We start from the raw sequence: 288,358 nt of genomic DNA, 5'->3' as shown, positions 1-288,358 counted from the left end.
TTAATCTCAGTTGATTGGGGGGTGTTTGGTTCTAGGGTCATACAAGCTCTATCCCAAAGCAAAATCCAAATGTTAATATTATTAGCCTGATGCAGATACCAAAGATAATTTCTTTCCTGCAGAACCTTAGACTTGTGTATTAAGTACGATTACCCAGCACTTGCATTAGTCTAACCTCAGTAATTCCAAAGCTTAGATGTATATTTTGGTATATTTCTGGGATATTAAAAAATTGTCGTTTAAATTCTTGTTTGTTTCAGTGTAATGCTCTTAAAGTCATAGCATGGAGATAACTGAACTTGTCCTATTCTTAGTAGTTTGAAATAATAGTATTTTTGTATGTTTTGGGTGTGTCTATGTATGTATTAACATAACAGTTTTCACTGCCTAGGTGTTCATAAATTAAAAAAAAAAAAAAAAAACCAAACAAAAAAACAACTAAGGGTTTTTAAACTGTACATAATATTCCGTGAGGAATTTCCACCAGACCGCCAATTTGGATCGCATTTTCACTGACGGCCGCTCCCAACTGGGATTCTTTCTTTCTTTTTAAAGAGACAGCATGTACTATTTTTTTTTTCCCCCATTGACCTGAGGTTCTTTCTCAGTGTAAAGGGGTTTTCACTGTTTTCAAGGGATGGGCCACAGAGGAAGTAGCTTAAATTTGGTTTTTCAAAAAGATTTAACACGTTAGTTTGAAAACTAACCCTTTGCATGAAAAATGGGGAGTTGAAAAACAAGCCCTTTCTTCTCAATCTGGCAGTAGTTTTCGAAGAGACGAGGATTCGTGAATGTCTGTAGCATCTGGGCAGTCCCTTTTTGCTTCGTTTCTAAATAACAGAAATTTTCCGTCTTAGCGGTTTCACCACTCTGTGCAGCTGCCTGCTTACACTGGCTGGGAGGGTTTTTTCTCCTGCCCTTCCTCATGTACGGCATTTACAGGCTTCAGGTCAGCAGAACACGTGAACTCGAGGGCCATGTGGGCGTACCCGCACCCAAACGCAACCCAAGCTTTTCTTGAGGCTGAAATGTGAGAGTCCCACACATTTCAAAACCTTGCTGATCACACTAGGGGTGAGGAGGAAGGCGAAATGCTGTCTCTTTAAAGATGTCCTTTATTATTAATTATTATTATTATTATTATTATTATTTTCCCAGTGGTTGCCTACAGATAGCTGTAGGCAGTGAGAGATTGTGTAGATTACAGTAAATCAGAATGAAAAGGTAGATTTTGTGTAGATGCATTTGTCTGCTGTAATTTTTTATATATATTAAACTTACTGTAATTGTACAGTTCATTTCTGTTGTAAACATCATTAAACCATTTTCCAAGTGTTTTAACATGTATGCACTTGTTTGTAGTTTTTTTCCAAATGTGTCAGGGGAAGGCTAGTTCTGCTGCATCAAACTGGGACAGAAGATTGTTCTTTCATACTCTTTGTCTTGTCAAAGTGGAGGAGAGCCCAGGTATTCTTGCACTCTGCTTGAAGCTTTTGTTCTACTTCTGTACTATCAGCTCCTCTCCTAAAAGAAAAAACAGCTTCAGGTGCTCCCTGAACGCAAAGAGAAGACTCAGCTCACACCCACGGTGAGTGTCCCCGAAACAAGCGTTAGGTGCTTTAGACATCAAGATCCATTGCTCTATAAAGAGCATAAAGGTGATTTATTTCCCTAAGAATTTCTTCCCCATTGTTTAGTGGTTGGTGTTTTACAACTGCCAAAACTTTTGACTTCTACATCTTGCACGTATAGTTGGTTATCATAATTGGAAAAAAAAAAAAAAAAAAAATATTTTCAGTACTCTTTGTTCTTGCATCAAGAACAAGAGTGCCCTGCAGTAGCAAATTTACTGTAGTTTTCAGCTCAGCTGTTCAGGATATCACCCAATTCTCATATTTTTCTTGTCATTGCAGAAGAACAGTAGGAAGTTCTTTGCAAGAAATGTTCATTGCCATGCATGGGATATCTCAGTTAACTTTTTTTTTTTTTGCACTAATTTGGTGTCTTTGAAATATTCTTCAAAAGCTACAAGCACTTACTGCAGATACAGTTTTACTGCTTCAGAAGTTGGGCCCAGCCTCGTAATTTACAGAGCAGCAATTTCAGCAAGTTTTTCTGCTGCTGACCCAGTCCCTTAAGAAACAAACACGTAACCTCATCTGGGCAGCACCCGTGGCAGCAGCTCTTCTTCCACAGTCCTGTTTTAGCTCTGCTCCCTCTGGCCTGCACTGGGGGAATGAACTGGTCAGCTCCTGACCCCAGTTAAAATAACCTTTATTTTGCTGGGCTGTTTTTGTCCTTGCCGAGTTGCTTACAGGCTTTGTCGCACAGTCCTGTAAGTCACTGGCCAAACTGAAGATGCAGCAGGAGGTGAGTGAGTGTCCCTTTTTATACTTGGGCTTACAGCATTTTCCCAACATCCCATCCCTCCTGCCCGGATGTGTTCAGAAGCTCCTATCGGAACACCATCCTCCTCAGCTCACCTGGGAGATGATGTTGCTGGGTCCAGCCAGCCCGGCTGTGCCAGCTAATGAGTTCCTGCCGTTCCCACAGCTGTTCACCGTGCACACGCACACAGGTCTTTGATTTTAACTTTATTAATTCATCAAAAATGCATCACGTTACTGAACTAGTATCTCTTTGGAATGATACCTGCATCATCTTTTAAAGGTAACCTGATGGACAGACTGGTTTGGAAACTGCATTTACACTGGCTCCCGTACAGTTTCTGTTGCCCAGAAGAGATCATCTTGGTCTGTTTCTGGCGTTAGGATTACCGTACCAGCTCTTACAGGGGGAGCCTGTTCTGCCATGAGAGTTACAGATGTTGCTAATGTGAGGGGGCAGACATTTCATGTAAACCATGCAGCCAAAGGGGATTCTCCAGGGTGAGTTTTCCTGCTTTTCCAGTGTTACTGTCATTATCAGAGTCCATCCTCCTTGTTTTCATTGTAACAGGGGTAGCTTCTACCTTCTGAGAGCCTCTTAGCAGGTTACCTGGCTCATGCTTAGCTCCAGGTGCTGGATGAGTGGCAATGCCATCGCTTGATCTTTTGTTGGAGCTCGGTGCTCATTTTCTTCGTACTGAAAAGCCGGTGCTCAGCCTCTCACTACAGTAACATCACACCACTTTTTACAATTAAAGAAAAAAGTCATCCCCCACTGAAGCAGGGTTTAAAAGGTACATTTAAAGCAAAAAGTTTTAGCTAGTCTTTGTCAAATAGTCTTAAGATAAATACTACAGGAAAAAACTACAGCCCTGTCTTTACAAGTTCTTTAAATGCAATAAAACCATAATTACATGTCTCAATACCCCTGGAAGGCAAGTAAGAGCTATGGGAACAGCTGCATTAGTAGGTGTGGTCTGGTCCCACAACACAAATCTTACAAAAATCAGCCTAATAACCACTATTATTGGAAACAACTTTACAGGTATGTACATTTCCATAGCCAAAGCTTGCAGTTACATGATTCAGGAGGGAAGGGAGAAGGGACTGACCAAGTCCAGACATATTCCCTCTGTGTATTGACCAAAGTCAAGTAGGTGGTTGCACTGAGAAAATACACAGCGCTTGTTCTGGGTGACAAGGCTTTCCCTCCTCTCCTCCCCAAAGCAGGTGGGCACCTCACTCTTGCCCATCCCCTCTGTGATCCCACTTAACGGGGGGGCAAAGGCTGCATTTGGAGAGCATCGTAAGTGTCCTTGGTCGCTGTACTGAGTCCCTGCAAAAGAGAAAGACAGGTGAGGTATGAGTGTCGGTGCTTAGTTCTCCCTGGCCGACTGGTAAGGAGCAGGGTAGCAGGGGCTTGGTAGCATAATTGTAGTTTTTTCCTTTTTTCCTACAGAGTTTTTTACTCATGAGTGCTTCCTTAGTCTTTGTATGGTGTCAATGGCAACCACTTACCTGAAGACAAGATGCATCCTGAATAACTGCTGTGAATGTACGACTACAGCAGCTCATCCTAATTGGTGATGCAGAGCTCTAGAGTACATTTTATTTGCATATTATTGACTATTAAAAGTCAGGTGATGCTAGAACGAACTTTGTCTTCCAACTAAATGAATAGGCATCAAATCATGAACTGTGTTCTCTGGACTTCTCCTCTGTCATTTGGAAGGGATGTCAGATGCAACTCCAGGTAAGCTGGCAGCAGGGCTTCAGATGGCTGCGAACCCCGGGAAGCACCCCCTGGCACCCCTGCCTGTGACTCAGCAGTCCATCTCCTGCCAGTCTGCTCTGGTGGGGGTAGGTCAGCTGTGACGTGTGAGTTACAGATCCCTGCTGCAGCCGTGGAACTGACTGCTCCAAGAGTGGCACAGGAGAAGATGTGGCAGCGTCACAGGTCTTCCCAGGAAGCTGCCAGGGCAGAGGTAACCAGACCTTCCAAAAGGGAGGATTTAGTAAGACAGACACGTGGTGCTTTGCTTGTAAAACGTGTGGCTGCCCTGCGCTCCTCTGCTATGAATGTTTAGCGGCGTACTGAGTTCATTGATAAGGGAGCGCTGCTTATCAGCTACCTGTGACAATCTCAGTAGAGCAGGTTTTGAAGAAAGGTACCATTAGCTACAGCTGAGCCACGGTACAGGAAAACTCCCTGGCACGTGCTGCATCAGAGGAACTTTTGTTTATATATACTTTATTTTTGTCATTTCGAGGTATCAGTGGCAACGCACAGGCTTCTACAGCAAGCAAAATGGATTTTGGAACAATTATGCATGGTGGCCCAAATAAGGCCTCATTGCCAGACTTCTTGCCCTCCATTATGTGTGTACGACACTGAAACCCTCCAGTGCCCCATGGGACTGGAGGTGATGACCAGCTTGTACTCCATATGTGATGGATAGTGAGATGGTCTGAACCACCGATGCTTTGAGTTAACGGCAGCTGTTTGGTAACCTGAAGGTTTCCAGTTCAGCAATAAACAATTCAGAGACAACTGTTTGCATCATCTGCTGCACTCAAAAGGTGGTTCTCCCAAGGTGTGGGACTGTGGAAATGGTTCTACCACAGCAGCTAAACAAGTGTTCCTGCCAGTTGCAATTAGAACATGCAGCCACTTTATCAAAGTACCAGCAGTGTGGTCTTCGCCCTGAATCTGAGTAACTATCCTCAGAAAGATGAAAGCTCTGCTTCATCGCGCATCGCTAACAGTGCAGTTAGAGGTGTAACAATTAAGAAGATGAGGGGAGCAGGTGCAAGATGTGTTGCCTACCTGGTAGACACCTTCGTTGCCTTTGCCTCGCCGCCTCTGCTGCTTTGGGAAAGAAAAACAAGCAGAGATTAATGAGTGGTTTTCCCATTATGTGAAAGGAAAGACTGACTTCCCCCATCCCGTACTAAGGGTCAGCAGCTGCGCTTGCCCTGGACACCCTCTGTGCCGGAGGGAAAGCACCTGCTAGGTCTGGACCAGCCCAGACATGCTGCGAGGGCTGTGGGAGGAGAAAATAGTGAAACTGGAATTATTTTGGTTTGCTGACATATTTTCCTGTCATACTGTTATGATGCTACTGTTTCTTTGATTTACTGTATGTATTGAGACTTGGCAGCATTCCTATAGACCCTGATTATTTTATGGGCTGAAGGCACCCTGGGAGAAACAGGGCTATGTTTTTTGAGTTGCTGCATGTCAGCTGGTGTCTGAGGGACCCGGCCCTCTGTTTGGCAAGACATTGAGAAGTAAGTAAATTCTCCAGCACGCCTTTCAAAGGCACTGCAGAGAAGGCTGTCTGAGGACAAAGTCCTGCAGGATTCAGGGAAACAGGCACTGGGACTGTCACGGTACAAGCAGAGGACGCAAACAAGGTCACTCAGACCAGCCAGGTACAAAGAAAAACCTGCTTGAACCCGCTTGCTGCTGCGTTCCCAGGGGTATGGGAGCTGCCAGGCACAGCAGCCAAGTTGTGCACGAGAGTGTGACTACCAGGTGAGACACGGGGACAGCAGAGCTCATGGCCCCCGGGCGGGGGCTGGCATGTCACACCTGTGGCTGGTCATAACTGCCCTGCAGCAGCAGAGTTCCGACTGTATCCCAAACATGGAGCAGTGCCCGCCACCACTGAAGTTGCAGCAGCCTGCTAACCGATGTGCATCTAGAATGAGGTGAGGGTTTTGGCGTTCCTGTTTCATCCCCCCAGTAACAGAAACATTCATAAAAACACAGTGAGACTTCATAAACCCATAGCTTGTAAACTGAGCTCGACTATGGCAGAAGGGCATTCAAATAATAAAAGAGGGAAGAGGATTAAATGTTGGTGTTCTTCAGTGTTTCTCAATGCCAAACTTTGTTTTGAAATGCCCTTTTTTCACTTTTCAGAGGGAAATGAAAGGTTATATATAAAGACACTTCTTTGACATAAAATAGAACCTGTGTAGGTCACAGCAATTTTTCATTTTGCCATAAATAAGTGTCCCCAGACGGTTTCTTTTCAACACATTTCTCCCAGCAGCTGGTGCACAGAGCTAAAACCATGCATTTGCTGCTGGCTTTAGACATAACTGATGTATTCCTTCTTAAATATTTGAGAGCGGAGGCGGAGGAAGGAAATGTTTCATAGAATCATAGAATGGTTAGGGTTGGAAGGGACCTCAAACATCATCTAGTTCCAACCCCCCTGCCATGGGCAGGGACACCCTCCACTACACCAGGTTGCCCAAAGCCTCATCCAACCTGGCCTTGAACACTTCCAGGGATGAGACACCTACAACTTCTCTGAGCAACCTGTTCCAGTGCCTCACCACCCTCTGAGTGAAAAATTTCTTCCTTATATCTAATCTAAATCTCCCCTCTTTTAGTTTAAAGCCATTGCCCCTTGTCCTATACTACACGCCCTTGGAAAAAGTCCCTCTCCAGCTTTCCTGTAGGCCCCGTTTAAGTACTGGAAGGCTGCTATAGGATCACACCGGAGCCTTCTCTTCTCCAGGCTGAACAGTAACGAGTTTCCCTCATTACTTGTCTGAAGAAAGGCACAAGGAGGAGCTTGCTAACTTGTGCCTATACAGCAGACCAGCCTCCATCGCCCCTAAAGGGGAAACTGTGAGCCTCCAGCTCCGAATTGCTCTGGAGGAAAGTGCTCAACTGCTGAGAGCTGCTGGGCCACAAACGCCGAAGCGCTTGAAACCAGACATTTTCTTCAACTGTTCCTCAGCCATCTCCTACCCTCTGCCACCTCAGCTGGGACAGCCATCAGAATTTTTCTGTCCAAAACTTGAAATGTTTTCCTTTGACATTGTTCAGTCTGCCCAGGGACGCTGCTGGGTTTCCAATACTGACGGGACAAAGCTTACTCTCCACTCTCCATCGTGTTTTATGGCTACTGTAGCCCTTGTAGATCCGTGCCTTATTTACTGCTTCACCAAACACACCAGGTACTACAGGAAGTAGGTCACTGCTCTCGGCTGTGCCTGCAGGTGCTGTGCAACACTGGGACTTCCCTGAGCAAGGCAGCTACGTGCAGCCGGGGCTACTGCTCTGTAAGGGAGCGGCGATGAAGAATTTGTCATTCCAGGCTTTCGCCAGGAAGGCAAGTAGGACTCACCTCCCCCTTCATTCCGATTTCACTGTATGCCTCGCCCATCTTGTCCTTCTGCAGGGACTGCAAGCAGAGAGGGGAAAGAATCAGCATGTTACTAGAGAAGCCAAGGCAGCCTCTGGGTGACTGCACTCCACGTCTGTGCTGCTGGGGCTGCCTTGCCTTCAAAACTTCAGCACTGTATTCCAGAGAAGGGACAGTGGTGGGACTTGACCGATGTGCATTTAAGTAGATGCTACACATGATCGAATCTGCTTAGCCTATCAGTACCACCTCATTTCTCAAACACTTAAATGAATGTAACTCTACCCTCAACCAAATCATTTATCTAGCCTGGCACCACATACTACAATCAAAGCTCTCCAAAGAAAAGCTTTAAGCAGCATTTGTTCAGGAGACAAACCTGACCATGCAGCTCAGGCCCAGACAGAAGGGAAGTCTAACACTGCAGGGTGAAGGTTAAGAAAGAGGAGCTCTTCCTTCATCCGAGAAGCAGTTCCCAAATGCTCATAACCATCTGTGATCAGAGCGTCTGACTCAATAACAATGAAGGCCAGTCTTGGAAACAAGCTCATTTCTCAGCAAGCTCTGAACACCCAGAAAGACCTGAGTTAAGACATGAGCTTTGGCATCCATCCATGTATCCATCCTTTGGAGCACAGACCATCAAATTTAGCCAGCATTAAATCAATTAAATCAAGAGGCTCCTAAGCAGCCACTCTTAGATGCACTGGCATTTGGCCTTTGTCAGAATGCTGTCAGAGAGGCTGGAGAACAAGCACATAAAATACTGCAGCATCAGTCACATGGGATGAAGTCACTAATGGCTAACATAAAGGGATCAACAGGTATCTCGATCCAAATTCTTTTCCCCGTCTGCCAATGTTTTTCTCCTATTGCAGAGAAAGTAACAGAAATTTTCTAGAAAAAAAAAAAAAGGGTAGAAGGGAAGAGAAGTCTTTGAAAGCAGCTGTTAAGTTTGAACCAAAGCTGAAATCAGGTAGGCATGAAGTCTCCCATGAAATAGAAACTCCTACTTCCAGGCATCCCTCCCGCTCCTTACTCTCTAACTCTCTCTACTCACAGTGTAGACGGTGTCCTGAGGGTTCTTTCTTCTCTGCTGTAAAACAAAAGAGGAAAGTTGCCCACATGTTGCACTACCAGCATCCCACACCACCTTCTGTGTGCCTGTGCATTTGCCCTAAGCTGAAACCAGGGCACACAGCCACAGTTCTGTGGACGTGCTGTGCCTGTTACAGCCCATCTTGCCTCCATCGATAAGTCTCTGATAAGACAACTTGTTCACTGGAAAATTAATTTAATTTTAATAAGTGATAAAACTCAGCTCTTCTCTGCTCAATCCCTACAGCTGCCACCTGCAGGCAAGCCCTACGTGCCAATGCAGAAGGTTTCCCCTCCCTTTTCCTTTGAAACTGTTGGGCTCTGCAGCAGAAACAGTTGTTTTGGCTGCTGCTTTGCTTTGTCGGCGCTTGTTTGGCAGCATCACACGCAGTGAGCTCTCGTGAAACACCCACTCCTGCCCTGCCTGCTCCACATCCGCCCCATGGCTGGGTGTCACTTCCTATTCTGGGTGGCTGCAAGCTCTCAGAAAAGTGACAGGGGGCACGAGGGGCAAAGATCAAAGTGGAAGGGGGAAAGTTTACTCTTGTCCCCACCACGCTGCAAGCCACCCGAGTTACTACAGAGATTTTGCCGTTCTCTCTCCAGGAAGGCACTGGTGCTTAGCAAACACGTGATGAGTGCCTGCATGTCTAACCAGCGGTTAGACAGGAGAAAGAAGGAACCAGACTAAAAGAAAAGAGGTGCATGTGTGGGAAGAAGTTACCTGCTGTCTCCCACCCAGCTCAGGGTCTCCACCTCGCTTTGCCCCCAGAACGTCGTATTCATCTCGGCGTCCACGAGACAGTTTCTGAAACAACAAAGCAAGAAGCAGTGATGGACGGTCTGGTCATGAGAAAATAGATCTTGACTTAACACAGGAAAAGAAAGGGAACCCAGTTTGGTGTCCAACTTCATGAGTGTTATAACAGAGCCAGAAATCATTTTACTCCTTAATGCAACTGTCAACAAACGTTTCTATGATTAAGCCATGGAAATGACAACAAGTGGTTTGCGCAGCACAAAACTGCAAGCCGTTGCATCAAGAACCCTTCTTAAGTAGAAATGAGCTGACAATGAGAGCATGCAAGGGGGAGCGACGTTGACTTTCGTGCTTTCTCTCCCACTGGTGGGTGAAGATCCACGAGCTTGGTTTTTCTTGCAGAACAGCTCGTCTAAATTTGCATCAAGTGGCTGTAGAAGTTTTATGCGCAACACATTTCTGATCTGGGAAAGGTTACCTTGGCAGAGGGCAAAGGAGAGATTTCAGGTCAGAATAAGACAGCTGACAGAGCGTTACTGAAAAGGTGACAGGCAACACTTCTTAAACTGCAAAAAATGCATTTGTGTTCATACATTACACAGTTAAACAGTAGAACTCATCACAGGATGTGGCTATGGTCAAAAGCGTGAGAGAAAAAAAAAATTAAAACCAAAAGACAACTAGACATAGCAAAAATAGCTAGAGTTTAATGCTGCCATGAGTGAGCAATTTAGCTAGGAAGGACAGACAGGATCATGTCCAGACAGGACATGACAACAGAACCTGCCCTCGTCAGGTTTTATATTTTCCTCCCTACAGCTTCTGTGCTGCACACTCGGGTATATCGCTTTTGTTAGCTGGGTCATCAAGGTTTTCTGATCCGCTGGCAATTCACTCACTCTAAGTGCCCGGAAAAGGTCCATCTGGGTAGCAGATTTGAAAACAAACAAACGAAAACCAGTAGTTACTTACATTATACACATCATCCTGGCCTGGTTGCAGCTGTGGTTCAGAGGTCTGGCTAAGCTGGAAAAGAGACCATACCATGAGCAGAAAAGACAGTGGCTTAGTCCAGTCCTTGCATTCCCTCTCTCCTAGAAGTTCCTCTCGTCAGAAACAAGGCAACTCATAAGCAGCCAACCTGTGGCACCGATAGGGCTACAGAAGCAATACAAGCCACTGCTGCACTCAGCAGCCAGGCCAGTTTACTTGCACATAACACCAGTTCACTGCTACTCAGAGCATCTGTGGTTTGGTTCCCACCTCACCCTCTCGTTTTTGCGTTCCTGTTCTGTGCATATCATAATCCTGTGCTATTGAAAGTAGCTCCATCAGCCTACAAAGTCATAACTGCAGCCTGTGTTAAGAAAAACTGCGTATCTGGGGCTGCTGACAACCAAACGCAGCCCTCGAGACCCCAGTCCTCCAGCAAAAGTGCTGCCTTCAAAGTTCCTGGGTGTCCTCAGCTTCAGAGGGCACAGGGGACCCCCGCACCCCTTGGGAGCGGCACCTGGCGCGTGGAGCTGCGGTGCCACCGTGGTAAGCTGGCATGGGTGGCAGCTAACGAGTAGGTAAAGGATTTCCCTTCTGTAGGTGCTCTTTGGCTCTGCTCCTCACAGTATTTATATGCAGGTAATTGCTGAGCCAAACTTTCAGGAAAAAAGGGTGGGTTTAGACCACAAAGAACAGCTATTTTGTGTTCCAGTCCTTCCAAAAAACAGTGTCAAATTATATTCTGTATTGCTTTAATGTTCTTGAATTAGTATCAAATGTTAAAATCTTTATTAAAAGCCATGTTCTAGATGGGATTGGTTTTAGGCATGGGATAAAACTGACTTTGTTTTTTAAAATCATACCTGTAGTATCTGTGAGTTACTTACCCCATTGCTTTTCCCATGAAAGCACCATTATCACCACTGATCCTTTGGTGAGGCCAGTAATTTACCAAGCATCTAACCCACATTTCTTGCAATGGAACCTAAACGTTCCACGTGGTCCATAAATAAAAAGATCACCTCAGCAACGAGGCTGTGCCCTTGGCAAAAGCCTCCACCAACAACTCCTTCAGCCAGGAGGTGAAGTTCGAGATATGACACAGCTTGCAAGATTTATAAACTCCTAGGTTTAGGACGAGACAGAGAGCCCTCGGGAAACACCCCACCAGCTGCTTGGTGCTTTATGGTGGCGTTTCGGCTGCAACACCTCTGCTGCTTTTGGCTGCGAGACTCCAGCGTAACCACAGGCATGGCTTCCCCCTTCCTTCTGCTGCCTTCCCTCAGGCAGCAGCCCAACGCTGTGGGCGTTACCAGCCACCAGCCAGGGTGCGCCAGGAGGACAGCGAGCGCTCCCAGACCTCGAGGTGAGGGCGACTGCCTCCACCCGGGAGCTGCTTCCAGCTCCAGCTCTGGCCCTGCTGGGAGCCCCAGCGGGAGGAACCGCAGGCGTTTCTGCCCCCGCAGCAGCATGCTTAAGACACGCTCTGGGTGGAGGAGGACAAGCAGCTGGTGAGCACGCTGAGGCTCACACTGCTCCTTGGAAGGTTTGCTGAGCCCTCCTTAACCACAGCGCTCTCACCCCGCACTGGGTGAGGCGCCCAGCTCCCACTGGCATGTACGGTGCAAGCTCTGTGTGCCCCACCGGCTCGTCCCTCTGGCAGCCTCAAAAAGACTTCCAGTCCCAAAGCGGCACTTTCATCTGTGGTCAGGATTTATACCAGCGACAGAAAAGGTTCCTCCTTCACCATGACCATGTTCTGCTCATTTCCTCCAAACATCTCTCCCTCCCTCTGTGTTCAGCACTGCCTTTGCAGTCCTGAGAAGTGATCTCACCAAAGAGCTGGTGGGGCACCAGCAGCACATCATCCTGTCAGGGCTCCTGCTGGTGATCTCAGCCATAACCTGGCAAGAATCAATCACAAAATGGTTTGGGTTGGATGTGACCTCAAAGATCATCTAGTTCCAACTCCCCTGCCATGGGCAGGAACACCTTCCGCTAGATCAGGTTGCTCAAAGCCCCATCCAACCTGGCCTTGAACACTTCCAGGGATGCGCATCCACAACTTCTCTGGGCAACGTGTTACAGTGTCTCACCACCCTCAGAGTGAAGAAGCAAGCCAAGATTCCAAGTGCAGCGAGCCTTTGCTTCTGGAGGGATGTTGACCCAGATGTACAAACAGTGGCCAAGACACCTTTTGCTTGGCTGAAAACACCATTGCATTGGAGTGCCCTGTGCCAGAGAGAGGCAGCCAGCTCCTCTTCTATGATTAGCAGAGCTCTCAGAGCACTTACACGTCTGGAAACGTGTAAGTGCTCATGACGTATATGACTCAATCACATTATGTTATCTTTTTCCGTGGAAGTGCGCTAAAGCCACTAAGTGTCTCCTTAGATGCTGAACAAGCTGTGTCCATCCCATCTCCCTGACTCCTCTCCTTTGGTTGTTGGGGTTACATCATTTGCATCATACTATCAAAGATATCTGACTTCTCGAGATGTTTTAGTACATCCTCCACAAGCTTGGCACCTATCCTGAATTTTCTGTATATCCCCTCCTCTCTTTCCAATGACAAAGTAGCAGAAGAAACCACATCACTGTTGCTCAGGCATTTCCCAGCTACGATATCCAGAATTTCTGACTGGATCCATAACTGTAGTATCTTCATAAGCCCTAAAGAGACAACTCCCCAATATTGCTCAGGTTGGCACCAGAAGAGGAGGAAAGTAAAAAAAAAAAAAAAGAAAAAAAGAGAGGAAATAAAAAAATAAAAAGGTCTTAGAATAAGAGACGTGCTTCCTCTCCACCTCCACTTTCCAGCTAAGCCCAACTTGTTTACACCACCAAAGTCAAATGCATCAGTGTTTGGATAGACTGACCTTTGCTTTCACAAAAAGGGCTGTTATGACGACTGCGTAAATGAAGAGGAATCCATCCAGTAAGTAGCAGAGTCTTGGGTCTGTCAGTCCAAGAATTGGTACGGCATCTGTACAGAAACATCAGAGACATCAACAAACAAGGCCATTTGTACCACTGCATGCTTGACAGCATAAATGTGGCAGTGCTGCATGATGCATCACGAAAAAACAGCCAGTATGAGGGCAAGTCCGTCCATTTGCAAAAGAGGTGGAAATCTCAATAAGAATCATCTTGGGTTAGTAGATGAATTAGGTCAGAAGGGACCACTGCAGCTCCAACCTTCTCTCGAAACAGGATCAGTTAGACCAGGCTGTTGAGGACCTCAGCCAGCTGAGTTAGAGTATCTCCAAGGATGGAAATGTTTGCAACCTCCCTCAACCGACACAGGATGTGTCACCCAGAGTTTCCCACCCATGGAGCCCAGGCTCTGATCCCTGCAGCTCACAGGTGCGGGTCCGGGAGTGAGCACAGGATCTGCATGGAGATAACCAAGGATCGCTAACACCAGTTACTGCAAGAAAGCTTCACACAGAGCATTTGTTTTCTGGGAAAACCCAGCAGCATCTCCTGCAGGGATTCGTTACTGGGCTTGGTTAGGGATTCATTCATCAACTACAACCTGTGTGTGTGAGAAGACATGTCCATTTGGACAAAATTTAAGGCAAGGGCTTCTCAGGACAAAATTTTGCATTAAACATAAAGGAAGATTGACACCACCATAGTCAGCTGGAGGCCCAGGCTGAAATTGCTACTCTGTTCAGAAGAGGAACCTGAAGATGCATCTCCCATGTACCAGGTTATATATTGTAAGCATAAAGCTGCAGCGTCTTCCCTGTAACGGTTCTTCTGGGCTCCCAGTTTGGGGATGTTGGAGACCATTAATCATAAGAAGGGAACTATGGGCTGGAGAGACAGTCTTTTAATCCCAGATGTCAGGACACATACATGAGATACCTGTGAGACACCCTGATGTGCTTTCGGTTTGAGAGGAAGGTTTTAAACCTGAATTCCCAGCACAGGAACCTCAACTGGCTGCCTCTTGTTGGATGGGTCACCCCTAGAAGATTTTTATTTTTTGTTTTTAAAAGAAGCATCAAAACTTTGCTGAGGGAGAAAAAAACTAATAGCATCCTAATTGAGAGATCAACAAAATTAATCCTCAAAAGATGTTGATGTACATTTCTTAGTCAACATTGTGTATGTTTATGCCCTGACCGCATCAAGCAGGACACGGTAATATTGTTGATTTTCAGCAGCTAAAACTGATGAAACTGCCCCTGTATCAGTTTGCAAACATGTAGTAAGTTCACAAATGTGGGCCACGCTGACGATTTCACCAGAAGAAATCAGCCGACGGCATTCAGGCAGCGTGCACTCACCGCCACGAGGAAGTCTCCTTTGCAGAAATAAGGTTAATGACGATGACCCGTCACGCTGCTCAAGTGTGCGATTTGTGTACAGCACGACTGAAAATCCCTGCCTGGATACTTGGTAACGTAATTGTAAATTCTCAAGCAGATGATGATACAATCGCTGCTCCCACTGAGAGCCTAACACAGCCAGAAAAAAAAAAATTCCAAACAGTAGATTTGTTTGCTTGTGTGAACTAGCAGTTCACATTCTTTTTTTTTTTTTTAAAAAATCATGTGTTTAGAAACAAATCCATGGAAAAAAATTAAGATTAAGATACTAAATGTTTTTCCTTCTTCCCCTCCTATTTCTATTATTTTAAAAATAAGGTTCAAAGCACTTTATGAACAATGACATTCACCACGGTTTTTTCAGATTTATAAAACCTCATATACATGGGGTAAATAGAGACAGAGAGATTAAGTTATTTGCCCAATGTTGTACAATAAACCAACAAACAAGCCGAGATTAGCTTCCTAGAGTTTTTCCTCTAAACAGTCACAGGACAGTATTTTACGCCAGAGTTGGTTCAACACAAACCAGCTCGAATCGCGTTAGACTTGGCAGCTAAGACACGGCACCAGGGAATACAGCTGCGCAGCATCCAGAGGCAGTTTGTTCCGAGCAGTAATTCAGCGGCTTTTGCGCAGTGCAGCACTCTGCCCCAGTGTACCCTGCCCTGGAGCTGGATGTGTCCAGAAGCAGCTCAGGGTTTTCCAGCGCTGTGCCTAGATCAGAAATATCTGTAAGGAAGGCGAGCAGCCCAGCACAGAGCCAGCCAGAGCCAGGAAGCCTGGGGGTATCCGAGATGCTGCTGAAGGAAGCTTTGGGGATCCTGGCCCCGACTCCCCTCTTCCTGTACCAAAGCAGGTCACGTGCACGCTCATCTCAAGTCTAGTATTCCTCCAGCACTAATAAACTTTCCCGAGTGGGAGTAGCTCGAGTAGGAGACGTAGAGAACTATGAAGGACAAGTCAAGAGTGCAGGGGACTTAGCTGTAGCTCCGTGTCAGCTGTGGTCAACCTTGGCTGACTCTGTGAAGCCGCCCAAGTGCCTACGCGGTGCTTATCTGGGGCAGCCTGGCCTTTGGCACCCCAGGTAATGGATTAAAGCTGTTCAGTGAGGGAAATCCTGCTAAACATAGTCTGGCTGTGATGTTTCCTGGAAAACTATGTATTGAGACAATGATAAAGTCCGATGCTTAGAAACAAACCAAGAAAATGAATTAGTTCATGTCTTTTCCTTCCTTGTTTGAGTTCTGTATTCTTAAAAAAAAACCCTAAAGGTGTACAAAGCACTTTCGAAATAATAACCTTTGCAACAGCTTTTCGGATTAGAAAGCGAGAGAGAGAAAAAGACAGAAGATATAAAACCTATTGAAACAAAGGTCAAAGAGATACGAAGCTTAACAAACAAGTAGCAGTTAAAACAGTTAGCATCCATTCATGTGAGCAGGATCGGTTCAGGTTTTTTTAATCACCTCCTCAATATTTGCACGATGCGCACAAACAGAAGGCCAGTCCCTTAGGCACCACCAAAACGTACTCTTTGCCCCTCATCAGCCCCAAGCCGTGTTTCGGGGGGCTGAGGCCAGAGTCGCACCGCTGCCGACGGGACTGGGCAGAGCCAAGCCTGCCAGGCTTGAGGGACTGTCAGGCTCGGCTGCTTCACGCAGAGCAAAGCACAAATCATCAACATTTCACCGATAATTCCCACTCTGTGAACTTCAGCGATTACCCAGTGCCTACTGTGAGTTGCACAGCCTCTTTCCAATATCCATATACCGCTGTTTTACCAGTCCAGATTTCAGCAGCCCGGTAAAACACAGCAGGGTTTTAAAGCAAGATGTCTCAGTGCAGGCGCACGGCACCGCTAAGGTCAAGTCACGGGCCGGCGGGGAATACGGTTACGTTGCATGGTGAGTGGCATCAAGCCTACTGCTTAATCATGGCTCAGACAGCGTCTCTCTCTCCAGGCATCAAAAAGGAGTTGAGTCACGAGTCGACATGTAGGTACACAAATGCACAAGGGCTTAAAGATGAGGCCAAAGCGCTGCTCTTGCTCGGGAGGGAAGCAAGCTCTGGAGGAATAACAACTGGAAAGTTTGCACTTATTCTTGCTCACCACGTGCTCCTGTGCAAGCAGCTGCACAGTTAGATCTCCCGTTGCACAGCAGGGATGATGCTTACTCATAGACCACTGGGATATTAAGGAAAATCAGAAACAAACTACGCAACGTAAAGCATTAGGTAATTACCTATTTGTGAGGAGTTTGTACAGGAGAAGCTGAGTGAAGCTTTGTACAAGGAGCTGACACAGGCAGAGCCATGGCAGACGGGGCAGCAGGAAAGAGGACGGGGTCGCAGGAGAGGAGACGGGGTCAGTAAGGGGGTCACCGGTGCACTTCGTGACAAAGTCACCAGCCCTTCTCAACCCCGAATCCAGGTGCCTGCCACCACATTTGGGACTCTTTCCCAAGCTGTGCTTCTGCTGCTGGGAAGAAACTTCCAGCAGCAGTTTCTTCCCAGCACCTCCTCCTTCCAAAGCCTGGACTATTGTTCCCTCCTTCTTCTCTCCTCTCACCCGGCCATGCAGCCCTTCCCTCCTCTATTCCCCAGACACTCTGTTGTGCCACTGCAGGCCCGTGCACAGCCCAGACCCTGGGCTCGCACACCTCCCTCGTCCTGCTCCGTACTCACATCGCTGGAGCAACACTGCCAGCGTCCCCACAAAAACCCCCTGCACCTTTTACTTTTTAACGTGGAGGGGGGTGAAGAAGGAAAAAAAAAGCAATTCACACTAGCTGCTAGTGACAAACACGTGAGAAAAAAATCCTCCTGCAGCAGACTGACAGCAACCCCGGCAGCTGAAGGAGAGGAAGCCCGGGGGCCGGCGAGGAGCCCCCGCTGCGGGCGTCCGCCTCGAGAGGAGCGCTGCACAGCAGCCTGCCCCGTGCGGTGCGGTTTCGGAGAGCTGACGTTTCAACCAGCACCAGCTTTCCTCCACGTGGCCACAGGTTTATCTCCGGCCACCTGCCCACCTGCTGCTGGCACGTGCTTCGGTCCACTCCCCTGCTCCAGGCTCAGAGATAGCCAGGGAGTCCCAAAACCCACATCCAGACACATCTGCCTTGCTCCAAAACACGGCATGATCAGCAGATGCCACACCTCAAGGCTGCTTGGGGCTCGGTCCACAGGGCTGGCTCCCACTGTCGGCTCAGCGCAGCTGGTCCCAATGGGGATCTATCTGCGGAAGCGAATCACTGAAATGTGACATGGACCCTTGAAACACATCGGTGCATTTTTTTTTAAATAAGATTTTCCCCCTTCGACGTTTTTAGTGTGCACCTGGATTGTCAGACCATGGTTCTTGGTAATAGTTTAAGAAATACAGACCATAAAAGCTGAACTACTTGTAAATTTGTCCACCATAAAATTTTCTCTCTCCCATGCCCCTCATTAAGTGATTCATTTAAGAGTTTTATTTCTAGGGATTACCAAAATTCAGTAACATGGTTATAAACGAAAGCTTTTATCTTCCCTAAAATTGAGTTTCTCAGTGAAGCCCAAGAAAACCAATCCCAGCATAAGAAATTTATTGATGCAACTGCAGCCTGCACACGAAAGTGTTTTAAGGCACAAACCCTAGTGCCTTCTCACAATGACCAAGAGCCACCACAGCTACGTGCAGGGGAAAAGCAGGCAGCATTTCTTGGATGCCACCGTCTCCCACCAGCAGTGACCTGAGGGACTCACGGTTGCGGCGTGCAGTTCACTTCACTTCTATTCCTTATCTTGCAAAAACCTCTCAGGGCAGGTCTGTGTTTCCAGACTCCCCCAAGGGACAAACTTTCACAGCTACAGGTCTGCCACCGCGTCGCACACCAGGCACCACCGGATTTTCTCTACGGAGGCCAAACGCAGGGAGAGGCTGGGAGCGATGGATCTTGCCTTGCTGCTGCTATCTGAAAGGAAGATGCTGAAGCCAGGAGAGCTGCCTGGGCTCGGGGCAGAAGAGAAGAGAGATGAGCAGCTGGCACGGTACTTCACTTCAAGCGTATACAGACTCATGTCTTAAGAGACAGCCCAGACCAAACGCCTAAAAGTTAGACACCTAAAATTACGAAATATGATCCTGTTCATAAAGAACATACTTGTCCTGGGGTTTGTTTATCTATATATTTATGGGTTTTTTTAACTCATAGCCTAAATCATATTAAGGCTACAGGACCAAGTAACACTTTCAACAGAAAACTTCCCCACTACCATATCTGCAAAACGAAGACGCCTAAGGAAGGCCAGCAGGCTCTTACCACAGAAAGATGCGATAACCCCACCACAGCAAAACACCATTGAGCTTGCTGCCAGAAGAAATATCCAGGTTTGTCTTTCCATACCAGCCACTTGCCTTGGCAAAACAGTTAAAAGCTGTTTACGTTACTGTTTGTTTATTCTTCCTCACTGCCAGTTCCTTTAGTGCTGAGGAAAACCTTTGCTTTGCCATCAATACACCATCACGTATTTATGAAACACAACATGGCCAAAAGCACAACTCGTGTCCATGAAGTTCAACATTATGGTTTGCTGCTGTCCTCACCTTTAAAGCCCAGGAGCAAACCGCTGATATGATCAGGATTCAGGCTACAATATCAGATGTTGGGCAGCCAGAATAACTACATTTAAAAAAGGAAAGTATTTCAGGTCACTAACTTCCATGTTTTCGTGCCAAAGTATGTTAGCACTGTGGAAACATGAGGTCAAGTTAAGGTGCTTTAGGATCCTAGTGAGCCCTTTACGCTCCTGCTAGGATCCCTTTCAGGAAGGCACTATCACAAAGCTCAAATAAGGCAAGCTTCCATCCAATTTATTTGGGAAGAAATAGATTGAAAAGAAGGAAAAGATTACAATGCCTCAAAGGGCCAAACATTTTCTAGCACATCATGGAGTAATGACTCTAATAAAAAGTCCAGGGTACTGTAACAGGAGCAAAACAGGCATACTTCCAACAGCTGTCTGACTTGCGGAAACAGGGCCCAGTGTGTGCAGAAAAGATTAACTTTTAACATATCATTAAATAAGGCAATCTTTCTACCCTCTGAATCTTTCCAGAGCCTCATCAGAAACAGAAAGGAGGGGAGTGCCTTGCTCATCTCTGGAAGGGGACTCCTCGCTTCATCAAAACAGTCAGTCATTCTCAGAAAAAGCAACTGCTTTCACTTCTCAGTTTTGCAAGAATTTGGTGCAAAGGGCTTTCCTGAAGCATAGGGCGGTTGCAGAACCTGGGTATCCAACAAGCTCAAGTGACAGATGCAAACCGTGCAGCTCTTCCAGATTTGTAGGGGTTTTAGATTAGACACGTGTTTTACTAGATCCATCTTCATCAGGGACAGCGGAAGCTTAACCTAGCTAACGCAAAAGATGTTCCCGCTGTAACTTTTCTGTTATCTAATCTGATCTGGTGTTAAGTGTCCCGAGAGGCAAGACTTATTATTCATATGGTTGTTTCCAGGTCACTTACCCCTTCCCTTCCCCTACCAGCTCTCTCTGTGCATCCCACAACTGTAACTCACTCCAGAACGATTTACTCTTAGGTGGCCTTTTCATGTTTAGCTCCTACCACCCTATGCACACGATGGAGGACTACTTAAAAGAATTCAGTCTACACATCTCAGCTCACTGGGAATCCCAAAGAGTCTATATGCCTCAAGGCTGAAGAGAGAGACACTAAGTCAGACACAAGATGTTGTTGATCACAATCAGATGTGTTTCTCTCTTCAGTGAGCACCTCACAGACGTGGCAGATGTTCTCCTAGCACTTTAAATTAACACTTTTAAGTTAGACTTTACAAAAAGCAGTGGCAGTATGGGTATGCTAAACAGCTTGCCGCTAGCTTACTGCTGATGGCTCCAGTAATCAAATATACCTGTAACATGAAGAACAGTTCCCAACTGGGAGATTTATAAGGCACCCCCTACTCCCTTTTATCCTCATTTCAGACTTCCAAAAGACATTAAGCTTATGCTGGCTATCACTGTTGGTGGGAAATGGCTTTCTACTAGCTGGGTAATAAAGTAAGAGAGATATCTGTGCACAAAATATTCAGAGTCAGTGAGTAAGCACAAACCTGTCAGTGCATTTTCTCCTTGTCTCAGTGTTAGTGCAGGGAGGGACAACTCTGATTTCACAGCTCGTGTCAAACCAAGTCCTGAGATGCACAAGCCCAACAAGAGACTTAACAGGACTGTTTGTCTCAGACTGAGCTCAGTCTTAACTCTCTTAATCCACTGCAAGAGAAGAAAAGTGGGAAACTTCCATCACAACAACACAACCTGATGATGGCTCAGGTGGAGGTGCTGCAGAAAGAACTGCAGCTACAGGGCTATTTAATAGACGTTAAGTTGGCCCATGAGCAATTCCTTGCTTTGCAGCCAACGTGGACCAGAGCTATGACAATTACAGGAGCCGTCCTTCATGTACAGTCAGACAAAGCTGTGACCATGCACTCATCACAGCTAATCCTACTGGTATGAAACCAGTTTTCCTCTCTTTTCTCCGAGAGCAGCTTCCACCTAAGCTCACTGACAGCACCAGATCTAACCTGTGCCAAAAGTGCCAGTGTCAGGAAGGGCATCAAACCCCCAACAATGAAAGCCATCCACTTTTTAGGTTAAGCCTGTAGTAACATTTTGCAAAACCAAGTTGGCTGTCATCCCAGGCTTTCAACACATTCCTCAAATAATGTTTTTCAGTGGATAAATGTCATGACTGAATCATAAGAAAAGGTAGACATACGCAAAACTGCAGAAAGGTTGCAAGATTTATGTTAGCTCACCCAGCAGGACAACCGGGAGCAGACCTTTTTAACACTTGCGAAGTCTCAGGACATTTTCATTGCAGTCCCTGTACAGACATTTCCTTGCAAGAAAGCTTCGCAGCTGCTCAGGGTGAAGAAATTACACGTGAAGGTTGGCGTGGAGCAGAGAAACAGTTAAATCATCTCACAGAGGCAGTGGCAGCCTCAGGTTATCAGGAAGGAAGAAGGTTATACCGGCCCCAACGGCTGAGGCTCCATTCGTGGTAGTAGTTGCACGCACCGGGGAGGGAGAGGTTTCAGAGCAGGCCTTCAATCCCCTGCTACTCACCCCCTTAATGGAGAGCCATGCCTGCGACGTCCTGCCCCTGCTAGAAGATGCACAGACAAAAAAAACATGCAACAGCAGTTACGTATCGAGTAAAGGGAAAGGTTGATTAAGGGTTTGGCTGAATACTAATTCCCTGCATATTCTTTTTGCGTTATTGCTCGCCAAAGCTTAACAATAGTGATAATATCATTGGGGAATATTCCACCCTGAAGACAACACTCTGAACACGAAGCATGTCACAGGCCTCATAAAAAAGAGCCAACGGACGAGCTATCACAAAATGGAAATATCACAAAATAAACCTCGCCTGGTCCTCAATAGAGCCCTCCAGCAAAGGGTCTCAGAACAAACCCTAACTCCACGGACACTCACGAATTCCCCTTGGGAAAAGAAGGAATCATTTCTTCCACCTCTGAAACGTCCTTCCTCTAATTTGAGAGCGTGCACGTTTTCATAGTATGTAGCAACTACAGATCCACAACTTGCGGCAAAGTAAAGCACTGCCAAAGAGAAAGGGCGTCAGTCATGGACTGGCAAGTGGGGCGCGGGGCCATGGCTTTATGTCCCCGTTAACACCTCGCTGCGGAGGCCTGCGCTCCTCTGTCGAGTGGTGTAACTGTGGCTGGTACGCCTCCATCACTATGTTTTATTGCAAGCCACCTGAGGGGCTACAGCTAATTTTAGAAAACATTATCTCAGATTGCATTACAGGATAAGAAAAAAAAAAAAAGGCTATATTTTGAAAAATACCTTCTCATACGTAGGTAGGAAATGGCAAATATGAAGAGCCTTTGTATAGATTTTGACTGAATTAAGGACTGTTAAAAACCAGTGCGTTTCTACGGCAGGGTAGAGGCTGGGAGAAATAAGAGGAAAGAATTTCCTCATCGTTAATGACTTTACACAATACCTTTATTTTCCCACCCATAAGATTAACAAAAGTAATATTTTAACTGTCAAAAATATTGAAGTGCTCTCAAAATCTCAGACTCTAGGAGATAGTGCCTTCCTAATTGCTTCTCGATGGAGAAACAGACTTGTGGAAAAAGCCAACAAGGAAAGAACAAGGACCCCAAGCACTCATCACAATGAGAGTTTCCTGTATATTTACAGTAAGTGTTCAATCCTTCTTATGCAGCATTTGTGACTGAGATGAAAGCAAGCAACTATGCTTTACCCATATCTACAGTGCATGCAACTAATATTTATCAAGTTAATTCCAGTATGCAATATATACCTTAAAATATATCTCTCATCACCACTGACGAATGAGAAGTGTTAACGGCAGCATCTGTTAGCCATCAAACTACTTTTGCAAATAGTAAGTAAAGTCTCCAGTCATGCCTGATATCTATTCTGGTAGATAATTTCTGTCGTATTGACTATATTTTTTTCCAATTATTCACCAGTCATAATAACTGCTGTGCTGAAAAGGACTATGAGAGATTCCAAGCAAAGCTATCTAAAATTAGTCAGAATACCAAATTTAAGAATATAATGGTGCAGGCTTAGGAAAAAAAAAAATCATAATTTCTGTAGTTGATGTAGGAAATGGGCATTAAAATTGCATTTTTTTGTAAGGCACAAAATCCTCAGCATTGTAGCCTTTCTAGAAAAGCATTTATTTTTTACACCTTTAAATTTTTCTTTGTTACATGTTGTTGATAGTCCAGGTAACCACTTTATATTTAAACTTCTGTTGCAGACCTGCTAGTAACATGAAATCCTTTTCCAAAAGAGGCTCAACTTCAGAGTTCATTTGCTAGCGATAATTACAGACAGTATTGCACAAAGCTTTAGTGACCTATAGCAATGCTCTGGGCCAGCTTGTCTGAAAAGCACAGGCCAAATTCTGCACTCCCTCTATCCAGATCTCCATCGATTCCTGCAAGCATTTCATGATAAAGTGGCCGGCTCATGTTCTGCACACTGAAAAAAGGATGGAATGACAACAGGAACACACTAAAGACCCCGAGATTTTGTATCGTTCTTATATGTGCTGGTTTCAGAGAAGCAGAAGAAGAAAGTATTTGAACATTAACACACTGGAGTTTTTACAGATTTTTTTTTTAAAGAGAAGAAAAACGGCAACATTCTACAGTAACAGTCAATCCACAAGGGTTAGTACTACAGTTTGGCATCAGTCCACCAAAACGAACACTGCAGGACCTATTATTTTTATACTGTCAAGCACATATGATGATAGAGATGAGATTTCAAAGGTTGATCTGTATTTGCGTTAAACCAATAACAAGTGGAATTACAGACACGCAAAGTTGGCACAAACGGGGAAAACACGGCTATTGAATTCATTCATCATACTAATTTGTATTCTCTGGCTTTTATCCCCAGATGCAAATCTCTACTCTTCTTCTCCTCCCTCCGTTTTTATTCCTACACTATTAAAAAAAAAAACATTCCAGCATCTCTGAACATGCCTTAAACCTTTTCCCACCCTCACGTCCCTGCAGGTCGCACAACTCCAGCTGTGCCCAGCGGTGGTATTTGCCGTGGAAGTCCATCAGCTGGCCAACAGCAGCTTAAACCAAACAAGTCTCTGCTCAGCTCGTGCTGCTGCCACGCAGGCACTGCCTTGAGTTTCTCCCTCCATCCAGGTCCTCATGAAACCTGGAGAAACCTTAACTTCATGATACCTTAACCTCTCTGTTAAATTCGATGGAAATGGGCCAACTGATAAAGACAGCGACTGCAAAAGGTTGATCTCATTAGGAAACAAGGCTGATAAGAACGCGCATATTGCTGTAAGCCTCGATGCTTATCTTATTTGTGAAGTTTAGTTTGTGCACATCATACACTTTGTAAAGCATGTGGAAACAGAGGGGTCCTTTTCTGAAAAGCTCTGTCTGGGTCATGTAAATCAGTATAAGGAACCGGCCATCATCAGCAACGTAAACTAATTTAATTTACAGCACTGAATTTACCCTATTGGGTTTTCTTTGGGATTTTTCAGGAAAAGATTTTCCAGAAACACCGCACACAGAAATCCCACCTTGTTGCTTATGACTGGATTTTGGTTTGTTTTCCTGGAGGAATGTCATTGCTATTTCTAGAGCATTTAGATTCCTTGTATTTATTCCTTGCGCCTTAATGTTGACAAGCAGCTCTCAGCCACTTACCATTTACTTAGTTTACACAACAATTCTGTTTGTACCTTAGAGTTTTAGAGCACATATCTGAAATAGCCACTTAAGATGGGATATTATGTTCACTCTGATTTTTTTCCCACTCTGGCTGATATTTGTAAGTGTGGAATTACGTGTTGCACCATCAGTACACTGATCTAATTGCCTGTCAATCTCATAAAACATGTTTCTTTTAAGGTCTTTAATGTTGCTTCTAAATGGATGAAAATTTTCAAATTCTATTTACTTTAAACACCCCCTTCTCTCCCCACAGAAAGCCTTATCGGGAAGCCTCCGAGATGTGCAGACAGATAAAAAGACTGCCTGGAAACTGTGTTTGTTTACTTTTTATGTGCAGCCGAGATGGATTTAGAATGCAAAGAAAATTTATATGAGCTCCGTTTTCACAACACTGGGGGCTTAGGTAAGCTTTATTAGAAGCACAGAGTGGGAAAGTGTCGTTACAGAACTGTTGGATGTGGTGAAAGATTGCCAAATGATCAAATGCCCACAGGAAATAAATTTTCTCCTAAATGTGAAAAGGATCCTTAGCATTACATTTACTCTTGCTATGTATTTACTATGAAAATCCTCCTTCTACTTTTAGCCATTAACATTTCTTCCCGCCGCAGAACTGTTCATTGTGTATTGTACTACTTTAAATACGTAACACAAAGCTGGGCTGCCCAGATAATGCATGGGCTTGTATAAAACAAAACCCTGTTCTCCATTAACACAAATCCTTTTTTGAGATTAGCTTTCGTTAATCCATAATTCATTCACATCTGGATTTAGTGTGTATTCCTTATATGACAGAGGGGAAGAGGAAAGATATTAGGGAGAAATATTACTTCGAGGTGCTTTGTAGTAGCCTCATTTGCACCTCCGTGAGTTTCTTGTATATGCAAGCATGGAATTAATCCCATTAAGCAAAGTGTTAGCCCACCAACTTAGTCGTTAGATGTGCGTTAATGATTTCAATCTATCCCTTGAATACTGTTTGGAGAAGTTACCCTGTTTTTACAAAGAAAGTAAAGCTATTCAAATGGATAGCACTCAGGAGAATAATATTCAGGTTTATTGCATCCAAATGGATGAAGAAACACAAATGAATGTAAATAAACGGCCCGGTTCTCTTCCCACTAAAGACCAGATTCTTTATGTAATGAGGTGAATTCATTCTCCACACCATTGATTTCAACAGAAGTCAGCACAGGCCGTTTAATTCAATGAGAATAGGTTTAGTCCCAAAGCAGACATGCACATACCTTCAAGGACACACAAGAAACATGTAGTGATAAGCAAGAATTAAAAGACAGACATGAATCTTTTCTCTAACACAATATTCATTATACAAGAAATCTTTACTTACTGTAACAAATTTAAGTTTGGGGAGCTATGATGCTATAATATTTTTTTCTGAAAAATAACTCTTCTTTATTCTTTTCTTTAGTTTTGCTGTATTCTACCCTGCTTTCAGAGTAACTTTAGAATTTGTTCTTCTGCAATTCATTTTCACATGCCTCCATGTCAAAGGCAAGAAAAAAATAGCTGTCTCTGAACCCTTCATTTTAAACAGCATTACTTTTATAGAAAGTGTGTATTTCTGTTTCATCAACAAAAATTAGCAACAGTTTACTTAAAGCCCATTACAAGAGTTACAGTAGAATGATTCACTACAAGGCAAAAAAATAAAAAGCAGGAAGGACCAGATGGTTCAGCTCATTGCACAGGACCAAATATGTCTCTAACTCTCCAAACAATTTCATTGAGGAAGAGCACAGCACGTGCACAAGATACAAAGGTCTAAGAGAAAAATCCATGTGCATGAAGTAAAAGAAGTCTGGCTTTGTAACCGGCTCTACCTGATGTTGCTTAGAATATAAAACTGATTCACAAAAAATGAAGAGGAAAAATTCACTATGAGTTTGTCCTGTCAGTCAATTTTCGTCTTGGACATGACATAAAAAGTCCTTAGCTAACAGATTCCGTGCAGTCATCTGAAGTTTCTAGAATACGATGGTATTCACTGTCACATAGTGTTTTTTTTATCTAAACTAAATACACGCAGATCTAGATACAACTATAGCTATAAAGCAAATATTATTTAAATTAAACAATTAGATTGCATTTCATACACTAGAGAAAAAACTGAAGACAATTTCAACAGAAATAATAAGCAAACCTGCACAGACCTAAGATCATTTTATTTTACCCCACTAGTGCTGTAAGCCCTCTAAAGCCCTCTAAATATCCCTGCTACAAGCCTCGTTCTCCTCCAGTGCCCCACCATTATGTATCTCGGTCTCATGAGTTTATGATCAGAACAGTTAAAGTCCCTAAAAAAGAAAAAGTCCAACCACTTGGGACAGAGAAAGTGTCTGTTGTATGCTAACAATCAGTGATCCAAGCCCTACAGTTTTAAGATGTAGTTTACCAGCTTGGAAGCAATATTTCTTCTCTCTTCCCCATCAGAATTCTAGCACTCACTATTAGAATATTGGTAGCGTATAAGGAAAAAAAAAAAAAAACCAAACAACTTAACAAATCCTAGGCAAAATTATTACATACTCTTTAGGAAAAGTAAATGAATGACAGTTTTATGGTGAGATGTATTACTTAGATAAAGTTAAATAAACTATCAAACTGAATATCATACTTCACTTCAAATTCTCAGCTGACTACGGCATAGAAATACCCTCTAGGTAGGCTGCTCAGAGATTAGTAATTATGCAACTTTTAAGATATTACATTAAATTCTGCAGCTAGTTATGCTATCTGCAGAATAAACTGATACCAGATATCAGGCACGATTAGAATTCATGTACAACCAAAATGTAATTCAAGGCATAACTGAATAATTAAGATTTTAAAAAAAATCATATTTCAAAGTTAGTTGTACATTCATTTTTTATGAAGTATCAGTAAATTATATTTTAAAACAAAGTAAAACTCTACTATTTGAATTTATCCTAGCAGATTAGTGCAATTCTAGTGAAGGGATTACATTTGCCTGTTTGCATACAGACTTGCTTCTAATCAAGATCATATTCCTCTTCTGCAAACTCGGGGTAGATAAACAACCTAGTTCTACTAGCATACAAGCAGCTTAATTTTTACCATCCATGCATTTACCTGTCAGTGCTGAAATTGATAATAAAAAGCTCTAATCAAAGTTATTAACACGTGTGGGTCACCTCGTGGACTCTTGACTTCCAGAAACCCTGACCAACTCTGCTAACTACCACAGAAAGGTTTTGTACTTTTCCTGGTATGGCTGATGACACCAGCATTTTAATGGAAAAAATGTATAGTAATTTTGTCCAATAATTACTCACTTTGTAAGTGATGAATCAAAATTAATATACTTATTTTCAGTCAGGAATTATATTTTATTTTTATTATGGAGCAGAAGTGTAAAAGTTAAAGAAGTCTGTTCCACATGCTGCTTGCAATATTACAGAGGGTTTGGCAATACTCTCCCAGTTGTTTGTATCAGAGTTCCTCAAGCTGCAAATGCACCACTAAGTCAAAAGACAAGAACCCTAGCAGTTTCAGCAAAATAATTTCTGACTTTATTTAAAAATATACTTTATAACCTGATTAGGTTACATAGGAATGGAAAGCTATAGAACAAGCGTTGACGTGGTTATAATGGGTTGTAATCAGAACGCTCCTATGATGCACAAACCTTCTGAGTACTTGTCAAAAGCCTGAGGACGAGGGCGTTTTATGCAGACAACCTTAACGGTGGAAAAGGACAGAAAACCATTAAACTGTCTTCATTAAATTATTTTCTGTAGTTACCTACAGACTGTTCAGTGTTTCTCTTATTCTTTAAAATTACTCTGTACTGTAAAAAGTTAGACAAAATAGGACTTCTAAGCATGAAAGAGCACTGGCAGTTTAATGACGTTCTCAGTGCTGATCGGGATAGTTCAGAGAGGAACAGAAAACGCAGAGCTGTGACATCAACCAAGGGCACCCTTTTATGTCTGTCATCCCCCCGGGCATTGTGCGCCAGACGCTCTCCAGGCTGTTTTTAATAATAGCTTTATAGCCATAGTTAAGTAGAGAATGACAACTTTATTATCCTTTGCGGACAGATAAATCACATTTCTTACACCTCTCCAACTGGCTCACCTCTGTGCTACAGCTTTCCATCCTGATCGCTAATTGTCCTTTCATCGGATTTTGTTAACAATGATATGCTTCTCTCCGGAGATACTGTACGACACGACAGATACTATATGACTTCTCTTTGCCCTCCTTTTATATTCTAGGTATGCTGTGCTTTGATCAGGAGGGATCAGGTCTGTGTTTCAGCGTGGACCGTACAAATCAGAGCTCGATGCCATACTTCCAGAAAACCAAACGCGTTTTATCGCTCCGACACCTCGCTGCTGCATCCTGGTGCAGCCTCAGAAAATCCCCCATCAGTTGCCACAGAGAACAGCTCTCCCTCGCATGCTGCACCACACCAGCGCCGGGCCTGCCAGGCCATTTCAGAACTCCTCAGGAACCGTTTGCCCAGCAGATCGCCCGTGATTTTTCCCGTTCACTTTTACCTGCCAATAGGTGAGGGAGAGAGGGAGCCTGCTCCCTGCGCCTGCTCCCCTCCAGCACTGCACAACCCGCCGGGCTCCATTGCTACAACACAACCTGGCTGCTGCTTTTAGAAACCTCCATCCTCTTTGTCTCTCGGGACACATTAATGTGAGTAAGGCCAAGTTTGTTTTTTTCTATTCTATTTCTTCAGCCTTTCTTCCTTGTTCAAAACGACTGATTTCTGGCAGCCCTTACAGTATTTCCAAGACCCGGCTATGAAGCCGATTGTGAAATGGCTTGAATGCCCGTTTTACACAGGTTTGTTCCCATGCTCTGAGAGACTGGCAGGGGTCTGACAGCAACCGCGATATCCATGCCCACCGAGCCCCTCTCACTTATAAGCTGCAGCAGCGAAACTGGGCTCATGGTCCCTCACTCACGCACAGCCCAGCCCCTTTGAAGCCTCAAAGCGAGACACTGCGCTTCCCTCAGCCAGATACGGATCTACCCCCCTACACACCCGCCCCGGCAAACACACATCTGAGACTTTTGTTAGCAAAGACAGGCAATACCAGGTGCGTCTGAGAAAGCACTTGCTCAACGTAGCTGAAAGCTGCTGTAACCGAGCTAGAAATCGTTACCTCAAATTAAAGTGAGTGTAGGAGAGGGCTTTGTAATTTCAGGGCTCTTCAGTCTCTCTTTTTACTGGAGGGAATTTAAAAAAAAACCAACAACAACAACAAAAAAACGCTAGACTAAAACAAGGCAAACACCAACATGGTATTTTCCTTAAATCTGGGTCACAGGTGTCTTTTTCCCAATCTCGGGAATTTAAGGAGACCAGAGCAAGCAAGTGATCGTCCCAGGAATGCCATGAACGATCAGACAGGTGACCCCACTGATGCAAGAAGCAGCAGTCACATCTGATGTCAACATCCCACCTCTGATAAGGGTCAGACCCTGGAGAAAGACTGCATAGGTCGTCAGCCAAAGAAACATCGGCATAGCGCCAACCCCACTGCACAGCATGGCACAGCATACGCAGAGACTGGATTTCCTTTGAAGTATCACTCCAAAGAAAGCCCTTTCGACAACCTGAAGGCAGTACGTGTATGACGCAATCTTATACACCAACGCGCTTTTTTTTTTTTTTTTGAGCAAGATTGTGGTGGCAAGGGATTGTTTGTTTTCAAAATGTGGCTGCCTTTGCAAGAGTTGCGGCATTCATCCACGAAATGGGACGTGCCTGGAGAGCTCAGCACAGAGAGCGGAATGCCTTGACATCTAACGTCCTGCACCTCTGCTGCCTGAGCTGAAGAATTCGGCTCTCAGCACATCCCGGGAGCTTGGAGAAGAAAACTGCACTGCACGATCTTGTGTTGCACAGCCAGGCTCAGGGTGCAACAGGGCAGCGCAAATGCTGCCCGATCCGCTAAGACAGAAAGGGAAGGCTACAAGGTTGGTTTTCCTTCTTTTCTTATAAAGGGCAAACTACAGATCTCTCTTCAGAAAGCAGCTTTGACTCAGGAATTGAAAAATGAAATTGCCAGAGGGAAAAACAAACTCACATCCATATAGAGCCACCACTGATACACAAATTCTCTTCTGCCTCTCTGTTGTAAGAGGAACCCAGAACAGCAGCATGAATTTTCTGAATATTTCTTGCCAACTCCCACTCCTTCATAATGAGCAACTGCGAGGTTTCAATCTGAATAATTGACTTTATAGATTTAGGGAAAAATAAGTCAAGTTGCTATGTCAAAGGGCAAAAAAAGCCCTGTTTGTGCTCTCTGGAGTATACTGTATTGGCTCTGATGAGCAAGCAAGAAAATACAGCTTCTGTCATTCAGAAGTCAGAATAAACATCCAGAAGTTTAAATTCAAGTCCTGCAAGGTTAGGCTATATCTTTCTTATAAGAATTACAAATTCTAGGTAACCACAAATACATCACTGCTCAGTTTTTTAAAATAACAGCAGAGCTATGGTATTTTAGAACTTCTGGTATTAGCTGCAATCAGAAATGCAAAGGCATCACAAAATATGTGTATTTGAAGTTTTCCCGCTTGTTCAAGAAGATTAAGCCACTTCATTTCAAACATGGAGTTGGAACAATCAAAATATAAACCTATACTGAAATTTTGATAAATATCTTCAATTCAACATTGGTTTTGCCTTTTCCCCATTATTTTGCATTTACGTTGCCTCAGAGCATTGTGCTCCTGAAGTCACTACTAAGCCAGTGATAGATGTACTGAAAGAAATACAGAAATATAATAGGATTCTACTCTGATGCCATTTTCCAGAGCTGTAGGACTTGGGTAAATTAACGATGCTATTCAGTTTAAATGAGCCCCCCAAAGTTTTTGGTTCACCCATTGCCATTTTCTCTTCACTTAGGTGCAACGTGCTCGCTGTCTTTCCCTTTCATGCAAACATACATGCGATACCGTATAGCAAGGGTGTATGTGCATATGTAAACAGGTATGTATGAGGAGTGTGTGGCGTATCCATGTATGTGCATATATAGAGATAACAGCTATGTACGCTCACCCCAGCCATTTCTTCTCATTGCCTTGGTGGGTTACAGACCAAAGCAGGGAAGATGCTCAGCCAAACAAATCACTCATGTAACACCAGTGACTTTCAGTCAGGCAGATGCACATGTGAAAGGGAAAAAAGGTTCAGTAATGGAGGGAGCCACCTGCCCTGCTTCACCTGGTTGCAGAAGAGCCTCCCTGCCTCCCCCCTCACAAGCAGGAGGGTGCCAGGGACTGCAGCACAGACGAAGCCGCACCACCTTTGAAACAGATCTCAGCACAGGTCTTCCATGTTCCCAGGGGTTTCCTTCTGCAATGTCCCTTCCTCTCTAGGCGGCACTGGAAGAGTGTGCCTGTCACTAGCCCGAAACTCCCTTCGGCATCCACACAGCCTGGCTTTGCTGCTCTGCCACTCTTGCTTCCTTTCACATCAGCATATGGTAGGAGAGGAGTGGAAGGAGTTTGGGGAAGGGTGATGAAAAGATGGATAGCTGCAGGAGAAAGAGTCAGAAAGCAGCTATGGAAAAGAAGAGTAAGCAGCTTTCAATGGATTCATAAAAACAGACAATAACATATTTTCCGCTTGAGTGGAGAGGAGCTACAGACTCATTTATAATTTGACTCCTGTACTTAAAGGAAGAGACCTAAGCAATACAGACAAAACAGTGGAAAAATCAAGTATTTCAGCTGTTCAGCATTTTCTGTCTTGTTCTTGCTAGTGGTGATCATCGCTATGAGTGGGCAAGCCCTGCTTCCAGCTCACAAAGCATCCCTGAACGTGCTGGTACAGCCAGGGGACAGCTAGCACCCAAGGCTCACAGTGAGGATACAGCTTACGAAGAGAGATTGGGCTGTTCTCCCTGGCCAAAATCTGCAATTTTCTGAGTGAGTGTGTGATGTTTTCCTGCATACAGTCTAGGCTTTGCCAGCGCTCCTGGAGTGCCAACTAGACCACGTCAGGGACAATGCTAACACACAAAACAACATACATGTGTTAGTACTCACATCCGTGTACTACCACTGTCTAATTCACTGTTATATATTTCAGCAATCTATCATCTGGGATGTTTTATCGTAGGCCATCAAAAATACTACAGACTACATTCATACCTCCCACCCCAACATCATGACAAAGAGCAGCATCCTCCGTTTTCTTTCTAATCAGAATCTCTGCCATCCACACTTTCAGGCTTTGCTGTCATTGAGAAGTTAAAAAAGAGTATATGTATTTTTCTGAAGAAAAAAACCCTAAAGATACAGGTAATCGCATGAACTCCAGCAGTCAAGGTTTGAAAAAAAATTATCACCTTTTTGACACAGTTGAGAAATTAATGACAGGTCAGAAATGTATTCTTCAGAGACTAAAAAAAATCCAAACAGGTTGATAAATATACTTAGCATATAGTATCTTAGGCTACTGGAAAGCTTGCGTGGTGCTTTACAGAGAGCTGTGTTTAATATCTTAACTGCATGCAGAAAGAGCTATAATACCCGCTGTTTGCTTCCTTCTCTGAGAGTTTATTTGTAGTATATCTAACTTCTGGGTACTTGTTAAAGCCCAGTCACCACAGTCACAGAAGCCGAGAAGTTAATCGATAAGCCGAATCCAAAGTCTCTGGAAGAGAACATGTTGTGTCTCCCCCTCAAAATACCGCACTACGGTAGCCTAAAAATGCCTTGACAGACAGCAGAGCCTCAGACATCAAGTTAGTTACAAGGCACCAGAAAACAAGAAGATAACGTACGTACACAAAGTACAGCCTGTTAATGTTTGTGATAAAAAGGACTACCTTGTTAACTGGAGAGGAGACAAAAAGGACTTTAAAATAATAAATTCTTATTTAAAAAAATATTGACACTTTATTCCTCCACTTTCTTTTTATCTTAAAGTCTTCAATTGTGAGCACATATTATGTTGCACTTGATATTTATCCCACATTACCACGAGAATATTTTTCTTTGCAGAAATAAAAACGTGTTAAATTTCACACCTGACATGTTCATTTATGCTAAAAGAGCAGAGCCCAGATTATGTCCTCCTCGAAGCAGCAAACTGAAGCTCTAACTTAAACTAGTTTAAGTTAATTGCCCGCTTGAACATCCTTTTCAGCCTTGAGATGAACCCGGTAACTCGCTCAAAAGAGCTGAAAAGCTGAATTATTTTGTCCCTGCGCACTCTGAAGAAAATGGTATGTGTGCTCTAAGTCAGTCTAGTGATGGAAATTTGTACCTTCTGGTGCCCCAGACTGTTAGCTGAGTTTGCATGCTAAAAAGTTCAAGCTACATTTATCAATGTGCTATAAATAAAAATGATGTTCTCACTGCTAACACTGCAGTTGTATTTATTTTAAAGAAACAAGATCTTATGGTGCTAAAAGGAGTGGCAAAAATACAGTTTTAATACTTCATGCTGCTAACTTATATCCATGGTGCTATTTAAAAAAAAAAAAAAGAAAAAAAAAAGAAAAAAGATCTGTCTTTGCTTAAATGCCAACAGCTCAGAGTACCTGTTCAGAGAAGGTTACAACTTACAAGCATTTTTCTTTTTGAAAAACTAAAACTAAAATATTTTTGCTGTTACCATTTTTCGTTTAGCTTCCTGACATATAAGAAGTAGAAATAAAACCATGTACATTTTCATGTAATATTTCATTTTTAATTCTCATGAAGTCTTTCTTTTTCAGTATCAAACAAACATTGTTTCTAAATCAAAGAATCTCCTGGTTGTTATAAGAAAACTCTTTTTAAAAACAAAAATCAAAACAGATAAAAGATTTCCAGAAAAGCGTTTTAAGTCCCACTATTTTAGGATCTCTTGTTCTGGTATGATTCAGTAACATCTCTTTGTTATACTGATATTAAAAGATGAGCATTTATCAGTTTAATTCACTACAATTATACATGAAACTTTCACAGCCTGAATTTTAAATTTAGTCTACGCTGTTTCAAATGGAGAAAATTCAACAACTGAATGGCAAGGAAATAGATTTTATTTAAAAACTTCTCTGGTTTGGTCAACAAGGATCTTCTCTGGGATATATACCACCTTCATCTCTCTTGCACAGAACCATAGCACTGCTCTTTAACCAAGACAACGAGTGACAGAGGCCCATCAGGCTGCAGACTTGACCCGACTGGTTCACCGAAAAGCCAAAACTGAGTTTTCTGTGGCTTAGATCTGCCTGGCAAGCACCAGCTCAGCTGCTTGCTACCGTTTACGATAAAAGGCAACAGCAGACCCCACGGAAACACATGAGTTCACAGAAGCCATCATCTTTCTGACTCTACGTGGGTTTTTCTTCTGCTTGTTTTCAGTCCCTGCAGTGCAGTTACGTATGTTCCACTGCCCAGGCTGTGCCCCACAGTCACAACCTGGCCATGCTCCGACACTCGGAGATGTTTACTGAACAGCTCTTGTTACCAATACTTACTTCCACCTAAGTCTAAGGGCCAACCTCTTTCCTGGTACACCCCTTCCCACTGCAGAAAAGCTTTCCAGCTCATCAGCATATCTACAAGTTTCAGATCAAAAACCACAGGGTGCCCTGAGGTCAAAAAGAGGCAGTGCAGGTGACCATTAATAAGCATTCAGCAACTCCTAAAGCTACTTAACACAGTGAGGACTCATGCACCTGCTACAGAGGGGCAGAAAAAAATTTGTAGAGGCAGGCAGGCATGCATAGGGCTACTGACAAGGTACAAGTAAATTTAGATAGGACGTGGTGGAAACAGCAAAGCCACTGAACTGCCAACCCTACATGCTTTAAAAAAATAAAAAGCCAGGGTTGTCTAAATAATTAGATTGCACTCAAAAGTAAACAAAAACAAAAGCACAGGATACTTGACAAAAATATGACACATTGACAGTTCTGTAACAAACAGAACCAGGTAAATATTTTTTGCAGGACTGAGTTTAGTTATGCAGATAGGAAGGCAGAAATTAATGCCAATCTCAGGCACTCTGACACAAAGCCAAGCTACCGTCTTTCACCTATCATCTTCCAAGAGCCACGTTTTCCTGCAGACTTACTATGCCTTCAGCACTGAAAAGAAATACATTAAAAAAAAAAAAATTTACACGTTGATTTTGACTGAGACTCTCATCCTGCTCGCTCTGAATGTAGCAGCACGCTCAAGGAACAGGATCCAATGTCATTACATTAATGATATTCGAGCGTTTCATATTTAATTCCATTAATGAGCTCCTTTTAATAAGCATTAAAATACATTAAAAGTGAATTAATTCTTTATGTGTTTGATCAAAATCACTAAGGGAAACACTGAGTAGGGCACAGAAATCCAGATTAAACTGGCGGTAGGCTTGAAGACAGGGCAACACTAGAATGGACTTTCCTGCTGTTGTTTTAAAAAGCAAACTGTTATCTCCTCTTGTTTACCAAGGCAGAAGGCAACACATCCAAGTAGCAAGCACGAGAGTTCTGACATATCTGAATTATGCTGATCTGAATTGCCTTGCCACGGAGTAAAACGTAGCTAAAGATACAAGGTGCTGCAATACTCATGTTCAACTCAAATAAACTTAAAAAAAGACAAATTCACACAGCAGTTGGTGAACTCAAGCATCATTAGAGTTGGTACAAACTTCCTCTGAACTTCAGATAGCAATCTACATCTAATTCTTCCTCGTACTTCCAGGAGGAGGGAAGTGAACCCATGAGCTAATCAGTTTACCACTGTTTTTTTTTAAAGGCATAATCTGCAAGGAAATGAGGTGGCTGTGTGCTGAGATTTTTAAAACAAAGATAAATGAGACTCATTGGATAAGTTACTATATATAACTCAAGAATGTCTTCCCATCATCTCATCCCAGAGGTGCATGAACACAGCACATGTTCCGTTTTAAGACTGCTATGGGCACAGGTACACAGTTTTAATTCCCCCTGCTCCCTGGAAGACTGAGAACCTGAGTTGCTCCAAGGGACACAAAAGGTCTTCCAATTTCCACTTTCAATTAATTAAACATTAATGTCACACTAATTTGTTTTGCTCTGACATTAATTTTTTTTTTTAGCTTACTATAAAAGTAGAGTTCCCCTGTATCCTTGTATGGCAATGCCACCTCAATAAGCGGCTGCCCCTGCTCGAGCCTTTTCCTTCATCTGCTGCATGGCCTTGGTCCTCTGGCCTCTCACAAGCAGCTCTGCTGCCTGCAGGCAAGGGCACGGCACAGGGCTGGAACAGAAGCAGAAAGCTTTTAAACTGGCAATGCTACCAGAGAAAAGGAAACACACTTTAACTTCTCTCTTCTGTGTTTATGAAAGCACTTGTTGAAGAAAGGGTGGCAACCTTCTACTGGGGCTGAGCAAGCCAAGGCCCACTGGTCTTTCTCTGCACAACAGGATCTCCGTTTCCCCGATGTTCCTAGTAGCTATTGCCCACACTTGTTCCACTTGAATTATTTCTTGTTGTAGTTGGGTGATCAAAACAAAACGTAAAATTTGGTCTTACCAGTGTTTTATGCAGTGACATGTTGTTCCAGTTTATGGCACATACAGCTTTTAATATATCCTGGAATCTCTTTTTAAAAGGTTTCTTTCACTGCTAGTTTTGATGTTATTACACACAATCAACACATTAATCTTGCTCCTCCACTGTGTGCCCAACTAGCGTAGGGCAGAAATTTGTTATACATTCCCATAGCATGTCTATCCTCTCTGTACTACTAGTAGTTCATTAAATCTTGTCTGATATTACAGTCTGCTTCTGTGTTGAAGACATTCCTATCTTGTCATAAGTAAATTTTATTCACACACATCCTTTTTCTGCTGCTGTTACTTAATATGATATTAAATAGTAATATTCTAATCAGTTCTTAAAGACTTTGATAAATCATCTCTTCAGATCCAAATTTTCTCCTGCAGCACGTCCTACTGAGACTTTCTTGTGAGTCACTTCACTGTGCCCTTTACAATACCTACACTAACCTCATCCCTCTCTGTTCCATGTAGCACCATGGAAAATGATCCAGATAAATTCACCGTCCATTCTTACGTGAAAATAAGTAATAATCCTTTACTGAGTAATCAGTTCAGTTATCCTCATAATTAATCTTTGGTAAAGTTCCTTTGCATTTTATCTTATTTTCTGTGTTCCTCCTTTGTGTCTTTCACATAGAATTTATCCCGAAGCATTTCAGCCCACTGAGGTAGGAGGTGAACAGATCTGTTAAATGATCACTGCTCTTCCTCTTCTTGAAGTATTAGCAGCATGTTCGCAGTTCTTCTGTCATATGCGGAACTGACCCTGTAGCGGTTCGATCCCAAATCTAGCAGTCAGTGAAGGGATAGTAAGGACTATTTACGGACAACCAACGCATGAGTAACTGAAGTATCCGAAGACAGAAAGTGTTAACGGGGAGGAAAACAAACCCTGGTGCGGACAGTTCAGATAGACAACATATATGTTTTTATCTAAATCTACATATTTATTTGCAAGGGATGTACTGCTATTACAGCTTCATGCTGTGTGAGATTCGATCACCACAATCCTTATGAGGTGACTCCAGAGTTCTCTCTGGGATTCTGCGTTCATCCTCATCTATGTAAACAAAACTATAGGAAGGTCATTTCTACCTTTGCCTCAGAGGTCACAATCACAGCAGTGTTTGAATTGTATCTTGTCTCTGAACCACAGCTTGGCTTCCCAGGATCATTTCTACCATGAAGAGGATGATATAATGCTAAGTTACTGGGCCATCATATCTACAATTCTCCCCTTCATCTTATGCTTTGCTGCTTATCCTCTGATGCTTTCCCTTTTGTTCCCACCTTGGCTGTCTCTGCAAGTAGTTTAACCTTTTAGAGAATATTTGCCTCGTTTCCTCCTCCCCTTCTTTTCATCTCCCCCTTTCTCCCCACTCCATATACATCTTACAGAAAAGCTCTCCAAATTTAAATCATCCTGTAACAAATTACAATCAAACTCAAAACAGGGCATCGGTAACCACATAATCCCATGAAACAACAGAAAGCCTGATTCTGCATAATTATTGAGGTGTCACTGCTCTTATTCGTCCCAATGGAAGGTCTAGGTCCAAGCCCCTCACAGCATCAGATTCACGTGCCACTACTTTATAAACCATTTAGTGGGTGTCTGATGACACTCATTGTATCTCAGAACCGTGCCACCTCCTGTCAGGTGGGGTGGCTTCTGCCTCCCTTTTCGTGACAATCATACTATAAATCCTTTGGAGTTACTCTGTTCTCCTTCACTTCTTTCCTAACAGTCCTCACAAGCTCTCTCTCGGTAAAAGAGAAGGGATGTAATGATTTCTCGTGGCGCTTAGCTCTCCTTGGTCCCTCTGCAGGTACCCGGCACCTGTTTTCTTGCAGGACAGCTACAGAGCAGCAGTATTGCACAGCCTCAGTTTATCCTTTCCTCAGAGGCCCCAAAGCGTTTGCAGGCTGCATGGGGAGGAGGCATGTTCTATGTACCAGAAAAGCAACCACGCTGAGTTATACACAGGTGCCTGACAGCTCATCTGAAATAAACAGCTCTAAAATAACAGAATCACAGAATGTTAGGGATTGGAAGGGACCTCAAAGGGTCTTCTAGTCCACTCTCCCTGCCTGAGCAGGACCACCTAGATCAGATTACAATAAAAAAAAAAAACCAAACAATAAAACCTCTCTGCCTACATCTGCCACGTCGTACTAGGATCTGAACAAACCAGGCACCTGACTGAAAAATTTTAGGAAGTTCCCCAAAAATATTCCAGTCTATTTGCTGTATTTCTACATGCAGAGAGAAACTTCATTGATAAAAGTCCTGTTGTTCAGAGAGCCAAGGGAAAGATGCATGTCAGATGACTAATGTTGCTTTTCCATATGAAAAGAAGCCCTTATTTTAATGGCTAAATCATAAAGCCTTGCCGCAGAGCACAACTTTGAGATGCATGCTATGTTCCCTTGGAAAGCATCCACAATATTAGAGTACACTTATTTTTAGCATGCAGCATATTGAGATATTTTAGATATCAATAATATATATTAAAGATAATATAAAATAGATGTGTAATATATAAACATACTATAATATATAATCATATATATATATTCATTACCTTAAATGCTGCTTTTATTTGTACAGGGTTAGCCAAACTAGAAGGAAATAAGGAAAAACACTGTAACAGGTGATATTGTTTTAAAGCTTGGGTCATTGAAATTGTTTAGGATGTTTGAGTCATCAAAAGTTATCCAGTAGTAATAAACAGTCAGCAGTATTGCCAGAAATTAGGTGGTTTAAGTTATAAAAAAAATAAAAATACATATGCGCTATACCTAACACTTGAACATACTATGAAAATTCAAATGTCTAAGGCACCTATAGTAAATTTTATCAGATCAAAAAGTCTAGTGTAGAGTAGTTATTCAAAATGATTCAAATACAGCCATTTTATTTCCAGTAATTGGGGAAAAAATAATAAATCTACTTATTCTTTTCTCCCTTAGCTAGTCAGGGAGTAGCTGTCTCCTAGGAAGCTGGGCTTTTAACCACAAATAGCATGGTACCTAATGAAAAATAAATAAATAAATCTTTATTTCCACTTAGCTGTGGCGTAAGTGGGAGGCAAAGCAAGTCAGTATCAGACTCAAACCAAGATTCTCACTTGCAAGAGGTAAGGCACTGAACTGTGTTACCCTAACACTGTAGAGACAAGATGAAGAAAAATAAGTTTACAATCCAGAGACAGTTAAGACACTGAGACATAACAAGACAAAATTAAAAATAAAATGCATTTGGAGTTGTGCTGTTACAATGTGAAATGGATTATATCAGCTGGGTCTACAACATCTTTCCTTATATATTTGCATTTTTAAACAAAAGCTGGCACAAGAATTAGTAATGAGTTTTGTTGCATATATTCCAATTAAACCAGCAGAGTCTCTTAAAAAATACCCAAACCTAAAGAGCAGCTTCATGTGGGACCAGGAAACGAGCAATGTAGAAAAACCTGTGCAAAAAGTAGGGTATATAGGAAGCAGGAGGAGACGAGAACTGCTATATAATTTCTTTTAAACAAACTCAATTCTACAAAATGCATTATCCTTCTGAACTGCGTACCCAGTAATTCGTGTCCCCATTTGTTTTTTTTCTTTCAGTTGAGTCCCCAGCTCCCAGAATAAAGCTGTCACTTCAGCCAGCAGGTGCTTTCATTCCCGCCTCCAACCTACAACAGTTATGACAAGAGATTAAGAAAAACAGCTACCCCGGGCAGCCCGGGCTGGTGCGTAATGAACGGTTTAACCCTGGATAAATCTAATGACAAGTGTGGGTGGCTTTGATTGAAATGACAAGGCAGTTTGTCACCCGTTGCTCTGTCACAGAGATCAGCAGCACTAGCATTTTCTGCTGAGTGGAGGGGAAAGCAGCCTGAAACTTGAGTATTTCGGAGGCTGTGCACAAAGACATCGAAAACAAAAGGGGTCAGCCCCAGTGTTGAAACGCCTCTCTGGCCCTAAACAAGCCACCCGTGGAAGAGACGTGTTTTCTAAGATGCTTTGGCAAGAAAACACCGCTGTCTCTGGAGATGGACAGAAATTTAAACCAAAAAACAGCCCAAAACCACACACGCATTGAGCTTTCTTGCTTTAAATTACCTAGAGATTTTTGAGAGAGGTACTCAGCTATTCAGTTTACCTTCACATGAAACTCCCCGTAGCAACCTGCTGTGCTATAGGGGTTGTGTTTTGCTCACTGATGAGTGTTCAGTGGCCATAAATGATAACAGCAAGACTCGACTGCTGTCGTAAATCATGAAATAGTCTTGAGGGACCCAGCCCTCAATCATTGCAGTTTTGGATCATGCTGTTTGTGGTGTTACGGGTGTACCTGCTTAGATAAAGTAGTTGTCTCCAAAAGACTGTACCTCAGTCCTGCAAAGACTTGTGTTTCTGCTTAATCTTCACTTCAATTAGTCCATTAATTTCTGGACTGTACAAGATGCTACACAATCAGAATCCAAGTAAACAAGTACCAAAGGCTGGTAAGAGGCACAGGCACAGAAAGAGGCAGTGGCCATTTGAAGTTTCGCATGGCAGATCAGTGATAGTCCTGGATCCAAAACCACCAAAAATGGGAAAGATACGCAGCAGCATCATGTGACACCTAGGAGTGTGAGAGGCGCCACAGTTTTCCTGTATAAGAGCGAAATTAATATCACAACTTCAGACTCTGTGACATTATTGAACTTATTCATTGTATGAATTCGAAGACTGTGGCCTTACTGTGTTTTCATTTTCTATACCCACACAGAGCCTTCCCGAAAGCCCCTCTAGTTCTTGCCATTAACCTAGCCTGGCAAGTCGAAAGGGGAAGGATGCAAAACATTTCCAGCCTCTGTGCCTGGAGAAAAATTATGGTGATTCTTCTGCCTCCCACTCTCCCCACTCTTTTTCAACACCTTCAAAAATCTCTGCTGTTTTAAATTTACATACCTTCTCGGTTACAGATGCCAATATCTTGAGGTAGTTGAACGTTCATCATTCTGCTGCTTTGTGAAGACCAGTAGCAGCCTTGCTGAGGGTTTGCTACCCAGTACTAATCCTAGGAGATCTGGGTTGACGCAGACACACTATCCAGTCTCATAGCAATGCCCTGGGAACTCAAGACCTTATTACTGCTCTTCATATGTATTTTGCTTGAAACAAAGAAACCCCAACTGTACTTCTCTATTAAAATGTTGCCAGAAATAAGAAATAAATCAAGAAGGTGGATTGATACACTTTTCTTCCACTGAAGCCTTTAAGTTAATACAGCAGTTGCAGTATTGCCATTTCAAGAGGAAAACAGACTCAAAGCAAAGAGATTTCCCTTCTGGCCATAACAAAACAATCTGTCTTTTTTCTACAGAACATCACATTCATGGCAGGCTTTTTGGTGGGTATTTTCATCTTAAGCCCCTTCTAATGTCAGCTGTTGATGCCCAGCTCTTTCAAGGAAAAGCCAACTTTGCTGTTTCCATCCAATAGATGGTTGCTTAAGAGAAATCCTGCTGCCTTACTCTTGTGGTTTCCAGCACATCTTTAGCATTCCCAGTAACAAGGCAGTATCATAGAAAGATACTATCTTTTCAACAACAAGTCTCAAATCTTGCATCCGATATCAGGTAAGACTTCCCTTTCCCTATGCCCCTTCTATCTTAACCTAAATGCTAACTGATGAATCTCATTCACTCTTTATCTCCATATTTCTTTGCACTCATCCTTTCGGACTCTTCTGTATAGCAATCTTGCAGCATCAGCAGCATCCTGTTAGGAAGCACTGAATGGATTTTAATGATGTTCTACGGCATACTACTATGTCTGGGCCTTTGCATGATGGATGCAGCACTTACTTTCTGTCAATCAGATTTTCTTTTGGCTAGTGATTTTTAGGTGGGTTTGTTTTTTTTAATTTTGTGGTTGTAAAGATACGTAGAGTATCTCACAAGTCATCTACTACATGCTTCAGCACAGCCAGTCCCTTGCTGCAACAGCTGTGTGGAGTTACTTTTCTTATCTCAACATGGGTTTCTATTTATATTGCTGCTTTCGTTCACAAATAGCAACACAAAACATCTTCCCCTTGCTTTGGCTGAAAACTCATGATCAAGGGTCCTGAAATACACTTTTTGCATAAATAGTTTCTAGCCCATTGTAGTCTAGTCTTCCGTTCCGTTAGTCCATCATGAATCCAGAGAAGGAAACATACTATAGCTAACGGCTAAAGCAACTGGCAGTTCTATTACTGGCTTTGACAGAGACTTTCTGAAAGGCAATTAACCATCCTGTGCCTTTGTTTACCCCATTGGACTAGAAATTACAGGAACATACTACTTCAGAAGAGTAGTGTGAGGATCTATTCATGCTTATGAAGCACTTCAAATTTCTAAGAAATCATTAGATGAATGAAAGTAATGCAATTAGTAGCAAGTGCTGATTCATTAAAAGATTAAAAAAAGTCTACACTGGGGGAGGAGAACGTACTCATGAGATGATAATTGCTCAACCCTCCTAGAACACAGTTTATTCTGCAGTACAGATGGTGTCAAGCCACATTCCCAAATCATGTTACAGCCCAACCAAAACCAGAGGCTATCACATAATTCAGGGACAAGGGGAAGACACAATTCACAGTCCTGTCTACACTGCAAGACCAAGATGTGTTAGCTATGCTGTAATGACAACTATCAAAAAGCTGACTTTGCAGCATAGCTTGACTGACTTTCCACAGTGGCTTCTTTCTGTCTGCTTTCAAAAAGGAGTCCATCTACACTGAGGCTTTTAGGAGACTTCCCATTCATATTGCAACACTGATACTAGTTGAGGTGCTAATAACAGTTAAAAGTCTGGTGTAGCCAACCCAGATTAATCTCATACACCAGGTGCAGCACTCACACAGTTAGTTTCTGATACATGATGCTGTGTATGAAGGTGTCGTCTCACACATTGAGGCACTGAGGCCTCTGTCCTTCCATGACCTCACATAATCCACCCACTAGCAGTGGTCCACTTGGAGAAGGAACATGATCGTGGTAATGACCTACACCTTGGGATAAGCAGCATGAACAGGCCTCTCCGATCGAAAAAGTTGTATCAAAGGTATATTTCCTTATGGCAGCGCATCACCCTACTGTTCCCTTATCAGACAGCACAATCAATTAGACCTGTCTCTCTCCTTGTAGCCAGTATGTCTGTCTGATACATACAGCCAAGTAGATGGATAGTGCTGCTTTAATGGTTTCCTGTCTTGACTTTTCTCCTTTAAGAAATCAACCCATCCACACCTTTCTGGAGCCAACAGAATTACCACGGTTGCAATCAACTGTCTAGATGTCTTCTGTTATAAACCTGGACATTTTATTGAAGTAGTATCAAAATAAACCATTATGATTTTTTTTTTTATTTTGAATTCAACAGACAGGTTGGTTGTGTTTAATGGTAACTGCAGAGGCAGTTATTGCTATGCTAGAGACTTCAAGCTTATTATGATTCAGAAAACTGGGGTTTGATGCAAATTTTAGAGCCCGCATGTCACAGAGCTGCGTTATGTTCACGCTTGTAAGCTGGCTAACAAAGGTCGTCCACAACAAAAACTCAGAAATTAAACAAGCACGTCTGTTATAGTTTGATGAATCCAAGCAAGAAGGCTGCTTTCCTTAAATTTAGTTGCAGCTACCATTGCTCTTCCCACACCACTAACAGTTCATAGAGCCTGTATATGAAAGGAATACACAGGGAAAAAAGAAATGATATCTTGTGTCTCACAATTCCATTAAAAGGATCTGTACTATACTTTCTCCACTCTCAGTTTTAAATTCTCCTGAAATAGCAGTAGTTTTAACCAGTTATTTTTCCTTCATTATTTTCACCGCTAAAAATAAATTGCTCCTGAAATACATCATTAAATTCTAGTGAGTGGGACACATGAAGCCAACTGTAATAAAAAAAACAACAAACCTACTTCCACACCAAACAGAAGAACAATTGGAGACAGAAGGATCACAGAAAGGGATAGGTGCAGCTTTATAGCAAGAAATTAATTGCTTACACAATCACTTTCATACATTCTTCTAATCTAAAATACATACTTTATTGAATGTACTTCACTGGATTATATGAACATCATCTGTATCAGAAAACCCAGTGAGCAGGTCAAACCATTATTTTATCCTCGGTAACGATCATTTAGTTTTTCTGTTCTAAATTCTTCCACCATGAGGATGAGGAAAGATGTTTTGATTCTTTGTATTTTCATTTCCCAATCTGTCCTTCAGGGATAATACAGCAAATCTGACCCTATAGAGAGACTGAGAAAATTTTGTTATCTCTCAAAGCTTTCTTACAGTAGGGAAATTACACATTTCTCTAAAATAATATCAAAGGTGTTATTCTTAGCAGGCTCTTGTTATTCAACAAATTCAGTATGTTAAAGCCAGCAAGTTTGCTAGCCCCTATCTTTCAATAATATAATTCTAAAAGGTGACAGGCATACACACAAAGCCTTTTTTTAATATTAGAAAACTGTAGTGCATCTGATCTTATTTTTCAAAAACTATGTTAACGTTATGCTTCACAGATCAGTGCAAACTGGATGTTATCAAACAGTATTTCACATTTCATTAATACTGTGTTACCCAAGCAAAAACTCCTGTGGTTTAATTAAGATCTATATATTATTCTAATACACATATACCTTAAAGTATTCAGTTTAATCATAGCGGCTCTTATTGACACTACCCCTCTTGTGTGAATTAGATAAGGTAGTTGGTCAGGTACTGTGATCTCAGATTCGTGTTAAATAGCAAGTGAATAAATAAAATGAATGAAAAATAAGAACACAAATAGTGTTTACAAGACTTTCTCCTAAGAATGGATAAGGCCCTGGTTTCGGCTGGGTCAGAGTTAGTTTTCTTTTTAGTAGTTAGAATAGCCCTGTGGTTTGGATTTAAGATGGGATTTGTTATAAGCAGAATGTTGATAACACACTGGTGTTTATAATTTGTGCTGAGACATCAAGGACTTCTCAGCTTTGCCCTGTTTTGCCAGTGCGCACTCCATCCACCAGGGGTGGAGAAGGGTGAGCAAGTGGCTGCGTGGTGTTTAGTTGCCTGCTGGGTTAAACCACGACAGAAAGTAAATAACTAAAAAGATATACCCACACATCTTGCTTATAAAAGACAAAATCCAGGTAGTACTCAGCAAGGGAAAGGAAGTAGGATAGCAGCAATAGCACTCAATGCTTTTGAAATAGTAATGTCGAGCTGAAAAAAGAAATATTCCTAGCACCAGCTGAGAAAACATTATTCCCCCCACCTTGGGCTGCATGTAATAGTAGCACTTTACTTACTCACAGAAAATTGCTGTTTATCTGATAAAAGATAAAAGATTATCAATAGATTTTGTAATTCTAGTATGTATGCATATAGCAGTAAACAAACACTTGCTAAAGATCATCTTTGATCCTTATTAGATCTACATTTAAAAGTGGCTTCAATAATAGAGGCAAAACACATTTTCATGCTGATATACCAAACAGCACATATGAACTTAAAGGGTTTGTGCAGATCTGCTTGTGACACATGCTCGCAAACACATCCATGCGTTTTTGTCCTGCTCTCCACACACACACTTCTGCAGTGTCAACAGCTCTCGTGTTTTGTATCTAGCCATTAATGTATATAGCACAAGTATGTCTGTAACATGCTTGATTAAACATTGGGTATTCTTGTGTACCTCTCAAATATGCAAATAAAAACAAATGAATGAGGAAGGTCTCCTTGGCAAACTCTTTTGCTCCTACAGCCAGCCATCGGAACAAGTCCACTCCATAAACTCAGCAAACTGCTCCGAAGTAAAAATTCAGTCTCTTCTCCCTTTTCCCCCAAGAAAAATCTACACCAAAACTATTCAGATAATGCGAATCCTTCTTCTGATCCCTCTAAAGTAATTCAGTAACCAGTTTACAGCTATTTTCCCTTATACGTACTCATTTTTATTTCATTCTCCCTCCTCCCAGTGTATTTCAGACAGCAGTCATCCTCTGTCCCAAACCCTCTACACAAATATGCAAGCGGGTGTTCTCCTACACACTACATGCAGACATTAAAGCGGTAATGTTTTGATGAGTTATACATAAATCCCATTCAAAGTGCCACTTGCCTTTAGGGCTCTATTGTCCAATATTTCACATTTTCCTGTCCCTTCTAGGCTCGAGACCCCAAGACTGAAAGGCTTTGGAAAAAAAAAATCCAAAGCAGCTTTCAGGCAAGCTCACACCCCTCTGGTTCTCACACACAAAACAGATAACAGATAAGTGCCGTGCACCGAGCATTTTCCAAGCCATATTACAGATATTACCCTGTATAAGCCACAACGCCCTGAACAAAAGCTCTGCTGAAGCATAGCTCCCCTTAGGCAACTTTGCTTCTCAGAAGCCAAGACCAGGGAGTTCAAGGCCGAGGTGCTCTGTTCGGCGCCTGAGGCAAAAGAGGTTACATACACTGAGCAGATAAACTGCAGTCAATCCCCAAAGGAAGTCCTTGCCTTGACGCCTGGTTAATAGTTAATGCACAGGGCAATTCCTCAGTAGCCAGGAGGTACCTGTGAGAAAAGCAGCACGCAGTTACAGGAAGACAGACAGCTGAGAGTCAAGTTTCGACATCTACTGAAACAGCAAGAACCATTTCCATTAAAAATAATGATGTATGTTTTAATTAGTCTAAATGAGATATTTAGACATGACGATCATCAGGTCCTAGCACAGGTGTTCTCGTGGGAGTAAAACGTAGCTAGAATAATTGTTCAGATATATTCGCAGTCTCAATACTGCAGTCTCTAGACAATAACACTCTGACGCCAACCAGCTTAAACACCCTGACATTGGGAGCTGTACGGGCAAGAGCAGTGACAGCACGCGTGTGCTGCATGGAGCGCAATAAACGTCTGCCGTCTCTACAGCACGTTTTCTAAAGAGCTCAAGATGCTTTGTAAGTGTGAAATAACACAGTCCACATGGGACATTATTTTTTTCCTCCCTCTCTCCACTTCAAGAAGCCTAACAGCACATCCATAACTGAGCTTTTACTTTTTTTGTTTTTCTCATCAGTTTGACTGAATCTAGAATGATAAAGATTTTATACAGAGAGGGAAGGAAAAACATTGGCCATTTTCCCACTGCAAGCAAAGGCTATCCTGTAAGCAGTAAGGGTCACTGCGGCTGTAGCAGCAAACTAGACACAGACACAATTTTAATTACATATATAAAAAATACATTATGTTAGAGGATCTAAAAGATACTTGATAGACCTCAGTTTTCAAAACACCATCATGAAACAGACAAATAAACCTCTCTGTTGATTAATCAAAGACTAAAATAGCATATAGTCTTCAGGACCATATTTGTTAACACTTTCCAAGTGTTATTTATATATGAACAACCAGATAAAAAAATTCAAAGTTAAAAAACCAGCTAACAGAATGGCCCATCTTAATTAAGCTTGGACATTGGTTTATTGGAAAGCCTACGCACATTCCAGTGGCTTTCTAAAAGTTACACAGTAAATCAGCCACGATTAAAAGTACAAAACCTGTGACCCCATTTTTCCATTTTATTGCTTTGTTTAAAAACCACTGTTTCTCTAAGAGGAGAAAGACTCTGTAGAGCAGTGAGGATGACAGGAATCGTCCGAATTATCTACAAGTCCTTCAGGCAAGATCCCTAAGTCCAAACTTCCCAATTTAAAAAGTTTACATCCCATTCACATTGATTTTTCTTAGTATCATAACAGCAATCTTCCTAATCAGATAGATTAAAAAGGACCGGAAGATACTTTAAAAATATTCAACTACAACAAAAAAAAAGATAACAAGGAGTTAAACAGAAAAACACTGAAAATGAAAACCTCGAAACAAAACTGCTTTAGGAATTAAACATTATTTAACTGCAGACTTCAACGGAGCCACTTTATAAAATTATTTATATGTGTAAATTGACAAAGAAAAAAGCTAAATAGTATAGCTACTTAGAGGCACTCTTTTTCTTGCGTATAAGAGACCTCCTAACTATGCATGAAGCTGAACGCTAGCATGCTTTTGTTATAGTATGATCCTGAAGTTTCAAAGGAGGTGAAGGCCCTGCTAAACCCAAGGGCACAGAATGATACGCTTTCTGCTTTCCAAAACATTTGTATTCGCTGCAGTCATTATGGAGGTGGCAGCAGCTCGCAAAAACATCACTAAATTGGTTTTCAACCAGCTGATAACAGCTTATTTCCTTCAGCATAGGTCTTCGTACGAGCTGTAAAAATTTGGCTGAGCAGTTTGGTAAATGCCCAAGCAGTTTGTCTGAAGTAAAACTCCTGCTGACACCACTGGGGAGCTGCCTGAACAAGACAGTTAATTTTAAGTTATCTTTAAATAAGCACTAGTTACCAAAACATTGATGTGACCTAATTAGAAGGGGAAAGTTTGATAGAAATTAAACACTATCCCCACATCCCCAGCGTACAGACAGCACATTTAGAGGTGAAGCTACTTGTCAAATCTTTTTAAATATCTGAACCCCTCCTTTCTGGCTCCAGATAATCCTTCTCAAGCACGGTCAGCGAATGTGCTGGGCTTTCTCAGATTGCCTCTTCTGATCATATTTCATGTTGCTGGCTCCCTCAGATCCCTGCATACCCTTAAGATTTATTAGCCTGGGACCTTCTTCTAAATCTCCCAGTCCTGTATAATTACATGTGGTTTCAGAAGTGGCAGAATCATTAATATATAAGTATACATTACCAGCACTCATACTGATGTTATACTTACATACCCGTGCGTAAGAGAACAGCACCACCTCTGTGCCCCATTTTGCAGACAGTCTCACACACAGGAGCCTGCTTAGGGATTCTGGTCATGCTGAAATACAATCGCTACGAAAGAGGGCACAACAATTTTCACAAGGGTGGAAGGGGAAGCTCTTCGATACACACTCCACTCCGTAGCACTGACCCTTACTATAAAGCTTTGCAAAACAGGCAAGAGCGTCATTGAGTCTTCTGCAGAACCAAAATACATGTACTCCATTAATTGACTGCAAATGATTAAACTCTGACTCTGTAAAATACTACAACTGAAGTTGAGATTTATTTTCTTTTTTATTGTGTAGGTTTATCAAGATAACACTTGTTCATCAGAAACACTTCCCAGTACAAATTTTGATAGCATATTAATTAGGGAACGTTTCTAGACTCCCATTAGAATTTCTCATCAAAACCAGTGAGCGTCTCTCGAGTGGCTTAGCACGTGGGAGTCCCGTTCAAGCTCCTGCTCTGAGTCAGACAGAACAAGGACTTGAATCTGGGTTTCCCTTTTCACAAATGCAGAACACTAATTCCTCACAGACTTTGTTTGATGTCTCGCAAGAATATTTTGGAAGGGTTTGGTTTACCCCAGTGGAAAACAGGGTGGGGGGGAGGGGGAATATCTTGCAAAGTTTTGCAGGAAATTGTTTCCCTTTAAGTTCTGTTTTAAACCTGATATTCATTCTACTAAAGCCATCATGTCTAACAGACAGACATTTGGCCCCAGATGTAAAAAGAAGAGCAAGAGAGAATGGGGGAAAACCTGTTAGTTACTTCTTTGCAGCTGAGAAAGATAAAATCAGATAAAAACACCTTGGAAAAGATGTTACAATAAGATAGAGCTGAAGGTTCATATCTGTAAGTTCTTTGAGAGAGTTATAAAAAAAAAAAAATTGTCTCAAGTCTGAAAATCTGCTGCTGCTTTACCGTCAGAAAAGACATAGCTAACACCATTATAGCTGCTGGGTTTTGAGGCAAGCAGTAAAATAACATCTGAGTTATTAGAAGATAAGATATTAATTTAGTTGCATTAATAGACAGGAGAAGGAAAATTCCAGTTCTGTCTAGTTCACATTAATACTAGACACATCTGAAATTTAAGAGAGAATTCAAAACAAGGTAAATTAAAGCTGCTGCTTCTAGAGAGAAGTGATTTTGTGAGAATCTCCTGATTTTTTTAACACTCGAGTCAAGGAGAAACACTCAGACATGATTAAAATGCACCGTTGGAAAAAAGTCAAATAACTAACCTGGTATGCATAACTTTTCATATTTGATTATATTTCAGGAAAGGCTCTTGCAAAAAAAAAAAAAACAAACACAAAACAAAACACCAACAAAACCCAAAAATCTTAAAGATCTGTAGTTATTTTCAAATTTTGGGGGACAGATCGTAATTTTGAAGTAACAAGCAGTCTTCATCAGAACTTTAGATCATATCTCAGACAGCATCGCTAATCATCTGGAAGGTAGTTGCCTTAAAACAAATTACTGTGAATTCTCACAAACTTTCTGTATATAAAAAAAATTGGATAATGTTGTGCTATTTTCAATACATTTATTCTCACTTTTCAAGGGAAGAAGAAATCCATATTTTCAGCAAACTCCATTGAGCTTGATGCAGAAAGTAGAGGCCATCTGCCAAAATTGGGGATGAAAAAGCAATTGCTCCATGCAGCAGTTTGGGCTTTCAAGCGAATGCATTTTACAGTTCACCGGCAGCCCACGGCTGCCCATCTGTGCCCTGACCCACATGGACCAAGTTACAGCACTGTGCTGCAGGTACCAGCCTTCGCTGCATAATTCCACCCATATACAGCACGGCGTGCATGTGTAGGCAAAGCTCCCATCATCTCCCTACTCGAAAAGAAGTGACACCGGGTCCTACTGGAAGCATAATTAAAACTATTTTACTGAAAGAGATTCAGAGATATATTTTTCTTTCCATTTTGGATGCTTATTCCAGAAGTTAAATTCCAGAAAGCCTTTACGGCATATATTAGATGCCCATTTTTTTTAAATTAACTGTATTGGTGCTTGACCTTCTGCTTGAAATCCAGGTGGGTTAACCTTGCTTATCTTCTCTGGTCCACTGGGTATAGTCACCCTCCTAATACACGAATGCTCAGTTTTACACTTAAAAGGTCGATGGTTTTAAGAAGTTAAAAATTAGGCAACTTGTAATGGGGTATTACTCCCTTTTCTTCACAGGAAAAGGGAAATCAGAGGACAGTTGTTGAAAATGGCGGGTTTATCTCACTTACTTTCACCAATTCTCTTTAAGCTTACCACCTGTAGAGATTTAATTCTTATACTTTATTCAACAGAGTAACCCCGCAGCAAAACTTATGCAGGGAATTTACATGTCCAGAGAGAGACTGAAAGGACCAGAATAAACAACACGTTGCAGGTAACTGAGGAGAAAAAATTGCAGGTAATGAACAAGCATGAGGTCAAATCTATCGCTAGTGTAAGCCTTCAAAGTCATTTAATTGACTTGTGTTGCATTTGTAACTCTTCAAATTCCAACAGATTATTAAGTGCTGAACTAATATCAATAGCAAGAATTTTTGCGTTTCCTGAGAAATGTGAAGAGTTATAAAAAGAATCAATCAAAAATGCATACTTACGTTGCTTCATACAGCACCACTCCCGTACACCTCTCCTGAAGGTTGTCATCTATAATGACTAAGACTTTAACGAGTTCATGTGTTCGCGTTAACTCAGTCAGGTATCATACCTTTAGCTAACGAACCATAAAATAGCAAAGGAATCCTGGAAATTTGCAGTTGTTAGGAAGAAATCTGTAGAATTGAAATAGCATTCTTAAACCGTCTTGTAGCAAATTAGTTGATGAACAGGGCAACTAAGAGTAATTCACAGAATTGTTTGCTTGCTTGCTTGCTTAGAAACTGTCTTTAGTTTAGGTAGACTTTTTTTTTTACAAGACATTAATTATATAATGTTTCTCTGTATCCTGTCTTACTTCCTTCAGAATATTATTCTTAACACAACTTGCAAGACTTTACTCTATTTTTCAATCTTCAGAAATGCATCTGCATGCTTGCACAAAGTACTGCAGAAATTATCTTTCTTACATAAAAGCCCAAAGTGATGATACCGTGCAAATTCGTATCACAGAGCAAGAAACAGAGAGAGAGAAAGAGAGGGAGATGACTCCACATAATTCTGGTAAGACTTCTTTCTTGCAATTGGCTTCACATGGCTGGACGGGAAACAACGTAAATAGCAAAAACACGTAGCGGATCGACAGAAATTACTTCTACCAAAGATTTGATGTTGAGTTCTCTGACTGAAGCTTGCTGATATGCAATGGAAAAAATGATCTAATATTACAGTAATTATACTGCTATGATGTATAATATGCTAGGAGTTAAAATTTTTCTTTGCAAAGGCTTAAAATTCTACTGTATTAATTGAGAGCTGTAAGGTCATAGCCCAGGAGCCCAATTTATGTACGCTTTTTAAAGGCATCATTCAAACCATTTAGCTATTTCTGAATGACAAAATGAACATTTAATAACGAGCAACGTGTAGTATCTAACATTAGGAAGTTGATCTCTTTCACTGAAATGATGTTTACTGAGGGTGCTTAAAAAGTGACATTGTCACACTATACCAAGTTCTTTCTTTAAATTGATCTGTTAAGTAATAAATTATCATATGTTAATTTTTAGTTTGAGTTCAATTTCTGTATTAATTAAATAAAGTATTTTGCAAACAAAGTATCTAATCAGTTTGGGCCCAGCTCCTATGCACAGATGCCTGCACAAAGAACCTGGATCCACTGGCAGGATCTGTGCAATAAGGGAGGTTGCTTTCACTCTTCTCATAATTACCAACTGGACATTTTGCTGGTTTGCCCCTCCCGAGCCTCAGTTTGCTTTGTGATGAGATATACCCCACGGGGAACTGGAATGAATCTACAATATATACTTAGGCACTAAATATTTGGGAAACATTTTTATAAATATTTGACTCTCTCTATTTTCGGTTTGGCTGTCATGCCCATGACAGCAACATTTTAAGTGAAATGAATGCAAAACACTCATGCTCCTGGCTGGAACAAACTGATTATAAAATTTGGATGGACAACCAGAAAAAGGGTTTTTTAGTCACATAACTCTTTCCTTTGTTGAATGGCCAATGCGCACTTACTTGAAATAAAACACCACCCAGATTAGTATTCTCTCATTAGTTTCCTGGATATCGCATCTTATCCCATTAGAAAAGTGTTTCAGTCCATTACTCTTAATTTTTTTTTTAATAATATAATTTTTTAATTTGTTTTTACGATTGATATTTTGCAGATCTTAGGAAAGCTCTAAGTGTTCTCTGGTTCTAAGTGTTTGATGTGCTTTTCTTTTTGACTAGGAAACTATTTTCAGTGCTTGCCAACTGCAAGCATTGCAGCATCCTGAGGCAGGCTGGCTTATCACCCCCCAAAAGTAGCAACTGCCTCAAAAAAAAAATTAAAAAAAATATAAGTGATAGGTTATCTAGCTGGTTTGCTCTTTTTCCGTTTCTGGAGCCATGAAGGCTTGCATTTTTAGGGCTTCCTTTGCAAGCTAGAAAACTTGACAAGGACACTAGAAAAGTTTATTTATAGTGAAAGTTAAGACTTTCACCTAAGATAACAGCTTAAATTTGACGTAAATCATATATGGTGATATTTCTTAAAAAAAAAGAAAACAGGCAAATGTGGACAACTAGCCATGCTCTAGACTCATTCAGTGTGTCCTACTACAGTTTATGCTATCATTTGTTGAAAATTTTCCAACCTTTTTCCCTTTGCTAGCTTCCATCAAATTCTAATTTGATACATATTTCACCTCCATGTTATTCGAATTTTCAAAGAGTTGTGTTATCATTGTAGCTTCTCCTTCACTTAAGAACATAACAAATTAAAAAGTGTTCTGCCGCTCACAAAAAGTCAGGATATAGATGAAGTTTTCACCACAGTTACATCCCATGAAAGAAATAGGCCAAATAGTTTAAACATTTCATCAGGCTTCACTACGTGCTTGCCAGAAGCACAATGTTTAACACACTCTCACATACCAAAAGTACGTGGAGATGAAAAACTCCATACTTGCCGTTCTTCTCCTCGTAAGACCTGACAGACATATGACAAAGTATTGAGAACAAAATACATAAAGGGCTTCCAAAGGTTGATGGTGTATTCCTAGGGAACTTGCAGGGATTCAAATATTTCCAATCTATATGGTTCAAAAATTGACATGGCTTCTATCCTTTAAACAGAACTTGCATGGACACCACTGCTTGTGATCTCTCAGGCTTAGGAGCTAAGTATTTTCGCTTCTACTTTTAACAGCTAAATTGTCAAAGGATTGAAAGAACCACACATCAGTAAGTTTAACTTTCACAAAGATGGATATACCCATTGTATGTAGCTAAATACACGTTTCCACTGTCTTCCAAGATCTGTGCAAAAGTACGGATGAGTGTGCTGCTCCGCATCTACAGGTGAGTAGACTGAAGAATTGCAAACTAAGCTCTTCATTTGCCTGCACATTTTATCTGTTATATATGAAGTTATAAGTCAGTTGCACAGGACAAAGTGGAGTTAAATGCCTTCATTGCTTTCCTGGAGAAAAATCTGATTTGGATTGTCATATTTTAAAAGCTAAAAATACTATGCACTTTTTAAAGGACTAGAACTGAATTGAATTAAGAAAACAGTATTCAAACCCAGTCTCAAAATATTACATTATACAACAGAGCAAATCAGAAAAATCTGCAAAGCTTCAGCTTCTCCAAGACTCCGGAATAGCATGAATTGTTTCCTTAATGTTAAAAAGAAACATCAGTAAAACTTTAATTTAGCTGCTAACTGAAGTTGTATCAGTGGAACAGTGAAAATCAACAATACACATACGACTACACATGCACATGGACGAAATATTTATCCTGTTAAAGGTACCTGCTATAAGTATTTTTAAGAAGTTGTCTCTTCCATTCATGCACCCTAAAAACATACTCTATTTTTTTGCCAGAACAGCTGATGCATCTTACAGTTCCAGATACAATATAGGTGTTCAAATATATGATGAATTGGAGGAGAGGAAGAAGATTCAATGTTTATCTGCACTTGTGCAAGCGAGTATTTTTTCTCTCTTTTTTAAAGGGGAATTTGGTTAGTTTGGAGATAGGAAACAAGAATTTTTACATATATCTTTTTTCCTTGCTTATGAGTTTACTTATGGTGCTAGTCACAATTCAAGTTTGTGTGAATAACAGAAAATGGCTGTCAAAAGCATTCCTCACGTGAACATTAATTCATAAATCAGGTTCCCTTTAAGCTGCTAGCGAACATCCTATTTTTCCTCCCACTTTGTCTTTTTGTTCACATTGATGTACTTAAGGAGGATGCACTTACACAGAAGAAATATAAATATATTTTCAGTCAACTTTCTCTATTTTGTATATACTTCCCATCTAGTACACATGAAAAAAACAAAAGGAACGTGATCGTTAACTTGTTACTTCATTCATTAGGAATTTTGCTTAGAAGCATTCAGGTAGAAAGCAGTTACTCTATAACAAGCATTGGAGAACTGAATGCAACACTGTAAGAGCTGAACAAGCGTCCCTTTACAAAGAAAGGCTGCATTTGCCCACATTTTGTTCCATTCGTTCATGTGTCTGTTCATAGCTGTTACCATGAATTATTAATGAATCATTGTGAACAGACAGGAGAAAAAGGAAATAAAACATGGAAAATTAAGCCTTTGGATTTTTCCTCCCCCTAGGTGTAACAAGAACTCAGCTAGGAGAACTTAAGAGGCAGCTCATAAGGCCATGGAGATGGTAGCCAAGAGAGTCTGTATTTACTCGTTTGGGTTTCCCGGATAGTCCTGTAAACAACTTTTAGTGTACAAATCTTGTAGTTCGTGGACCTGCTAAGTCATCTGATGAAAAGGAAGGAACAAATGAACCCGAAGACCCATTACCTGTCCATTATATCTCCCTGTCCGTGAACCGACTAAAAGAAGGTTCCTGGCATCATGGCGCCCAATGGGCAGAAGACAGAGTTATGCAGAGCAGCAAAATACTGTGAAAACAAGCTGTGCAAGTAATATCTGCTAAAGGCTGACATGTTTTGGTTTCCGCAGAGTTAGCAAAAAAATAGGACACTGTCCGATTCTGTTTAACAGATGATTCTCAGAAAAGCAATTTTGTAAAGAAGTGAAAAACAGGGAAGGACTGTCCTTGAAGAACTCTTGCACGTATCTTTATATGCACGTGTGTGCTGCTTATCCATACAAACCAAAGTGTCATCTCATCAGCCTTAAAAAAAAAAGGAGCAATTCTACAGTATTATCCACAGTACTGTTTTATTGCTGTTGAAGCTTGTCCTACTTCAGACTAAAAGCTCTGTAAACTGTAGAAAGATTTTTGCCATTTTAATTGTGATATTTGAGTAGAAGTATTTTAATGTTCTTCTTGTGTCTCAATGAACAACATGATTAATCAAGTCATCTGCTCAGAAATTCAAATTATTTATTTTTACGCACTTTTTTAACAAGGGGGTTATAGGAGGACCTCAGCTAAACTTCCAGATGTACGCTTTTGCACCTTTGAAGGGGGAAATGCAGAAAACTAAACGTGTGACTTCCCTCTGTAGTTGCGCGAAGGCCAAGTTTGAGCATTCTGAAATTTGTGGTCTTGTGTCAATAATTCAAAATCTGCATCGGCCTGTCTCTAGAATTACTTATTTTAAAACAATTTTTTCTCATGCCTGACATATTTACTTCAGTACTCCAAAGATCAAAAGGAAAGGCTTTGCAAATTCATCAATCCCAATCTTGGTAGTGCCTTTCAATTGACCATATGAAGAGTAAGCACAAAACACATCATAGTTAACTAGAATGAACTCGCTGTAAGGTAGTGCGTAGTTTACTGAATCCGTCCACTCTGAGCTTGTTTTATGAAAAAATAAAAGTTCATTCTAAGAAGGCTTGAATACACTCCAGACAGCAGCAGATCTTTGCTTCTGTTCATAGCTCTGAGTTGAAACTCTTGTCTGTTTGGTCTCCTCTTTGAACTAAAATAGTGGTGATCTTACATTTTTGTTAGTGTATTTAGCACCAATAAAGTAGCAACAATTCAACAAGTTTTGCGCTATGTTTCTTTTAGTCTACGTATACTCTTAGGCTAAATACTACTATTCTTCAAACTATTACAGGTATCCAACCAAAAATACCTCCCTGCAAATCCACAGGCAACCATCTCCAAAGCAATGACAACGGTAGCCTGTTCAAAATTTGATCCCATGTGTTTTTTTGTGAGTGTGAATACCTCTACGAGCTTTGCACCAGACTCCTACAGGGCTAGCTTTACCTATCTGCAAACTGTATTACACATTTTTCAACAAAAGTTTTCTGCTAAAAGCATACAGATAGGAGCCTGAACTATTGATATCTTGTAAGAGATTAAAAGAAGAAAATGCAAGATTTTTTGTGGACGCATTTTGACCTGAAGTATCCCTATCTTTATAGCCCTATACACATCTATGGATACAGAGCAATGTACAAAATATAAGTACCAGAACTATCATACTTAAGTATCAGAAAGGGAGAGAGGCCCCAGAAGCTGAATGGAGGATGGACAGAAGGCATACCTACCACTGAGCATACGACTCTGCTTAAAATCCTCCTGAAACACAGCCTCCACATATTACCAGAACTGACCCCACAGCGTTAGCAAGTGGCTGCAAAAACCTTCTCTAATCTCCAGAAAATTTCAAATAAAAAGTCTGCAGCAGTTGCCAAAGCTCTTCAGCATAAGGATGGTGCATTTGTTAAGCACAGGCAGGGCATACGTTGTGGGGAAACTCTTCCAGGGGATTTGGCTTTAATACACGCTCAAACATGGCCTGTCAGCATCGGCTGACTTCTCCAAACTCGGGCTTCGGCTGAGGCCTCCTCGGGGTGTAAATTTCGTTGCTCTCTTGATCCGCTAAGCTAATAAAAAGTACGTTCCTCTCTCCTAAAATTAACGTGACTTCTGAATATTTCTGGCGCACCAAAGCTGCTTCACTTTGTGCCCAAGTGGGGCCAGTGTATACATCGCCTTGAGTAAACGTATAAAGGTAAAAATGACCTCGTTTTACGCTGTGTCTTCACAAACGTGAAGACAGACACAAAAAGGAAGGACCTGATCCTTTTTCTCCTCTCCTACGCCCCGCTGTTTCTATCCCGCCGGGCACGCCGTTCGCTGCAAACCAACCGCCCAGCGTGCCCTTACCAGCAACACGGCTCCGATTTTACCCAACTAAACTAAAAGCCTCTCCTGTGCAGATTACTGCAAGTAACTACATTTTCATTATTGCACCAAACCGCCCCTTTTATATCCCAAGGAAAGCTGTCCGGGTGAGGTCCGAGAGCCTTACTTAATTACGAGTTGTTCAGCTGCGGCAGTCTCTCCGGCAGGAGAAGAGGAGGCCGCACCAACAGCAAGGGCCATCCTGGCCGCCGTCTCCCAGCCCTCTGGAGGGTCTCTTCATAGCAGGGCAGTTCAACACCACGAGTCCTGCTGTCCCCTTCACGGGCAGCCATGATTCCAGCCACGATTAGGAGGACGAACGTGGCTGAGGTCCTTGTGCGCATACCCTCCTGCTACCAAAATGGTGGTGAATCTACCACAGAAACAAAGCGCTCTTTCCTCAACAGAGCTTTAAAACAGCTCCTCGTAAAATAAGCTCCTGCCTTACCTGCGAGGGGGAGCCGCGCCTGCAGCACGGCAAAGATGGCGATCCTCCTCCCCTCCATCTCGCTGGCCCCGGCGGTGCTGGGGCACAGGAGGCGGCCGCGGGCGAGAAGAAGAGGCACCTCCGCGGGCTTTGCTCGTCTGCTGGCCCCGCAGGAAGCTCACCTCCTATGAGGGCTGCTGGAGTCCACCTGCCGGCAGCGGCGCCGAAGAACGCGCCTTCCTCTGCCTCGCAGCCTGGCAGCCTCTGAGGTCTGGGGTTTACGTTCTTGGTATTGACGTTTGGGGTTTCCTTTTGTATCTTTTTCTTTCTTTTCTCTCTGCAAGGTGGTTTTTGGTGGGGTTTTTTTTTCCGGTTTGCCTGACAGTTCCTGGGACATCCCAGTCAGCAGCTGCTGATCTCTATGAGGGGCCTAGGAAGTATGTAGGATTTCAAATTCAGCCTGACTTCAAAAGAGGTACAATATAACCATGTCCCGTGTGCAGTATGGCACAAATAGAATTTTCAAACTGTAAGTTATAGTCACTCTTGAACAAAGAGTTGGCTAAACTGGTAAAGATATAAAGTTCATTCCTAAATCTAATTCAAATACAGTCTAAAGCGGCAGCACGCTGAAGGCTGTGGGGCAGCCAGCACCAGGGCGAGCTGGGCTCTGCCCGTCCATGCAGATGGCATCTATAGAACATAACTCCCCGGCGCAGCTGGCCCTGCCCGGCTCATTTCAGTTGCACCTATGAAACAGAGATGCCTTTTGATGTGAACATACAGCATCTTTGTATTTCAGAAAAGCCTCAGCACATGCAGAACTCCAGAGCCATTTTGTGCTCCGAGCCACTGCAGCTCGTGGGGAGGAGAGCCTGGATCACCTCTGCAGGAGAGCACAGCGCACACCTTCTCCTTGCTCAGCTTGAAGCATGACATGCAGAAAGCTTTGCGGCTTCTGGCTACATACACCACTCCTACCGACTGAGTGGCCCACAAGATTGAGCCTTCTTGCTGCTTGCATCTGTCTGCCAGTGAAATACCCTGAGGCAGACCAGCACGCTCCAGGAGCGGGATGCGCGGTTTGAAGGCAGCTGCTGTCTAGGAGCTAACAGCCCCATGTTGTTAGGCTCACCCATGAACACCGTCCTCAAAGCGACGCAGAACCAAGCAGGTCTGCCCAGCAGCCATGCTGACGAAGCCTGGTTGCCCGCAAGTCCACGTTCTCCATCCAGCACGATGGCTGCGGTGCCTCCCATGTTGCCTTAATTCCCTGCCACCTCCCTGGCTCTCCCGCCTCTGCCTCCGTGGGGCCAGGCAGCTGGGCATGCAGCCCCGGCCAGCACATGTACGTGCTGACTGATGAACCCAGGAGCCCAGTGCGAAAGTGAAAACGTTGTTTGCTCTGCTGCTCTGAGGGGACTAAGAAGATCGCCACACAAAACCATGAGCAGCAACAGGTTACGTTCGAATCTCCTTTGTTTAGCTGGATTGATATTGACATTCCCTGGGTCAAAGGCGGTTGGGTTGGTGGTGAGCCGCAGGCTGAGCCAGGAGAATCGTGACACTTGTTTCCTTGCAAAGCCAAGCTAGTGATCAAATCAGGCGGTACTAAAGCAGCACTCCATAGGCAGTGGTGGGTAATCACACAGGCAACACAGTAAGCATGCTTTAGCAGTAATCCAGCAAATGTCACCCTAGAGAATCCTTCACACTACGAGCTGGAAAAATATAAACTGATTTATACTAACAACATTAAATCATTTCATTATGTTTTTACCTGAGGATCTCACTGTGCTTTTCAAATTAGCCTCACTAAAGCCAAGGCAGTTGAGACTTAATTTCTCTATCTGTAAAAGCTTAAAGGAGACAGGGAAAACAAGGCACTAGAACTCAAAACGAATGAGGAATCAGGGACACCTGGGAGTTGTTTGGTTTTGAGGATTTTTTTTTTTCGGTGCATTGGTTTTCTTTATCAAAAAGCAAAGACAAACCAACCACCGCAGAATTTTTAAATGCATAAGAAAAAAGCAAGCAGAAAGCCAAGGTGTGGTTAGGGGTAATTCCTCCTCAACATTTCTCATTGCATTTTTATTATTAAGAAGCAGAAGCAGCTAATAAAAGGATTCATTTGGGGCAACGGAGCATAAAGAAATGAAATTAAGAAAGGTGAAATCTGGAGTTTTAGAAAAATCTTCCTGAGAAGGAGATATTAGACAGAAGTAATTTCTCCAGCAAAGTGTTAGGGAATTTATATGAAAATCATACCACTTGACACAGTGATGCCAACTCTCACTCTGTAAGAAATCACACATTCTTGTGCTCTTTCTCAATGTAAACAAATAAAAAATTTCTTTTTTATTAACAGAAATAAAGAGTACATTTTATACAACTGTGAATTAGAAAAGCTTGAAGACATTACTTAGATACACCTTACAAGCCTCCTCCTCATCAAAATACAACTGCCTCAACACAAGATTGCTGAACATTTACAATAGTAATACTATTAGCACACTTCAGGATCAGAGCTTACACTAGGAGGAAGCACAAGTATCAATTAGTAATTCTTTTTTTTTTTTTTTTCTGATTTTTAGAAAAGAAAGAGAAAGAGGAATATGCATCTCCAGCAGGTATAGGAACAGGGTTGGTGATAACTATTTCCTAATAGTACGAAGACAACTGGCAGGGTGAAAGTTATTGTGCATATAAGAAGTAAGGATTTATAGCCTTTGGAAAGCAAAGTAAATTGCAGTGCTTGGAAGAAGGAGACCAAGAAATTTGTCACTTTGCTGTCTTGAGTAATGAAGGCTAATACATTGATGAAAACAGTAGTATTATTTTATATTAAATTATTTAATAATTATTATATATTGTGCGAATCAATGCCAAAATTATCAGACACTATTATTACTCCAGCACTCAAAACCCTGCACTGCATGCCATCCTGCAATACCTAGGCAGTACTGCTGAGCCTCCGCTCTCACCCAGCCTTGACGAGGGTTTCCTTCGTGGCTCTCCTACCCCAAAAGCTGTGAGAGAAGGCTGGAGACAGGATCTGACTCACTGCCAGGCAGCAGGCAAAGCACAGCCCATGAGAGCCACCATGCATTGGAGCTGAGAGAGGCATCATTAGTCCCAGAAATGGCTGTGATTGGCTATATGGTCTATATTCCGATGCAAGCTGGATAAAGTCCTTTCTGTCCAAATCCCCACGTAACAGAAGATTGGCAGAAATAAGGAATTAGCAAGAGAAAAAAGACCCCTGCTCCCACTGCCAGCTGCCTAAATCTCACTGATGCCTTATCCAAAAGGCTAAAATAATACCAGACTAGTTATTAATATTTTTGGGTGACTATTTTCAGAGGAGCAAATGGCACTGCTCATCACTATTCTGCTGACCCCTGTCTCCTCCTGTTATTGATCATAGCTTCTCCCTCAGGCAGAAAGCCGGCAAATTATCACTTTGAATAAAGAGTTGAGGCCAAAGGTAAGGAAAAGGAATGAAGAGCTGTATAAGAAAGGGAGATTAATGGCAACAGTAGGCATACTGGGAGAACAGCAGTTGGGCCAGTGTGTTTTGATGTCTAGAGAGGGAAAGGTCAGAGAAATAGAGTACATGGACTTCATTTAGAAGTGTGGGTAGAGTCAGAAAAAGGCTTTGCATGACAGTGCCCCTAGAAATTCTCTCCTCCCCATCCCTCAGCTTTTGAAACAAGGCAAGCTTATAATTTTAATCTAAATACAATGAAAGTATACAAAAGAGCAATCATGCTTGTATTAGGAGTTGTTTTTGAAACAAGCACAGCACGGGAGATGCAAATCGCGTGCAGTCAAGGAGTATAGAAAAAGATGAAGTGGTCTCTTCTCTAGGAAAAAGCTTTTCTGTGTTCATACACCTTGCAATTACACAGTGAGGACTGATTTCCTTACAGCATTGTCTTCTTTTCAGCCTATTTGGTCTTTGCATGTCTAGGAACTACGTAGAACAGTAAAAACTTCAGCACCTCCTGCTCATATTGCCTAATGCACAACCTCATACGTGTGTTTTTACCAACAGTTTAAACCATACTGATGTTTCAGTTTACTCACTTCAGTCAGATCATAAGAACTTTGTTAACGCTGGACTAGAAATGAACGCCAACACTAGTTCAGCTAAACCAGCAGCTATTTTTCTCAATACAGACAAGGCTGCAGCAGAGACATAAAACCTTCCCTGCTGGGTTAAGAAAAGCTCTTAGCTAAACTTGACTCTTTATCTAAACATAGAGGTGGAATAGCGTGTATTTCAAGAATTACCTGCACCAGGAAGACTGCAAGATTTGATCTATCGTTCCTGAAACAGAACAGGTCAGGGAATTGAAGTGGTCCCCAAGTACAACTCAGTTGTGTTTAACACTGGTTAAAGTGCAGCTCGTTATCTGTAAGGATAACATCTTTCATAAAACAGACAAGGTATGCATTCAATTGGTTCTGTGCATCAATATGCCATTCTTTCTCTGGACAACAGAAATCCTGGAACAGCTCTAATGCAAGAGGCTGATTCATCCCCAGAAGCATCCTCTTTTCATGCTTACTGGTTATGCTTTAACTGTAATATAAAAAAAAAAAAAGCAGCCGGGTTTGCAGTTTTAACAGGAAATAAAGGAAAACTAAAATACAAACCCACACCACAGTCAAGCTGAGGATTAAAAAAATAACTACACACTGCCCTCTGGCTCATGTATCGCTACCGCAGAGAGCTTGCCCATAATCATCACCACAGACTGCTGGGACTGAGAACAGGTCAGTCATCAACAGTTCTCCTAAGCCTATTTGATACAGTTAGTACTTGCAGGCAAAATTAATACCTACATCACCTGACAGAGGAGCTGGCCAACTTTACAGACAGGAGAATCCAGAGAGACTGCAGAGACTTGTCCCTAATCCAGCAGGGAGTGACAGTTGTAGTGCCAGGAACTAACTCAACAAGTATCAAAATATTTTTTGGAGATGTTCACACAAAGATACTGGGTGTTAAATACGCAACAATTTTCTCCAGGGAGCAAGCTGTAGCCCCCAGCGAGGCATGCCATTCACACGTTCAGAAAAGAAAAAGTCTGCTGCTTACAGCGTGTAAGCCCACAACTTTTATCGACAAAATGTTGCGCCCTGACAGTTCTACACTGCTTCACTGCATTTCAATGCACTGAAGTGCCTTACAGTGAAGCTGCGCTTTGCTATAATTGGGTTCAACTGTGCTAAGCCCCTTGGAATGCAGCAATTAATACTTATTTAGTGATAATTGCTGCATTCCAAGAGGATTAGTCCCTGCCCTGCACTTTTGCCACCATTGCAAACAGAGAGCTGGAAAGAAGACGGTGTCTAACTACAGGTCTTGCTTTGCAGCTCCCAACAGGGAGACAAGAGAAGTTGGCCTTGCTACAACTGCTCCCCTCTGTGTGTGAAAATACTGCTTTTCCAAGGAAAAAACACTTGACTGGCACTACTCCTTGCAGCTGCATTGTACGAATAGAAACTCTGCCACATCCAAGAAAAAAAAATAATAATAAAGAAAACAGACACCTGTGCAGTACCATAAAGACAAACACAGTCATGAGTGTATGTTTTCTGTGGGAGATGATAAACAGGCCCTGATGCAGTGTAAGAATGAACTCCTACTCATTATTTTGGGTGTGGGTTTTTTTCGTGACTAGCAATCCCCTGTTCCCACTATGGTCTTAAAATTTTCAGTGCAACATGGGTTTTGGAAACCTATAAAGGAGATGTTAGTAGAAACCTAAAATGCATCCTCTCTGAATACTCAGTTTTGAGACTACTGCATATGTAATGTCCAATTCTTTCCTCACCAGTAAAGCCTTTATGATCTGCTCTGGATTTTTTTTTTTTTTAATGCATTGGAGAGACCACTGCTTATGTCATATCTTAAGAAGGAAGCACAATGCTGCTTCTCCTTTAGGCTAGTCAAGCTACTCTCTCACATCATTAATGTCTTCACCTGTTAATTGCAGGTGAATTTTCCTGATTACATTACAGCATATGTAGAAAAATTCTGGGACTTCACCACTAAACACGCATCCTGGAAATGCTATTTTTAATTATAGAGCACTTTCAGTGTTTTCTTGCATGGCTGTACAGACTATAGTTAATCAGCAAGGTTGTGTCTTTCATGAATATAAAAATACTGTGAAGTCAGATTTTAAGACGTGTGACAAATATCTTCATTTCCTTTATTTTCTTCCTCTCTTCACCCCTCACACGTCCCTCTTCTACATTTTTCAAATGCTCATCTGGGGAAAATTTAATTAAACGAACTGAGATTCATTTAAGCATTTAAAACAAATTAAAAATCCAATTTCTGCTTAATTAGGCAACTGTTTTTGGCTAATGACAACAGGAAAGAAATATGTGAGGTTCTCATAATCATATACTGCAAGTTTTTTACAAAAATTTCTCTATTTCTTATTCCTAAACAGTTGCTTCATTTCAATCTAGAAAGTTACCTTTTAATACTGGGTGATGTTTAATAGGTTCCGTTGGCATAAAACATTATAGAAACATGAAGCATCTTCAATGTTTTCACATAAATATACGTGCTTGCATATGCAGTTACATACATACTACCTAGTATTTCTTGGAAGTCTGTCTTTCTCCATGTGTGCAGAGACACGCACATACCCTCTGCATGGCTTTGTCAAGTTACACTATGCAGCAACCAGAAGTCATCTTGTTTTTAAAGCAGCCTTCCTCTCATCTAAAGGTACTGAGATGCTTTACAAGTGTTTCACCTGAATCCTGCAAACTGGTATCTATTTACCTTTTTATAGCTAAGGAGGAGGCGGGGGAAGTAAGGATACAAAATGAGTATGGTTACAACCTGAGTCAGTGGCAGTAGCAAAAATAATGAGAAGTAGTTCTAGACCTGTATGGGTACACTGACAACATTATTGAGGTTGAGAGAGGCGAGTCTCTCTCAACAAGACCCGCAGCAGTTGTAGGATCTGCCACCATAAGCATGCCATCACTTTTGTTTAAACAGAAGAATTTATATGCAAAAGCAAGCCTAACAGCTGGAGGAATCAGCGGCAAAGAGTAATGGGAATTAAGGCTTTTCTATCTAGGATATGAAGAGCTAGAGAAAAAAATAATTCAGAACGATCACTACAGCTATCAGGCTCTTTGAGTAAAAAAGAAAAATCCACTAAATAATACAAAACTTGATAACTTCAAATACTAACTGCATACTTAGTCAATCAGAAGACTCCAGGCTGCTCCGCAACCAGCACAATTAATGAAGCTCACATTTTTAAAAAGCCTGGCTTTTGTACCTTTAATATACATGAACTGTATTTTATTTCCTTTCTCGAGCTCCCAATTGCCATGACATACAGGAGCTTTGTGGCTTCAAGGTCACATTACCTGTTTCAAATCTAAAACCACTGAATAAAAAAATCTGACAAAAAGCAACTGTCCAGACAACATGTTACCTAAGCCTTGTTTCCACAGGAAACCAGGCTGCAAAGAACATTAACCACTACAGCCAGAATGAACGAGCCTTACACTCTGTTCTTACTATGCTATAATATTCAACACAGAAAGTCTAAGGAAGCCTCTGGGCACAAAAGTTCTAAGTCAAAAAACCCTGGGAGGAACTCCAAGAGTTTTGCATGAAAAGCTCATGGACTGAGCTTCCCAGCAGGGAAAATACAATTATCAGGGAGCACCAAGAGCCAACTGCTGCTCCAGAGCAGAGGAGCTGGCAGGGTTTACAGGGCAACAGCCTCACCACCGAGATAGGCAGTCCCACAGTACCTGGACAAGAAGAGAAGGTTGGGTGAGAGCAACCAGGGTCAACCACAGTTGAGGCAGGAATGAGGTCAAGTCAGCAGGACTACGCAAGCAGCAAGGACCTGAGCTCCAGTACAGCCCCAAGGCAAACAGAAGCTTCAAAGCAGGCTTCTCCCAGCTCTGCTTCACCACCCAAACACCTGCACACAGTCAGGGCTGGCCTCCAGCACAGGCAGCCCAAATCACTGGAGCAGGGCTGGGGAGTGCTCAAACAATCCAAGTTCAACAAGATTAATCAGCTGTTGGAAATTACAAATCAGAATCAGGTGCTTTAGCTCATCTAAATAAGAAGCCTAAGCCAAAGCATCATCACACTAAAGAACACCTTTGCTTTGGAGTTTTGTAGTTAGTAAGTACTGAGAGAAATAAAACCTATCGAGTCTGGAGCTGGTCGATGTTCTGAGGCATTCTGTACCTGTCTCCATTTCCTGAACTAGAGTTTCCTAATTTAAAAACCTTTAAATCATTTTCATGGATATTACTTCTGAGCACTCCATAGTGCAAAATGATTACAAAACACCAAAAAATGATGAATGCTTCTTTTTTAGCAGCTAGCAGGCTGCTGTGTTTATGGAGGAAAGCATTCATAATGTAAAGCACTGTAGAAAAAGAATTTGTTCGTATCATGCCCCCTGTCGTATGCTTTTCCAGCATCTTTGAGTTATGGTGAATTCAAGAACCAATTTGAAGTAGTCAACATTTAACAATCAACCCGAATATAGGTCTATGGCACCCTCTTGTGTTCAACGATAATATAACTGTTTATTTGATTTTGAATCTTTCTAGATTCAACGTGGTGTTATTCAGGAAAAACCTGTTGGAAACAAATTCATCCATTAAGTTATGATTAATATTTTTCTATTAATCTAATACTCTGATTGAGCTACCTCTATTTTATGATGAAGATCACAGATGCAACGTTAAACAGCTAAGAATTTCATTCCAGATAGAACCGAGTAAAGGATTAAACTAATACCTGATATACATAAATTCTATTCTGTAATGATGTAGCGTGTCGCAAGAATCTGCCGGACATAAGTCTTACATTAAAACACACGAAAGAAATTGAAAATCAAGAAGTAGAAACACAAACATGTCAATGAACATGATTAGTATACCAAGGACAAACGCGGCTGTATCATTAGAGAGACAAACTGAGATTATCCTAATTAGATTGATTCCCAGCTAACAAACATCCCCATGACTTAGTGAGGTGCTTAAGGATATCCTGTGTCTCAGATTCTTATCTATGAGTGGAGATACTTAAGCTCCTTGGTATGGAGAGTGACTTCATTACTAATTTGAATATGCTCAGATACCTCAAGCACATGGTAGAGGATACACACGATCAGAAGTCAAAATGTTGATTCACTCTTTACAGCTGTATTAATTTCTTACACTTGTCCTCTTCTGTTCTAAGCCACAATATTACTCCTCGATATTAGGAAAAAAGGAAACATGCTCACAAGCAAATTCCTGAATGAGCCTAATACAACAAAGGTAAGCACAGGGAGAAGAAAAGGTAAGGAAAAATAGGACAAAAGCTGATGACTTTCTTGAGCTAGTGATATTAATATTTACACACCTATTACTAAGAGAGAAAAACAGATGTTTAGTATGATTGATACTATAGTCTGCTTTACTTTCCATTTCTACATACAAAAATTTCTACATACAAAAATCTCTATTCAATGAGATGCACAGATATAACAACTCCAAATAGTTCTCTGATTAACCCTCAAATCCATCTCTGTACATGTAGTTTAATCATTCTGTTGTTCACCACTTTCCAAGAGAAACATCTGGCTGGGGTCCTCTCAAATTTCAAATGTAAAGCAATTTGGATATCTAAAATTGTTCCAATAAAATGCAGGAGTATTACAAAACCATTTAAGATGAATTGTTACCAAAAGCCCTCCCTCTCCCAATCAGAAAAGACTTGGGAATTGCTACCAATGGGAACATCAAACCTGACAAGACAACCAGAAACAAAACAAGATTTATTCTGTACCAAACCCTCAAATGAAAGTGATTCTTTTAAAGGTCGTGTACTGGTTTGGCTGGGATAGAGTTAATTTTTTTCATAGTAGCTTGTTCGGAGCTATGTTTTGAATTTGTGCTGAAAATAGCGTTGATAACACACCAATGTTTTAGGTTTTGTTTACACAATGTCAAAACCTTTTCTGCTTCTCACCCTGCCCCACCAGCAGGTAGGCTGGAGGTGCAGGAGAAGCTGGGAGGGGGACACAGCCAGGACAGCTGACTCCAGCTGACCCCAGGGATATCCCATGCCATAGACATCATGCTCAGCAACAGAAGCTGGTGGAAGAAGGGAGAACATTCGGAGTGATGGCGTTTATCTTCCCAAGTGACCTTTAGCACGTGATGGAGCCCTGCTTCCCTGGAAATGGCTGAACACCTGCCTGCCAATGACACAGTCATTTAGGAAGGTAGAAGCCCTGGCTGGAAGAAACAATCAAAAAAGACTCCCTTGTATTCATTTTCACAAACTCCACAGTTATTATTTTATGTTCTATTTCACACTACTAGATGCAGTAAAGAAAGTCGGCACAAAGATGTTTATTTTGTCCAAGGTGGGAAAGCCAGGTGTAACAGGGGTGTTTTACCATCTATTCTAGCAAGGGTGAAAGACTCCAGAGCAACAACAAAACAAGAAATCTGAAATCTGAGTGTGCTTGTGTGAAAGACAGCATGAGGGAGAGAAGTATTCTTGAATGTGCAATAAAAAACACCCAACACTACTTGTCGAAAAATATTTTAATTTTAACAAAAGCCTAGCGTCATCAGTTTCACACCAGAAATTATGGAATGACATGTAATGCATTCAGGTGTCCCCATGGAAAGGATCCAGTCCACACCAGAGGATCATTCGAGATTCCACAATTGCTATGCTTTATATAAAAATGTTTTCCAATTTCATATTTAACGTCAGTGGTATCTGTTCAACATAAGTTGTTTCCATATTAAGTAATTTTCAAATAGTAGAACAGAATGTGTTTGATACAGTAACAAGTAACTTTTTCTCCCCTTGTGGAGAAGGAAAACTTAATAAGGTCAAAAATACTTTCACAAATCATTCCAGTATTTGAGAAAAGTAGTGATACAATAACGACATGAAGATGTAGAGATGATTTGATATGATGAATTCCACTATTCTATATATGAATTTGCCTCTTAAGGAGTCTAAATTCTCAGATTCTTTACTCTGTCAATTAGGTAATATTTGCTCATTGTAAAATCAATTTAAGGGTTCATAATCCTTTTTGGATTGGGAACCTAGCACATGGGTGATGAGAGGATGTAAAAAGATGTTTATTTTTTTGTGGTTGCGTGTGACTTACTTTAACAGAGAATTAATTATGCACACCTTTCACTAATTTTCATTCTCTACAAGTCATGGATCATCTGTGTCATACTTTCTCATAAATTGCTTTGTTCTCAATTCAGGGTTACTAACACAAAATTGCTGTATAAGGCTTCCAAAACCAAAAATCTGCTCAGTTCTACTCTTGAGGGTAATAAAAGCTGTTACATTGCCACCTGATCACACTTACAAAGCTGAAGATTTCAGAATCCTAATCAGAAACCCTTCACAACATTCTCATTGAATTTACAAGCCACTACTCTTACACTACAGTCAGATACTTTAGGTATTACCACTCTGCTGCTTTTAAAGAATCAGGGCACATAACCACTGCCAGATGAGGAGTTACCAAGAACTTACCACGAGGTATACACACAGTTTGCATAAACACAATTATGTTCTATAGCACATTCAGTACAGGTAGCAAAACAGAAAAATGGCTCGAATGAGTGTATTATCATGCAAAGAAAATTCTTAACGGAATTTGGGAACTCAGCCTGTAATTTTCCATTGTAATGCAAACAATGCTTTCCATTCCACAGTCAGCTGAGCCATCCTGTAGTACTTCGCCATAAAGATCTAAACTAAACTGATATTAAAAGTAAAATAAAATTGGAGAGGGCTCGCAAACATATTATTTAACTAAGGCATCAAAAGGTTTAGAATTGGACTAATCTTTTAGATTCCTACAAACAGCCTTTCTGAATGAAGACTGTCTACAGACATCTTTCCAGAATCACATCCAGTAAGATTTAGTTATGATTATGTACAAAGGTTTTTGAGTATGACATGATTCAAGCTATGCTAGTTAGTGAAAATTTACATGTGCTTTAGAAGGGTTATACAAGCTCATTAACAATGCAAAATGGTTGATTTTTTTCATTATTAATTCAGCTCTACAATACGTAGGAAAAAAATAAATCTTTCATGAAACAAAGTAATTCATTTGTATATCAGCATCACCAAGGATCTTCTTCCACCTACAAGGAGTAAGAATAAGAGTGAAATCGAATGCGTGAGTTTTGACTGCACTAAAATGTATTTGAAAGTTTTGAAGATTTAGTTTTATGTAGAGAATAGAACACTTTCTCTATACTTCAAGAGCATGATAGATTCAAAAGCAATTTTTTTTTTAAATATTAAGCACTATTGCAGCAATCTCATTAATACGGCTTCAAAAATGCTGAACAGTCTCACTACTTTTAACTACTAGACCAAAACATCATCTGTCTTGCAATTAATTCAAACAGAGGGCAGTGACCGTGCCAGCTCTATAGCAGTCCTTCCTCCCAAGAAACTGTCTTTAAGCTGAGGTTCAAGTGCAGTTAACCACAGATAGTTCTATCGATACTATCCTTGATATTGTTAAGCAGGCAGATCCTCTAATCAAACATATCTTATCATTTCAGACACTGCACCCAGCAGACTACTTAGGGGAAAAAAACATAAATATGTACAAAAAAATAGAGACAGGTAATATATATTGTTAGTAATAAGGAGAAGTTCCAAATACAGTGAGAGTTAAGCATGCAGAACTTAAATACTTACTCAGGCTTGACGTTGTAATATTCTTCTGGTGTCACAATCTTCAATCCACCAAAGTAGTCCAGGACCCAAATATTGGTGATGTTGAATTTGGCAAAGAACCAGTTATGATCCTTAGGCCAACCTTCCATTTCAGGGTGGCGACTGAACAATGCTTTTTTTGCTAAGTCTGCTTCTGAATCATTCACCTAAACAATAACGGGCAAAATATTACAACAGGATACAGTAACGTGAAGACAAATTTTAGCTAAAAAACACTGCTGACTGCAGTGTGCTCTTTTCAGTTTAGCCACGTCTTGTCCCAAAAGACTCATTACTGTGGCAGAGTTCACTCATCTTCAGTGTGGTGTACAACTGTACACGAGACAGGTAAAAACTCCAAGGTAGTTGATTTTAAGACTAAATCAAAAGAGTGCTTTCAAAGTAAGCATGAGTAAGAAGGTACTTCATCAACATGAAAATAAATCTTTCAACAAATCACAAAACAGAGAAGTATGGATTCTCGCTGGATTATTTCAATGCAACGTTTTAGGTATAATTTTACCTCCTCTGCCCCTGCTCACTCTGACAAACAGATCCAAACGTATTCAGAAGCATGCAAACACACACATACACACATGTAAATAGAATGATACAAGAGAAGGGAAACTGAAGTGTGTGACAGCACTTAATACACAATGTGGAAATACTTAAAGGGTTAAATCAATGAGTTAGAGCTCTGGGTATAGTACCAGAGGAACTACTCAAAATAAACAACTGCATTATTGATGACAAACTCATGAGAGCAATTAAAGGATTGCTGGAGTGTAATGTGCAAATATCTGAGGTGTGAAAACACCAAATAAGAATTCAAACTATCATATAAGAGAGTAATGATGATTAGTCCTCATCCTCAATCATTATCCTCAGTAATGGGATTAAGATCTTCAATGAATAACACGTGCAGATCTAAATTCCTTCTACAGGACACTAAAGTACTGGTACATGAAAGAATACTGCCCTGGCAGCAACACCATCAGGTAATACAATGCACTTTTTCTGTCTCTAACACCTGTAACTTCATAGCTGAGGTTAATATTTACTTCAGTAAAGTTTTAGAAGAGCGTATGTCACACTGCATGGACCAAAGAATTTAACTGAGCAAAACAGACGGAAAAACCTTCACACTTCTTTCACAAGAGAATTGTCTTAGACTTCTCAGTTTCAAAACAGGTCTAGAGGAATGGAGGAGATTTCCTTCATTACAGTATTGTCCTCCTAAGTTCCTTCCTGAAGACATGCCAACATAGCTCCTGCAAAAATCAGGTGGTAACTTCATTTTCCTCACACAAACTATAAGCTTTGTGATACTTTTTCCAGTATCACAGCACATAACAGCTCTTCGTACACTTTCTGTACAGAAATTCTAACCTTTCTCTTCTCCATCCCCTAATATTTGATGCACGCAATATTGTCCAGTGTCAACTTTCAGCTGCTTACCTTCACAATACTCCCACAGAAGATTACATGGGCACAGAGGGGATCCTGAGGATCATATCTGTGCTTCTTGCAGTAAGGAGTCTGTGCCAAAGACACAGTTAAGGAGGCATTTGAATTGATCTGAAATGCAAGCAGTAAGATAAGAGGTTTACATACTTTTGTGAGAAGAATGTCATATCCAATCTATTTTCAGCTTTATTCAGCTCAGTATTACTGGTAAAAAAAGCAAAGCTGCCATCATCTTTTCCTAAGTACATCTGAAAGCCTACTTAGATGAGCTCTGAATCTGAAAGAAATCCCAGTTTAGAAGTGTGCTGAAGTTTCTTAGCATGAAACGCAAACTTCACAAAAACCCCAGCACTCCTTAGAACTCTGAATTCAATACACAGTCTAGCTATTTCACATTCAAATGATGACATATTTCAAGTTACATACATACAGGGCAGTACAGAAGACAAGGAAATACAGCCAACTTCATTAAGTTAATTCTGGTAGAAGGACAAAGTGTTACTGAAAGGTAATCAGCTGAGTTTCACAACTGTTGATAAAATTAGTTAAAAATACACAAGCAACACCTCCATCAAAACAAGCCTCCTGTCTGGCACCAAACTGGTCAGCTCTTTTGAAGTTTAAAGTGAATTTTAGAAATTAGGTTTAAAAAATCCTGAGTATTTTAGTAAGACACCTAACTTTAAGAATTAACGAATCTGTATCCCATTGTTTTTCTAAAACCGATTTGGTGAACACAGCTTGAAAATTATTGGTGCCAAACAGGATTGCCTACCGCAGAACGTCACATACTAAAGTTCCTTATTTCCCAGTGGTTCATGTGTTCTGAGAAATTTTAATAAAAGAGCTCATCTCAAAAAGAAACCCCAAAAAGTCACTTAAACACTACGCAGAGTACCACTGAACTGAAGAAGCAGGAGCAACCACCTGACAGACAGGAAGTTGCTTAACTACAAAACAGCTGACTCATGATTATTCAGCACTATCTCCTGCCAGACCTCTCCCTCACACGTGACTATCAGAGTCACAGCAGAATAAGGATCTGCTGGGCAGCCTTCTGAAGGAAAATGTTCATTAGCAATTTCTACCATGATTTTTATGTTATTGTGAACACAAAAGGCTGTACATAGGGTGGAGAAGGAGATACTAGAAAAGATAAATTAGGCTTTCTGCAGCACTTAGATAAACTATTTTAATGTAACAAACTAAAACCTGACAGGGAACAAACAAAAAAGGTTTACAGTAAAACAAAGTCTGAAAAAACGTATATTCTTTAAATTTTGTGTTTATTTGTTTTACCAGTATGGTAATAGTCACTAGAACAAAAAGGCTCTCTTTAATAAAGGACACAAACGATCACTATTTCCTTAACTTTTTAGCCAACTCTCTCTTGACCACAGCCAAGAAAAGAGCTGAGACACGGCCGATGGCACACACTCGCAGCCTCAGCATGCCAGTCTGCTGCCTTTTGTTGCACCCTTGCCTTTACCGTCCTTTTGACATTTACCGAGAAGTTCTCCCTGTCTAAATATTCCGTGGCCCCCGATTTCTCTGGTCAGTGCTTCTGGCAGCTTCAGCCACTTCCTCTCCCGGAGTGCCGCTTTGCAATTTTTCAGGCTATGATCAGCAGGAACTTCTCAGGAGGACTACTGAGCGTCAACACAGAGAGTACTGCTTTAAGTCGTGATGTTCAAGGACTAGTAGCTGTCCCTAGGGCTCACAAGCAAGGTGACAGCCACGTAACAGCCAGCTAGCATGTTACCTTCGGAAAACGCTGGTGTAAACCCCAATTCCTACAAAAGAAATCCCAACCACCACTTGCTACCAAGATGGAAAAGCGCAGGCCACCAAGAAAAACACGACATTGCATTAGTAACCCATACGCTTATAAGTTTTAAGCCTCCTTCACTGGGATCGCTCTTTGCGTCTGCGGTTTGCACGCATCAGCGCCAGAGCTGATTTCGCCGGTACGCCCCCCTGGCCCCCGCGCCGGCTGTGGGGCGAAACTCTGCCTGCGCTCGCTCACCTCCAGGTCCTGTACGGAGATCTCCATGTCGGTCAGGTAAAGGTAGGGGACGCCGCTGCCGCCGAACGGCCCGGGAGGCCCGTCGCTGAGGGAGAAGATGTTGGCGAACGGGTGGCCGCGCAGCCCCTCCTGCGCCGAGAGCGTGGCCAGCGCGCCCCAGTCGCAGTTGTGCAGCACGAAGCGCGCCATGCGCGCCGCCTGCTCCGGCGGCGGGATGGCCCCGCCGGCCGCCAGCAGCACCGCGCCGCACAGGAGCAACAAGACGGCCATCCCGCACCGGCCACAAGCCGCCACCGACTGCCCGCCGCCGCCAGCACCGTCCCTCACGCCCCTTTGCCCCGCGCGGGGAGGGGCGGGCTGCTCTGCTCTCCGCCAATCAAAACCACCCTACGCGCTCTCCTTCACCAATGAGAGAATGCCGAGGACAACCTTGCGAGTGGGAAATCGGCCTGTCTGCAGCCAGCCAATGGGCTCGCGATGGCACCTGCCTTCAGCCAATGAAAGCTGCTGGGAGGCGGGCACAATCCCCACTGCGTTCGTCGGTTGTAAACAACTCTGGCAGCTCTGCCTCGCCGTGGGGCGGGGAGGGAAAGGGGGCGGAGTCATTGATAACCCAGCAGCCAATGAAAGGCCTCTTCAGAACTCTCTGCCAATCAGATTTCGCGGGCGGCCGGTGAAGCCGCTGCGTAACTTCGGGAGCGCTTTGTCCCCCGCTCGTCACGTGTACTTGGCGGGGGGCGGGCTGGCGCGGCGCGCGGAGAGGCGCCCGCAGGTCCCGTGAGCGGCTGGGCCGTTCCCGCGCACGGGGCCGGGCCGGAGCGCCGGGCTGCGGAGGGCGCTGACGGGCCGGGCCGGACCGGACCGGACCTGGCGCCGGCGGCGCTTGTGTGGGTCGCTAGAGGAGGCCCACGAGCCGCTGCAGCAGAACCAGCCCCGCAGAGCGGCGCTGCCCGCCTTCTGGCACCCGCTATCTTGGAGCCGAGATGTTTTGGGAGGTGTGGTGGCCTGGCCTGGGTCATGGCGTCAGCACGGTGCCCGGCAGCAGCTGTCCACCGACGCTGGCCCTGGTTTGTCTGGCCAGGGAAGTCGGTCAAATCCAACGGGTGCTTGTGGCACTGTCAGCCCCGCTATCCCTGGCTGCTGCTAAATCAAACTCAAAGGCTGGTTTTGTGTCACAACAGGTGTTTGTGTCCCACCTTTCTTGGGGAAAACCTGTCATTTAATTACAACAAGCAGAGACTATCTGAAACTGATTCGGACTGTAAAGCTCAGAGGATCATTTGGCACTACAATTAGCTGAAGTTTTTATCACTTAAAAACTGCAGGACGTATGTCAAGACCATCTCTTCTGCAAGACCCAGTTTCACTAATTGAACAACCTCCTGGCCTTCAATGCATTACTATGGAGGTAAATACTGAGGTATACCTCATTTTATCTATCACCTTGTTGTGCTTAGTCACCTTATAAAGATTTGTATAAAGGAATGTTTTTAACTCGGGTAATATTGAGACTTGATCCAACTTTTCCTAAAAAGACGGTAGATTTCCATTTTTCCTCTTCAGTCCTACCAAGGATGTCGACACTACTTGTATAGCAATGTAGCACAGAGAAACCCAAATTAACTTTGTGTGGTTACCATCTGTCCCCACGTTCCCCATAGCTTATAGCAGGCTAGATAAATCATCTTGGTAGGGTGAATTCAGGAAGGAAAACACACCACACATCCATTCCCTACCATTTATGTGCTGTCCTGTTGTGCACAGGCAGAACAAAGCAGTTTTTCCTCTGGTATTCCCCTTTCCTACAGAGCGCAGGCAGAGCCCAGCTTTCCTTCTGGGGCACCGACACACGGAGCCTTCCGCTGCTGACCTCTCCTGGCGATGCTCAGGAGAAACACGTGTTTTGTTATAATTGAAAAGCAAAAAAGAACCAAAAAAAGGGCTGCTCTGAAACCCTGATGTGCAGCCGCTCAGCTGGGGTTGGCAGCTAAGCTTGTGAGTAGCAACTGCCCCAGCCGCAAAGGCAATACAAGCAGCCGTGTTTGTGATGCAGGACAGGTGATATTTCAGGGCAGAGTCCTGGGGAGAAAAACAGTGCAAGAAGAGGAGTGAGTTACGAGAGAAGAGCCCGCATGAAAGGTGGTCTTTATGTATGTACAATTATACAGTATGTTTAGATGAGGGGCTGTGGTGGAACATGTTGAAGGGAAAAAGACAGGAGCCAACCTGCAGGAGTGGAAAGAGTATGGAAGGGATGAAAATGGTCTAGAGGAAGCGGCTTAGGAAAGAGAAGAGGATGAGGAAGACAAACTGCAACAAAACTTTTTCGTTAAGAGGTTTTACTAGCTAAACAGACAGAGACATTAGAGCTTCCTCTTTTCTCTCCACACCAACGTGCTTGCATACACAGAAATGGCTTGTTTCCCTCCATTTGCAAGCAGTCCTGCTCTCTGGGAGCCTGGTGGATGTCAGTATTTACTTGATGCAGTCAAAGGAACAAGCAGTAGAGGGAGATGGTGGGGTGTGAGTGTGAATGATTTTACTGGGGAGCAGGAGAGTGTGACAGGGAGCAGACATGAGGTGGCTGGTGGGGTCAGCACAGGAAAGAAGGGATGTCATGGAGAGTATGTGGAAGTAACAACATGTGCCATAGGGCACAAAAAAATAGGATGGCAAGGAAAGAAGACAAAGGGGATGTGGGAAGCAGAGCTGGCAATTCTTTTTTTCTTTTGTTTCAAGAAAATGCAGAGAGGGGGAATGTTTTTCTGTTCTGGAGTTGAGATTTATTAACAGCATGTATTTGCTGAATATGGCTGTCCCTCCTTTGCCAGGAAGGGTGCACTTTACTGCAGCCATGCAGCCCTTGTAGCAAGAGAGTCAAAGCGAACCTCGTGGAGAGCGTGGAAGGTCATCCAGCACTCTCCCTGCCACCACTGGGGCCAGACAGCGGGATCTCAGGGGCCAAGAGAAAACGACCCAAACAAAGTCTGCCAAGTTTTCCTTGCCTCCTCCTACCCCTCCAGCCTTGCGGCGCTCCGCAGCCATCTCAGTCCACAGCTGCCAAGGGGTGCTGCTGTGCACTCCTAACCTCCTGCAGGATTTGGGCTGATGAGTCCAGTGGGAATTCAGGCTCAACAGGATTTATGGAAGCCAATAACGTTGGCTTTCTGCTATAGAGAACAGGATTTATTAGACTGAGTACTCTCTGCAGTGGGCAGTGCACACCAGTGTATAGACTGTCTTGCACGTCGCACTGAATGAAGGGGGCTTGTTTTGATCCCTTCTTTCTTGGATGGGTAGCATGGGGTAAACCTGTAGGGTGAGGGATAAGGTCTTTAACTCTCTCAACTTGCTCTGCAATGATGTGTTATCTGAAGCAAATCTCCAGGCTCTCTCACTTCCTCACCTAGATGTTAGAGAAAGGAGAAGGATTCTCTCTGTTGTGGTGCAATATGCCTAGGGGCTCCCAGCATTCCTTGCATAACAAGGTCAAGAAAGTTTTGCTAGCCACTAGTTCTCCTTTTCAACTCGTGCTTATTTACACTACCCAAACGGTAAATAGACAGTAGTATCTCACCATAGATTGAGCCGGTTTACTCTCTGCAGGGGCTGGCCACTTTGTGGAACAATCTTAATTTCAGTGTGGTTTATATGCAATGGGCCACAGGCTGAATCTAGGGAGAAGGTGTATTTTAGCCAGAAAGTGGGCAAGGTCTCCTCCCCAACTATTGCATCATCATGCTCTGTCTGCCCTCTTCATAGCCGGTTTTGCCCTGAGCCAGCTCTCTCTTCAGATGAAATGGTTGTTGGACAGGCTGGGCAAGGTTTCTCTTCAGACAGTCTAGCAGCATGCTGGGCCACGCTTCCTGTCTGGATCATGCAGTCTGTCCATGAACAGAAACCTTTCTTTGTCCAGATAACACTTGTGGGCTGTGCAGTCTCGCTCTGACTAGCGCTTGATTTGTGAGCCAGACCAGCTCTCTGCATCCGAATGACAGCCAGAGTGATTAAAGTCACTTGCCGCTGCTTTTGACAGAAGTGACTGACCTGTGAGTCAGCTCTGGCAAAAGCTGAAGCACTCAGTGCTTTGAAGTGCCAATGCTTGGTGCCACATGAGATCCACCATGCAAATTGTTTCTAAAAATGTTGGTTAGATATCCTCCTGAGGAGATATCAGCCCTGCTGAACAAGGCACTTCTTCTACTACTCCTGTGAAATGGCACGCATTTGCTGAAAACAAAAAAGCATTGCGTGCTTGTGCCTAATGCGTTTATTTGTTCTCGTCCTCAAAGTTCCCAAATTAACTTGCTTGGGAATTTAGTTCCTGCCCCCTTCACCTGTGTATTTTTTTTAAAGACAGGTGAAGTGAATATAGCACTGGCCTGGCATTCAGCTAAAACTCCTTTTACCTTTTTGACAGCCACCACACAGGCAGCAGCAATGCAGGCTTCCTCTGTGCAAAACTTGTTAGGGACCAGGAACGTCGTTAAGTTAAGCAAGAAAACCTTGCTGTTCAGTCGGAGCTTGGGCTGCATGTGGAGGAAGCTGTTGCAAGGGCCAGCTGTGACATCGCTTTCTAGAACGTTGAGAGAACGGGCCAGAGGATTGGCCTGAGAACAACACAAGCAAAAACGTGGTTGTATCGAGCACGGATGCCAGGGATTGTGCTAGCACTGTGTTCTGATCGTAGCTTTTTGTTTGTTTGTATTAAGCCTTGTTGTGTATTAAAACTAGTAACTGGTAGAGGAATTCTTCAGTCTAGAAATAGGCTGGCAGTGGCTGATGCTGACAATATTTGTCCCATTGCTGTATTAAAATAACGGGATGCAACCGTGCCTCTTAGTATCCCAGCTCAGTTTGTTCTCTGAAGACAGGCGGATCAGCAGAGCTCTCCAAAGAAATTCAAGTGCTGCAAGAGATGACACTAGCTACCTGTACACCATCCACCAGCCCCAGCTTGCCGAGTATGAATGGGGGTGGTCTACCTCGGTGTGACCTTGTTACCAAGAGCAGAGCCACGCCGGCAAAGCATTGCAGGTGAAATGGTCCCTGTACCACACAGTATTTTCCTGACTTTATTCCACTTAGGGACAGGATTTTGCCCAGAGCCTGTTAAGAAGCCTGGTTCATCTGGACCATGATGATAGCACGCAGGCTCAGGCTGACAATCAGCAACATGTGAAATGATTCAACCTTTCAGTTAGTCTCTATCACCTACTTTTTTACGTGGGCACTGCGCAACACACAAATTTTCATACTCCCTATCCAATTCAGCTTAGCGAGAATCACTGATAACCATGGCCTTTCATTTAATTCAAGCATCTTTGGTGATGGGGCTCTCCTATTGACACCAATTCCCAGGGGTGCACAATGCCTGGCACGTTGGTCCGTGTGTATGGTGGGTGCCAGCATGTGAGCACATGTGTGTGTGTGTGCGTGTGTGCGCGTGCTCTCAGACGTGCTTCACTGCAGCTGCAGAATTAGAGCAAAAAATGTTGATGGTACAAAGCGTTCCAGCTGACTTCATTTCCTGCTGATAACTCCCTGAAGAGGAGGGTGAGGCTTAGCGTCCGCAGTGTTAGTTTAATGCTGAGGGGCGAGGGCAGGGTCGGTGGGAGCAGATACTTCAGAACACAGTTAACAGAATGGTGGGTTCAAAAAGCGAGTTTTCCATAGAAAACGTTGCTCACGTTCGCTTCCTGTCAGCCTGCCATTGTTGGAGGAGCTGCTGTGTAAACCCAACCCAAAACAGGATGTAGGCTTTTAGAGTTGATTGATCTTTGAAATGCAAGTGCTTTTTTTCTGTGGTTACCTTATCCCCCTTTTTTTTTCAGTTGAGAATTGAGTTGCTTGAGTGGGAACAGGAAGAGTTAAGATCCTGTTTTTAGGGGGTCAAAAGCTCAACATGGTAACAGCTGCTGGTTAATAGTATGAATTCTGGAAAATGATGTGGATAGCAGCTGCCAAATCCAGACAGAGAGGTGGACAGAACAATCTCAGATACCGGCACTGACAGGTGAAGTCTATTAAACCCTCAACAATTGCCTTAACAAAGTAGAGAGATTCAATCTGTCTTGCAGGGACCCACAGCTCCCCCACCCTTTGCTCATCCACCACCCATCCGCAAACATACCTTCCCAGTTTTAGCACCCACAGAAACACACCCACATGAGATAGCTCTGTGGACACAAATATGTGAGTCAAAGTTTCAGATGCTCCCAAAAACCTTCTTTCCTGAGTGGTCTCTGAACAGAGGATTGCCGTGTCCCTGGATCTCCTTTTTGTTGACCTAGCACTCTATGGAGGCCTCGTTGTCCGTAGATCATAGCCAAAATGCAAGAGGCCAGCAAATATTACACATGGTGTTTCTGAGCATGACAGAACTAGTTATGCTACCTGTTTTGCAGGCATGCCAGGGTGAAGGATTTCCTTGCATCTCTTCCCTACATACTGCCCATAGCAGGAGTACCAGTCATTTGGCCTGAAGCAAACTTGCTGCTTTGGCCGCACACTTCTTCAAAAGAATCAGCTGGGAAGCTGCAAAATGCAGGGTTCCAAAAGCACAACATTTCTCACTCAGATGAAATTTCCCCCTAGAGTCTGTTTTAACGGCACTTGTGACGGCTGCATTTTTTTCCTCCTGAGCAGAACAGATGTAGAAACTTTTCTTTGCAGATGCGAAGAAGTTAGTCTCATCGCCACTGCTATGTCCCAGCAGGTCTGTGAAGAGAGATGCAGAGAGTCATATTCTAAAATATCTCGCATTCATACTTGCACGTTCACATCAAGTAAAACCCAGTTCCTCAGTACAACCTCCCTTAATAACGTTTGTCACAAGGTTCTTGCAGTTAAAGCATGTGGGTTGTTTGTCTCAGATTTGCTAGTGTTTTTCAGTCCAGAAACAAGAAAGTCTAGAGCTAATCCACACCTCGTGTCTTCCTGTCTGTAGAAAAACATATACTGTATTTCTGTGCATTCCCTCCTTGCTCCTTCAGGAAGAAAGATTTAGCATTAATGAACTGAGTATTGTCTACCGTGCTCAGAGCAATGGCACTTGGGAATCCTGCTGGCAGAAAAGATTTGCCTTGTGGCAAGACACTTTGGAGCAGAAATCAACAGAGTGAAGAATTGTGGTGGGGCAGCTGCAACTACCTTTGCTTCTTAGTATGGGTAAAGCGATACTATCTCTGCCTAGCAGTTTCCTTTTTTGTACACCTAAGCAAACAGTCTCCTCTGCAGAGCACAGCCCCTGAAAACAGAAAGAAAATACTGAAATAGACCCTGAGCAGCATGAAGCAAGTTACATGGCAGACATCTTGAAAATGACACTCGTGACCAATGCCCACAGCGAAATCCCTGAGCGTGAAATCCCTGAGCATGGAATCCTTCTGTCCTGACAGCAGGCAAAGCATGGGCAGCCAAAGCTTCCTGCCCTCCCCGCCTCACCCTGCTTCTTGGGTCAGTTCCTATCCCCTCTCCTAGCGTACCACTGTCAGGACTTCTAGAAATCAATAGGATTTCCAGTCAAGAAGGAATTTCGGTTTTATATTTCTTTTAGATTTTTTATTCTGTTTTCTTGTATTTAAAGCTGCAGCATCTTCTGGTTGCTTACAGCAGAGGAGTTTCAACTAACCCGGTGTTTCAGCAACAGAAGATTAATTAGTGCTATTGCCCAATCTCCAGATTGCAGCAACTCAGCCTATCATTCTTTTGGCTAAGGAGCGAGTAACCATTGTGTATCGAATTTGGGAGATAACGAGATCACGATTTAAATCTGCTAATTCCACAGGAGTCCTACAGCATGCAGTGCAGCAACAGTTAACTATACTGTACAAGCAACTATATCGAGACAATGTATTGGTGACACTAATCTGAGATATCATGACCGTCACATTTAAATCCATTCTGGAGTGTTTTCCTCCATAGCCAGCAGGGACTTGTGAAACACAGCAAAGGAAAAGTATGCATCCCTTGCAGAAAAGATGCTTTAACCCTCTTTTGCCCCCAAGGTATCGTCCCAAAATGACGGCATGACATTGTGTCACTTTGCAGCTGCATGCAAGGCAAGGAAGCCAGCAGAAGACAAAGGGAGTGTTTCCAAATTCCTCTGCACCACCCTGCTCTCAAGAGGTGGGGACTGAAATTCTTGCGAAGGAGCATATGCAAGCAGTTGCTAAAAGAGATGTCTAGTTTACAACACTGCGATCTGAATGGAAAGGGAAACCATAGCAAAACATTCCTGAGGCTTATTTTTTCCCATCTGAATTTTTCTACCATCACAGAAGCTTCTCATTTCCAGTGCCCAAGTTTGTCCTTCCCTGTGAAGGGAGAGAACATCCTGCACCTTCTGACCTGGCAGTGTGAGACACAAATTCAGGGGGAAAGAGCTAGTCCTGCTTTACAGCTAACCTTTGACACCTTGCATGGGGTCCCTCTGCTTGTGCCCACATTTGTCCAGCGCCCTTCACGGTGGAGCCTCGATCACTCGTTGGGGAATCACCCAGCAGCACAGCAGTACTGCTGACATTATTGTCATCCCTGGGAGTCCCAGGACACCATAGCCTTAAATTCTGTTCAAATGCAATAATCACTCACTTTCTGCTCCTCTTCTGCCCCTCTAACCATTCTAAAGACAGTCCACTGCTGATTGAAATGACATGGAAGTGTGAAGGAAGAAGGGAAGCTGCAGTTAGAGCAAAAAAAGATCCTCCTCACAAACAAACAGCAAGGAAGAGACCCTGCAGACTTGGAGAGGGAAGTGTGGACGGAAGGGATCCAGGCAAGTACACCGGGGGAGCAACTGCAAGCAATGGAGTGAAATACAGGCAACACGAGGCAGAGGAGGCAGAATATAAAGGTAAGGTGACAGAAAATACCTAGGGGAGAAAGAAAGGAAGGGACAAAATGCACATGTGGTGTCCCCAAGTTTGGGCACAGCAGCAGAGGTTGTTGCTTTTTGTCTCATGAGCCCAGCACTCCGGGAAGGACAGTATCTGTTTAGATTTGTGTCTAAATTTAAACCCTGATTGCCTTGCCTCCCCCTCCTCTCCCCTCCCTCCCTTCCTCTCACCCACCCGCCCTTCTTCCTTGTTCGTAGTGCAGGGCCACTCACTGGGCTCTGTCAGTTTTCAAGCTGAGCAGGAGCTTGGATATTACCTACCCTCCACAGCGGTGCGATTTTGCTCTGCCTTGGCTGAAGTTTTCCCACAGATAAGAGGGAAAGGGGTGGGGAAGCAAGATTGCCCCGAGGACACCTCTCTCTTGCAGGACATGGAGGTAAAGAAAACTTTTATTTCCACTAGCTTGTGCCTAGCTCCTCGATCTGCATTAGCTCCACCTTGCAAAGCAACTCCTCACTAAAGGCAGCTCAAAATAACTTTTCACTGCTGTTCAGATAAATGTCTCCCCCCTCCACCCCAGCCCCCGCTATGCACCTCAGAATATTTTGTGGGGTTTCAGCCCAGATTTGGAAAGTAGGCAGACGGTATGGGGAGAAATTACATCTGTGAAAGGGGAACGAGGAAGGACTGCCATTTACTTTTTCTAGTCTCTGAGGTGGGAAAGAGAGTTATGTTCTAAAAGGTATCATTTTGAAAGGAGGTTTTAAAAAAAAAGTAAAAATGGGAACATAAGGAGAACGAACAAACCGTACAGGATTAGTGGGCTCCTTGGGGTTGATTCCTACCCAACCCCAGTGCAGCAGCAGCTGTGATTTGGACCCTAAGTGGTGGGTTCCCCCGTTCCACGTGGATCGTGTGATCTCACTTTCATTATCGATAGAGCATTCGGCTTCAGGAAAGAGGACCCAAGAACTGTTGCTTCAGTGATGTAAGTGGCTCATACATCCCCGGAGGGTTTTCTGCTCCTTTCTCCTTGCTATGTGTCCTGTGCTTCAAGAGAGTTGGAGCTCTTGTCTCTGGGTGGGCGACACGACTCTGGTGGACAGAGGTGTAGAAGCAGGAGTCAGGCTTCCCCGGTGTTTTAAGTCCAAGCCTTCTCCTGTGTAGCACCCTCTTGGGCAAGGCAGTTCACCTCTCCTTGCCTCTTTTCCCATTCATACAAAATGGGAGCTATTGTGCTTGCTATGCTCATTTCAGACTGGATTCATCAGCTTTCCAAACTGTTTTTAAAGTGGCAGAGAAAAAAAAAAAACATTTTAGGAGAGGCACAGCAGATAGAAAGGCGATTACAACAGCGGCAAAACCTCAAATGACGAAAAAGGACTTTTGGTATTTCTCTCAGCTAAACACAGATCTTACTAAACACTTTATATTTAATCTTCCCAGAGAAGCTTTTTCTGTGTTGTTGCAGCCCCGACAGTAGGGGACACGCAATGAAGCCAGGGAACAGTGTGCTTGAGGCACCACTACAATTTTTCTTTGAAGATTTCCAGTGCATATCTTGGCTGGGCAGTTCTGATAATGCCCAGGTGCTAACATGGCAGTCCTTGTTATCTGCTGGTCTGCCCCACAGGCAAGGGTAAAGATCAGGCATGTTCATGACAAGAATTGTCCTCAACAGATTATCTAAACAGATTTTGGCGTGGAGAAGGACCAAGCAGTGATCAAACCATCTCAGCATAGATTACACATGGCATGACAAATATATACCTTTATAAGGGTTTTTAGGTTTGGCAGAGCCTGGATCAGTAAGTGTTAATGCTTGTTTTATTCTTTTTTGCTAGATAGTATCCTGTGATGTCTCAGAGGGGGCATTGAGCTCTTAATTTGTTATAACTGCTGTGCACAGGAAGCCACATAAGGAGCAGAGACTAACTTAGGGCTGAAGCAGATATTTCGTCATGTTGAGGACACTCTCCACTGCACCCTCTCCTCTCCATACACAGAAGACTGCGCTCCTCGAGTATTTTCTGTTGTCTGCTGCAACGGTGTTTCAGAGTAGAAAGGGATAGACCTGCCATTTCCTTCTGGGAGACGTGTATGACATATATGGCAGGTCTGATGGTCAGGAAGCTTCTCTGAAGTATTTAACCTAAGAGTTTCCTGCTCTTGATTCTGTCCCTTTATTTCCCACTCTTTCCCCATGTTACCTTGTTTTCTGATCATCTGTAGATTGCTGCATCAATTCTTATTTTTAAACCATCTCAACTCCCAAGACATTTTTTAAGTAGTGCACTTGGTCTTCCCTTCCTACTGCAACCCTCCGAAAAGGTGGTTAATGTCCCAAAGGTAAGAAGATAGACCAAAATAGAGCCAAGAGCAAACACTCGAGTTCCCATCTGCCAATTGTCTGCTCTGTTTCTTCCTGAGAGCTTTTCACAGGCAGCATGAGGAGGATCCAGGGACTCGCTACAGTCTTTTGCTTTAAAAGCAGATTTAATGGTCCTGTGCAACAGGAACAAGAAATTCTTTCATTTCCCCATTTGCTTCATTGGTGGCAGGCAGAGCTGCTCTGTGCTTTCCTGCTGGCATAACTGCCAAGCTCTTTGCTCTAGTGGGACACATGAGGATTACCAGCATTAGGAAAAAAAGGGCAGACGGCAGACCTTGCCAGCTGATTTCCATCACGTCTCTGGCAGGAAGACCCTCTTTTTGAAACACCCACAGAAGCAAGATAGTTGGGGTCGCTTTCTTAGAGTGGTTAGTGTAGTTTTGCTGCTTCTTAGGGGCTAGTACGTACAGTCTTAGCCATTCTGCTGTCAAGAACGTGCCACATTGAAAGCAATAACTGTAACCATTTAAGATCCTGAAGAGACAGAGAAAAAGGCAGCAAAACCCCATTCTTGCAGTTCATGTAATTTTGTGAGTCTGCTGATCTTCAGGGTGGGTTTCTTTTTTGTGAAGACCAACTTCTTGAGGCAAGATACATTTAAGAATCAGTTTTCTTTCCAGTGTTACGACTGATGAAAGGAACTTGAAATCATGAAGCTTATATCACAGACTGTTAACATGAGGAGTTCATATCAAAAATGTGTAAGCCTGGCACTGGTGAGAGCTAAGCCACTTGTAAAAAAGCAGCCACTAAGCCTTCTTTGCACTCGTGGTACAAAAAGGATCAGAAATTGTGTTGGTTTGTTAGCTTACACCTTTTGAGTTGCTCCAAGCTGTCTAATACCACAGCTGTGTCAAACCTTGCTGCAGATGTTGTGAGTTAAGGCATCCGCTGAAAGCGCTTGTGGCTTTCTGCAGCCCTTATTCAACAGCAGTCATGGCATTCCTCTTCGCAGCCTCTCTGTAGGAGCTTGGGAGCATGGAGACATTTGAACTTTACTTGCACAGCAAAGGGAAGCAATCCAAGACCGAGTTTCACTTTGGTGGCTCCCTATGGTGTGATGGGTTCCCTAAGATGCAAAGGTGCAGCAACCAGGTTTATTTTGGGAAAGTTCCCCTCTCCTTTTTGCCTACCAACAGATTTCATTTCTTTCTGTGATGTCTCCATTTCCATGTCTTTTCTGCAACTAGCTCCTGCTAGATCTTTGTTTTGCCTGTTGCTCCACTGGCTCAGGAGAAGAAAATCTTTTCCGGGGCTGAGAGCAGTGCTTCGCTCGTTTTGCCACTTCCCTTCTGGGCAAGCTACTGGACACAGCTCCAGCCCTGGGCCCTGTCTTCTCCCTACACCACAATGTCCTCATCTGCAACATCTGGGGAGTGATGGGGCCACTCCTCTTTTGCAGTAAAGCCCGCTCCTGTATCAGGTGAGGATACCACAAAGAGGCCTTGGGTCTTGCCCCATTCTTCTAGGGAGCAACAGAGCAGCGTGGAGAAAATTTCTCAGAGTCCTCTGTTTCCTGTCTCAGTGGGAAGCTGCAGAAACCTCCTGAGGTTCAAATGCATCCCCTCCCTCAACAGGCAAGGTCAGAAGGCGTTTCTTCCTTTGTGCTGTGGTCAGCCAGACATCACAACTGAGCACATTTCCAGGTCCGGTATCCCAATTGCTGCATCTGTCCAGGAGCCACGAAGAACGATGCCCTTGCCCAAATTACAGGGCAGCTTTCTTTCAGCATAGCATTTGCCCTGTCCCTAGGAAAACTGCACTAAGGATATGTGACCTGTCACCCAAAAGGACTGAAGTGGAGAGGAAGGAGGAAAGGGTCCTTGATAGCGTGCAGACAAGGGGGCTGAAATCTGTAACCGTTATGGTCCTCAGAGCAGCAGGACAGTGAGCCACACAGAGGTGAGCTGGGCTGAGCGAGGTCTCTGGCCACCCTTGCAGCTGTGAAGCCAAGATTAAGTACAGGCATTACGCCATGGTTAGCTCTGCCAGGAAACCATTTCCCTTTCTCAGGAAGCTCTGCTGCTTGGCTTTCATTCCAAAAGTTAAAACATTCCTTTTCCACTCGTTTTTTCTTTTTGCTTAACCGAACATTTTAACCTCAAATACACTTGTTTTCAGTGTTTCCTCCCAAACTCATCAAAAAGTGACATGTTCACGCAGAGTGTCTGTGTAGATAAAGGGAAGAGTATTTAAATATACTAGGAGAGGTACCATATGACCCCATTTTACTCCTCAGGTCTGAGCAGGTTTAGGACCTGCCTGACAGTAAATAGCATGTCTGCAGCAGAGGATCCTGGAAAGAATCAGGTTTCCCAGACTTCCACATCCAGGTGACTAGATGAGGCCTCCGTCTTGAAGGACGGAAAGGAACAAAACCAAACTCCATGGGCTGTGCTGTGGCCCTTCCTTGTACCTAACGGAGACCCCAGTGTAAATGGTTTGCAGAATTAAAGCTTTTCCTGTGTCACTGGAGAGGGGTGATTCTTCTGAACCTCTCCTCTCCCTCACTCCCCATTTTAACCTTTGGTCATCTGAGTATCCCAGGTCATGGTGACAGCATTTTGGACAAGCCTTCTTTCCTGTACTCCACAGTCTAACTGGCAGGACATGCTACTGTTGAGCAGTCTATCATGCATACCTTCTCATACATTCCCAGGATCTGCTTATCTGAAGAACAGGGGAAACATCAGCATTGCTTTATCAATAGGTGCTGCTAGGAAACTGCTGGTTTTCGTCATGGAAATGACCAAACCCATACAAACTAGGGGTAGTTTTCCTTCTGTTTCCATGTGGTTGGTTAACAGTTGCAGAGAAGTGCATGTTCTATTTCCTAAAACACCAACTCTACAGCCTGAATTTAGGATCTGAGATGGCAGCTGTTCCCACTAGCAAGAGAACCTGTTTGGAGGACCTGTCTATTTTACTGGTGAAGCCTTCTTGCTACCTGTAGGTGCTATAACACCGCCGAGACACAGCTTGTCTTGGTGATGTACAGACAATTAGATGCCTTTAGCAGCTTGCAACACGGCATGCATAAGGATGAATTTGGTCTAGAGACAGGAGATCTGTTGCGTAAGGAGAAGTTATTATTACATGCTCTCTGCACAGTTCCTTCACACCTCTTGTAACACGTAAAGGGCACTTTATTCTTACGGAGTCTTGCACAGGCACGGATTTAAGTTTCACTTTGTCCAAGCCGCAATGGATCCAGCTATGAGTCTTATGCCAGAAACGCTTTTACATTAACATCAAGTCTGAGCTTATCTTTATGATATATTATCACCAGTATACGTGTCCTGGTAATGTACTGACAAGGATGAGGCTTATCTGCCCCATTAGTGCCAAATGAAGTTTTCACTCATTAGAAAGAAAAAAAGACATCAGACCAAATTCTTGTCAGATATGAGCACATCACTTGCTAAAGGTGTTTCCAGAAGTCTTCTCAAGCAAAGACCCAGACCTCACTTGCCAGATTTACAGCTGGTATAGATACATGCCCTTTTTCTTCAGTTTTTCAGCATCACAAAAGAGCTCCAAACCTGTACAACAGGCAGCAAGGCGGTAAGCTGTTTTTTGCATACAAGTGTCCTTCTGCAAATAAATCTGTTTACCTTTGTAACGAGATGCATACAGTGTTTTGGTCAGTGTGGATGAATAGTGGCCAATCTCCAAAGGATAGTGATTTACCACTGCCAGCTTCAACAAAGCCTCTCTTCATCTTAGGCTTCTCAAATGCCTGCTCTCAGCATGAGCGGACCACAGCTCAGATTGTACTTTTGTACAAGATGGTAGCTATGGCATGCAGTGGTGCTTCTCTGAGCATCTCTGAGTACTTCACAAAATATAATACCTTTCCCTTGTGCCCTGTCACTGAACCAAGCAACATGCTGCTTCTTAAATCAAGAAATTTATTGTTTACGCAGATCTCAGCTTTTCAAGCACAGAGAATTAACACGTGCGGTTTGGGAAGCCTCAGTATCTAAAGGATGCAGACCAATGACTTGTTGTTCAGAGAAAGACATAAAAATGCAGAGGAAAGGGAGAGCTGACTCAGAAGAATGGAGTTAAATGAATCAGTGTGGCTTTGCAGTGAGACAGAGGACAGCAGTCTAAAACTTTTAACACAGAGGAAACAGAATTAGTGCATTGGAAAAGCAGTATCATAGAATCATAGAATGGCATAGGCTGGAAGGGACCTTAGAGATCATCTAATCCAATCTCCCTGTCATGGGCAGGGACGCCTCTCAACTAGATCAGGCTACTCAAGGCTCTGTCCAACCTGGCCTTGAACACCTCCAGGGAGGGGGCATCCACAACTTCTCTGGGCAATTTATTGCAAAGTCTTACCACCCTCGTACTGAAGAATTTCTTCCTAAGATCTAATCTAAATCTGTTCTCACAGGAAATCTGTACACACAGGAAAATGGCATCCAATTAAAGGGAAGATTTATATCTCACTGAATAGCAGGAAAGGCTTCTTGCAGTGAGGTCTGGCAGGGTTTGGAATAGTGTAGTGGAAACCAACTGTAGTGGAAACCGCCTTCCCATGAGACATTCAAAAATAGACTAGACAGAGCATTAGAAAGATAACAGCAGGAGCGATCTTCTATTGCATTCGAGCAATAGTATTGATAGGACCACTAGAAGGGCAGGACCACACTGTTTCTGCAGTTCTTCCACATGTGGGGCTGCTAGCAGAAGCTGGTGGCTATTCAGCATCATGACCCAAAAGTGTTTGTGATTCCTTCCTGCTACACCATGTTGTTCAAGCCCTGCAAACTTCTGCCTGAGGGAAACTGAGGTCAAAAGAAATTGGCATCATATCTGCAAGAGTCTAGGAACTGTTCTTGTATTGCCTGTGTAAAACACAAAACCAATTTTCTTTGTATTCTTTCTTCCTGTTTTAAGAATGGATTTCTTTATCCTTTAAAACTGTGTGCTGCAACAGGAATCATAGGTTATTCAAGTCAACTGTCTTCAAATACCTTTCTGCTGAGTGCCATGTTCCCCTGATGTAAGTTCGGATGAAACAAGTCCTGTTTTCATATACGCACACTTGAGCTTGTGCACCAGGTTTCCTAGGAATTTCACCCCTTGGGCCCTGCAGTGAGCGTGTGTTTAACTTGTGAAATATGCACGGTATAATTTGGTTTCCTGCTTAGTCTTTAGAACATGTGCAGAGTTGTCAACACTGTCTCCTCATGAAAACCCAATGTTTTCATTCCCAGTTTCAAGGTGCTCATTCCCAGTTAGAGGCAGAGGCGCTGTCCATGCAGACAAAAACCTGCATGCACACTGGTCTAGTCCTCTAGACAGCACATGTCTGTAGAGAAGACAGAGTGAAAGAAAAGGGATAGATTGCTGAATACACTGGAGCATGAGGTGACAGGAGACATAAAGGTAACAAGTCAGACAGGTCACCCATACAGAAAGGAAACAGTCTTAGCACCTTCTCTTTCATCTCCCAGCTCAACACAAAGGTGTCTTTTCCACTCATGTCAAGACTGCCAGTCTCACACAGTATCAAGTCCTGCTCTGTGCAGCTCAAGTAGCCTTTGCGCACAGTCACCCAGGGATTTCTTCTCAGCACCTCTCCTCCTTCTCCTCTGTATGCCCTGAGTATGGGACTCACCTTCCTTGACTCTGCCCTCCGATCCCAGTCTCCTGCCCTTGGCACTGGCATCTCACGTTACTCCAGTTCTGACCTCAAGCACCTGATGTGGGTGACCCACCAGCGATGCTCTCTGTGCCAGGCCGTGCAGGGCTTTGCTCAGGACTGTGATGCTCAATGTCCAGTCCCACAGGGTCTATCGTCTTCATGTTCTGATCCAGCAAACTGAAGCCTGCATAATCCACAGCAGCTCTTCAAGCTAGTTTAGTCTGTAGATTCTCAAAGGCAAAAGCTGGAAGCCTTTTGTTTTTGTAGCCCATGGGAAAGAAAAACTATCAAGTAATTAACTGTCATGCTACTTCTTCTGCCTCTGCTCTGCAACTCAAAAATTGCTGGGTCATTCTCTTGTAAGTTGAATATAATTTTTCTTCTCAACACCTTTCATTTTAAGGTCTATGAATTCAATGACATGCTGGCCAGAGCCTCCTAGTGCCGACTTACTCAGTGAGCAAGTGGTGTCCAGGCACTGAGCCTGCGCTTCCTGGACACCTGGTTCCGGTGGCCCAGCTTTAATCTGGAGAAACTGTGACTGAGGTTGAAGAACTTGCCACAGAAAGAACATGTAAACGAGTTTCAGTCAGCCATCAGGAAAAAGAAATAGAGCATTGAATTAGGTAGGGTGTTTCAAAGCTCTTGCAAATGTTGGGTTTCTCCTTTACAGAGTTGTTGTGAGAAATTTATAAGCAGAAAATTATGTCTGTTTCTGAGTTAACCTTTCTCATGTCACAGAAAAAATCCATGTCAAAGGCCAAGTTGCAGCTCAGGAATTGCTTGAGTGCACTTTCCTTAGGGTATATAGTAGAGTTATTTACCTATGGAAATCACTAAATTTCTAATGCATCATTAGAGCTGATCTGGACCGGACTGAAAATTCAGATTGGCATTTTTAAATATAACAGCAAATTACAGCTGCCTGGATCTATTTGCCCAGAATAGGGCCTGGTTTACAGGGGTCTCACAGACTGGAGACTCCAGATGGAGCTGAAAGGAGGACAGCTGCTGAGAAAGCAGCTTCACAGACCCAGATCCTCAGTGCTACTGGGGCTGCTGAGCCCTCCAGGGTCCAGCTAAAAAGACATCTCTGTGGATATAACTTAGCATTCACACCTCAAGCTGGCTGCTAGTTGAGTGCTTACCATCACTTTCCTCTGCTCCATATCTGCATATCTTTTCAGACTAAATTCCTGGCTCAGATAAATATGAACCTCCTTCTCTGACCTGCCGGTATCCAGTGTATACCTAATTTAATAGCAATGTGTTACAAAGATAGCACAGTCCTAACTGATGAGTCCTGGAAGCTGCAGCAGTTGGTAGCTCTGTGTAGGCTCATTTACCCTTCTGATTTTCTGTTCCCAGCATGATAAATTAAGAGGAGTTGAATCCCCGTTCTGCTACAACTAGACTGTCTCTAGTGTTGAGTTTAAATGGGGAAGTATCACAGTCTACTTACAGCATTTATCAGAAGTATTTTGAATTGTCCCTGCTTCTCACATTCTCTGTGTCCTTTCTATGACAGTTCAGTGACTTCAGTTTCTAATTTGACCCTCTGAATAGCTGCAGATTAGATAATTAACGCATACTACATATGCACCTGCTTAAAATTCATCCTCTTTAACCACTTTTCTCATCCCACCTGAAGCATCTCATGTCTGAGCCTCCTCCTGTTGAAGTTCATCTTACTTCAGACCTCTGCGAAAAGCAGGACATTTTTCTTCACTCCACATGAGGCAAGCAAGGGAGAAGCTAAACCGAAGGGCAGTTAAAAGGTGATTCCTCGGGCTGAGCTCTTTCCTGCTACAGGGGCTTTTCCATTCACTTCACTGTTTCCTTTAGAGCAGCTGCCCAGGCATCTCCCAGTGCGTAGGTGAGAGCAGGGTGCAGCCCCACATCATGGCTACAGCTACAGGGCTATGCAAGTTGCTTAAAGCAACACTATGATTTGGATGGTTTAAAATAATTATTTTCTGCAAGGCACATTTTAACCAATGGAAAGCTGCTCAGCAGAGGCCTGTATCAGGTGATAGCCATGGTTCATGCACTTTATGCTCCACTCTGAAATAGCATGCACACAAGCTCAGCCTTCCTGGCCGTCTCTCTCCCCTGTGCCTTAGTCGAGGAAATGGCTCGCATGAGATTGGGTGCACTTGCCCCGCAGACTGCCTTACTTGCCCTTTCCCTGCAGGCAGCCTGGGAGGTTTTGCCAATTGTTCCTCCATTAGCTCAGCCCTCATCCTTCTAGAGCAGCAAGAGCTCCCCAGAACAAGGCCTGGAAGTACACACAGAGAGGCACCAATTAATTTGGAGAAAGTTGACAGGCTGTGTACAGTTCTCAGATCATTAAGAAACACAGACGTCTGAGAGGGAAACATTGGGAAGCTGAGAAGGATCCTGGGGAAAACCCCAGCCAGAAACAGAGCTCTGGACAAGCAGTTGGTGCAAACAGCACATTAGGTAAGCAGCTGCATCTCACAATGGCCATTACTGCTCTTCTTCAGTGCTACTATCTCACCCCTCTGCCCATCGAGGCATTTGCTAGGAGTGTGAGTATCTCAAGGACAAATCCCAGATACTGGTTGTACAAGCTGCTAAAGACACATAGGAAGACCGCCGTCTTGGTAACAGCTGTTGTCAGCTGTAGATTAGGACATCGGCATCAGTCTAGCAGGATACAGATCAGCCCTTGGCTCAGGACGTGCTATTCCACATCTGGAGTGTCTGTGGATTTCTAAAACAACACAACCTCAGAGACTTACCTATTCAAAGAATAATTTCTGAGAAATAACCCCTTTCTTTCCCCCACATGCCTTTCACATAATTATCTGTATTTTAGGTATCTGCAGTAGCTCATGTCTGGTTGTATCATCCAAGTTTTCAGGCAGCGTTTGGTGCTAGAGTGCTCCTATCAGATGGAGAAGAGGAGTTAATGACGGGACTATACATCCTGCCTGACACACCAGAAAAGCCAGAGTTCTTCCTGAACTAAGCTGAAAGCTCTGTAGGTGTTGATTTAATGAAGATTGAGTTTGGAGAAACGAAAAGTGGTGCCGCTTGAAAGAAAGTGGGGAACTTCAATTATTTAGGAAAGTGGCGCATTGGCTCTCAGATATCCTGCTTCCACTAGCCTCCTTCATTGTGACCTTCTTTGAGAGGAGAGCTGAGGGCTGTATTTGACAGGGCATTTCACAGTAAGGGACCTTGTTTTCAGCATCCTAATCCAAATTTTCGTAATCTCAAGTAATAGGAACACTCAGTGTATCTGCTGCAGGATTCTGGCTCAATGGCAGCACTCATTTTAGAGGCACTAAGTATTTCCCCAAAACCACTTAAAGTTATTGTAAACTTGATGGAAAAAGACTGCAGATGTGTCACTGGTGTTCACTTGGAGGAAGGGAAGAGCTCTGCAACACCAACATTGTTCTTTTAAGGCCAAATCCTCGTTATAATGAGCAAGAAAATGAAAAGTAATTTTTTGAAACTGTTTGTTCCAGATAAACACAGCCAGTATTTTTAAAACAGACATATTAACTCAAAGGAAATAGCAGGACACTGAGTTCCCAGGACTTCATAAAAGGAGGAGACACATTAATCTAGTCTTCTAGCATAGTCAAACTTAGTAATTGCAGAGTTCTTTGTTAAACTAGTCATGTCTTTGTATGTCAATGCTTAAGGATACTGATGGCTCAGCTCCAGTTTGCAGTGTACAGAGTACCAGTAGGTAGTAGTTAGATGGTTTGAAATACATTATGACGTAAAGTAGCCAGATAGTAAACCATCAAGTTCTGCACCTTGCTGTATTCTTTTTTTTTGTTGAAGCTGGAGAATCTGAAATATCTCATCCTCCTCTAGAAAGGCATGTCTTTGCCCTCATCGCGGCAGAGTAAGTCTTGAATGGAGACACTAGCACACCCCAGAGACTCGAAGGGGAGAACCCCGTGGGGTACATCTGGGCTTAAAACCCAGCACGGATGAGTTTTTGAAGTTGCACTATTTCAGGTGACAGGAAAACCCCTCTTGCGAGGGAGCTGCCCCAGAGAAAAGCTGCCATACTGCTTGTGTGGGCACAGCCTCTGTGCCTTTCATTTTTTTCTCCACTTGTGTGGCTGGGTATGACCGCATCCAGCCAGATATCAACTTTATCCACAAGCTTTTCCTGCTGCTTGAAATTATTTCCATGTTGGCTGCTTGGCCTGTCTGCAAGCAGCTGTGCCAGGCTTGTAATGAGGCAATCACATACGCATGGCTCTTTTACAGGAAAGGCTGAGGCCGTTTCTCCTTTAATTGGTTGGAGGCTTATCTCTTTTCCCTGCTCTCTCAGCCAAGCCAGTCGCCTTGTCTGTAGGCAACTGGCCTGGCTGGCAATGTAGACTTTTACCTCCCCACCTAGCCCTCCTACCCTTTCCTCTGCACTGTCTGCAAGCAAATGTTGTCATGTATCTTAAAAACCAGTAATCATGATTTCTTCTTACTGTATGTGACATGGCTTCTCTCCCCTGTAGCCTCAGGTCTCACTGGTACTTAACAGCCTTTTATTTCACCTTCCTGCCTCTCATCCCAGCCTCCTAACTTCTCACTGCAATAGGAGTTACCTTGCCCTTCGAGTACCTTTTGGGCCTTTCCTCTTGAATATTCCGTCTTCTGGCTCTAACTCTCATTTCAGTTGTTCTGTTGTTACTACTTTCAACATCTTTGAGCTTCTTCTTCCTCTTACACTGTTGACTTAGTGGTCTAGGGAAACCGTTGTCTGACTCTACCTGCTGAGCCTATACAGGTTACTGTCTGTAGACAACTGCCGTTGCAGGCAGGAAGGGCAAGCAGAACAAACACGGGACGCATGTGACTGAGATGTGAAACCTGTTGTCTCGCTAGCAAAGCATCTTTAAGACACCCTTATAATCATGCTGGATATTATAAAATTTTAAAAAATCTTTAGAAACTAGGCTGTAATCCTGTCAAAAAGAGTTCACTGAGAGGGAATCTGTCCTTTATGGGTGCTGGACTTCCTTAGGACTTCTTAGGAAGAGTTTTGTGGCAACAGGGCATTTGAGTTAGTATGTGCCCCAAGTACCCTGTACTACACAAAATCCAGGTGGCTACTTCTTATGGATGCAGGCATGAAATGCAGCCACGTGGTCTGGGTGCATGTTCATGTGGGGATGTGACTGGGCTAACGATCCCTTTGGCCTGAGCACAGCACCAAACAAATGCATCCAGTTTGATGCTACCATGAGCAGTCGTGCAACACTCTGTGACTGTGGGGCTCAGATCCCTTACTACAGGTTTCCTTAGGCTTCTCTGCATTGCAGTGTAGCCATCCTCAGGCACGTGTTGTGGAGAACCAGTGTGCCAGGAAGGACCACCTGTCAAGGTGGAACTTGGGAAGCCCAGGGCTAAAATTCTGCCCTGGATTAGGAGGATTAACTAGGATTAGGATTAACTAGCAGAGGGCAAATTATAGATCAACCATAGGACTAATGCAGAACTGAAACACTGTAATCCACATCTTCAGCCTGGAAAAACTCCTTGCAACCATTGCCTGACTCAGCTGGTTCCTTTGCTTCACTAGTCATCTGCCTGCTCGACATTAAAATTCAACCAGTGCCTGGGATGCTGCTTCTGTACAAGCCTGAGGTCGCCCCACCTGACCTGTCCATGGGCGATCCGCTGCACAGACCAATCTGGCATGAGAAATTAGACATTTCCCTGTTACACTCCCCCTTCCCACATCTTCATTTCTTGTCTCCACTCCCTTTCCCAGGAGAATACTCTGAGCAGGGTGAACACAAGCAAACAGAATCAGGTATCTCACAGAGAGCACTTCCCACCAAAAAGGAAATGGTGACACCGATGTGTTGCTGGAGGTTTCTGCAATCGCCACAGTCAGGGACTCCCAAAACACTGTACATGCACGAGAAACAATTGATTTACGTTTTAAACAGTCTGCCACCTCCTTCCCTGAGCAGCAAGTCATGGCTGAACAGCCAGATGCCTTATCCTGCACAGGGCACAGCAGAGCCAAGAGCTGCTCCTGGCTCCATAGGGGACAGGCTGAGGTTACATACGTGCTGCCCCTGCGCAGACACGCTGGCCGGCAGAGCCCAGGTGCTGCAGTTCGCTGCATCTTTTGGAAATGGTGACGCTGGATCAAACCGCCCTCAGCAGCCTTTGACAGACGTGATAAGACACTTGCTCAGGAGGTGAACCACCGGGGCTCCATTCTGTTCTCAGGGGGTGTGGGCTTCAAACTCCGTGGTCTGTCTAGCAAGAGATGATTTTTATCCGGTGGTTAGGGCAAGGCGAGGGCGACCACTTGCCACCAGCCTGTTAAAGCTGTGCCAACACATAGAAAAGAATTCAAGGTTCCCTGGGGAGAGGGGAGCCCACTTCCCCCCACACACACCTGCCTGGTGGTCTGAGTGCTTTCCTGACAGATAAATATCCCTTGGGACCGATTCTGCGGGCTATGCAGCAGTGGCTACATATACATCAAAATACACAAGCCCGTACATTGCCCTCTCAGCAGAGGCTTCTAACCATGAAGGTCTGAGGTAATGTTGCTGTAATGTATTGGCCTGTGCAGTGTTGGGAACATGTAGGCACCAGGCAATTGCCAAATATTGTCATTACTAAAAGGGAGACTCCAGATCTCACCTGTACCTTTCACAGTGATATTTGCTGGTTTTGCTAATCTCACCAGGCTGTGCTTAACAAGCACAGGCCGGGCAATCCTGACAGCTACATACCATGGCATGAAGAAAAGAACAGCTTGCCATAAATCCAGCCTCAAGACTAGTGCGAGGTGGCTGGTTATTGTTGTCCTAGATCAACCATAGGACTAATGCAGAACGGAAACACTGTAATCCACATCTTCAGCCTGGGAAAACCCCTTGCAACCATTGCCTGACTCAGCTGGTTCCTTTGCTTCACTAGGCATCTGCCTGCTTGACATTAAAATTCAACCAGTGCCTGGGATGCTGCTTCTGTACAAGCCTGAGGTCGCCCCGCCTGACCTGTCCATGAGCGGTCCACTGCACGGACCAATCTGGCATGAGAAATTAGGCAGAATTACTATATAAGGGCCTTTCCAGACTGGACTGTTGATGTTAGGACATGTTACTAACGAACTCCATGGAGGCAAACAGGAGGCTGCTTTCTCCACTTTGGGCCCAGGGGGCTGTGAGAACAGCAGCAGCAATCCCACCTAGTCAAGTTAAACTAAGACTTCAAACAGTTACTCCAATGAGGAGAGATGTCTTGGAAGAGGTGCAGAAATCTGGCATTGGTACCAACTGTCTGTCATGAAAAGCGATGCTACATAACATGAGCATTGCACACAATTTGCTAGCAGAAATGCATCAACAGCAAAGGGAGGGACTTCTCAGAGGGGAGGTTAAAATAACAATTGTCTCATTTTATTTTCATTGTAGTCACTCTCTGAAACAGAAAACAGATAGCGTGTTCACCACTTCTAATTTCCTGATGTCTAGAGATGTTTCCTGTAATTCTGTTGTGAGGGACACAGCTCCTCACTTGCATGTCTGTCAGTGCCCGTCTCCTCCTGCCCGGCATAGGCTGGCTCTACTGACAGAGGCAGCCACAGCATCACTGGGGGCAATGGAGATGCTCCTGCGCTTGTGATACTCTTGAACCACACGGCCTAACTCCAGCCACCACTCAGCAGTCCTTGCTGCCCAGTACGATTAGGGTGGTATTTTTATTCACGACAACCATTTGCCTTGATGTTCAGGAGCTCTAGGCAGTCCAGAGGTTGGAGGGAAGCAGCAGAGAAGGACCCTAAGCAAGCTTCTGATCCAAACAGGCAACAAAGCTTTCTTGAGAAAAGCCTCGCTGCAACCACTGTACTAACTATCCAGGCCCTTTTACATGTAGGCATGGGTAGCTCGAACCACTGAAAGAAGGAAAACCGGTGGGATTTTCCCCTCTACTTTTAGTAGGCAAGGGAGAGAGTACATGAACCATTTATTTACTGTATTGTAGACAAGTTCAAGACAGTGCCCCTTCCTTTGAAAAACATCTGTCTCTCTACTAGTTTCTGGCTACACGACATCTCCAACCTCCACCCAGTTCCCAAATCTTGCTTTTGTGAGCCTTTAAATACGGCAGGTCTGAGTCTCTGTAGGTTTGAAACCACTGCACTGTATTTGGGAACTGCTTGCTGTCTTCCGGATGAGAGCTGCTCATCGTTGCTGAGCTGGAATATCCTCATGTTACCTTTTGGGCAGGGCTTGACCCTGAGGGCCAAGATGGCAGCAGTTCATCATGGAACTCTCAGAAGGAGAAAATCAAGACCAGACCACTGCAAGTCTTGAGGAAAACATTGCCCTGAAGAAAACTCTTGCCAAATATAAGGAAATTTTGCATATTTTTACATATTTTGTGTAAAGTAGGATTTTCCTGCCCTTTCTCCTATAAACAAATAAATATGCAACCTTTCTTTGAAGTTCACATTCCTCATATTATCGTGCCCTGTGTTATAGTCAGAGCTCCATCCTCTTCATCACCCTCATTATGGCTATGCAATAGCCTTGCAGTTTTGTTCAGACACACATTCGTCCTGGGTTCATTCATCTGTGGTGGGGTAAGTGTTTGTCTGGGTACCACTTCTGGGGAGGGTGCTGCACTCCTCAGAGTTGTTCTTGTGGCTAACTTATTTGCAGACTTCAAGAGACAGGTCGTCAGTGATTTCCACTCAGGCAAGAAGCTTGCTCTCCACTGACAATGTTACAAAGTACAGAGTTTTAAGAGGAGACCTGACATCTGCGTTCCTGTGACATGCATTTCAGTCGTTCTAGTCAAATTTTTGTTAAGGCTGCTGTGAGAGCTCTTGTTTTCATCAAGACTAGAACTGAAGAAAGCTGCTGGAAATCACTGGGCTCTAACAACACTGACTGCCTCGAAGGTAGCATGTGTATCAGGAGTCCTTACCTCCTCCTGCCTGTCCTCAAAACTTCCATGTCTAGTATTTTTCAATCTTTTTTGACATTTCTCAATTAGCGAGCCCTTTTTTTTGTCTGAAGGAAAACAGAATCTACAGCTACATAGAGATAATGTGCAGATGAGATGTGTGCCTGAGTCTGAGGAGTCTTAAGCCTGTCTTTGGGGCTCAGGAGCTCAGACTGCTCCCAAACCTAATCTGAGGTCCCGTTGTGTTCACCAGCTGTTCAGAAATCTGGAGCCCAAACTCCAGCATTCACAATATATTCCCACAGGCTGCAGATTCCTTACCCTGGAGCTGCAAGACTGAAGATTGAATCTCTTGCATGTGACATCAACCAGACGTGGAGGCCACTCTGCACTGGCTGAGACTTGACAATGTAGGAAAATCTTTATCTTGGAAGTGCAATGGTTCTGCACAGTTGTGCATGCTCTCATGTGGGACAGACAGAGGCTTACCACTAATTCCTTTTGTTGCAAGTCAAACTAGAAACTTGTTTGCATGACCTTTAAAATGCCAGTCCCCGCCAGCAACAGCCAAGGATTTTGCAGAGCGTGCTGGGATCGTTATTATACACCTCAACATACCCTTATACGCTTTCACAGTGGATTGTATGTGCTGATATCAGCCTCGGAATTGTCTTTGAATCTTTCCAATGGAAATCTTACTTTCTTTGCTCAGCTTTCTGTTGTGTTTCACTCCTGAATCCTGGCAGTGGGGGACCCATGGCAATTTGAGGCCAGTTATTCCTCTTTGCCCAGCCATCTGATGGCAGCTTGGAGGAAAAGGATGAGGACTCTGTGCACGCTGCCATTCTTAAAGCTCCCAAAATTCTCATCTGGGATGTGAAATGGAGGTGTTTAGTTTCTGGTAAAGGTTGATCAAAGAAAACAACAGACAGAAGTAGAAAAACATTATTTTTTTTCCAGCATTTAGTATACACCTGAAATATCCGCAAGGCATTATGGTCTTGTCCTCTCCTAGAAAGTAACTATGACAAAGCTTTCATATGCAAAGTTCACAGAGCTAGCCTAGCCCCACCAGAGGTAGGTGCAGAAGTGGCTCCTAAGGTAGCTTTTGCTCTGGTGGAGCACAGCACAGTAATTATCACTCCTGTTCTATAACAAATAGTAGGAAATGCAGGTAGGAGCCTTGGCCCTGAATCCCAGGTGCTCTGGGCTGTGCTGACACCATGATGGACCGGACTGGCTATAAGGTATCGCAGAGCCACAGCTGCAGCCACTTCTAGCTGGGGCTCCTGCCGATAATTAAAATTTACCACAACTAGACAGGGAGCAGCTTCATTGCCAGATAAGAGGCCAAGTGAATAATTAGACCACATAGACCCCTCCTGAAACAGAGAGCTGGAAGGTCTCCAGTGAGAATGATTTGTGAAGAAGGGTAAAGAGAGAGATGGGAAGAAAGATGCTTCACTGGAATGGAGAAGGGTCAGTGTAGCAAGAAGAGGTTTGTTTATTCAGGGCTTACATCTCTGGATGTGTTGCTTCTTAAGCCAGGGGCCCAGCGTGCTGCTGAGCTCCAGTCGGAACAAGCATCATGAGATTTCCTTCTAGGGATGTAAAGCATGGGCCAAGGCAAGTGCGAGCCCACCCACTTCCTGGGCAAGCTGTGCTCAGCCTGCCTTGGTCCTTTTGTGGATCATGAGGAGAATGAGCAGGCTCAGATTGTGGGTAGCAGCCTCTCCTCATTTTTGCTGCCCAGTTCCTCACACTGTGATTCAGTTATTTTCCCACCCTCTTGCCTTTCAGTTTTGTCCTTTGGGGGAGCTTGTGTTTTAAACCTGCCCTGCTAACTCATCTCTCCTTTCCCAGTTCGAACAATGTTCCCCTTTCAATATGATTCTGATGTTACTGATGTACTCAAATGGACCCAGATAAACAAATCAGTTCAGGTTATGTTGGCAGGAGGGTACAAACCAGAATTGATCTAAATGGGAGACGCAGAGAGATGGCTTTGAATGAAACTACAAACTACATATTAGAGAGATTTTTCCATCGGTAACTTGGGTCCAATCCTAATTAAAAACTATTCTTGAGCTTTTTTTCGTTCATTTAAAGAGGAGCTCCTTATGATCTGCCCATCTAATCTTATCTGCACTTACAAAATGTGAGAGCCAAAATAACTGGTGCCTGTAAGAGGAGGTTGAAAATGAAAATTCAGTTACCTATTTCCTGCCATTAAACAAGACAAAAAGAGTGGCAGATTTGCCCAGGTGAACATAAACTTGTCTATTCTGCAATATTCTCTACTTTAAGGCTAAGACTCACACCCAGGGGACCCATTCCAGGTTTCTTTAGATTATCTTCCTTGAATAATAAATGAACCTAGGGCTTGAAAAGGATAATGTCCTCTCAGGACACTTACCTTTAGAACAGGTAATCCATGGATACTCCTAAATGAAGGAAAGATTTTACCACTTCACTTCATGCAAACACATTACTATTATGTTTTGCATCGTTATTGAATGTAAAGGTAGGCCTGGTCTGACACACAGGTGTGTTTGGCTGCCAATGAAATGCATTCCTGATGCGTTCTTCAGAGTGTAAGTTCGTGTCCTCTCCAGATAGCCAGGAACTGTTCTTTAGATCATGTACAGTGTGAATATTCAGGGGCCTTTTGCCTCCAGCTGGCCTCAGCAGTCAACTAAAAGATGAGGCAGGGAGAAGGGATTAGCTCTTGCCTTTGGAAATAGTCACCCCAAATCGGTGGGGCACTATGAGAGGAGCTAGTACTGTCATCACTTCTCCCTTGCTTGGTCTGCAACTGAGCAGGACATCTCCAGTTCATCAAACCCCATCTTTCCAGGGGAGTCTTTTCAGGAGAGAGACTGCAGCACCTCATAGCGAGGGTAGGAGATGTTCATCCCCCTCCCGCCCCAGGGAGCCCTGAAATGAGGCACGTTCCCTGCTACAGCTTAACGCGTCATTCCCAAATTGCTGCTTTCTGCATCAGAAACAGGTACTTGAGAAGTTTGAGAACCGCTCTTTCCGGCCAAGCTGATTGAAAATGAGTTCAGCTACACTGAGAAACAGGCACCTCTATCAGATGAAGGCTGTACTGCTCCCTGTTCAAGCTGAGAGAGTTACCCCAGTCCATGTGGTATAAGCTTTCCCATGCAGACAAGCCCTGTGACCGGCTGGCTCCTCAAATCCTGCAGCTACCTGACTGAGAAACAAGCAGGGTAGGTGTCATGTCTGGGAAGGCTTTGTGCAGAAAGCACGTCCTTTGCCTTCAGAGGGCTGAGGCAGGCAGGCAAGAAGGGGTCTGCAAGAGGCTCCATTCCCTCCTGAAATCCAGTGCCTCAGTGAAGGCCGACACTTTAATTTCAAAGGAAACCACAGCACTGCTTCCCAGGGTTTCTTGCTGGCCTCCAGACAGAGTGTGATGATGTTTTATTTTGACTTAAGCAGCTTCCTCCCTACAGATGTGTCCCCCATCTCTTCCTTAGCTGAGCAGGTCCTACAGGTGTAGAGCTTTGCCTCTGACATGTAGCGAGGAAAACCCGCTCCCCAGCCACATGTGCGGCTGCTGCTGCTTGAAGTGGAGCTTCTGGAGACCTCTGACACAGTATTTGTGTGGCTTTTGTGGATGCTTAACTGAAACTTGTTCCGAGTCACTCAGCTGCCGGTAACGTGCTCCCTGTGATGGCTCGCAGGCATGCCCGGGGTTCACAGCCTGCACTCCTCTGTGTCTCAGGCTGGAGGCAACAGATGGCAGGGTGAAACGTCGGCGCCACAGACCACAACAGTCTTTACCACCAGACGTGCAAAAATAAGATTTTTTTGTCTTATCAGCCCTCTGAACAGAAGAACACGTAAGGACGCAATTTCCTCAGGCTCTGGCCAGATCAGTCTAAGGGAAGTCCTCACCCCTGCGCTGCAGTCTGTTCCTGCCACCCCTCCATCCCTTCCTGCTATGGCAGTGCAAGTGCTTGTCAGCCAGGGCTGTGAACTCAATTGCTGAAATGATCTGGGTTAAAAATAACCTTGTAAAGAGTTAAGGGAAGTATTTTTAGCCCAGATCATTTCAGTGATCCAGTTTACAGCACATCCCCACAAACTCACACTGGTGCAAGGGAGGGGGGAAGGGAGAAAGGAAAGGTCAAGGGAGAATGAGGAGTTGGAAATATAAGCTGTCTCTGCCAAAACCAGGACGTTATGAAACTGCACCCCGAAAGCACTGACCCTCTCTTGTTTTCATCTAACATACTGACAGCTGCCTTCCCGTGGCTCAGTGTTGAGAGCTGGGTGCTGAGGATCGCTGTTTCTGGATCTGGTGTCTGTGAACGAGACACTATCCCTGAGCCTCGGATGCCTTATTGTGTCTGCCTCTGACACACTATATTTGTCGTTATTTTTGCCATATTTGCTTTTGCTGAGATACATTGTATGTGCAGCAATGAAAAACCCCATGAGAGTCACGGGGGAGCTTTGCAGAGCCTGTGCAAGTGCAGGTTATGGGAAGGCAGCCGGCACGATGGACTGGTGTGAGAACTGGCAGCAGGGAAGCGTTCCTGCGAAGCTCTTTAGAAGCAAGGGAGGGATGTGGAGGCCATGGTCTGGCCTCAAAATCACATCTAGATGCAGCTGCATGAGAATAGAGGTGGAAAGTGCACAGGACCAGTACCAACAGTCACGTAACAGTCACTGATTTCATAGCCACTGAACACCCCAGCTTTGCAAGGCGCTGTGAAGAGTTTTCATCTCTGATAAAAGGTGTTCTGTCTGGCCCAAGTATGCTAACTGCAAAAGCAGACAAGTGAGGGGATTCACTGGGGAGGGAAGGAGAGTAGGGCAGTACATATCTCTGCTGTTATTCAGATGGTATTTAAGAGCTGCTTAAGCCAAAACACTCCGCAGTATGGCAGCTAATAGACCTTTGCTCTTTTCATCAGCCAAATCAGGCACACAAATCCAAACCTGAGCTTCTCCTTCACTATCTGCTTCTGACCCCACTGGTACCCTTTCAGACTACCATTTCCAGTAGTGTATTATGGACAGTGACAAAACTGGGGGGATACCAATCCCGTGAGATGGAGCCGTGATAGCTTTCAATTGCAAGGGGGTGGGTCATGACTAAAAATGCTAGCTGAGCGCTGTTGGACATGGTTTTGCACCAGTCCCAGCAGGACATTCAAATTCATCCCCAAAGCCACCTCTGGCTTTCCAGTTTTTCTCAGGAGTCTTTGCAATTTTAATTTCATTAGAAACTCATTGTCTGCAGTGACACTCCCCACCTGAGAGAAACTCTTCCGTCTCTTGACCTCTTTTCTGTGGGCCTCTAACATGCACATTCTTTCACCTGGTCCCCATGGTGGGTCCACGGGCTCTAGCAAGAGAATTGGCAAGTGTCACTGAGCAAGGTGATGACATTACTGTCCTGAGGGGTCCAGTCTGTGAGAGGTTATTACTTCTATATCAGGCAGCCTTACCAGCCCGAGCATCTTGTAGCACAATAGGTCACCAGAGAAGTTGGGACTGTGCTAGCCAGAGCTGATTGTCACAGCATCCAGGCATCTGAGGTCAGAGAGCTTCCCAGGTGCCTTGAAAAGATACAGCAGGGACAGTGTGGGACACTTCTGTGGGGACTTAGTGGTGTTTCCGCCAGGCAGCCTGTAAAAGAAGCAGGGATCTCTGCTAAGAACAGTAGCCCCCCTTCAGGCAATCTACAGAATCGGGTATCAGTGAGCAGTTTTGCTGTCACAACAGAGGCAAGGACTCTGAACCCAAAGGAAGGAGAGACTTTGGTGAGAAGCTTGAATTGCCGTGATTGTACCTATCTATCTCACAAATAAAGGCAGAACTTTCTTCTCCAGTGCTGTCAAAAGGACCAGGTTCAGTTTTAAAAGCAGATGAAGAAACATGGAGGTAAAAAACATTTTCAGATCTGCTTGATTTTATAAACTTACTTGGAAGAGGACAGTGAAGCCCCTTACAGAGAACTTGCTAGTTGCACTTCCTCTTTCGCAGACAGTGCCATACTTACACTGATGGTGTAATTCAATTCCTATTTTGCTGCTCTGTCTGACATTTTTCATAACACGCAATGCTTAGACACTTATTTTTATGGAACGGTAACAGACCTCAGAGTAGCAGTCACCAAACTGCTGATGGAGTAAGTCTTTTACCTTAGCTCGCTGGCTTTAGCCCATGCAGGCTGACCACGCTTCTGAAAAGGAAAATAATCAGCAGTTGGCTGCAAAGAGCGCAAAATTCACGTCTGAGTAATTTCACCTTTTTTGCCAAAACAAAAAGAGCAGAGCTGCTCCTCCTTTTAATTCAGAAAAGTGGTGGGCTATGTCACCAAGATGGAGAAAAGGACCAGGAATGGGACAGGTTGCATTAATATTGTGGAGCAGGAGAGAGCTAGCACTGAGCTCTGGGGTGAGAGGAGCAGATATGTGTCTTAATGGTGGAAGAGGCTGAGGGCTGGTACATGCTCTGGGTGAGAGTGAGAAGGTGAGGCTTCCCACCTTCCTCCCAGTAGGAGGGAGACTGACAGTCCAGCCCCTGGAAGTCAGGGAGATGGTGTTCTCCTTGCAGTACAAGGAAGAGGACTTTTTGCACTCAAGTGCCCTGGTACAGCACACTCTCTTGAGTAGAAGACAGAGAGCCTGGTACACCAGCTGGAAAAAAAGAAAAAAGCGGTAGAAAAAGCTGGACACAGGACAGCAGTGTAATTGCCAGAAAGGATCTGAGAAACAACTTTTCCTGTTGCAAAATGCATAGCGTAATCGGAGAGTCTGCAGCTGGCCGTTTCGGGAGGACACAGCCCGTGGGCTACTTGTGCTAATCTTAGAATGGCATGTTCACTGCTTCCTGCACCCGGCCGGCGAGCTTCGTGCTGGCGAGAGCCGCCTTGCAATCAATGCCTGCGACCAGCGAAACAAGAAACGCATGGAGTCTTTCCAGCCTCACAGCTTTCATCAGATCCAGAGAAAGGGAGCTGTGTTTTCAGACTGTAACTCACAAAAAAAAAAAAAAAAAAAAAGAAAGAAAGAAAAACACAACAACCTCAAAACAAGAGGTCAAAGAGGCCAAGAGGAAGTGCAGTGTCTTTTCTGGGTAAAGGCAAAGGGCTGTGAAAGAAGCTCTTGGAGAAAAAGAGACTATGAGGGAGGCAGCCCTTCCACCATAGACACTGAGCACCTGCAGCTCCTCAGCCTCGAGTCCCAGTCCAGGTGTCTATTCGGCCATGTCCAGTTATCCTGGGAGCTGGTATGCTGAGCGAAGCCTCCCAGTCCATCCTGCCTTCCCCAGGTTCCTTCTTTGCTCCCTCCTCTTTCCAGCCTGCCCTCCCTTAACAGCAGGGAGCCAGTCTGGAGCTGGGAACCGCTCCCCTTCCCCACTTAGCCCAGCCATCATTTTTCGTGTGCAGCAAGTTGCTCTGCTAATCTGCTTACCTCACTATTTCTTCCGTTCCCCTTATCTGCCACTTCCCCTGCCTGTAATTACTCTAACGAAGGCTGAAAAGGTGAAGGGAAGGTGCTAGAAGTTCACTGAGAGGAGTCAGCTTGATATAGCTTTTGTGGCTGGATGCAGTAAAGCTGCTCCAAAGTGTATGGAAAGTTTAACAGGGGAGATGCAGTCAGGATTCTGGAAATAGGGAATGACAGACATCTGCTGGGGCTTGTGGGCTTGGGAGAAAGACAATAACATTTATTGGGAGCGTTTATTTACAGCTGTCTGAGAAGGGAAAGGCCCTTTTACACAACGCAAACAGGCTTTAGCCATGCTGCTCTCTGCTAGGTATTTCGGACTAGAGAGTGCTCCAAGCTGCAGATGATGAGATGATCCTTAATGTAACCTCCTTGGTTTACTTTTAGTCTAGAAACTAGGACTCTAAAGAAATTCCTTCCTTAATACAATTTCAAGTTTCCACAGCTATTTCTCCAGCCTCTGTAGCTTGGTGACCCAAAGGAAACAGCACATACGTGGGCCAGGTTGGTGTTTCAAGGGCCTTTCACCTCCAGCAATGCTGAAGAAGTGGTTGTGTTAATGAGACAGCAGGTCCCTCCCAGGCAGAGCGGCGTAAAGGGAGAAGGAAGGGCTCTGCTGGAGTCTTTGGAGAAGCGAAAATGTATTCCTCTAGCCTTTGGGGAAACTTTCTGACTGAGAAACAGAAGAGTATTGATGCAGAGGGGTGAGAAGTGTGGTGCTGGTCATGCGTTCATGGTGGTGGTACAGGGAGCGGAGGTATGAGGTTCCTTGCTGATGGTTCATAGCCTGGTTTGTTGTTTTGAGGTCTCCACCTCCAACAAAACAAGGATTGTTGGTTAGTTGTTCTCAGTTCCTCTGGTTCGGTTTTCGCTGGCATCAGATACTAGAGATGAAGAACAAAGGTTTCCTTTTATCAACTTTGATTTTGAGCCTTTCTACTCATATTGCTTGATACACAGCAAAAAAAAAATGAAGGTAAATGTGGGAGGACAACCAGGGCTGTGTGCTGTGGGAAGAGCCGCACCATCCAATCTCCAACAAGCCTCCTGCTTCTCAGCCTGTTGTCAACCCAGGGGAGGGGAAGCTTCTCTCAGCTCTCGTGTTTCCTCCATCCCCGCCACCCGCCTGAGTATTTCACTGCCAAAAAAGCAGAACAGCACAGGGACATCCCCAAGCAGATGCTGGCTTGCTGTGAGGGCGGGGAATGGCTTCTCACAGCAGAGCTACTGGAAAAGGAAGGGCGCTGGTGATGGGGGCAGTAAAAAGGGGATTGGGAGGGCTGAGAAGGTGTACGGGAACATCCTTTATTGCCCCGCTCCATCTGCACTGCAAGGAAAAGACAGGGAACAGACATTTGGCTTGAAATACTTAGTTTGCTTCCAGTGAAAAACACTGAGTGTAGGCTCTTTAGCTCTTTAGACCTGAAAGGCTCTGCGTGAATTACTGGTTTTCTGAGATATTTGAAAATGTTGCTAGGTCCTGTCTTCTCAAACCTCTTCCTCTCAGACTGGATGATTGATACCAGATGTGAGAAACTGCTTTGAGTCCCTGCCTACTCTTGAACTTTATAACACATATGCAGGCTTCTCTCTAGCCTGCTTGCTTTTCCCAGCCTTTGCTCATAACTTGTTGTTATCGATTTGTCAGAACAGGCCAGCAGAGACCAACTCAGAGGTGGACAAGTCGGCATCACCTTCAGTGGCTCAGCTAGCAGGAAAATTCAAAGAGCAAGCAGCCAATAATACTGGAAAAGAGGTAAGGAGCTCTGCAGCCACCAGAAGGTAATCGAGTGGGAAGCAAAGCACAGACTTCTGTCTATAGAAGTTAGAGCATCAGTGATCTGAGCATGAATCCACATTGATTTGGAATCTTCGCAAAGGATTTGTCTCCTAGTGCAATGCAAGCTATGGCAGTATCTCCCATGCATTGCCAACTTGGGGATGAGTATTTTGGTAGAGCCACACCTCAGGACAACTAGACACTGTAACTGAGACACTGTAAAGCTTGGTAGGGTACACATATGTACCCGACAGTAGCTGACAGCAACGCATGTACTGTCTGGGCTGGCTTTTGTGGGCGGAGGGCAACAATGAATAATGAAATAGCTAATATTGAGCCACGGAAAATGAAAGCAAACAACAAATTATGCAGTGTAGAAGCCAGTGGCAGGTCACCAGCACCTTGTTCACAAAAGGAGAAGGTTTCTGTACAGGTCTCAGAAAGCAAGGTGTCTCTTTACTTGCCCTTGTTGCCTCTTCCTAATGACATTTCAGACTCTGTACCTATCTCTGTCATGCTGAAACTTTATTTTATTGAAAGCCCACTATGCCAAGCATTGCCTTACAAGCTGTCTTTCACCAGGTAAGCAAATCACTAGAATACCTCTCTTAGGAAGAAAGGAAAGTCAGAGCGTTTATGGATGGCGGTTGACATTTTAGGAGAGACCCCTGTATCATTATGCAGGGGGCTCTATCATTAGAAGCATAATCGTTTACTGGTGGCCCTCTTCAGTCAGAGGGTGCCCCTTTAAAACTGAACTGCTTTCTTCTGCTGTTCAGCTGATTTCGGCATGTCCCAGACTGGGCCTAAGGGGATCCTCCCTGTCACCCCTCTTGTCTTTGGCTAGATGCAATGGTGACCTCTGTCCTGCACGGCTGGCATGCCACCATCTATCAGTGGTTAGCACTCTCATAGCCAGGCCCCAGGATGGGAATAGCCAATCTCTTCCCAAATGTTTTTTTTTCCCCTGTATTCACCAGCACACCATTCCATCTGTCCCATTACAGTAATTTCCTCTTTTTAAGGTATGGGATTTCATTGCACTAAGTCCCTCACCCTTCAGAAGGCAGCAAGTTCCCAGACCTCTCTTGTGTTATCTGCAGACCTCTCCTGCTTCCAAGCCAAGGCAGTGTTGACGGGCCTCACAGTAGGGGGAAACTAATTTTCTCCAGAGACAGAGGACAAAGTTTCCTGTCTTTTCTCTCCAAGCCATCTGTCACTTCCCAATCGGCTTTCTCAAGCTGGTTTCAGATTAATGGCTGAGTGGATGGTCTTTAACCCTTGCTCGACCCATGCCAGCAACAGGAACCTATCAACCAAGGAATCTCTGATACATTCACTATGGCACAGTGCAGCATTTCATTGTTGCAAAATAAGACATGATATTATTGCTTCCTAGTGTGACAAAAGGATAAGGACAGGGCTGCCCTTGGCTGCTCAGAGATGCAGCATTGCCATGCCTGGGTGTAGCTCCACCAGAATTTAAGTGACATCAAGTCTACAAATCTTCCAAGACAGCCAACTCTACAGAGGGCAAAGATGTCATAATCCAACTTTCCACATGCTTGTCTGTTGGAAAGTAACAAAATTATCCAAATATTATATTGTGGATATTATCCAAGATCCACAATAGTATCTGAGTTAATGGCTTGGCCAGAGACTACAAACCTGGCATAAAAATTGAGAGAGCTTGGCTTCAAGACCTGAGCAATAGTTATGAAGGAGCAACTCCATAGGTGCTGTGCTATCTGTCTCTTCCTTCCTAGTGAGCACTCTCATGCTTCTGAGAGCCTAAGGACATTCAGAAGGAACCAGTGTCCCTGCCGTTAGGTTGCCTTGTTCCTTCTCTCCTGAAGAATCCATTTCTTAGTCAAATTAAAGGTTACAGCTGAGGACTTGTCTCTGCTAGCTGCTCTTCTTCATTAGAGAGAAACAAATGGGGCTGTAGGGCATATCAAAAAAGTCAGAATTCCCCTTTTTGCCCCTAAAATATATGAGAAGCAAAACAGGAAAATCACAAACCAGGTAGGCAGCTGAGATTCATTAAAAGGAAGTCCTGCTAATAAGACAAGAAAGAGAACAATAACAAGCTATTCCAGTATGAGGGAGTTTCCAGCAGGATACTTTGAAGATGAAGCTTCTGGGAAGGCTTCTCCAACCTCCACAGCTTAGAAAAACATCCTTTGCACAAAGCTGGAAGTGTCGTAGTTCATGCTGTGGAAAGAGATGTAGACTACTTTTTTGGCACCAGCCTACCCACATGCCCATACGCTGATATCTTGTGCTGCCTCTGGATGACTCCTTTAGGCAAGCTGAGCCCTACCATTGAAGCAGGTCACTTACAGAGCATGTCCTTTGGTGCTTGCATTTCACTTCGTTTTTTAAAAAAACTGATTGCCCTGCTGCTGAGTCAGTTGTTTTCTTCTCTTAGGTACCACCACATAAGCCAACTCGGAGGAAACCACCATGCTCCCTTCCATTGTATTCCCACAAAACTGAGACAAGTGACAATGATGAGCAAGTGAGTATGAATTTAATAGGGGAATAAGGTCTCTCCTCTTTGCAACCTGTTCTCTCCTGAGACACGAGCTTGGAGATAGAAGAGAGTTCAGTCTGTGCAGCAAAAGACAACAATGTTTGCCAACCTAAATGATTCTATGATTCTTCGATTCTAGTCAGGCAGCATCAAACCTTCCCCTGCTCACACCCATGTACTGACTCAGAGTCAGCTCCACGCTGTCTCCCACTCCTGTAGCATGGATACACATCCCATTTCTACTGCTTATTTTTTTACCCTTAGAGCACTAAGGGATCCACTCAGTTACCACCTTTCAAGCATTTTAAAGCAGGAACTGCTGGCATTTATTAGATTTGAATGGCGCTTAGCACAGGGAGCATCCATGCTGTTCGTTGCCTTCAAATCAACTCTAGAGGTTTCAGTATAATGGCGTAATAGTTCCACTCTTGAGATGTTTCCTTCTTCAGAAAAAGGGAATAATTAATCCAGAGTGAAGAAGGGTTTTGTCAGCAATACCCATAGAATATTGTCTTGAGGTGTTGTCTGTACAGCAGCTTTGAATGAGCAGGTACCAGTAAGCTGTCTGCTACTCCCTAAAGCTTATGGTCAGGCCCTTTCCAGTCAATTCTGTCCTTCTGTATTTCAGGGTATGAGGTCTACCCACCAAATTTCATATTGTCACCTGCCCTTAACAAGGAGGTGATTCTTTTTCCGCCTTTTCTGACTACAGGCTCTTGCTGCCTCCATGCTAAAGGAGCACAAGCTTTAAAATCTTAGATTTCTTCCTTCTGCTTTGGGCCTGAAAAAAGCAATATGCCCCTTCTCAAAGCAACGCTCTCCCTTTCTCAAACTGGGCACAGAGTGGGTTGAGAGTAGCCCCGAAGAGAAGGATTTGGGGGTGTTTATAGATGAGAAGCTCAACATGAGCCGGCAGTGCGCTCATGCGGCCCAGAAGGCCAACCGCATCCTGGGATGTATCAAGAGAAGCGTGGTCAGCAGGTCAAGAGAGGTGATTCTTCCCCTTTACTCTGCTCTTGTGAGACTCCACCTCAAATACTGCGTCCAGTTCTGGTGTCCCCACCATAAGAGAGACACAGATTTGTTGGAGCGTGTTCAGAGGAAGGCCACAAAGATGATCCAGGGGCTGGAGCACCTCTGCTACGAGGACACGTTGCGGGAGCTGGGATTGTTCAGCCTTGAAAAGAGAAGACTTTGGGGGGACCTAATAGCTGCCTTCCAATACCTGAAGGGAACCTACAGGAAGGCTGGGGAGGGACTTTTTACAAGAGTGTCCACTGATAGGACAAGGGGAAATGGGTTTAAGTTGAAGGAGAACAGATTTAGATTAGATCTTAGGAAGAAATTCTTCAGTACGAGGGTGGCAAGACTTTGGAATAGGTTGCCCAAGGATGTTGTGGATGCCCCCTCCCTGGAGGTGTTCAAGGCCAGGTTGGAAGGAGCCTTGAGTAGCCTGATCTAGTTGAGAGGCGTCCCTGCCCATGACAGGGAGGTTGGATTAAATGATCTCTAAGGTCCCTTCCAGCCTATGCCATTCTATGATTCTATGAAACTGTTTTCAACCTTTCATAGCTCTACCTTTCCAGTCACTTAGGCCTTTCCTGCCCATACTAATTGGATACCCTTTAATTCTATTAGTCAAGTGGTGGCAGAAAGTCTTTACCGTCAAAAAAGTTCACAATGTTTACCAACATTAAGGTTTGTACCCTTTAAGAGGTGGAATTTTAATCTGTCAATTTTAATCTGAACAGTTAGATACCTTAGTGAAGGCCATACAGCAGAAGAGCCATTACACATAACCTAGCTGAGATACTTCCACCAGAAAGCGGACAATCCCCTTTTCTCTCAAAGGAAGAATACATGTATGTAGAGCCCTACGATGGCTAGATAACAAAAGGGGAGCAGGGTCAGGAAAGAATAAAGAAAACTTCTGTGTGAAGACCGTAGATGAGGCTTCATTTGCTTCCCTACTAGTACTTTCTGTTTCTCTCATCCAAGTTTTCTGCCTTCATTTTATTTCCTTTTTCACCTACTTCACTGTGACTTTTTCATGTTTCATTTTGTTTTGCAGAAGCGGTCTCCAAATGCTTGCCCCATTCCCAAGGTCAAGGTGAAAAGCTCCCCTATGATTGAAAAGCTGCAGGTAGGTACTGGAAGAGCCCACACGGCTGCCCCAGCAAATTAAAATTGATTGACATTTGTCATAACTACTTTCCTTGCAGAGCAGCCACAGGGGAAAGGGATTCAGGAGCCAAGAGTGACAGGGCCTCACCAACGAGGGCCCAGACCCACAAAACACAAACAAGGAAGGCAGAGCAGGTCTGGTAATAGTAAACAGCGTCAGAAACATCCCAGCGATCCTCAGGCAGATCAGTGCCTGGGTCAGGATCATTTGGATCTGCGGGGTACCTGGCTGGGCATGGGCATGGCAGCAGCACAGCTCAGGTAGGGAGCAGGGGCAGGAGCCACAGTTTAAACGCAGCTCACGAGAGAAAGTGAGGGAAACCCTGGCTGAGGCTTCTTCCAGCTCATTCTTCACAGCAGTCTAAATCAAACTGAGTCACCTGCACCCTATCAGGGAGCTGGCCTTGAGTGCAGGCAGCTACAATCCTGGTGGTGGGGAGCGCACTCCAGGCTCTGGCATTCCCCTGCATGTGCCTGGAAGCTCAGCATTTCCCTCACCCTGATTCCCCCAGTTATGCACAAACACACCCAGTGCTTCTTGCCCTTTTTGTATCTCTCCGCAGTGCCCGATTCATGCCGCCGAGGGCAGCTCAGCACTCGATAGCCCGTAGACATAGTGCCCTGCCGCTGCCAGCTGTCTCTCCTGGCAACGTCTGACTCCAGAGCTCAATGCCTCCTGGCCACCCTGACACAACATAGACCTATTCATAGCACTGTGCCTCTTAATGCAGCTGAGGACATTTGCCTACAAGAGCGTCTTAGTGACACGCCAGCAGGGTTTTGCCACAGTTAATCACAAGCTTGCTTCTTTCCATGGTCTTCTCGCTCCTTATGACTGCGCAGATAATTCAGAAGACCTGCAGACCAGGCTTGAAATTGCGAGATCTGCTTGGGCACACACAGGGATGGTTTAAATCTCGAAGCGGGGGCTGGCTGTTTGTTCAGACTTTCTCCTGGCTCAGCCATTGTAGAGTGTGCTGGCTTGGCTGGGTCACTGGAAAATCCCAAAAGGCTTCAGGATGACAAAAGGACATGTTCTGAGATCCAGCTGCTGGGGAAGGGCAAATGTCCAGTCATAACTTCTCTGCCCGGACTTGTTTGTTGACAGTGTCACCAGGAGAGAACCGTAATCAGAAGGTATGCGGGTTGTGACAGCTGAGAGATGCGGCATCTCCCGCGGCAAGAGCAAGGGTTCCTCCGTGTGGTGGCCGCATGTAGCACATGCTGGTGTCGTGCACACCCGTGACGAGGATTTCTCTTTGCAGGCCAATCTGGCTTTTGCTCCAGCTGCTCTGCTGCCGGGAGCGTCTCCCAAAAGCCCTGGTCTGAAAGCCATGGTTTCTCCATTCACCACCCCTCCCTCAACGCCCACCAGCCCGGGGATTCAGTCCCAGCCCCGTGAAGCGAATGAGACGCCGGTCAGCTTTGATCAACCCCCAGAAGGCACTCAGCTGCAATTCTATAATAAGGTAGGGTATGTGCTAGGATTTCTGCATCACAGCAAGATAAGGCTTGCTTATCACTTGGGGATGAAGAGGAGGTGGAGGCTGCAGCCCTCAGTCCTGCCACAACAGCGTGCGTTTGTAGCCAAGGGAGGGGATCTATGTGCCAGGTTCGAAACAGCCTGTCAGTGTAGCTCTGTGGAGTCTCCTCTCTGCCCGCCTGCACGTGGAGCTTCATGGTCCAGCAGCTCCAGCAGCCTTCCTGGCCAAATGGGTAAAGGGAAGGGATGAAGTGGCAGGACCCAGTCACTTCAGCTCAGCAATAACAGGGTGGCTGGTACCTGGGCAGGGTGCACTGTGAGGAGGTGGTGCCATGTGCCAGCAAATGCCAGCGGTGGCTGAGGTGCAGTTTAGGGAGCCACACAGAGCACGACAGTTTGCCAGGTGTCCCACAGAGTGCACAGCACTTAAATGGGGACTGTAACCTGCATTCACCATCATCAACTGGAGTGCAGACTTCTTCCTCAACCACCAAACTGCCAAGAGTAGAAAAGGCTGAGACATCAAAAGTCAGCAGCATCTGCATAATGAATACACTGTCCTTGGATTTAGGGTCTAACTTGGACAAGGAGCCACAGTTTAAATTGGGACAGTGATCTCCAGCATCAGCTTTTTTTTTTTTTTAATCAAGAGGCATATATTAGGTAGCTGCTTGTCCTCTAAAATAGTCTCTCAGGGGAGACCTCGTCTCCCTGCCTCTCAGTAGCATAGCAGGAAAAGTGAGGCCACCAGCATAGCAATCAAGTTGCCCATGGTTATCTTCCTCTGTTGTGCTTTCCTGCCTTGCAGTACCACTCTCTTTGCTTCAATGTCTGCTTTTCCTGCCTCCAAGGTGCGGACGCGGGGATCGATAAAGCGCAGGCCTCCCTCCAGGAAGTTCCGAAGATCTCTGTCGGAGTGTGGAGATGGGGAAGATTTAGGGGTCAACATCTCCTCTCCAGAAAATGGTGCTAAGGAAGATGGGGATGAGGTGTTTGGGCCCAAGGGCAAGACGGAGGAGGCAGAAACAGAGAACAAAGAGAAAAATAAACAGACAAGGTCTGATGAGAAGCCCCCATCAAGGAGAGGATCCAGCAGATTAGAAGATGAAGAAAAAGGGGAAAAACAGGCGGAGGAAATTACTCCTTGCAAGAGTAACGCAGGGGATTCAAAGGAGGAGGAAGCATGTCATGGTGCCCCAGGGGAGGACAACTCTCCCCAGCCTCCCTCTGGAAACAAGGAGAGGGTGTGTGAGGGTCTGCAGGGAGAAGATCAGCAAGGCAGTGCCTGTGAACAGGAAAAGAGGGACAAAGAAAAGGAAGAAGCTGAAGCTGAAGCAAAGGAGACCAGTGAGAGCACAGACGTACGGAGAACATCAGACACTGAAGAAACACCACTGGCACCTGAACCACTGCAGGACACAGTGGGCTTAGAGACTGACAGTGAGCCTTCAACATCAGCCGCACAGGACCAGGGCACAGCGTAACCGTGACACGCAGGTAAGACGGGTCAGCATGATGATGGCTCCCAAAATACCAGAGGGTTTTGCTTATTAATGAAAATAGCAACTGTGACAGAACACACCAACATTTTTGCTGCTCCCCACACCTCAAAAGCATCAAATCTCTTTGAGAGCAATTTGAAAGTTGTTACAGTAAAAAGCACTTTTCCTCAGCAGTAACCATGTCTATACTATCTCAATATGCCTCCTTACATATACCTATTTATATGTATTTGTGTGCACACGTTGTATATATACATGCATACATATATATTCTCTTTCTCTCTTCTCTAATTGTTTAGCTCGTTAGCTTTGCCAGCAGAAATAGTGTTTGCACACATATCAGTGTTACGGTCAGCTCTGGAAGCACGCAAGCACAGATCTCTGCCACTTGAAATAAAAGAGTATTTCCACTGGCTAAAGCGGCGCTTGTTCCATGTAGCTTCTTACGTATTTTCTAGCCACTGATAATGTAGCCACAGATGCCTGAGGAAATATCTCATTCCACCTCAACCACCTGTCCTCTCTTCAGATGCCTCCTTGGTTTGGCAAGGAGCAACTGAAGGAAGCAGGCTGGTGCTCAGGCTGCTCCTTGCCTTTGCCTCCTAGCATGGAAACTCCTGAAGTACCCCCAGGTCGCAGACTCTCCAGCACTGTATTTATAGAATCATAGAATGGTTTGGGTTGGAAGTAACCTTAAAGATCACTTAGTTCCAACCCCCCTGCCATATCCAGGGACACCTTCCCCTAGATCAAGTTGCTCAAAGCCTCATCCAACCTCGCCTTGAACACTTCCAGGGATGGGGCATCCACAATTTCTCTGGGCAACCTGTTCCAGTGCCTCACCACCCTCAGAGTGAAGAATTTCTTCCTTATATCTAGTCTAAATCTCCCCTTTTTCAATTTAAAGCCATTGCCCCTTGTCCTATCACTACATACCCTTGTCAGAAGTCCCTCTCCAGCTTTCCTGTAGGGCCCCTTTAAGTACTGGAAGGCTGCTAGAAGGTCTTCCTGGAGCATTATTTATTTACTTAGACCCATGATTATTTTTCATCATTTCTTTACTTTTCCCCTCTCAAAAGGACATACCCAATCAGGGCACAGGAGACTTCATATGTGATAGGAGCCATCTAACCTAATCAAGATGGAAGCTACTGGAAAACCTTCAGTGGCCGGACAGGAGCAGAATACGGATATCCCCCGAGGTCCAGACTCAATCCCAGGAGCTGAGTGGCTGCTCGCTGGCTCTCTGGTTTGCACCATCATATTTTGGGATGGTCGGAACAAGAGACTGGTTTGCAATTGCTTCGGAGTTCAAAACGGAGGTGTTGGCTGACGTTCCTCAGCAACATTCTGGGACTGAGAAATCTGATTTGTGTTCTCCACAGAACCACCACTCCTGGTCCCTGTGCTCTTCCATACTGCTCCAAAATGTCTTTTTCTTCTCCCCTGCATTGGTCTTAGATGAAGTTTATCAATTACATACATACATGTATGGTGCCTTTTTGGTAGCTTCTTTTGAAATATTTTGGGGTTTCAAATTTCAGTAAATAATGTTTTAACAGTAGGAAAAGGTATGCTTTCTCCATATATGCTGTATGGCAGACAATGTGAACCCTGAACACAGGGAAAACTCTTAGGACATTGTTCATAAAGCATAAAATCCCTTCGAAGTGGGGGTCCAGCTGGCTGATCTGTGAAACAGCCAGCTGTGGTAGGCAATTTTTCTATGTGCTTCAACTTTGGGGTGGTTTTAGTGCTGGTGGACAGTAACAAGCAACAGATTTGATGCACAGAAAAGACGAGCTGCATAGGACAACAGGGCAAATTTTCTTATCTGGCTCTGGGCTCCAGTCCAGATTTAGAAGGGCTGCCTGTCCATCAGTCTGTCTCACTTCCAGGCCCTATCTGATCTTTTTATTCTCTTTTGAAATTGTCAGTGTGTGGTCACCGAGTGCCACTCGTGGTGGAAAGCATCCTGGCTTACTGGGAACAGCTGATTGATTTTATGTAGGTCGCATAAGAGGTCTTAGATGGCTCAGCTTCCAGGTGGATGGCCTGGCTGAATATGAATTGGCGAAGGCCAGGTAGCGAGTCCCTCCTAAGTACTCAGGCATTGTACTAGATTTGCATTTACTCTTGGGGTACTAGTTAAGTCATGGGTCTAGCAGCTGCTAAGCCAAAAAAACATCACATCTGGAGAGTATTTGTTGCCCGTAAGGAATAAGTTATGCAGGGAAAGACAGAGAACAGACCCTCACCTGACCAGTTTCCTGACAGTAGTACTTGAAGCTGTATCTGCGGGGCTGAAAAAAAAGCTGCTCTGGCTCAAGGTCATGGGGCTCATGTCCACAGCGTGGCGTGGAGTTGTGGACAAGGCCGGGCTTGCTGGAGACAGCGAGCCAGACTTGTCCAAAGCTGAGCCAAGGAGTCAGCTAGCTGTTAGGTGATGCGAACGGCCAGGGGCGAGTGCTTGAACCCGCCGCCACCCACCTAGTACCCAGCAACAAAGGTGCAGCTACAGAGACCAAAGGCAGAACCAGCCAACTCCTCCCTCTGTCCCAAAGCTCCTCCTAGCAAATGTTAAGGTGAGCAAAATCAGAGGCTTGGGTTCTCCCTCTCCCTGTGGACAGGCAAAAGCATTTTACACAACACAGCCCACATCCATCCTCAAGTGGGCTCTGAAACACAGCAGCATTACAAACCCCATGGTTTTGAGGGATATCCCCTTTCTGTCCACCGCCTCTAAAATCACGAGGAAAGAAGTGGCTCTGTGCCCTGCCTTTCTTTTTCCCAGGTGAGAGCACTGAGATGTCATTTGCTGAGAGCCAGAGGTGTTGCCCCTCTGGTGTAGCACGGGCTTGTTGGCAAAGACAACCCCCACATCCTTTTGAGCCATGTTGTGGAGCATTGTTGCCTTTGAATCCATTTTAATCTGTTTGTTGAAGCTTGTATTCCAGGGCAGGCTGCAATCATCCCCTGTACCCCGTTTCTTCTCTCAGCAGAGTGTCCCATCTGGATGTGAGTGATTGTGCCTTACTGTATATATAGACATACGTGTGCCTGTTTAGAGACTGAGTATGTGTGTCCCGAGCAAGGGAGTGGAAATCCGAGGGAGAAACAGAAGAAATAAATGGTGGAATAAAACCAAAACAAAATCTGTGTGTTTCCTTCTGGGGAGATGAAGGAGCCTGAGGAAGGACAGAGAGAGCTGGTAGCAGCAGGCAGAATATGAGTGGGATTTCCACTGCCATTGGAACAGTTGAACATTCAATTTTTATTTAATCTGTGGTATTTTTTACTTTTGGGGAAAAGCAATAACCAATGTGCTTAGCCCACAAAGGAAGACGTTCTTTGAGGCAAGCAGCGACACTGAAGACTGCCACATTCCCTGCCCCAGCCCTGCAGGTGTGTAGGAACAGAAGGAAGCAATGCCGTCTCACCTAGTGCCATTTCTCCAACAGCATCCTTGTGCAGGGGAAGCATAAAAAAAAGCAAGACAACACACAGTGATCCTTCCTGTGAGATTTCCCAGCTGCTGGCAAGCAACAGCTTAGAGACTTTCTGTGCCAGAAGTTGCATCACCATCTTCTTCCTTGACAGCTTTACAAGTTGCAGGGAAAACTCCTGTTTCTCAGCTGAAGGCATCCACACATCCCTCTTGGGGCGATGCTCGCTCAGGCAGCGCACAAACCTCTGCAGGCCAAGCGAGAGCAATTTTAGAAAAGACTCCTTGACCAGCGTTAGCATCATGACACTGTGAAAGCAGAGGATACTTGTGGGCATGTATCCCTGCCCCATCCGTACTATCAGTAAACGTGGGCTTGGGCGGTATGGTCTTGTGTCCACAAAGTGTACAGAGTCAAAAGGTTTTGACTGAAATGTCGGCACAGCTTAGCTTGGTGTATAGGGTGGGGGCCCTTGTTCAGACTCTTATGTACCTATCACATTCCCGAGGCAGAAGTGTGTGCTGTCAGGTGTAAGGACTCTGATGGTAGAACAGGAAAGTGACCTTGTCATTGAAAATGCAGACGGAAACTCTCTAACACAGTTTGTAGCATTACAAAGCAGGCATTACTTTATTGCAGAGCTGGATGCACGGGGGATATCTCCACCCAGAATGCACACCCGGGACAGAATCTTAGTTATACACTGGTATCATACATATTCATAACGTTTCCCCAAAATCGTACATATTCAGTGTTATTCTCTTAAACAACTGGTTCGTTTTCTCGCCCAGCATGTAAATTACTTCGCATGCCCAGCCCATTGCCTCCGCCCCTTTCTTTTGGGTCTGGGATACGTTTAGGGTAGGTGGTCCATGAGTCAGTGGTCGCCATCTCCCCCTGCTGGAATTGCCTTTCCTCCAGTTACTGCTGCACATGCTGACAATCTAAAACATGAGAACGAAGTTTATGCATTTTCTGGGATGTTTCCCCTTCAAGGATGGCCAACTCTCACTGGGCAGTTTTCCAATGAATCAGTCTATATAGCTTCAAGGATGGTCATCCTGTTCTCAAACCTTGTGTGCCTGCCTGTCTTTTGATATGTGCAAACAGCCTACCAAACCCTTCATTCAATTCTTTCGCAGAATTTAACTCCTTCATTGTTTGATAACAACCTCGGCAAGAAAAATCGGATATAATCTATGTAAGATTAAAAAAAAGGAAAAGCACAGACCTTACAGGCCAGAAGACCTTTAAACTGGGGGGGGGGCAGGATGGAAAACAGAGCAAGAATAACTATAAACTGGAGGAAGGAATGCAGCACAAGAGTGAGGAGACCGTTGCAGTTGTGTTGGGCTGGGATCTTACTGGTTTTACGGTTATTTTTTGATCGGACTGTGTTTAAACTGTAGCGTGAGCCACAAGAAAAATGTTCAGTGGAGAAGGACTGAGAGCAATTACTGGCGGGAGGAACAGACTTGTTTGAAAGATCTGGGATGCAAGGGAGGCTGATCCAGAGGTGTGAAAGCATGAGGGGGAAGCGCGAGGGTGACAGGAGGCATTAACAGGACACAGCACATCGGAGACGACGTGGAAGCCAAAGTGCCGTGGAGTGGGGTCAGAAACCAAAGGGAACGCCACCGGCTCCTCTGGGCCCCAGCACGCGACAAACACTCTCCCAGTGCTCAGGCGCTTTTCCCAGAAGCCCAAGGCCCTCCGTTAAGCCATTTCCCTCCGCTGGTTCCCAGCTGCTCCTGGGCTGCTTGCGGGAAGGGAATCGCCACCTGCCTCGCACCTCCCCTCACCGCACCCTCGGGGCTGCCATGAGAGGGTTCCTACACACTTCCATAGGCAGTTACGTGCGTGTCTCCCGCACGCAGCCCCGCAGCGGAGCGCCGAGCCCGCCGCCGCCCCCCGTTATACCTCGAGGGGGCGCGGGGCCCAATGGCTCGCCAAGCGCGGGCCGGGATAAACCAAAGCCGTTCCGGGAGGGATGCGGCGCTTCCCATTCCCCCCTTCCCCGCCGCTGAGAATGAGCTCGCCCGGCTGGGAGCCGCGCTGGCCGCTCCTCGCCGCCACGCGCGTCTGGCGCGAGGGCGAAGCACGCGAGGGGCCGTTCGTGCCCCCCCTCGGAAAAGCGCGGGAGTGGTATCTGCGTCGGGGAGCGCCGCGGGGGCCGCTGCTCCCCCCCCCCCCCCGGCGATTTGGAATCGTCTCTACCGAGCGGAGTCGTAGGATCGGGGGAAGGGCGATACCACGGGTTACCTTGGCGGGGGGGGAGGAGGGAAATCGCAGCAGCCTCCGCAATTACGTAGAGGAACAGTGTCTTGCGAGGCGGTGGGCAGAACCATTGGGAATCGGGGGGGGGGGGGGGGGGGAAGGGCAGAGTGGTGAAGGCGCTGGGCGGGAGGAGGCGGGAAGGGAGAGAAGTACTGAGCTGGGGAGAGAGCAAGAGAGAGCGGCTCGTTGGTCTAGGGGTATGATTCTCGCTTCGGGTGCGAGAGGTCCCGGGTTCAAATCCCGGACGAGCCCGCTGGAAAAGGGGGAGTAACAACCTCCTATTTTGCCGCCGCGGCGCCCCTCGGCGTTTTTGCTGTCGGGGCGCCTCGGGCCCACCCGCGGCGGAAGGGTGAGCTCGGGGGAAGGAGTCGGAGCTGGCGCCGGGGAAAAGGCAGCCTCCGCGGTAGCACGGCCGTGGGTTGCGGAGGTAGAGCCGCTGTGTGAGGCACAGGTGGGCGGTGGGGAAGCGGTAGGAGCCGTCCCGCCGCCTAGGGGCTTCGCAGAGTTTTAGGGAAGGGGGAAGGCAGGGACCTTGCGGAGAAAACTGGGGGCAGCGGCGCTCTGTGCGAGGGGAAGAGGGGGCGTAAGACGGGAGGAACGGCCCCTTGTGAGTTGTTAACGCTCACTCCTTGCATTAAAAAAGAACGTGTCGCATTTTAAATCCTCTCTCCTTTGCAGCGTGTCGCAGCCGCCGCCGTCTGCCCAGGAGCGCGGCGGAGGGCACCGGTTTGCGTCACTGGGGCTGGGAAGGTAAGGGGGAGGGGGGTAAAAGGAGAAAGGAAAAAAAAAAAATGGGCTCGTCCGGGATTTGAACCCGGGACCTCTCGCACCCTAAGCGAGAATCATACCCCTAGACCAACGAGCCGCCGCGAGAAAAAGTTTTTCTCCCTTCCAGAGGAACACTTGAGACCTGCCGCGCGGCTCGGCCTGGCCCAGCGGCCGCCACCGCCCACCGCCGCCCGCCCCGGCCGGGGGGGGGGCCTGCCCGCAGCGGGGGGCGGTGCAGGCCGCGGGCTGCGCTGTCGGTCGGAGCCGGGGCAGGCTGCAGGCGCGGGCGGGGACCGTCTGCCAGGCCCGAGCGCTCTCTTCTGCCGCGGCCGCGCCTACGAGCTCCGAATGCGGACGGTCGGGAAGTCCCGAAAACAGCGTTGCGTGAACGAGAGGTGTAAGCAGGCTTCGCGGCAGCCGAGTGTCCGCAGGCTGGTGCCCGCCGGTAGTCTGGTTCGTCACAGCAGCCCGCGGGCGGTGGAGGCCGCAGTTCCCCCCTGCCTCAACCTGGGAGGCCCCGGCGCGGCGGGTTCCCTCCGCCGGTGCCCGTGAGGGGTACGTGTGCCACCCGGGCGGCCGCCGCCCGCAGCCGCCGGAACGCCCGCCCGGCCGGTGCGGCCCGCGGCCCGCCAAAGAGCGGTCGGGGCCTGCGGGGACTGCCCTCCTGCGGCGGCCTCGTGGGACAGCTCGAACAAATCCCGGGTGCGCAGCCGGTCCTGCCTTTTTTCGGTGCTCCGTGTCACTAACGAGGCACGCACACACTCCCTGTGCGCGCTGGCGCTCTCCAGGATTCTTCCAGTCACTGTGGCAAACCTGTCTACCCTTGGGTGCAAAATCTGCCTGAAACACGCCTCGCCATTAGCCGCAGCAGCCAAACCACAAATCCCACCTGACAGAAAGGAATTGGTTCATTTCCCCAATTTAAAACTGCACTACAGCCACGCAGTGGTGACGCTGCTTTCCTGTTCTGCAGGTGACAGTTCTATGCATGCACAGAAGCACAGAATCACAGAATGTTAGGGATTGGAAGGGACCTCAAAGGATCATCTAGTCCAATCCCTCTGCCGGAGCAGGACCACCTAGATCAGATCACACGAGAACACATCCAGGCAGGTTTCGAACATCTCCAGAGAAGGAGACTCCACAACCTCTCTGGGCAGCCTGTTCCAGTGTTCTGCTACCCTTACTGGGAAGAAGTTCTTCCTCATGTTTAAGCAGAACCTCCTATGTTCCACCTTATATCCAGCTTATATACGCGTTTAAACATCACAATCTTCTTGCCACAAACACTGATGCCGGTCAGGCTAGAGGTCTGTGCTACCTTGGCTCATGCCTCCATATAGTAATAGCTGCTAAACTAATTTTCCCTATATTCCAAGAAACTAGGGGGAAAGTAGGAGAGAGAGAGAAAGGAAGAATAATTGCTTTCATTTTATGGGCTTTTTATATTAAGATTATCAAGACTACTCATGGCTCGAGTTGTTCCTTAGCATCAGTTTAGCACTGGAATAGCTCATCATTAGCATCTTTTTCCATTAAAGGTTTCCTCAGAACACTTATCCTTGCATAGTGGGTGATCTGAAACATTGTTCTTAATGAAATTCCAGAAAAATAATTATCAAACTCTTTAAGTACCGTATGCAATTACTATGCCGCCGCCAGCTCTGAGTTTTGAAAGAACCACTGTTCTGAACAGCAGTACTACTACACAGTGAACGGGGCAATCATAGGGCGGTATCTGTGACAACGTTATCTCAGCTCTGCCAGGGAAAGGAGGTGTTGTAGGAATGCTCTGGCCAGGGGCACATGTGGCCAAATCAGGCTTATCAGTACATAAGAAGAGGACACTTGAGCTCTGTGAAAGACAGTAAATTTGAGAATAAGAAAAAAGATACATTCTTTAAAAACTTGAGGTTTTATATCTTGAAAAAATGCCTAGAAAGACAGAGCTTGGCCTGTTCAAGGGATCGAATGTATTTTTTAACTGCAGTGCTGAAGGGCCTGAAGGTAAATAAGTGAACTCTAGGTATTAATGTGCTTCCATGTTGGTAGAGCGCTTCCAGTCACTGAGGAGAGCTGTAAGGGCAGGTGGAGCTTCCATGCAAAGGGAAAGCTCTGAGGGAGTATTGAGGCAAAAGGGCTTGTGATGAAAGGCTTACCACTGCGTATTAGTTTCTGCTCCATTTGAAAAGTGGGGCCTTTGATCGGTTGGCTAAAGACTCGCCTGCAAGGGAAGTCAGAGGGACTAAATGAGGTGGCAACCAACCAGAGTGATAATTCCCTGTGATACAAAGGGTTGCCAGTGTTTATCTTTATTCCCGGTCGCTGCCCTGGGTTTATGGTAGCCTGGGTTTCTAGAAAACATGTACAACAGTTAGCTGAGGAACGTGCTCCAGTCTCCCCCTACGTGAATAATGAATGCATGCGCCGTTACGTTTTCAATCCCATGAGAGCTGTGAAACTGGTGTCTGCATCACAGCTGGAAAAGAAACACCTGCCTGTATTTTTGCAGGGAGTTGCTTTGTCGTGGCCCTCTTCAACATGGCACACAGTAGCGGGGCTTTCCTGTGGCCTCTTTCGTCTGCAGATGTGATCAGGTGGCCAGAGAGTGGCAGAGAAACTGGCATGGCACATGCACCTGGGAGAGGACTAACATCCATGGAGCATCGGGCAGGGGCAAACCGAGTATGTTGCAGGCCTCCGAAGTCCTTGTGGATGCAGTAACAAATAGCCCTGTGATATGACTAAGGCTGCGCAACCTCTTTGAAACGCATAGCTTAGCAAAAGAAGAGACACGCGCACACAAAGAGATTCCCGAAAGAGAGGGAATGAAGCAAGGAGATAAAGAAGGGAGGGTGAAAGCATGGTCTTAAGAGGTCTGTAACAGCAGGGAGCCCAGTCAGTAAGCTGGGGGAAATTCCAAGCTGGTATTTTCAGGCCAAAGGCAAAGGCAGTCAGTTACACAATCGGTGTAGCAGGAGAGCTTCTGAAGGAGCCTGTACTTACAGGCAACGCATGCCAAAACAGGCTCTCCAAGTTAACAGGGAAGAACAAGCGGGATCTCAGCAGAGGCAGTGAGAGCTTACCCTCGCCCCCCCTCACAGCCTGCAGCAGGACTCTCCCGCTTCCCTGGCAGCTTGGGACAAGCACTTGGGATGTGCATTTGTTACCTGGCACTGTAGCGTGCATCCAGGGGAACTCTTGCCAATGCCTGCACAGAGGCTGGGGCACTAAATAAGCACTGCTGTCTACTCCTGTTGTTTCTCTTCGGAAAACCAGGCCCAGTAATGCACAGCAAGAGATTCACCTTGTAGGGACCAACTGAGATGCCCCATTGAGCTGCAATCAAACTGAGTTCTGCTGTGGTCCCACAGCTCTTGTGTAGATCTCAACTAACGAATGCACAACTCCATGCAGGGGAGTGTGAGAAGTTGACCCGTAGTCCTGGCGCCTGGCTTTGTGGGCGACTGGACACGATGTTTCAGAAATGAGTACGCAAAACTCAGGGCTTTCCAGAATTGTTTCAATTGCCACCGCAAATGTCCTTGAAGATCTAGGACAGTGGGCAAATGGGAGAAGAGGAAGACTCTAATGAGGAAGGCGGATCACCGGGGCGACCCCCCAGATGCTGCGCGCAGGCACAACAGCGAGAATCTTATATAACAAAAAAGGCAGAGCAGAACACCACTCCTCCTGCCACGTACTGGCCTGACGTGGGGGGACGAAGGGTAGATAACATATCCTGCATGGGGATACAGATTGAGATGCACTCTGTCGAGACCACCATTGTCTCCGCAGGGGTGCCTGCTAAGTGAAGTGCCTGTGAGCCACCACCCCAAAGCACAGCAGGGTGGTCACCATGGTCATTGGGATAGGAGCAGCGGTGCTGGCAAGTCTGTAAGCAATGGTGCGTGTTACGGTTATAAAGGAACAGTATATAGGCAAACTGCTTGTAGGATCTCTCGGTACACACTTATATGACACAATAATCAATATACAATTGTTTTTTCCTTTTTTGTCCTGTTTGCGTGCGAGTGACTGAGACATACTTATAGTACCAAGCGAGTGTGGAGTCTGGATCCGCGGTTCTGTTCTCCCGCCAGGGAAACCGCCAGAGAGAGACGAAGCGATTAAAAAATGAGAGTCAGTGCGTTCTTTCAATATATCAATAAATGGTGCTGGTGTTGAGCTTTACCGCGTGTATGTCTCTTCTTGCCGAATCCCCGAACCTAACTGGAACACTCCACTTGCGTGACTGTCAGTTATTTTCAGTATTTTTAATCTAAAATAGGACGACGGTTAGCGTGCCTCTGAAGGTGCTCGGTTAAGCTTCCCACACTCTCGGGCAGCACCAGAGCCTGGGGCGAGGGCATTTGGCGCTGGGTCGCCTCGGGCTCTCCTGCTGCGTCCCTATGGAGCCAGGCCAGCGAGGACGCAGGCCAGCGAGGACGCAGGCCAGCGGGCGCGGTGCCGGCGGGCAGGCGGACGCACGGCGGGGCGCGGGCGCGGGCACGGGCTCGTCCTGCTGCCTGCAGGGGCCAAAGCGCTCGTCAGCGGCGAAACCCGCCGTTTCCAGGACTCCCTCCCGCCGCCACAGCCGGGAACGCCGCCGCGCTTCCCCGCCCGCGTCGCCCCGTCTCCGCGAAACCGATGGACAACGCCACCCAACGGGCGGCTAGGGACGTGCCCGGCTCGGGGGGCGGGCCAGCGCGTTCCCTGCTCGGATAGGGCGTCTGGACTTGACGGATAGCTCTCCTGACCAATCCTCGGGGAGGAGCAGGGCGGGGCCGGGGCGGGGGCGAGGAGGACGCAGGAGGTGTGTGCGAGTGACAGCGGCGGGGCCCTATCGCGGCGAAGGAAGGGGGCTGCGGGACGCAGAGGGGCGGGCCGGCGGTCGGGGGCGGACAATGGGGGCGCGGGGAGGTGGCGGCAGGAAGATGGCAGCGGCCGGAGGCACTGCGGGGCGCCTGGTGGCTGCCGCTCCGGTGCGGCTCCCGTGCTCGGCGTGGCTGCTGGCCGCCGCCGCGCTGACCGCCGGTGAGTGAGTGCGTGCGGGCCGCCGCCCATTGCTCCCGCAGGGCTGCGCTCGTAGCCTGGGCGGATCTCGGCGGCGGCGGCGAACCGACCCGACCCGAGGCGAGGCGCGGCGAGCGGCAGCGGGCTGGGCTCGTCGGCCTGAATCGGGCCCGGCGGGGGCCGCCCGCGCCGATCCGCGCTCGGGAGAGAGGGGCCGGCCCGGCACGTGGAGGCGCCGCCGCCTCACCCGGGGGGTGAGGCGGGCGGGCAGCCCTTCCCCGGCCCGCACCTCGGCCCTCGCGGGGGTCTCCCGGGGAGCTCCAGCCCCTTCGTCCCTTTCAGTGCCGTTCCCGATCGTCATCGCCGGGTTACCGGAATGGAGGGCGATTTCGCGGGCAGGGTACGGCTTGGCTATTCCCTGCCCACCCGGTTCAAAATCGGCTCCCTCCGCCTCAGTCGGCGGGGCTCGGACCGGCGCCGTGGCTGCGTTTCCCGCGTGGCCGTGGGAGGCGGCTCGCCCCCCTCTCGGAGAGCCGGGGCAGGCCGGGCCCGCGCGGGACACCCGGCGTGCGCGGTGCTGCCCGCCTTCCTGAGGGACGAGGAGCCCGGTCCGCGGCGGGGAAGGAGGGCAGGGGCGGTGCGCCTCCCCCGCGGGCCGTACCGGGCCTGCCCTGCGCGTCCCGGGGTGCTGGCCTGGCCGGGGCCCGGGGATGCCGCGGATGCCACGGGCGGCCTGCGTGGCCGCCCCGTAGCAGCGCGGGCCGGTTCTCCCTCGGTCGGTTATTAGGTCAGAAGACGCGAGTCGTGTTTGCTGGGGAGAGGCAGAGCGTGGCGTGGAGGTGCCTGGCAAATGGGGCCACTGGAGTTGTGGTAAATGACTTAGAAAATATCTTTGATTTTGTCGGTGGTGAAGTATTTGGGTGGAGGAGTAATTACATCAGCCAAAATGAAGTGCTTATGGCTCCTATAGATGGAGAATAAGTACGGAGCTATGGAGCGGTAGAAATGGCAAGAATGATGCTTAAGTTTGCTGTGGCTTATATACTTACAGGGCAAGGAGTTCTGCGTTTCACAGATCATTCTGAAATGAAAAGATCATTTCCCAAGGTAGCTCAGTGTGTGTAGGTACTAGGTGTGGACGGTGGCGGTAACGGCGCCTGAAGATGTTTTTGGTTGGCAGTACTTGCTTAGTGGGTAAAACTTTGCCAAGTATTTCAATAGGAATCTTTAAAGAAGCCTGACGCCTTCTCAGTTCATATGTCTGGAAAACTGTAAAACTACAAGTCCATCTGGAACGAGGTTTAATAAGAAACTGTGCTGAGTGGTAAGAAACTTAAAACTTCTTATTTCCAAATAACATTATTTGGATTTGTTTAAGATGACCACGTTTTGCAGTAAGCATAGGTAGAGGTTGCTAAGGCTTGCTGTATATCTTCAGAGACAGCCTTAATATTTAGAATTAAGTAGGTAGATATGATATATGCATAGCTTACGGTAAAACTAAGTTCTTTGAAAATAAATATGGAGACAAGAGAAGAAGGAAGCGTATTTCCCCTGACCACAACAAAAGTATAACTACGGCAATGGTATGGGTAGCTGGGAGTAGTAGATCATTCTGCAGAGTCTGAGATGTGTAACCAAATATAGTATGTTAAAACCAAGCAAAGCTACAAGATACTCTGTTGGAAGAGACCCTCCCTGAGGTGGAGACTATCTGAAAAGTGAGATTGCAATTTAAAAGAATTAATGGGTGTTAAAAATCATTATTTTATCTGTGTTGAACTGTGTTTCTGTTACCATCCCTACAACTGTTGATTTTTTCTAACTCCAAATCAGAAGTTATTCCCATGTTGGCTTCTTCTCTCTGTGCTTATACTGCACATCCTTCATCCTCCTGTCTGCTTTCAAAAGGCACTTTGTCTATGTGTGGAGTTGGCCCAAGGTTTACATCTTTTTATGGGAATAAGTGACTGGAGTGCAGGCTCTTCACCTCTTCTGCGTATGTAAAGTAGCTTGGTGATGGGTAGGGACAAGATGACCTCTAGAATTTGGAGTTGTAAGGAGTCTTGTGTAATAATACAAGTTTTTTGCTTGCATGTGTAGTTCCAGTTCCTGCTGTTTTTCAAGAACCTTCTTTCTGTTCCCTTTCCTCATGCTGGATTTTCATCTAGTGAGAGGTTCAGAAATCAAAAACTACCGAGCAAAAGGGCAAGGGCAGAAGTGGCATTTGCTCAGGCTGATGCTCAGATGTGGTGTGTGGTTGGGTAATGTGCTTTATAGCTTGGCTGCCATGGCTGGTGGCTCCTCTTCTGCCTCTTCATGTGCTCGACGGCAGACCTGTTTCCTGTGGCCAATAACCTGCAGTGAGACAGAAATACTCCTTGGGGGACTGTGTTGTACAGGCCTGGTTTAATGTCACAGTCTGCTTTGCCAAGCCAAGCTGGTCACTATTGCTTCATGGCTAAATACAGTTAACGGGCTTTAAGCTTATTTTCTTGTGTGAATTTGCATGCATGCATTAGGAGTTCATTTTGCTTGTTTACGCTCAGTCATCTGGAAACTCGATTGCTTCATTTACTTGTAAGAATGAAGGATCCTTGTCAAATGTACTGTTAGTGATCCTGAGGACGTTTGTGGAGTAAGTAGTTAATCTAGGTATCATCTCTTGTATGGGCAGGTGAGCCTTGAACAACTAGTCAGGAGTATCAAGAAAACAGATTATTTTGCAATCCTGAATTTGTAAGCCAGGTAAATATCACTTGAAGGGATATCGTGCCTGTATTTAACATGAGGGTGGTGCCTAATTGCTGCTGAAAGTCTTAAAGAATGTCTAGATGTTACTGGAAAGAATATTACTGATATTTCTGCTAATTCTTTTTGATGCCAACAAAGCCTGATCTTTTTTTTTTCCCCCTTCTCCTACTACCCTTTTTATACACACTCACATACGTGTGCACACGTGCACATACACACAGATCAGTAGCAAGCAGAGGAGTACTGGGATGTTAAATAGCTCAAGTGCCTGTTACTGCTTTGAGCTCACCTGTACATTTCAGTTGCTGCTTGAAATGTTTCTTGAAAATAACAGCGTGAGTCAGGGTTGCAATGCTTACTTCGTGTTTGTGCCAGGTTTAGTCAGAATTGCTATATTCACCCCGTCAGAAGCTGTTAGTTCTTTTAAGCTGAGCCCACTGATGCTGCAGGTAGGAAGACTTCCTTGCCTGCAGCACTAAGCAGGTTCTGCAAAGGGAAAAAGGTGATGAGGTTTATAAACTCATTCTCTCCGCTGGTGGGGTTGAGGGTGGAACTGCTGCTCAGATCACCTCGATTGCAGCCGCAAGAAGTTCTTAAATATGTTGAAAAGACTGTAGCGTAGTATTTTGGTGATAAAACGTCATTTAGTGCCACCTTGTAAAACGGCTAGGTTCTTTGTGACCCCAGTCGCCCAACGGCCCTCCGCCTCTGTGTAAATAATGATGTACATGGTTCTTTTGCTTGTTATGTGAGTTGCAGTTGACTGCATTAAGCAGCAGTTCCACTCTCTGTCTATGGACTTACCCTGACTGATAATAGTAGATGGTGAATGTCTTGTGGACCATACAGGGTTCCTTCAGTCTAGATGGAAGACCAAAGAAATGAAACCTAGTTTTACAAGGCAGACGTCTTGTAGTGTTTGACTCGAAAGATTTTAATCTGAAAAGTTTCTAAAAAAGTATTATTTTGCTACAGAGATGCTAGTAGGTCGTCATGAAGTCATCTGTCTAAAGCTTAGTATTAGCACCCATACTGGGAGTTCTCTGGGTGTGGTATGATGTGATGTGGTTCGATCATATATGGCATACACTGCTCTTTCTACCACCTACATGTAATTAACTGATAAACTAACAAAAAACAGTCTTGTATGCACACCCCCCCACACCCCCCCCACCCCCCCTATTTTTGGACTATTGAATGCTAATTCAGGATATCCTAGGGATACATCAGAAAGCTGGAAGGTCTGGGTGTGAAAACATTTACATCCTTATGGTTTGTGTCTTTTTTTTGGTGTGGTTTATTTATCTTCATTACTTTGCTGATGTGGGTTAATGTGACCCCACATGTAGTGATTAGCACAATGGAGAGGATGCTAACGTCTTGTGTAAGAGGAAGCTGTGGCAGGAGGGGACAAGAAGTTCTGAACTGGCTTTGCTGCTGGTGAAGAGGCTTGAAGAACTCTGACTTCAGTGATTTACTCTTATCTCACAACAGCAGTTACTTAGAAGAGCAGGTGTTTACTCAGACTAGGGGTTAGCAGTAAGCTGTACCCATAGCACAAATGCTATGGGTATGCATCTTGAGGCAGGGGCAACATCAGTATTGTTTGCTGTCTGAGCTGGGGTCATCTGTGGACCCTTCAGCCGGGTGATTTCCCCCAGTTCCACTGATTATTATTATTTTTTTCCCCATTTCCTTTTAAAGTGGAGGGATCATTCTGTTCCTTGTCTTGAATAAGCTAGTTGTTTTTTTAATTGAAGTTGTATCAAGTAACTGTATTGGTACTCTTTTTGGCTGGGATGGAGTTAATTTTCTTCATAGTAGCTAGTGCGATGCTATGTTTTGGATTTGTGATGAAAACAGCCTTGATAACACACCAGTGCTTTACCTTGGCTTACACAGAGTCAAGGCCTTTTCTGCTTCTCACCCTGCCCCACTGGCACGGAGGCTGGGGATGCATGAGGAGCTGCGAGAGGACACAGCTGACCCAACTGACCAAAGGGATATTCCACGCTATATGACATCATGCTGAGCATGTAAAGCTGGGAGAGGAAGAAGGAAGTGGGGGACACATTCGGAGTGATGGCATTTGTCTTCCCAAGTCACCGTTACGTGTGATGGAGCCCTGCTTTCCTGGATGACTTTGCTTCCGTGTGTGGCTTTTGCTTTACCTATTAAATTGTCTTTATCTTGACCCACGAGTTTTCTCACTTTTGCCCTTCCGATCCTCTCCCCTGTCCCGCAGAGGGGAATGAGTGAGGGGCTGGGTTGTGGCTGAGCTGCCCACCGGAGTTAGCCCACAACCCATGTGTATTGTTCCCTTTTGCTACTGTGCCTTTCAGCTCCTGCTTTATTTAGCTGCTGAGTTGGCACTTCCCAGTTGGTGCTGCTGCTAGGTTTTGGCTTAAAGTGCGTAGGGAAAACAGGAAGGCTCGTTGCTCTCATGTACTCTTTTACCTCCAACTCTGTGGAAAAAGGTGCTTTGCAGTACATTCTCTGATGCTTTACACGCATGATATTAAGGGACGTTAAGGGAGCTTGCCCTGAAACATTGGTTACACCCTGCCTTCAGTGGTTAAAATCAGATTGAGGTTCCGATCCTTAAGGGAGGGTTAAACTCTGGGCAGTGCAGTGGTTGTGTGGGTGGTGTCTGGTGGCACTTTCCTCAGTACTTTCACTTCACCAGGCAGAGGTAAATCAGGGCAGGTGAACTCCAGGTAGGCGAAATGGCCACTGCTGGAGGTGTTTCTCTTCAGTTGGCTGCTAGCCATCTGTTAACGCTTTTCAGAATTTGTTTTCGTGATGTGTGCAACTGAAAGATGGTGAACAGGGCTCCCTCTTGTTAATAAATTCTATGAAGGCGTACATGCAGCAGGATTTTAAAAATCTGACTGGTTACTATGTCTTGAAGTTTTCTGATAGAGGTGTTACAGGATCGCTTGACTCTTTCAGTGTGGAAGGTGTTGAGATACTGGCTGTGTGTAGATGCTGCATAACTCTGCTGCTTGACAACATCAGCACAGGCATGGAGGAAGGTGCTGCTCTTAATCAAAGGGCTCTAGAAATGACCTCATATGTGTAAACTGGGGAAGTGATGTAGAGTGTGCTACAAGGGAAGCCATAAACACTTCACGAAAGAGAAGCATTCCTGGGAAGAGCCAGCTGAAGCAGCTCCTACTCAGTGCTTCCTAACCTTGCTCAGTTGTTGTACAAATATGGTGTACAGCAGACTGGGTTAGGGTGTTGGTCTGGTTTAAAAGAAAACAATGGAAAAAGGCCTGTTTTGAATGTGGATTAATTCCCATCAGATTCATCATGTTATGTTATAAGTGGGCATGGGAGGTATTTAAATTGGCACCACCACTGACAAATTCTTGTAAAACAATGCTTTGAAATACATGGCATGGGCTTTTTCTTTTGGTTTTGTGGTTGCGCTGCTGCAGGTTATAGCTAGTTATGAGTTTGCTCAGCAAGTAAGTTAGCAAGTTTGGTTAGCAAGTAAGTGTAAGATTGCTGTGAATGATGTGTCAGAGTTGGCTGCAGGCGTTCAGCAGTCAGTGGAGCTGTAAGGGCTCTGGTCCTCAGAGAACTTTGGATTTGCTCCAACTGCTGAAATTAAGTCTCTAGTCACACCAGAACAGATTGGCTGTGTGACTGAGTACCCTGTTAGCTGAGGGAGGTCATCACTTGGATGACTTCAGCTATCTCTTTCCCCTTGCTCTCTTAGGTGATGGGATTTTATTTAACAGATTTTAATCAGGTCTCTCCATACACAGGAAAAAATACTGTGTTCATCTTTCAGACTGGTGGAAATACTAATATTTGGCAAGAGACAGACATGGTCAGGAATGATGACAGGTGGGAGTGCCTGGTACTGAAATGCTACTAATACCTTGAATGGTTCAAAGTGCATCTTCTGCAAATGTTTCTTGGTGTTTATAGATTTGTTGTCACTGAGTTGGTTGAAACTTTGTGGATTTATTATTGTAAAAGGGGGGAAAAAAGGGCAGCTTCTTATGTCTATTTGTTATGTAGCCTTTTGCACTGTATCTCTTCATGAAATTTGCATATCCACATCCTAAGTTCTACTGCCCAGTTTGTTTTGGAAATTGGTAGTTTCCACACTGATAATGCTAGATTTTGTAAAAAAGATGCTGCATGCCATCAGCAGTTGGCAAGATAACTGGTATTTTTAACACAGTTGAACTTGAAATAGTACTAATAACCACTCCTGATCTAGAGGGAAGCTTTAGTTCCAGCCAGTGGCTTGTCCATCTCTTCTGTCCACACCTTGGGTTTCTTTTCAGGTTTTTGGCATTCTTTTTGGCTGACTGGTTTTCGTTGTCTGCAACTTCAATCCTTAATACTCTCATTTCTTTAGTAGACATTGTGACAATTTTAGTGGACTACCATAGTAATTCTAGGAAATGTTTGTGATGATGGGGTGCTTTCTTCACTGGCTTTGCCATGTGTTGAGCGTGTGTACCCAGCTTCTCTCAGTTCTTCAGTTAAGCAAGCTTATTGGTATCCTTTTTTTGTGGGAAGAGCTTGATATGTTTCAAGGAGACTTTTCTAAGATGTACTTTTTATCTTCTTATTCTGTGTAGCCCTTCTTTAATCTTAATTCCCATTTTCTGGAATCTTTCCTTGTGCCCAAGGGGTAATATGCTGTGTATGTTAGTGACTATGTTAGTATTGCAAGATTAGAGGTAGAACAGCTGCCATCAGCTGTTCCAGTTACCCTTTGCACTTTGAATGGATTTACTTAACTTGCCCCTCTGGGTTTTTCACTGTTTGGTTTGACTTTGTCAACAAGAACTGTTTACTTGAATTTGAACACTTGTAAACTTACTTGGTCATGGAAGGAAAACCACTTAAGGGCTGTTGAATGGAAAAATATGATGTCTGATTTGGAAAGTATCTGAGCTGCTGATTGGTGTCCCAGGATGCAGCATAGGCAGGGAAATACTGCTTTGTGATCCCCAAGGAAAAGTTACTAGAATAGGGCTAGATGTTATTGGCCTCGAGACTAAACAAGCATCTGTCCAAACCTGGCATATGACCGACTGTGTAATTGAAGCATGAAGCAGTGCAACTGTAATGCTTACTTGTTCATGGATCTCGGCACCTTTACAAGCATCTCAATTTTATACTTTCCAGGTTGAGACAGTGATACACCAGTGAAATGATTTCCTTGGGATCGAACAAGAAATCTGTGGCCTGACTGACCAGGGAGCTCAGATGTTCTTTTCTGTTCCTTATGCTTGTTCCTCATTTCTGATTAAAAGCATGGGCTTTGGAAGTAAATCTCAGTGTAGGTTCTTCTGCTGCTTCTTGGTAGAACAATGAGACCCTCTGGGTCATGTGGAGGAGACCACTTGCAAAACTGACTCTATAGCGTGGGAGCAGAAGGTGTTACCAAAGCTTAGTGGCTCTGAAGACTTAAGTTCTGTCAAAGTAGATGCATGGAGGTATGCAGGGTTGAGATGCATGGATGTTACTGACTGCTTGGACAGCTTTGCCACAGCCTGCTTAAAGCTTCTCAATGGAATTGTTTTCCTTTCACTTGGGGTGACAAGATGCTATTTTTTTCTTTTATCGTTGAGTCAGGCAGAGCTTAACTGAATGTGCAAAGAGGCCAAGAGAAAGTGAACGTTGTGTTAGCAGCTGCTCTTCTGAGCTTGTCTCTGCTTGGGGAATGAACATTCCCAGCAGCAAGGCAGCAGGAGGTGGTAGGTGTTCGTGGGCTAGGTGTCAGCAGCTTTTCTTTCTGTTTCGTACAGCTGGTAGGGTGCTGCAGGACTGGCTGTGTTACTGAAGACAAGAAGCTCTCTTTCCTTCAGCAGCCTGAATTACTTGATGAAATTGGCAACCTGGGGAGCTGCTGTGGCACCAGCAAAAAGCTGTTCTGGTGACTGGCATTTAAGAGTGAAACTAAACTCTTCTGTTCTCCTTTGAGGCAGCAGAATTTAGTTTTAGTTGCTTTGAAACTTAGATGTCAAGATTGGTTGGTGTGACTTTGTCTAGTCATCATTTCTGTAGCTGATGTTGCTTTATGTCATATATGAATGTGTGGGGTGTAGACATAAAGGTTTTAGTGGTGGTGGGGCTGCAGGGACGTTCTCCATGAGGAGAGGCTGGTGCTGCCTTGTGCCTGACAGTCAGTTCCAGCCAGTTCCACTGGACCCACCACAGGGGACAGCTGAGCCCCTGAGTCCAGCTGGTGGCACCTCTGCGATAATGTTTGAGGAAGGACAAAGCACCACACAGGCAGTGAGTAGCGAGGAGAGAAAAAGCATGAGGAACAACACTACGAACCCCAAGGTGAGACAAGGAGGAGGGGAGAAGGTGTGCCAGGCACTGGGGCAGAGATTCCCCTGCAGCCCCTGGAAGTTTTGGGAGAAACCGCAGTGGAGCAGGTATTCCCCTGCAGCACATGGGGAGGACCACACTGGAGCAGATATCCACACTGTGGCCCATGGATGACCCCAGGCTGGAGTAAGTTCTCTTGAAGGACTGCAGGCTTATGGGAAGAACCCATACTGGAGCAGGGAAAGGTCTGAGGAGCAAGGAGCTGTTATGGGCTGACCACAACCCTCTATCACCCCCTGGCTGCCTGGGAGTGGGGAGAAGGTAGAGGAGTTGGGAATGAAGGAATGAAGTTGAGCTGGGGGAAAAAAAGGGGCTGAGGGAAAGGTATTTTAGTTTTTGTCTTTGTTTCGCACCATCCAACTCTATTTTAATTGGCAATAAATTAAATTAATTTTCCCCAAGTCCATTTTGCCTAGGACTGTAACCAATAAGTGATCCCTTCTCTACCCATGAGCATATTCATCTTATTTTCTCTCCCTGTGCTGTTTGGCAGGGGATAGTGAGAGAGCAGCTGGGTGGGCATCTGGCACCTAGCCAAGGTCAACCCACACAATGACATGCAAGAACATATATGTAGAAATATATATGTATATCTGCATTTTTATGTCTATATACCTAATAAGACTTCAGACCAGATAACGCCATGATGGGTTTCTGGTGTGGTGATGATCAGTCAGTCTATTTTGTGTTGCACTGACATATGTGACTCCTTAATACTTGTGTGTTGTCCTTATGAAATACAGCATGGTTTGCTCCTGGGTGGAATGGCTGCCATGGATTTCACTTCCATGTTAAGGCTAAATGGTGTCAATGAATTCTTTGTGTGGAAATTCGATCCAGCGTCTGGATGCTTTAACAGATCTTGTGGAGTTTCAGAGGAACAATTTGGGCATGTCTACTCCTGTCTGTTAGGACATGAAAGCTAGGATTTCTCCACCAGATTTTTAGGACATAAGTGCCTATAATTGCAGTAGGGGACTATAACTTTGTGCTGGTTTTCTGAAATGTTTTGTAAGGGTCTTGCTGCTGTTATTTTGTGCCGATTGTACGAGGAAACTGTGCTTTGTGGGAGCAAGGACTAAATGTCATGCAACTGTAGTTGAGAGTGATGTCAACAGTAGACTTTGGTGTTTCACAACATGCTTGGCATTAAGTAAGAGTATTTCCTAATGAAAGCGCCGTTTCGCAAGTGTATATTGTTTTTGTGACTTATAACCCCTAGTCATTAGAAAATCCCACATCCTCCTTTCTGATGAAACCTCTGGGCTGCTGGGGAGACCACAGTGAACATATCAATACACTGACTTTTCTGTCATTTTATCAAGACCTTTAAATGTGAACTGCTTGGACTCTGTTGTATTAATAATTTCTTTCCTTTCTCCTGATCTGCGACTCTGTCATCAACTTGTTACCTGTAACAGCCTGTCTGAATCTTTTCATCTTTCTTTCATCAGACTTTTTGATTATTTCCTGATTTTTCATCCATAGGAGACTTTATTTATAAATTTTATGAATGACTGTGTTACCAGATGTCTTTAAGATAAATGAAGCAAGTTGCTTGTATTAATTAATAAACTGATGACTAACCATTTCAAGAGGAAGGGAGTGTAACACTTTTCCCAGTGTAGGATGGGAACTGTCACAGCTGTAAGCATCCAGTATTTGGTGATCTGATAAAACTTTCCACTTAGGCTGTGTTTGTGCTTGTGGAAATAAGATACCTGTGATTACAATGTTAGTTCTTGCATTCTTGGTTTGTTAGGACTCTTAGTGATCAAGCTGAGTTGGATCTGGGGAATTGAGTTTGTTTTGGTGTGTTCATAGCCTTAATTAATAGAACTTTTTCATTGAATTCAAGATCTCAGTGGAGACTATGGTCTACAAAGAAATTTTAATTAGCTGTGTGTTAATGAGTGTAAACCTTCAGTGCAAGTAAGCATTTCCTTGTGATGTGCTACCAAACCAAATTTTCAACCTTTGCCTAGTAGAGACCATATTTCTGTATACAAAATGTAGAGTAAAAACAATTCTTACCCAAAAGATTTTTTTTTTTTTTAATGTGAAGCAAGTGTAAACGACCAAGGGATACAAGTAAAAGGAGGAAAAAAACACTTCAGCTTTAGTAGGCATTGATCTCCAAGCACTGGCAGCTTAGGCACTGTTGGATTTATACAGCTGCTGTTACCATGTGTTTGGGAGGCACTTAAGAGGTCTTGAAGGAAGTGAAATAAGTTTGCAGTTTTGAGCAGATCCTCCCAAGTGTGAGGGACAGTGTTTAGGAGAAGATACTACAATGCGGGTTTGAAACATCTGATGAGATCAATACTATAACATGGTTGGGGGCAAGAGTCTTCTTCATACTGAAACAGGGATGATTGCTTGGATGCTTGGTGTCATTTAAACAACTGTATCATGCATAGGTGAATCTCTATAACCTTGTGTAACCTTGTTATGTCAACTCATGACCTTGTAACTTGTTTCTGGAGTGTGGACCATAATTTGTATATTACTGTGTTTAATTGAGGCTGTGGCTTCAAATGTAAGCAGTTAGTGGTAGGGGACAAGGAGGAGGATTATCCAGACTGACCTGTAAGATAGCCGGTCACGTAGGCTGCGTCTCCTGTGCAGATTAAGTTGCCAGCACGTGTGACTTGGTTAGTCTCAGCTGACCTGGCCAAAGATGTCCTGGAAAGGACACCTGTGAGGAGGACTCCTGTCAATGTGCTGTGGACAGCGACAGGACATCTTGTCCAAGAGTTTTTTGGTCAAGACGTACCTCGTTTCAAAGGTACTAGTTAAATTCACTTACCAGTGCAATGCTGCAGTCTTTCATGTTACCTTGGTGAAAACTAGAAGTTCAGCTGCTCTTAATCTCACTGAAAGCTAAATATTTAACCACAATTTGGTTAACAAACTAGATGCAAACTCTTGTGGATGTGGATGCTTGTGTGCTATCAATTCTCAATGACTGTATCAATGATCTGGACAAGGAGATCGAGTGCACCCTCAGTAAGTTTGCAGATGACACCAAGTTGGGTGGGAGTGTTGACCTGCTTGAGGGTAGGAAGGCTCTACAGAGGGATCTGGACAGGCTGGATCAATGGGCCGAGGCCATTTGTATGAGATTCAGCAAGGCTAAGTGCCAGGTCCTGCACTTGGATCATGACAACCCTATGTAGAGCTGCAGGCCTGGAAAAGAGTGGCTGGAAAGCTGCCGGTGGAAAAGGACCTGGGGGTATTGGTCTATAGCTGGCTGAATATGAGCCAGCAGTGTGCCCAGGTGGCCAAGAAGGTCAATAGCATCCTGGCCTGTGTCAGAAAGAGTGTGGTCAGCAGGACTACGGAACTGATTGTCCCCCTGTACTCAGAACTGGTGAGGCTGCACCTCCAATACTGCATTCAGTTTTGAGCCCCTCACTACAAGAAAGACATTGAGGTGCTGGAGCGTGTCCAAAGAAGAGCAAGGTAGCTGGTGAAGGGTCTAGAGAGCAAGTCCTGTGAGGAGCAGCTGAGGGAACTGGAGTTGTTTAGCCTGCAGGAAAGGAGGCTGAGGGGAGACCTTATTGCTGTCTATAACTACCTGAAAGGAGGTTGTAGCGAGGTGGGTGTCCATCTCTTCTCCCAAGTAACAAGCGATAGGACAAGAGGAAATGGTCTCAAGTTGTGCCAAGGAAGGTTTAAATTGGATATTAGGAAAAAATTTCTTCCCCGAAAGGGTTGTCAAGCATTGGAACAGGCTGCCCAGGGAAGTGGTAGAGTCTCTGAAGGTATTTAAAAGAAGTATAGATGTGGTGCTTGGGGACATGGTTTAGTGATGGACTTGGCAGTGCTAGATTAATGGTTGGACTTGATGATCTTCAAGGTCTTTACCAACCTAAACAATTCTATGATTCTGTGATTTTTCAATACTTTGTGCTTGATAAGTGTAAAGGCTTCTTCCATAGAGGTGATTTCAGAGCAGTATATCATTACCACTCTTAAGAGTATCCATGATGGCACAGTGCCTGAGGGTTGTGAGCTGGGCCAGGGCTGAACTGTCTGAAAACATGTGCCTTTTTCACTAGTTTTGATATGCTGGTGCTATTACGAAGAAATTGAGAAGCTCTGCATCTTCAGATCTAGTTAAGCTACTGGAGAGCTACACCTTCAGAGTTAGGAAGGTCTCGTTCATTTGCAGTAAAGTCAGTAACGTTGGTTAGGTGGCAATGCTACATAATGAGTAATACTTGCTCTGGGCATGTGTGTGTTGAGTACTACATCTTGTATAGTCAATTCATAGAAGAAAGCAGTGATCTTGTATATGCAATGTCTTCCTCTTCTTAATGTCACCCTCGGAGCAGTTTGCTCAACAGGAAGCCGTGATACTTACTGTTGTGTTACTGACCATCTGTCTGGAGCAAAAAGAACATGGCAGTAATGGAGGCCACGATATAAAATGGGATTTTTAGACTGATGTCAGCTGAGTGAGTGGCTAGAAACTCTGAAAGACTCTGCCTCGACCTCAGAAGAGTTCAAAGTCGAAAATGCTGTACAGGTTATGAGTTGGAGAGACATGTGGCAGGTCCATGGTGATAAATGCAGTTGTGGAGGGCTCTGGGGGAAGAAACAAGCTTTGTTTTAGTCCCATTTAGCACGAGCTGACAACTTAGCATTGACAAAGATGTCAGACTGAGACTGTTCTTTGAACATAAGGAGACAGATCCTGAGCAGAGACACAGATCTGAGTAGTCAGTGCAGTGATGGGAGCTGAACTTGTTTTGCAGATGAGATCCCTGAGACAAGATACTGAGGAAAGAGAGACCTGAGAATAGAGAAAGCGTTGGTGAAGAATGAAGATCCACGAAGAGAACAATAGGAAAAGATTAGTAAGTAAGTCAGAGTAGTAAGACTAGTGAGAGTATGAGTGTCATGTCCTATTTCAAGAATAGGAGGATTGTCTGAGAAGAAAGATGAGGATGGAATCTTTTCATTGGAGTGTGAGGGCTGAAAATTTAGTTGGTGAGAATTGATGTAATTAGAGTAAAACTGCTCCAGCAACACTGGAGATGAAAAAGAAATGGCTGAAGAGGCACAGGTGTATTTTTCCCAATGATTTTGATGGTAGGTGAGAAAAACAGAAGCATCTTTCTGCTGAAAAGAAGAATTAAAGCAATTGAAGGCTAGAAGAGACATTCAGAGGGAAATATAGGGGCTACGGGCAGTTGGGCAGGGTGATGGGATAAAGGAGGGTCTGTAGGAGAAGAGCAAATGTTTATCTTTGCCCTACATACCTTGCAGACCTTGCCTTCCTAAAGCTCTCTTTCTCTCAGACAGTGATACATATTTTCCTTTTGAGAGGAACTAAGGCTGAGGAAGCCTGAGGAATGGAGCAGTGGGTAAGTGTGACTGGAATATGACTCAAAATTCAACTTTCTCCAACTGAAGTACTTAAATAGATGGAGAAGCTGGAAGAAGGATGTAATTCTGGCAAATGTGGAAAGGGAAGGAAAAGAGCTAGAGCTGGAGATGATCCATGTGGATTTTATTATGGCAGAGGAGGCCAAGGAGTTCAAGGTAGTGGGAACTGCCACAGTATCAGTGAAAGTATGGGAGTAGAGGGCTAAGGATGAACAAATGTCAAATGTTATGGCCTCTCTACTACTTCAAACAATCATGTTAAGGTGCTGTCATGCTATAAGACAACAGAGGCAGGAAATTTTTTTTTGAAGCGGAGCACACTGAAAGAGTAAATAAAATGAGGGACTTTCTTTATGCTGGGGGAAGAATGAACACAGAAAAACCTGAAGTTGAAACAACAATAGAACATATGAAAATTAAACTCGCTGGAATTGTCATTACCGTATTACTTAGTTCTTGCCTTCCTAGATTGTAGGGAGAAGTCAGATTATTTTTTTTTTCTTTTACTTTGCTGCAGTTCTTCACAGGTTGCTAGTGAGTTAGAACAGTGACTTCTTTAGATTAAGCAGGTCTGTGCTACCCACTGCCTGTGCGTGGCAAGGAGTTCTCCGTACCACGTACAAGCTCACAATGTCTGTGCAGACTCTTTAACTCCTACACAAATGCTGAGGGCATTTTGCTTGTTTTATGCTTGAAAGGGAGGCTTGTTCTGTGGCTTGGACTCAAAACAATGGATTTTTATTTTTTCCTTTTCTACTCCATTAGCTGGAAAAAATACATAAAGCACAGCAGCTCTGAGTTAATTTCACTGTATTACTAGAAGCCTTTGTATGTTCCAAATAAATATTTGGTAGTTGTTTTACAAAAGAATATTTTTTGGCCCATAGTCAGAGTACTTATAAGAGAAAGAGAGAAAGAAAGCTCTGATACAACCTCTTGATGAAAATCCCCCTCCCTTAGTGTGCTGTTTCTCTTTCACTCATTCGAAACGAGAGCAATGATGACAGGGGAGTCCGAGGGCATCGTGGATAACCTGGCAGGACTGAGGTCGTGAGTTTGAGAAGTGAACAGCGTGGGCTCCGAATGGCAAAGTGAATGAATGGTGGTTCCATGAGGTTTTGGTTATTGTAATTAGATGAGTATGCTTAATTCTCCCACCTCTGCAGTGCTTGCGTGCTCAGTCCATGTCCCCTGGGCATGTGCTCTGCTGTCCACTGGCTTGCCATGCTGGTTGGGTGAGAGACAGTGGTTCCTACAAAGCCGTGCACATAGCGGTTGTCATCTGTGCCCGCGTGGCCAGAGTGTTTTCATCTCTTCCGTGGTTTGGCTGTTTCATTGACTGAACTATAGCTCTGGAGCTCGCAGGCGGTCTGCGTTGCAGGGCCAGCTGCTGCTGCCTGCTGTGTTTGTGGCCCCGTGCTGCAGCCGGTCAGCTGGACTTGCCCCATAGACTCAGTAGTCTCGGGCGAGGGAGGAAGAGGGGAAGTGGCACGGCTCTTGTGAGCTTTGTTTTCTTGGGGAACAAAGCTTAAAGTCGCATGTGTAAAAGATGCTTTCTAAAATTCTCTACGGAGCATGGGCTTTGCTTAATTTTGAGCTCCAGTAAAATAACCTGGTTTATTGGCAAATCTACACCTTAGGATGGTCATATCACTTGAAAGAATCTTGCTGCCTACCTTTTGAAGGCTGCTGAGCTGGTAGATCTCACTGTCTAAAAGCATAAACCCCACAATTTAAGGACTAGCGTAGGTGGGTGTTTCTTACTTGTTTTGTTTGTGTTTTTTTTTTTTTTTTACTGTCTTTGACTGGAATCTTTCTCTTCAGTTTTCCTACTTCAAGAGCTAGTTTATTCAAAGTTGAGAAATGAATCAGCTAAAATACTGAAGAAGCAGGAAGGCTTGCTTTCCTCTTCTAATAAGGGTGGAAAACTCCTGAATTTAAGATATTGTAGCCCAGAAACATAGAATGATGTGATCAGAAGCAGACTAGTACCATCTCTGTGCTGAAAACCATGGTTTAATAAAAATAAAAACTTACATTTGAGTTACTGGGAGCACATCACATGCGCACCCACCTACATTGATTTTACAAGATTTTTGCTTTCACATGGACGTGACACAAATGCTGAAAGACATTCTTTTGTGGTGTCACAAGATCACGCTTTGTTTCTTAACATAAACTTGAATGAATGTAGAGATGTATCTTTGCTTAAATCTGGATAGGGATAGTGTCTCTGCAGTTTAAAGGATGCCAGATAAAGAATATGTTCAACAGGTTTTCCAAATTATGTTGAATTTCAGTTACTGTGTACGAAAACACCGGTACAAGCACAATATTAACCTTGTTTACTTTAAATTTGGGGGTTAGTTGTGGTCTGCTTGCTGTTTCGACCATGCATAAGCCTCATGGTAGATAAAAAGTGAAACTACTCTCATACTTCTGACCTATAGCTGAGTGATTATTTGTGAGGTCTTGCACATGAAGACCTTGAAGAATGCCAGAGAGTAGAAGCAGATGGTGTAGCTGGGAGCCAGAGAGGTTTACTCTTCAGCTTTCTGGAGGTGAGCTTTTGTTCTACCTACAGCTGAGAAAACTGGAGATGGGAAACAAGATGTGAGCCGGAGAGGAAACTGAGTAATAACTGCATCTAAGATGTTTGTTCCTCCAGTGGGGCTTATTTATTACAATGTCTGCTGCCGGCTAGTAGGAAAGAGTTTTAAACTCATCCTTTGCACCATGGAATTGACTTCCACAAACTGTTGTAGAGGAAACATCTGTGGATGGAAAACATCCTGTAACACATAATACAAGGAAAGAGAAGTGAACAGGCCTGCTCTATACTTGTTTGTATTGCAGGTATAATGCAATGTCTGTGGGCACACTTGATGTAGGAGTTATTGATATCTCTTCTCTTTTCCCCTTACAAGCAATGTGATATGAACAGTTACCACTTCAACTTCCTGATTCTCGAAACAGCACTGATGCCGCTTGTTCTCCTTCTTTCTTTTCTTTACCTTTCCCATACAGTCAAAGTATCAGCAGTAGAGGTCAACACACCGGAGGAGATATTTGTGGAGAATGGGACAGACGCAAAGCTTCCATGCACGTTTACATCTGTGGAAGTGATCAGCAGCGCAGCATCTGTTTCTTGGAGTTTTCAACCAGAGGGAGCTGCAACTCGTATCTCAGTAAGGAATGGATGTAGGGGAACAAACCTGGGAGGGGAGGCTGTGATAAGTGTGCAAAGGTCTTTGAGTTCTTCTCAAGAAGAGTTCTTCTTCTTCCATGAGTCTTGTCTCCACCACGGTGATTTTAGGGGGGCTTTTTTAGAGTTATTTAAAAGTATTGCCATAAGCTAGATCTCTGCAAAAGCTGAAGTGTGCAGCGGCTGTAAAATATACTAGTACTTTGTTAGTCAGAGCAGAGGGGTGTTGGTGTGTTAGAAGTATATATGAAGTAGGTGAGTATCTAGGGATCTTCTAAGTTCTATATGCTCTTGCACTTGAAATGAGCTGTGGAGCTGTGCACTGAGTGAGAGTGGTCACAGAATTTGAACTACCACTGTTACCGTGTTACATTGTGTTGCGCGTGTTGCTTATTTCTGCTTGTGTACTGTATAGCCTCTATTCAAAAGGGTTTAAAATGAGACCAGTCTCTCTGGTTTCAGAACAGAATTGAATTGCTCAAATCAGTAAGCAGGGACATCCTCATATTTTAGTTATTTGACAGGTAAAAAATTAGACTGTCAAGCCACTTAGGCTAATAATAGCTATCAGTCGTTTCCTGGATGTTGAGCCCAAGTGTGCTCAGGTCCTTTGGGTGTGAGCTTTCGAAGAGGTGCCTTTGGTAGATTGTTAGCTGTCTTCTTCCTCTGTTGCGTAAGCTGTGCATGGAGTCTGAGCTCTCTGACACTTCTGCTTCCCTCTTATTTCTTGACCTGAGTGAGAATTTAGAGGAAGTAGGACAAGGGAATCTTGGGCAGCAGGAAAGATGTGGAAACAGCGGGTTGCTCAGCCTCTTAGTGTTTGTCTCCTTCCCTATGCTGCAGACATGAGATCATTTAAACTCTAGGAGCCCTTCAATGCCCAGAACAGGGGTGATCCAAAACACTGTATGAGCAACTTGCTCAATATATAGAGCTCTGAAGAATCAGCTTCTGAACTCTCAGTGAATGAATATTTAGTTGTGAAAATGGAGCTCTTCTCTTTGGGAAGCCAGAGCAGTAGCTGGGCAAATGCTTGAGGAAGTAGGACATATTTCCTGCCAATGTTGAACAGGATGGCTGAAAAGAAGCCATCTGTTTGTATGTTTTCCGCTCCCAATAGAAATATCCACCATATATCCTGTTTTGCTCTTCCCTTTCTATATCAGTGTCCAAACCCCTTATTGTAGAAATACAACTTCAAGACATAACATTTTTTTGGGAAGTGAAGTCAATTTAAACATTCTACCTGAATGTAATTATCAGCACAACTGAGAAAAAAGCAAATTGAGCAGAAGTCACCCAGCATGATCTGATGTTAATTCCCTGTTTCTTTTGAAGGTCTGAGGGAGGTATAGAGGGAAGATGTTTTAATGAACTCGAGTCATGTCAGTTACATGGCTTGGTCGGCATTAGTTTGAAAGATCAATCTCATGATCAGCTTATATTTGAGCTAAGTCTATGCTTCTCCTGAAGGGATGGTCCTCTGCCTCTTTGAAATCAGCCCTGGCAATCTTGTGGCCATGTGGTGAGACTGAGTTGACCGAAAGGTTCCCCTGCTTGTCCCCTTCCTGCTTCACAAGACATCTCAGTGTGAATGAAACGTCTGATGACAGCAGAGTTTCATGATTGGCTTAAACCAGTCTAAACCCATCAGCTTTAGGTCTCAAAAGAAGTCTCATGTTCAGTCACTTAATCATGGGCATGGAGTGGCTTGAGTCGCTTAGCTTGTGTTTCAGGGCATATTTTACTTTGTAGTTTCTCCTCCGTCAGGTGAGGGCGCCTAGAGAGCTGAGGAACCTGCCTCTTGCCTTCTAGACCTCCCGTCGGATGACTCCCTCTGTGCACAGGGGTGTGGTAGTGTAGTGCCTGTGTGCTAAAGTTTATAATCCAGCTGCAGATGCTGCAGACTGATGCAGATTTCCTCTGAAATGTTGACAGATGACTGTGTGCTAGCAGACTTCCTACCACATGAGGTATTTATTGGATTTATGCTAGCCTGTAGACAACAAATAAGTGTCAGATTGACTGCAGCATAACAGATGGTTGTGTGCACGTACCTGATCTGGATAAGATTTGCACTGCCAAATGATCAGCCCTGATATTCAGAGTGCAGGTCCGATAGAGAGGATGTTGGAAAGGCAAGCCTCAGATCGAGGGTAGGAACAGGAAAAGAGATGGGAGATGACCTGAATGGAGAGAGGACTAGTTTGTAGCCAGTCTGTTCTGTGACAGAGAGACTACTTTGTAAAGAAGGCTGTAGAAAGAGGAAGCGGGAATATTGTCTTAAATTTCTTTAACCATGCTCTGGAGACTGAACTGAAGAGAGTTTGGGTTGATTCTTGGTTAAGTTTGCCATTCTTTTCCAGAATGTGAAATTAAGAATGAATGTGCTGCTGCAGTACAGCCTTGATCCCTCTCTTAGAGTTATGCCCAGTGTTCAAACATCCCATATGTTTGAAAGCAGAGTTGTCCTGTAGAGGTCTATCCACTTCTACTGCTGTAAATTTCGATTTTGGTCAGGTACAGCGAGGAAATACGCAGTTTCTCCTTGGGCTATAATAAACAGATTCATTCTTCAAGGATTTTTGGTCATATTTAGGGAGTGCAGGGCCAATGTGCAAATTAGTCACCTAAGAACTAGGAAGTAGTTATATTTAGTCACTGTGAAGGTTTCTGGAAAACAGCTAGGTAAACTCTAAATTGCTCATGGGATTTTTTTGGAGATGGAGGGAAGGAGGGTATTGCATGTTGATTTAACTCTACTGTAGTTGCAAGTAACACACAGCAAAACATGAGATAGGAAACTTGGTATCCTTTCCTACTAGGATGCAGAAGGCTTCCTGTGCCTGAAAGACAGATGGCTGTGATCCAGAACTGTTCTGTCTTACAATTATTCCCAGGTTACGAGCTTTTTTCTCTTTCTCCCACCTCCTTGTCTGCAAAACCCTGTGTCCCCAAAACCAGGAAAAAAAACCCCAAACAGTCCATCTACAAAACAAACCAAAATCAACAGAAAACAAAAACTTGCTGTCTGTTGTAGTAGTATGATTGAGGTATAAGCCATAGCATGGTTATATGATCAAGAGGCAACAAGCCAGACTAAAGTGGTGAGGCAGGAGGAAAAAAAACCTCAAATACTAGCTGTGTATAATACAGTGCATTCTGGGAGAATGCTGTAATAGCGAGAGAAGCATGGTAGCTTTGTAATCTCTAATTGGATTGTTCTTGTATCTTCTTTTCCTTGACTACAGTTTTTCTATTACTTTAATGGAAAGCCATACCCTGGGAAGGACATACCATTTAAAGACAGGATCACTTGGGCTGGAGATCTTAACAAGAAAGATGCTTCTATCAGTATATCAAACATGCAGTTCCGGGACAACGGCACTTACATTTGTGATGTCAAGAACCCACCTGACATTGTTGTCAAACCAGGAGAAATCCGAGTTAGAGTTGTGGAGAAAGGTATTCACCCTATATGATTTTTTTGCTTTCCTTCCCCCCCCCCCCCCGCCTCCTGTGCCTATATCACTTATCTTGGGGGTGGGGGAGTAACCTGGAGGGAACAACTATCTTTTTAATTTTCTTCTTCCAGGTCCTAATAATCAAACTGATATTCTGTGAGCTGTTTGAAAAATTGACTGTCATACCCTTTTGCTCTTTACCCACTAATTCCTGTGCTTTTAACAAGTATTAGCAAAAGCTGATGGAAGCCTTTATGAAAACCCATCTTCTCATTTCAAAGTCCTATGAATTTTTTTTTTTTGTGTTATGCTACATCAACGGTTAGGATGGCTTGAAGTCTGGGGAGCAAGGAGAGAAAGTGGCAGACTCTTCTTTCTGGAACCCATCTGGTGTATATTCTGAAAACCAAAAGTAATAGTCTGGCCCAAGCACGTGCTGACAGACAGTGAAATGCTACTGTCTTCCGTGCGAAGGTGTTTGTGCTGGGCCTACATTCAGCCTCTCTTACTCACATGTTCTTAGAGTATCTGTGGTGACCCTTATGAACTGCAAGGGCTGACTACTTGCAGTCATTTAAGGTTTCTGGTTAGCATTTGGTAACAATGATCACAGTTCAAGAGCACTTATATTCTTTATGTCAATTTGACTCTTTATTTCCCGTGGCAATCCAAAACATTTGCTTGTTCTAGCTAAGCTGGAGGTCAGCCAAAGTGTGACTGTTCCTATGATGAAATGGTTCTTACAGTGATCGGATTTCCAAATTTATATTTAATAAGGACAAGAATAAATGTTAAATTCATAAATGGCAATGTTGATACAGTTATTTCATTAGATTTTAATATGTTAGGGAAGATACCTACCTGTATGCCCTAATTAGAATAATGTGACTACTATAACAGGTCTGTACTCCTGCTCATGAGGTCATTCCATGTGCTTATTTAGGGAAGGTCTATATCTAACTCTTATTTTCACAGAGCAGTTTGAGTTGGATGGGACCTCCGGAGATCGCACCATCACTTAGCACTTTCTGTTTCTTGGAAGTTTAGAGTCTATATAAAATAGGGTCATTTTATTTCCTTACAATGTATCGATAGTCTCTATGAAGAAGCAGTAAAACAACTGCTGGTTTGGCAAGTCAGGCTGTCTCGGCAAAGCCTCTTCAGATTTTAACCCAGGTTAAGCGAATGAAGACCGACTCGAGTACCGTAATTCAGCTGATATTTTTCAACAGACTTGCATGCCGGCTTCCCCATAGGTGGAGCATCTGGACGAGAGGATCTCACTGTTCCTGAAGGGAACCCTGTATATACTGCAATGCTTCTCGTCATCAGAAAAATATTGTCTTCAATTTCTTGACCTTGAAAACAAGTTTTCAAGCTATAGCTGTAATGCTGCCTTGCATTCTGACTTTACCTGAAAGTACTGCTCTTGTAGTAGATTGTAACTCATCCTGAACTGAGCTGGATAAATTCTTTTAATTGAAATAAGTACATGTTGACTCTTGTGCATTTTTTTTTTGTTAATACTATGTATACATTTAATTGTTCTTAATCATATGTCTGGTGTTGTAAACTATTCAAAGCCACGTACACACAGAACTTAAATTTTGGGTTGGCTTATGTTGTGGTTTTTGGACTGAGGGTCGAGACAAGAACCGAGAGGGAGCACCCACCAACCATGGTCCCGGGCAAAACATGACTCAGGCTTTCTTCGTAAAACAAAACAATTTATTAACAGTTACTTAACAGGAGACATAAGGGAACGAAACTGGTTACTTGAGAGGAGAAAAGAGAAAACAAGGCCAGATCTTAAAACAACACCTCCCCACCCCGTTTCCTTTCGTTCCTGGCTCAACCTCCCCCCCGGTGGCGCAGGGGGACAGGGAATGGGGAGTGCAGGTCAGTTCATCCATGTTGTTAACTAGCGCCCCTTTCTTAAAGGAGGAGGAGTCTTTACACCATTTTTCCCTTGCTTCGGTGGATCCCCTACTCATGAAGAAAAAAGTCCCCAAACTTTTCCAACGTGAGTCCTGCCCGGATGATTATCCTTCCCCATGGATTGTACCAGTTCGGGATTTACCAGTCTCGGCCTCTTAGGGAGCTGCTGCCACTCGCGTCGGGTGGGTCATCCCACAGATTCCAGATGCCTCCACGACCTCGTCGTGCATTCCATGCCCCATTATTAACAGTACCTGGTCGCGCATCCCCTGCTCCACGACCTCTCCTGGGCTCAGGCATCTCTTTTCCGACGTGGGTTTCTCCACGGGCCACGAGTGGGTCTCTGCTCCGCCGAGTACACTCTGGCTGCAGGGGGGCCGCCTGCCATCTCACACCGATTTGCAAGGGAAGCCTCAGCTCCAGTACACCTCCTCCTGCTCCATCTTGACTGACCCGGTCGTTGTGGTTGTTTTCTCTTAGATCTTAATCCCCTCTAGAGGAGCTCGGCCCGGCGGGCACCCTGGGAGCGAGGCGCTTCCCGAGCCCCCCCTGCGGCTCCCCGGCACCATCTTGAGCACATGGCGCCGGCCCGGGCCCGGGCAGTCGCCCGGCCGGGAGCCGGGAGTGAGGGCAGCGCCCTCCTGCTCTCTCCTCGCTCCCGAGCAAAAGCCCTTTCCCGCCCCTTTGTCCCACTTAAATAGGGCAATTCGCAGAGGCGCCAATTTGGCTCAACCTCCCTCGGGGGGGGATGGGACTCAGATCTGGTGGCACAGGGAGCAAATCCCCTCCCCTGCCACCAGAACACCCCCCCCATCAAACTATCACAGCTTAACTGTTTAAAATTGCCAAGCCAAGCTAACTCAGCTGATTTTCACTGCAGTATCTACATAGTGTTTGCACAAATAGCTCTATCAACTTGTCGTGGTTTTAGGCTGATCCAGCAACTAAAACTCACACAGTCTCTCCTTCTCCAGTAAAGTAGAGAGGAGAGAAAAAAAACCAAAGGGCCTGAGGGTTGAGACAAGAACAGAGGGAGCACCCACCAACCATGGTCCTGGGCAAAACAGACAGGGCTTTCTCAAAGCAAAACAGTTTATTAATGATTACTTAGAAGGACAAAGGGAAACAGAACAGATTACTCGAGAGGACAGAAAGAAACAAAACCAGATCTTAAAACCGACACCTTCTCCCCCCCTTTCCTTTTCCTCCCGGCTCTACCTCCTCCCCCCAGCAGCACAGGGGGCAGGGACTGGGGGAGTGCAGGTCAGTTCATTCCGTGCTGTTACTGCTGCTTCTTTCTTAAAGGAGGAGGAGTCCTTACACCCTTTTCCCCTGCTCCAATGGATCCCCTACCCACGAGGAAAAATCCACAAACTTCTCCAGCGTGAGTCCAGCCCACTGGAAACAATCCTTCCCCACAGATTGCTCCGGTGTGGGCTTTACCACAGTCTCAGATACTTAGGGAGCTGTAGCCACTTGCTCCAGCGTGGGTCGTCACGCAGACTCCAGATGCCTTTCTGCCTTGTCGTGCATCCCAACACGATCATCCTCAGGCTCAGGCATCTTCTCCCCACGGGCTGCGAGTGGGTCTCTGCTCCACTGAGGCCGTTCTGCTTGCAGGGGGGCCGCCTGCCATCTCACCACCAGCTGCAGGGGAAACTCGGCTCCGGCACACCTCCTCCCCCTCCATCCTCACTGACCTGCTGCCAATGCAGCTGTTTCTCTCAGATCTCAGTCCTCTCCAGGTGAACTCAGCCCAGTGGGCACCCCAGGAGTGGGGTGCCCCCGAGTTCCCCAGCTGGCTCCGCCGCCGCCATTCTCCGTGGGCGGTGCCGGCCCGACGCAGGCAGCTGCCCGGCCGGGAGCCAGGGAGCGGGGGCAGCACCCTCCTCCCTTCTCTGCTCGATCCTGGGCAAAGCACCTTTTCCGGTCCCTTTGTCCTGACTTAAATAGGGCAATTCGCAGAGGTGCCCTATTGGCTCAACCCCGAGGGGGATGGCAGTCTGATCTGGTGGCCAGAACTAAGCCTAACCCAGTTCCAAAACCGGGGAGGTTGCAGGGAGCAAAACCCCTCTCCTGCCACCAGAACCCCCACCCCCTCCACATCAAACCATGAAACAACTACGCTGGAAGAATGTGATTCTGCCCCTCTACTCTGCTCTCATGAGACTCCACCTGGAGCACTGTGTTCAACTGTGGGGCCCCCAACACAAGAAGGACATAGACCTGCTGGAGCGAGTCCAGAGGAGGGCCATAGAGATGATCTGAGGGCTGGAGCACCTCTCCTATGAAGACAGGCTGAGGGAGTTGGGGTTGTTCAGCCTGGAGAAGAGGAGGTTCCAGGCAGACCTTCTAGCAGCCTTCCAGTAAAAGGGGGCTGGAGAGGGACTTCTGACAAGGGCATGTAGTGATAGGACAAGGGGCAGTGGCTTTAAACTGAAAGAGGGTAGATTTCGATTAGATCTAAGGAAGAAATTCTTCACTCTGAGGGTGGTGAGGCACTGGAACAGGTTGCCCAGAGAAGTTGTGGCTGCCCCATCCCTTGAAGTGTTCAAGGCGAGGTTGGATGAGGCTTTGAGCAACTTGATCTAGTGGGAGGTGTGCCTGCCCATGACAAGGGGGTTGGAACTAGATGATCTTTGAGGTCCCTTCCAACCCAAACTAATCTATGATTCTGTGATCCTACTGGCAGGGATGAGAAGTAAGACTGTTCTTTCACTAGTGCGTCTGAATCTGGAAAAGACTACTGTTCAAAGGCTAAATGACAGAAGTTTGGAGGGAATTCCAAGTCTTTACATTAGGCTACCCCTGCTTGTAATAGGAAGCTACTTAACACTGTGTTCAAGACAGCTCATGTTATCTGGAAGTAATCCATCTTTGATCTGAACTCTCTATCAAAAAATAGAATCGTCTTTTAAAAATCTTTATACTTAGCAGGAATGGAAAGCTTCAGTTTCTTGCCTATTCCATTAAACTGATACTAACACACTCTCAGCAAAAATGCAAGTTGCTTTGAATTAGTGATATTTAGCAAAAAACATTCATCGAAAGGCTGGATTTTTGGCTTGTATTAAGCTGTTAACTTTGACGTTAGCTTTCAAAGGTGGTGTTTGGTTATATAGCTGGGACTGTCTGTTACAATGAAGTCATTGGCTTGTACTTACATTGTTAAGTACTTACTTACATTGGCTACGTAAGTACTTGGCTGCTCCACAAGTACTTACGAAGGATTCATGTAACTGTGGAATGCTAAAAAATATAAGAAAAACTGGGGGGAGGCATTCTTCAGCTGAACTATGTGGTCATAAAAATGCGTGAGCTTTTCTGTAGTCTGTCAGACTGTGTTCTGAGAGGCAATAAAGCCAGACTCTAGTTTCATGTGCAAACACTTGCATTTTTTAATACAGTCTTAAAAACCTCCGTCAACAGAAAATAACTGCTGTCAAATTCAACCAACTGAAAAAACCCACCTGAGTCAAAGAAATGACGAAACTATCACTTTACATGGTGCCAGATTTTTAATATCACTCTTTCAGCAGACACTCTGCACTATAGTTTTGGGTTGCCACTTACTTTCTTGCTCTGAAAAAATATGTGTGGTTTTCTTTCATGTGTACAAGGCAACAGGTGGTCTACTAACAGAAATGCATGTCTCTTTTGATGCTTTTGCAGATAGTTATTCCTGCACCTGGAAAGGTGAAAAAACACAGAAACTAGGGAACTCTTACTTCTTATATGCCTTAAAATAAATTTGTTTATCTTTGCATGGGGCTCAAAGACAATCTCAGTCTTCTGTACCTGAAAAGTATTAGCGTTTGTAGGACTCTCTTCCTTAATAGCAGATGGATCTCTGGGCTGCTGAAAGGTTCTGGAAATAAGATGTCTTTCTCTAAATTGTGGCACTCATGTCTTCATCTTTAATTTCTTACTAAGACTCTGAATTATGTTGTTATGAATTGGCATCTAACACTGGAGAGCTAGGAAAGCTGCTGATGCTGACTCAGCCAAACGATGGCCTGATCAGTGAACTCGCTGGAAATCAGGTAGCCCTTCTGAAAGGCACTGAACTCAAAATGAATGTTACTAAATGTAAGCCCTGTTTTCTTAGTATGATGTGCCTGCTTCAGGGTACCGTGTTGTGCAGCTCCCATCTAGATAGTATGTCAAAATGGACTTGGTCTGTGGACTGCAAACTTGCTGGGCATGCTTTGAACAAGCATGGTCTGTGGTCCTTGCTGGAATGACTCCAGCAAAGGGCAGCTAACGTGATTAAGGGACTGGACCACCTTTCATATGAGAAGAAGCTGAGAGAGCTGGAGTTGTGTGCTGGGTTTATGTGATGGGTTTTTGGTAGTGGGGGCAGATTGCAGAGATGGCCTCTGTAAGAAGCTGCAAGGAGGTTCATGGGCTCCAAAACCATTCGGACCAGCCTCTGCCCAGGTCTGACCCTTCTCCCCACTGGTCAGGGCCATGCCAACCAGCGCCTCTGCGAATGCCCGATTTAAGAAGGGGATAATGGAGCCCGAACCAGGCTGAACCTGCAGTAAAGAGAGGTGGGAGGTGGAGGGCTGGCCCCCCAGCCTCCTGGGCAGGTGGCTGCTCGTGCTGGGCCACCACCACTTGGCTGGAGATAGCTGTGGTGGCATGGCTTGGAGAGCTCTGAAGTGCCTAGCTCTTGGGGTGCCCGCTGGGCAGAGTCCATTCTGGTGGGACTGCTGAGATTTATTGGGCCGGTCGAGCCTGGCACGGCTGCAGCAGAGGGAGGACTGAGACCTGAGAGAAACAGCTATGCAGACACCAAGGTCAGTGAAGAAGGAGTGGGAGGAAGTGTGCCAGAGCTGAGGTTCCCCTGCAGCCTGTGGTGAGATGGTAGGTGGCCCCTGTGCCACCGTGAACACTAACAGTGGAGCAGAGATCCATCTGAAGCCTGTGGAGAACCCCATGCTGGAGCAGATGCCTGTGACTGAAAGAGGTCATAGATTGTCTCAGTGGGAAGGACTGCCCATGCTCCTGGAGACTGACAACGAAACAGATGCATCTGAAGTCCATGGAGGACCCCACACTGGAGCAAGTGGCTGCGCCCCAAGAAGCCATGATTCTGTGGGAAAAGCCGACGCTGGCGCAATATGATGGGTAAGGATTCCATCCTGCAGGAAGGACTCATGTTTGAGAAGTCTGTGGACTGTCCTGTGAGGAGGGGATCCACTGGAGCAGAGGAAAGAGTGTGAGGAGTCCTCCCCCTTTAAAAAAGGAACAGCAGAAAAAGAGTGTCAGGAACTGACCTTCACCGCTTCCCGCCTTCCCTGTCTCCCTGCACTGCTGAAGGAGGAGGTAGAGCCAGGAAGAAAGGAGGGGTGGGGTAATGTGTGTTTAAGATCTGGCTTTATTTCTTGTTATCCTCTCAAGTAACTGTTAAAAATTAAATTGATTTGTCCCCAAGCTGAGCCTGTTTAGCCTGGGGCAATGGTTGGTGAATGATGGCTCCCTGTTACTGTCTCGACCCTCAGTCCTTTGTTACATTTTTCTCCGCTCCACCTCACTGAGGGAGCGGAGTGAGCGGGTGACCGCCTGGTAGCTTAGCTGCTGGCTAGGCTAAACCACGGAGATTGTCTATCCTGCAGAAGAGGAGAAAGGTTGTCTAGCCTGCCAAAGAGAAGGAACGCTCAAGGGGGTCCTCTCGACAAGTATTTATGTACATTGATAGGATCTAAAGACTGAGCCAGGCTCTTCAGTGGTGCCTGCTGACAGGACAAGAGACAATGGGTGTAAATTGAAACACAGGAAGTTCTGTCTGAACATAAGGAAATACATTTTAACTGTGGTTGGACACTGGAATAGGCTGCCCAAAGAGGTTGTGGAGTCTCCCATCCTTGGAGATAGTCAAAACCCAACTGGACAGAGTATTGAGCAAGCTGTGCTAGCTGACCCTGCTTGAGCAGGGGTTTGGACTAGACAATCTCAAGATGTTCCTTCCAACCTCAACGATTCTGTGATGATCAGATGCAGGTGTGTAAGAAAGATTTTATGTAAAAAATGTTTTACCTGTTGGATCTTATGCTGATTCACTTGTATTTGTGCAAGTAGCTAGTGTAGCATGGAGTCTTGTAACAAACTCTCTGGTCTTAGATGATCCTTATATTAAACACGATGCAGGAGGAGGGGAGGGACTTCGTTTCTTAATGGGAAAAGCTATAATGGTAGTCTCTGTATTCTTAATCTTGTAAGTCTTTTGTACTCATTCTCCAATTGGCTTTTATTTCTGGCTGCTCTTTCTTGGCCTTCCCTCCTCAAAAATTGTGTTGGGGAAAACGTGAGTAAAGCAATACTGTGTTGCTATAAGCATATTTCTAATATCATACAGTGATCTTGACTTGAGAAGGGAAACAATGACTATAAAAATGTATAGAGATGTATTTTAAGACACCAGAATCATGCATAAACACTCTTAAGAGTGCTCATGGGGAGTAACTCTGCTGTCTGCTGCATGCTGCCCAGAGAACACCCAGCCTTCAGCACTCTTAGTTGGTTAGCAACGCGCTGCCTTCGAATCTGCTTTCAAGTGTGCCTGCCTTTTCCTGTTGACCTTGGTGAGAATTGCCAGATGAATGTAAATTTTTTGTTCCCTTAGATACAAAATGAGACGGGGTTGTCCTCATTGTCACTTGTGTTCTCTGACATGTAAAAATTATTGGTTCAGTATAAACTCTCTTCTGAAGGACGGTGACATTAAGAACACTCTTGGTCTGTGCTGTGTTCATACATTATTCTGCTGGCTACCTGCTGTCACTACTGCATAGGCTGCATGTTATAATTCCTGGATATTACATTAGTGCCTTCTGCTCTAAACGAATCCAAGGTCAAGAGTATTTGTAGTTTGCACTTCGGTTGATCAGGGAATGCAGAAGAGTTGAATGTTTTCTCCCTTCTCTCCCCAGACAGCCTGCCTGCGTTCCCCATTGCCATGGTGGCAGGGATAGTCATCGGTACGGTTACAGGTCTCTCACCGCTCATCTCTATTGTCGTGTGTCTTGTCATCAGAAAGAACAACTCTAAAAAACGATACTCTGGGTAAGAGATCTCCCTCCTCACCTGCGGATGATGTGAGGAACAGCAGCAGGATCAGAGGGAGGGCTTAGAGGGGGGTAGGAGTTGTTCCAGCCAAGTCTTGGCAACCACGTCTAGAAATAGGGTGTGGCCATGTGGAAGGAACATTGATCATCTACGTATAATGATTATCTTTGTGCTGTGCTTGGAAAGACCTACTGACCATGAGTTGCACCTGCAGATCACTAAATGTCGGAGCTGGTCCCCAGCCACTAGCATATATATGCCCTAAGAACATTTAATCCAAGATCTCCTAGCTCTGGTCTGTTCCCCTTCCCTCCAGCCCTAATTCCCCCTGCCACCCCCAACCCCCAAAAGAAAAGTGCCACACATGCACTTTTAAGGAGTGCTCTGTTGAGGCAGAGATTGAGACTTGATTTTTCACTTACCAGTGTGTGGCTCCTGAGCCTGGAGTATACTTACCAAAACCCCATTCATCACCACGCTTCAGAGTAAGGAAGGAATAGCCACTCTGCATCCATTCTCATTCACTGTCAATTTTTTGTTAACAATTACCATCCCTGCAAGGTTTTTAGTGTTAGGAGGATAACTCCAAAGTGAAGCACAGATCTTTGAGCGTATGAAAAAGCAACAAGAACTAACAAAGGCAGACTTGAGTCCTGTGCTGATGGAGCTTGGTGCTGGTGGAGGAGGCACTTCCTTTTTTCTCCTCTCTAATTAGCTGGTAATTTGCTTCTATGAGAAAGAATGAAAATTATATATGTAGTCTTAGAAACAAACCCCAAACTTAAAACTTTCTTCCCTGCTCTCCCCAACAAATATTCCTGCTTCCTGCAGGTTCTTTGGGTTGCCTGTGGGATAAAAGAACTCCAAAAATAAACTTGTGGGGAATTCTAAATTAAACTTTGCCCTATCCTTTTCCCAGTTGGAGAGCTTAGAGAAAGTGAGTTGGCTATTGCCCAATGGTAAGGCTAAACATAGCAGAGGTGGCTGTGTGTGCTCAAAATTGTGTGGAAAGCCTGGTTTTCGCTTTCTGCATGTGACCTTCCCCTAAGAACTGAAAAGAAGCCTGCAGTGTCATGGACCAGCAGCGTGTGTGAGGTGGTTCGCTTGCCTTGCTTCCTAGTGACATGCTCTCCAGTGCCTTCCTGCTGAAGGACACATGCTGGTGTTGAGCCTGGAGCAGTAGTTCATGCACTGTAATTTCTTGTAGTACATTTAGCTGCTCTCTCGGGAAAGTAACCTCTGAAGTTTAAATACTGCTTTCACTGACCACGCCAGCTCTGCATGACGTGTAAAGAAAAACAAGTGTGCTGTGACTCCTTCCAAACTTACAGACTGTCTTCTACATGATGCTAACCCAGTGTGTGGTGGTGGTGGTGGTGGTGAGATGCACGTAACCTTAGATAATCATTCTGCATTGAACTGAGGTGGGCTGGGGCACTGCGCGGCATCTGGAACCCCTGCATGGCCACAGTCTCCGTTCATGCTCTGACTTTGGTGTTGTTTGTTTTTTTTTTTCTTTCTGCCTTGGTGTGCTGGGATCGGATCCTGCTTACCTTCCTCTCCTTACAGAGATCCTGATATAGACGCCAGATTGGGAATGTAGCAGGGCTGGGTCTTCTCTTCCAGGCCCACTAGACACCATGGTAACTAATCAAGTTGGTGATTGCTGTTAATACCTGTGTGTATGTGTACACATTTCCTCTTCCTTTGCTGACTAACCAGCTAGCTCTCTACTAACTTCACTATAATTTGTGCTGGAATCTGTTGGCAAAGGGATGATGCATTTCACTGGGTGCTTGGGTTTCATTGTCTCATGTCTAACTGGGGTGGGATTGCTGCTTATCCCAGGTAGTGTCCCTCCATCTCTTCCAACAGTGAACTTGCCAGTACAGGAAATTCAGAGCACTTTCTGTATCAAAATACAAGTGAATTCCCTAAAAGTGTTCCTCTGGCTCAGACAGCTTGGGTGTTTGAAAACTTGCAGTGTCCTAAGGGCATTAGTTGCTTAAACCTGAATTACGACTTTCAGATAGTGTAGATCTGAGGAATTTTGTGAATAAAGCAAACAATTCATGATTACATCATTTTGGTAACAGAAGAGCTGCTTTATCTCTGTTTGAGGCAGTGGAACCCCTTGCTGTGATGGCTGGGCGCAGTACTTTTATTTTTTTTTCTTACTGCTGCATGTATGAGGAGCTAGGTCTTCTATGGTTAGAATTACCAAAGGGTAAAAGGTGATTGCCCTGCGAGGAGGTGGTCTGCTTAATGTCACTGTCCTCATTTGTTTCTGTACTTGCTTTGTACACTGTCTGTCTACAAAGGTTGGGGTAAAAGAATACCCAGTGGTCAGAGGGCTGTAGTAGCAAAGGAAACTCCTATGTCTGCTGTTGAGGGGGTGGCTGGTTTTCTTTCCTGGGTGCTTGGGTACAAGGAGGTAGACCTAGCATTTAGACATCCATTACTGCATTGCCCAGAAGCCACCCATTCTAAATTTAAGGGCATTTGCTCATAGACTTAGCTCTGTGGTATTAATTTCTCTGTCTGTCACTGGCTTGTTTTCTTTTCACTCCTGCTTTAAGGAGACGGAAAGAAGCAGAGTGAAAACTGGCAACCTTCTTTTAGGGGTGTTGGTTCTCACCACAAGACAGTTTTCTTATTTGAAAAACAAGATTTTCCAGAAATTATATTCAAGTAGCTACATCAGAGCACATAGCTTACATGTCACATGTGACTCCAGTAATTGCTCCAGAGACTAGTGTCTGTTGTGAGTGGGCAGAATTATTCTGGGATCGTAGCCTAACCAAAAGCACAGGAACTAATGTGGAGTTTGGTAGGAAGTACCTTTCTGATATGGAGAGCTGGTGGCTCTTGCAAGTGTTTGCTGTAACTGTAGTACTGGTATAACGCTTGCCTCAATGACTGGGACTGTTTAGCTTATAGTTAGAAAATTATTGGTGTTTACCACTGTTAACTGAGTCTGAAGCCTCAGTGAAGAAAACACGATTTTAGGCAGTTTGGGTTGAATGGGATTATCTAGGGAACAAGGGTCTTGGAGGAGCTGCTGTCCTATGTTAATAGTTGTTCCTTCATGTTGCTTATTAGTGAGACTCTGAGAGGAAGGATAGAGAAAAGTCTGGGGAGAGATGGAGAATTGTATGTGTTTATTTCAGAATCCATTATCTTCATTTTTACTTTGGCATAACCTGCCGCATTCATCTTGCCATCACTCGTTTTTTGTTTTTGTTCTTTTTTTTGGTTTTGTGTGCCTCTTGAACATTGTCGTGCAAACTCTGCTCTGCCACCTCGTCAGCTGCAGTACATCTGAGAGCTTGATGTCACCGGTTAAGCAGGCTCCACAGAAGTCGCCCTCCGACACAGAGGGTCTGGTAAACAGCGTGCCCGCCAGATCACACCAGGTAAACTGCTTCTTGCTGCTTCCCGAAGCAGGATCCTCCCAGAGTGTGGGGGAGATGGTATGGAAAAGATAAAGGCAGGGTGGGACACATTAATTAAGTGCTATCTGTTAAGGTGATGAGGGCTGGAAGGTAAAAGTGCCTGGTCCACACAAGGGATGGGCAGTAAGCTGAGACTGGTGAATTCTTCCATACAAGGCTTTGTGCCATTGAAAGAAGAGCATCTTGATATTGGTTGAGATGGAGTTTTACGCCCTTTTTGTACTAATGTATAACATTCTGGTCTTACGCATTAACGTATACAAGGGTTAGTGAAGTGCAAGAATGAGAGCCTGGCAAGGATGAGGAGTGGGCAGTGTATAGCTGTTTAATGTAGAGACATCAACTACTAGATCTGTAATTGCGCCATAAAGATGCCTAATCTGTTCTAGGATTGTAATGGGGAGGAATTTTATTTACTCTCATCACTGTGAAGGTCCATGCTCTGTGGCATGTACTTCCTTCGCAAGGAAATGAGCCAGCACAATGCAAACACTGACCAGCGATGATCAGTTTGAAGATGAATCTTGCTGCTGAGAGCTCTCCTCTGCTGAGCCACCTTTTGTAGGCTTGGAATTGCCAAGCTTTGTCTTGTTCTTGCTGCTGTTGGAAACATTTTGCTGACTTTGAAGGAAGGTGACTGTTATCCAGACCTAGCATCTCATGGGAAATTAGTCAGAGGGGAGAGAGCATGAGTCAGACAGGGATTCTACGCAATACATGATTATCTGTTAACAGTGTACAGGATTTCCTTGTTTGTAAGCTGTTTCTTACCTCTTGATTTGTGTATCCCCAGCAGTTTTCCTGTGGAGGTATGGATCCTGAGTGAGTTTAAGTCTGAAGTGGACTTTTTCTTAATTAGTCACCATTTAGCATGTGGCTGCAGAGTAGTGTGTGAACTGATGGGTTTCTAAATCAGAGTTGATACATGGTTTCTTAATTTCTCCTGTCAATAACAGAGATGTATGTTAATGTGTTAACACTACAAGACAAAATAGAGTGCTAACAGTGAGCTGGATAAAGTCAAAGTCCCCACTCTGTTGGGCTTCCAGTCTGGTTTTGAAATGTGTTTTGTTCTTGGCAGGTGCAGTATTTCCAGAGTTTTAGCACATAGGCCCACAACTGACTTCGGAGAACCGTTATTCTCTGAACATAAAGGCAATAAGTTAAAGTTATAAGATTTAAAAATAGTTCAGATTTTGATTGGAGTGGGTCTAGTAGCAGCAGGCTGCCTGTAAGGCCTAGATAAAGCACATCTTTTCTATTTCATGGAAGGGGCTTCTAGAATGGGTGAATGAGACAGGTGATTCCTGCCCTCCCCCCAGAAAAAAAGAAAAGAAGAAAAAAAGAAGAAAAAAAGAAGCGTTATGTTCAGGATTTATGTAGCACTAGCTGTTAGAGACAACTTCCCTAGGTCAAAAGACCGAGACGTTTTATCTAATTGCTGCCATGATACAAAGCAGTAAATGCAAGTGCCCTGAGAACTACTTGGAGGAAGAGTTTTGCAATTCTGCACTTACATCTTGAAAGCAAAAATACTTTTATCTTCTCTGTAATGTTTTGGTGTGAAAACTTGCTGTATCCTCACCCTTCCATCTCCCCAGTATTCTGAGTCTCAATGTACTAGAAGGAACATGTCAGAGTAAATCTAACCTTTGTGAAGATAACTCAGAATTAGTGTGCTTCTGCCCTTCTGTAGTCACTCCAGTCTGCTTATTCCTTGAAAGAGTCCTCCAAGGTCTTTCCGCAGGTGAGTTCCAAAAGGAAAAACAGAAGTTTGAACACTCCTGACCTCAAAGGAAAAATATGGGAAATGGCTTTAGTTTTGTTTAGTTTTAGTTTTTTAGGTTTTGAATCTCTTTTGTCAGGCAAAGAGAACTTTGTCTGGATTTTCTTTTCTTGGCAAATATTTGTAGCAGCAAGTAGTTCCTGTACCTTCTCCCCCATCTTAACAGAACAGCAAGTAAACATGTTTACTTCTCTTTAAAAAGTTCCACAATAAAATCAGAGTAGATCAGGTTTTGAACAGATGGTTTAAATCAGTTAGGGAACTCAAAAAATCAATTGCACTTATGTTTTTAACTTCTAGCTGTTTTTTTTTCTTTTTTAAAAAAAGGTAATATCAACAGGCAAATTAATGTATTTGAAATCTAGCATCATGTGTAAATAAAACCTGGTATCTCCTGGTAATCAAGAAATTAGTTGTAGTGTGCAAGCATTTGAGCTGTTGCATAGGTGAAATGCTGATATTCAGATTCCTAGCAGTTCCCAGAATCTGCTGCAGGCTGCTTGCAGATTCAGGCACACTTTTGTGTCTTGGATTGCCTGGCAGTTTTAGACCAGTGGTTCGCACAGTCAGTGCTGTGGTCAAACAGTAAAGGCCTGTGGGCTTCCTTGTATGCTTTGTGCTTCGCTGTTGGAGAAGAACTGTCAACACAAATGCACAAACCCTGTATTATTTAACCCTGCAAGTTAAAAACAGTAATAGAGATGTTCACTCTCGAAGAGTACCATTACCAGTACCAAAAAAATTAAAAAATTATTAACTTTATTAAATGAAGTTTATTAATTTTGTTATTTATGGATCAGTTTAAGAATCAGTGATGAAGTATTTGTCCCCATCACTTCTCAGCTGAAAGTGCACTTCAGCCTGCACTTCCTTTGTGTTTTGAGTGCAAGTTTATCAAGTGTGGCCCTTGCTTTCTGGAATGTCCCAGAGTGCTGAAAGTATGCCTATCTGATTCTGGTTGAATCAAATCCACTTGTTTTCTCTGTGTCTTCCTTCTCTGTGTCTTCCTTCTCAGCAGGTATGTTCTGTCCTGTCAAATTTGTATGGGGTGGTTCTTCTCTATGCCATCATACCGTAGTGACTCGTATTTCTACCATGACTCTTACTTGGACGAGTGAGAAAAGCATTTCCAGTGAAGGCAAGAACTCTATGTGTTTCCCAGATGGATGTCCTGATGTCCTTGTTTAGCTAGTAATCTGGGTTGCAGCAGGCAAACTAGAAGGCAGATATGTGTTGTCCCAAGACACACTGACTCCAAGGTGTCTGTCATTTGTCTTTGCGCTTTGCAAGTAGCTGAGTATTCATTTTTGGGCGGGCTGAGAGACCACTCATCTCAAAGTATAACTTCCATAGAAGTGCATTTCTGACGTACAGAGCAGTATGTTACAGAGAACCTAAGCAGTCAGGTCTGCCAGTGTAGAAGCAGGGAGCACTAAAGGTACATTAACTGAAGTGCAGATCTCTGGCTTTGCTCTTTCTGGTTTAAGACATACCTGAACAGGCTACATTCGAGCTCTGATCAAGGCTTTGAACTGGACCCCAGGACCCTGGAAAGGAGCAGTTCATGGTGCTGGGAATCTTGACTTAAATTTCAGATCAGTTTCCTGGATCTGGAATCTGTATTAGTTGCAACACCTTTCAGTATCCAAACAAATTGGAAAATGCGGTAGACCGCTGTGGTCTAACTCTGTAACTCCTTTATATTTGCTGTAACTTGCAATTCATGACTCTGCTGACAAACCTTTAGCAAGGTATCAGTACACCTGCTACTCTTTTCCCTTCAGTTCCGAATGGAAAACCAGCAAGCCTTAGGGAAATGTTGTGTTTTATATGGCAGTGCTGTTGGTGTCATAAGGTAAAATTATGACCTTATGCAATTAGGTAAAAGTTCTGAATTGTTCAGACTTCTTTGAAGCTTTTACTTGTGGAAGAAGAGTCTTTACAAAGATTCAGATTGCTGGAGGTATAAAACGCAGGAAAAAAAGTGGCCCTAGTGCTGATTATAATCAGCTAGAAAATCAGTTGGCAGTCAATAAAATAGATGGAGCATTATAATAAATCCTGGCTTCTCCTTTTCTCTGTGTTAGCTTGTCTACTGCTTATTTAGGTGATAGTGAACACATCGAAACAATAATAGCTTGGTTTGGATCAGATGATCACACTAGTCAGTCTCTCCACCACCACCTAACATACTGGTTGCAGCAGAGTAACTATATTTAACCTGGCATAAAATTAGAATAGTGGTAAGATAACTGATCCTGAGTGAACTCCTGTAGTAGAAAATTGAGCCATCAGAATTACTTGAACAAAACTTGAAATGTTGTAGTGATTACTTTATGCAGTTGTAGATTTAAATTTTTTTTTTTTAACTGATAAGAAGTGCTCTTGAGCTGAATTTGTTGTACCCTTGACCTATGGCCTCAGGCAGATGAGACTTCCAAAACTGCTTACAAATAAACCTTAGGGTCACTTTGCCTTGAAGTTTATATAGACACTACACTCTAATAGGAATTGGTAATGTAATCCTGATACAATGTTGGAGACCAGAACAGCCAATAGCAGAAAAAAGAAAAAAAACCCATCACTCTAATGAGACTTGAAATCCAGAATTTTCTAAAACATCCGTGTCTTTGTTTTCTGGAGCATTTTCTCAGTCTGTTATTTATATTCAGCATTTTATATCTGCTCTCAAGTTTTCATCCTTCTGTCCATCTCCTTCCTCTACTCTTTATCACTTGGGAAATACTTTTCCCGGAAGGGAGAAAATTTGGATTTAAACTACTTCTGAAAGAGAACAAGGTATTTATCAGGTGCGTGCTTTGCCATTGTGCTGGGGGGAAAAGAGCTGTGCAGAAGTGTACCTATGGTCCTTCAAGGGCTTAATTTTCTGTACAGAAGTCTCTTTTCATCTCTGGTCTCTAATTGCTTTGGAAGATAGATGGAAGGATTTCTGGGTCAGATCCATAGAGGTGATTTCTAATTTGATGGGATACGAAGAGTACTGGGGAGAAGGGGGTAGGAGAAATGCCTGTGAAGGCTACTTCTTCCTGGGACATAAGGGAAACAGAAACAGACTTAAATGGAAGAAATGGTTTTGAAGCAAAAACTGCTAAAAAAGCTGCAACCAAACTAAAAGATCTCTCCTTGCAATTTCCCCCACCCACCCTCAAATAGGACAGTCCCTTTCCCTCCTGCATGTGGGGTGTGCGTGGGTGTGTGGCCTCTCTGCTGAGGTCACCTGATGGGTGATGGAAGCCTTCTGCTCTGCACTGGTGTCAGTTAGGGCATGCAGAATGGGAGCTGCAGGTCAGACCTTTCCATAAAGGTCCCACCTGTCTTGTTGGGTACCTGCTCTGTATCAGCTGCAGGTCTGTCCTCAGCCCATCATGAGTAGCTGCAGTTCGCTTTCCTGTGGGCTGGGTTTTGGAGGACACGGTGTTTTAGGAAGGCGCTGGCGTGTTTGTGTGCTCTGCTGAAAGATGGTGCTGTAATGTCCTCCCCTGCACCCCAGCAAATATAACAAAGGTGTGTGGCTGTGCTTGTTGCCCTGTGTGTCTCTGGAGGTGCTCACTACCTGGGTTGGCTCGAAAGTCAGGTAAGAATTCTGCATTACTGCACCATGTCAGTATTTCCTGGCTCACTGCTGTGTCAGTCTTGATTCTGTCACTTGCTTGGGCAGTGACTGGTGTCATAAGGCGGCTGTAGGTTTGTTCTCTCCCTCATTATCTGAGCGGTACAGCTGTGCTGGGATTTACAGGACTCACATGGCAGTATGGGAAGTATACCCTGCTGTCTGTTGGTAAATCTGTAGTACAATTCCTCTTGAAAAATATTAAATCTGGCACACGCATCTGTCTAAGCCATGTATCTTTGCTGCATAGCATGTAAGAATTGCTGCTTTTCAGAGCAGAGGATTCTAGATTTCGCTTTTTGTGAGAAGCAAGCAGCCATAACAGTATTAGAGGGAGGAAATGGTGCTGTTTGGCGTGTTCCTGACAGGGGAAAGGTGGCAGACTAGAGTGAGGGTTCATTCCACCTGCTTCAAAGTGCTGTTAGCAGTCATAAAAGCTCTGTGGTCTTGTGTTGGCTTTGGTCTTGCTGCAGTCCCTGCGGAAGCGAGGGGCAATACAACCTACTCTGGAAAATACTGATGGTGCTTTTTTTATTCTGTTCCCAGGGCCCAGTCATTTACGCGCAGTTAGATCACTCCGGAGGACAGCACAGCGACAAGATAAACAAGTCAGAGTCTGTGGTCTATGCTGATATTCGGAAGAACTGAGATGAGATCCTAAGCTATCCAAAGGAAAACACACATTCAGGCTGGAATTGCTTGAACAAGATTTGACCCAGAGAACTCACATGTGGCCTTTGATGCCTAGGCTAGGACCAATGCATGTGCATACAGAGGGAAAGATATATATGTATTGTGTGTAAATAGTCTATTTAATCGTACAGAAGTGAGACCAATGTTGCATGTTGAAATGCGGTAAGAATTTTGCTTATAAATTGCTAATATTCTTTTTTGTATCTTGTGTGACGAGAGAGAAAGTGAAAACTCACATTGCAATTTTAAAATGTTTTTATCTTGATTATTAATGGAGAAACTGGAAGATGCCCGAAGGTTCTAGATTGACCTGGAGATTCTTTTTTTTTTTTGCTTATAGGGCCTAATTTCTTTCATTGAGGTGAATATAAAGAAGATATCTTCCTTATATTCACAGAGTTCTTTATGTCTACAGGGTATTTATCTTTCCTTGTTCAGATTCTCAGTACAAGCTGCCTTCTCATATAAACTAAACACTCTCACTTGTCTTGTAAGCCAAATTGTGACTCCTAGCTATCAGAAATGTATGTCTTAGCAGTGTAAGTGAAGAAAATGTTTAGGCCTACCTGACCTGTGCAACACAGGTCACAGAACTGTTTACTTCTGTATTGAGCCCATCTATTCAATCTTAGTCCTTTAAGGTACAGGGATAGTGTTGATCTAATGAATTTCGTGAAATGGTAGTTTACCTATGAAAACTTGAGAGCTAGTGAGTTAAAGGGATAGGAAACTATAGCTGTAGGTGTTTGCCTCAGACTCTTTTAAAACCTTTCAATGAGATGTTTCTTCCTCAAAGCTCTGTTTCATATAAGCGTGAAAAAGGGCCCCAAGGGATCTAGAAGCTGTAGTACTCCCTCACCTCTCTCCTGTGGCTCTGTATACCACTGTCACTTCCTTAGAGATGCTTTGTCTGTTCTTAAGAGCCTGTAGTGGAGGCTGAACGACATCTGGAGGAAATCTAGGGCTTCACTCTGCAGTTTTTTTGATGTGTGTGGGTTTTTTGTTTAACCTGTATTTTCAGAGAGGAAGGCAGTTTATTTCCTTCTGCTCTGCAAGTCTACTACTTGAATATAATTTCCCAGCTTCTTGTTTCTAGATTAAACTCATGGATTGTTAAGGATCTCTGATCATTCCCTTCTGCCGAAGAGGATCTTTCTTTAGACTTCTTCTTTCTTTTCATTTGTATCCTGAAATCTAGTGCTCAAAACTAGAAGTGGCATTCTAGCTGAAGTCTTTTCAGAGTAGCATAGAATCACAGAATCATAGAATGGTTAGGGTTGGAAGGGACCTCAAAGATCATCTAGTTTCAACCCCCCTGCCATGGGCAGGGACACGCTCCACTATACCAGGTTGCTCAATGCCTCATCCCTCCTGGCCTTGAGCACTTCCAGGGATGGAGCAGCCACAACTTCTCTGGGCAACCTGTTCCAGTGCCTCACCACCCTCAATGTAAAAAATTTCTTTCTTATATCTAATCTAAATCTACCCTCTTTCAGTTTAAGTCCATTGCCCCTTGTCCTATCACTACACGCCCTTGTCAGAAGTCCCTCTCCAGCTTTCCTGTAGGCCCCCTTTAAGTACTGGAAGGCTGCAATAAGATCACCCCGGAGCCTTCTCTTCTCCAGGCTGAACAGCCCCAACTCTCTCAACCTGTCTTCATAGCAGAGGTTCTCCAGCCCTCGGATCATCTTCATGGCCCTCCTCTGGACTCGCTCCAGTAGCTCCATGTCCTTCTTGTATTGGGGACTCCAGAGCTGAATGCAGTACTCTAGGTGGGGTCTCACGAGAGCAGAGTAGAGGGGCAGAATCACCTCCCTCGACCTGCTGGCCATGCTTCTTTTGATGCAGCCCAGGATACAATTTGCTTTCTGGTCTGCCAGTGCACATTGCTGGCTCATGTTGAGCTTCTCATCCACCAGCACTCCCAAGTCCTTCTCCTCCATGCTGCTCTCAATCCATTTTCCGCCCAGCCTGTACTTGTGCTTGGGATTGCCCCGACCCATGTGCAGGACCTTGCACTTGGCTTTGTTGAACTTCATGAGGTTCTCACAGGCCCACCTCTCCAGCCTGTTAAGGTCCCTCTGGATGGCATCCCTTCCCTCCAGCGTGTCCACAACACCACACAGCTTGGTGTCATCCACAAACTTGCTGAGAGTGCACTCGATCCCACTGTCCATGTTGCCAACAAAGATGTTAAACAGCACTGGTCCCAGTACTGACCCCTGAGGAACCACTCGTCACTGGCCTCCACTTGGACATTGAACCATTGACCACAACTCTTTGAGTGCGACCATCCAGCCAATTCCTTATCCACCGAGTGGTCCATCTGTCAAATCCGTGTCTTTCCAGTTTAGAGACAAGGCTATAGTAGAAGGATTCTTGTTTTGTACATCCTAATGTGGTGTTGGCTTTTTTGTAGCAGCAAATAATTTTCAGTTTGGTCTACCATAACCCCTTTGTGATGGTTTGTTGTGGCGGAGGAGGTTCTCTCTGATTCTTACCCATTTCCTAGTTCAGTCTGTTGCACACAATCAGTCACAGAATGGTTGAAGTTGGAAAGGAGTGCTGGGAGTCCAGCCTCCTCCTCCCCACCCCTCTCAAGCAGGGTCAGCTAGAGCAGGTTGCCCAGCACTATGCCCAGTTGGGTTTTGAGTACCTCCACAGATGGAAACTCTACAACATCTCTGGGCAACCTGAGTGCTTTCTTGTGTTGAGGTGGAATTGCCTTTTTTTACATTTCTGTCTGTTGCCTCTTGTCCTGCCAGTCAGCACTACTGAGAAAAGTAGCGCTCTTCATTCCCTCCCATTGAGTATTTTTACATATTGATAAGATCCCCAACAAGCCTTCTTTTCTTCAGGCTGAACAGTTCCAGCTCTCTCAGCCTTTCCTCATATGAAAGGTGCCCCAGTTCCTTCATCATTTTTGTGGCCCTGCACTGGACTTGGTCCACTAAGTCCATATCTCTCTTGTACTGGAGAGCCCAGAACTGGACCCAGTACTCCAGGCGTGGCCTCACCAGTGCTGAATAAAAGGAAAGCACCCCTCCCCTGACCTGCTGGCAATACTTTGCCTAATGCAGTCCAGGATACCATTTGCCTTCTTTGCCCGGCCCGTGATCAACCCGGTCTCCACCAGAACCCCCACAGGGCCTTTCCTCCAAAGCTGATTTCCAGCCAGGTGGCCCTCAGCATGTACTGGTGCATGAGGTTGTTCCTCCTTAGGTGCAGGACTTTGCACTTCATCTTGAACTTTGTGGATTTCCTCTTAGCCCAGTTCTCCAGCCTGTCCAGGTCTCTCCGAATTGCAGCTCAACTGTCTGGTGTGCCAGCATCTATTGCTGGTTTTGTGTTGTCTGCAAATTGTCTCTACTGAAAGTGAGATGGCTTTTTCTCTACGGCTTTTTCAGACCTTGTCTTCAGTTTGTCGGTTGAAAACTTGGTCTGAATTCTCATCCTGTCTTCCAGTGAGCTCACAACACTCTTAGCTTGGTATTTGCAAACTTCAGCCTACACTCCACTGTAACATCAAGTAAATGAAAAATAGTTTTAGGCCTATGGCAGACCCTTTCAGAACCACATTAGATAATCCTTTAATTATGACAGTGCAACACTATATTCTTTCACCAGGATCAGACTTCACTGGTTTCCTGACAACATCTGCCTTTGTTAGAAGCCTCATTAAGATCAGAATGAATCCTGCTGCTGCTGCTTTCATTACCTGCCAGGCTATTACTTCTCAGCATTTGTTTAAGACTTGGTACGAAACAAACTCTTTTCATAGAATCACAGAATCACAGAATGTTAGGGATTGGAAGGGACCTCAAAGGATCATCTAGTCCAATCCCCCTGCCAGAGCAGGACCACCTAGATCAGATCACACAAGAACATGTCCAGGCGGGTTTTGAACATCTCCAGAGAAGGAGACTCCACAACCTCTCTGGGTAGCCTGTTCCAGTGTTCTGTTACCCTTACTGGGAAGAAGTTCTTCCTCATGTTTAAGCGGAACCTCCTATGTTCCAGCTTATATCCATTTCCCCTTGTCCTGTCATTGGATGCCAGTGAGAAGAACCTGGCTGCATCCTCATGGCAGTCACTCTTTACATATTTATAAACATTAATGAGGTCCCCCCTCAGTCTTCTCCAAGCTAAAGAGACCCAGCTCCCTCAGCCTTTCCTCATAAGGGAGATGCTCCACTCCCTTAATCATCTTTGTGGCCCTGCGCTGGACTCTCAAGCAGTTCCTTTTCCTTCTTCAACTGAGGGGCCCAGAACTGGACACAATATTGCAGATGCGGCCTCACCAGGGCAGAGTAGAGTGGGAGGAGAACCTCTCTCGACCTACTAACCACACCCCTTGTAATACACTCCAGGACATGGTTGATGGAGAAACTTAATTTTGATCTGCCCGTGTTCGTCCCTGTGCATCACCGTCTTTCTCCGCAGACATTTTAGAGTAAGAGGGAGAAATGTGATGAATGTAGCCATCAAAAACTTGCTGCTATGAGAAGGTAGGACTGTCCTTGGCTCTGAAGTCTGCTGCTAATGTTTGTTTCTTTTCCTGCTGCATCATACTGGAGAATCTGAGCACAGTCCTGATCTGGTGCTAACTTTAAGAAACACGCTCATCTGGTGCTAACTTAAGGACAAGTGCTGATCTGGTGCTGACTTTAGGTGATACTGCTGATCTGGGTGGTGCTAATCTTAGGAAACACACTGATCTGCTTGGTGCTGACTAACTTTAGGAAACATCTCTTTCCATGGATTTTGCTTAGCTACAGGTATGTTTGTATTGCCTATAATGAGAAGGCTTATTGCAAGGCTGCTTGGATTCTCCTTGTGAAGGCAGATTGAACTTGGAGGTATTTGTAAAAAATGCTGAAAATCTTTTGAGAAAGAAACAAAAGTCCCTTCCTTTAGGAATAGCAGAAACCAGTCTGAATCCCTCTCCAGCACGAAAGCTGTTGAATGTCTTCTTTTTTTTTTTTTTTTTTTTTTTTTAATGGAAACATGAACAATGTAGCTATTAAATAACTTATTCCGGCTGAAGTCAAAAGAACTTGAGGCAATGTGAGATGACTCTAGTGAACTTTCTGTCCCTCAGGTTATCTTAGCTTGTTTAATCATGATAACCTGTGCTGATGAAAGGGACCGATGCTAGGTTAGCTGACTTAATGAAGTCTCAGGAGACAGAGGACTTCTACTTCCTTGATGGGTAGCAAGCAGAGATTAAAGTCAGACAAGGTCATCATATCCCAATGTTATGGTGACCAGAAGTTTAACTCTGTTTGCTCTCCTGCTATTCTCTTAATTCTCTGATGCTGTTCTTTGCAGGTGGAAAGGAACAGCTCGGACTTTGAGGAACACTAAGTGTCTTGTTCTTGTCCTGTTGTAGTACTGCTGCTAACTCTTTTTAGGACCATCTATTTTAGAAAGAAGTGCTGTGTGGCAGGCTTGCTGCAGCACAGCTGAGGGGTAGGCAGCCTCTCTCGAGGCAGTAGCAGATGACTAAAACTGTTATGTGGGTCATCACTCTTGGACAGTGGAGCTTAGAAAGGTCTGTGTGATGTAAAAGACTTCCAATGAATTCTCTTATTCATTATGCAAACAAAACCAGGATCAATCTGAAAGCCATTTCTCAGCTGAAGGGGAAAAAAAAAAAGTCTTTTCTAGGTAGAAGTGACCCACTGTAGGAGTGCAGTTTTGGATCACCAGCCAGGGCTCTGGCAGCTGAGCCAGTTGGTACCCCCTAGAGCCAGGGATATGAATGGCATCATTCATCTTTCTGGTTTTAACAGAACTGCCAAGTGGAAAAGTTTCAGCTTTTTACTAGCAGTGAATATATTCTTCTTTATTTTTGATTACCGGAAATGAATTTTGAGAAGAGGATTACAAATAATGATAAAGTATCGATCTAAGTAAATTGGTAGCCGTACTCAGTACATCCAATCTGTATTGCCCCTTTTGACTTCAGCAGTTGTTCTGTGAGGGAGATGTTCGGCATGGTCATGAAATGGCATTAAGAGCCATCACAAGGTGGTAAATACCTCCCTGTAACTAATTGAATGATGTTTCATGTATAACTGGAGACCCGTAGGGGTTTGTTTTCTCTCAAAGCTTTAGTGATATTTCAATTTGTGACAGGAAGAACTGAAATTAGGTTTTTAACTTCCTTAAACCTGCAAGAACTGTTTAGGTAACCATCTGTCTTGTAACTGCAGTAAATGTTTATATGCAACTTAAAAGCTGCATTGCCTTAGAGTGGATGCATTGAGGTCAAGTGTGGGCTGTTTGATTTATAGCCAAAACACCTTCACTCTGTATTGAAATCTTGTTGTGGAATTTTACATTATTAATGTATCTACCTAGGACCTCAAATGTAAAACGTTCCTATTGTATAATAGGTGATGGAAATAATTTCTCTTTAAAACCATCAAAGCTGAGAAGGTGGGTAAGACTTCTGGGCTGTGGCCACACCCCTGCAGTGCTAGTGTTTAGGTAACATTTTTATATGGGACACTACAAAATCAGATACTATGTTCAGCAATTATACTCTTCTTGAGGCTTCTCTTTCCCTTCTCTTCACTACCCTGAAGTTAATAAGCCTTTTCATTTAAAGGTATTTTTGCACTCTAAAATGTTGAAGTTCAATGCCTTTGGAGATCAGTGTGCTGTGCAATCTCTTCTGTCTCCCTGCAATGCCAGCTGTTTTTATGTGGTAAGTGTAATTGGAAACATAGACTGGATACTTTTCTTTTGTAAACCTCTGTCTTGGAGGTATGCAAGAGAACAAACACCTGTAAGACAGGTGTATAATCTGTGTGAGGGAGCTAGATATGCATTGCATGGCCCGATGACATGAAGAGCCAGTGTACCAACAGTTAGTGCTTTTGCTTTTACAGACTCATCTGGAAACAGTTATCCTGGATATTTTTTCTTGAATGGACTTTCATGTTTTCTATTGTAATCTTGTGAATATTTTAATACACTTGTGGTTTTTTTTTTTCCCACTACTGGTTTGCTGGATGAGTCTTTTCTGGTTAGTGACTGGGAAGGGAGGAGGCCTGAAATACACCACCTCTCTTTCTGGGAATATTCTTCAGTCACTGCAGTCTCTGTCAGCTCAGCGAACAACACAGCTGGAGAGTTCACCGTTTGAATTCATACCCTGTATTACCACTTAAGCTAGAACGAAGAAATACAAGTGAAACTGTAGCAGAGTACACATGGGAGAGAAGTAGCTTCATGGCAGGATAGTGTCTGAAAAAGGGGAACTGACCAACTATCAGATGCATGTCTTGTAAGAATGGAAAATGTTTTCCTTAAACTATCCTGCACAAATACTTTGTACAGGATAATATAATGTTATACATAGGGTGAGAAAGGAGTGGGCATCACAACAAGGTGCTGTAGCTCTTGTAACTACAGAACAATTTCCTTTCCTCTCCGCTATTGCCATGCTGGAGTGATAACTCAGATGGGATTGGGGGAAAGTAGCAGCAGAGAGAGACTTAATAATAGGGCTTTGCAAAACTCCAGTATTTCAAGGCCTTCATTTTCCTGAAAGCTGAACCCTGAAGAAGCTACTCTGTCTCAGTTACCTTTTTCTCCTGGATATTAATTCCTGAGCTCTGGTACTGACTCCTAGCTTTGGTGGAAGAGGTCTCAGAGAACCTGCCAGGGAAGCGCATTGATGCCATGCTCTGAGCACAATTGCCTGGTACTTCTCAGAAACCAATGAGCTTTTGCAGTGTAATGTAAAGCCTTTGCTCGGAAGCTGTTTCACAGTGGCACATTTTTCCTCTTTACAGGAGAGTAAGTAGGGAGAAATGTTGATTTTCAGGGAAAGCTTCAGTGTTTATTCACAAACATGCCACTGATGGAAGCAGACCACTGCCACCAAAGCTTTGGAGAACTGACATGTTTCCCGAGTGCACACCTTCACAGGAAATCTGTATGTACTTAAGGAGCGGGTGGAAAGTGAGTAATAGAAGTTTTGGCTGGTCATTTTTCACATTCCCAAGAACCAGGTACTTAAATGCACCCATCTTCTGCCTCTAGTTGTAAAGGATGAAGATGGTAGTGCCTGGGAAACAAACGAAGACATACACAGCTGAAGCTGAAAAGAATATCCTTACACTACCAGGGAAGAGCATCAGGGAATGAAACGCAGATGCTACTGTTGTTGGTTATTGAGAGTATCACAAAACCCCACCCAGGTCTGATGGTGAGCCAAAAGGAAGGTTACTTCAGTCGGAGACTGTGGCTGACCGTAACCAGGACCGTGTCACTCCCTGCACTGTTCAGCAGAGTCAGGTAAGGTGCAGCCCAGCAACTCATTCAAGGCACGATCCACAATCAGTTTCTTTTAAGGAGACTACGTAAGACATACAACTTCACTTCAATTTAAAACGTTGCACTTTATTTAAATGTATGAAGACACTTTGTTATTTGCACTTAGAAAACACTTGCTCTCTAGACATTTAAATTTCCTCTTTCATTTTCTCAGAGGAAAAAAAAATTAAAATTAGTGAAGCTGGGTCTCATGGGGAAGGATTTGTGCGTTGCTGGATTTGATCTGTTGGGTTAAGCATCTGCTTGCTGCAGCTGCGCTTGTTGTTTTGCTTTTAGCTCCTGATTATACCTATAGGGGGAAAAAAAAAAAGCACAGACTAAGAATAGAACGCCAGTTACAGTAACGGTGTCTTCCTAACAATCTGTTCAGTGGAGGAGGTTTAAAATCACAATGGACTTGAGGGTGGAAACTAAGGATAGGATAGTTTAGTTGCTGTTTGCCTCATTCCTGGCCAGTACTGAGGCCAGAGAACTCCAAATTTTCCCTCAAGAAATAGTTAAAATAAACAAAATGCTGCTCTGCTTAAGAACCCTTTGATCTAGCCGGAACTGACACAATTCAACACTGAAAGCTGACAGAAGTGCAAAGCTTATGAGGAAGAGAAAGTCTGGGCTGTTTGTCAGTCAGATCTACAGCTTTTAAAGAATGCCTTAGACCCAGAAACTACAGCTTACATAGAACATGCCTTAAAATGTGCTCTAGCTATACTGAAAATATTTAAAGCTTCATTCCCACTCAACTGGAAAACTAACAATGTAGCAAAAAAGTTCTGCAACATTTAGTTAATTGTCCATGTCCTTTTGCCTGTTGCACTGGCATTAAGGCTGGTAGAATTTATAAACTCCTGGTTAAGATGAGGTGGTGTGAATGCTTAGTCATAGTATGTGGAGTAGCCCTTCTTAATACCTACCTCCATATTCGGAAGAGTTGAGAGCCACCAGCACAGCCAACAAAGAAGTTCACCGCAAACAAACTCCAGTTTTTAGGAATAATAACTAGAGAGTACCTTGACCAAATAAGGCCTGTTGAATGAAAAGAAAAATTTAAAGATGTTAAGTCTTTAAAGTGAAATATTCAGACATTCCCCTCAGTTTGGGCACAGAAGCATTGGCCAGTTTAAGTAAACAAATTTTACAACTTCATGTTAGACAACTGCTTTTCTTACAATGAGGTCTTTCTCAGGTAGAAGCACATCAAGCGGCAGTGGGACAGCTATGGATATGTATGGCATTTTTCCAAAGTAACTAGACAATAAGATCAATCATAGTCTTGGTATCAAACAAAGATCGTCTGTACTCTACGCCAGTCTAAACCTTAATTCTCCAGCATAGTTTTAGGGTAGTGGCATGCTGCTGCACCAGTTTAGAGGTAACAGAATCTACCAGTCAAGAACAGTTTACATATAACGCAAAACGTACAGCACTGTGTCAGATATCAAAATAAAGTCCAGAGAGGGAAGAAGGTGGCAGCTGTAATTCTGATTTTCAGCTTTAGCCGTCAGAAGCCCCACCCCTGACAAGATCTGGTAGAACACCCTGAGTACGGAATACAGTTTCTACCAGTGTGAATATTCACAGCAGACAGCAGTGCAGCAATCCGTGTATCACTGATTCCAAGTTCTTTTAACACATGGAAATTCTTTCCAGTTACGTTAGCATAATTACCCTGCCATTGTTTAATCCCCTGAAGTCTGTTCTAAAAAAGTCACTATATCCTGGACTAATTTCAAAATTACTTGACCTGAAGCAAAAGAGGTCACTTAGTGGAATGAGTGGTATCATTGTAACTTAAGGGATGAAACTCTTATCCTAACTCATAACATCTTGCTCTGGACAATTCCAAATTAAGACACATGTAGAAAACTGTTATACAATCACAGAATTCTTACAGATTTAATAACAGGTATAGGTCTGTCCTAGAATTATGACGGAACAGCAACAGTGAGAGCTAGCATACTGTAGTTAGGCCTTTTCTACAGAAGTGGATTAGTTCCGATGGAGGATTCAGAAAGAGGTGTAGACAGTTTCAGAGAGGGTGCTGTGTAAAAGCATGGAGGAACTTTAGCTTTACCTGTGGCCATTAGTACTGCAGACTGTGCTGTGCTGAGCTTCTCTGCTGGTCTGGTCATGTCAGCCATTCCAGCACATACCAAACCCTGTAAAGAGAAATTCAGTGAGCACCAGTCCAGTACCAGGACCTCCTGCAACAGATCAAACACTTTACAAGGGGAACTTCCTTCATAGGTCAGTGCTTATTCTACATGCATTATTCAGGAGATGCAATGCATTATATGAACAGAGTAATTAGACACTCTGAGGCATCATCCACTTCTAGTCCCTTATGGTAGGAATAAGAACAGTTATGGGGCATGCAACTGGCTTGCAAGAAAATCCCAGGCAGTGGCAATTTTGTATTAGTTTAAGAACAAGGTTAATTTAAGCACAGCTGCTTAAGAAAGCAGCTGAAAAACAAATTGGTTTTCATGCAACAAGTAGAAGCTTATCTAAATGAGGCCCTTCTTCCTAAAGCTCAGGCTAAGATATTGCCGGTAAAGATGTAGGTGTGACACCATATAGTCTTCACTCAACTCCATCTGAGGAGGTAAAAGTAATTCTTGAATATAATTTCAGTAAAAGTAGAAAACTTCCAGGTGAAGTGAGGAATAGCTTGGCGGATCTGCTTGAGAACGTTACTAGCAAACACCCTGCGTGATTTGTTTCGTTGCCGTACTGCCCTCTGCTGGGAATACAGTTTCATGTTCTGTTACAGGAGTTCACAAAAAACTCCACAACAAACCCTACAAATATAAAAGTCCTATATTTGTGGACATCCTATATGGATTGGACCCAAACCTAATTCATTTGGCTCCAATCAAGAAACCAGTTCTTGAGGGCAGAGACTTCCACGTGCTGCCTCTCTTGTGGGATTGATGTCGCTGCCGTGGTGCCACGGAGGTACGGATTTTCAGCACAGCTGAGTAACTGCAGGAAATGCGCCTTTGCCATGTAGGGGAAAAGCAAAGCCATGGTAATTTCTCAATGAAGAACTTCACTGTGAGCTTAGAGCTGCGTGTTCACAAAAGGTAAACCACCTGTGTATTAGCTCTCTTGATGAGCAGCAGTTGACACCAGCCTGCGCAGAAGACGTATCTGTACGCCCAGGCTCGAGCACATTGCCTGGGAGAGCCTCTGGAAGGCTAACCGTGGTTAGACTGACAAAGAAACCACGCTACAGCTTACAGCGTAACACGTTGCCTGCGGCCTACAAAAAGCTGAGGTTCACAATGGCAAACTTGGGAACCAGGTGGCAATAGGCAGAACAGGTTATATCCTTGCTTGTCATTGAACAAGGAGATCAGACCGCTTTATGAGTTTAGAGCTCATTTATTGTATCTGTACCAATACAACAACTCGGAGGAGTACACTGAATTATGAGGCAGCACGTACATCACCTGTGCAGAAACAGCCGAGGAGTGTAACCAAGTGGGAAGCAGAACTGCACAGGAAGCCAAAACAGTATCGCCTTTTTTCTTTTTAGGCAGTGGCTGCTCTTGTTTTCTCAAAATTACCTTGCACTCTGACACGCTCTAACCCGCCTTCAAACTCTAAGGCTTAGGAATTGGCTTCCTTAAGATAGTCTTCGAATTCCTAAATCTCAGAAGAAATACATGCTTTAAGAGTCTTGAATTATATGCTAGCTCATGCCTGGCACCTCGAGCACCAGTTAGTGTTCCACTAGAGAAGGCTTTTGTGAAACTTTCAGCAATGAGTACAATTTTTCCACAAAGCGTTTTTTGCCCTGCGTGTTGTGCTATATGTTATTAAGGCTAATTTTGCTCCTCCCTGTATACTAAAAATTAGAGCCTCAGTATTAAATCTTTCTGTAGGCTCAGATATCTGCCAGGAAACTATTGCTTGCTCAATGGGCTGCTGCAGATTGCCCTCTGATTGACATCCAGACACCAGCTGGCATCTTACACTTACCCATTTCATAATAGGTGCCCAGAAAAACACTGTTTTGGGACCTGAGGGAAGAGGAAAGAGAAAAGAAGTTAAATTATTCAGTGAGATATGGCTGGTTTAATACCCACAGTAAATTTTGGTTTTGTTCTGGGTTTTTTTAAAATAATGAATTGTGTATATTAACACAGCTTCTACCACTGTACAAGCTCTAATACCTAATATTTATAGTTCATCAACTCAGTGCCTCAACCTTCAGTTGTGTAATCAGCCCACCCTTTTCTGCAACAGATGAGTAGGATTTTGTATTTCCATTTCTAAGCAAACGAGGACACTAGAGCAGGCAAAAGGCATTTATAATGAAAAGAGTTAGGATAAGGCTGAGGAATAGTGAAGACAGTTTCAGAAGACAGATCTGAAGCTACTCTTCCGCTGGGCTAACAGAATTAGTATTTGAAATCTTTGTGAACTGAACCTTGTAAACTAAAGTCCCAAAATACTTTATTACTGGTACTATAACAAGTCAGTCTCTCCTTCCCTTCCCAAAGCACAGCCCACCTCTTCATGCTACAGAAGACACGCTGCACAGCAGCATTAGATAGTTAAAGTGCGAGTACAAATCGCAAACATAACTAGTAGTAAATGTCACAAGGACGGCATCCTCATTCACCTCTAATCTGCACTTCTGAATAACCATGTCTTCGAGCAGCAAAACTGCTTCCCACCCAATCAACCCCTCACCCCCATAAATCCACCAATAGGCAAAGGAGGATTATGGGGGAAGAGGAGAAAATCTGCAGAAAGAAAGGAGAAAAGTCAATGTAGAGGGATCTGGGGGGAAACCATCTCTCTTACAAATACACGTATCTTACAGCAGTGCTAATACAGCAACTGGTTGGTTAAAACAAAGTGCTGTAACACCACACCTACAACGTGCAGACTACTGATCATGCCAGAAATCATTAATCTAGGACCACTGCTGGAAGTCTTAAAAGAGAGACCACAATCTGAAGTATCAACCCAGCACACTGGGAGACAGTCAGGACACTGGTTCCAATTTCATCAAAACACATCAAGTTCTAGGTCTCGCTAGGCCACTGCTCAGCACTCTGATAACATGCAAGATGAAGCCAAGTTTTCACTGTAATATGTTACATATTATGAGTAAATGATAAACACGAGGAGTTTGGTTGCTTCCTTTATATGTGAGCTAATTTTTCACTAACAATTCAGCATTAAAAAAGCCTTGCAGTAACTATTTATACTGTGTTTTAAGCACCCTCAAGTTTAAAACTATAACTTGGGAAAAATTAACCATCAGGTTTCTACAGTAAGCACCTGTGAAGCAACTCATAATTTGGGGGATAAGATTAATTAATACAAGTATCACTTGCTCCATCACCTGAAAGCCAACTAAGCCCTATAAAAGGACAAAGCAACTGCAGCACAGAAAGCAACAAAAACTGGCTTGGCAGCTTTGCTTAAAGCCCGCTTAGACCCATGCTGCTTGTCATAGTGACCAAGTTTCAAACTGCAGTTAATAACTATCAGAACATTACTTTTTTTCTTTGATAACTTAACGTTTCTACCTACACAGGATTTAATTTTTTTTTAGGGTGCCTGGGGTTGTGCAGCCACTAAAATTGTCTAATATTGTTGAATAAATACAGCTCAATATTCATCCTTTAAAGATATAAACTGTCAGGCTGCAAATATAGCTTGTTGTAAATCAGCCTTACAGAGATCCCACAGAAGTAGCTTTAATTACTATAATCTCTTTTCTTCTAAAACATAAATTCAGATTCGGAGTATTATGGAATGTGGGGTGAGTATAAATTATTAAATTGGTATTCCCTAAACAGCTAGTAAAGTTTTTTTGTTAATAATAGGTAACTGGATAATTTAAAACTGCTGGCTATAAAAGTAAGAAACAACTGAAGAGAAGTAAGGCACCAAGCCAAGCTTATTATAAGGGAAGACTGTCAAACGCCTTAGGCAGAACACCTCTCCTGGAGGCATTCCAGAAGCACCCAGCCAGGGTGAGCTCTTCCCAGATCCTGACACCTGAAATTTTTCAGGGGCGACTTTGACAGCAGCACATCAGAGCAGAAGCATACCAGAGGCTAATCTGGATGTCCATGTATGTGTACCGTTTACAGAATTTATGACTTCTATTAAATGTAAGAAGCCTTTGTGCTGGAGAGTTTAGTTTAATCAGGCAAAGTGAACCAAGGAGGCCAAAGGAGAAGGAGCACAAGCTCAGCCCACGCTTTACCGTGGCTGCCAAGAGCGATGTTCCCCACTCTGTGGCAGCCTGGAAGGTTGGCGTGCTGTAGCCCAGGCCCTTCGCTGTCCTCCAGCAGCCTCGCTCTGTGCAACGCCAGCCAAAGAAACAGCTTTTCAGACCAACCATCAGTTGTTTTACTGGAAGCTTTTCCTTGTGCCAGAAAAGAAGTAAGTGTTGTTCTTCATTTCTCACAAGCAATTTATAATTTCATGATAATGACACTTACATTCCTAAATTAGACAAAAAATTTAGATATGACCAGAGATCAATTGTGAGCTTTTCATTTTTAACCTACTCGTTTTGCAGTCAGAGTGACGTCTATTGCATAACTTTCTCATAGACCCACCTTTACGACATTCAAGGCTGAAACAGAAGGCAGAGGTTCAGTTTCGATACCTGCTTGCTCTGTGACTTTTCTCACTTATGCCATCGGTATCTATAAATGTTTTTGGGCGTTTTTACTAATTTCAACAATACAGTGGTGAACAGAAGTGGCCCACAGGCAGTTCCGTGAAGTGAAAAGCAGTGCAAGAGAACCTCCGAAGCCTTTTTCAACCAGTACTACAGTTCTGATGATGAACATAGATGTTCCAGTGCTCGCGATGCCTTGTGTTCAATAAAAACAATTGAAAGCTGCCACATTTCACACAGGACTTATGTGGCACTCAGAGACTTGGCACCTTCACAATGGAAGTGCTGAACGTATTGACTCTTTATATACAAAAATTACATTCATGTTAAATACATGTATTGGTCTAGTGAATTCAGTACAAATCAGACATTCTGATAACTGCAGTTTTCACTCTCTGATTGTGATTTCTTTATAGAAAGAAGTTTCATTTCAAGAAAGGACCATTATAGGAGGATGGAGCAACTGACTGAAACCTAGAGTCCATTTTCACAGTGCATATTCCAGGTAGGTGAAGAGTCAAGGATACATATCACACTGAAACAAAACAGTGGGAACAGCAGCCTATGGAATTTTAGGATTTTATCGAGCACTCCTTTTAACCACCCTCTGCAATTTGTTTACATGACAAACATCACCTAAATGACACTGAAACAGATCATTTTACAAGAGGTTTCTCTCTAGTGACACAAAAAAACATGTTTGCTCAAGGTAAGGTAAGTTTTAGGTCAGGTAAGGGTAGCTCATTTCAGGGAAACTCAAGCCCTTCCTTTCCAACAGGAGTGCTTCAGCGCTTTATGGATGCATAAAGGGCACGAGTTGTCTTCGATAGGAGTGCTGGATTTGGAAGGAAAAAAAAAAAGCGAACAGGAGCTTAACTTAAACCAGAGTACACTTCAACATCAGAAATCCTCGCAGCGCTCCCTCCTATTTTTTCAGCGCATCCATTTGAAAGAAGTGACTGCTGAAGCCTTCAGGCCCCTTTGGAAGTCATCACATCCCCTAAATCAGTATCAGGTAGCGAAGTCGTTCCCCGGGTTCAAGACGCGGAGTAACGTGAAAGTGACCCCCAAGTACACTCGTACATCGCAGGAGACGGAAATAACAATTAGGATCGCGTCTGCCTTTTTTTTTTTTTTTCCTTTCCAAATAAAAGAAGTTTTCCTTTAACGAGCAGAAGCCCACTCTTCGGCACTCTTCCCCTTGTCGGACCCACAGTAACTGAGGGGCGACCCTGCGGCCCCGCTTTCGCCTCCCCAGCCGCAGGAGGACCCCCACGGCCCCGGCACATCCCGCTGCCCACCGCTCTGGCACAACCCCCCCCACCCCGGCCCGCCGCGCCAGGCAGCCCCCGGCGGGACCCGCTGCACCCCGCCTCTTTCCCCGCGGGCCCAACTGGAAGCCAAAGTGACCCTCCCGGCCCCTCGCGAGGAGACAGCGCAGCCCGGCAGCCGTCAGGCCGCCGCCGGCGGCGGCGGAGGACGAGGAGGAGGAGGAGGAGGACGCCCAGTTACCTGCTGGGTGGTTGTAAAAGGGCCGGAACCGCGGCGGCAGCTTGAGCTCGATGCGGTCGAGCAGGCGGTGGTAGGAGGCGCGGAGCCCTGCGACGGCGGCCGCCATGTCGGGACGGCGAAGGGGCGCGGAGGCCGGTCGGCGGGCAAGCGGGTACCGGCGGCTCCGTCACTGCGCGACCCGCCGTCCTTCCACCGCGCCCGGCAAGCCCCGCCTACCTGTCACCCTCGTGCCGGGGGGCGGAGCCCCGCTCCCTGCGCGCTGATTGGCGGCCTGTGCAAGTGGCGGGGCGGGGCGAAGGGGTTCGCGCAGCGCTATTGGTTAGGGAGGCCTGCCCCCGCCTCGTGAGGAGAGCTGGCGCCGGCGCGCTCGGAGGCGGTTATCAGGGGCGTCTTGGGGAAGGGCACGGGCGCCCGGCTCAGACATGGCCGCTGGCGCTGCTTCACTCTCCCACTCAAGATGGCCGGCGCGGGAAACCCTGAGTCGGGGTTATACGCCCGATGCCAAGATGGCCACACTGTGGCTTCGCCGCTCGGCTCCGCCAGCCGGTTCGGCCGGCGAAGCCGAGCGCGTTGGCGTCATCCGTTCCTTCCACGACGCCCCTTCGGGGCGGGGCGGGGCGGGGTCCCCCGGGGCGCCGTTGCCAAGCTCGCGCGAGACGCCTGTAATCTCGGAGCGCGGCGCCCCATCCCTCGCGGCGGGGGCGGGGCACCGCGGGGGCGGGGCGCCATGCACGGAGGCGGGGCGCGGAGCCGCCGCCGGCTCTGCCGCCGCCGCCGCTGCCGCCGCACGCTCCCGGTCGGTGCCTCGGCGGGAGGCGGGCGTGAGAGCGCCGTGCGCGCGGGCTGGCCGGTTTCCATGGTGATCGCGGAGGGGAGCCCGGTTCCAGCGGAGCGCCCGACACCACTCCCTTCCCGCCGGCGCCTCTTCCTCGCGGGGCCATGTCCCGCGGGCACTGCCCCCACCTGCTGTGGGACGTGCGGAAGCGGAGCCTGGGGCTGGAGGAGCCCGGCCTGCTGCGGAGGCACTACCTGGGTAAGGGCGCGGGGGGCGGGCGAGGCGGGCGGCGGTGACCGTTCCCAGCGACCCCCACGGTGAGGAGGGGGCCGGGCGCCCCCCTTTCCCCCGCCCCGGCGCTGCCGCCTGGTTCCGCTTCCCATCCCGGGCGGGCTGTCCCGCGGCAGCGGCGGCTGCTGGCGCCAAAGTTTCCTGTTGCCCGGCGTGGGGCGCCCCCCCCCCCCCCCCCCGCCCTCCTCCAGCCCTCCGCGCCCTCAGGGGTCCGGGGCTCGGCGGGGTCCTCGGCTCCCTCCGTGCGCTGCCTCCGCTGCCCGGTGTCCCTCGCCCGCCCCTCTCCCTCCCTGAAGGAACTGTTGCACGAGGGAGATCCAGCGGGGAAGTTGGGCGGCGGGCCGGCGCCCGGGCGGTGGCGGATCGCGGCGGCTCAAAATAGACCGGGCGCCGTGGTTTATGCCCGGGGCTCAACAGGCTCCGGATTTACCGGCTCTGAGCCTTTAAAGATTGCTAACAAAACACGTAAATGCCGGGATAATGGCGTAATGGTTCTCGGGGCTTTTAGGTGTTTCCTGGGGTTTGGAAGCCGAGTGCTGGGCTGAGCCGCTGGAACGTGTTCGGTGCCGGCTGATCGGCGGTGTCGTTGTGTTCACAACCGCTCTGCAGCGATCGCGGGGGGGGGCGGGATGTCTCTGAATACGCTTCAGCTCCTCGCTGCCGTCTCTTTCAGGCGCGAAGCTGGTTGTTTTCACTTTCGAAGTGCCACGAGTTAAAAATAGTGGTGCTTCCAGTTTGCGAGGCTTCAGGGAGATTTCTTCAGTGTGAAAGAACTATTGATGTTCTTTGCGATGGCGCAGGTTGCATGCAGTCTGCACCTCTCCCTTCTCAAAAATATAATAAAAAATTATTTATTCGCGTTTTTGGGAGGTGTGGCAGTCTCTTGCGTATGTCATACTGACACTGATTGGGGGTGGGTGGCTCTCCAGGGAAGATGGCTTATTGGTCGCAAACGCATTCCTTTGTGCTTGTGTGGCAAAATAATTCCTGCTTTTGAGTCGAAACGTGGAGCACTTTAGAGGGAACTTCTTCACAGCATTGTAAAAAGCGTGTCTTTTGGTACCTCCTAAGCGTTTCTGACTGTGGTTGGTGTTGGTTTTCGTTTGGTTTCCTGGTGGAATTTAAGGTGGCAGATCACGTTACGGAGTAGTTTTCTGTCTGTGGTCCCTGAGCGCTCAGTAATCCACAAATGGTAACTGAGAAAAGCAGGGCTGTTCCGGGTAGGTTTCCACCGATTATAGGGAAGGGTATATGTGTGTATAGCACCTGTGTGCACATAAATCCTTCGGTAAAAACTTCTGAGATCCTAAAATTAAAAGAGGTTGAATGGTCTAACTGCTTTTGACTTTTGTTATGTCTTGACAGCAGTGCTTGGCCAAGTCTTAGCTGAGGATTGTTCTAACTTTTAGTGAGCAAACATGGATATCTGTCTGACTGGATACTTAAAGCTTTCTTTTTTTTTTTTTTTTTTTTGCCTGCTCCGATTGGAGCAGAAAAGCTCAATGTTAAAATTCTGACTGTAGTGTGTAGATTTTGAAGAAGCACTGTAAGACCTTTTTTTTTTAACTTTTACATGATTACGTCTCTGACAGTTGAAATATTAAGATTTGATCAGTAGAAATCACCCACATTTCTTAAAATCTTTTCTGGATACTGCTCCAATAAAACATGCATAACTTTAGTTAAAAACAAAATCCCTCTGGTGCCTGGTTTAAGGTCTCATATTTACTGTTTTTCGTTTAACCTGAGCATGTTCGGTAGCTTTCTAGCCTTGAGAAAATAGGACTTGGGACTGGCTTCCCACTGAACTGATGGCAGGATCTGCATTGGTGGTGGTAAGAGTTGCTCAGTCCTTCCTGAGCTCTGCCTTTAACAACAGGCTGTAAGCTGCTGTGAGCAATTTGAATCACGTTCTGGAGTTGGTAGGTGGTGTGCTTGTGTTGTAGAGCCATGGCGCTTGCATTCAAAATGGCGTTTATGGCCTTAATAGACCCACTAGTTTTGCTGCTAGTCAGATGTGTTTGCTGTGTGCAGATCTACCAGAAAACAGGCCTGTTGTGCCTTTTTACGTGTGGTTTAGTGTATATATGGGTGTTCTCTGTTTCAGACATCAGCAGTTCGGTGTGTAGGAGTTTCGTTGTTTGGACACAGATTGAGATCGCGGTGAAGTCAGATGGGTGACATTGTTGGTCACTGCTGATCTAGTCTGAATGGGAAGTAAGGTTTCTTCCTATTTATCTGTTTTTATACTTGTTTCAGCAGCCTGACAGACAGAACAAACGCAAGTCAAGCATTTCATTTTAACTTAGCATTGGGAGACTCGAGGCATTGCCCATGTGCTTTTTCTCCTTTTTTTTTTTTTCTTTTGGAGTTTTTATTTGAGTGGGGTTTTTGGCATGAATTTGTCTGAACAGTTATGGATACCAGTTCAAAATAAAATAGGTTATATGTCTCTTCATTGTCTGCTGCTCTTTTTCAACCAGCAAATCCAAGGAGGAACCTCATAGCAAGTCCATAACTAACAGTACAGTTCACAATGTGCTGGAAGGAAGATGTGTGTGTATGAATGATACCTGCGTAGCGAACCACTCATTTGGATAGTGTTGTTATGCTACAGTGTAAAATATGGGGAATATTGAAGGTGACTGAGTATTGAAGGAAGACATCTGAGAACTAACTACTGTTTCCTATTTACTCTGTTACAGTTTCATGTGAACTGGCAATCAAGTGGCAATCTATTTATAGCCCCTTTCAGCTTTCGAAAACAGCTGCTCCAGGAAGGATTCGTGCATCATACTGTACTTTCCCATGCAGATAGCTCACTCCTGGAATTTATGTCCTTGCAAAACTCTGTCTGATTTTGCAAGATCTCTAAATAATTGTGTATTGGGTTTACTTGGCAAGGTTTTGGTAGCAGGAAGGCTACAGGGATAGCTTCTCTGAGAAGCTGCTAGAAGCTTCCTCCATGTCTGACAGAGTCAATGCTAGCCGGCTCCTAGACGGACCTGCTGCTGGCCAAGGCTGAGCCCGTCACCGATGGTTGCAGTGCCTCCAGGATAACATATTTAAGAAGGGGGAAAAAACCCCTGGGCAATAGTAATCGTAGCTGGAGAGAGGTGTGAGAATATGTGAGAGAAACAACTCTGCAGACACTAAGGTCAGTGAAGAAAAAGAGACAGGAGATGCTTCAGGCACCAGAGCAGAGATTCCTCTGCAGCCCCTGATGAAGACCATGGTGAGACAGGCTGTCCCCCTGCAGCCCATGGAGGTTAATGGTGGAGCAGATATCCACCTGCAGCCCGCGGAAGACTCCACACCAGAGCAAGTGGATGGGCCTGGAGGAGGCTGTGACCTCATGGGGAGCCCGTGCTGGAGTAAGCTCCTGGTAGGACCTGTGATCTTGTGGAGAGGGGAGCCCACGCTGGAGCAGGTTTGCTGGCAGGACTTATGACCCTGTGGAGGACCCACACTAGAGCAGTTCATGAAGAACTGCAGCCTGTGGGAAGGACTTATGTTGGAGAAGTTTGTGGAGAACTGTCTCCTCTGGGAGGGTCCCCATGCTGGAGCAGAGGAATAATGTGAGGTGTCCTCTCCCTGAGGAGGAAGGAGTGGCAGAGGTAATGTGATGAACTGATTGCAACCCCCATTCCTCATCTCCCTGCTCCGCTGAGTGGGGAAGATGTAGAGAAATCATCAGTAAAGTTGAGCCTGGGAAGAAGGAAGGGGTGGGGAAAGGTGCATGTAAGATTTGGTTTTGTTTCTCATTACCCTGCTCTGATTTGATTGGTAATAAATTACATTCATTTTTCCCCAAATTGAGTCTGTTTTGCCCGTGGTGGTAATTGCTGAGTGATCTCCCTGTCCTTACTTATCTCGACCCACAAGCCTTTTGTTATATTTTTTCTATCCTGTCTGGCCGAGGAGGAGAGTGATAGGGCTGCTTTGTGGGCACCTGGCGTCCAGCCAGGGTCAACCCACCACAAATTGCTCTGAAACCTAGTCAGTTCTAGATAGGGTTCCAGAGAAAAGTCTCTGTGGAGATGGGGTAATATGTACATACCTGGGACGTGTCTTCCAGATGTTATCATTTGGTAAGAATTCTTGGTGTGATGATAAGGTGGAAAATGTGGGTCTTATCAGTGTATCTGTTAGCTACATTTTCTTCAGCATTTGTAGGCTAATTAATCTCAATTTCAGGCAGTGCTTGTATCTGAAGTCTCCAGAGAAAGCCAACTCTCAAGGACGCTGTCAGTAATGCTCTTTTCTTTGATTCAGTTTGGGCATTGTCTTAGCCTAATGCTAGCGGAAGGAATGCTGCTGCTGGATCATGGATGGAAACTGAGTTTCACACTACTTTCAGTTGTTAAAAGCATCATAGTGCTTTTACACAGAAAAATATTTGTAGTAGGCTGTATTATCCAATTTAAATTCTGCTTTGAAACTGACGAATGTAATTATTCAGTCATGATACTTTCCCAAGAATCTCTAAATCTTTGTTTCAGTTTTGTATCATTGTGGCAATATTCCAGTGACTAATGAACAGACCAGTTTGGACAGCAGGTAAAGTGTTTGACACCATCACAATAAAGGCATCTATGTGGATGAAGTTTAGTATATAACAATTTGACAAGAGAAATAGTAGCATGGGTTTCTTGCAAGAAAGAAGTGAGTCCATAATTTCTCTGAAGCGTTTGATGTGATGGGTTTATTTGCTTCTCTGTGAAGGGTCATGCTGCTGAGGATAGCTCTGTTTTAGCCAGGAGGAAGACTAAGTATTTGGTTGTTTGTTAACTGGCATAGCAGGTTATCCAGAGAAAAATCTATGAGTCTAAAGTAGTTTGCAGAAGGGAACTGATGCTGTTTTCTAGCTCAGAGTGATTGTCAGAAGTTGTGCTTGATAGAATGGAAGCAAGTATCAAAATAAGTCAATTCTCCCTAATCTCATTATCCTTGTTCACATACTATTTTAGAACATCTTTCCTTGTGATATGAAACTTTTAAGCTTGCCAGATTTCTTGGAGATAGTGTTGTGATACTGTCTCCTGAGCTTCCCCTGCTCTCTCTTTAAAGACTGTTTCGTATCTTAGAGCAATTTTTTGTGAGGGTGTGAGCTTTTTAATACTATATTTTTCTCATCCTGTTTTTGAAGATTTGGTGGAGATTTGAAATGTATAAATTAACTGTAAGAAAACCGGTAGTTAGGTTCATTGTGGTCAAATTTTGTAAAGTTTCAACAGCTATTGCTAAAAAGAGTACTGTAAATATACTTTTATGTAGGTAGGAAATGGGAGAACTTACCAAACTAATCAGGTATCAGTAGCTCCCTCTCTTTACCAAGATGAACGGTAGTAAAACCGAAACTAATTACAGTTTCAAAATAAGTTAATTTCCCTGTTCATACAGATGAACAACAGGATAGGCAAGAATAGCTGTTGTATGTATGGACAACCGATTAGTTTTGATGTTGACTGTTGATATTGATGTTGTTTTTTTGATGTTGACTGTTGATATTGTTTGATATTGAATGTTACATTCATCACTTTATTAGTTTGTAAAGCTATTAGTGGCTCATTGAATGTAGATAGAATTGGGTGTCGCTGTTGAACATTTAGTTCTCCCTGAAATACATTGCCCAGGGTGTGAGAGTGAAATTAATTCCTTAAAATATTGAAAACTTTCATTCTCTGTTTCTTTTCCTGGGACAAACGAACAAAACCCAGCAGAGATGGAAACTTGAATGTCAGGGAAAACAACTAGAAAGAGATGTGTTCTTTTCCCCAGTTTTTGCTCCAGCTGTATTTCAACACGTGGTGTCTTAGTCTTTGAAAATAACAGTGTAAGAAGGGTCAGACGGCTTTATAATTACCAGCTTTGTAGCTGGTGCTCTTGCAGACTTGGAGATAGTCACAGAGTATTTAATCAGCCTTTCTTCTTTAGTTTTTTGCATAATACTTTTGATGTTTAGTTATTTTCAGGTGTACTGTTACATTTCATGTCCTAAACCTCTGGCATTAATTTTCTTTTCCAGCATGAATTAAAACCACTCATCTGTCACAGCTAAAATGCAGAACTGGTAGAGGTGTTTTATGTTGGTTTTCCTTCTACAAGTCTATCAAATTAACTGCTGCTTGAAAAAGGACCATTATACATTTACCTGGTTGATTGATTATGAGGACACAAATGACTGACTGCTGGTTTAATGTAAACAGTGTAGATTCCTGATGTGCATCTTCCACTGCACTTTGGTGTGCGCCCAGAAAACCAGTTCTGTAGTGATATGTTCTGGCACACACTAAATACTTTGTGAAGCTAGACTAACTGAAGATTTTAGGAAGATACAGTTGAATGCCCTGACTTTTTTTTTCTATTAGTGATATTTTTCGGAATAACAGAAATAGGCAGAGTCAGAACTGAAGTCTACAGTGTAATAAATGAATTAGAGAAAAAAAAAATCTTTGAAACAAAACCAAACATCTTTAATGTGCTCAATCTAATATATGTCAGGCAGGAAATTTGGTAAAGTCATTGGATTTTCAGTGATTGTACAGAAAAGATTAAGATATATTAAAAGCATTACTGAAAAAGAAATGTTACTTTTTAATTGTAAAAAACACAAGAGAGTATGTTTGGGTTTTTTTTCCTGTTAATAAAAGCTAGACTTAGCGACTATAGTCCTTAAAAAAATTACAGATGGGCAATTGAAAGAGCAATGTGTCATCGAGACCTGTTGATAACAAATTGAATTTGGAGGAGTTTAATGAAAAGACTATGTCAAAAATGAATTCTCTGATACCGTCTAATTGAAATCAGTACCAAGGATTAAAGAGACGTAATGTGAATTTATAAAATAGCTTTCTAAAAAAATGTTAGGGGTGATTGTAGCACATGAAACTTAATGATATTTTTTCTAGTTCCAAGTAAATCAACTGAGATAACAGACACCCATTTTAAATGTTTTACTGTAAATAATTTGTAGAAAGTAGCACACTATTGGTAAAGGAAAATAAAAACATAGTACGACAGAATCACCTGGACAAGGCAACAAATGAAGAAAAGCTGGCTAGTTATAATTTGGTATGTACCAGAAAACCAGAGAGAGATATGAGCTGGGAGGCAGGATTAAGGTTGGATGAGTATTTCTGGTGTCTGAGTGCTGAATACTTAATTTTAGTTTCAGTCTAATCAGCCTTCTGTTATCTTTGGGATTATTTTACTGTAGACTGAGCTGTGGAAGTGGAAGCGCAGGAGCCAGTTGGATGTGCAAGTGGTACAGCCATGTAGCACTACGCTATGTAAATTTCGTGGCTTGTTTTGCTATTATCTCAGGAATCTTTGCTTGTAGTTAACAATATCAGTGACCTTTTCGCAGTTACATCTTCCCTATGTGTTTTGTGGTTTAATTGTTATGGTTTGTGTTACTGCTTCTGTCCTCTCGATGTTGTCCCGTTAGAATCATTTAGGTTGGAAAAGAACTTTAAGATCATCAAGTCCAACCACTAACCTAGCACTGCCAAGTCCACCACTGGACCACGTCCCTAAGCACCACATCTACACGTCTTTCAAATACCTCCAGGAATGGTGGCTCAACCACTTCCCTGGGCAGCCTGTTCCAATGCTTGACAACCCTTTTGGGGAAGAAATTTTTCCTCATATTCAATCTAAATCTCCCCTGGCACGACTTGAGACTGTTTCCTCTTGTCTGATCACTTGTTACTTGGGAGAAGAGACAGACACCCACCTCGCTACAACCTCCTTTCAGGTAGTTGTAGAGAGCAATAACGTCTCCTCCCCTCAGCCTCCTTTTCTCCAGGCTAAACAATCCCAGTTCCCTCAGCTGTTCCTCAAAGACTTGTGCTCTAGACCCTTCACTGGCTTCCTTGCTCTTCTTTGGACACGCTCCAGCACCTCAATGTCTTTCTTGTAGTGAGGGGCCCAAAACTGAACACAGTATTGGAGGTGCAGCCTCACCAATGCCGAGTACAGGGGGATGATCACTTCCCTGGTCCTGCTGGACACACTGTTTCTGATACCAGCCAGGATGCTATTGGCCTTCTTGGCCACCTGGGCACACTGCCGGCTCATACTGATAAAGATATGAAACAAAACTGGCCTCAGTACTGAGCCCTGGGGAACACCACTTGTGACCTGCTGCCAGCTGGATTTAACTCCATTCACCACAAGTCTTTGGGCCTGATCGTCTACCCAGTTTTTTACCCAGCAAAGAGTGTTCCTATCTAAGCCATGAGCAACCAGTTTCTCCAGAATGCTGTGGGAAACAGTGTCAAAGGCTTTGCTATGGTCTAGGTAAACATCCACAAGCCTTTCCCTCATCCTCTAAGCAGGTCACCTTGCCATAGAAGCAGATCAGGTTAGTCAAGCAGGACCTGCCTTTCATAAACCCCTGCTGATTGGGCCTGATCACCTGGCTGTCCCGTATGTGCCGTGTGATGGCACTCAAGATGATCTGCACCATAACCTTCCTGGGCACCAAAGTCAGACCACCAGGCCTGTAGTTCCCAAATTCTCCTTCTGGTCAAGTGGGACATCCCTGGTTAGCCAGGACTGCTGATAAATGATGGAAAGTGTCTTGGTGAGCACTGCCACCAGCTCCCTCAGTACCCTTGGGTGGATCTCGTTTGGCCCCATAGGCTTATGTGTGCCTAAGTGGTGTAGCAGCTTGCTAACCATTTCCCCTTGGATTATGGGAACTTCGTTCTTCTCCCTGTCTTCCAGCTCAGGGGGCTGTGTACCTAAAGAACAACTGGTCTCACTGTTAAAGACTGAGGCAAAGAAGGCTTTAAGTACCTCAGCCTTTTCCTCATCCTTTGTCACTACGCTACCTCCCTGCATCCAATAAAGGATGGAGATTCTCCTTAGCACTCCTTTTGTTGCTAATGTATCTATAGAAACATTTTTTTATTATCTTTTACAGCAGTAGCCAGATTAAGTTCTAGTTGGGCTTTGGCCCTTCTGATTTTCTCTGTGCATAACCTCATGACATCTTTGTAGTCCTCCTGAGTTGCCTGCCCCTTCTTCCAGAGGTCATAAACTCTCCTTTGTTCCCTGATTTCCAGCCAAAGCACTGTTCAGCCAGGCTGATCATCTTCCCCGCCAGCTTGTCTTTTGGCACATGGGGACAGTCTGCTCCTGTGCCTTTAAGATTTCCTTCTTGAAGAATGTCCAGCCTTCCTGGACTCCTTTGCCCTTCAGGGCTGCCTCCCAAGGAAGTCTGTCAACCAGGCTCCTTAACAGGCCAAAATCTGCCCTCTGGAACTCCAAGGTGGCAGTTCTGCTGACCCCCTTCCTTTCTTCTCCAAGAACTGAAAACTCTTATCATTTGGTGATCACTGTGCCTGGGACAGCCTCCAACCATCACATCACCACAAGTCCTTCTCTGTTTGCAAACAACAGGTCCAGCAGAGTGCCTTCCCTAGTTGGCTCCCCCCCTTGGCTGTGTCAGGAAGTTACCTTCCACTCACTCCAGGAGCCTCCTAGACTCTCTCCTCTCTGCTGTGTTTTATTTCCAGCAGACATCTGATAAGTTGCAGTCCCCCACAAGAACAAGGGCTAGCGACTCTGAGAGTTCTCCCAGCTGCTTATGGAATATTTCGTCTGACTCTTCATCCTAGTTAGGTGGCCTATAACAGACTCACACCATGATATCTGCCTTGTTGACCTTCCCCCTGATTTTTGCCCACAAACTCTCAACCTTATCATTACCATCATTAAGCTCTAGGCAATCAAAACACTCCCTAACATATCAGGCTACCCTACTTCCTCTGCTTCCTTGTCTATCCCTTCTGAAGAGCTGGTAGGCATCCATTGCAGCACTCCAGTTGCGGGAGTCATCCCACCATGTTTCCGTGATGGCAACTGTATCATAGCTTTCCTGCTGCACAATGGCTTCCAGCTCCTCCTGTTTGTTGCCCACACTGCATGCATTTGTGTAGATGCGCTTCAGTTGCACCTTTTTGAGAGAAGAAACCCTAATTCCTATGTGACCATTCTCAGATGCTTCTGTGGTTTCTAACACATCAACAACCCTCGTGTCTGCTGCTGCTGCATGGATCTTCATCCCCTGCCTCCACTGAGACGGCAGACTGAACGACCTCGCTGGTACACTGTCCCTCAAACATTGCCGTGCTGCCCCTAGGCTTATTTCTAGTGAGCCTGGTTTTATCCTTTTCCTCCTTCAAATCTAGTTTAAGCTTTTTCAAAGAGCCCTGCTAACTCCTGTGCAAAGATGCTTTTCCCCCTTTGAGAAAGGTGTACCCCATCTGTCACCAGCAGGCCTGGTGTCATGTAGACCAACCTCATGATCAAAAACCCCAAAATTCTGCTGGTGACACCAGGCTCGGAGATAGGTATTGATCTACCTACCTACAGTGCTTGTGCCCCTGATCCCTTAACCAGTTGTCTCAAGGCCCTGAAATTTCTCTCGATTGACCATCTTGTTCCCACTCAGCGATAAAGTGTTGACAATCACTTTGGTATATATTTAAAAAAAACCACAAACATATGCAGGATCTGGAATTACTTAGTGCCTTCTGTCACTCTGTCCTGAAATAAGAGAATAATTTCCAATGTTAGTTTTCAGGATGTTGGGGATTGATAGGAGTACAACTTCTGTTTTTATGTACTAACATCAATTTGTGAAAAACTGTAGACCCTTACAGACCCCATCATTATGTTCTTTGGTACGCCTACTTTGGTGAAGCTTGTTTTTTGGGTTTTGTTTTTTCTTTTTTTATGGTACTGTCTAGATCAGATGTTGTTATCAATGAACCTGCTTACTGAGTTTTGATGTTTTAATTTTCCAAGTCACCAACTTTTTGCTGCCGTTGTGTCTTGACATACAGCATAGAAATATTAATGGAAGAGAGATTTCTGGCATTGCATACAAATACATGCAGCCTAAGTGGAGCCAGAAGGAAATGATCAAAAATTGGTACAACTGTTTCAGAGTGTTGAGTTTCTGTCCTTCAGAAATTCAAGAGGCTTTTTAAGTTGTCTGCAGTTTTGTCAGTTTTGCTTGACATGGGCTGCATTATGCAGATGTACTTGTACTTTTTGTTTTTAAGGGATTAACCTTATGTGTAATGTCTGTGCACTGAACATTAACCATGTGTGTTAATGGTTGCCAAGAAGCATGAGTGTATGTAAGTGTGTTGCAGTCCCAAGACCTTGCATGTACAATGATGTTATTTGAATTATACTCAGTCTTAGGATGCAAATGTATTTGCTTTATGTTCTTTGGAGTCCTGATCTTCTCATGCAAACAGCTGGATACTGTAAAGATTTGTGTGCACTTTAAATATCTTTTCATTTTTGATAGCAATATTTCATTAAATTTACATTGTGTGCTTTTAAAGACAATCTTCGTACAAAGAACGTATTTGCTTTGAAAATAACTGCCTGTGTCTTGATATTGAGTGTTTCAGACAGCTTCGTAGTTAAGTTGCACCTTGATCTTGTAATAATGAGCTTTGGATACATGAAAGCTGTCTCTTGCTGCAAAAACAAGTCATGTACTGCATGTACTGGATTTGTATTTCACGATGAGGCAATGATGTGGGAGATCACTTGAGATCTCTTTCTTTTATTTATTTTTTTTAGTGTTTTTTTTTCCTGTAGCCTTCTTCCAGTTGGATTTCTTCCATTAACTGCATTAGAGTAGACCATTAAGCATATCTGTGTTTAGTCACTTCTAAGTTGTTGTGCTGCAATACTGTGCGTTCTTGTGACTTTGCTTGTGATTCCTGATCTTCTATGCTTGAATGTCCCCAAAATAGTCTAGTGGGATATAACCGATCATGTATCAAGAACTTGTTGACACTTGAGACTAGTCCTGTCCCTGCGGTAAGGAAGAAGATCGGTTCAGATGCAAAGTGTGCCAGCCTTCAAACAAAGCTGGGTTTTTCACTGATTAAGTGCAAGTCTCAGCATTTTCATGTCTTTGGGGCTTAGTGAGTTGCTGATTCAGATGTGTCCCAAATGCTTTAGTATGTGTTGAATCATTAAATATTGAACATGAATATTGCGAGATGGAATCTGAGTCGCATCAATGAATTTTAATATCCCCTATTTTCCTCATTTTATTCTTCAAGGATTTGCAGGCTTTCCTCAGGAAAATTGAATGCATCATAAATGTTACTGTTCTCTACTTAACAGATATCATGAGGAAGATGAGGATCCATCCTTCCCTTCCCTGTAAACTGAATGTGTTCTGAACCATTAGTGATGTTTGTTCAACCTCTATTAAACTGCTGAAACTTCACCAATATAGAAAACTATTATACAAAACCAGAACCACCTCTTTAATTAGGTTGCATGGCTTTGTTTTTATTGTTATTGTAGTGTGTTCTCATTATTTACCTTTTCAAGGAAATTAGGATAAATGTGGTTCTTCTTTAATTAGTTTTTATTTTAGAAACACTGTTATGTTCTGAAAACTATCTTCAGTAAAACACGAGTCTCTTGAGTTAAACAACAGGGTTTTTTCATCATTTAAGATGAATACATACAGTTCAATGTAATAAGCAATGTAACTTTTAAAAGTAACCTTTTTTCATTGTTTTTTAAATCCCCAATGATAATCCAACTTACATCACAGTGTTACTTAATTGTTGTCTATTACCAAGACTTAGATTCCTACTTAAGCTCAACTTTTGACGTCATCTATCTTTAAACTCTAACCCTGGGCAACTTCCAAGTGTTTACACTTGTAATCTCACGGGGTTATGTACCTGTATCTGTTACGATGTGTGTATCTATATCTATTTCACATCTTCCCCCAAACCTGGCAGTGTGTAATTGACATACTACCCGGGATTAAATGGTATGTTTAATTAGATGTGTGTGCAGAATAGTTAATGTTTTAATTCAATTCCGTCCTGTACAAATTCTCAGTTTCACTGAGACATTCTTGTGGGAAAGCTCTGCTTTTTTGCTAGAAGACATGTCTCCATAGATATACTGATAAGCTTTTATATAATCACTTCCTAATCTGTTTAAAAATGTGTATTGAGTTAGCTTAAACAACTTTAAATAGTAGGCTTTTATTTTCCCCAGAACCTTTGTCCGAAATGGGCTAGGGGATGTTCATGTGAGTAGTCCTGCTGGCTGATTTGAAGAAGCAGTAGCCTTTGATGGATGCTTAAAGGTAATGGAAGGACTGGCAGCAGTATTGGGCACACATATATTCAGCCTAAGAGGATGTGCCCTGCTAGGAATGTTTTTCTCTTAAGAGCAGATTCCATTAACTTTTTTTTTCCTTCTGCTAGTGATTTTCCGTGCTCTGGTATTCATTTTGCCTGAGTGCTTGGAGCTGATAGAAGATCATGGTTCTGCTGCTAGCAGTCTTAACTTTTGCGCTGGGGTTCAGTCATACCCTGGTTTCAGCCTCTTAGAATCTGTCTGTTCTCGCTGAAAAGTAGAGCTCCTAATTAACCTTGGCTGTTACACAGAGAGAAAATAAAGCAGAGTACCTGATGTGATGTGTCTTTCCAGTGTCGCAAGGATTGTCCGTGTTACTATGTTAATATAACTTTCACAAGACAATATTCAACATATGTTACTGTTCCACGTACTATTTCAGATGAAGACCTTTCAAGGACAGAGAAAAGCATTTCCAAATACATGTTCACACCTACAGCAGTGCTGTTTACTCTAACTTGCAACACTGCACAATATTTCTTTCTGCCTTCAGTTAATGGGAGCCTCCTTTCATGAGAAGAAAACAGGGCCAAAGTGTAATTTTCTAGATCTGATGACTGTTCAGTTTTGTGTTGTTACCTGTTTTAGAATTTCAAGTTGTTTACTTGGGAGACGTATTTTAGTACTGGTAGAGAAAACAAAATGCTTTTATGTTTGGTTAATCATACATCCAGTTAATCACGCTTAAGCCATATCAGATAGTTTTGTGTTGAGAAGAGTAAGGTGGTACATGTTATCTTTTTTGCCTTTGGTTGTCTTTTACTTAGATACAGCTTCTCTTTGCTTTATCACCTGAAATTTTGTCCTCTGCTCTGTAGAAATTAGAAGCACTCGTAACATAATACAAAAATTTGAAGTGCCTTTTATCTCAATGAGTAGTTTGTATATGATCATTGGACTACTTCAGAGGATTGAGTGAATATCAAAATCGTGGAAAACTGTGGCATTTTTTCTTCTGTCACAAAAACACGCTCGTTTTTTCTTCCGCTCAGCTGCAATCTGACAAGAACAGTGCAGAATACTTTACTGTGGGCAGCATAAGTGGGGACAGGATAGCTGTCAGAATATGGTGTACTCGTGAATGAAATCCACTTAGTACTAGCCAGTGTAGCACACTCACTCAGACGCTGGTGTTAGAAATGCACAGGTAAAATGCCTTCTCTGACAGATACTTTATGCCACGTTTTTGCCACTGAGAACATCTTATAAAGTTGATATTAATACAGTTGAATTTTATGTATTAAGTATCTTTCAAGCATAAAACATGGTAAATGTCAAACAGAAATTAAACACATTGGTTTAAAGCTCAAATGCTGGTAGCCTTACCAGTGATGGAACTCAAAGGAAGCTTATATTCTGGAGTAAATACTTTTAGAATCTGAAATGTGTTTGACAGTTAATTACAGACATTGCTACTATTGGAAACAAATCTTATCTGTATTGTTACCTATAGTGACTTACTCTTGCAGATTTGGTAGAAGCAAACCTAAACAGAAGAATTTTCTGAAATGTTTATTGATTACCCTAAAATATGTAACATGGCTTTTTTTTTTTTTTTTTTTTTACTTCAGCAGATCTCTTTTTGTGTTTCTTTTGAAATTGAATTTCGTGTCAATATTCTCATCAGGAGATATTATAGGCTTACTGGATTGTAATTCAGGGCATAGTGTCCCATTTTCTGTAGTTTCTGTCTTAGTGTTAATATGTGAAAGTTTTGTGTTTCTTAATACATTAAGCTTATTTTGAAGCACGTTTTAGGATCTGAGTGGAAGCTTGATTAACACCAAGTTGTTTGAGGCTGGGTGTTTAATAGCAAAGCTTTTATGTATTAAAATGGCAAGTGTCTTCATAGAAATGAAAATATTTTGTGTTTTCGGTATAGTCTTCAGACCTTCAGTCTTAATGGTGTATCATTAAGAACAGAGAAGAATTTGGGTTATCTTGTTCATAGTAACTTGAAAAGTAATCTTGTAAACATTGACAGTAACAAGAGTTACCATGTTTTGGCCTTCATACAGTAGTACAAAACAATAAGGAAATAAAAAGCAGGGCCTTGATCAAAGGACTGGAGGTCACACCATGGGATTTGGTTTCTGGCAGTACTGCTGATTCACTCTCCTTTGATAAATTCTTTCAGTTTCCTGCGTCACAGTTTCGGTGTCTATAAAATGGGGCCACTGTCAGTCCACGTAGCTAATGAAAGTTTTTCAGCATTTTAATTAATCTTCAAGAATTTTAACATACCTCAATGAAAGTTAATTCAGTTGATATTGTGTATAGTCCTGTTTACTGTATGGTATATGGAGAATTCTGACTGCTGCATAGAATATTCAAAGTCATTTGCTGAGGAAAAACCAGCGTGTCGATACATTGATTGGAAGTTAAACTGGATCACTATGCAGAGGCTGACTTAGTCAATCCAGCAAAATAACCTGTATACAAATGAACTGGACTTGCCATCCTTTCATGGAGTGACTTCAGAAATATGTAAACTCTACCCTGGAGAATGACGAGTAGTTCTTCAACGGGCTTAGAGCGCAAGATAACATGTGCTCTGCATTGGGAACAGATGCTGGCTCTGTTTCAGTTTTAAACTAGGGCATTCCAAATGTCACAGCAAGCTAGCACTGAGGGACTTGGCCTTGGAAAGAGCCAGCTTGACATAAATGAGTGTTCATTTGACAAACAGGATCTATTACCGGTTTTCTGAATAAAGGTTGTCTTTGAATGTCTCATACCATGGTGGTGCTACTTAGGATCAAAGTTCTGTAGAGCAGAAATGTACTTCAAAGCTAGACCTTCTTCATGAAATGATTTTTCAATGGGAAATTCTGGAGTACAGTTTTAACTATATGAAGGTTTTACATGCTTGAAGCATTTAAACGTCACTGCTGTCATCAGTTCTGAAGTAGCATTGACTAAGCAGCTTACAAAAGAGGTGTGTGTACCTCTGCCAGGATAGCCATGTAGAAAACACCTGACCAGCAATTCCTAAACTGAAGATTGTGATGTAAATGGAGTCATAACTGCTGTGAGTGGGCTATACAAGGGGCATTATGACATTTTGGTATTGCTCCCTGAAGTGAGATTAGAGCAGTGTGTACGTACCCAAATGCCAAATTTAGGCAGGTCTCCAGAGGGGACTAGCAAGGCGTCATTTGGTTTGACGTTGTGCACAGGGGAATGTTTTGAAGAAATAAGTTAGAAGGAAGCAGCTGCAGTTTCTCTTTTGGCCACTTTTCTGTGTTTAAATTCATATTATGAATGACGCGATGGTGCTTCTTCCATACCCAGAATGTGGCCTTGGAAATGGTCCTGTGGTCTCTGGCTTAATATAAACAAAAAAAATTATTGATCACTGTACTGAGGGTGGCACCGTACCTTGAGGCTTCAGTTAGCACATAACGGTTGGTGAAAATGGGTGGATGGATAAAAACGGAATTGATCTTTGTACTGAGAGTGGCACTGTGCTTTGAGGTTTCAGGTAGTGCATTTTGTCTAGGGAAAATGGTTGCGTGGAGCATTAGCTTGATAGCTTTCCAAATTTCAGCTCTGGAAACACTTCACAGGGAGGTCATCATTGCCATTTGAAATGTAACAGTGCTTTTTTTGTTTGTTTTATTTTATTCTTGTTGCTACTTTCACCTTAGCAATTTCAAAGCAAACCTCGTGTATTCCGCAGTCCAGTGAGATGATCTTGGTGATGACAGCTTAATCACTTGATTCCTATCTTAAATGGGCCTTATTTGAATATAAGAAATGAAATATTGAAGCATCCTCACAGACTTAAATTATTCCATTTCTGGCAGCATATAGTTAAGGGAAAAAAGAAACAGTTTCTGGCTCTTAGAGAGCCTGTACACAGTATTGGGGGGGAAAAAACTCAAAACTTGGCAGAGGTTTTAGTGCTGATTTTATAAGAAAAAGGTACTTTATGGGCTTTTGTCAAAAACCTGGGTCTCCATCATCTGATCTGAACCGGGAGCCGGGAGGGCCATCTTCATTGGAAGGTGGAGGGAACAGGTAGCCATTGCATTAGGTGAATAAGAGTTAAAGATTGTGAAGATTCTTGTCACCTGGGAGAGCAGAGTCCTTGAGGAAGAGAATTTGCTGTTAGTCTAGCAATAAGAGTTGTGATGCACCCGAGGAGTTAAAAAAAAAAAGGAATGTAGCCTACTAATAAAGGAGATAAACAGTGTTTTGTTTTTAATGTTTTAGTTTGATAAAAATGGGAAAGTGACAAAAATATTCAAGTGACTTAAGTATTGGAAAACTCAGCTTACTGCTGAGCTTATTTATCAAACGAATGAACTTGTAGAAGTCATTGCTGAAGTACGGGAACACAGATACACTGGCTTAACTCGGCTTTTAACAACAGCAAATGCAGAGACAGTATTTTCTTCAGATCAGTTTATTTGAGTATTTCTGGTTTTTATTTTAGGGAAAAAAAACATTCAGGATCTGATGGTTCTACTTCTGAATGATAGATAAACTAGAAACAATCCATTCAGTTGCCCTATTGTGTTTAGTACTTTATCAAATAGGAAGGTTTTTGGAAGCAGAACATTTTAACTGTTTTCTCCCTTGCCCCCTTTTTACTTTAGGGAATAAGGAAGATGTTTAAGTGTTGTAGTTTTGCTTGTATTTAATTCCTCCTTCAAATAAATGTTTAGATAAATAGTGATCACATGATATATTGAACGAACCACATATGCTAGTGTGTGCAATCCTATAATTTTTTTTTTAATGTTTTAAATAGGAGAGTGTAAGTATTTAAGACATCGTATGTCTGAATCTCAAGTTAAACATTTACTGAAACTTGTACAGCTACTGCTTTCCTATTAAGACCAAAAAATCCTAATCTAACAACAAGTCAATTCCTACCTAATTTTGTCAACAGACATCTTTAAGGAAATAAAAATTGCAACTGAAGATGTGATTAGAACACATTTGCTGTTTCTTGCTTGCTGATTTAAGTGATTTGGATTAAAACCAGACCATACGGGAAGGAGGAAAATCTGCTGCTCTGCTTGTTTTTAAAAATGAGTTAAAGGAATCTCCTTCAGTGTTTCTGTACAGAGGATTCTCAGCAAGCGCCCGCATGTTGGTCTGCAAACACCACCTCGCTTCCAGATGTGTTGTTTGCACATAGCACTATGCCCAGGAATCATCCACTGCTATCAGACTTTTCTGTTCCGCAAGTGAAAATGTGATGAGACTGGCAAACACTGGATTTTTGTGTTGGTCTGTGGAGCATATCTTTCTTAGTGAAGTTATCCCATTGGGAGTCACGTATAATTGTGCTGTACTTTGCATTACAGTAGCACTCCAGAAGGAAACTGTTAGATTTCTATAATGCAAAGTGATACATGCAGCAGGTGATATTTCCCACCTCAGTATTCACATTTACTTACAAGCAAGTGTTGTAGAAATCAAATTAACCTGAAAATAGAAATCTTCATTGAAAATACACATATTGTTCAGTGATTTGAAAAAAAAATAGGATTTAACTGAAAAGTACAGTAAACTGACCATTAAGGACCTAAGTTCAAAGTCTGTTCCTGTAGTGGAAAAAAATGGATCAGGAACGTGGTAAAGAATCAATAGTGAACTAGGTAGCTGTATTCCCAATTCAAGGATACGTACCTTCTTGCTAGTAGGGCGTGGTGCATAAGGTTAAGTTTGTTATTTTAATCTGTCTCTAATGATGGCTATTCCTGGTTAACAGAAATTGTAGCACTTCTGAGGCATCACAATTTCCATGTCTATAAAATGGGGCACAAGAGAATATGGCTTTTATCTTTTTAAAGCTAGCTTAGGTGTGCTTTAAAAGCAAGCCATTTATAACCATTTCACCTGGGCAGTACCTTCTCTTAAAAAAGAAAGTGTTTTGCCAAAATACGATCTTCTTCTAATGTGTTACTTGACTTGTGTTGTGAGCGATTTTGAATTTTGGAGGTGACTTCTAGTTCCAGCAAAAACGAGGTGCCAAAACATACCTTTTCAGGGAGGCAAAGCTGTATGAACATGGAATGAGGTGCTGATGTGCTTGTACCTGTGGGAGTTGGTGCTGATTGAAGGGTTTCCTGATCTTCAAGGAAGCGTGGCAGGGATGTTCAGTGCCTGCTCCTTGGTCCGGGCGTTGTGCTGTGGCAGTCTGTGATGGAAGGGACCAGGTATGGATATCAGGTGTTCTTTTTCAGTGCTGGAAAGTATATGGGACAAATAAAAGGCATTAAGAGGAAATGAGCAGAGAGAGGAGAAGTTACTTTTCCAAATTTGTGCTACAGTGCCAGAGGCAACACTGGACTCTGAAGTGGTTCTGCCTTGAGCTGAACCAAAATGAGTTCAGAAATGTAGAATTCTCAGATGTGGAGAGGATTCTGTTGCAGGTCTTTCCCGGGCTCCGTAGCTTCCTCAAAGGAAGGCAGGAAGGTTAATTTTGAGTGAATTTCGGTAGGTTTTATATTTGAAAACAGTGCAGCCTAACATAGGCCCACAGTCTAATGATCTTACCTGAGTTTTGTTCTGAGTTGTACAAACACAGGACAAAAAAGGTAATGGTCCTTGAGTTTAAGTGCTTTTAGGATTTAAATTAATTAAATTTAAATTAATTAAAAAGATTAGTTTATCGGTATTTATCTTTTCTGAAAGTGCTTTCTGGGGATTATTAGGTTCATTATCACCTGTTTTCATAAAACGAGGCACTCTAAATTAAACGAAAGCTGGAGCTATTTGTTTAAACATCTAGTTCAGGAAGAGACTACATTGTTTTCAATACACTTCATTTTTCCCTCTTCACATGTATAGTACAGTAGTGTTTTTAAGTGCAGTGGTAAGTCAGCTTGTATTTAGGGAATATGGACATTTGCTTTACTTAATATGCATTTATCAACTTCTTTCTCCTTCATCTCTTCCTTTCACATCACCTTTCCAAAAGTTTCCTCTGTGTTTTATCCCTTAAATATATATTAAATGAAATGGTACTGGACTTCAATGTTATTTTTCAAAATGCAACATTAATAACAGAATTGAGCTTGAGTTTTCTCTAGTTTAAGAGAAGGCGTAGAATTGTAGGTAATGCTTGGAAGATCAACTTCCAGTTCTTTGCTGAAATTACGATACCATGTTTTGCTTTCTACTTGAGACCTAAACACATTCTTCTTTATATTCCTATACAAAAGGTACACTTCTTGAACTGCTGCCTTTCAGCTAAGTTAACCAAATAACCACAGGGTTATTTTCTGCTTTATGGCTATTAGTTTTAGAGGAAGTATCAGCCTGTGAACCTGTGAAATGTTCATTTTGGTGTTTCTGCACTCTTATTAAAGGTGGTGGAATCGCAAACGTAATGCTTGTCTTAGCATTTCTAAAAGTGAGAGCCATATGAATTGTTTCAAAACTTACATTTATATTCTGGTTCTTTATTGCTTAGGTTTTTACCCGTTAGTGCCCATTACTAGAGTCTTAATTACTTCTTCAGTGTTACTGCTTTAAAAGAGTATGTAATTAATGTTTTTCTTCACAGGGAGAAGAGAATTTATCCAAAGATTAAAACTTGAAGCAACCTTGAATGTGCATGATGGATGTGTAAGTCACTTCTTACTTTTTTTGTTTGATAGAAGATGTTAAATTGTGATTTCGTTGCCACGGTAGTAGTTCCTTAACTTAAAAATGCAAATACTGTGTATTAAATCTGAGCTGGAAACCTCCACTTCTTAAGACCTGCATCTGAATTCTATAGGTATTTGTTTCTTCTTAAACATCTGACACTCTACCTTTGAAGCAAAACAAAATGCTATTCCTATATTTTAATACTGCATCCTACTCTTGGAATAAATTAATCTCCTATGCCAGGAAAACACATGCTTATCTTTTCAGTTAGAACTCATCCTACACCTTTAAATGGAATTTTTATTAGTTTTGTGCTATGTTGATACATTTTGTTGACTTCAAGCTGTCTTAGTGTTTTGAGTGATTTATTCTCCAAGTCTAAAAAGCTACTGATCAAGTGCTACATGGTTATTTAAAGAGGCTTATTTAAGCCTCCCCCGAAAGGCAATAACGTAATTTGAAATATTGCTTATTTAAATTTTTATTTTTTTTAATTGGTCCAAATGTTTTAAGTCATATTCTTCTAAATAAAAGATTTTATTTAAACTAGGTAAAGGACAAAGAGAATGCTGTATTACCTTTGAATAGAGCAGAAATTCTTGATTGTTAAAGAATTGTCTTTGTTGTACAAGATATCTGAAAAGTGAAGGGGTACTAGATGTTCTATAAAAAGTAAAAATGTAAGTGGAAATTTCATACTTTAACATGTTCATTTCAAAAGCTGTTCAAATGTAAAGGGTTTTTTTACCTTGAGTTGCTTACACTTGTAGCTTTAAATTAAGAAGAGTTATAATTGTTAACTAACACAGTAATAGTTTTAAAGAAAATGTGTAAATAAGATCTAGTCTTTTGGCTTGAGATCAGAAGTATGATTCTTGACTTGCATATGTTTTTGAGAGACTTGAAAGACTGGGAAAGGCAAGGATTAGAATTGCTGTACATAAAAAGTCAGTTACTTTTGCTGTACTGACTGTCATTGTAAGTTTAGTGTTCTGATGATGATGGTGTTGACTTATGAAAACAAATGCATTAATTTCCCAGTTTTTTTTCAAGAAACGTTCTAAGAATTACAGTGCAAGGTCTCTTCCAACCCAAACCAATCTATGATTCCGTGTGTAGAAACTTATTTATCAGTTTTTATATTCAAGATTGTAACAGTGATTTTTACTTGGGAATTTCTTTTCTAGTAATTTTTCATCTTGAATACACTTAAGATGAAATTTTTCAAGTTTCTTTTCTTGAAGGTGGTTGGGGTATTTTTTAATTATTTTTTTCTTTGTTTTCTTGTAAGAATAGTCATTTTTGTCTATAAAACAGAGGACAGGAAAATAGTATTTCTTTTTTACTTGTTAAAAGTGAAGTGACTGATCTCTATTTTAGTTATACGTCATGTGACAGAAATTGCAAATTTGGTGTTGCTTGGATCTACCTGGTGGATCTGTATTTGAAAATTAATTTTGAATTGATTGTGTTAGCTTTTAAAGTGCGCTTTAACATGTGGCCTAACTGAATTGTTTTGCTGGGTAGAAAATGTTCTAATTCTGAACTTATAGCATTATGTGCAGGTGTTTAAAGACATTTTTCAAATTGTAGGAGTATTTTAGAAATTAAATTTGCTCAGAATTATCCACCTTTAAAGAATGGAGTATTAGGGGTTCTTACCTCATTTACTGTGTGTTTTTTAGCAGAGAATAATCTTTAATGGCTAACAACATTCAATATAATTTCTTACTACTTGCTTTAAAAAAATCTGTGAAATAAAAGTAAATGAAATTACGATGCCCTTACTGATTAAAATCCTTATACCATCAATGGTAAAGGATCATATCAGTCTTTCCTCTTCCTCCAGTTGCTGGATCAACATGCATTTCAAATGTGAGGAATGAATGCCATAGTTGTCTTCTTAAGGGTGCTTCTGGATTTGTTTTTTGTAGGGTGGTTGGGAATTTTTGGAGGGGTGGAGGAAGGGGATCGGTTTTGGTTTTTGAGGGATTTTTTTTGGGTCTTTTGTTAAGAACATTTGCATTCTTCTGTGGAATAAGTTGTGACTTGTATTTTCTGTATAAAGCATGCTGTGTAATTGGATGTGGTGGACAGCATACCTAAGGCAAGAATTTTTTTTTCTAATTGAGGATAAAAGTCAAATCCAGCTTCCTACCTACCATTTGATCTACGTTGCACAAAAGAGAGATCGTGTGAGCAATATGACTGTATGTATAATCGTACTCGGGTACAACATCTTTAAAGAAGGGAATAGTTCCATGAATTACTTCAAGTATACATGCTCTTGTAGCAGTAATATTACCATAGCATCTTTTTGTTTGAGATATGAGTATTTTAATCTCAGAGTTTAGGTACCTTTGTCTTTGAAATAGTGCACTTTTCCACTCTGTTTGAAGACATAGTTTCTAGCAGCAGTATGTGCAGTAATTGAATTGGCCTACGGAATCATTGATGTCTGCTTGTAACCTTATCATCCTTTCAGGGCGTGGTTTGCCTCTTTCAACAAGATTGACATTGTCCAATTCAGAGCGAGGTCATATGTGTGCCAGAAGTTGCCATTTTCCATGTTAACTCTAAGAGGAGCTTAAGATGAGGAGGAAATGAGTTAGGTGAGATGCTTTCTGTATGAAGTGGCTAAATCCAAAGGAGAAATGTTGGAAGAGAATCAATTTGAACCAGCAGCAATGAAACGTGAGGAAAGTAGAGGAGAAAACAACTCTAAACCATATTGAATTGGAGTAAAAATATTGCTTATTTTCTTCCAGTTCTGGTCCTGTGAAAGCTGAGGAAGGTAGAACGGCAGAATGCATAGGCAGATGGAGTCTTTGACATGAGGATAATACTACATTTTAAAATAAAGAGGATTACCTGGAGGAATAATTTCTTATTTCTATGTATAGACATTCAGTTCAGTAACAAACAAGCATCCTGTGTGGCATACGTCTCCTTCAGGATGTACTTGTGAGTAAGTAATTTTTAGATGTAGTCCTCAAAGCTATGGTTAAATTAGTATAGGAAGTTTGTTTGCATGTTGTTAGAATGTGCAGTTTTCATCTTTTCCTCTACAGATGAAAAATAGTGCCTTTTTCACCCCCTTCCTTGCTTGGGAAATCTTTCTGATATTCTGGATATCTAGAGTAATTTTTATTTCCTTTCTTATATTTCTTGTAGTCTTCTAATCTATCCTGTTCACAAAAGAGTTAATTCTACTGTTACATTGCATACAAGCAAGGAATTTGCTTTTTTAGTTTTTTAAGGATTTGCTGTACTGCCTCCTGTGTTGTCTTTGACGAAAACACAGAGATAGTAAATTTATTTTTTACTACTGACTAATGAATTAAAAGTGCCTGCTGCTTCCTTTCAAGGCTAATTGAGTGGGAAATAAAATCAGATACAGTTGATAATGTGTATTTCTTAATAGAAAAAAGCTAATTACACACCCTTTGACTTATCTTATTAGTAATTGTCTATCGTTTGTGTTTGATATATCCTTTCTTTTGGGTCTAAGACCTTTTTCCAAGAATTTAAAATCCTTAGTGTAGTGACTTTTACATTATGCTTTTAGTTGGGTGTTGAGTGGCTGTGGAGGGAGTAGATAGGTAGCTTTTCTACATGGTTTTGAAATATAAACCAATTTTCTAGCTAGTTCTCATTTTACAATGTATTTTAATAGTAAGTTTACTACCATGGAAGGAGACGTGAAAACTTTTTTTAATCTGCTTTTATTAAGCATCAGTTTTTAGTGATCTATATGCATATTTATTGGGGTTATTCACTGCTGGTCAATAGGTTGTACCGAACACTGATGACTGACTGGAAAGTCAGTATTCTCTGGGGAAAAAAAAAAAAAAAAATCAAACTTATTCCACTGAAATACTTTGTTATTTTTTTACTGATTTTCTGACAGTAATGTTGAGAGGTGATCTGGTACAGAATGGATAGCCGGTTTAGTTATGGACATCTAGCACCCGTTTGGTTATGTCATCTCACTTCAGAAGTTTTTCTGAACCAACTTTGGCCTGGGAAGGGTGTATTGAAATTGCTCGACCCTGAGGCAATCAGTGCAATGAAATGGGAATTTAGAAGGAGAATGATTGATGTCTTGTGTAGGCTTGCGACACTACGATTTATATAATCATGTCTCCCCTTTGCATCTCCAATGCTTTCTTTGCTTTCCTGTCCTTCAGATTTTGGTTTTGGACACACATCTCCACCCCTCCACCCTGCTCGATTTGTTTAATTTTTGTGCTAGCTCTTCTTTCTCACATAATGTTTTTGAATTTTTTGGCAGTTTCCTTGTTTTTTCAGTTTTTTGTTCTTGGTTCTGTTCTTGTATCCTTGCATCAGCATTTTGGTTTCTTTAGGGCAATGATAGTATTTTTCTGCCTGAAAGGAAATGTAGGTGAAAATGAACATTCTTGGGTTTTGTGTTTGCCCTAGATGTAGTAATGTGCTATGTCTGACAACGTTTTTAAAGTATAGTCATTGTCAGGATAGGTTACGTCAATGATAGATGGATCTGGAGGCTAGTTGAGTGCATGGTTCTTGGTGATTGACAGGCAGGGTTATGAAATCAGAAGAGTAGCCAATGCAAGGTCATGCCAATGCTTAGCTGAGCCTGATAACTTGGCCCTGAGAGTGGCCAGTACGGATTTGACAGGAAAGTTGAGACAGGGCAAGCAAGCAGTACTTGAAGGGTATTCTAGAGAACACATCACACTTTAGTGGACTGATGGAGGTGAAAGTTGCATCTTTGTTTCTGATAATTTTTTTTGTTTGTTTTTCTTTGATGAATATATATATTCTTCTACTTCTGGTGTTTAAAATATTCCATGACAATCAATTCTAGTTTTAATAAAATGCCATGTGTCACGTGATGGTTTCACTGAAGCCTTTCCGTTTCCTCTACTGTAAAGATCCATGGAAAATTCTTTCTTTCTTTTCCTATGTCATTCATGATTTCATAAGCTTCTACCATATCCCCTCCCCCAAGTAGTACAAATTAATTGCTCCTTGCAATAAAAAAATGTTAGGTACCTATGATCACCCTTGTCATTCTTTTTCATAATTTTTCAAATGGGCAGTAATAGACATGGAGAATATGTGAGTGGGATATGAATCAAAACTGCATAGTGTGGAAGACACAGATTTACCGTGCACGAATGTATACACTGACAGAATGTTTGCTTTTCTTATGGATCTAACGTTATTTGACTGCTGCTGAGCATTAAGCTAACTCTGCCATAGGCATGTCTGTTGTAACATGAAGATCTGTCTTGTTTTTTTTGTTGGGTTTTTTTTGAGTGACAAAAGCTGATTTAAAGCTCCTCAATGAATATGTCAAGTTATTGCCCATATCTGTCTGAAAGAGCTAATTCTGATTTTACAACTTTACCTAATTAAGGACCTTGTTAAGCTTGTGATTAAAATAGTAACTAAAATGAGTATATTTATTTTAAACAAAAAGATTTTTGCCATTTGGGAAAAAAAAAAAAGCTTAAGAAAAGCATTTAGGATGAGGTGGGTTTTTACTGATTATATAGTCCACTCTGATACATCACACTAAGGCAATTATTGTACAAACAGAATATAGCCAACAGAAGACGTTGATGGCTGCAGTTGGACACTTAAAGCTACTTTAGAGGCTACTTGCAATAATAATGGTCATGCATGCAGTCTTTGGTGCTTGTGCATGAGGTGCTGCTTGAAGACAGGTTACTCTAAGGATACTTTCTGAGCTTCCTGGGTTTTGATGGCTTCTCCAGCATTATTTCATTGACACATGATTAAACACAGTCTTTTGAAAAGGAGAATTGCTAAGGAAATATATAGTAAAGTTCTCCTGATACGATTCTGTACCTCATTGTAGGATTCTTCTTTCCCAGCACGGTTTTTCACTCACACTTGTCAAAAGAGATCTGGGATGGATTCTGTGGTGCTTTTCAAGTTATCCCTGAGAAGGTCTGGTCACTGAAAAGTATACAGAGCAATGGATGGTCAGAATTTGGATACGGTGAAGACAGAATAACGAGAGCATTGTGATGCCCTCCAATTCAAATTTAGAGAACTCCGTGAAGTAGATTTGGTACATTAAAGCATCTGAATGTGTAAAATTGTGGCTACTGAGGCTTTTGTGGGAAGGCTTAATTTACCTGATGGACTCTTTAGGAGCAGAGGGAGTAATTGAGATGCCATAGGTGAAGCAGGTGATTCCTTTATCAATTTGTTTCAAAACCACTTTTTTTTTTTTTTTTTGGTGCTTGCTGTTTAGAAATTACATAATTTCATTTGAATTTGTTAACTCCAATTTCTATAGTGTTGGATGAGTATTGATGTTTTAATATTCTGAAAATTGAATTAATGTAAGTCTAAAGTAATTTTTGCTAATTCCTACAGGTGAATACAATTTGCTGGAATGATACAGGAGAATATATTTTATCTGGTTCAGATGACACCAATCTGGTAATTAGTAATCCCTACAGCAGAAAGGTAGGTTTGTTTCTGGATACTTAGTAATTTTCAAATAAGATTTAAGTTACTATTTTTTAAGATATTTAGATATTTTCCAAGATATTATTTCTCAGATAGTAATTATCATCTGACAAAGATAATATCAGGCACTTCATAGTGTTTATAAATGGGAATAAAACTTCACAGTGCTTTAAAACCTTAATACTCTAATCCCTTGCAACATAGGTATTATCCCATTTTACGGTAGGTGGTCTGGCACAAAAGGAACATGGTCTCACAACAGATTAGTGTCAGAATTATCAACAGGATGCAGTAATTCTTTGTGAAATCTTATAGTCAGATTAATTGTTTTCTGTTTCATTTTAGTTTTAAAATATTGTATTAGTTTTTGCAGTATGTAATTTACTGAGTTGTCTTTGTGTGTAATGTTGAAGCGTCAATCTTGATTAAAATACTTTATTACCATTTGAAGTTATATTATCTTGTGTGTACATGCATGTGGATGGAGGAGAATTTGTACTGAAATAAGGGAAGCAGGTTTGTGAAGGGGGAAATGCTGTAAAGGTCTCTGCTTTTCCACGTCTGCACTTGCACATGTTACAATGCAGTCGAAGGGCTTCCAGTAATGTCAGCCAGCATCCATCACCTAGTAGCAGTGTTCCACACTTTGCTCTATAAGTTGCTGCTGATAGTTCAATAGAACAGATGCTCTGAACTGTGTCCTTCAGTGCTGGGGATCCTGCGCAGCAATGTTCAAGTGAAATCCTCTCTCCCACGCTTTCTCAGAGGTTGAGAACAAAACCCTGAAGAGGTGCTGAAAAATTAAATGTGGTGGGGGAACCAAAATGTGTGGTTAGTATGGTGGAAGAGAGTTTGAATAGAAGGTTATGGAGGGAGCAATATTTTGCCTTCCTGAAGAGCTGTGGTGGGAAAATAACAGTGATCTGGAATGTTAACCTGTGCCTATAGGTTAGGTTAACCTAACCTTTTTCCTCACTTCCCCAAATAAGCCGTAGCTTCCAAACTTCATCTCTTCCTCTCAGCTATTGGTGTCAGTCTGACAAAGTTCAGATCAGTGTTGTTAGACCAGGGTTTCTCTTGGACTGGGAGTTCAGCTGAAGAAGAAGAGGTATCTAAGACAGCTATGAAATAGATGAAGGGCATATTCCGAAGTGAGTGATGTTGGAGCAACTTGCAAAGTAAATATTTTTCATGCAAGTAAAAAGTGTTCAATATTAGTTATTGTGCAGAGTTTATTTTAATATATTGCTATGGGATAATTGCTTTATAATTATTATGTAATCATTATATTAGAACATTGTCATATTTTAATAGATGCAGCAATTTAAACTTAATGCTTTCGTGGGATGATTTGTTTTTTTTTTCCCCCTGTTGAGTACTTCTGCTGCACTTAAGCCAAATGAGAAATACAGGAGATGTTTTGTTTTCTTAAGTCAGCTGAGTTATTTTTTACATAATAGCAGAGCAGATAGATTTTATTTATTTATTTATTTTCCCCAATGTATGCAACTGCAATTATAAACCAGCAGGTACTAGCAAGAAGACTTAATAATCAGTGTTGTTCCTGAAATGTACAAGAGATGTGATTTTTAACGACTGTTGCATTTGTGTTAGCTTATTTTCTCTGGCTTGAGTAACAAAATCAATACAGGAAAAGGGAGCAAATTGGTATTGGTACCAGAACTCCACTGTAATTCTGTCATCTTGATAGATATCCTTATCACCATATTTTCTGTTGTGAGCTGGCTAGAGTAGCAAAAATAGACTTCAGCCATCAATATAGTCTTCTGTCTTAGTAAAATATCTGATTTAATAAGGAAGCATTTAATCTTGTTTAACTCTTATTTACACGAGTTTTATGTAAGTCACTCCAGTTTGCGTTATGTATGGCCAGATGCAAATGTTAATTGTTACTATGTAACATATGTAATGTGTCTCAGAAGGAGAAGTTTTTCTAAAGATGTTTCTCAAGTTTGAATAGGTTATATGTTTATAGTGTTTGTGCACCTGAGGAGAAAAGTGTTACTGTGATTTCTAATAGTAATTGCAAGTCTAAATCAAAAGGATGAGCACTTTATTATACTTTGGGATGGCTGAGAAAAATTCTTGTGGCTCTTCCTAATTTTATTTGTTTTAGGCATCACGTTACTGAGGGTGGGAAGGGAAGAGAGTTTGGCTGGAGCTAAAGCTCTACTCACTGCGAGTGTGGTACAAAAAGATGGGAATTCATGTATTTACATCAGGTTGAGCACTTACTTTTCAAAGTCTTTAAAAGAAGCCTGAGACTTCTCTCGGCTAATACCAGCGTGAGGACAGGATTCTTATGAGTAGTTAACACTTAAGATTTTTGAATCTTTAGCCTGGTTTGCCTTCTGGGAGAGAAAGGGTTCAGCTCACATGAGAAAGTGCTGGGGAGGCTTTGGAGGGTGCTTAGCGGTGCTGAAGGTTTACAGCTTTTCTAGAATCAGGATTTGCTACTTTTTGCTTTAGGATGAGGTTCTGTTAGGTTTGCTTTCCTTTGCTTCTAAAGGGGGTTTGAGCTCTTCAAAGGAAGTACTATTGAAAAGGCTGGATTGTATATGATTCTGTGCTGAGTATCTTGAATGACAACCCTTAATTTAGGGTTGTCATTCAAGATACTACTACATCCTATAAGGCTTAGTAACCCACTGATATTTGACTTGCATTTGTTTCAACAGGCTTCTTTTTGAAAAGTAAGCCAGAATGGAAATAAAACCACTTTTGGTTTTAGTTTTTAGTTTTTTGTGGGTTTTTTTTGTAGCTGTTTTTAGTTTTTAATGTGACTTTAAAAATGCTAGTTTGTTTATTATGGTGACTTTTTTCTTTTTATCATAAAGAGTTGCCATTTCGATATGGAACTTAAACATTTCGGGTTTAAAGAATACAACAGAGTAGCTGCCAGAAATTCTGATTTCTTGGAGGAAAGTACTTATTGTTAAGAATGGAGCTTGTATGAAGGCTTCTGAGATCACTACATCAATTAGTAATACTGTCCTGAAGAATTAATCTGTGATTTTAAGAGATGCAATTTGAATTCTTGAATTTGTTATCTCTTGAGTTGGATATCTGTGTAACATATTACTTAAGCAATTGCAAAAGTTATGAGAATGTCTGAATCACTACAGCTAGTCAAGTACTTTGAGGAAGATCCATAATTCTTTTTCTTGCTCCTCCCCGTTTTCCTCAGTCATTAAGTATTTGTAACCTATTACATGTTGGTAGTAAAATGCTCCGATGGAGTAAGGTGGTGGTATTGTTTTACTCTGCGTAGCTAACGATAGGCTTTTGGGGGTTGGTTGTGTGTGTTACATTTTCTCATCTTTTTTGCTGCCTAGGCACGAGCAACTTTTTATGCCTGTTGCTCCCCTCTATAAGGCAGTATAATATCCAGAGTAGAAAAGGATGTACAGTGCAAGTCAAGAAGGGCATGGAAAAGCTTCTGCGTATAGTAAATACTGCAGTACTGTAATACTTTTTATTATAACTGTGCAACATGATCATCAAATTGAGGAGCAGGCAAGACGAGGTTAGGTCTGCCTGTGAGAAAACTCTTTACCGAAAATATGTAGCTGTATTTATTTCTGAATGCTGTTTCCGTTTACAGTGGAGGAGAAAAGAAGGGAGGGAAAGAAAAGTCTGAATTTTTCCAAGTTTGAGGACAATCATCAACTGTAGATCTCCACATCTAAACTGAGATCTCCAGGTGTGGAAAACTGAAGCAGAAGATTAGAATAAGTTAGCTATTGACTGCATGAAAAGCAAGGGCATTAGATTGGGATTTGTCAGAAAAAGGGGAGAAAGTACAAAGCATGTGTAATTTGGTGAGAGAAGGACCCTGTACAACACAGCAAAGAGAAAAAAGTCTGCCTGCTTGTGTTCAGTGATAGGGAGGAAGTAGTGGAGAACTTATAAGATGGCAGAGAAACCTCCAGTTGTGGTTTTGGTTGGTTTTTTTTTTTTTAATTATGGAGATCAAAAAGGATTTTTTCACTTTAGCAATAGCATAAAATCAGAGGTGGGATTGGAGGTGACGTCTTTAACTGTCATCTGAACTAGAGTACCTTATGGATGACTTCTTCTGGGTTGGTCCTTTGATATCAAGCCTCTCATTTCTTTTAAATGTCTGTGTTTTGAAGGTTTTCAGTAAAATGCACAAATCTGAACAAATCTAAATGAAGAGGCAGATTTATTGGAATAAAATTAATGGTTTACATCTCCTGATTTTGATTTTTTTTTTTTTTAAATACTGAGCCTTGTGCATCTTTCCGAATATGCAGATACACTGTTAATCTTTTTTTGTGTGAGTTGTTTAAAAGGTGTGAAATAGCACTTGTAAAATATTAAGCATGAGCTATCACTGACAGCAACTTCATTTGCATAAAATTTCCTTTGATTAAGTTAATTGAGTGGAAATTTGAAAGTAATTTTCTTACTGTAAACAGCTTGGTAAGTATCTTTTTCCTATTAGTAGTAGTGAAAATGCAGTTGGTTTAAATGCTGCAGATGGAAGAAATAAGGTAAGAGTAGAATGTTCACTATTGCACAGGAAAGCATATGGAGCATTTTTTCAGTTTTAATAGACTAATAAGAAGTATTTTAGGAACTATAAAGAGTCATTACGAAGTGTTTAAACCAGCTGCGGTTGTGAAGTAAATGATATGCTGCTTTGCTGTACTATAGATGAATGACGTTCCTTGAGACGAAGTCAAGTCTTAGTTTATTGCCCTGTAATCATGTTCTTAAATGTTTATTTATTTTTGAGTGGTTTCAAAACATCCTTTCTTATTAACTTAAGCTCTCCTTTTTAAAGTGAGTGTATTTTAAGAGTAGCATCAATTTTTAGAGTCTGTAAAGTTGGCTTGGATTACCATGCCTTATTCTTCTTGACCCATGATGTTCCAGATCTTCTAAATCTCCCCTCACTGACATGCTGGCTGGCTGCACTATCACCCTGGTCTAATGTTTTACTTTGAGAAACCTGACGTGATACATAACAAGCATTTTGAAAACAAAAGGTGGCAGTTTCATGCCAGTCCTTTCATTTCGCAGGCTACTTTGTGCCAGTGCATAGATGAACATCTCTTGTGGAACCACTTTGTTCTTAGGAGGAATTTGGTATAGGGACCGCCTCTCTGTTCTGTTGTATTAAACTGTAGGTTACTGGCAGCCTGTACATAACTGATGTTTTATAGTACCAGAGTCTGTGTTGTTTTCCCATTCTTTATTTGCTTCGAAAATATTAACCTGATACAGCCTTCCTTTTTCTTTCTTCCTTAGGTTTTAACTACGATTCGCTCAGGACACAGGGCCAATATTTTTAGTGCTAAATTCTTACCGTGCACCAATGACAAACAGATCGTGTCTTGTTCTGGAGACGGAGTAATTTTTTACACTAACGTTGAACAAGATGCGGAGACCAACAGGCAATGCCAGTATACGTGCCACTATGGAACTACCTATGAGGTACCTCACAAAAGTACATGATAATTTAGTAGAATACGTATTTTCTTGCATTGTTGCCCAAGATTTTAACGAGACTGATGAAAGCTTTATTTTGATAAGAATTAAAGAACCTTCCTTCTAGCTTTTTTTATTTTTTTTTTTTTCCGTTAGAGTAGGCTTTAAAAGAGAACTATGTTGTCTATTAAAGTGGACGACTTTCCAAAAGGTAGTGTCATAAAGACCATTTTCTTTGCAAATATATTAGCTGAATACACCTTCACTGAAAGAATCTTTTGCAAAGTGAAGTTGATTTAAATTGTGCTGTGGATTTCTTCCTGAAGAAAGAAACTTTTCAACAGCTTAATGTTTTTTTCACAATTTAAATCCTTCTAAGAAATGCTTATTTCAGCATGTGTGAATAACTTAATCTGAAAAATATATTTACAGTTTTAGGTAATTTCTATATTTTGTATTCTAGCTAACTCTTTATTGGTAATTTTAGAGCCAGTGTTTCAATCCTGTCTTGGAAGTTTTGTTCATGTAAATAGGCAAGTGAAGAAACAAAGTGTTACTGAAGTTTGGAAGATAATCAGATTTATTGATCTATTTATTTTTTTTAATTACAGCAAAATTTTCTGCTTGTAAAATTGGGTGTGTGTGAAAAGGTTGTGTGCGCAAAGAAAATGACTGAAGTACTGCCTGAATTCATTTCTGATCGTGTGTAAAAGTATCCTTATCCTTATGGTTGCAACTACACATGTTCCGTTAAAGTCTTTGTCAAAGGCACTTCCTGTCTGCAGGATGACTTTGTAGGTCAGTTGAGCGAACCTTGTGATATTGACTCTGTTTCTGGGATTTGTGGTTTTGGTTTGCTTTGGTTTTGCCTCGTTTTAATACAAGACTACAGTTTCAGTTTTGCAAAATGTAATTCTGGATTCTGGGCTTGCATCATCTGCTTTTATTTTTGAGATTTGTTTTGATTGAGAAACTGCTGTTTCCTTTGAATAGCATCAGTCCTATGGCCCTCAATCAGAAGCTTCAACTGCCGCGGTTCTCATTGAAGTTTACTGTATATAGTAGACTGTATGCTAGTCTGTGGATTCTGCAAGTTGATTGAATGTTCTCTGCATCTCCAATAAAATCTGCCTTTTCATAAGAACATCTAGAGACTGAGATGCTGTTTCTTAAAGCTGAAATATCCTTGTTGAGGAGGGGGTCTGTCAGGTCCTTGCATTGTCAGTTCTTGGGGAAATAAGAGCCTCCCCTTGCTGGTTGGCTGCAGGCTTGAGGAGCAGCCGGTTACTGACTCAACTGATACCTCTGTTTCGTGGGTAGCTAGCTGTGAATATTATATAAAATGTTTCTGAGCTTGAGAATTGGAGAATGGTTATGGACTGTGCTGAGAAGACAAGAAGATAGTGGTAGAAGTATCATTAGAGCAGTGGGTTCGAGTGTGTGAAGTTTGGGGTCATGGCGTAGGCTGCTCAGAGTACTGCAAATGAAAGAGTTGGTGGCAGCATAAAAGTCATCATGAGAAGCAACTGTGGCAGTCTTAAGTTTTGATTTGCCTGAGCTTGGGTTGTCCAACAGTTTGGTTGATCACATGAAGTGACTGTCACCAGGTGGTGCTGCAAACCAGTGATCAAACTGGGAAAATTCAACGAAAGCAGTTGCCAGTTGTGCTTGTGGGTCAGGAGTAGTAACAGAGGCTAGAACGTAACACTTCCAACCTGTAGTATGAGATGCCGGTTGTCTCTTTGCAAGGTGGTGTTTGCCATCAGTAATGATGGTGTGAATGTCGCAAGCTACTAAACCCAATGATAAATATAATTTTGATAGGTACTACAAATTAAACTTGTCAAAACAGACAGTAAGAGCTGGAAAAATATTTTAGAAGAAACATGGAGAGCCCAACAGTCTAGCAAATCAAGATACAAGTTTTATTGTTTTCCATACAGAATGACTATAACTGAACAGTAACTAGTACAGAATACAGTAAATTTCTTCAGAATCATTAGTTGAAGAGAGTGTGGACATTTGACTGCTATATTGCACAGTGAGAAGGGTGGTATCGAGGATGATTTTTATTCAGCAAATAACGTTAGCACAGGGTATTGTTGTTTTGAATGACAGTAGTGTGATACTGGTTTGGATGTTTATACTGGTTTTGAACACAGTTAATGGAAGTGATCTCAAAACCCCTGTATGACTTTGATTATTTTAACAACTGTGTCTCTTTGAAGTTAATTCTCTTGGCCTGTTTTGTACTGAGGTTTAATGTATCTAAATTTGAGCTCTCTTCGAAAAGTCTTTGGAAAGATAGGTTTATAAAACATTTTGGGAGGTACTTTATTTTATAAAGACTATAAATTCTGTTACTATATCTTAAACCTGATATTTGAACATTAAACGCGTGTATTATTGTGTGGCATAGCAGCTGGTTTTTTGAGTGTTGGCATATCAAAGTATAATAGAGTAAATAGCACGGCTTTTTAAGCAAATACCTGAGATACAGCTTCAGCTTCTGACATAACACAACTTTGTCCCTGAGAGGTTTCTGGAGTGGGAAAATCATTTCAAAATATTGTGACGTTACTGCCCAGCCGTATGTAACCACATCATCGTATTAAATATAGAACTTTGACTCACTGGATTCCCTAAATAACAAAAGCTAACATAATCTGCCCCTGAGGTACTCATTCTAAATTTGAATGTGGTTTGAATTCATACTGCACTTTAAACTTGGAGTTTGTGACAGTTCAAGACATTACAAAAACATCAATTGAAACAGAGGAACGTGGAATTTTTCATAGATTGTTATGAACTGTGAGATAATTGGATGACTGGTTTTAATTCTAGGGGAGAATAGAATAAGTAGAAAGGGAGAGAGAAGTGCTTGAAACGTGTTTCTGGAGAATTTGTTGTTTATACAGGACCATTACAAGTTTATTTTTACTCAGCCAAATGCTTTTCTTTATTGCCCTTCATGTTAGTTGCATTTCAGAAGGAGAATGTACTTTTATGGACAACTCTTACCTTCGTATTTTCGATACAGTAAAATGATGATATAGGTATATATTTTTAAAGTTATATAAAAAAGGATTTTTTAGCTAGTAAAAGGGATTTTATATATATAATACGTACTTGTTGAACTTAAATGTAGTAACAATGACTCTTAATTATTAGAGTCTGCACTTTTCAATTTCTTCATTTTAGTGCTTATAAAGTAAGTATCTTTTTAAACACCACGCATAAGAATTGACGTGTGCAAGTGGAGCTGTGTACTGCACTATTACAAGTATATTGTGAAATAGAATCAGTGTGAACAAAAGTAAAATACAGCTACTAGAAATAAGAGCTTTCTGTGTTATACCGTGTTCAGCAACATTCTTGGAACAAAGTAAATGTTTTCAGTGCAAGCTCTGCACTGAAATACAGCAAAAATGCTGGAAGGATTTAGTGGATTGAAGAACAAATGCTGGCTTTTATAGCTACGCTAATAAAATAAAATTTTATGACTACACTAATAAATAAATTTGAGTGAATGTGTAGCAAAAACACTCTTTTCAATATGTTATGGTAACACATTGAAGAGTAATGGTCATAGCTTAGAAGTTTATTGTTCCATTGTTATTAAAACCTTGGCTTTGTTCTGTCTGTTAAACTTCTTGTTTGTCAGCAGTAAGATTTGGCACACCAGGCATTGTCTCAGTTAATGGACTGAGCATTACAAGAAGAAATGCTGAATCCTGCAGAGGTTACTTTTGTAATCCCATTTTAGGTAGAGAGGTTTACAAATATCCATAGGTCGCTTTTATTAAGAGTTGGGAAGGGGAAGAATAAATCATCACATAAAAAGTGTTACAGAATAACTTGTTTGCTCTGTATTTAATTAGTGTATTACACTATTATTGATTTTTTGTAGCTTTCTAAATTCCTAAGAGGTTACTGATAGTAGCAGTAGTGTAGGAAAAGAAAAATACTGCTAGTTTCTATAACATTCTCTGTTTTGTATTTGAGGGATAGCGTGTAAAAACGTCATGTTTCATGTGTGTTCGTTGACCTGTGGAATTCATCTTTAACATTATGGTTGCTTGCCTTTTTATTTCATCTTAAGAAGGCCTTCTTGAGTGAAACCATACATGTGAGACTCCATCAACCTTCCCTAGGCTGAGTAGGGCTGAGGTCAGCAAAAGGATGCAATACAGTGATCTCTTAAAAGTAAAAAAAATGCAGCGAAAGGGTAGGTTAGTAACAGCTTTTAATGCATGGTTGCTTCAGGGGAATATTTTGAACGTATAAGAACGGCCCAATGGAAATAAAAGCCATCTAGTATATACCTGTTGTTCAGACTTCTGAGGGTTTTCTTTGTTATTGTCTTCTATTACTTGCTAGAAAATAAACCGAGCTTCTGTTGAGTTATTGCAGCAAATGAATTACTTATCTGAAAACTGATTACAGTAAGTGTGTGTTGCTTATTAAAAGATTACAGAAATAACTGTAAGTTTGACCTATAAATGTTTAATTTTGTGTGGCATTGCAAAGTTTGTTTTAACTTCAGGAGTTCAAACCTTTTCTTGAAAATGAAGAAACAGGAGCAGTTTTTCAGTTTTCCTCTTTATTTCAATTGAAACCTTGACTCAAGTCATAATTGCTTCAGTCTTCACTGCTGCTCGAAATGTTGATGCTTTTATTTTCAAATTAATGATATTTCTGGAAGTATTAATACTATTTATTTTTCTTTTTTTTTTGAGCAGATTATGACAGTACCAAATGATCCCTATACTTTCCTCTCTTGTGGTGAAGATGGCACTGTAAGATGGTTTGATACTCGAATCAAAACAAGTTGCACAAAGGAAGATTGTAAAGATGTAAGAGTGAAATCTTTTAATAAAGATGACCTAAATGTAGAGCTGTACATCATACAAACATAGGATATGAATTCTGGTAAGGCTTTTAGAAATAATAGATTTCAGGGTCGTTGGTGGAGATGACAACATGTTTCCCAAGAAACAAAAAAAGTTTGGGGAGTCTTTTTTCTTTCTTTCTTTTTTTTTAAGTTTAATTTATTTTAATGTCTTTGACATTTTTTAGTTTATGAACTTTGGTGTGAGGCTTCAGATATGGTAGAAAAGATTCTATGTTGAAATTGAATCTCTTGGTCTGGTTTACATTAGTTACTATAGAGTGCAGAGTTGGAGGCAAAAAATGAGCCTTGAAAATCATCTGCAGCCTTGTGTTCTTGAGCATCCTTTGTCCCTCCTTAAGAAAACATTTGGTAATGAATTACATCAGATTGAATTAGTGACCGGTATTACTCCCTAGAAGGTAAGGTATTGGTGGTGTCCGCTTTGTGTGGATTTCAGAAACAGTTTTAATATTAAATTGGAGAAAAACTGATGCCAAAGTATATATTGCTACTCTCGATTAATTTTATTCTGATTTATCCATATTTACCAGTTCTAGGGGTTTGTTTCTTTCTTTCTTTTCCTCAATCCAATTATCTGCCCGTAGATGAAATCTATTCTAATCCTTTAATTTAAACTGTTTCTGCATATTCGGTGCTCTTCTGACTCAACATCTATGTTTCCATAGGAAAATCCAAGGTGCAAGCTAGTACAATCTGTAGTTGTTATGCTTATCTGTTTTTAAATGTTTGTTCCTATGGTTTGTTTGTTTTCTTTTTCAGTTGTTCTCGTGCTATATTTCTTTCTCTGATAGTTTTCCTTCCCTGCAGTGGCTTTTTCTGTTTGACATATTTACAGTCAATCTTCACGGGGCCAGACGTAGTTTTCTCAAAACCTTCTTGACTAATGGGCCTGTGTCCTGAAGTAAAAAACAGTTATACTTCAAATGTTCAGAGCTATTATTTGAATGCTGTATTTTTGTTTGTTCCAGGATATATTAATAAACTGTCGTCGTGCTGCCACTTCTGTTGCTATCTGTCCACCAATCCCATACTATCTTGCTGTGGGCTGTTCTGATAGCTCAGTAAGAATATATGATCGACGGATGCTTGGTACAAGAGCAACAGGTAGGAACCATACCCTACAGTAAGCTCTTCTAACTATTTACAGTTCCAATTTCAGGTTCTTTTTTTACAAAGAGATGGTGAGTGACTGAAGTGTAATACTGAATGCAGCATGCTTTGTAATAATAGAGTCATTTCACTCTAGTATTTGCTAATGTAGAAATCTTCAAGTAAGTAAACTTAATCTCTTCATCCATCTTGGAATACATTGTATACTGAATGCAGAAAAAGACATTTTGTAACGTCACTTCTTTTGTCTTGAAACATGTGATTCCGAGATTCCAAAAGCTAGTGATTGCAGCCCGTGGTGGTCCACTTGAATTTTAATTAAGTTGTTACCTTCTTGTACTCTGCCCTGCTGCAATGGGTTGCTTCTTATGAGAGGGGATCTTATGAACTCTGATGTCATGCAATATGCTTATCCTTGCAGTAGTTTTTGCTATATGTAACATAATTTCATTGAAAAGCTACAAATTCTTCAGGTGAAAGCTAGCATGCTTCAGATGCTTACCTAAGGATTTTATAACAAAATTGCAGGTGACAAGCAAAAATGTGTTATGTAGTTCTACGTATCCCTTTCTAATAATTATGATCAGTATATGTTTAGACACGTGAATTAATATACATACCTGAGCCTACACATTAATGCAAGTAATCAGTGAAACAAAATCTGTCATTTCTTGCAGCATTTTCCTGTTGATGATTGTGATGGAGGAGAAAGAAAACAGTAAATATCACTGAATAAGCATAAAAATACCCCTCTCAACAGGCTAACGTTCTTATAAGATCTCTCCCTTTCATCACAGTGGTCAGCAAAATTCTGTGAGAACTGCCTAAGGAACAGATTCTGGGGAGTTGATTAAAAGGTACTATGTACCTGCTCTTGTAATTGTAGTAATACAGAAACAAAATGAATTCAGGTATGCAGGCCTATAGAGGAAAGGAGAGAAAAGGCAAAATTTTGAAGAATAATTTTTCTGGATATATTGGTGTAGTGTTCTGTTGTTTGTTTTACAGGGTTTTGAGATTGTGGGTTTTTTAGGGTTTTTTTTTAAGGAGTTGAGGTATTCTATGACTAGTGAGCAAACTATTGATTTTTCATTTAAAACTTTCCGTTTCAGTCCTTATGTGAGATGATAAACTCTAATCTTGTCTGTGGTCAAGGACATACTGTTGCACGTGCTAAGCCACAACAGATATACAATGCAGGAAACAGTTACGTGGCAAATTATAAATTTTTGGAACAGTCTGTTTTTCTCAGTGTTAGATCTTCTTATAGCTAGCTTTTATCTGCTCACAAATTTGTAATTCTAGAATTTAAGATTGTTTTAGTGTGTGGAATGAAGGTGAGTCGTCAGGGAAGCATGATAAGTCCGATGTATTGTATAGTTCTGCGGTTTCGAAGTGACAGTATTATCATGTCTCTAAGAAGAAAAACTAGTATTTTTTAAAAACATTTTGGGTAGAAAAAAAGGAGGTATATATCTTAAATTTTCAAAGTTTGATATAATGAATTCCTTTCTAATTTATGGGTAGATGCAGATTTGCGTTATTATTGTGTAAATGTTCTTGGGTTCCAAAACTTCCATTTATAGTACATTTGACAGATAGCATCCATACACCATCATGTGATGGGTATGTGTTTTTTCTTCTTTTTTAAAAAAAATGTGCATAGTGTTTGTAAACAAAAATATAAAATACCAGTAACTATTCAGATGCGATTTAATGCAGAAGCGATGAAATACTTAAGCTTTCTCTGATCATCTTTTGTTGGATGTTAAACAAGGAGTATATTAAAGCTTTTGAAAATTTGAAATAGTAAATGTGTCATTTATTTCTCTTACCCCTCCCCTTTTTTTTTTTTTTTTTAATATAGGGAATTATGCTGGTAGGGGTACTGTTGGAATGGTGGCACGTTTTGTTCCTCCTCATCTCAATAACAAATCATGCAGAGTAACGTCTCTATGTTATAGTGAAGATGGTCAAGAGATCCTTGTTAGCTACTCTTCAGATTACATATACTTGTTTGATCCCAAGGATGACACAGCACGAGAACTTAAAGTTCCTTCTGCTGAAGAGAGACGGGAAGAGGCAAGTGATTAAGATGGCCTGTTTTCATGTTTTGTTTTGTGTGGTTTTTTTTTTCTTGTGGCACACTTGTATCAGTTGTATTTCTCTTTAAATCAATCTTAATTTAGTGTTGCTGTTCATAGGTTGAGATGTGACAAGTAGATTGTGTTACAAAATGTGCACGTTTGCAATATATTTATCTATTTACAATATTTTATCACTCTGATTTTCTTTCTTGTCTGGTTTCCCTCTCCTAAAGATGAGAAGGCATCTATGTGAACCTCAGGTTATAAGACGAGCAAAGGTGGCAGATCACTCTTTAGATGTATTCTCTGTTATTTTCCATGCCACCAAAAGCATATTCCATGAAATCCAGTATAAATAGTCTTTGTTAAAAGTTATCATTTAATGACAGAGATGAAGGGGTACAAATATTTAGATCGAGGGGGTGAGCCATGGCTACTGAGCATTGTTAAAACATTCAGCATTGTAACCAAAACACAAGTGGTTGTTTATTATCATCTCAGCTATAGTGATGCTGACCCTTCCAGTCTAAATTTTCTGGTCAATATAAAGCAAATCTCTTAAACTACAGTAAAGTTATATACATCTCTCCACCTCCCCCTGCACTCTGCCATCCATCCACTCCTCTTTTTTTGTTCTGGCATTATGCTCACCCTTTCACAAGCTCCTCTGCATCCTGAGGTCGTTACCTTTAGTCTGAGACAGGGGCCTCAAGGGAGTTTGCAATGAGTTGTCAGCATCCTGCTGTCTTAACTGGGAGGATGAGTGTGATGACAGTTATGGTGATTTCTTCCTCCTCTTTGCTGGGAGAAGCATGATGTTGATTTTTTCTTCCTTCTTTTTCTTTTAATCAGCTTGAAGACCATTTTAATACTTTTAGACGTGTTTTACATGATGTGTTTTCTTTATCAGTCTGCTAATATGGCATGGTTTTGCTTTTAAATGCTTGTTCTTTGTCCTTGTTATTACCCTTAAAACAGTTGTTGCTTGGGTCCAGCCTTTACAGTACAGTTAACAGCCAGGGGTGAGTTGCGGAGAAGGTGCCTCTGGTACCCTGCAGGTGTGGACACAGGAGGATGTCTGCTGTCAGCCTATGTCTGTACGACTTTATGCTGCATCAGTATCCTGTGCTCATAGGTAGTTCTTTCTTGCACAGTTTAGCTAGTTGGCGTTCCTGGGTATGTCAAAACTGTTCAGGAGAGGTTGTACACCACACATCTATGTGAATCTAAGCAAAACTAAAGCAAATTAGGTGATAATCACCTGGTCGCTAGGCAATTGCTGTTGCAGCTAAATGAGCTAAAAGAACGCTGGAAGCAAGTGAAGTGCAGACAAAGCCTGACAGGTGTGAGTCTTGTGGTGTTAGCTGTTACTGGCAATGACCCTGCAGTGTTTACTGGGCCACAGGCTGCCATTGCTAGTGGAACTATTGTTGGTCATAAGGGGGTGTAGATTTGTAGGACTGAGGAACAATGTCCAGCTGAGTTGCACTGTTACCTCACTGAGGCAGGAGAAAGCGAAGAGGAACCCAGAAAAATTATGTGATGAACGAGTGGTTCTGCGCTTCCCCCTTTCTTCTATGTAATGTTCATCTGATCTGAAGTAATTTGGTGGAGAATTGACTACCCAGTTACTATAGACAGAGAAGACTGTGACCACCCGTTAATAACAGATCCTATGTATTCTTTTCTTTTGTATGCATGGAATATGTCCTGTAATCTCTTCTTCCCAGATGATTTTACTTAAATGCGATTTTTATTTCAGCCTGGCTTTAAGTTATGTAGAGTAGAGGGAATGTAAGGCTTTCTTCCTGAATCTTCTGCGTCCTGAAAGTTAACACTTCAATATGCTTTCACTGCAGGGATTTTGCATTTAATTTAAAATCGTTGCACAACTATTGACCTCTTTTTTTTTTTTTTTAAGCCAGAAATACTTAGCCAATACACTTAATTTCAAACTCTGAACTGCCTTTCTGAATGTTCAAAGCACTAGCTGTTTCTTTTCAAGTTGCTGAAAGTAACACTATATAGTACTTGTTCTATACATCCTGCTGAAAAAAAAACCAAACCCTGTATTATAAAAATTTTTTAAAAACTCAGGTTAAAAAATAAACTAAGGTTTATTTTCATAAAATTTCTTTGTTTTGCTAACGTCTGGTTGTTTTTTCCTTTTGCTTAGTCGCAAATCCATATTTTATTAAACTGAAGCTGCCAGATAGTTTTTAACATGAAGAGGTGAATATTTTTGCAGAATTCAGGCTGAATTCTGGAAAACCTTAATTATTGTTGCTCAGCATGGAAAGCGTCAGTTAACATAATAAAGTTACTATTGCATGAAACAAAAGCTGCATTAGTTCTGAGAGTCATTGACTTAGTCTGTTGAACTTCTGTGTAGCTAAAACTCTTGCATTTTATTGATAGTGTTGTGCTTATTCATAGTTGATCTGAACATATGGCTGACGTTCCTTTTTTTTTGTGACAGATACAAATTTATGTAACATGAAAACGGAGGTATTGCATTTATATTTAGACTGAGAATTCCTTACTGTGCAGCATAAATAGATTTGTAATGCCTTTCTCCTTTTTTTCCCACCCCCCCCTAGTTACGGCAACCTCCTGTTAAGCGTTTGCGGCTAAGAGGGGACTGGTCGGATACTGGGCCAAGAGCAAGGCCTGAGAGTGAACGAGAAAGAGATGGTAAAGTGTTTGCAGTTGGGAGGGAGTAGTTGTCTTTGCTTGAGTGTTTTTTTTGGTTGTTTTTCTTTGGTGGTTTTTGTTTGGTTTGGGTTTTATTTTCCAATTATTCTTAAGTATTCCTGAAATATTTAAGTGCTCCAAATCAAACTGTTTTAAGAATCAGCCAGGTCTTAAGATGGTTTGCTTGGAATTTAACACAGAACTGCTATTCTACATTGATTTTTAAAAAATTTTAAATTTTTAAAATTTTAAATTTAAAACAATAAAATTAAAAAATTATACATTGAAAATATTCTTACTAGAAAAATTATGTTGCTTCAGTTAGGTTGACGTAAATCAAGGGGAGCTTACTTCTTTGTCATTGGTCATGTAGTAACACAGATACGTATTTCCCTTTTTGTAGTCAAGCCTCATAAGCAATCAAAGTTACAAATTAAATACTCTGTAATGGTTACATTAGGAGACTGGAATTCAAAGCAATAGGATTTCAATATTGTATTTTTCACTTTTTTTGTAAAACACATGTAGTGACTGAATTTTTATGCTTGTATTTTCATGTTTGTAATATATTACTCAATTACTTGAGGTTTCAGTAGATAGAGCATTTCCAAAGCTATGCTTTAGTGTCAGAAAATGAGATACCAAAGCACAGCAGAGGATGCTTTGTCACTCATCTTATTCTTCATCTAATGATGTGTTTTGTTTAAATCTGACAGGTTGTAGGGGTACAAGTATTTGTTCTAGTTCCCTTAGATCTGTCTCCCTTTTCTGCCTACTGTGTTCCTTTTTGGATTTTATGTGTTGGTTTCCTCATCTTCCTGATTCCCCCAACTGGAATAATAGTGTCTAGCTGTATCAGACTAATGGTCCATGTGGAGTAGGATTCTGTATCTGACACCAGCAATAGGAGATGCTGTTCGGGGAGAGAATGTGAGCCTGTCCTCTTTTTACCTTAGTCTGTTGCCTTTGTTGCTCCCCTAGTATTCAGAATTACTGTAGAGGGTACGTTCCCATCTGTTTCTCTAAAATCTGCATATGGTTCTATTGCCTGTGAGTTTCTGTAATCCTTTTTTGAACCTATTATTAATATTTCCTATGGCAAAAAATTCCAGAAGTTCAGTGCCCACTGTGTAAAGGAATACTTTCCTTTCTTTTAAACTGCTCTCGTAGTTTCATCATGTGCCTTCGTATTCTATTATCACAGGATTTGATTATTAACAGTTTTACATTCTGCTTACTTGGTGCTTTAATTCCACAGACCCTATTTGTATACCTCCTCATATTAGGGACGCTTTTGCTGTCATTTTTATTGCAGGTCTTTCCCATCAAAATTAGTTGCAGCTTTGCCTTTGCGCGAAGTTACTTTTTATCTAAATTCTTTTTCAGCTAAATATCTTCCAGTGTCCTTCTAGCTGTTGTTTCCCAATAATATCAAGTAAATCTGCTGGGGAGAAAACAAAGCCTGAGAAAAGGACTCCTCCTCCAGTATAGACGTTGGCTAGATTTTTATTTTCTCAAAACAAATCTTCAGTATCTTTACTGTGCGTTATTTAATACAACTGTGTAGTGACTGAGAGAGAATAGCTGTATGGCATTAGTGAGGTATGTGGTGACCTGTGATTTATTTTTCTGTTAACTGTTTGTTGTTCTGTCTTCCCATCATTAACCGCCTTTTGTCTGTTTTCTTCAGCTGTTACATTCCATTTTTTGTATTTTAAGCTTCTGAGGTCAGAGCTTCTCTGCCCAGGGTACAGGAAGGGAACGAGGGATCTCAGAGGCAGGTCAGAGAGCTGCAGTGCAGAAATGGGGATAGACAAGGGCATTGGGTCAGGTTGAAGGGCATTGTTTTTCTGGGGAGTGGGTTGATATGTTCCCCTTCCCTTCTCCATTCACAACAATGTCTTTTAAACTCAAGCAAATAACCTAAAAGCAAGGTCTAGTGATGCTATATTCCAGCTGTATCCTATCAGTAAAGATTATATGCACACCTGAAAGATAATCAGTTACTCCAGATATTTGATTAGTCTTTCAGCTTTTATAACATCTGTGCAAGTGGAAGCACTGATGTTTGAGAGGCATATTCTTGCTGTACATGTTCTTCCCAAGTATGCTTCAGAATCTTTCAGTGTTAGCTTTTGTATGCAGGGTATTAAAATATTTTTCACATATGTGTTTGGATAAGTAATTGTATTTCACAGGGATTCTATTTCTTAAGGTCTTAAATTAAGCAACTTTTGGAAAAGTTTTGTAAAGACTACATGCTTTTAAAGTGGATAAGGGACCAGCAGAAGCTCCTACTTCAGTATGAGTGGAATGGTCCAGTCCAGTGAAATAGTCTTCTATTGGAAGATGCCGATGTGTAAAAAACAAAAACAAAACCAACCAAACCTACCTCCAACATTTCACAGAATACAAAAAATACTTCAAGATTCAAAATGTTCTATTTCAACCTTTTACAAATGGAATTTTTCCTATCTTCCCTCTTGAAACAAATTTTGTTTCATATGTAATAAAACCAGAAATAAAATGAGAAGAAAACGTTTTGAGTTATGTTGAAAGAAAGTATGTTGAAGATTTTGCTGCTTGAGAGTCTTTGCAGTCTTGACACTTGATCCAAAATGTGAAAATGAAAATCCCTAAAAGAACTTTGCTATTTGTATTAAATTGTGCTTATGAGGAAAATCTAAGTACTGCAGAAGCCTTTTGGAAATGTTAAAAACATCATGTGCTAATTTTATGCTAGTCTTTTTGCCCTTTCATTGTTTAATGATAAAATTGGTTATTTTGTAATTAGCTGGAAAAACATAAAAATCTAGGCTTTCTTAACTTATTTAACCAACATTTAAAACTGAATGACATAAATTTCACAATGTTACGTGTACAAAAGCTCCAGGTAATTGCAAAACTGAAAAGGAGGAGGGACTGTTGCTTTTTATGTGGTGCCATGTTCAGCTGGCAGTTGTAGCTGGACTGTTGTGCTGAAAAAAGGAGATGGTTCAGGAGGTTACTAGTTATGTAGCTTACAGTGCAGGGGCTTTTTTTATGGAAGAAGAAATAGAGGGGGAAATTTATCTACAAGTTTATCAAAGTGTTAAAACTTTAGCATTACTTGTTTTACAGGGGAGCAAAGTCCTAATGTCTCTCTAATGCAAAGGATGTCAGACATGCTGTCAAGATGGTTTGAAGAAGCTAGTGAAGTTGCACAAAGCAATCGAGGACGAGGAAGATCACGGTCCAGAGGTGATTTCCTTCTTTTCAAGAATAATAAACTAGAAAATATGTTTACACTGGATACACAGGCCTTGAGTGTCAGCCTTTCTGAGGTGTAAACTCAGAAGTTTTAGTGCACTCTGAGGAACTGAGCATGCTTGTTTGCCATATGAACGATAATGCTAAGGGATCTTTATAGACAGAGTAAGTTTACCTTTGGCCTCTTGTTTTTCTTGCTTTATTTTTAATCAAAGGTGGAACTAATCGAACAGATGCTCCTGCTACTAGTAACGTGCCACCTAGTACAGAATCAGAAACTGCAATGGAAGTAGATGGTTCTGAGCAACTTCCGTCATCTTCCTCTTCTACAATGTCAGCCCAAGCTCCTTCAACATCATCTTCAACAGAAAGTCCCCCTTCAACTTCATTATTGTCCTCTCCCGATAATGAACAAAGGCCTTCTTTAGGGGCCTCAGCTCAACCTGTGCTCCATCAGTCTGGTGAGAAGAAATCCATCTTGTCATTGTTCATGAAAAATGCTTTCAATAAGAAACAATTTTATTTTAGGATATTTTTGGTAATTGACCTCAATCTGTTTTCTTTCTTGCATATCTTTATGAGACTAGGTATTTTATAATTACCAAGTGACTGCAGCTGTGGTTTAAAGAAAGAGTAAAACCATCAACTGTATACATTTGAAAAAGGAATCTCAAAGTCTTTTGAAGTAGAAATAAAAAATTATTGCTTGTGTTTTCTAAACTTATTGTTCTCTTCATGGAGTATAAGTAACATCATGCCTTCAACTGTGATTTGCCTGTAGCAGCATCACTGGAATGAATAGCAGAACCAATGCCTGTTATAACCAGAGGAAGTAGAGAATGTTGTCTTCAGTAGGAGTCTACATCCTCAACACTTCAGAGTCAGCAATGTTATTTTTTTTCCTTCTATCTGGATAGACGGGGCTCACCTTGTGTGATATTCAGTTACTAGTTAATAAATTATACTATATATTGATTTTTAAATTTGTGTATCTTGAAGAAACGCATCTGTATTTAATACAGACTTACATTCTTATTGTGGGAAAAAGAAAAAAAAGTATATTCCACTCTCAATGTCAGGAACTTATTTGGGTAGTAAAAGAGCACCTTATGCTTTGACTTGCCCTTTTTCATCTCCGTGCAGGAAGAGATGCCATAGCCTTTATAGTTAAATATTTGCACGAGAGTCTATTTTTACTTTTTTTAAGTGAGCTTCTAGCCCTCACGGTTGTGGTGGAAAGGCTGATGTGATTGGAAACACCTACGGGTTCAGACTTGTTTATTTTAAAATCCCATGGTTTTTGTATAAATTCAGCTTTTGTTTTGTACCAATTCTGTTGTAAAAATTCAAGGTCTTTGTCATCGGAAAAGATGGCTGATAGCATCTTCAGGCCCTAAACTGGATGTTCTGGAGTAAAAGAGAGATGGGGATTTCCCTGGGAAAAGTGTGCTATTCAGTGTACTATGGCTGCTGCAGCCAAAATCTTTGGGACAGGTGAGAAATTATGAGGTATCTGGTATCTGAAAGGCAGAGAAGCTAAGGACATAAGTTGAAATTTGTTAAATGTACCATTCTCACCCTTTCAAACCTTGCAACTAGTCTAATACTTTTTTAGAGGAAATAAACAATGAGCAGAAGCGTGACAATACACACAGATTCTATTTCTAGAATAAGTGAATTCTCGAAAATTTGTTTAGCAGCAGAAGCTTTTAATTATCTATGGTTTAATCATCTAATGGTATTGCTGTCAGGTTGCTACAATCTTAAGTTTTTCACAATATACACACAAAAAATTAAGGGATCTACTCTAATTCACCTAAGTGTAACTCAGTTTAGCTGCTGCTGTCTTTGGTACAAAGGGAGAGCCACCAAAGAACACACATACCATTGCCAAGGGTTCATTTTTTACCTATTTATTTATTTTTAAAGGTATATTGTATATTCTGGAGCTTTCAGTGGCCACAAGAGTATGGCTGGTTGCATAATGGTAATGCACTAGAGAGCATTTCTGGAATTACAATGCATTTTCTGTCCTGCATTTTAAAGAATGTATGCTGACTAGAAAATGTGTTTTTCTCTTTTTTCTCTGAATCTGTTTAAATTTCTAAGTAAAAGTTTATTCTGCTAGCATGAAGTGGAAGTTGTTATTTCTCAGTCCAGCTCTTCTCTAAGAGCATTTCCTCTTTCCTAGTGTCACTTTGGAAAGTCACTTAAGACTCTCCATATATTCGGTTTTGAAAGGAGTAGAGGTGGGTTTTTTTTAGACAGACAGTGGATACTTTCTAATTTACTGTATCGTGTTTGATAGGTTCTTTGACTACACCTAAACAGGGTGTCAGATTGGCTGCTGATTCCTTAAAAAAGAAAATTCACCATCACACCACCTCCCACCTCCCCCCAACCTCCAAACCCACAGAAACAAACCAACCAACAAACAAATTTGTATCTGGTATTCTTTATTGCTGGATGCAGATTTTAGTATTAGGACCAGGTGTCAACTTTAAATTGTCTACAGGACTTCTGCAGGAGTAAACTTAATAGTACTATACGTTTGCACACCTAGTAAGCACCTTGTCTGGTTTGCACTGCTTTTAAAACATGTAAGTGACTGTAAAACAAGTCTTTGGGTAACATGAGCAAGTTCAGGGAGAGGGGAAGCTCCTGGGCAGAGGCAGCGGGTCATGGCAGAGCGGTAGCAGTGGGTTTATGGCTGGGTAGGCTTGAATGGGAATTTCCATTTTGCGACGTTGGTGTACTTAAGCAACCCATGAGGGTGCTCAATGATGAGAGTTTGTTTACTCACAGTACGTAGTCTATAAATGTGAAAACACTGTGCTCTGCATCAAGAACAGGATTCCCTGAGTTTGTTTAGCTGCATTTAGAGGTGAATAAAACCTGCTGCTTTTTGGGGCGACGGGACAGGGAAAGCGATAATAGGAAGAGTGGTTTGAATAGAGTGGGATTGAGTAGGAAGACCAGATAGAGGTGTGTTGTAAAAGATGGATGACTGAGGAAGCATTTTGGGAAATGGAAGAAGGAAAGCAAGAGGCTTTCAGCCATCATTTTCCTTAAAGTGGTAATAGATACAAGTTTGAACATTGTAGCAAAGAGTTAGAAAATGAAGAATATGGTTTTATGTAATGACTTATTTAGAATCAGAGCATGAATTCATACTACAGAATGGAACAGGCTTATAAACAGCTTTCCATAAATCATTTCTACAGATTTCTGTACTGAACACAGGCGCTGGTGGTAATCCTGTCTTTGAAATACCAATACGTTTGCATATGTATGATAGTTCAAATATATTTTTGGTATAGTGTTCCAGAAAATATGTCATGTGGCGAGCATTTGAGCTTCAACACCTGAATTACTTACTTCATCTCGTAATGTTTTAAAAAAGTACATGTTCAAAATACAGTCAGTACAAAAGTGGTTCAGAGCTGGAGCTTGTTGGGATAAGTCTCTTTATCTGAATGTGTATTCCAGAAGAATACAGTTGGAACATTTGAGTAGTTGCACATAATCAAGAAAATCAGTGCAAAATCTCAGTAGCCTGTTCTTGTCAGTACATTTGAATATTTTTTTTTTTAATAATGAGACAGAACAATTGGTTGAGATTTTTATGCTTGTCTCTACGGAAAAAAATAACAAATTTGTTCTCTTGCCCTACTTGGCCCATTCAGTTGAAACCATTAATTCATTTTTTAGATTAGTTTTAAGATGCTGTCGTTTTAAACCACGAATAAACATCAGATGCAATAAACTGTAGAAGATGATAATGCCTTTTTTCCCCATAAATAATATTCCAGGTACACATTGGTACCATTGGGGGCGGGAGGGGAGCAATTCACTAATTAGGACAAAGCTTAATCTTAATATGTGTTCTGATACAAGATAATTTTACTTTTAAATTTTGAATGGGAAAGTGGCAATAGCTGTTTTTTTTCTTTCCATTTCTCTTTCCTCACTATATTTGCTGGCAAAATAAACATTTGCTTAGAGATTCTGAAATGTGTTAAACAGTGTTGTCATTGAACATATTCAGGATAGTAGTTATCTCTTTACATTTTGAATTGTAGTTCTTGTTACGTCTTAAGTTGTAGATGTCTGTGAACTGACTGGAACAGAATCAGCAGCAAGTACTGAAAACTGCAATTTTAGACATCATTGAATTTCCTTAAAAGCATTTTCCAGACTGTTTGGAGTTCTAATCTCCATAAATGTTCATGGCACATCAAAACTATTAATAGCAAATCTCTTTGATGCCACATTCCTTTAAGGAAGTATATGTTTTTCTGTCTTGTTATACCTCATCAACCATAAACTGGGAGGATGTATTTCCCAGAAGTGGTCTTAGTCTGAGGACGTTGGAGCTCATAACTATTTGATATTAACTGGTGCCTGCCACTAATTTTGGAATGATTGGATTATGTCCTTGAGTTTTTCTTTTTATGAAAGAAAATGTAAAATTTGATTGCCTCACTGAGTGAATAAGAGTTACAGAAGCTTTTACTTGGATGAAAGGTTATATGCCAAGGTAATGCTCTCTAGTATTTTAACATTTCATAGTACTGTTGTTTTTGTTTTTGTTTTTGTTTTTTTCAGATTTCCTTTTATCTACAGAATACTCCAGAGTGCCCTGAATATAAATACTTTCAGGACAGGTCTAGGCTAGCAGTTTATAGCAGAACTAGCTACAGCATTTGATTTGAATAGTTTAGTCTGAATTAGCTTTTCTACCTATACTATATTATAGATGAGAGTAGTTCAACAGTGGTTCAGGTCAATGTTGTGCTTCAACTGTTGCTAATAAAGGCACAGTCTGTGTTGTGTAAAGAGAAGGGCCTGCGTAAGCGCAGGAAAACTGCAAAGAGCATGGAAGGAATAAAAAATTACTTGTACACCTAGTTTTACAGCAGTTTGCAAAAAATGGACTGGTACATGCCAAAACGGTAAACTGACAAATGAATAAAGACAAAATTATGAAAACAGTGAAGTCTCTAAAGGTGGAACTGAAAGAATAGTTTGTTAAGAGAATGATGCTAAGAACTGTTTGTAATCCAATAAATTACTTTCTCTGTAGGACCATTTAACAGTGTTTTCAGACTTTGAATCCTCACCCACTGGGAATGTCCAAGATAAAAAATGAGTTCATAGTAAGGTGTATTTTTTGGTTAGATGCTGTTCTGCCATCTGTTTCCATAGTCCCAGTTTACTTTTTTCATAGGTTTGTTTTGATCAAAATTCTACTGATTTTTTTTTTTTTTTTTTCCACATCAGGAAGCTATTGCATACATTTTGAAAACTTACCTGTAGACCACAGTTGCATAACTTTACATCACAAATGTTATTATTTGTTATGTGTATTAGGAACATGAAAATGAATACTTCTGTTGTTTGCTTTGTTTTGAATCAGTCAGGATCTATCTATTTCCATTAAATATTTCTTTGTTAAATGGTTTAAGTGTTGGAGATGGGGTGGGGGAATGTATTGTATGACATGAATCCTGAACTTTTAAGTCCTCTCATTCATGTGTTTAGGAAGAGAAAAACAGTTTCAATATTTTATTTTATGATTTCTGGATGTTAGTAAATGATTTACATATTTTTTTTTCACTTAATTATACTTAGTATCTGTTGCTTTTCTCTTTGGTCAGTCCTCTCATCCCTTCTCCCTGTTCTGTATATTGTATATTCAATGCTTTTTTCTTTTACATACTTTTTTTTTTTTTCCCCCCCTGCTCCCTGTTTGTCAGAGTTAATGGGACCTGAGTTAGCTATAATCCGTAGGGGTCTACAGCGTCTGAGGCTTAAGAAGGCAGAACAACAGAGACAGCGAGAGCTAGCTGAGGGTTCAGCGTCACAGTCCTCCTCCTCTGATCAGTCCTCCTCTAAGGGCTCCTCACAGGACCCTCAGACATCAGGTTGTTATTTGTCAAGGTTTCTTAAGCAGCTAACGTAGTTATAGTTTGTGCTGCTGTTGTTTGCTGAGATGCTTCTTTTCCAGAACAAGACAGTTAATGCACTCGCTGCTTGTCTTAGCTTGCATGTGGTGGTGTTTATCATCACATGGTAGGGAAAGAGTGATGTTGACAGTTTTCATTTGTCTAACGTGTTTGGATTATATAGCTAAACAATACTATATGGAGAAAGTTTCCTAGGTGCATGGTATCAGGTATGTGCAATGTTCGTTAGAGCAGTTGAGCAAGAAATTGCTGTGTCCTGAATAAAGTAAGGTACTTAACGCACTTGAAACTGCATTTTGGTATTAATTGTATCTGGTAATAACATTTAAGACTTGGCTCTGGTTTAGCATATGGTCTAAATCAGGGTAACAATTCAGTAAAACACAATTTTGGCACTCTTAAATGCTATGGTTCTACAGCAGGTGTAGTGAAAATACTTGTAACCAGCCAAACTCCACAGATATGCTCTCCTTTTTGAAAAGAGTGACTTTTCGTTTCACCATCCTCTTTCTCTTGTGCTATTGAGATTAAAAATTATTACAAGAAAGTCTTGGAGACGTTTATGATAAAAAGAGATATATTTGAGAAAATTAGGGTAGAAGCATGCATATGAGTAAAGAGCTAAAGCATAAACTTGAAGCAAACTTTGCCATGACACTGTGTAAAAATGAGTGAGCTGCATGCTGCGTGAAAAATCAGCATCTTTTGTGTTGAGAAATAATGTCTAGCAATGTTTCTTCTATGGATAAATTCTGTGACAGTTGAGATGTGGCTAAATTACTTACAAGGATACATTCACAGCTTGATTTGCTATTGTTTGATCTATTTGTTTATCTGGAGCCTTACAGAACAATTTGATATAACAGTGGTTAGTGCTCTAGTTACAATATGTAGTTATTGAATTTTGAATAACTTCCTACACTAGAAAATTCTACAGTGAGTTTTCAGGATGTTTGGAAACCAGTAAATCCTGGAGAGCTGTATGCTTATCCTAGGGATGGTGGCCACAGTCACCTGTTACCTGTAGGAGGAGAACAAGAGAAACACAGTATTAGCATTCTGGTAGGCAGCTGCAGTTTCCAGCCAGGAGAAAAAAAAACTACTAAAAAGCTACCAATCTGTTTTCAGCAAAGTGGACATCAGAATTTATTAACTCAAAGATATGTATTGATAGAGGCAAAACCATAGCTAGCACTTACAGTCAATAGAACGTGGTCTTCCGTTTTCTTTTTGGAATGACTTAATTTATTTTTTAGTTAATTGTTTCCTATTGAATTGAAGTTGGAAAAAAAACTTTGGTTACAACCACATCTGTAGAATTTTCACCTGGAGGTGTATCTGTGGATATTTGACAATCTCTGAAGTATGTGTTGGTCTTGGTCTTGCCCATCTCTTTCTTAGTGCTCCTTCAAGGATGCAATGTAATTCTTCCTGTTGCTTGTGGGCCAGTGTACTGTGGGATCCATACTGACACAAATTTGAAGATTTAAGCTGAGCAATTGCTTTGACTGGGAGTTAGAGATGTATTACAGTTAGTTTGGATCCACTATCACTGCTTCATGGAGTTCTGAGTTACCATGTGCTTTGAATTTTAAGTGAACTAATGGGAAAGTCCGATCGTTTTGTTTGGGATCACCAGGAAACCACAGAACACATACACAGTCTTGGAGGAAAGTAGTATTCAAATACTTAACTCATTCTTCATGAGATGACAACAAATTTGCAAATTTAACCATTTTACTTATTAAGTAATTGCTTTGAGAGATTAGATTCGCTTAGCACTATGGAAGCATTTATTTCTGGGGAGAGGAAGGGGGAACAGTTTTACTACCTGACCTCCAACTCATTAGGATGTCTGTCTTTTTGCTGTTTGGTCTGATTGCTGGAATTCGTTAGCTTCAGCATTATAGAAAGTGGAAGATTTAAAATGGGGAATTCAAATTCAAATATTTCATGTGTTCAGTCAATTATTCCTCAATAAATTTGTTAAAAGATTACATTAGCTTTTCCCCTTCTACTTGTATGTGTAAATATAAGAAATTCCTGTTGTTCTTCATCAGCTTCTTTCATTGTATTCCTCCTTCCCGAATCATAGAATCGTTAGGGCTGGAAGGGACCTTCAAAGGCCATCTAGTCCAACCCCCCTGCAAGGAACAGGGATATCTCCAACTAGATCAGGTTGCTCAGGGCCTCATCCAACCTGGCCTTGAACATCTCCAGGGATGGAGCATCCACCACCTCTCTGGGCAACCTGTTCCAGTGTTCTACAACTCTCATGGTAAAAAATTTTTTCCTAATATCCAACCTGAATCTACCTCCCTCTATTTTAAAACCATTACCCCTTGTCCTATCACAACTGGCCCTCCTGAACAGCCTCTCCCCATCTTTCTTGTAGGCCCCCTTGAGGTACTGGAAGACCACTATAAGGTCACCCCGGAGCCTCCTCTTCTCCAGGCTGAACAGCCCCAACTCTTTCAGCCTGTCCTCATAGGAAAGGTGCTCCAGCCCTCTTATCATCTTCGTGGCCCTCCTCTGGACCCTCTCCAACTGGTCCATGTCCTTCTTATGTTGGGGACTCCAGAACTGGACACAGTACTCCAAGTGAGGTCTCATGAGGGCAGAGTAGAGGGGGAGAATCACCTCCCTTGACCTGCTGGCCACGCTCCTCTTGATGCAGCCCAGGACGCGGTTGGCCTTCTGGGCCACAAGAGCACATTGCTGGCTCATATTGAGCTTCTTGTCCACCAGTACTCCCAAGTCCTTCTCCTCAGGGCTGCTCTCAATCCATTCTCCGCCCAGTCTGTATTTGTGCCTGGGATTGCCACGACCCAGATGTAGGACCTTGCATTTGGCCTGGTTAAACTTCATGAGGTTCATACGGGCCCACCTCTCCAGCCTGTCGAGGTCCCTCTGGATGGCATCCCTCCCTTCCAGCGTGTCAACGGCACCACACAGCTTGGTGTCATCGGCGAACTTGCTGAGGGTGCACTCCATGCCACTGTCCACGTCACCAACAAAGATGTTGAAGAGGGCCGGGCCCAACACGGACCCCTGAGGGACGCCACTCGTGACCGGTCTCCACTTGGACATCGAGCCGTTGACCACTACTCTCTGAGTGCGGCCATTGAGCCAATTCCTTATCCACCGAGTGGTCCATCCATCAAACCCATGCCTCTCTAGTTTAGAGAGAAGAATGTCATGCGGGACAGTGTCAAAAGCTTTGCACAAGTCCAGGTAGATGACATCCATTGGTCGACCCTTGTCCACCGATGCTGTCACCCCGTCGTAAAAGGCCACCAAGTTGGTCAGGCACGATCTGCCTTTGGTGAAGCCATGTTGGCTGTCACCCACCACCTCCTTGCTCTCCTTGTGCTTTAGCATGGTTCCCAGGAGAATCTGCTCCATGACCTTGCCAGGCACAGAGGTGAGGCTGACCGGCCTGTAGTTGCCCGGGTCCTCCTTGTTCCCCTTTTTAAAAATGGGGGTTATGTTCCTTCTCTTCCAGTCATCGGGGACCTCGCCAGACCGCCACGACTTCTCAAATACAATGGCCAGTGGCTTGGCAACTTCATCCGCCAGTTCCTTCAGGACCCGCGGATGGATCTCATCAGGTCCCATGGACTTGTGCACCTTCAAGTTCCTCAGATGTTCCCGAACCTGCTCTTCAAGTACAGTGGGCGGTGGTTCATCCTCACAGTCCCTGCTAGTTCTTTCCACAGCTTGGGTGGTAAGACAAGAGGTTTTATCAGTGAAGACTGAGGCAAAAAATTCATTGAGTACCTCAGCCTTCTCTATGTCCCGGGTAGCCAGAGCACCAGTATCCTTCCAGAGGGGGCCTACATTCTCCTTGGACTTCCTTTTGTCCCCTACATACCTATTCCCTCCTATTATGGGAGGGAACAAAGGAAATTGGTTTCTTTTGATTGAGGAATCCAGAACACCTTTACCTTGTCTATTTACTTTTTAAGATTTCTGCACTCTGAACTTGGAAATATTCTCTGTATTTGCTCATTTCTTTTTCTGCAAGTTACTTTTTATTCCCTTTTTCTGACCTCCCAAGACTTATTTTTGGAAGATGTGTATCTGCAATCTATTCCTTTGGAAAACCAGAGCTGCATATTTCTGGTCTCTTGCTTCTTCATAGAGACAATTGTTTTCCAACCCTGTGGTAAGCTGACATTTCAGAAATGTGGTAGGAGAAAAAGAAATTCTTATTTTGTGGGATTTTTTTTTTAATAATAAATTCCCATACAGAGACAATCTCTATCTCTTTTTTTCTACAAAAATGTGACCCCAGATTGTGTCTACTACTATGTGAAATGGCATCATAGCCTCTGGCCGAGGATTGCAGGTTCTCAATCCCTACTCTGGCAAAACTTGTATAATTTACACTTGCAATTTTTTGAAGAATTCGGTGTGAGAGTAGGGCCATTTCTTCTGACCTTTGTTTCATTCTTGATCCTTATCTTTGCAATCACAGAAGCTCAATTATAGCTGTAAACACAGGCTGTAGAAAAAAATACTCCAGCCATGTAAGAAATTACCCGTAGAAAAGGTCAAGAGAGAAAGCTTTTCCAGGTTTAATAGAAAATTAGACTATATGTTAGTTATTCTGTCTCCATGTCTAAGGACTTGTAATAGTTACATGAGGATTTGTAAGCTGTATCTGTAATAGTTAACCATCACTATTTAGAAAAATATGGTCAAAAGTTTATGTTGTTGTTGAATGTGAAAGTGAGTTAACTGACTAATGATTCACAGGGGCTGATTTGACACTGAGGAAAAAGATACTTCATCCTCAGATGACAGAGACTTTGTTTTAGTGGATATCTCTCATTGTGTGAATTTGGCAGAGTTTTAGAAGCAAAATATGCTGCATGTATCAGGGTTATTTTGTCTTCAAGCATTTGCTTATGTATTGAACAGATTCAGATTTTTTTGATAGACGCTTTATTTAATTAGGGAACTATGGTAAGTTGTTGGGGCTTTTTTTATGATATACTTTCTCTAACAAATCCTAGTTTTGAGTTACTCACGTTTTTTTGGCATTTCATAAAAATTTAGATCCTGTGCAATATTTATTCAACAGCATATATGTTCTATATGCAAACTACAATGAAAGTAAACCTTTTTAACCTGTTATTGCTGCTCTGCGCAGTGCTGATATGCCATGTATACATCGCCATTACCTACGTCACTCCTCCTTTTGCAAACTTGTAAGTGAATTGAATGCAATTTGAGAAGTTACAGAAACGTGATGTGCCGGGTCCTGCACTTGGGCCACAACAACCTCCTGCAGCTTTACGGCTTGGGGAAGTGTGGCTGGAAAGCTGCACAGCAGAGAAGGACCTGGGGGTGCTGGTCGGCAGCCGATTGAACATGAGCCAGCAGTGTGCCCAAGCAGCCAAGAAAGCCAACGGAATCCTGGCATGTATCAAAAACAGTGTGGCCAGCAGGAGCAGGGAAGTGATTGTCCCCCTGTACTCAGCACTGGTGAGGTCACACCTGGAGTATTGTGTCCAGTTTTGGGCCCCTCACTTCAAGAAGGACGTTGAGGCGCTGGAGCGGGTTCAGAGAAGGGCAACAAAACTAGTGAAGGGTTTAGAGAACTTGTCCTATGAGGAGCGACTGAGGGAGCTGGGACTGTTTAGTCTGGAGAAGAGGAAGCTCAGGGGGGACCTTATCGCTCTCTACAATTACCTGAAAGGAAGTTGTAGGGAGATGGAAGTCGGTCTCTTCTCCCACTTTATGAATGACAGGACGAGAGGGAATGGCCTCAAGTTGCACCAGGGGAAATTTAGGTTAGGTAACAGGAAGAATTTCTTTACAGAGAGGGTTGTGAAGTATTGGAACAGGCTGCCCAGGGAGGTGGTGGAGTCCCCATCCCTGGAGGTATTTAAAAACCGTGTAGATTTGATGTTGAGCAACATGGTTTAGGGACCCTGACGGTGCAGGGTGAATGGTTGGACTCGATGATCTTGAAGGTCTCTTCCAACCAGACGATTCTATGATCCATCTGATCTTGAAGTGAAAAAGAAAAAAATAAATCGGTTTTATAGATTGATATGCATCAGAGATTCCTGTGGTGGTCAGTGTGCGTAATCTTACCCATAAAAATATGAAGTAATGTGAGCCTTTCTTTTTTTGAGGAAAAATTAATTTTACTTAGACTGCATTTATTGTGGACGTATTGCAGAACCTGTCATGCTTATTGGCTTTGATGCTTTTCTTTTAAAACTTTGGTTGTTTCAAAAGTCTATATGATCAGTGTCTTTAAAGTGGAACAAATTGGACCTTCATTTCTTTGTTAAAGCTTTCTGCGAAGAACAAGGGGATGCCTGCGGTCTTTATTGCTAGATTCTGGTGCTCTTTGTAAACACTGAGATGCAGAAATGTGCCTATTTGAAGTCCAAAATATGTAACTGAGAGCTTATTCACTGTGCAAAGCAATTATTCCTAGTTATTAAAACAAGTATTTCGTTTCTTTGATTAAGGTCTGCTATACGTACCATGTTTAGAACTTTAAAAGCAGTCTCGCTGCTTCAGGCCTGACTCTCACACTGGAGCTGGTGTTATAGTGATATAAGGAAGAAAATTTTTTCATCTAAAACAATAGAAGTGGCATGCTAATATTTTGATGAAGTCAGGTGCTGATTGCCCAAACGATAGGAAGATCCTTCAGTGTATAACTGACTTTAAAATTATCTTCTATTTTCTGTTTGAGGTTCCCCAAATTTATGAATCTCCAGTTCCCTCTTTAAGTGGTGTTCCAGTTTAGAATGTACTGGTGATATTACAACCAGTGGTGAACTGCATGGGGATGTAGACCCAGCCTGTGGAGGCTCAGGTAAGAGTTTGGATTTTTGTTTGTTTTTTTAACTATATGGCACAGTTTTGGTAATACTTTTTTCAAAAGCTTTATCAGAAATTATGAAAGTACGTTTTCAGAATTTTTACAAAACAAAGCCATATATTAAAAAAAGAGGCATTTACCTGAACTTCTCTAGGCTGGTTTCATGGTCATGTTTATTTCCCTGCCTGAGGTGTGGGGTTCCAGGCTGCGGTGCCACTTCAAGGGGTGCTGGTGATCTGTGGCTTCAGGGGATGTGAAAAAAGAAAAAAAAGTGAGTTTTAAATTGCTACAAACTGAGCGCTTTTCTTAACCATGTTAATTGGAATATTTAGGATTCTTCCTTTATGTTGTTTAGAAATTCTCATGTTACAATTTTGTGAATGCACTTGACTTGTAAGAAGACATCAAAATATTAGTGAAATGTGGGAGGTTTAAGCCTGCATTGCCATGGACTACTACCTAGGAAATCTCTCATCTTCACTTACTGTGATTGAATGATGCACATGGTAAAACATATCTGCCTTTTACTCACTATTTCATAATGTGAGGTCTTAATAAAATTTAAAAGTGCTGATATGGATAGAAAATGTAATTTCTAATGTTTATAGTTAAAGTATGTTAGTTCGGTTATATTTCTTCTGTTCATCTTGGTCTGAATTAAAGAGCTGATGAGATTAGCTTTTCCAGCCAAGTAAAATGTTTGGTAGCATGATATACCTTTTAAAAAAGGACATATAAGCTTATAGAAAGAATTAGAGTGCAAGAACAGACCGCGATTGAGACTGTCTTCTGTCATTAGACTTCTCAGCTTGCTGACCAAGACCTCTCCTCCCTTTAGCACTTTTGATACAAGTTAATCCCAGTCATGAGCTTCCTAACTGTGAGTCAGAGATCAAAGCCAGTCTGCCCTTGAAAGGGGCGTACCGATTCCCGTGCTGAGTCAGCTGGAATACGAGTAGATCCTCTTATGACCTGGTGCATCTTTACACCAGCTTTTTGCTCTGATTTACATTCTAAAAGGTGGATTACTACTCCATTGAAAAAACTCCTCTGTGAATACTTCTAAATTAGAAATTATATGCAAAACATGCTTCGGTTTTGCAAAGTGAAATGAAATATTAATGTTATGAGCCTCATACTTAAGAGCTGTGTCCCACCTAAATCTAGATACGGCAGATTCTGTGGTCTGGCTTAGGGGTATTTGGTGCAAGGCATGAGCATGGATGAACAAAGGTGAAGACAAAACAGGACCAATTTTATGTTCCCCAGTTATGGAAATAAAATGTATAAGCCCAGTTACCCAAATGAGCCAGCCTCCAAAACACACTGAGCTTGCCTCAGACTCTCCTGGTCTTTCTTCTTCACTCCTCCGCTACGCTAGGTATCAATATAACAAAGGAACAGACTGAGATTCTTGCACCAATGGCTGGGAATGAAGTATCATTGGAGGATACGTATTTAAATCAGCTTTGTCAGTTTAGCAGGTTTTATGTCTGTGCTACAAAATAGGTCATGCTGGTGGTTCTGGCCCAAACCTGGAAGTGAGCTTGCTGTAGGAGAGTGTATTATTTCGTTGCTTTCCTTGTATAGGATTTAAATTTATCTTAAAAGTCCTTTAGCATGCTGTGATGTTCTCAGACTATGACTCAGTTATAATACAGGATATTAAATCCATTTAGCTTAGCGTGAATATGTTTATAACAGAAGATTAACAAATGGAACCAAGATATGGTAGCCTAGCCAGTATCTTTGAAATACTGCACTAATTCATGTACATCAGCTCATCTTAAGATAATACAGAAGTAAGATCTGGTATTCAGAGGTGACAAGGAAAATAGACTCACAGAAGATACTGAATGTTACGTCTGTCATTTCTCTGCACAATGAATGATGTGCTGGTCATAGTTATTAACTGGTAGTGTCCAGTAGAAAAAAAATGCAATTAATTGCTGGAGGTTTTGGGTTGGTTTTGTTTGTTTTCTTTTTTTTTTTTTTTTCCTCTGTGATTAGATGAGGAATTTTATAAGACTGACTGGTGTGGTACTGTGATAAACTCATAAAGACATATTCTTAGTCATCAGATGCCACAGAAGTATAGCATCTGGGAAAGGAGAACTATCGAACTGTCATATAAATGGGTTGTATTTTGGTGCTTTAATGTTTTAAAAACAGTCTATATGCTATTATATCTGTAAACAGTCTCATCTTTTACATTTTATGCTCATAGATATAAATATTGAAGATACTGATATGCCATTGAGTATTCTATGTTGAAGTATAAATATTCTGAAATTTACATTTAGCACATGGTTTGTCGTTTGGTTGTTGGAGCAAAGGCTTTAGGACTCAAGACTCTTCAGTGTTTTTCCTGACATATTAGAAATTTGAAGAACGTAGCACAATCTTTGGTAACGGAGAGGCATTTTTAATATCAACGTGTCAGTAAGCTTCACGCTGTTCAATGACTACCTAAAGAATTCCAGAACAATTTGAAACAAGTGGCTTTGCTTCTGTCATGCCTAGAAAATGCAGTACGGCTGGCTGCTCATAAAACAAACCCGAAGCTTCCTTATGTTGCTGCTTTCTGTTTTTTATTTTAAACTAACATATGATCGTGACATTGCTGTGCAGTTCTCTGCTGCTTATGTTTTAAGTTGAAATCTCATTTTTGTTTCAGATTCTCCTTCTTCTGTGGTTAACAAACAGCTTGGATCCATGTCACTTGATGAGCAACAGGGTGCGTGTGACAGGAAATGCGCTATACCCAGCCATAGTTGATTGCAATGCTTCCTTTTAAAATTGCCTTTCATGATGATAAACAGTCTAAAAATGCTGTTCATCTACATAAAGTAGAATTCTGTAAGCAGATCTGCTGGAAACTCATTAATTATTTAATTCTCAATACAAGTAAGAGAGTGAGGTTAATTGTTGTTTTCAAAAGCCATCCTATGCTCAATTCTTAATGCGTTCAATGTAGGTACAGTAAATGTCTTGTGTACTCTACAGACATTTTGAATTTTGTTTTAAATGCAAAGTAAAATTAATTCTTTAAACAGTCTTTTTCTGAATGGTTCTTCTTGGATCAAAGTGCAAATATCAAGATTGTGTCATATAATGCCAAAGTAATTTATCTTATGCAAGCCAGATGTGCAGCTTTGTTACGTTTGCACAGTTTGAGTAACTCAAGAGCACTTATTGCACTTAGGTGCATATTACCTCTGTAACCACTTGTCCTACACCCCTTCTGCTAAACGAGTGCTAGTGTTTCTCTGTAGATGACCTATAGTCTGGTGGTAGAAAGAATGCTTTTGAGCTTTCTCTATGCCCATTGTTCATCAGTCTTCAAATCGTGAGCAGTGAAGTGGGCCATTGGTGACCCTGCTGAAGCAATGTCACCTATAGTGAATATTTATACCTGAATAATTAATGAGTGATAGATGGTAGTTTAAAAATAGATTTCCATACACTCTGCTTTATGCTTACTTCCATATCATAGCCTCTGTAGAGATTTAATAGCTCAAATCCCACAGAAGAGCTGGCTGTTTCATCTTGTTTCACATTCTAAACTAGAATGCCGTTTTGAAATTCCATTTCTGAAAAATAGACCGTTTGGCAACTGTTGAGATTATGGTTTATTTTAGGATGCCAGAACATTTGGGAAAAAATCGAACTGCATTTTATATTGACAAAATTTGTGGAATCACGTGATGAAATAGCCTTAAACTTCAATGTGTAAATTTGCCGATTATTCATGTTTCAGTAGTCTACATCACTCCCAATAGTCAGGTTTAGCTAGAAAACTTGCTTATAATTAGTGGGCAAGTTATGCTGTCTTTTATGAACTCAGAATAAAGCATTATTTGATAAGAGTAGAATAAACTAGAATTAACATTAAAAGTTTATATGTTTACTGAAGTTCTTACAACTGCAAAAATTTTGGAAAACTGATAAATAGTTCCGTAAAGTTGTGAATTAAGCCCATTTGACAACAAAGATAAAACCAGAAGTTTTGATCCCAGAAATCAGTTTCCAAATCTCCGTCAGATTCCTCTTCAGGCAGGGTCAGTTGCCTTAAAACTAGTTTGTGTATTACTGTTGTTAATTGCATAGTTGTAATAGGCCCATAGTTGAAATAGACTCTTGGGACTTTTGTTTCTAATAATTTTTTCCTGCATTAAAATATTACTTGAACTAATGTGAAGAGGTTTCCTGTCATAAAAGCACTTCAGTTTTTTTAATATGCAAAAAAAAGTCAAAAAAACATTTGTTTATCCAGACTTTATTGGTAGACCAATTCTGTGATTGTTTTAAGGCAATGTTTTTCTGTTGTGATGGTAAGCATCACCTGAAGAGACACAGAATGTTTCTTCTAGTTTGGAAAACCAGGAATTTGGAAAAGAAATTTATTAAGAAATCTATTGACCCAGTGATAACCAGAAAGGACAATTTGCTGATATCCAGTTGGATTTTTGAAGTTAAACTGCTTTAGTTTCACTTCGTATTTGAACAGAAATCTAAATCTCAAAAAAGTATAAGTAGCTGAAGGAAGTCATATCAGTTCTTTTTACATAGCAGTGCTTTTTCTTTCTTGTTCTTGTCTTTTCTTAATTTGTTACTGAATCAGCTATCTTCTGTTGGACCAGTCTCTCTTGTTGGCATTTATGTTTTAAGACTGTTTCTAGATTTAAAGATCTTCTGATACTTATTACAAACATATAAATTTATAGTGCCATTATTCTGACAGTCCAGCAGAAGCTTTAAGTCATTCCCATCTGTACAGAATTACAGGGATCTACACTGGATTTTTAATTTTTATTTTTTAATTTTTTTTTAGTGTGATTGTAGTAATGGAGGGTGACTGCTAGATTTGTTGCAGTGTAAGGGCAGTGTTATGACTGTAGGGTACTGCCTGAATTAGTATGGTTAAAGAGGGAACTTAAAGCCAGAGAACTGGCTTGGTAACTTTGAAGTGTAAATGTGTGTAAGCATCCCATACCATCTTAATGCTGCTTCCTACATACATAGAAGCCATACTGATTACTGATATTTCTAGATATTTCCAAGTTAGCGCGAGAGTTTAGTAGTGCCGTATGGTGATGTCTATACCAGACTGTTCAGTGCCACGTTAGAGATACTTGAGCTGGCTCAGAACAAGCTGGTGTGTCAGCTATGACACAGTTAGTTCCTCATAAACAGGACGGTAAGACCTTGAAACTGTATTGGCATGTTTAGTGTCCCACCTAACTATCTCTGCCTCCCAGTCAGGCAAACTGGTTGAGCATTGGTATGCACACAGAGCTTTCCAGATCTATAGTGAGCTCTGCAGGTACAAGAGTTACAAGAATTTCCGATGTGTGCTATGTTGTAAGGCACAGTGTGGTCTGTACTGCCTCCTTCGGTAAAGTGCAGTGCAGTACTACATCTAATCAGCATAGGAATCGTCTAGACAAAGAAATTGTATGCCTTGGGCTATAGATTAGGCTGGTCCAAAGCGCAACATGAGCCGTCAATGTGCGCTGGCAGCCCAGAAAGCCAACTGTATCCTGGGATGTATCAAAAAGAGCGTGGCCAGCAGGTCGAGGGAAGTGATTCTGCCCCTCTACTCAACTCTCGTGAGACGCCACCTGGAATACTGTGTTTCAGCTCTGGAGTCCCCAACACAAGAAGGACATGGAGCTACTGGAACGAGTCCAGAGGAGGGCCACGAAGATGATCCGAGGGCTGGAGCACCTCTGCTATGAAGACAGGCTGAGAGAATTGGGGCTGTTCAGCCTGAAGAAGAGAAGGCTTGGGGGTGACCTTATAGCAGCTTTCCAGTACCTAAAGGGGGCCTACAGGAAAGCTGGAGAGGGACTTTTTACAAGGGTGTGTAGTGATAGGACAAGAGGCAATGGATTTAAATTGAAAGAGGGCAGATTTAGATTAGATATAAGAAAGAGATTTTTCACTCTGAGGGTGGTGAGGCAGTGGAACAGGTTGCCCGGAGAAGTTGTGGCTGCTCCATCCCTGGAAGTGTTCAAGGTCAGGTTGGATGAGGCTTTGGGCAACCTGGTGTAGTGGAGGGTTTCCCTGCCCATGGCAGGGGGATTGGAACTAGATGATCTTTAAGGTCCCTTCCAACCCTAACCATTCTATGATTCTATGATTGTCGGTCTTACCTTAGACACCACTGTGCCATGTGCTGACTGATACCAGTGTAGCATTGTTCAGTCAGCCAGTATTCCTCACTGTATAACGGAATCTTCACCCTTCCCTCTGAGTTCAGCTGCTTCTGATGAATTTTCATGTGTTAAGCCTTCCCATGGGATTCCTATTTTCTGAAATACACCACTTGTTTTCTCTTTTTTGGATCAATTTTTCTCCCTTCAGACATAACTCTGTTTTTCACCTGGAATATAACCGTATGTTCAGAATGTACAAAGCTGATTTTCTTACGAGGAGATCATGATTAGTGCTGAATAGGAATTATTTTGGAAGTTTTTTCTTGAAATTTAACTATCCTCTTCTCATGGGGTTGACAATAGTCTAGTGAATAGCGTAGCATTTGAGATATAGGAAACTAGTTTGAAGTTCCTTACAATGTTAGTTTAACTAGGTAATGCAATCTGTAGACCTGTCTTTCTGCACTTACCACTTGGTAGTTAAGAGCCCCAATCTTTGTGAAGTTACACTTGCACAGGTTCATTTTCTAAGGGAAAAAGTGTGTATGAGGGGTAGGTATTGCTTTCAGTTGTCAGGTTCGGTTCTTAAAAAAAGAATGAGGTTATGAATGAAATTTTGTCTTCAGTTTTAAGGGTGGTGGTTTAAAGGTACCTTCCTCCTGTAGGCACCTGGAAAATGGACCGTTTCATGGGAAGGTGTGTTCTAGGACAGGGTTGCTTACGAAATAAGACTGTACGTTGTTGATAGTAACTTTAAAGAACAATGTGTTTGGCTGTAAAAGTTTTAAGGTATTTTTGAGGAATTTGGAATAGAGTTTAGTAAGGTGTTGACAAGCTACAACTTTCTCTTGGAGCAATTATTACCCTACTAAAGCTTGCAATCAGATGCATAGTTGTGGCAATAACTCTCCTCTAAATCACAGAACTCTACAACTTTTCCTCTTCTTCCCTTTGTTTTTTATCAATGTGAAGTAGATCTGACCTGATGGGATGAACCTAGTAGTGAAAGAGAACAGCATGCTTCATTCTGATCTAGTCCATCTTTGGCAATCTCTCTGAAAACAGAGTTCATGACTTCAGGATTTTATGTTGCTTCTCTAAAAGAATGTTCAATTATGTACTAGGCAAAGCTTATCAGCTTTCTTTACTGAGGCTCACATTCAGCTTTCATCAGCAGTGTAAGTTTAATATAAAATAGTGAACTACACAACCAGTTTTGTGCAGTTTATTATCAGATTCTTGTCTCATCTGTCTCTTTAAAAGTTTCTTGTTCTTAGTAGTGTCGATTTCATGCCCTAAAGCTAGATGAAAGAAGAAATTGACCCAATCCAAATTGTAGCTTGTGTTATTGTAGACTTGAGGAAAAAATTATTACACAAAATGCTTTAACACCTATCTGTCTCTAGAAATTTTGAAAAAATAATTTCTCAGTTAGTGCCTTTTTTGGATAAGTCTACAGCAATTCTTCCAACTTTTTGAGTGTGAATGAATATGAGCATTGCTTCCACAGTAAGCGTGGTCGGCAGACAGACTTCAAGCATCTTGGTTTAAGTTTTTGATGTTGGGATTTTAAGACAGGAAAGCACTGTTATGATAATGTGATCTGACCTTCGTAACACAAGCCTAATATTCAGTTGGGTTCTTTATAGGATAGCCATGTTTGGTTACTTTGGTCAGTAATGTTAACTAGTTTTGTGCTGAAGCAAATGTTGCATAGCAGTATCAAGCTACAGTACAGTCATCGTTTGGTGGCTGTCTTGGACTAGTCAAGGCAGTAAGCTCTCTGCCTTTACCTGAGTTCCAGATTCAAAGATATGTCTTGTCTGTACCTATTATAAGGAAGGTAAAGCATTCTCCAACTATGTCATTCTTCACTCTTTCATTGTCCAGCTCCTGATGACTTGTGCAGTTTGTTGGAACGATCAATATTTGTACTTGCTTAGGAAAGGGGCTCAAAGATCGAACAGACTTTTATACTGAGAGATGCGCATCTGCTTAGTTAAAAAGAACTTGTCATTTCTGTTCAAAATATTATATATGCCACTATAAAGTATTTTCTTACATTTGTTTCTTTTCTTACACAGTTTATTTCAGGAACTGGAAACCTTGCTTGTGATCAGTTTTACCCTCGCTGCACTCTAACAAGAGTGTAAACAAGAGTGTAACTGGAACCTTTGTTTTAGAGAGGCTATGAGCTGTTTTCTGTGTAGAATGAGGTCCATGCCATACGTATGATTGGGATCATGATTGTAATTTATTAATTCTCTTTCACATGAAAATATTTTAATTTTTCTTAGAGACTTTTTAGGTTTGGATTTTTTTTGTTTGTTTGTTTTTAATTTTTCTTCAGAATATGTAGAAATGCATATTAAAAGTTCTTTAGAGCAGCTGATCACTGCTGTGATCCTGTGAATGGGCTTCTGCCTGTCAGCAGTTTAAAAATATGAGCACGTATTTAAAACTATGAGAACAATCTTAAGTTCAATTCTTACGTGCTGTTTCACAGCTCCTACAACTTAACTGTATTTTTTAAAAATAAATATCTTGTGGCAGTATTGTAACCATTATTGTTTTATTAATAGCCTTTTCAGTGGGGGAATTTGTAGGTTTGTGCTTGAATCAAATGTTAGATTTTAATTGACGTTTACCTGAAGATGATCTGAAGCTTTTACTTTATTATAAGTGTCAATATGCTGCTGATACTACAAGTATACTTATAATCAAATTTCTGTACTCTGTAAACTAGAGAAAATATGGCATGGTTTTGTCCAAACAGTCCTGAAATAAAAAGCTCAGCATTCATGAAAAACAAGACTACTTAGCCTACTTAGCGATCATTTGAGTGGTGCCTGGTGCTAACTAAACTCTCCCATCTGAGTTCTGAGAGAATGGCACCTCTGTAGTGAGGCTTAATCTGATGCCACTTTCCATTGGCTATTTAGCATTGCTCAAGACCAACTTCAGTATTAATGGCAATTGTGCCGTGCATGTAGATAGATTATGACTATGAATTTTACTCAAGGGTGGTGGATGGCTGGATGTCACTGAGCAGTTCTGTTTTGAAGAAGCCCACTGAACATTCTTAAAACTATATATGCCGCAGATGTTTAGCAGACTTGCAGTGGTTTTCAATTTGATTCACTTCTGTTGCTTTTGGATATTGTGAATAGTTTGTTTTGCAAGTGCTGCTCATCTGCTTACATTTGTTATAGTATGAAAGGGTTTTTTTTAATCTTGAAGCTCTCAGAACATGAATTTGCAGTGGTTTTAGGACAGCTGGCTGAGAATTTACAGCAAGTCTAAGGATATTGTTAATTGACTTGGTTCTAAGTAGAAAAAAAAAAGAATGGTGATTTTTCTAGGCCACTGATTGTGACTAGATCTCATCACCTTTTTTTCGTATGTATTTACTGAGGCAAAAAAGACCACCACTTTCAAAAGCGTTTCATATTCTTTTTATTAATATACTTGCTAGGAAAGGAATCTGCTTATAAAGGATAATATTGTGTGTACACATACCTATCTGCAATTTTATTTACCTGCATGTTAAAGGACAGCATCTTCTTTGTTTGCTTTTATAAATACAAATAACTTCAGGCCATTTTTAAAGTATTGCAAATTTGGTGTGTTTACTCTGAAACTTTTTAACTTCTTGCTTGGGCTGTAAGAGATCTTAAATAGATGTTGTATGTGTTGCTAGCACATTTGGCCTTTGTTCAGATACTTAAATGAATCTTCAGAATTATAACAGCCTTATGTATATTACTGATGCTCATCCAAACTTTATCAACTCCGTATTTACAGAGAGTGATAAGCCGCGAACAGGAACAGGTGAACCAGTTTTAAGTTTGCACTACAGTACAGAAGGAACGACTACAAGCACAATAAAACTGGACTTCACTGATGAGTGGTAAGAACTTAATTTTGTTTTTTACTGGTTATTGATCGGCACATATAACTAACACTCATGTAGCATAGATCCAGATAAATTATTTCTAGGTGTATATGGACAATTCGAAATGGCTGTAGTCCTTAATGCATTCAAGACAGTCATACTTTAATATGAAATCTATGCAAGAGGGTTTTTTGTGATATTTACTGTGAATTTTTAATGCTAACATAGTTTGAAACATGCTATCTTCATCAAACTCTAGCAGAACATTAGTGTTCACTAATCTTACTAACGCAGGGTAGTACAGTGATGGGAAGGTGGTCCAGGTGCTAGTGCTTAAATTTTAATTATCTGCTCTACCAGACTTCTAATATGGTATTGTACAAATTAGTCTACCTGTGGCACAGTTCCTGAGTTGTAAAACAGTGAAATCAGTATTTCTTTGTTTGAGGAGTGTTGATGAATGCATATGGTTAAGATGTCAACTTTGTGGACTAGATATTACAGTGATGGCATCCTTTTCAGATAACAAAGAAACACATACTGTCTAACTGGCCTGACTGACTTGATTTTGTATCAAAGTCTATCACTAGAGCATCTCAAGATCTCCCAAAACAACCACAGTCCTTGTTTTATCTCCTCTTACTTCTTTTCCTTTGTTCATGTTTCCAAAATTATTGTGGAAGACAGTAAGTAGAAATGCTTGCTGGCATTTGTTGTTGGGGAAATAAAACCCCACCACATATAGCTACTCTTAAGTGCTGTGGCTTTAGCCACAGATCATACACTTTGCCCATAGCAGTTTGGAAACTTTAAACATGTTCTGTGTGTTTTCACAAGAATGAAGACTTGGCCCATGTGAATCTGAATTATTGTGACAGTTATGTTCAACCAATCTGTCATACTGTATTTCTTTTTAGAGTCCAAATCGAGTAAGCTTTGAAAGAATTAGTTTTGCTGTAATGCTTTTAAGTAATTACACATTTATTTTTGTAGTAATCTTTGTTTAATGTTTTAGGGTAGGCAAATTTCACAAGAGGAACAGAGCATTAGCAAATTTTTGTCTATTTATTCTAGTGGGCTTTTTTTGTAAAATATTACTACCACAGTATCACAGAAAACAAATTTTATTAAACAACATTAATGCCTTGTTTCTGTGTTTATTTAAAAGCAAAACTTGAAAAAAAAAAACATTTTATACTTCAAACAGTTAATGATATAAGTGATTCTGAAGTTGGAAAATTTGAATGAAAAACTACCTCAAAAATAATATTAAGAAAAAGTAGAGCATACAGGGAATGGACATTAGGGACAGGAAAATTACTTGTTACAAAAATCTCTGATTGGGGAAGTGAAGACTAAGTAAAAACTACTAAAACTTAACTTCACATGTATATTCTGTCTAATAGCAAGTATTTTAGCAAATCTCCTGGGCCAAGGGTAGCACAAAGTGAATGACAAACATCAAATATAATACCAAAAGAGAAGGAAGGACTAAACATCATGATCTTTTAAGACTAATGGTAGCAATATTCAAGGCTTTAGGACAATTGTGGTAGAAAGGCATATTAAAACAAGCAGTACATGGGAAATAAATCAAAATTATGGGAACTAGAATGTGCATGATTCGAAACCTTTTTTTTTCTGACAGAATAATGGGTTCTAGAAACATAAAAGGTGTGATAGAGAGAACCTGTCTGGATTTCCAGAAAGTATTTGATACTTTGCCATGTGCTGAACCTCTGTTCAAGGTGGGACATAAAGATCAATAAGTAAACTGAACATGATGGTAAGCTAACTGAATGGAGCTTTTGTAGTGGATAGTATAGGGTGGGTAGTAAAAGGAAAAAGCATTTCCAAGCAGGACAAAGTTGCAAGGCATTGTCAGTTCAGAGGCTAACTAAAAACAGTGTGCTGAAGAATGGAATAATAGAAGTAGGATGCAATTTCATATAACAAAATGATGCAGTTGAGGACAAATAACAAAAAACCTAATCTGAAAGGTGGGAGTGTTGTGAAAATCAAAAGGAGGAAGATATGGACCTACCAGACACTTCATTCTCGATATGTTGTAGCTACTAGAAAGCCTAGTATGATCCTGGATGCCACCAGCTGGGAGACTTCAGCCAAGGATGAGAATTACTGGTGCTGCTGCTCAACTCTGCTTTGCTTTGTGACGTAGAATGCTATGTGCAATCCTTGTCATGCTTTTGAGAAAACTGATTCAAATTGGCAGAAGTTCAAAGACGAGTTATGCAGACAACTGGGGAAACAGAAAACCTGCTATGGAAGCTGATAGTAGGGCTTAATGTAACGAAAGCATGGGGTGTTATTTTGCTCTTTCAAAAACATCCTCTTCATGTAACTGCTAGTGTGAAAATAACATTGAAGTGAAAATTAGAGTGGAGTAATACATGAATGTAAATTAGCATTGAGCGTTGAGCTACAAAGTAGATTCCTAAGAGTCAAAAAAATCTTAGTGCTTAGACTTTGATTAAGTTCATAGAAGTGATTATATCATATGAGGCATGAAATAGCAAAAATCCTCATCTTGGTGTCTAGCAGTACCCTTCTTGTCTGTCCCTTTAGAAACAATGCTGAAAATTCTTGATTTAGAAGAAATACCGTATGGGCTAACAAAAATTTTGTACGTACTCCAAATCCAGTACAGCAATGAAACAGACTGTTGATGATCAAGATGAGTAAAAGCTTGCATATTTGATGTAAAAAGTAAAAGTACTAAAGTCTAGACTAGATTCTCAAGAATCTAGGCTAAGCCTGATTTGTGCTGCCTCTAACAATGTAGTATATAAAATAGTTTAGTAATAACATACACGAGTCAAGAAGATTCATGTGACAATACAGTCTAAAATCTTGAGAGTCATGCTTATAATTCTCATAACTCATCTTTGTTTCCACTTTTGCCCAGCAATTTGCCTAAGTTTGAGGCCACAACAAAGATATGGGACAGGAGAGAATGAGAAAGCTCAGCAATAAGGCTTTGCATTTCCTAAAATAAGGTATTTTCTAGAAGAGTCTAAAACCATTAGTTTTGTTGACATTCAGAACAGCAGTGTTACATATTTCCTGAGGAATAATTTTACTTTATTGTAAACAGAAATTCATGTTCCACAATGATTATCTAAACATGAATGGGGAGTAAATCCTAAGTACCGGCTTATAGTAAATCTTGAGAAATAACCAAACTTTGAGGACTGAAAGCCAGCATCAGAACTCATAGAATCAAAATAGTTTGGGTTGGAAGGGACCTTTAAAGTCCAAGTGAGCAGGGACATCTTCCACTAGATCAGGTTGCTCAGAGCCCAGTCCAACCTGACTTTGAATGTTTCCAGAGATGGGGCATCTACCACCTCGCTGGGCAACCTGTTGCAGTGTTTCACCACCCTCATTGTAAAAAATGTCTTCCTTCTATCTAGTCTAAATCTAACCTCTTCATTTAAAACCATTACCCCTTGTCTTATTGCAACAAGCCCTGCTAAAAAGTTTGTCCCCATCTTTCTTATAGGCCCCCTTTTAAGTACTGAAAGTCTGCTATAAGGTCTTCCCAGAGCCTCCTCTTCTTCGGGGTGAACAGACATCAACCCTCTCAGCCTTTCTTTATAGCAGAGGTGTCTGACCATTTTTGTGGCCCTCCTCTGGACATGCTCCAACAGATCCATGTCTTTCCTATGTTGAAAACTCCAGAGCTGGACACAGTACTCCAGGTGGGGTCTCACGAGAGCAGAGCAGAGGGGGAGAATCACCTCCCTTGACTTGCTGGCCACGCTTCTTTGGATGCAGCCCAGGATACGGTTGGCTTTCTGGGCTGCCAGCGCACATTGCCGGCTCATGTCCAGCTTTTCAGCCATCAATACCCTCAAGTCCTTCTTCACAGGATTGCTCTCAATCCACTCATCTCCCAGCTGTACTGAAACTGGGGATTGCTCTGACCCAGGTGCATGACCTTGCACTTGGCCTTGTTGAACCTCATGAGGTTCATATGGGCCCACTTCTTGAGCTTGTCTAGGTCCCTCTGGATGGCATGCCTTCTCTCAGGCATGTCAGCTTCACTGCTCAGCTTGGTGTCGTCTGCAGACTTGCTGAAGGTGCACTTGATCCCATTGTCTATGTCATTGATGAAGATACTAAACAGTACTGGTTCCAATACAGACCCCTGAAGGACACCACTTGTCACTGATCTCCATCTGGACCTTGAGCCCTTGACGACTACCCTCTGGATGTGACCATCCAACCAATTCCTCATCCACTGAACAGTCCACCGATCAAATCCATATCTCTCCAATTTAGAGAGAGGTGTGTTGTGGGGGACTGTGTCAAAGGTCTTACAGAAGTCCAGATAGACGGCATCCATAGCTCTTCCCTTGTTCACTGATGCAGTCACTTTGTCATAGAAAGCCACTAGCTTGGTCAGGCAGAACTCACTCTTGGTGAAGCCATGCTGGGTGTCTCGAATCACTTCCCTGTCCTTCATGTGCCTTAGCATAGCTCCTGGAAGGATCTGTTCCATGGTCTTCCCAGGCACAGAGGTGAGGCTGACAGGTGCGTAGTTCCCAGGGTCCTCCTTTCTACCTTTTTTTAAATGGGTGCAATATTTCCTTTTTTCCAGTCACCAGGAACTTCACCTGACTGCCATTACTTTTCAAATATCGTGGAGAGTGGCTTGGCAACTACATCAGCCAATTTCCTGAGCACTCTACGATGCGTCTCATCAGGTCCCGTAGACTTATGTATGTTCAGGTTCCTCAGGTGGTCATGAACCTGATCTTCTCATACAGTGGGAGTCCATCCACTTGAGAGGTGTGAGAAGAGAGGCTGCCAGTGAAGACTGAGGCAAAAATTTGCCGAGTACCTCAGCCTTGTCCTCATCTGTTGTTACCAGTTTGCCATTCTTGCTCATCGGGGCGGGTATGCTTTCTTTGACCTTCTTTTTCTCTCTGACATTCTTGTAGAAGCCCTTCTTATTATTCTTTGCATTTCTTGCCAAGCTCAGCTCCATCTGCACCTTGGCCTTACTGATTCCATGGCTACACAGCTGGGCAGCATTCATATACTCTTCCCGGGATACCTGTCCCTACTTCCACTGCCTGTGCATTTCCTTCTTGCCCTTTAGTTTGACCAACAGATTTCAACTTAGCCATGCTGGTCTCTTACCTTCCTTGCCTGAGGTCTTACACCTGGTGATCAAGAGCTCTTGTGCTCTGTGGAAAGCATCCTTAAAAATCTGTCAGCTCTGTTCTGCCCCTTTACCCCTGAGGGCAGTTTGCCAGGGAGTATTATTGTCTAAGTCCTTGAACAGCTGGAAGTTTGCTTTCCTAAAATTCAGGGTCTTGACTTTACTCTTTGCCTGACCCATGTTCCTCAGGACTGTCAACTCCGCGAGTGTGTGATCAGTGCAGCCCAGGCTGCTTCCAATCTTGACATCACCAATTAGCTTGCATTGGTGACCATCAGGTCCGGTATCACATCCCTCTGTTAGAGCTGTCTATTACCTGGCTTTAGAAGTTATTCTCGATGCACCCCAGGAGTCTCCTGGATTGCCCACAGATCACCGTGCTACTTTTCCAGCATATGTTGGGGTGGTTGAAGTCTCCCAGCAGGACGAGAGCCTGTGAGCGTGATGCTTCCTGTTGCTGGAGTAAGAAGGCTTCGTCAATAGTGCCCGCAGTAGGCACCAACCACAAGGTTCCCTTTGTTGTCTCGTTCTCTAATTCTTACCCATAAGCTTTCAACCTGCTCCTGGCTGTTCTTCAGAGACAGCTCTTCACACTCTATCCATTTCTTGATGTAGAGGGCAATACCTCTGCCCCTCCTTCCTCTGTCCCTTCTGAACAGCCTGTAGTTATCTATAGCTGAACATCTACCTTCTTAGATGAACACTCCTTAATTCCTTTGAGATATTTTACTCATATTTCCCTGTTAGTTACTATTATCTCAGGAGCTCCTGGCTCCTCTGTAAGACTTCAGCTGTGCTCCAGCGTAGCCAGTATGTCTCAGAGCAACAGGCTGAGGGCCCTTGCTAGTCCCCCATCACTCTAATCTTGGTGTGTCATCTCACAGCTCATCACAGGCAAGCCTGATATTATCCCCCTCCCTCTTCAAGTCTAGTTTAAGTCTATGTCTCCAAAATGTAGAGGAATAACAGTTAAGAATGAAGAACTTTGATAATTTTATCTGAATCAGTGTTTTAATTGGATGGGATAAGATTATGTATATAGTACTCAGCTGACATCTTGTAATACGTTCAGTAAGATCTCTGATCATTTATATCTGCAAAAAATGCATAAATAGTAAAAGAGAGCAAATCCTTTTGAGTTCTCACAATATTTTGAAAAGCAGTGAAGAAATCCTTTAAAGGTTTAGAAACAAAAAAGGGGGGGAGAACAAGGTTCTCTAATGCAGAGGAATAGTGTGGAGTGAGTGATGATGGACATCGGAAGAGAGAATGTTGAAATGTCTGCGAAGGTTGTTAGTTGTAGCTGCTGTCAATAGCTACTGAATTGTTTGATTGCAGTGACAAAGGTGGTGATGGTCGGGCTGTGCTATCGTAATGATCTTATCTCTTTAAATTATTTCTAATTTTTTTTTTTTTTTAACATGATGTTGCTAGGAGCAGCACAAATTCAAGCTCTAGAGGGAGTGGAAGTCATTGCAAAACCGAAGGCCAAGACGACTCTGTAAAAACAAAAGCCTCAGAAGAATCAGGACCTGAAGGTGAAGAAACAGGTAAGATACAGTGCTGTTTCTGTAACGTTAAGGTAAAAATTCTGCTCTCGTATGCTCTTGACTAACACTGAACACAATGGGAGTCCTGTGCACATGCATATGAAGGCAGAATACAGCCATAATAGGACATGAATTTTTAGGAAAGAAAAAGATACCAACTTGAGATAGTTGCAAATAAATGTAAAAAATATTAACTTACCCTGTCTCTAATTCTAATACCCTTATTCCTTTTTCTTAAGGACATATTCTGCCCCAATTTGTACAACAATAGAACAACTGCACTTTGCAGTCATAAATGTGTGCTAGGTAATTTGTTACATTTCTTTCAAGCTTTCACTGTATTTTGTTATATGGGGTTGTCTTGCTCAATTCGTTGCCAAAAGGGCAGTCAAGTCAAATGACTGATTCCAGAGAATTTTTTTTTATATAAAAAAATCTATTAAAAAAAAAATCTATAAAAAATCTATTAAAAAAATCCCTTTCAGTAGAGGGGTAACTTAATTTCTGTCTTCAGAAATAATAGCTTTCAGTTAGTGATCATCTCTTTCAAGAGTATTAATGCTATTTTTGCAGCTAAAGTTCTCATAGTATAGGATATGAAGTTCATTAAAGAACAAGAAAGAAATACTAATTTCTTTTTTAGTATATTGACCTGAGCAACTAGCTAGGTTTATATATACTGATTTTTATGCAATTAGTATCCAAGATTTCAGTAAAGTGATATGGACTTTGGAGGGGTCGCTTTGATTTATTTGATCTAGGAGTGCTAGTATCATTTAGATTTGCTTACATTATAGATGTGCATCTAAATGAAATGGTGATTTAATATTATGTTGTTTAATTCAGGAGTTCCTGATGAATCTCACAAGGAAGACACAAATGCTGAAGAACTGAAAACTACAGATGAAACCATAGGGACAACAGAAGAAAGTATGTATCTGTACTCTTTCAAATATAGTTACATGAAGAAGAATGAATGAACTAAATTTCCAATATAAACTCAGTATGCATAATTTAACTTCTGTGACCAGTTATTACGTCTTCTAAAATAGGCTATAATCATTGATGCTGTGACTTATTTTCCCCAATATTTTTTGTTAGCTGTATCAGATAAACCTGGTCCTGAGCATTCTGGAATCCAACCAGAAGAAAATGGCCCTGATGTTGATGCTGTCTCTGGAAATGCGGAGGAAGAAGCCTCCTGTGAAAAAAGCGTGAATCAAGAAAATTCAAGTCAAAGTACTGAATCCACTGCCAACTCGCTTGCTGCAAACAATGAACCTCAGCCATGCCCAGAATCCTCAGGGCTTGCAACTCCAGACGAGTCCTCTACCAGGACCTCAGCTCTCCAAGAAACTGATGATAGTGACGACGATCCTGTTCTGATCCCAGGGGCAAGGTATCGAGGAGGACCAGGACACAGGTTAGGGGAATACATATGTCTGCTATTGCTTGGCAAAACGCTTTTTTCTGAATAGAAGATCTAAAAGCCCATGGCTCATATTCTTAATTAAAATAAGTTGTTCTTTGACAACTAGCCAAGAGCTTGGTGGCTGAGTCTAATTTGCCTATGTGTAAGATATGTATAGCTATATTTTCCTTTCTAGCCAGGCAAGCTCCTGCAGATCTAATACCTGCTTGTGCTTATTCCCTGCCTGCTGAATACCCCAGTGCTAAATATTTGCGGTTCACTTTTTATTATTCTCCCTGTAGTCAAAAATATAGAAAGTTCATAAATTTGTGTACAGGAGCCTAGGTTTTCTTTCAACTGTATTTTAGGTGTTCCTACTTCGGCAAAGCAAGAGCTTTTAACTATTGTTCAGCAATACTGTGTTTGTCTCAGTACATATGTTAAGACTGACGTGTTCAATTTTTCATTCTTACTTCTTTTTCTCTGAAGGATAAACTCTGTGACCCCTTTTCTTTTGTTAGTTATTGAATATCCGTATGTACAGCAGTCAAAAGAAAGGGTAGATTGCTAGTTGTCATCATTAGTAAAAGACACATTTAGTAAGCTTTGTATATATTTCTTTTTCTTGTAAAATACAAACAGCTATACGTACTTGTTTGATCATTCGGTAAACTTAGCCTCCAATCTGGTATTGCTGTTTTAATACCTTTGTTCACTAATTTCAATTCTTGGATTTTTTTTAAAAGCTGTAATAATTATTTAGGCAACATCTCTATTGTTAGACTTAAGAAAATACCCTTTTTACTTGTTTTAGATATTATGTAAAGTGGTGTCAAATGCCTTAGCTTTACTCCTATCCTGTTCAAAGGCAGCGTTAATTTGCTATTAATTTCTTATGCTAGCAATGCGAATTCTTTACAGGAAGCATTATAATATGCATTCATTAGGACATCAGGAAGAATTTAATAGTTGTGTATAGAAAAGGTTTTGAATAATTTGCAGTTAAAAAGTCATAAGCCACCACATTGTCAGTAGTGACAGAAACAACAGTCAGTGGCTGCTTATTACATAGCAGGAGTAATTCAGCTCACTAAATGACAGTTTTTATGAAAAAGCCAATATATACAGATTCTGTCTTAATCCATTAACTTTCCATGCAATACTAAGTAATTGTAGATAAATATCTAATGGCAGAAATAGTTTTCACTGCAAAGCCAATGTGCTTTACGATCTAGTGATTGAAGAGCAAGCTGTGAAAAGCCCTGCAATTTTAATCTCATTTCTGTTTTCAAGCATGATTCTTAGCTTCTCTTCATGCATCTTATGTTGTCTCTATGACGTAATAGTTTTTGTATTAATGTAATAAGAATGACGCTTCCAGGTACCATATAGCTGTTACAATTTCCCAGTAGTGGGGACATGTTAAATGAAGTTACACTTCATCTGACATGCTTTTTTCCTTCTTTGTGTGCAGCGAGATTTCTTCCTGTGGCAGTTTAAATTTATCATATAAAATTAAGGATACAATTAAAATTCTTTACGCAGTCCCCTGCTCCCTTATTCTTCCCCCAGATAAAATCTGACAGAAGTTGCTGTGTAGTCAATACTGCTTTAGGATTGCCTTCAGGCTTACATTACTCAGGTTTACTGCCTGACCACTTCATTTTGTTCTGCTTTTGTGTGTGTGCAAGAAGTGAAGTTTTCTGTAACGTCAGATGTACGTTTGCATTACATTCCCTCCTTCTGGTTTCAGGAGCCCTCTGAGATACTGCAGAAAAGTAAGGCATTCTGTGTGTGCTCAAAGGAATTTGGACTTTCAGAGAGAAAGCAGGCACTGGTGGTCTTAAAGGCTAGCTATAAGCCCTCTTAATGTTTACATCTCATATTAAATAGAGTGAAAGGAACTGGAAGTCCTCTCTGCTACTACTGTGACACCTCTTATAGCATATAATCCCTTTCATAAAATGATCAAATTTATATAAAATCCCCCAGCCTCATAACTAGTGGGAAACTACTTGAAAACCTTGCTGCTGTAATGGGTATAAATTGACTAAAATTAGTCGTTTTGTGCGAACATACTGTTTTGATTGAAATAGTTTTTTCATTCCCCGTGCTTATCATTTGAAGGATATTCATCCTGTCCATTTTCAGCTTTTGTCTTACTAGACTAAGAGTGCCAAGTTTTTCTTACTCTTAGCAGTAAAAATTTGTGGTTTTCCTGCCATCATGCTGGTTCCTGTCTGTGCTTTTCCATATTTCCTGAACATGGTAGACTAGAATTACATACACTATGCTGTTTGGATTTTGCTGGGAATAATGGTGTGAGTGTTACTCTTGGTCTAGAGAAAACTCTCTGAGACACGAGTGACCTGTAGTTATATCCTTCTCCTCTCTTGCTTATGGCTGTCTCATGGTGGTGGCTTGTGGTCAGACACAAGACTAGTTAGTATACTGAAATTTTTCCTATTTTGCCCTTTCCAATTAATACGTTCCCATCTTTCACCAGAAGGAAGCTCAGAAGTGTATGGCTGTCAATTTTATACTACTGAATTTCTACCCATTTCTTTTTCTCAAGGTCGCAGAACTCACAGGTCCCCTCTGTATTCATAAAGTTACCCAACCTCATGTCCTCAGTGCACTGCATGAATACATTCCTACATCTTGCTCAAAGACTATTAGCAATATATTAAAATTGCCTGCAAGACTGGTGCTCAACTCCACCAGTATGCTTCCTATAGGCTTATGTTTTCTCTTTTCTTACTTAGTAGACTGTGTTACCTAACAATTCCTTTACTAAATCTTCTCAAGTTTATCTAATAATTTAGTTTCCAATGTGTCATCTGACGAGGTAATTAATAGCATTAATATAGAAGTAATGTAGTAGATTTTCTCTCTCTGTAGAAAATCTGAGGGGCAGTTGGTTTGTTTTTTTTGTTTGTTTGGTTAGCTTTTTTCTCTTCAGAGAAGGTTATAAGGCTAGGCTGCAATCATTTACCTTTTGTGAACCTATTCTGTGCAGTGGCAAAGAATATTTAATTTTATTTTTCTCCAGGACATAAAAAAAAAAGGTGACTGTTGTCTTCTGAAACAGAATGCTAAAAGCTTGTTTGACTAATAAGCCTTTTCCAGTATATAGCATTACTAGGTTTTATCTACAGCCAATTTTAGATGGGTTTAAGTTGGGGTTTTTTATATAACTAGTAACTAGTTATATAAAAATAACTAATAACTAGTTATTAGTTATGGGTAATTTTCCCACTGTAAAGTACAGCTTTCTCCATGGAGAAAGGAGGGGTTGGCTTATATTCTGTACTCTGAAGTCATGACTTAAACTTCCTCTTAAGGAAAAGGTGTGGCAGAAATATCCTTTTGATAAATGTTGACAGTACTTGCAGTTAAATAAATGGAGGACTCCCTGCTGCATCAGCTTCTCTGGTCTCTCTTAGTTTTTAGTAAGATGGATGTGGATTTCAGATTTGTGAATAGAATTTTGTTCATTTTGCAAAACTAATGTTTACAGAGCTTCCATTATTTGAATTTTTTGGGGGATACAAATCCAACTTTTAATGTGTTCTCTTATAATCTAACAAATAGATATAAGGAACATAAACTCTTACTGTGGATGCTTAAAAACCTCAAAACAACGAGGACAGGTAGCTTCTCACTAGCTAATGCGAAACTGAACTGTCAAGAAAGACTGTGCAACAAATACAGAAACACAAAGTTTGCATCTACTTTAATATTTTGAAAAGGATTTGGAATAGTAGCAGTAAAATGTGTAAATACCACCATCCTTTGGTTGATAAATTGGTTGTCAACTGAATGTTGACTAGGAATCAGCTAGGAATAGTTTTGACATAGAGGGATGTTTCTTTAAAAGAAGTGATTGAGAATGTGACATCTCTTTTTTTCTGTAGCATTTTTGCAGCCACCAAGCATCACTATAGGAATGGGAAAAAACAGTGACTAAAAGAAGCTAAATAGTTATTTAATTTTTTAGCTATTGGATTAGTCAATATGTGCACTTTTCAATAAAACTGTACAAGGAACTGCCCAGAATATTTGTAAATTTGAAAAAATTGAAACCTAGTTTGTACAGAAGAGCAGTTTAGCTAGATACCCAACAGAGAAAATAACCCTCTGGGCATTTTAGGGAATCCACAGGAAAAGACCTCTTCTCTTATGAATACAAGGAGATACGCAGGTTTTTAAGTCTCAAAGTATACCCGTAGCATATCTTCTTTAAAACTTACTAAGTCCAGCAAATTTAGTTGGAACAGAGATAGATAATATGGCTTGCTTTAGCAGCATACTTTGTAATCTGTGGGGAGGGAAAAAGAAATCTATGCAAAATGTATGCTCTTCATGCACAGATAGTACAGTTTTCAATGGATTGATCTTAATTTTCACAAATTAGTCAAAACAACTCTGAGGGCTGCTTTCCTAATTAAATGACTGAATTAATTTTGTTTGGACTTTGACAGAAGCTGATCTATGAGCGGAGGCATAGAAAACGGAAAATGTTGAACTATTATGTTAAAATTTCAATCCAATATGAATGTAAAATGGAAATGATTGTGCAGCTGCTTCCACTTCTGCCATGATCTATGAAGAATTACTGCATTTTGTACGATCAACTTTGTGTACTGTTATGTAATCTCAATACTATTTTTGCCGAAATCAAAGTAGTCTCATATACTAACACATTGAGGAGAAGGAGTCTTCTCAGTTGGAATACGTAGAGCACATTTTGTAATAGATGCTAACCTTTTAAAAACATGATACCCAGCATTTTTTAATGACTTCAGTTGTTGTTCCCTTTACTAGATATAATATCAGAGGAACAGCGATAGGTGATAGAATAATGAGGTAATTAATCATTTTCTTCCTCCCCTTCTCCTTTTTATTGCCATATAATGGATTTATCAGGTTCTTGGTTTTCATATCTAACTGGCATTTTAAGAATTGCGATACTTTAAATGCTGTGAATTACAGACCATATTGCTTGAGTTATATTTAGCTGCATGTATTGCATGGAAATTGAAAAGAAATGGCCGTGTATACATTTAACAACCTATTAACCTTTTTATTGTGTCTCATAAAAATTAATGGAATTTGGAAAGTATGTAGTTTGTGAAAAGCAAATACCTTTTTTTTTTTTTTTTTTTTTTAATTCAGCTGCTGAGAAACGTGTTATATTTGCATGTGCCACTGCTGACTTGCTTTGTCTGGTAGTAGAGAACACCCAGTTCTGGACAAAAACATGAGAATACATATAAGAAAATTTGGGCAATTGTGTTTGGACGTATGCTATAAGGAGGCCAAACTACTGTGACTTAGTGCCAAAGGCTATGTAATGGACAAATGGGGCAAAATAATTCTAATGATGAAAATTAACATCTTGGCTTTGTGTGACTGTTAAGGAAAAGACTCAGGATGCAGTTTTGTGAAAGACTTAGCCCGAGTCCTGCATTTTAAATGCCTACAGGAAAATGTTGTCTCATATTCCAATCTTAATTGCAATTAGAATACATGGATTTAACTCAGCAACTTTCTTAAAGGTTCGGGAATCTGTGTACTTTTTGTACTTTAAATTTCACAATAAGCATTCTTTCTATATTACACCTGCTTACTGTGGAGTTCTTTAGCTCTTCAGCACAGCCCATGGGAATATTTGTTTCATTTTGCTGTAAATTTAATATAAAAATGAATGATGCATCCAGCATATAATTTTTTATCAGTATATTCTTCTCTGATTTTCATTGTCATTCTGTAGCATATCAGGTGAATGCTTAAAAATGTTTTCTAGCTGAGAATAGTTGAAACACTGATTGCTTTGGAAAGCTGGGAAATGACTTAGGAGTGCATTATGGTAAACATTTATATGATAAGCAGTGAAATAGCTTGGACTTTAGGGTAGAGTCAGTGTGCAGCTAACATGATGGTTTTGCCCTTGTTTTTGAACTAGCTTAATGCTTGAAATCATAGAATCATAGAATGGCATAGGCTGGAAGGGGCCTTAGAGATCATCTAATCCAACCTCCCTGTCATGGGCAGGGACGCCTCTCAACTAGACCAGGCTACTCAAGGCTCCGTCCATCCTGGCCTTGAACACCTCCAGGGAGGGGGCATCCACAACCTCTCTGGGCAATCTATTCCAAAGTCTCACCACCCTCGTACTGAAATTTGACAGCGGTAGTAAATCTCTTCCATAGGTTCAGAGGCTTCTAAAGAAACATGGTTATTTGGTAAGTAAAATCAGAAATATAATCAAATCTTGATATTTAGAAAGGGACCTATTTTAATATAATGGTTGTAGATTAACCTTGGCAGGCACCTCAGCCCCACAGAGCTGCTCGCTCACTCTCCTCCAGTGGGATGGGGGAGAAAAGAAGAAGGGTAAAACTGGGAGAACTTGTGGGTTGAGGTAAAGACCAGTACTGTGGCTTATTAATTAATAACACCTTCCTGAGTTGGATTTGACTTTGGTGATGATAGCCAGCTTGTTAAGATACCCAGTTGGAATTCTTGGGCAGAAGCATGGTAGCTGGCAGGTGGATTCCTCTACACGGTCAACAAAGAAATGACCATCAGGCATCAGAGAAATGGGTTGTAAATTAATGGTTATAAGCCTTATGTTCCCTGCAGCTGTTTTGGATAGGGAAAATAGTTAAATGAGAAGATGGCAACAAGAGTGAAAAAAGTACTACCTTAACTTGAAAGAGCAGAAGAGAAGGAACCAGGACTTCTGTACTTATCAAAAAGAGACAATGTTTGTCTGTGTGTAAGTAAATTTGAAAACTTAAGAAGTGACCAAAATCCTTAATACTGGAGGAATCAATACTGTTTTAGTCAAGCAATCAGAGCTGAGACAAGAAGAATGGAAAAAGGAAGCAAGTTCAAGCAAGTACATGTGAGCTTTACAGCCAACTACTGCAGCCTAGCTCAGGAGACCGTCAGTCTGTGATAATGGTGTTTGGAAGAAGCAGGGTTATCTAGGGTACCAGATTAATTTTATAGCAGCCACTATCTCTGAACCTCTAGTGGAACAAAGTTTGTAGTAGAATTCCTGTAGATTGTTTGCAGATTCAGTTGAGGAATAATTGTTTGGTTTTCCCTCCTTCGAAAAACATCATTAATTTTGACTGTCTCTCTTCTAACTAGTAGATGAGCATAGTTGTGTTAAAGCATGCAGGGCTAGTTAGCTCGAAATTGCTGAGTAACATAGATCAGGAACTGAGGTCTGCAGCTCGCTCTCAAAAAAAATATTTTAAGAGCATACATGACATTGTGCTTTAAGAAGCAAACTAGTTATTTAGCTGTGCAAATTGCCTAGATTTTCATTAATAAAAAAAATAAATCTGTATTGCACTTCAGAATTTCTAAACATACAGAAAATACCATAGGTGACACTTTGGGGTTTTGTGGGGATTTCAGGGTATTTGTTTGTTTGTTTTTTAAGGCTTAACTTATATGTTTATATCTTTCTCATTTCTCACTATGTATAATACATACAGATCAGTCTGCATCACAGGGGTTTTGTGGGTTTGGGTTTTGGTTTTGTTTTTTTTTTCTTTTGAACCTATGTTTAATTGAAAGAATTTAATGGCTTCACTTCTAAATCCCTCTTCCAGTCATCTAGGGCTTAGTTTGAACTGGCTTTTGATAATGTTTACAGCAATCAACTTTGAAGACTTCAAACCTAGCTGATCGTAAGAAGAAAAGTTGTGCTGTAGTTCATGTCTATATTCTTACTTTTGGAAGTAATATTTACAAATCATCTTTCCACAAGGCACACTCCATTGAAGTAATGAAAGTACCATACGTCATTTTGGGCTCGACCTTACTAAGACTACACACACCAACTTTATTGTAAGATACTGCACTAAGGTACCACAAAACTTGGCAAAACACACTTCAAAAGGCTTTATATGTGCAGACCAGGCAGTAGTACTGAATTATTCTGAAGTCAGAGCACTACCTACAGTATAAGGGCATAACTAAAACAAAGTTAAGTTTCATTGGCTTTACAAGACCTAATGGTTTCTGTGCCATAAAATTAATAACATTAATCTATATCCAGCATTTCTCAGGCATCTTCATTATTTGATGCCTGAATGTGAATATGTAATAAAACTGTATCAGTTGATGGAGTTGCCTGAGGAGTGCCAACACAGTGTGCATAAATTTCATTATCTGATGTTTTGTGCTTGGAAGAGTACACAGTTTGGAAGGGAATCAGCCCATCACAGTCAGGCTCAGCTTGGGCTGAACTTCGGAACAGTACAAATTGCTCAGCACACTTCTGTATCTGGTGATGCTCCAAGTGATTAGGCTACTATCTAAGTTTATGTTGGCACAGACAGGAATTGCTTATCACAAATACAAATTAAAATTAAAAAGCAAAGAAGACAAATGTGTTGGATTTTTAATTTTTTTTTTCTTTGTGTGAATTAAAAACTGTGTAGAAAATCTGTAGATATGGAAAAGTAATACTTCTTGGAGAGAATCCTTTTCCCTCTAATGTTCTTTGTTCTGAAATATCATTAGATTGGGCTCATATTGATCTTTTCGGGAGAAGACTTGCCTCTGCCAGGTTCAGGCTTTTAGCAGTACGTTACTGGAGAGCCCAATAACAGTGTCAGAGTTACAGCCGTGTGTGCTTGGCTGCATTCTCCCTGTTGAAGGTAGTAATGGATTTTACAAGGTAATGAAAAATCAATCCATTCATGCCTTTTCAAATGAGATCCAAAATCAAGATTTTAAATTCAGAGCTGAATTTAGTTGAAAAACAGTGGTTTTACCAAAAATTGTTTCTGTGCTTCTGCTTTTATTTAAAAATGTGTGATTCTGACTGCTGAATACTCTTGAGGGTTTTTTTGTCATGTCTGCGTTCAAGCCTAGGGGAATTTAGAGGAGGAGATGAATTTTTCTAGAGATGCCAACGTGAAAAATTATGCAAGCAACTACTTTGGGTTACCAATTACTTACTTTAATACCATCTTCTAATCCCAAGAATTGTTACTGCAATCTAGCAAGTAACCCTTCTGAAAGTTACTACTTTGTCAATCCTAATGATGATTAACTTCTCAGCTTTTTCACTGCACATCTTTTATTAATTAATTAATGTGGATATACTTAAAATACCAATAGCAATCATAGTAAGCAATACCTGTAAGGCTAGCAGGTGTGCTTCTGAAACCAGAAGTGTTTTACTGTGCTGAGGAGCTCTGTGCTGTTTCCAAAGTGGTGTGTTCACTCATGGGGCTGGGAGCAGAGTAGATGTTGTTACATGATTCTTGCTTTTACTTTCTCACGCAAACCCCATCTTTTTTAAAAACAAGTGCAAAACCAAATACGTACAAATAATTATTTAAAGTTTATGTAAGTGTTTTATGTAGCCTATCATATACATGCCACTCTTCTTCCTTCACATAGAAGTAAACTGGCAAGAATGATTCTGTGATCTTTAAAGCATAGTAGATAAAGAACGAGGTCATCTCTTTTTCCTCCACTGTATGAAGACTTTGTGAAGAACCCTCTTAAATCTGTTCAAGATTGAAGTTGAGACTCCATATATTACAAGGACTAACTAACAAATACAGTATGTTTATTTACTGTAGTATAAGAAGGAGGAGCTAGAAAATTGCCTAGATAGGAAATTTTGAGGGGATAGAAAACTCTCACAAAGGATGTAGTAGTCGTCTGTTTTTTCTGGGATCGTTTGCTAGATAAACTTCTAAGAAACGTATTATAATAAATAGCCCGCTGTTAAGTGGATCTATTGGCTAGTCCTTACAAATCTCTTCTAGTTTCTATAAAAAATAAGTATTAAAATATCTTTGAAAAGCTTAGCTGTATTAGATGATCTATCTTAGTATGACAGTTTGTAGTTTGGGTTTTTGTTTGTTTGCTTGTTTTTTAATAAATCTCTGTATTAATGACTTATTACTTGCTTTAATTTTCCCCCTTTGCCTAACTGTAGGGTAATGCTTACTTCACCTTAATTTTTTTGGCCCAACTATGACAAAATTGAAGCAAAAATCTAAGCAGACCACTGACTGCGAGAATCGGTTATGAGAGAGATCTGGTGGTTTAGTTTCTGAAAAAGAGAACTTGTTGCAAGAGTCTCCAGGATCAGTGATTAAAGCACCATACTACGTGACTTGTGAACAAATTCAGGTTCCTAATTTTCTGGTAGCAGTGTACTGAAGTTGCAAATATATTCAGTTCTGGCTGAGTTTACTTTTCAGGATCATATAAAGTCCTGTTATAGTTTGACTCCTTGCGTTCTGCTAACATCTACACCTGCTCCTTCTGAAAATGACATTGCCCTAGGACTGTCCAGGACCTCAAAGCTAACAGCAACCCTGACATGCAATAAAAGAAGAAAGAGAGTTAGGTGCAGGTGCTGGAATGTCACAGTTTGGTTATGTCTGGAATTATGGGGATCTGCAAACTTAGAGCTAAACAGGAAAAAAGAGGCACTAGGGTCTTTTCACAGATTAAGCAAAAAGTAGATTCCTGGAACTAAACAGTCACAAAACAAAATATATAATTCAGCTAATTTTTCTCTGTTACTCTAGGGAATCTTCAACTGTATCCCTCACTGCTAATGTATCAGATAGTTAATTGATCTCAAATTATCTCTTGACTTAGTAGGAACTTTCTTAAAGCTGTCTAAATCTTGAGTCTTGTCGTATAGAAATAGTGAAGAACAATACACGTAATGAAGTTTTGAGGAAAAAACAAATCACACGGGAAGGCGCACTAGATCCTTAATAACATTTTAAATTTTAAGAACGTCTTATTTTGGCATAGATTTTTCATGTCAAAATTTTGCTACCTCATTATGGGTGGAGGATATCTCTAGCACTGAAGAATATAATAGCATGTGAATTTTGCCAACAGCTGACGTTTGTTCTTCAGAGAGGGAATAAAATGTTGCATCACTTGACGTTCCACTGTCTTGCATGCTATTCTTGTTCTAAGCCAGGATGGGAAAAATTAAAGTCTGTAATTTTACTTTTGGGGTAATGTTGATGTATGTTCCAAACTTATGGAGAGTGTGTTTGAGTGCCTAATTATTATTTTATAGTCCTTTTTGATAGCCCATTTAAGTGTTTAGAGATGGACTTTCAGTAGTGTTCTCTTTGTCTGCAATTTATAGACGATCTGCTGTTGCCCGCATTCAGGAGCTCTTCAGAAGGAGAAAAGAAAGAAAAGAAATGGAAGAGCTGGAAACGCTGAATATTAGACGTCCTTTAATAAAGATGGTTTATAAAGGTCATCGGAACTCCCGAACAATGGTACAAACTCTTTGTCTGTTTTGGGAACTGTAGAGATTTTATGGACTGAATCAGTGCAGCTGCCACATTGGTATGCTTGCCAAAAAGGATATTGTAATGTATCGTAAGCACTTTTTCTTGTATATTCAGTTGAAAGCCACATAATTTGTTCTAAATGAACATTGAAATTAGTATAATTCATGGGTTACTGTGCTAGGCATTGAAGTTTTCTTGAGTTTATGACTCTCTCCCCTTAACCTCCTCTGAAATCTTGGGTATTTTTCTTAATTCCTTTTTTAATTTTGTCTGTCATCTTAAGTGGTATAAAATGTGCCTACCTTCAAAATTATGATTTAATCCTCACTTTCCCTTCCAACCTCTTTAAAGTTAGAGATTAAATAATAACTTTGAACAGCTTGGAAGGGAAAGTGGAGATTAAATCATAGTTTTGAAGAGCCTTGACATCTCTGAATTAAAAAAAAAGGAAATAGTGCTAGTTATTAAATCATAATCTAACTACTAGGTAGTCTCTCTTTTTCATACAAGATACTGTGTTTTAAGAAAAATGCAGCTATTGTGTTTGTAAAGCAGTGGTGCACGACAAACAAATGCTGTTTTCCTTGCTATTTCTTTTTTTGCTTTTTACAGTATTTGAAAGATGTGAAGTTCTGAGTACTAGGTGATGTTTTGTAGAAGTAGCAGGTGTATTATTTTGCAGATAATCTGAGGAGTAGTCCCTCTACCTCCAAAGCAATTTTCTAGAGTTTGTGTGAATGGCTTTAATAACACTGGGGAAAATGCTTCAATGAATGCGTATTTCAGTCTACGTAAGCAACAATGCTTAGAATAAACTTTAATTAATGACAAGGAGTTTTGCACTCTATTTCAGAAATTAATTTTAATTGCTCAAAACCCCATTAGTTTAAAAGTCACAGACAGCATCAAGCACCTTGTGGTTAAGAGATATTAAAACTAAGCTTGCCTAAGTGGTCTTAATTCAATCTCCGTCTGCGCGTATTATAGAGATTATTTCACAGATTTTGTTGTTTGGTTTCTTTGGGGTGTGGGTTGGTGGGTTTGCTTTTGTTTCATATGAGCACAGATGACAAGGGATGCATACGATGGAAGACGATGTAACTTTCCCTGTTGGTTTCTGTGGTGGCAAACTTCGTTTTAATATATTTTTTGATCAATACTGTCTTTCCTGCAAGGCAAGGGCTGATGGTATTTCCCTTTTAAATTGGAGACAACTTAGAGAGGTCTTGTTTCCTACACACCTGAGCAGCCCAGGGATCAAGTTACCTTGTCAATTACATGAACATAAACTATTTTAATACATATATAAACACACAGACAAAAATATATATGAGAGTGAATTAAGATATTAAGGTTATGCAGGCAAATTGAATAATTCTAGTACTTCCTAACTTTCGCTCTCTATCTTTATTAAGGAGTCTTATCTCCTTTCATATATATGCCATTCTTCCTCTATCCCACTCGCCCCAAGTTCTGAGTTGCCCTTTTAAAATGTGGACTTTAAAGACACTTTTCTTCAATAGAGCATCTGTGTGTAACTAATGAGTGGGATAAATTGTGTATGCATAGAGTAGAAGTGAGTGTGTATATGCGTTTGAAAACAACATTTTTAAACATGAATTTCAATTCTGTTAATTTATATGATGCTAAAATTAGATTTTTATGAATATTAGAAATGTAAAATCAGCAGTTATGTAAGAGAATACAAAGGAAGCAGGAAGAAGTCATAACTGAGAATTAAAATATAAAGGTATTTATTATTAGAGGTAATTTAGATGTACTTCTAACAGAATAATGAAAAATATATATTAAGAGGAGCTATAAGACAAAAACTGCCAAAAGATGAATATATTGGAAACATGTCTTTCACTACAGAATTAACAGGAACACAATTTCTCTGGCTTATTTTTAGACATCAGGATGACTTTATTGCACTGACTGCAATCATTGGTACATATTCTATAGACAAAGATCTAGCAAGCCCAAAATTTAAAACTGGACATACTCATGGTGGAAATAAAGTACATCTTTTTTAAAAGCAGTAAGGATTTTGCTTACTAATATGATTCTTTATCATGATTATTAAATTATTAAATCAAGATAGCTGGGGCAAAGCACAGAGCAAGACAATGTCTCTAGTGCATTTTCTGAGAAAATTTTGCAAAAAGAAAGATAAGGATGGAGGCACTGTCCTCTTCAGAGCTATATTATGATGTGTTACTTGGAAAATAATTCCATAGTAGGATTCTGTATAAATGGTCTCAAACTCAAAATTCTGTCTCTTATGCCAGAGGTATTCTTAAATACCAAAAATTAGGAAATTATTTTATACTAAACTTCAAACATTGGACTTTTATCTGTCAGAACTCTGAAAGCTGCTGCGTGGGAAACTTCTGTTTATATAGGTATCTGTCCAATGTATGTCAATTTAAAGAGTTCAAAAGAGGTACTGATAACTGTTTAAAGTGTAATCTTGCGTGCAGGATTACATTTTTAACTTCCAGACTCTTTTCTCCAGCACAAACATTGGACTATTGTGGAGCTTTCAGCTCACATCTTATGATTGAGTTTTGACTGTTCTTGAAGCAATGTCCCTCCTCCCTCTGCCACCCCATCTAACCTACACCCTGTAAACGGTGTAGGACAGCAGTGGCGAAAGACACTGCTGCCTAGCCTGTTCCTATTTTAAATAGTTTAGCAATGGTTATTTGGATGTCCTACTCTGAGTAAGATCAGAAGTCATTTCTGAAGGAGATTCTACTCATTAGTGAAGGAAGTGACCCATTCTTGTTTGCTCTGACTAATTGTTTGGCTTCATTTGGGTTACATCTTTTTAGGAAGAGAGGGCAAGAGAGGCCTTGGCATGGAACGATTATTCTGCATTTAACAAACCTAATAGTTGCTGCTTGAGAAATATATTCTAGGGTGGCTTTTTTTTTGGCTCAGAAATGGAGTAAGCCACATTCTTTCAGTGTAATCCTAAGGGTATCTTGAATGTGACAGGTGTAGAATAATATCAACATTACATTTCAAGGAAATGGATATCTGACACTACTGCCACTTTTCCCTGGCCTGCAATTTCTCTGTCGTTTACACGATTATTTTTGTTGTAATGCTACTCTGTGTCGTAGGACAGACTGCTTCAGCTGCCTTCAGTGCCAAAACTGATGAGGTTGCAGATCTATGAAACGCTCAAGGAGTCTGGGTTTTCCCATTGAATTAGTAAATACACAAGTAATAAATAATACAGAATTTACTACACAAGTAATTATTTATAAATACATAACATTTAAGAAATAAAAACTGTGTAGTCTAATATAAATAATAAGTAAATGAATCCATAAAAATATAACTATAATGTATAAATTATTATCAGATAATACATTATTTTTATAATCCTATAACAATACCATGTTTTGGGGAGAGGGATGGGAACAAAGAGGAGAAAAAAAGTTCAGATTTATCGACTCACTTGTCTCCCAAAGACTTTTTCAAGTCAAGTACTGGTCAAGTTAGCTATCTTGTTATTGACTGTATCTGCTATTTTCTTTGATTCTCAGAATTAGGGACAAGACAGTCTAGCCATTTTGAGGGGTGAGATGGTCACTTCATTAGAAAAGTGTTCACAGCATTGTTAGCAAATGTGCATCCAGAACAATGATGCTGATGAGACCATGAATATTTATGGGGCTTAAGACGGTAGGTTTAAATACCTACTGAATTAATAGCACTTCACTTGAAGAAAGGGAAAAAGATGATGCAATAAACCATTATATAGTATACTAGCTGAAAGCATGAACAAGCTGTTCCCTAAACCCCACCTTCTCCTTTTACCCAGAGGATGTTGTTCCTCTCTTCATTGCGTGAAGAGAAGGAGCAGAGAATGTGCGTTGATGTCAGGGGAAGAAAGGCAGAATGAGACTGGAAGTCAATTATTTTTGTTTTTACTGCAGATAAAGGAAGCCAATTTTTGGGGATCTAACTTTGTCATGAGTGGTTCAGACTGTGGCCATATTTTTATATGGGATCGACATACTGCTGAACATCTCATGCTGCTGGAAGCTGATAATCATGTGGTGAACTGTCTTCAGCCTCATCCATTTGACCCAAGTAAGATGATTGTTTTTCACTGTCTGCATGTTCAGGTTATCTGTAATAAAGCATTTTAAAGCTCAGTCTTAAATTCTTTGGTCAATAGAGCATTGTAATGGTTAATGAACTACTGTTCATTTTTTCCCCCATATAAATTAGATAATACTGCTTTTAATTTTGTCTTTTTACTGATGATCTTTGGCCCTTAATACCCTCCTTACTTAATAACGTCTTGGAACAAAGATGTTCCTGACATAATATTTATAGAAAATTAAGATGTAGTAAAAAGAATCTCCGTTTCTTGCTCCCCTCAATATATTAAATGTTTTTGTGATACTAATGAGGGAAATACGGGGTCAATGAAATGCCAACAACACTCTGGGAGTTGATTTTGGAATCTCGTCTCTACTTGGCTCTGTTAGGAAAAAACGAGTGAATTAAGTGTCTCGGTCTCACTGGCTTTGTGAGATTAGAAGAATGAATAAAATTCATAGAAATTGTATTGATTTGTATTTAGGGGAATATACTTATAGAAAAGATAGACCAAAGTAGTAGAAGGAACCATGTGTTGTCTGACAGGCAGATGAAAAATCTGAACCATTGTGCAGCTTCTGACTCAGTCAAAGAAAGTATATGTGTTATTTCTTTTTTCGTAGCTTACATGGCTGTAGAGTAACAGTCAGCTGTAAATAAATAAGCAAATAAATACTAGAAGAGGCTGGAGGTTTTTTTGACAGTTTATGAAATGGAATACTGCCCTACATTGGAAAAGCTGTGAACTTTTAAACGCTTATTTGAAATTGTGTTCCTGCACATGTTCAGAGTATGTGCTGGGTTGGACACTCCTTCTGGAAGCACCTTTCAAAATGCCCTGTAGCTTTACTGGTTTCTTGATCAAGTGTGACTGTCTCCTTGTCACAAACTGAAAATGTAATGAAGAGGTCATCGTCTTTGTAGGACAGTTAATCTTGTACAGTTTTCTAGTTACCGAGATCTTTCTATGGAATTTCTATTCCCGTAGTGGTTTTGTGCAATGATCTAGACAATGTTCTGCAACTTCTTGTTTTCCGTATTTTAACAACTGTCTATAAGGTCATATATTGCTTCTTTTTATTTGAATATCAAATAAATTTACATGAAACATACTGAAATTATCAAATGTCAAAATATGTTTGAAATTACCTTGCTTCTATCTTTCTATCTGGGTCTACAAATCCTATGGCTTTGTTATTAATGCATATACTTATCGGGCTGGCAGCAGAAATATATTAGTAGTGGCTGAGTTTGTTCTTACTTTCTGCTCACGTCTTATGTATATTGTGGTGCCTTTTTTTTATTTAAAAAAGGGGGCTCTTGATGTTTGCATGTGTTTTCTTCATATATACATTAAAAACTACACAATCTGTAGCCTGGATCTCGTATGGAGACTTAGTAATTACATAGCTGTTTGTTCAGCATGGGAACTGACATTTGCAAGTAAATGCTTCAAGTGAAGTGTTTTTCTTCAACTCCATTCAAGTGCAGAAAATATTAACACATTTAATAACACATTTAATTTAGTTTTACTATTACTTACTTCTAGTTCTGGCCTCTTCGGGTATTGATTATGATATAAAAATTTGGTCGCCGTTGGAAGAATCCAAGATTTTTAACAGAAAACTTGCAGATGAGGTAAGAACCTTTCCTTCTTTTTCAAAGTAATGTTGCATCTTCCAATTCTATAAAAGCCTTTGGTGCAAATTACTGATATTGAATTAACAGTTATTTAATGTTCAACAGATGAGCTACAAATAACAAGCTGCCCTTTATAATAGCTAACTTCCATATCATTGGCAGCACACAGAGGCACTTTGTATTTCATTAACTCTCCTAGAAATTGTATGATGTGATCTGGTATTATGTACATGAAGCTAGTTGGAAAAAATATCAACAGTCAGATATAGAAGGAAAACTGGCAGGAATTAAGAAATTAAGGTAGTGCCTGTCTTTAAACAAATAAAATAACAATAATATACAGAAGAACAGGGAGTGCAGAAATCAATCCTATTAAATATTTTGTGGCATAAAAGGGAGTGCAGAAATCAATCCTATTAAATATTTTGTGGCATAAAAGGGAGTTAAGGTTGAGATTGCAAATTGGGAACTTCATGAAATAAACCAAACATTGCAGGCCCAATCAGTTATTGAAGTCTGTATGTAAAGTAATGTAATACATTGTTTTCATACCCCCAAAGCAATAACAATGTATATAGTAACTGGCCTATGGTGATCATATAGTTGACTGCTGAATAATCATATTTTAGTGCTTTACATAACATAATTTATTAAAATGCTAGATTTTTTCAGGAAGTAATATATTAGAGCAAAATTGGTTGTGGAGTGGTTTGGGTTTTTTTGTGCAATCTCTTGGACAGCAGGCATATAGTAGACTGGGTTTTTTTAATTATTCTTTCTCTGTATTAGTGCTGTATATATTTAAACCAAACAGAAACCCACAACCCTCAGCCACTGCCCACCCATCTCCAGAAAAACTCTCGAACCGTCCACTTGGGATTTTTTCAACCTTTCTCATTATTTTAGCAGTAGTAACACTGAGTGAAGTGATGCTTCTTTGAATATTGTATGATAGTTTTAATCTATGACATGTTCTGGAGCCTTTAGGGTTTAGAAATACTGCTAAACCTAAATGTGTACTTAAAGTGATTTTTGCACTGATACTTTTGTCTGTCTTGATTTTTAATAATAACAAATTAGAGATTTAGTTATTTATTCTTTAACACAAAATGTAGAACGTTCAGAAAATTCGACCGCAGAATGGTTTGTAATTTTACATGTGTTTTGTTTTTTAATTGAATCCCTGTATTGAAATACCTATGTGAGGACAGGAGAGGTTCATAGAAATAAAATCGTTTTCACCATGTTAAGTTTGGCTAGAGTAAGTGTCCAACATACTGAATTTTCCGTAGAAGGGAAGGTGTAGGGAGAGAGCATTGTGTTTGAGGAAAGTTCAGTATAGATATAAAACTGTATTTAAAATTAAGAGAGGCCCTGATTTTCCTGAATCGGAAAAGACAGCAGGGATGGGAATAAATCTCTGAATAGAGAAAAAGCATCAGAACTAGGCTGTCAAAAGGGTGTTACTGATGATGCACTAGAGAAATAGGAGGTGAAAGAGAAAAAAATGGCAGCCTGCTATCTTCTCGGTTTGCTTCTTTTAGGGAGTGATCAGCTGTGCAAAGTGCCTGGTATATAGATGAGAATGACAGAAAAGAAGTGCTTTGATTTATTTAGGAGAAGGCCACTGCAGACATTTGCCAGAACATGTTCCCCACAAGAGGAATAGGCTTGAGAAGGAGTCTCATGGAGCAAAAGAAATGCATTATTTTCTGGCCTTACAGCAACTGATCTGGGAGGAAGGACGGAATAATGGTCAGAACTTGTCTCCACATAAAGAAATTTTTATGCTTAGTAATATTGGAAGAACATAGTCTAAAAGCTAAGAGACAAGCTAAACTGTGGGATTAGAACTTAACAGCAAAGCAAGAAGGATATCAAGGAGGTACCACGAGGAAGGAAGAAGGCAAAAGAGCTAAGTATTCATTAGTGAATTTTTTTTCTTTGAAACTAAGACAGTAGGAGCTGGCACTTTCAAGTCATTTAGAGGCAAGCTGTAGATCTATTTAGAAAGAATTATGGAGCTGAAGAATTTTCCTGAACTGGAATAGAGTAATTGCTTTTGTTCCTTGGATTTTTTCCAAAAGTTTCAAGCAGCACGAAGGTAGGAGTTTAGGGTAACCTCATCTCTTTTCCTTCCCACGTTCTTGGCCAGCACTGGTGCTAGAACTTTGTTCTCTACAATGGTTACCATCTGTAACAGCACTTTCTCTCATCGGTGCTCCTTATTTCCTGCAAAATCCCATTTCCAAAAGTTTTTCTCAGTTGCTCATCTTAATATCTAACACGCATGTGGACCACGGAATGATGACCTTACTAGAATATTTTTTAGATAGACAATTAGGTATCTGTAGGCAGAGTCCACTGTCTGACTTTATCACGTACAATTGATGTAACTGTATTCAATAGTAATTATTAAAATATTGCTCCCTTATTGTAATTTTGGACTCTGTAAATGCCTTTTGCATAGAAACTTTGTATCTACAAACCCATCTTGATGCAGTACAATTTTGTGTTCATTTTTGATGCTGTTTTTTCCCCTTCCTTGCCTCCAGGTTATAACACGTAATGAATTAATGCTGGAAGAGACCAGAAACACTATTACTGTTCCAGCTTCTTTTATGTTACGAATGTTGGCTTCGTTGAATCACATAAGAGCAGGTGAGAGACTTCTGAAGAGCTCGTCCACCACATTGGTCCATGAAATAGCAGATGGACTGGGGAACCGTCAAGATCTTCAGCTGTCTGTGTCTAAACTTAGGGCTGGTGAGAAGATTCAAGAGTTGTTCAGGAGTCTCTTAGAAGCACTTAGTAATTGCTTCTTTAGTATGAGACTTACAACATTTTTGTTTCTGTTATTTTTTTTTATCTCAAAACAAAGAGCAAGGAAAGAACAAAATATATTTTTAGATCTTACCGTACTATCCATCCTGAAATAGCTTATTCATAATGTAGTACTAATTAGATGTTGAAAAATAATCTCAACATCTAATTTTCTAAGGAACAATCTTTAAGATGAGTGCTGTGTGATGGGAAAGCTATTGGGGGTGACTGGAATGAGTTGTAAGATAAACTGACTGTCATTGTGGGCTTGAAATTGTCTGGGGGCGAAGGAGGGTGTGAAGATACAGGACTGTGGGAGATATTGATGAAGCTGCTGTCAGCTGTTCCTGGGGCAGCAGGTACTAGGATGTCCCTTCAGCAAAGAGACAATTCCCTAGGGGCTGAAACTGGTGATACGAGGGCTTGCATGGGGAATTGTTGTTGGGAACTGGTGTTCCTGGATGTTAGTGCTCAGGAAGCTGACTGCATTGGGTTGATACTGAAGATGTAGGACAATGGAGAGACATCATATTGGGTAAGAAGCAAGGAGACGAAGTTTTGGGAGGCTGGTAGAAGGTATGGGATGGAACTGTAGATGAGGGTGAAAGTAACTGTAGATACTGAATGTGGGGACTCCAGCACTGGCTGAGCAGAGTAGTGCACTTATGGTGATGAGGAAGGAGGGAAGCTCTGCCTGGCACCAACTGCTGCTCCTCTTTCACCTCTCGCTGATCTATGAGAAGTAGGGAGCCAGGAGGAAGCAACTGTATGCAGCTCAGTGGTGTGCCTCACCACTGCTGTAAATCAGTTTTTTAAGTTTGGGTTTTTCTTCATTTGTTATGATTTCTTTGCAGTAAAATACTGAAAGAACTGCCCAACGCTTGAGTTACAACAGTTTGAGCAAAATCTGTGTGATGGCTGGGTGGAGTATTTCTTAACCTGACAGTGCATGTTGTTTGAGTGATAGATCTTGAGCCAATCACGTTCCCTCACACGTTTCTGTATTTGCCTTTCTCTGAACATTTACATCAAAAGGTAGTTTTTCTGATACATACAGTGACAGATCGATTCCTCAGCTTTCTTGAGCATGCAGATTTCTAACTACAGCTATTCTAGTTTTAGCTCCTCAGAACAGTGTTTCAATCCCTCGTAGTCACCATCTCTTTTTAATACTATGCTTGTGTTCATCTTTCCTGTGCTGACAGCCAGTCATCAGCAACTAAAACTTATTCCTTTGGTACACAAATTTCACTTTTATGCCTGGAAATCCTTTAGGGCTTCTCTCCTGTTCTCCTTTCTTGTGGTAACATTTCTACCCAATCTCAGCCACTGTGCATTGTGTAATAGCCCAGGGAGATAGTATGTTATAAATATGTATCAAAAAAACCCCCAACTTTAGAAGTTCTCTTTACTAAATTTTCTCTGTGTCTTACAGACCGATTGGAAGGTGACAGATCAGAAGGATCTGGTCAGGAGAATGAAAACGAAGATGAAGAGTAACTGGCAGTTGTGTGCAAGCACCTAGACGTTAATGGAATTTGTATAAGACATTAATTATATTTTTCCTTACAGAGCTTTAGTGCAATTCTAAGGTATTGCTTTTGGATAACCTAACCTTTTGTTTTTGAATGACTGGGTGCATGACTTTGGGAGAGTGTGCAAGTGAAATAAGCAAAAATGTTTTTAAAACGTTTTGCCATGTATGAGGGGTGCTAGAAGATGCAAAGTGCAATATTTTCCTTAACCTGCAAATGTGGGAGCTTGGATCAATGTTTTAAAGTAACTTTCATTATAGTAAAAACGTTGGTTCAGACAAATTTCTATACCTGCTGTTTGCATGTTTGTTGCTTTCTAATTAAAAGATTTGGTTGTTTTAAGTAGTTTCGTGTTTTTTCTTTGTGCAACCATTGATTTATCACCCTGTAATGATAACCTATTGCTGTAATGAACCCTATTGCTGCCTTCATTTCCATTCTTTCTTACAATGTTCATGAAGTGACAGATACAATTATTTCTTACAGTGGGCACTGGGATCCTCTGTGACTTTGAGACCCCATGCCTCTCGGTTTTTGCATTTCCGTGGACATAACCCATATACGTACACAAAATTGTCTCTTCATCCGTCTTACTACAGTGCCACTTAACATTTTCCTCACTTGAATCCATAGTGCTGGTGGAATAGTTGTGTTTCCCTAATAGATCCTAGAGTATGCATTCTTTGCAACAGCTACAGATATATCTTAATTTCCATTTGATTTAGAATAGAGAAAATGTAGTGGAAAAGAACATGAATTTGAAAATTCCTGTGTGTTAGTTCCTAGGAGTAATTATTTGGGAAGGAAAGCAGTTCAGTCCTTGTAATAGGCTCTACCCTTCCTCCATGTGTTTTTGGATGATGATGGGGAAGAGGAAGT

General features: G+C 42.2%; 6 protein-coding genes and 2 non-coding genes across 10 annotated transcripts; 4 read left to right on the top strand and 4 right to left on the bottom strand.

Moving 5' to 3' along the window:
* Positions 1-2,581: 2,581 nt before the first annotated feature.
* On the bottom strand, positions 2,582-60,298 carry CD247 (CD247 molecule). The gene is made up of 8 exons (XM_086630596.1): positions 60,213-60,298; positions 13,286-13,392; positions 10,386-10,439; positions 9,378-9,461; positions 8,616-8,651; positions 7,538-7,594; positions 5,215-5,256; positions 2,582-3,723 (listed from the first exon to the last, which is right to left on the bottom strand). Exons 1-8 carry the CDS (start codon positions 60,268-60,270, stop codon positions 3,658-3,660), a joined length of 504 nt encoding a protein of 167 aa, XP_086486722.1. The 5' UTR covers positions 60,271-60,298; the 3' UTR covers positions 2,582-3,657.
* Positions 60,299-70,796: 10,498 nt separating this feature from the next.
* On the bottom strand, positions 70,797-76,750 carry CREG1 (cellular repressor of E1A stimulated genes 1). Of its 2 annotated transcripts, XM_009980202.2 has the most exons (4): positions 76,481-76,750; positions 74,446-74,565; positions 72,970-73,154; positions 70,797-72,401 (listed from the first exon to the last, which is right to left on the bottom strand). In XM_009980202.2, the coding sequence occupies exons 1-4, from the start codon at positions 76,748-76,750 to the stop codon at positions 72,347-72,349; spliced, it is 630 nt and encodes a 209-aa protein (XP_009978504.2). In that variant the 3' UTR covers positions 70,797-72,346. The 2 variants fall into 2 exon arrangements, with proteins under 2 accessions (XP_009978504.2, XP_086473524.1); XM_086617398.1 differs by lacking the exon at positions 70,797-72,401 and having other exon boundaries at positions 72,966-73,154.
* An 8,913-nt stretch (positions 76,751-85,663) lies between these two features.
* On the top strand, positions 85,664-120,561 carry RCSD1 (RCSD domain containing 1). The gene is made up of 7 exons (XM_086630497.1): positions 85,664-85,756; positions 111,447-111,554; positions 114,010-114,099; positions 116,186-116,257; positions 117,564-117,767; positions 118,633-119,278; positions 120,363-120,561. The coding sequence occupies exons 1-6, from the start codon at positions 85,751-85,753 to the stop codon at positions 119,263-119,265; spliced, it is 1,113 nt and encodes a 370-aa protein (XP_086486623.1). The 5' UTR covers positions 85,664-85,750; the 3' UTR covers positions 119,266-119,278; positions 120,363-120,561.
* Positions 120,562-125,186: 4,625 nt separating this feature from the next.
* Positions 125,187-125,258, top strand: TRNAP-CGG (transfer RNA proline (anticodon CGG)). Its single transcript has one exon. It is a non-coding gene; the product is annotated as a tRNA-Pro (tRNA).
* A 541-nt stretch (positions 125,259-125,799) lies between these two features.
* TRNAP-AGG (transfer RNA proline (anticodon AGG)) lies at positions 125,800-125,871 on the bottom strand. Its single transcript has one exon. It is a non-coding gene; the product is annotated as a tRNA-Pro (tRNA).
* Positions 125,872-148,217: 22,346 nt separating this feature from the next.
* Positions 148,218-162,594, top strand: MPZL1 (myelin protein zero like 1). 2 transcript variants are annotated; one of them, XM_086630330.1, is made up of 4 exons: positions 148,218-148,501; positions 151,770-151,983; positions 160,856-160,988; positions 162,561-162,594. In XM_086630330.1, exons 1-4 carry the CDS (start codon positions 148,250-148,252, stop codon positions 162,592-162,594), a joined length of 633 nt encoding a protein of 210 aa, XP_086486456.1. In that variant the 5' UTR covers positions 148,218-148,249. The 2 variants fall into 2 exon arrangements, with proteins under 2 accessions (XP_086486456.1, XP_086486525.1); XM_086630399.1 differs by lacking the exons at positions 160,856-160,988; positions 162,561-162,594 and adding an exon at positions 153,239-153,441.
* Positions 162,595-178,948: 16,354 nt separating this feature from the next.
* MPC2 (mitochondrial pyruvate carrier 2) lies at positions 178,949-187,196 on the bottom strand. Its single transcript, XM_086630235.1, has 5 exons — positions 187,079-187,196; positions 182,893-182,933; positions 180,980-181,064; positions 179,820-179,931; positions 178,949-179,197 (listed from the first exon to the last, which is right to left on the bottom strand). Exons 1-5 carry the CDS (start codon positions 187,182-187,184, stop codon positions 179,140-179,142), a joined length of 402 nt encoding a protein of 133 aa, XP_086486361.1. The 5' UTR covers positions 187,185-187,196; the 3' UTR covers positions 178,949-179,139.
* An 821-nt stretch (positions 187,197-188,017) lies between these two features.
* Positions 188,018-287,718, top strand: DCAF6 (DDB1 and CUL4 associated factor 6). The gene is made up of 22 exons (XM_086630119.1): positions 188,018-188,111; positions 208,888-208,949; positions 215,373-215,465; positions 220,767-220,952; positions 225,689-225,802; positions 226,830-226,965; positions 228,839-229,053; positions 231,659-231,752; positions 234,873-234,992; positions 235,217-235,462; positions 240,761-240,928; positions 250,501-250,560; positions 257,789-257,894; positions 264,505-264,620; positions 265,467-265,550; positions 265,722-266,043; positions 270,859-270,900; positions 277,202-277,340; positions 281,309-281,465; positions 283,030-283,118; positions 285,677-285,782; positions 287,380-287,718. Exons 1-22 carry the CDS (start codon positions 188,018-188,020, stop codon positions 287,442-287,444), a joined length of 2,814 nt encoding a protein of 937 aa, XP_086486245.1. The 3' UTR covers positions 287,445-287,718.
* The last annotated feature ends 640 nt before the right edge of the window (positions 287,719-288,358 follow it).

Source organism: Tauraco erythrolophus, chromosome 1 (genome assembly GCF_009769465.1).
Source record: "Tauraco erythrolophus isolate bTauEry1 chromosome 1, bTauEry1.pri, whole genome shotgun sequence".
NCBI classification, from domain to species: domain Eukaryota; kingdom Metazoa; phylum Chordata; class Aves; order Musophagiformes; family Musophagidae; genus Tauraco; species Tauraco erythrolophus.
Note: the sequence above shows the minus strand (reverse complement) of the source record. Positions and strands in the feature narration are given on the sequence as shown.

What these genes read in the sequence shown, in the direction of transcription:
- CD247 (XM_086630596.1), bottom strand. Translation starts at nt 60,270, where the DNA reads ATGGAGGGGAGGAGGATCGCCATCTTTGCCGTGCTGCAGGCGCGGCTC. An exon ending in CCCTTTTTGTGAAAGCAAAG is followed by an intron (nt 10,440 to 13,285) that starts GTCAGTCTATCC and finishes TCTCTTTTCCAG; the next exon opens with CTTAGCCAGACCTCTGAACC. An exon ending in GCCAGGATGATGTGTATAAT is followed by an intron (nt 9,462 to 10,385) that starts GTAAGTAACTAC and finishes TTGTTGTTTCAG; the next exon opens with AAACTGTCTCGTGGACGCCG.
- CREG1 (XM_009980202.2), bottom strand. Translation starts at nt 76,750, where the DNA reads ATGGCCGTCTTGTTGCTCCTGTGCGGCGCGGTGCTGCTGGCGGCCGGC. An exon ending in TCTGTGGGAGTATTGTGAAG is followed by an intron (nt 73,155 to 74,445) that starts GTAAGCAGCTGA and finishes GTTATTGTTTAG; the next exon opens with GTGAATGATTCAGAAGCAGA. An exon ending in TATTACAACGTCAAGCCTGA is followed by an intron (nt 72,402 to 72,969) that starts GTAAGTATTTAA and finishes TACTCCTTGTAG; the next exon opens with GTGGAAGAAGATCCTTGGTG.
- RCSD1 (XM_086630497.1), top strand. An exon ending in CCAATAATACTGGAAAAGAG is followed by an intron (nt 111,555 to 114,009) that starts GTAAGGAGCTCT and finishes TTCTTCTCTTAG; the next exon opens with GTACCACCACATAAGCCAAC. An exon ending in CTATGATTGAAAAGCTGCAG is followed by an intron (nt 116,258 to 117,563) that starts GTAGGTACTGGA and finishes TTCTCTTTGCAG; the next exon opens with GCCAATCTGGCTTTTGCTCC.
- MPZL1 (XM_086630330.1), top strand. Translation starts at nt 148,250, where the DNA reads ATGAACAGTTACCACTTCAACTTCCTGATTCTCGAAACAGCACTGATG. An exon ending in GAGCTGCAACTCGTATCTCA is followed by an intron (nt 148,502 to 151,769) that starts GTAAGGAATGGA and finishes CCTTGACTACAG; the next exon opens with TTTTTCTATTACTTTAATGG. An exon ending in TCTAAAAAACGATACTCTGG is followed by an intron (nt 160,989 to 162,560) that starts GTAAGAGATCTC and finishes CTCTCCTTACAG; the next exon opens with AGATCCTGATATAGACGCCA.
- MPC2 (XM_086630235.1), bottom strand. Translation starts at nt 187,184, where the DNA reads ATGGCGGCCGCCGTCGCAGGGCTCCGCGCCTCCTACCACCGCCTGCTC. An exon ending in CTTTTACAACCACCCAGCAG is followed by an intron (nt 182,934 to 187,078) that starts GTAACTGGGCGT and finishes CTCTTCCCTCAG; the next exon opens with GTCCCAAAACAGTGTTTTTC. An exon ending in CAACTCTTCCGAATATGGAG is followed by an intron (nt 179,198 to 179,819) that starts GTAGGTATTAAG and finishes TTCCCCCTATAG; the next exon opens with GTATAATCAGGAGCTAAAAG.
- DCAF6 (XM_086630119.1), top strand. Translation starts at nt 188,018, where the DNA reads ATGTCCCGCGGGCACTGCCCCCACCTGCTGTGGGACGTGCGGAAGCGG. An exon ending in CAAAGGAAGATTGTAAAGAT is followed by an intron (nt 225,803 to 226,829) that starts GTAAGAGTGAAA and finishes TGTTTGTTCCAG; the next exon opens with GATATATTAATAAACTGTCG. An exon ending in CATAGGGACAACAGAAGAAA is followed by an intron (nt 265,551 to 265,721) that starts GTATGTATCTGT and finishes ATTTTTTGTTAG; the next exon opens with CTGTATCAGATAAACCTGGT.